We start from the raw sequence: 242,944 nt of genomic DNA, 5'->3' as shown, positions 1-242,944 counted from the left end.
CTTCCCTCCCAGCTTCCCTCACGCCCATTGTCCCACCCCAAACACAGCCTGTTTGTATGTTAAAGGGGTTTTCCCACGTAGACAAGTTAGGCCCTATCCCGAGGTCTTGGTGCTGAGACCCCCGCAGATCGCAAAATCGAGGGGTCCAACCAACCCCTCCTCTTTCCTCAGACTAATGGAGCAGATGGAGGCGCATGACTGTTGTGCTCCATTAGTATCTATGGAGCTGGCAGATACTGCCGAGCGCCGCACTCTTCGATCTCTGTCTGCTCCGTTACTCTTATGGAGTGACAAGGGGTCGATTGGACCCCTAGTTTTTGCAATCTGCGGGGGTCTCAGCACTCAGACACCCACTGATCCGCTAGTTAGGCCCTATTCCTTGGATAGGGCTTAACTTGTCTTTGTGGGAAAACCCCTTTAAGAATTTATTAAATTTATTTCAACACTTTCACAGATCTCTGTGATTTTGAGATTGTTTTCTCATGAGACATTGTAGTTTATGTTAGTAGTATAATTTCGCTGATCAGTTACTTTTTGGGGCAGGAAAATGTAATAATTTAGGATACATTTTAGAAAAATTACAATTTTCAAAAAGTCATACCACAATTTTTTGTAGAAGCCTTTTGCCATTTGTCTCCTTTATACTTCCATAATTTTCTTTTACACATGTTAGCAGGTTTATAGTTTTAGGAGCAAGCTCTTCAATTTTCAAGAAATTAGAAAAATGCTAAATTTTTGGTGACCAATTTAGTTTGGAAGTGCCCTGTAATGGCTTATGTACTATACACCCCCACCAGTAACACCATTTTATGAACTAACATCTCCCCCGAGAAATGACACCATTTTGGAAACAACACTCCTCAAAGAATTTATCTGGGGTTGTAGCGAGCATTTAACCCCCAACATGCTGGTCAAAATGTTATACAAAGTGAATGGTGCAGAGTAAAAATTGCATTGCAATTTATCGAATATGCTGGTGTAATGCCAAATGTATTTTGGCCAACTCATGCCACTGGAGACACACATATCAAAAATCATTCTGTGGGTTATCCCGATTAGGGCAATACCCCATATGTGGCAATAAACTACAGGATAAACAAACGGCAGGGCTAAAAGGAAAGGAGCTAAATGTAGCTTTTGATGCTCCGTTTTCACTTGATTGGTGTTGGGGTGCCCCTTAGGTACCAGTACAATAGAAACCCCCAACAAGTGACCCCATTTTGGAAAGGACAGCCCTCAAAGAATGTATCTAGGGTTGTATGAGCATTTTAACCCCTAAGATGCTGGCTCAAATGTAATACAAAGTGAATGGTACAGAGTAAAAAATTGTTTTCTAAAATTTTCCATTGAAGTGACAAATGTCATCAGCCTAACTCATGCCACTGGGGACAAACACCCCAAAAATATTTCTGCGACTTATTCCGGGTATGACAATATTCCATATGTGGCAATAATCTGCAGGATGGAGAAATGGCAGGGCTCAAAAGGGAATAACTAGCATTTGGAGAACAGCCTTTTTCTTCTTTATTTTTGGCATCATGAAGCATTTGTAGATGCCATTATGGACCAGTACAGTTGAAACCCCTTAGAACTGACCCTACTTTGGAAATTATACCCTCCATTAATTAATCTAGCGGTATAGTTAGCATTTTAACTAACTATTTTAACTAAGAAATAAAATGCATGATGGATAGTGCATAGTAAAAAATATTTGTCATGTCATATTGTGCCCAGCTCCTGCCATGAGAGACAAAAACCCCAAAAATCACGTAGCGTGTTCTCCTGAGTGCGGCAATATCCCATAGGGGGCAATAATCTACAGGCTAGCCATACGGCATTGCTTAGAAGCCATGGTGCAGTATGATGCTGATGGCTCCGTTCTCCACTACAGTACGCATCTCAATCTGCGTCCGGAGAAGATGCAGATTGAGGTGGGAATAGGGTGTGATGTCTAGACCGTGGGATAAGTGTCCCGCTGACCCGGGGCACATACCAAAAGATTGGCCTTTTGGCCTAGCGACGCCCCTGGTGCTCCCAACTACACGGGCAAACCACACAGAAAAATTAGATAACGTGCACCACACTACACGGCCAAGTCGCACAGCCGGTACGTAGAAAAAAATTTGATAAAATACACCAAACTACATGGACAAGCCGCACAGCCGCTGCACAGAAAAATTAGATAATGGATACCAAACTCTACAACATAGGAAAGTGAAAATCACTAAAAAAAATATAACATATTGGGTATCACCACGTCCGTAACAACCCATACAATAAAATAAAATTTTCATACCTTGAACGCTGTAAAAAATGCAAAAAAAATCCTCACAGAAATGATGAAGTTTTCAAATCTGACCCTATAAAAACAGCATAAAAAGTGATCAAAAAGTAACATTTACCCCGACATGATACCAAGGAAAAGTACAGCTTTTCCCGCAAAAAATAAGCTCTAAAACAGCTCTGTAAACAAAAAAATATAAATGTTATACCCATTAATACACGATGATGCAAAACCCAGCAAATTTCTCACAAAATTAGTTCTATATTCTGCAAAACAATTTAACCATAAAAAGCCATATAAATGGAGTATTGCTGTAATCATGATGACCCCTAGAATAAAGATAACACATTGGGGCAGATTTACTTACCCTATCCCGTCCCAATCCCATGGTGCGTTGTCCGACGAGGATTGGGGCGCAATTCACTAAGGTCGTGCGTCCAAGTTCCTTCTTGTGTCGCTGCTGCGCCGAGGTCCACCAGAGCTCACCTGCTTTTTCCTGGTGCATGTGAGTGCTTGGTCTTGCGACACAAAACCTTTTTTAAATTCCACAGTTTGTCCGAATCCGTTGGGTTGTCCGACGGCCAACCCCCCCCCATGTCTGTCTTGTGCAAGACGGCGCCGATTTGCCAAAATCTGATCACTTGTGCCCAAATACTGGGGCAATTCGGCGCAAAACGGAAATATTCGGGAAACCCGGCGAAAATGCGCCGTTCGGACCCTTAGTAAATGAGCCCCATTATCTTTATGGTACGGTGAACTTCCGGGAAAAAAATGCTTAAAACCATAAACAAGAATTAACTATTTTTTTAACCACCACCAAGAAAGAGTTAATATAATCTGATTGTTAGCTATTGATGTACCTGAGAAGTGAATCTCATCCACAAAAAAAATAAGCAGAGAAAGCAATCTCAAAATCCCCTGGATATGTTAAATCGTTACAAAGGTATAACCTCCTATAATGATACAGGGCAAATTTAAAAAATCAGGCCTGGTCCTAAGGCCCTAAAATGGCTTAGACCAGAAGGGGTTAAAGGACTTGTCCAGGATTAAGTTTAATATTAATACTGTCATTAGTAGGTGTAAAAAAAGCTAAAGGCGCTGTATGCACATCTCATCGCAGCACACCACCAATCCAAGATTGTATACATTCTTAGTCTTAGTGGTGGTGTCACATCAACAGTGCAACCTACAGTCTCTGTCAGTGGTCTTTGAGAGGCCGTTGATGGCTTGTGACTGTCCCTGTAACGTCACCTCTGGGCCTCTGTATGCAAACGTGCTGTCAGTGATGGGCAGCACTGTGCTTCAATGGAGAAAGGAAAGAATAGCCCCTCTGAGGCTCATATAAAAGATAATCCCAGACATCCCCTTTAAGGGGTAATTTATTCCCTATACACAGAAGTAAGTCATACCAAAGGCACCTCCAGATTGGCTGACTTCTGCTGGACATTTGGGGTCATAATTAGTGATAGTGGTAAATGATTCATAATGGGGCCACCTGTCCTCCATCCTCTCTTATATTGTGGCCCATCTCATCAAACAAAATAAACTTGTAACTCACCTTTTCATCGCTCCCACACAGTCCTGCTTCCTCCTCTCCCCAAAGTTCTGAACTGAGGGGGAAGAGCAGAGCCAGCTGAGGCGGGGAGCTACCTCCACATGTCTCTGCTAAAGAACAGCGAAACACTGCGTGTGGGGGCAGCAGGAGCTGATTGTGGCTCCCGGTCTCTGCTCTGCAGTTGTAGTTGTAATGTGTTGGGGCGGGGAGAAAGTACTCCATATTCAGGTTTTCTGGACAACTTTCCAAACAATTCAGGATGGATAACTGGAAAATCATTATGAATTATGAAGACCATAATTCATCAAACAGCACACAGATGAGAATTAGACAGACAGAATTGTGTCATAATTTTCCTCTAAAATCTACATAAAATGCTTTTTACGCCTTTTACAACTATTATGACACAAGTGCTGTTGTCTAATAAAAAAGGCCATGGCTATAGAGGAAAATACAATAGGTGTTCGCCAAAATGTGCTAATGCACTACACATGTGTTAAAATTTCAAACTACCGTAATTCAGCGGAACAGAACGGAGGAGGCCATAAGGAGGCAGGGTCACTTGACTGCATTTAAGAGCTCTCCTGCCTCTTTGAGCAAAGGGGCAACCGCAAGGACCTATAGTAGCATCAATTTGAAACATGTATATGCTTGAATTAGGTGATGTAATGTTTGCAGCTTATATGGCATATTAGTGGTGTCTGGTTACATTTAACCCCTTCCCGCACTTGGACGTCATAGTACATCCCAGCGGGAAGGAGCTGGCAGGAGAAGCAGGGCGTGTCAGTTGTATATTATGCTCTACCACCCCCGATCAGAGCCAACTCTGATTGCAAGTGTTAACACTTAAGGGTCTTCCCTGTAGGCATCAGATCCCCCGTGCAGCTTACTGGGGAATCTAATCCTCCTCTGAGCAGCCAGAAGGTCTGCCGATTGCCCTGGGGCTGCCCAATGTTCCCGGCATTCAGATCCCTTTCGAGTCTGGTGAGCATACCAGATAGCTTACCCTGCTCTAAAATGAATTAGTATTGTAGAGCAGTGTATTGGACTTAACCCTTTCAGGACCTGGCCCTTTTTTGTTTTTTCATTTTCATTTTTCACTCCCCATGATCAAAAATCCATAACTTTTTTATTTTTCCATGTACAGAGCTGTGTGACAACTTGTTTTCTGCGTAACAAATTACACTTCATAGAGATGGTATTTATTATTCCATGCCGTGTACTGGGAAGCGGGAAAAAAATTCCAACTGCAGTGAAATTGGTAAAAAAACGCATTTGTGCCGTTTTCTTGTGGGCTTGGATCTTACGGATTTCACTGTCTGCCCCAAATGACATGTCTACTTTATTCTTTGGGTCGGTGCGATTACGGGGATACCAAATTTATATAGATTTTATAATGTTTTCATACATTTAAAAAAATTAAAACCTCCTGTACAAAAATTTTTTGGGGGATTTTGCCATCTTCTGGCGCTAATAACTTTTTTATACTTCGGTGTACAGAGCTGTGGGTGGTGTTGTTTTTTGCGGATTTTGATGACGTTTACAATGTTGGGTCAATCAATTTTAGGACTGTTTGACCTTGTGATCACTTTTTATAGATTTTTTTTTTTTAAATGACAAAAAAGTGCCATTTTCGACTTTGGGCACAATTTTCCGTTACAGGATTAAACGCAGTGAAAAAATGTTATTATATTTTGATAGATCGGGCATTTTCGGACACGGCGATGCCTAATGTGTTTATGATTTTTACTGTTTATTTATATTTATATCAGTTCTTGGGAAAGTGGGGTGATTTGAGTTTTTAGGGTTTTTTATTATAATTTTTTTTATTTTTACTATTTTTCAGACTCCCTAGGGTACTTTAACCCTAGGTTGTCTGTACAATCCTATCATATACTGCCATACTACAGTATGGCAGTATATGGGGATTTTACTCCTCATACATTACAATTAGAGATGAGCGAACACTAAAATGCTCGGGTACTCGTTATTCGAGACGAACTTTTCCCGATGCTCGAGTGCTCGTCTCGAATAACGAACCCCATTGAAGTCAATGGGAGACTCGAGCATTTTTCAAGGGGACCAAGGCTCTGCACAGGGAAGCTTGGCCAAACACCTGGGAACCTCAGAAAAGGATGGAAACACCACGGAAATGGACAGGAAACAGCAGGGGCAGCATGCATGGATGCCTCTGAGGCTGCATAATCGCACCATTATGCCAAAATTATGGGCAACAGCATGGCCATGACAGAGTGACAGAATGAAGCTAGATAGCATCTAAAACATCCAATAATTGACCCTGACACTATAGGGGACGGCATGCAGAGGCAGCGGCAGCAGGCTAGAGAGTGTCATGGCGACATACCCTAAATGGACTCAGGCTTCAAACCAATGGGTGGCAGAGAGGAACCAAAGGAGGTGAGCAAGAAGCGCTCAAATAATATCGGTACATGATAAAAGTTTGCCAGTATATTTTGTGGATTACACAGCAGGGTGGCGACAAAGTTAACATGGAAGCCATGAAAACAACCCAAAATTCTGCCTGACACAGCTCGTTTGATAAGGGGACCATGTATGGAGGCAGTGAACTAGTAGTAGATTAAAGGTGCTGCAGTTAAAACTATGTTAGTTGGATCTTGGCATGGAGCTGGCGCTCCGCTGCCAGGCGAGCTTTCGCCAATCCAAGCCCCTGTCTATAGGCTACTCCCCAAACAGCACTTCTAAGAACCTTTTGTATAAGATCAAGTGTAGTAGCGTTCTTATAAGTTTAGGATATGGCGGGTGAGGGGAATGTAAACAGATGCGCAAGAAGCGCTGAAATAATATCCCTAAATGGTAAAAGTTTGCAAGTATATTTTGGGGATTACACAGCAGGGTGGCGACAAAGTTAACAACTTTGATGTGGAATGCCCTGTAATAGCTCTTGGGTGGTGTGCCTTTTATCGCCTAGGCTCAGCAGTTTCAGCACCGCCTGCTGTCGCTTAGCGACGGCACTGCTGCTGTGCCTAGAGCTACCGACTGATGGCGCCATGCCCACGGATGGTAATTCGGAGGAGGAGGAGGTGGAGGAGGGGTGGGAGGAGGTATAGTAGGCCTTTGAGACCTGGACCGAGGTAGGCCCCGCAATTCTCTGCGTCGGCAGTATATGACCAGCCCCAGGGTCAGACTCGGTCCCAGCCTGCACCAAGTTAAGTGTAGTAGCGTTCTTATAAGTTTGGGATATGGCGGGTGAGGGGAATGTAAACAGATGCGCAAGAAGCGCATGATGCGCATGGAGCTGGCGTTCCGCTGCCAGGCGAGCTTTCGCCAATCCAAGCCCCTGTCTCTAGGCTACTCCCCAAACAGCACTTCTAAGAACCTTTTGTATAAGATCAAGTGTAGTAGCGTTCTTATAAGTTTAGGATATGCCGGGTGAGGGGAATGTAAACAGATGCGCAAGAAGCGCTGAAATAATATCCCTAAATGGTAAAAGTTTGCCAGTATATTTTGTGGATAACACAGCAGGGTGGCGACAAAGTTAACAACTTTGATGTGGAATCCATGAAAACAACCCAAATTTCTGCCTGACACACCTCGTTTGATAAAGGGACGATGTATGGAGGCAGCTATATGGACGACTTTTGGAGGTAGCAATGGAGACAACGTGTGGAGGCTGCTATGGAGACAATTTAATTTGGATAGTGCCTGTATGTGGCAGTCCCAAACATTTTTCAAACCAGAGGAGCAGGTAGGTGGCCCTCCAGTAAAATGGGATAAATTGAGTGCCTGTATGTGGCAGTCCCAAAAATGTTTCAAACCAGAGGAGCAGGTAGGTGGCCCTCCAGTAAAATGGAATAGATTGAGTGCCTGTATGTGGCAGTCCCAAAAATTGTTCAAACCAGAGGAGCAGGTAGGTGGCCCTGCAGTAAAATGGAATAGATTGAGTGCCTGTATGTGGCAGTCCCAAAAATTGTTCAAACCAGAGGAGCAGGTAGGTGGCCCTGCAGTAAAATGGAATAGATTGAGTGCCTGTATGTGGCAGTCCCAAAAATGTTTCAAACCAGAGGAGCAGGTAGGTGGCCCTCCAGTAAAATGGAATAGATTGAGTGCCTGTATGTGGCAGTCCCAAAAATTGTTCAAACCAGAGGAGCAGGTAGGTGGCCCTGCAGTAAAATGGAATAGATTGAGTGCCTGTATGTGGCAGTCCCAAAAATTTTTTAAAACAGAGGACCGGGTAGGTGGCCCTCCAGAAAAATGGAATAGATTGAGTGCCTGTATGTGGCACTCACAAAAATTGTTTCAAACAGAGGACCGGGTAGGTGGCCCTCCAGAAAAATTAAATGCATGAAGTACTATAGCAAGAGCCAGTGGGCCCTGTCAAAAAATAGCCATTTTCCTCTGCTTTACTGTACAAAGAGGAGGAGAAGGAGGAAAATGAGGAGGAGGAGGAGGAGTGGATCAATTATTCAGGTTGAGCTTCCTTCACCTGGTGGAGATTGGAAATTCTGAGAAATCCAGCCTTTATTCATTTTAATAAGCGTCAGCCTGTCAGCGCTGTCAGTCGACAGGCGTGTACGCTTATCGGTGATGATGCCACCAGCTGCACTGAAAACCCGCTCGGACAAGACGCTAGCGGCAGGGCAGGCAAGAACCTCCAAGGCGTACAGCGCCAGTTCGTGCCACATGTCCAGCTTTGAAACCCAGTAGTTGTAGGGAGCTGTGTGATCATTTAGGACGATGGTATGGTCAGCTACGTACTCCCTCACCATCTTTCTGTAAAGATCAGCCCTACTCTGCCGAGACTGGGGACAGGTGACAGTGTCTTGCTGGGGTGACATAAAGCTGGCAAAAGCCTTGTAAAGCGTACCCTTGCCAGTGCTGGACAAGCTGCCTGCTCGCCTACTCTCCCTCGCTACTTGTCCCGCAGAACTACGCACTCTGCCGCTAGCGCTGTCAGAAGGGAAATACTGTTTCAGCTTGTGCACCAGGGCCTGCTGGTATTCATGCATTCTCACACTCCTTTCCTCTCCAGGGATGAGAGTGGGAGGATTTTGCTTGTACCGTGGGTCCAGGAGAGTGAACACCCAGTAATCGGTGCTGGAATAAATTCTTTGAACGCGAGGGTCACGGGATAGGCAGCCTAGCATGAAATCTGCCATATGCGCCAGAGTACCAACGCGTAAGAATTCACTCCCCTCACTGGCCTGACTGTCCATTTCCTCCTCCTCCAACTCCTCCAACTCCTCTTCTTCTGCCCATACACGCTGAACAGTGAAGGACTCAACAATGGTCCCCTCTTGTGTCTCGCCAACATTCTCCTCCTCTTCCTCCTCATCCTCCTCCACCTCCACCTCCTCCGATATGCGCTGAGAAACAGACCTCAGGGTGCTTTGGCTATCAACAAGGGAATATTCTTCCCCCGTCTCTTGTGACGAGCGCAAAGCTTCCGACTTCATGCTGACCAGAGAGTTTTTCAACAGACCAAGCAGCGGGATGGTGAGGCTGATGATGGCGGCATCGCCACTGACCATCTGTGTTGACTCCTCAAAGTTACTCAGCACCTGACAGATATCAGACATCCACGTCCACTCCTCATTGTAGACTTGAGGAAGCTGACTGACCTGACTACCAGTTCTGGTGGAAGTTGACATCTGGCAGTCTACAATCGCTCTGCGCTGCTGGTAAACTCTGGATAACATGGTCAGTGTTGAATTCCACCTCGTGGGCACGTCGCACAACAGTCGGTGAGCGGGCAGTTGGAGGCGGCGCTGCGCTGCCCTGAGAGTGGCAGCATCTGGGCTGGACTTCCTGAAATGCGCACAGATGCGGCGCACCTTCGTGAGCAAATCAGACAGATTGGGGTATGTCTTGAGGAAACGCTGCACTATCAGATTTAACACATGGGCCAGGCATGGCACATGTGTCAGTCTGCCGAGTTGCAGAGCCGCCACCAGGTTACGGCCGTTGTCACACACAACCATTCCCGGCTTGAGGTTCAGCGGTGCCAGCCACAGATCAGTCTGCGCCGTGATGCCCTGTAATAGCTCTTGGGCGGTGTGCCTTTTGTCGCCTAGGCTCAGCAGTTTGAGCACCGCCTGCTGTCGCTTAGCGACGGCACTGCTGCTGTGCCTAGAGCTACCGACTGATGGCGCCGTGCCCACGGATGGTAGTTCGGAGGAGGAGGTGGAGGAGGGGTGGGAGGAGGAGGAGGCATAGTAGGCCTGAAACACCTGGACCGAGGTAGGCCCCGCAATCCTCGGCGTCGGCAGTATATGAGCAGCCCCAGGGTCAGACTCGGTCCCAGCCTCCACCAAGTTAACCCAATGTGCCGTCAGCGATATATAGTGGCCCTGCCCGGCAGCACTCGTCCACGTGTCCGTGGTCAGGTGGACCTTGTCAGAAACGGCGTTGGTCAGGGCACGGATGATGTTGTCTGACACGTGCTGGTGCAGGGCTGGGACGGCACATCGGGAAAAGTAGTGGCGGCTGGGGACCGAATACCGAGGGGCGGCCGCCGCCATGAGGTTGCGAAAGGCCTCGGTCTCTACTAGCCTATAGGGCAGCATCTCCAGGCTAAGCAATCTGGAGATGTGCACATTAAGGGCTTGGGCGTGCGGGTGGGTTGCACTATATTTGCGTTTCCGCTCCAGCGTCTGGGGTATGGAGAGCTGAACGCTGGTGGATGCTGTGGAGGATCGTGGAGGCGACGATGGGGTTTTTGTGCCAGGGTCCTGGGCAGGGGGCTGACTAGCAGCTGACACAGGGGAAGGAGCAGTGGTGTGCACGGCCGGAGGTGAACGGGCTTGTTGCCACTGAGTGGGGTGCTTAGCATTCATATGCCTGCGCATACTGGTGGTAGTTAAGCTAGTAGTGGTGGAACCCCTGCTGAGCCTGGTTTGGCAAATGTTGCACACCACAGTCCGTCGGTCATCCGGTGTTTCCTTAAAGAACCTCCACACTTCTGAAGATCTAGCCCTCGCCGCAAGAGCCCTCACCACGGGAGCTTCACTAGTTGACAGTGGCGCTGATGCACCAGCTCTGGCCCTGCCTCTCCGTCTGGCCCCACCACTGCCTCTTCCAACCTGTTCAGGTCGAGGACTCTCCTCCGTCTCAGAAGCACTGTGTTCACCCGGCCTCTCAACCCAGCTTGGGTCTGTCACCTCATCATCCTCCGATCCCTCAGTCTGCTCCCCCCTCGGACTTCCTGCCCTGACAACAACTTCCCCACTGTCTGACAACCGTGTCTCCTCATCGTCGGACACCTCTTTACACACTTCCACTACGTCAAGAAGGTCATCATCACCCACAGACTGTGACTGGTGGAAAACCTGGGCATCGGAAAATTGCTCAGCAGCAACCGGACAAGTGGTTTGTGACTGTGGGAAGGGTCCAGAAAACAGTTCCTCAGAGTATGCCGGTTCAAATGCCAAATTTTCCTGGGAGGGGGCAGACTGGGGGGGAGGAGGCTGAGGTGCAGGAGCTGGAGGAGTGGGGATTTCGGTGACATGGGTGGACTGCGTGGAAGACTGACTGGTGGTGGACAAATTGCTCGAAGCATTGTCAGCAATCCACGACATCACCTGTTCGCACTGTTCTGGCCTCAACAGTGCTCTACCACGAGTCCCAGTAACTTCAGACATGAACCTAGGGAGTGTAGCTCTGCGGCGTTCCCCTGCTCCCTCATCAGCAGGTGGTGTCTCACCCCGCCCAGGACCACGGCCTCTGACCCCTGCAGTAGTTGGACGCCCACGTCCCCGCCCTCGTCCTCTACCCCTAGCCCTCGGGTTAAACATTTTTAAAATGAGAGTTATAACTTTTTTTTTTTTTTTACTTCTTTTTGTTTTTTTTGGTGTTTTTTTGTGTTTTTTTTTTTTTTTGTGTTTTTTGTTTTTTTTTGAGTTTTTAAAACCAAACAATCCTATCCTATTGCTATGGCTATTTTCTAGCCAAGTATCAAAGGAAGCACACTACTATGCCAGATGAGATGACACTGAGTTATTGCCTAATAGAAATCCAACCCCTACTGAATTTTGCCACTTCGGCCTTTGCTATGGATATGTGCGCCACTAAGCGCAGAACACAGCGGTCGCAAGTCTCACTACAAATTGCTCAGAATTGGCAAGTACATGCACTGCAGAAACTACAGCCACCAGCAGATCAACCAGAAATCAAATATATAGAACGCTACTGTAGGCTTCAAGAAGCTGTTTGTATTCTCCTCTGGCTATTTTCTAGCCAAGTATCAAAGGAAGCACACTACTATGCCAGATGAGATGACACTGAGTTATTGCCTAATAGAAATCCAACCCCTACTGAATTTTGCCACTTCGGCCTTTGCTATGGATATGTGCGCCACTAAGCGCAGAACACAGCGGTCGCAAGTCTCACTACAAATTGCTCAGAATTGGCAAGTACATGCACTGCAGAAACTACAGCCACCAGCAGATCAACCAGAAATCAAATATATAGAACGCTACTGTAGGCTTCAAGAAGCTGTTTGTATTCTCCTATGGCTATTTTCTAGCCAAGTATCAAAGGAAGCACACTACTATGCCAGATGAGATGACACTGAGTTATTGCCTAATAGAAATCCAACCCCTACTGAATTTTGCCACTTCGGCCTTTGCTATGGATATGTGCGCCACTAAGCGCAGAACACAGCGGTCGCAAGTCTCACTACAAATTGCTCAGAATTGGCAAGTACATGCACTGCAGAAACTACAGCCACCAGCAGATCAACCAGAAATCAAATATATAGAACGCTACTGTAGGCTTCAAGAAGCTGTTTGTATTCTCCTCTGGCTATTTTCTAGCCAAGTATCAAAGGAAGCACACTACTATGCCAGATGAGATGACACTGAGTTATTGCCTAATAGAAATCCAACCCCTACTGAATTTTGCCACTTCGGCCTTTGCTATGGATATGTGCGCCACTAAGCGCAGAACACAGCGGTCGCAAGTCTCACTACAAATTGCTCAGAATTGGCAAGTACATGCACTGCAGAAACTACAGCCACCAGCAGATCAACCAGAAATCAAATATATAGAACGCTACTGTAGGCTTCAAGAAGCTGTTTGTATTCTCCTCTGGCTATTTTCTAGCCAAGTATCAATGGAAGCACACTACTATGCCAGATGAGATGACACTGAGTTATTGCCTAATAGAAATCCAACCCCTACTGAATTTTGCCACTTCGGCCTTTGCTATGGATATGTGCGCCACTAAGCGCAGAACACAGCGGTCGCAAGTCTCACTACAAATTGCTCAGAATTGGCAAGTACATGCACTGCAGAAACTACAGCCACCAGCAGATCAACCAGAAATCAAATATATAGAACGCTACTGTAGGCTTCAAGAAGCTGTTTGTATTCTCCTATGGCTATTTTCTAGCCAAGTATCAAAGGAAGCACACTACTATGCCAGATGAGATGACACTGAGTTATTGCCTAATAGAAATCCAACCCCTACTGAATTTTGCCACTTCGGCCTTTGCTATGGATATGTGCGCCACTAAGCGCAGAACACAGCGGTCGCAAGTCTCACTACAAATTGCTCAGAATTGGCAAGTACATGCACTGCAGAAACTACAGCCACCAGCAGATCAACCAGAAATCAAATATATAGAACGCTACTGTAGGCTTCAAGAAGCTGTTTGTATTCTCCTCTGGCTATTTTCTAGCCAAGTATCAAAGGAAGCACACTACTATGCCAGATGAGATGACACTGAGTTATTGCCTAATAGAAATCCAACCCCTACTGAATTTTGCCACTTCGGCCTTTGCTATGGATATGTGCGCCACTAAGCGCAGAACACAGCGGTCGCAAGTCTCACTACAAATTGCTCAGAATTGGCAAGTACATGCACTGCAGAAACTACAGCCACCAGCAGATCAACCAGAAATCAAATATATAGAACGCTACTGTAGGCTTCAAGAAGCTGTTTGTATTCTCCTATGGCTATTTTCTAGCCAAGTATCAAAGGAAGCACACTACTATGCCAGATGAGATGACACTGAGTTATTGCCTAATAGAAATCCAACCCCTACTGAATTTTGCCACTTCGGCCTTTGCTATGGATATGTGCGCCACTAAGCGCAGAACACAGCGGTCGCAAGTCTCACTACAAATTGCTCAGAATTGGCAAGTACATGCACTGCAGAAACTACAGCCACCAGCAGATCAACCAGAAATCAAATATATAGAACGCTACTGTAGGCTTCAAGAAGCTGTTTGTATTCTCCTATGGCTATTTTCTAGCCAAGTATCAAAGGAAGCACACTACTATGCCAGATGAGATGACACTGAGTTATTGCCTAATAGAAATCCAACCCCTACTGAATTTTGCCACTTCGGCCTTTGCTATGGATATGTGCGCCACTAAGCGCAGAACACAGCGGTCGCAAGTCTCACTACAAATTGCTCAGAATTGGCAAGTACATGCACTGCAGAAACTACAGCCACCAGCAGATCAACCAGAAATCAAATATATAGAACGCTACTGTAGGCTTCAAGAAGCTGTTTGTATTCTCCTATGGCTATTTTCTAGCCAAGTATCAAAGGAAGCACACTACTATGCCAGATGAGATGACACTGAGTTATTGCCTAATAGAAATCCAACCCCTACTGAATTTTCCCACTTCGGTCTTTGCTATGGATATGTGTGCCACTAAGAGCTAAACACAACGGTAGCAAGTCCCCCTGCTAATTCCTCACAAAATGGTAAAAGATGCAAATTAAAATAAAAAAAGTAGAACGTTATTGTAGCCCTAAGAAGGGCTGTTGGGTTCTTTGAGAATCACTCCTGCCTAACAGTAAGCTAATAGAACACCCTAACGCTTTCCCTGACCAGCAGCAGCTCTCTCCCTAGCGGCATCCAGAGACAGAATGATCCGAGCAGCGCGGCCAGCGGCTAGTCTATCCCAGGGTCACCTGATCTGGCCAGCCAACCACTGCTATCGACGTGTAAGGGTACCACGTCATGCTGGGTGGAGTGCAGAGTCTCCTGGCTTGTGATTGGCTCTGTTTCTGGCCGCCAAAAAGCAAAACGGCGGGAGCTGCCATTTTCTCGAGCGGGCGAAGTATTCGTCCGAGTAACGAGCAGTTTCGAGTACCCTAATGCTCGACCGAGCATCAAGCTCGGACGAGCATGTTCGCTCATCTCTAATTACAATGTATTGTAATGCATGGGTTAACCCGAAGTAGCCTCAAGTCTTCCTGAGACCCGAGGCTACCAAGGCGACGGATCGCCGCTCCCTGATGACGACACGGGGATCGGCGATCCTCGAAAATATGGCGGCAGCTTTGCCGGCGGCAATCAGTGGGAAAACACCCGCGATCGGTGCTGGCACCGATCGCGGGTGTTACCGGTAAGCCTTTGTACAATATGCATAAAAGACTTACCGGCTATGGAGAGGGCTCAGCGTGTGAGCCCTCTCCATGCACCCGCGGCCGACCCGTGACGTGCTATTACGTCACAGGTCGTGAAAGGGTTAAACCAGCGATCAGAGCAAGTTCAAGTTTGTATAAAGTAAAAAAAAAAAAAAGTTTACAACATTAAAATAAATAAGATCTAAGCCTCTAATTTAACAGATTCCCATACAAATACATAATAAAGTATAAAAAATATACCCCCCCCCCCACATATTTGGTATTGACGCTTCAGTAACAATCTGTATAATAAAACAATCGTTACTGGACCTCCACGGTAAACGCCACAAAACCCCCCCAAAAATATAATTCTTAATTAGTACCCTTAAAAATGCTCTAAAAAGTTACATACTCTAAAATAAGACCACTAAAAAGAACAACTCTTCTCACAAAAAATAATCCCTTAACCAGATTCGCCAGTCGAAAAATAAAAAAGTTATGCATCTGAAAAGATGGTGATGCTAAAATGAATAAAATTGAATAAGATATACAAAACCCCCACATATTTGGTATCGCTGCATCCACAGCAATCTGTATAATAAAATAGAGTCATTACTAGACCTGCATGGTCAACCACATTAAAAAAAAAAAAAAAAAAAACTTTAAAAAAAAAGATAATAAAAATTCTCTAAAAAGTGATTTAAAAAAGTTACTCACTCCAAAATAAGACCACTAAAACAAAAAATAAGCCCTTAACCAGATTTGTCAGCCGAAAATTTAAAAAGTTACAGTATGCATTTGAAGAGACAGGGAAAACGAACAATATTTTCTCCAAATTGGTTTTTATTCTGTAAAATTGGGGGAAAAAAAATCTATATAAATGAGGTATCTCCGTAATCGGGGTGACCCAAAGAATAAAAATAATTTCTTATTATAATTTATTTTATTATTTATTTATTAATAAATGGTGAACGGCTAAAAAAAGAAAACTAAAAATCTTACCAAAAATTGATGATTTTCATTTTCTCCACCAATAAAGAGCTAATAAAATCTTATCAATTAGCTATAGATGCCCCAAAATTAAGTAACAAAAAAGTGCATCTTGTGGCAAAAAATTAAAGCCTATATTTCCACATTAACCCCTTCACGGCATGCACAGTAATAGTACGATTTCATCAAATCGCTTTACAACAAATGCGTTTCCAGACGCATCCGTGTTTCCTGTGCGTTTCCAGACGCTTCTGTGTTTTCCTGTGTTCCTGTGGCATTCCTTTGGCGGTCCTTTGTGTTCCTGTGGCGGTCCTGTACTCCTGTGGTCGTCCTGTATTCCTGTGGCGGTTCTGTATCCCGGTGGTCATCCTCAGGTCCTGCCATCCTCAGGTCCTGCCATCCCGAGGTCCTGCCTTCCCGAGGTCCTGCCTTCCCGAGGTCCTGCCTTCCAAAGGTCCTGCCATCCCGAGGTCCTGCCTTCCCTGTGTCCAGTTTCCTGCTTCCCTACCTTGGCTGCCAGCACGGGCCAAGTAGCACCTGTGGAACGACTTAGTGGCACCCCACCGCAGCAAGACCATCCCGTTTTGCGTCGGGCTCTGGCGAAGACCAGGGTCCACATAGACTCCGGTCCCGGGCTGCGCCTATTACCATCATCTCCTGCGGTGGTCCAGGGAGTCCACAGACTCTAGCCCTAAGAGACTCTCCCACACCCCCATGTTTGACAGTAAGATCTGGCCATGGACTCTGCCAAGGTCATGAATTCTGTTAAAACCATGGACTGTGCTAAGGATCCACATCTGCTACTGGCGGATTTGCACGACAAATTTGATGGCAACCCCGAATTGTGCAGAAACTTTGTTTTCGCTGCACATTGAACTGATGTCCTCCCAGTTCACCACCGCACGCGCTAAGGTGGTGTATGTCTTCTGTTTGCCCTCTGGAGAGGCCCTGGCCTGGGCTACTCCTCTGTGGGATAGTGGTAATCCGGACAACCTCAAGTCCAGATCTCACGCATGCCCTCTCAGTCTTCGGCCTTCCCAGAGGCGGCTTCAGAGTCTCCGGCCTTCCCAGAGGCTGCTCCAGAGTCTCCGGCCTTCCCAGAGGCTGCTCCAGAGTCTCCGGCCTTCCCAGAGGCTGCTCCAGAGTCTCCGGCCTTCCCAGAGGCTGCTCCAGAGTCTCCGGCCTTCCCAGAGGCTGCTCCAGAGTCTCCGGCCTTCCCAGAGGCTGCTCCAGAGTCTCCGGCCTTCCCAGAGGCTGCTCCAGAGTCTCCGGCCTTCCCAGAGGCTGCACAGAGTCTCCGGCCTTCCTATAGACCACTCCAGCTTCTGGACTTCCAAGGGCCACTTCAGCCTCCGGCCAAAAGACGTTCCAGACGTCCTCAAGATGTCCTCAGCTGGTTCCCTGCCATGTCCAAGCACCTCATTCCCAAGAGTCGCGTCAGCCTCTGCAGCTTCCCAGCGCTGCTCCAGCCTCCCAAGGGCTACTCCAGCTTCTGGCCTTCCAAGGGCCACTTCAGCCTCTGGCCAAAAGACGTTTCAGACGTCCTCAAGATGTCCTCAGCTGGTTCCCTGCCAGGTCCAAGCACCTCATTGGGATTTGTCCTGTCTTCACTGTTCCTGCTCTCCTCTTCAGGTGTCTCGTCACCGAGAAGAATTGGAGGAGGCGGAGAAAGAAGAGGGGGCAGAAGAATTAGAGAAGAGGGGCCCTAAAGAGGGGGGTACTGTCACGGGTGCCCCCGCGATCCATGTCGCGGATCCCAGGTACACCCGTGCTCCGCACTGTGGTGTTCCCCGGCCCATACTTACCTCTCCAGGCTGTGGTCCCGTCCAGGACGCACACCTCCTCCGACTAGGCCGCATACTCCCACTGCTAGGGCGCAAGCGCGCCAACTCATCCTGATTTAAAGGGCCAGCGTCCCCCTAATTGGGGCTAGCTAATCTGGCTTTCCTTTATAATCCGGCACCTCCTTCACTCTCTGCCGGATCTTCAAGTCATTCCCACTGAAGTGAAAGCCTCCTGTATTCCTTCTGTGCGTTTTCAGATGCCTCCGTGTTTCCAGTGTGTTTCCAGATGCTTCTGTGTTTTCCTGTGTTCCTGTGGCGTTCCTGTGTTCCTGTGGCATTCCTGTGTTCTGGTGATGGTCCTGTACTCCTGTGAATGTTCTGTATCCCGGTGGTCATCCTGAGGTCTTGTCATCCTGAGGTCTTGTCATCCCAAGGTCCTGCCTTACCGAGGTCCTGCCTTACCGAGGTCCTGCCTTCCCGAGGTCCTGCCTTCCCGAGGTCCTGCCATCCCGAGGTCCTGCCATCCCGAGGTCCTGCCTTCCCAAGGTCCTGCGTCCCTGTGTCTGCTTTCCCGCTTCCCTACCTTGGCTGTCACCGCGGGCCTATTAGTACGACCTGGTGGTACCCCACCGCAGCAGGACCAGCCCGCTTTGCGGCGGGCTCTGGCGAAGACCAGGGGCCACTTAGATTCTGTTCCCGGATTGCGGCTAGTACCATCGTCCCCTGCGGTGGTCCAGGGAGTCCACAGACTCTAGCCCCAAGAGACTCTCCCACACCCCTGTATATGACTCCCCGTTTTCCTTTTTGGGACCAAATTGAATCAAACACAGGCAGAAACACATATTACACCTTGCTAAATTCTCCAAGAGGTTTACTTTCCTAAATGGTGTCACTTGTTGGGGTTCTCCTCAGTTTTGTACCACATGGGCTCTCCAAATGCATCTTGACACGTGTAAAGAATTTCTGTCAAATTTGGCTTCTAAAAGGCAAACATTCATTTTTCTCTTCTGAGCCCTACTGAGTACCCATAAAACATTTATATGCACATGTGGGGCAATTCTACACAATTCTACACTCATTTTATACATTTTTGAGGGTTGTTTTATCTTTTATCCCATGTGGCTTATAAAAATTAAGGGAAAAGTGACTTTTTGGGGAAAATTTTCACCTTTTTCCTTTGTGGGGCCTAATTGAATCAAACATCTGTAATTGCAAATACACATAGTACATTGTGTTAAATTCTCCAAGGGGTGTTCTTTCCAAAATGGTGTCACTTGTTGGATTTCTGTTTTGGTACCACTAAGGCTCTCCAAATGCAACCTGACACCACCATATTTGTCCTCCAAAAACTAAACAACAATTTTTTTCTTTCAACCCATTGTGAATGTGCATATGAGTGTTCAATGAATATATTGTTACATAAAATTACACTTTTGTGATTTAACTTCCATTTATTTTTCACCCTCGTGAAGCGCTCATAGGGTCAGCAAATGTCTCAAAGGTTGTTTCGCATATTTCAAGGGTGCAGTTTCTAAAATGTTGTCAGAGTTAGGGTTTTTCAGCACTTGGCTTATACTCGAGTATAAATACGGTATGTCATTTTATTAGGATGTTAAGAGGCTTACAGATCGAGCAGTTTCCCAGATTTTCAAGAAACTTTTACATTCAATTATTTTAGAGGCCTATTCATATTTATAGGGGTTTTAAAAGTTCTATTTATTAGAAACTTCCCACAAAGTACACCATTTTTATATTGCACCCTGAAAATATTCAAAACAGCCTTTGGTAAGCTTATTAACCGTTTAACCGTTTAAGTCTGGAAATACCCCACATGTCGATGTAAACCACTTTATGGGCCCATAACAGAGGGCAGAAGTGAAGGAGCACCAGTGCGTTTTTGGAGGGCAAATTTTGCTGAAACTAATTTCAGGCGCTATGTGGCATGCTGGGCCTATATGTACCAGAACAAGTGAAACCCCTAAAAAGTGACCCTATTTGAAAATTAAACCCCTATAGTAACACTTTTTGGGGTGGCTATACCCCATTGATTACATTTTATTAACTTTTTGGGGGGGAATGCAATATATTCCGATGGGGGGTTTTTAATACGTTTTTGGCGATCGTGGTGGGGAAGGTACTAAAGCCCTATAGACGCTGTGTCATGTTTGACCGCGGCACCTAAAGGTGACAAGCTTTGTCAATAAGGTGTCCATACAGCCAAGTTCAGGCACCAATGTCACCATTTACAGTTGTCTTGGTGACAGCAGTGCAGGATGAAAATGTACAGCAGTACGGGATGAAAATTACCCGCTGCCTTCAACGTTCATTTACACCCAGGGTCTTTTTGGGGTTAATATTTTTTTTTTTGCCAGTTATATCTCCCATTGGTTTTTGTTGGTTGATACCCATGGGGCCATGTGTACATGGTGTTCATAAATCACTCAGGTGAACTAATAATACAGCACATATATGGTTTTACACTATGCCCACACTACCATCAAATTCCTGCATGATAAACCAGGGACACTTTCTCATAGATCCAGGCACCATGACTGTGGTAATATTCTTTTATTTGATATCCGTGGCCTCCTTCCTTCTAACATAAACTTTTAAAACTATGTTAATAAGCCCAAAGGGCTATGGTGTATTAATAGCGTCCCTCAGTACTGCAGATTCACAGGCTGTTACAGAGAGCAGAACATGTCTCACCCAACCCCACTCTCTCCCTCCCCTTTCCCTCCTCCCTCTGCTTGTGTAATCTAGCAGCAACAGGAGGAAGTGCAGGGGGAGTGGAGACCTGCCCTGCTCATTGTAACAGCCTGTGAAACTAAAGCAGTGAGCGGCTATTAGTATAATATTTAACGTTTTAGAAGGAAGGAGGCCATGGATAACAAATAGATTTGAGTAAAAGAAGATTGAGTAAATGTTTTGATAGTTTGTAGATTTTCTTTAATAAAAAGTTAGCAGTGCAACTTCACAAAAATTTATAGCAAGTTAGACTTTTTCACAGGATAGGGAATAATAATTTTCTGATTTGGTGGAGTCTCACTGATTGTAGGACTAGAGGTACCGCGTACCCGCAAATCAGAGAAGCAGCTGGTTACTAAATTCTTAGAACTGTACTTCTTCACTTAGACTTGAGCTCCTTTGAATTAAATATTTACAAACATACAGTATAGAATTTTTTTTCCTGAATTTACCACAAGATGGCAGCATCATGCTGAACAATTGGAAGTTTATGTCCTCTTTAATTTCTAGATAATTTATCATACAATACACACCATTTTAAAAAGTTTTATAAAATGCATTTTAAGTGTTATTATTATGTTTTATATCAGCATTTTAACTAAACTAAACAAACTAAATTATGTTGTATGTAGTGCTTTTTATATTTAACATATGAGGCTTGTAACACCTAGCCCTAGTGTTTTATCAATTACTGTAGATTTGTTATCCAGCAACAGACACTGCAATAAATCTGATGCAGTATAAGAACTTCTAGTCTTTGACTTTGAATAAATCTTCACCACATTATTTAGTGTCCATCACCAGACTATCCAAATTTTGTCAACATTACACTCTGCAATACCCATTTACACTATAAACCATGTTAAAGTTTGGCAGTTAGTTAGAAAAATTAAAATATAACTATATACATACATATACATTTGTCCACATGTGTTATGCACTCCGTATTGTATGTGGAATTTAGTGGTCAATATGTAGAGTAATACTGGTTGGGTATAGGGCTGGATAGTATATAACCCAAACCCATACCCACAAAGCGGAAAAATCTGCTGTAGAAATGCCTTTCCACTTAAAATTTTACATCCGTAACAAATTAGTGACATGTAGAATCACAAAAGCGTACACATCAGAAGCAAGATGACTGCAACATGTTTCTGATGCTTGCAGAACAGTTAGTTGCAGGGTTACTACTGAGGTACATTCTGACGCACTTCTGAAAAACTGTGAACTTACTCAAAGGGCACCCACACACATTTACATTACTCTGTGCAAAGAATCCATTGCATAAAACTTGGTTTATGACCAACAACTGCACATACTCAAGCAGAATTCAAGATTTGCAACGCAAAGGTTGAGCTCTTCCCTCTGCAACAGCAAAATCACTACATAAAACTGCATCAGAAAGCAGACACTAGTTTCAGAAGCTTGCGGAATTGCTGTGGAATTACCACCGAGTAAATTCCACAGCCATTATGCACCCTCTTCAGAATGCCATACACTGGTCTTCCTGGTAGTCACGTGTGTATATACCATATACACACAGTAATTTGTAAGTTAATCAAAATTAAAAATTTATTCGTATAGAATATTAATGTACATCACAGTTTTCTTTAAAAAATGACTTGAAATTATAGTTAGATTATAGATATTATTGGTTATAATATATGTTACTTTTTTTTTTTAGTTTTTACAACCTCTTTGGGGGATGGGAAAAAAAAACTGGATCAATTTTGTGTTTTCTGTTTTTCATGCATGTGCTGGAAGGGTACAAGATATGAATATCAAACACAACTCTGATGACAATTGGACTACTTATGGTCAGATACCATTAAGATGGTGTTTACAATATTGTGGGCCCCACAACTTGTGTAATGGCAGTGTGATGCTGGAAAATTAGCAGTTGGAAAAAAGGGCCTCAAAAATCCATAGTGCACCTCAGGCATTTTGCGTCTTGTGCTGATCGGAACTATCAAATAAACTATACAAATACCAATACACAGTGCAAGTAAAAGGGTAAGATTTCCAACACAATTTTGCCACAGAATCTTTTTTTTCCACTCAAAAATAGTATATAACAATGGGAAAGTTTCACCTTTTTTCTTTAATTCTAAAATTATACATTATTATTACATGAAACAATGGTCTAATATGTCCTGAAAAAATATACCGTATTTTTTGGACTATAAGACGCACTTTTTCCCCCCAGAAAATAGGGAAAAAACAGTGGTGCGTCTTATAGTCCAGATGTAGCTGCAGGAGAGAAGGAGGGCACCTGGCAGAGCGCAACCCTTCTCAGAAAAGCGCAGGGGCTGTAGCAAGTGCCGCTGCGCTCCTCTCCTCCTCTCTTGTATGTGTGCAGCCCGCGGCTCCTATATAGTGGGGCCGTGCACATCGCTCCCTGGGAATGGGACAGTCGCTGGCAGTGAGATGGCTGGCTGCACAGCTCTGCTCTGAGTCTCGTATAGTCAGCTGTGAGCTGAGTGTCTCTGGCTGGAGCAATGCTCTGCAGCGCTGCTACTCAGCTCACAGCATAAACACAAGGGACACAGAAATCCCCCAGATCCTCCGTGTGGATATCATCTGACCCCGTGATGTCACAGAAAGGGGCAGGGCCTCCCGGAAAAAGCAGGAAGTAAATGAGCTGCCATGTGTGACTGCAAGTGGAGAACAGAAACCTCCCATGAGCAGTTTTATTCATGTGCATGGAGGTGAGGTCCTGACAGGAAGGAGGAATATAATGATTGCTTAGTATCAGGGGAGCTCAACTGGAACAAGATATGTATGTTTTGTGGGACTGCATGGCTGCTATGGCTGAGGTGTAAGTTACATGGGACTGCGTGTCTGGTGGGGGACTGATGTGTAAATAGATGTATTACTAAGGGGTTGGTGGCTGTATATATATATATACACTCACCGGCCACTTTATTAGGTACACCTTGCTAGTAACGGGTTGGACCCCCTTTTGCCTTCAGAACTGCCTCAATTCTTCATGGCATAGATTCAACAAGGTGCTGGAAGCATTCCTCAGAGATTTTGGTCCACATTGACATGATGCATCACACAGTTGCCGCAGATTTGTCGGCTGCACATCCATGATGCGAATCTCCCGTTCCACCACATCCCAAAGATGCTCTATTGGATTGAGATCTGGGGACTGTAGAGGCCATTTGAGTACAGCGAACTCTTGTCATGTTCAAGAAACCAGTCTGAGATGATTCCAGCTTTATGACATGGCGCATTATCCTGCTGAAAGTAGATGTTGGGTACATTGTGGTCATAAAGGGATGGACATGGTCAGCAACAATACTCAGGTAGGCTGTGGCGTTGCAACGATGCTCAATTGGTACTAAGGGGCCCAAAGAGTGCCAAGAAAATATTCCCCACACCATGACACCACCACCACCAGCCTGAACCGTTGATACAAGGCAGGATGGATCCATGCTTTCATGTTGTTGACGCCAAATTCTGACCCTACCATCCGAATGTCGCAGCTGAAATCGAGACTCATCAGACCAGGCAACGTTTTTCCAATCTTCTACTGTCCAATTTCGATGAGCTTGTGCAAATTGTAGCCTCAGTTTCCTGTTCTTTGCTGAAAGGAGTGACACCCGGTGTGGTCTTCTGCTGCTGTAGCCCATCTGCCTCAAAGTTCGACGTATTGTGCATTCAGAGATGCTCTTCTGCCTACCTTGGTTGTAACGGGTGGCGATTTGAGTCACTGTTGCCTTTCTATCAGCTCGATCCAGTCTGCCCATTCTCCTCTGACCTCTGGCATCAACAAGGTATTTACGCCCACAGAACTGCCGCTCACTGGATGTTTTTTCTATTTTGGACCATTCTCTGTAAACCCTAGAGATGGTTGTGCGTGAAAATCCCAGTAGATCAGCAGTTTCTGAAATACTCAGACCAGCCCTTCTGGCACCAACAACCATGCCACGTTCAAAGGCACTCAAATCACCTTTCTTCCCTATACTGATGCTCGGTTTGAACTGCAGGAGATTGTCTTGACCATGTATACATGCCTAAATGCACTGAGTTGCCGCCATGTGATTGGCTGATTAGAAATTAAGTGTTAACGAGCAGTTGGACAGGTGTACCTAATAAAGTGGCCAGTGAGTGTATATATATATATATATATATATATATATATATATATATATATATATATATGTATTATTGGTGGGAGATCAACTGTATGCGGATGTATTACTGGGGGGTTGGCGGCTGTATGCGGATGTATTACTAAGGGGTTGGTGGCTGTGTATATATATATATATATGTATTATTGGTGGGAGGTCGACTGTATGCGGATGTATTACTGGGTGGTCGGCGGCTGTATGCGGATCTATTATTCTTGGTGCGGCGGCTGTTTGCGGATGTATTACTGGGGGGGGGGGTTTGGCGGCTGTATGCGGATGTATTACTGGGGGGTTGGCGGCTGTATGCGGATGTATTACTGGGGGGTTGGCGGCTGTATGCGGATGTATTACTGGGGGGTTGGCGGCTGTATGCGGGTGTATTACTGGGGGGTTGGCGGCTGTATGCGGATGTATTACTGGGGGGCTGGTGGCTGTATGCGGATGTATAACTGGGGGGTTGGTGGCTGTATGCGGATGTATTATTGGTGGTGCGGTGGCTGTATGCGGATGTATTACTGGGGGGTTGGCGGCTGTATGCGGATGTATTACTGGGTGGTTGGCGGCTGTATGCAGATGTAGTACTGGTCAGAAAGTAGATGGTGAGCAGGAGGATGTGTATGTATGCTACATTCAGTGGGGGCCTCCACAAGATTTTGTGCCCAGGGGCCCCCACCAACCTTAATCTGGCCTTGGCTCTGTGAGTGAAAGCTATTGGCAGTAAGCGCAGCCCGTGACAACTTAAGGCAGCGGCAGCATGCAGTGCATGCTGACTGGACTATTCTGCCCCCCAACACTGGCTGGCTGAGCTTGCTGCTAGCCAAGCCCTATCCAATCAGTGTTGGATTAAAGAAACACTCCCCTCGACCACCAAGTGTTCTGTACAGAGCTGAATACGACTTTATTACTTTACTGTTACTTTATTAAATATTTTAGCACACTATTTGGGGAAAAAACTTTTTTTTTATTTTTTCCTCCTCTAAAACCTAGGTGCGTCTTATGGTCCAGTGCGTTTTTTAGTCCAGAAAATAATGTACCGGTATGTATATTGACTTGAAAATAGCCTGGTAAGGAAAATTTAAGAGTATATCAATATATGGTAAATTCTTTACGAATGGAAAAGGCAGGCAGCACTCCAAGGTTCAAATCAAACGGGAGTGATTTTTATTGAAACGGGTAGCCAATTCTTTAAATTATTTAGGTATTATTTTTGGGTAAAAACACGACAATAACAAATATGCTTACATTGTGTAACCTATGACATAGATACAATATTGACATCCTACTTTAGTTTCCAAAGTAGTATAACAAAAATAGATGGGGCTAATGTTAGCGATGCAGTTTAGTGTAACCTACATTGAGCCTGACATGAACACAGACTGAGATCCTGAAACCCATGAAAAAAAGTGTCTTTATTACTCAGGTTGTCTTAAAGAGGTACATATATACTGTATTAAATATATATATATATATATATATATATATATATATATATATATATATCTTATTACCTACAGTATGTATACAGAATATTAATAGTGATGTGAATATGATTTCTGTGTGAATAATAATCATGTTATTTCTTAATTGTGTTATGAAGAGGTTAATATAATGATAACTAAAATACCGTATATGTGTAGAAAAGTCTCTATTAATTGCTGCTTTTTTTATGTTAGTGTGCAGGCTATAAAAATGCCAGTATTATGCTCAGTTCTGAATTTGGCAGCAAATATTTATGTGAAAAGTTTAACAAGAACTCTATTATACATGAAATATGAACTGTGATGGCAGTACAACCCTTCACTCTTGGCCCAGTACTTTATTCTCATTTTAGGTTGTGCCTGTGGGCCATAGTGAAAGTCACAATGGGAAATCTTAAGTCCTATAGAGTTCCATTTTTTACTAGTTCCAAATGTATTTAATCAGAAACACAAACTTGTATACTGCCAGGAAGCAGGAAGACCCAATTCTTCTCATTACAAGAAGAAATTCTTTCTAAGGCCTATAAAGGTAACGAAACCAAGAGAATGATCCAGCTCAAATCCAAGTAGGTAACAGCATAAAATGAATTCTTTATTTAGTCCATTTTTAAAAGAGACATGGGAACAGCAAAGAAATCCAACGCGTTTCAGACTTCAATGAAGGTGTTTCCCTTGGTGTTATCACACACAAACAAAAGGATTCTTTACATGTGCAGGAACCGGTGATTCCCATTATACACGGGTTACCCAAGACCCACAAGAATGTCTCACCACCTCCCATGAGACCCATCATCTCTGGGATGGGGTCCGTTAATGAAAGAATGGGAGAATGGTTAGACACTCTTTTACAACCTTTAGTCAGGAGGGTTCCTGGTTACCTCCAGGAATCCTCTGATGTTCTCAGAAATCTTAACAAGTATATTTGGCGTGAATATAATCATTGGTTGGGCTGTGATGTTGTTTCCCTTTACACTTCTATTCCCTACACAGTAGCCATCAAAGCATTGGAATTTCATCTTAACACATACAGTAACTACTCTCCTGATTTGAAACAATACATCATAAAAGTAACCCATCATCTCATGACTCACAACTATTTTATGTTTTCCAACAAATTTTATTTACAAACACAAGGAGTCCCCATGGGGGCGAAATATTCGCCCTCATTAGCTAACTTAGTCATGTCATGGTGGGAGTTGCAGTTTGTGTACACTGAGGAGAATCCCTTTTTGGCCCATGTTGAGTGGTATGGCAGGTACATCGATGACCTCCTCCTAATTTGGAGGGGCGATGTATCTGCCATACCCTCATTTTTGGTTTATCTGAATTCCAATCACTTTAATTTGCGATTCACTCATTACTCTCATTCGAGTGAAGTCACTTTTTTAGATTTGAAATTACAAGGGGTGGTCAACACTCCAATCACTACATCCACGTTCAGAAAACCCACAGCGGGAAATACCATCCTGCACTATTCCAGTCACCACCCAAAACACACCACAAAAGCTATACCTGTTGGTGAAATGGTTAGGAGTAGGAGAAATTGCAGCTCTGACATTGATTTTCATCTGGAAACCACACAAATTTCCAACAGACTAACCAACAGAGGTTATCCCCGGTGGTCACTTGATAGAGCCAGACGCATTGCCAACAACAAAAACCGCAATTCTTTACTTAATCGCGAACAACATAGTAACATCATTACCAAATTTACAAAGACACCGGTACTTTCCCTCCAGCACAGCTTACAATTTCAGGACATAAAACATATAGTCTTAAAACATCTCCCTCTCTTACTTGATGATAACAAAATCGAATACATTCTTAAAGATGGTTGTAAATTTGTTGCACGTAGAGGCTGTACATTAGGCAACATTCTCTCTCCCTCAATGATTAGTGAACAACACTCCCAGAGAACCTGGTTACAGAACCTAGGTTTTTTCCGTTGCAGTTCAAAACGTTGCAAATGTTGCACATACATTAAACCTACTAAGTCATTTCATGACACCTCATATAAGAAAACTTATCACATTAAACACCATTTAACATGTAATACCTTTAATGTTGTTTATGTCATACAATGTATTGAATGCAACATTCTTTATGTTGGTTGTACCACACGTAAATTTAAAACTAGAATTTTGGAGCACCTGAATGACATTTCAGGATCAGACTCACGTAATATCAGTGGAGCGTCAACCCATTTCAGAAATACTCACCAGAAACGCACTTGCAATTTTACAGCTTTTGCGATAGAAAAAGTCACAGTTCCTAAAAGAGGAGGTGACATCAGGAGACTATTATTAGATCGTGAGGCTTTCTGGATTATGCAACTGAACTCCATGTCACCTTTTGGCATGAACATTAGAAATGAAATTATGCTCCACTACTAATTTCTTCTCCTTCTTCATGTATTCTATTATAATAAGTTTGTATTCTGTTTCCTTCCTATTACGCCTGTTTACCCCAGTCAGATAATGATTGATTTTATTACATATGTCTTACATGTTTTTCTTATTAAATGTTCTCATGTCTATTCCCATAATCTCAATGTCGCATGCGGTGTATTCGCTATCAGTAATCTTTCTTAGATATCTTGATCCCACGTTCATGATCAAACTTACTTTGTTGATTATTCCTCATGCGACAGTGATTCCCCGTAGTTTTCCATTTCGTAGCGGAGTGTTTCGATGGTTGCCATGGTGACGTTGTTCACCGCTGGGCTTGACCATTCAACCACTCCCCTTGGGGATTTTGATTGGCCGCACAGCCCTATGACGTTGACATACTCACATCAGCTGTTGGCCTTCCTAATTGCACTTCCCTTTCCTACGGAGGAGGGCTCATTTGTCACATGACATGATTTTCTTGTTAAATACCATCATTGTGAAATGTTATTTTATCCATGACTAAGGACGCCGTGAGCGTCTGAAACGCGTTGGATTTCTTTGCTGTTCCCATGTCTCTTTTAAAAATGGACTAAATAAAGAATTCATTTTATGCTGTTACCTACTTGGATTTGAGCTGGATCATTCTCTTGGTTTCGTGGATTCTACTCGTCTGGGGCGAGGACCCGTGCTCTCCAACACTCAGCGTTCTACTCGTGGTTTGAGCTGGACTATTTTCTGTTTCCTATAAAGGTAACGCATTCACTTATTCAAAACAAACACTGTTTCCTACATATAGTAATCAACTTAAAGGGGTTATCCGGGTTTAAAAATTTTTTTTATGTCCGGGCTGGGGAGGGCTATTTAAACATAATAAACATGTACTTACCTCCTCCGGTGCTGCCGATGTCCCGCGCTGCGGCCGGTCTTCTCCGTGCGCCGGTTTCATTACACCGGCGCACAGGGAGCTTCCGGCCGGCCGGAAGCTCCCATGCGCACCATCTCCCAGCGCTTACAACGCTGAGAGATAGGGACGCATGGGAGGAGCCGTCCACATCGCGGACCGGAAGCTCCCTGTGCGCGGCTTCCGTGCCCCTGTTTGTTTACAGGGGCACGGATCGAAGTGACCGCGGCGCGGGACATCGGCAGCACCGGAGGAGGTAAGTCCATGTTTATTATGTTTAACTAGCCCTCCCCAGCCCAGCCATAAAAAAAAATTTAAACCCGGATAACCCCTTTAACCTGAAAGAACCTGATAGAAGCTTATCGTAAGCTTGTTCATTGTCATCATGTACCTTTATGGGGTGTTATATGATGCTATTAAATAGTAATAAAAAGCTGAATGATAAACCTTGTTTCATTGTCACTATTATACTATTGTGGTGAATCTCTGTGCTTTATGCCAATAAAAGTGTACTCTTCTATAAATATTAAGGTGGGCTTATGTGTGATACCTGTGATACCGTACTGAAAAAAAATGTTTTCATTTGTTTCCAAATATCAAATTGATGTTGAAACAATGATAAAAATGTTGGAAACCTAACAAACATCTATTGAAACTTACAATTTGAAGAAGTACAATAGTGCAAATATTCATAACATGAACAAGACAAATTTTCAAAAGAGGTGATATGAAGGTGACAACAAAGCAGTGTAAAGTAGATGATGTTTAGCCTCGTAACAGAGTGGTAAAATATAAAATAATAATTTCCTAAACTATATAAATATATGCTGATACCAAAAAGAAGTAATAGACGAATAAGGTAAATAACTAGAAAGAGGTTGAAATAGAGGAAGATGGAAGAGCAGTGGATGAAAGGAAGAGGATAGCAGAAAAGTTTAGAAAAAATAAGGAATAGAAGGACACAGGGGTTAACCAGTGGGCAATTGAAAAAGATGGTGGGGATACGCTTAACCAGCAAAGATGCATTATGATATCTGCAACCAAAGGGGGGGAACTTGCTAGGAGAAGGAGGATGGAGTCAGTTCCTAGACCTGATTAGGGGTAGTCGCAACAGCTAACCCACCTTAAGTAGTGGGGCAACTCTCTCCCAGGTACGTAACTAGGAGAGGCTGGGCCCCATAGCAGATTTTTGCATGGGGCCTCCTTCCCCCTTAGAAAATATACATATTTATACACCACACATTTTTATACAATCACACACATTTATATACACACACATTTATAGACTGTGACTTACATACATTTATACGTTCATGCATACACATTTATGTAGTCATATATACATTCATACACTAATACATACACATATATAGTATATTCACATCTTATACCCACATACTCACAAACTGTATTTACACATCAAATACACACACATATAGTTTATATACATCATATTATTTTTACACATGCTATACAGTATATACACAAACCATATTAACATCAATGCAGTATAAACACAGATATATACAGTGTATATGCACCATACGTACATACAGTATTATATACAGACATATAGCATATGCACACACAAATATAGGAAATACACACCACATACACCTATTCAGCATGTACGCATATAGAGAATATACACATCACATATATACACACATACAGGATATAGATACATTCATACAGTACATACATACTATACACATCAAAAGTGACTGGCTGATTTCTTATCCAAGGGTCCAGTAGCTGCTGACCAAATGGGGGAAGTAGAGGGCAGCGGCCTGCTGTCCCTTCCTGTCCTCTCTAATCTGAGCTCTGGGCTCAGGTGTGAACTGTTATATACATACTATGCTGCACAATGTGCAGCATAATATGTTTTATGTTGCATATCCTCCATTCTTCAGTGTTGCAGGTCTGATGGCTGGGTCCCCTGACACTCTGGGCAGCCATAGCGGCTGCTATGACTGGTATCACTGTAGTTATGCCCCCTCTCTCTCACTAAAGGCATAGCAAGCTGATCACATCTTGAGCAAGCCTTTTTAGTACAAAAGTCTTACATCCTTCATGTTCATAGAACCTTGTATAAAGTTCTAATTACCCAGCCCTTAAAAAGTGTGTGTTGAAGGGCAGAGGAGGACAATAGGGCATGTGTCAAGGAGATGAACAGGGGGATCTGGACATCCTAAATATGACTCAAATCTACCTTCAGAAATCCTGTTGTATTCCAGCTCATAAAGAGTATTAAGATTGTTGCATATAAAAATAATCTATAATAGATTTATTAGAAATGGAATAAAGAATATTTTACATTGTGGCAGGCTAATAAAAATAGGGCCTAACTTCTTTCGTGGGAAAACCCCTTTAACTATTTCTGGACTGGAGCAGAGCTCCAGCACGAGTTGGGTGTGGTGCAATTATATCCAAACAGCCAGAAACCCATTTTAACACAGACAATGGGGCAGATTTATCAAGCTGTCTGAAAGTCAGAATATTTCTAGTTGCCCATGGCAACCAATCACAGCTCCCCTTTAAAATATTCATGAGCACTGGTAAAATGAAAGCTGAGCTGATTGGTTGCCATGGGCAACTAGAAATATTCTGACTTTCAGACAGCTTGATAAATCTGCCCCAATGTATAAGTAAGGCAATAAAACCAACATTCAGCACCTCCTCAGCCGCATACCATGAACAGAGGATGATGCTGTTGCACCCGGGCAGTCTTTTTCTATTGTCATTGACTGTGAAAAGCAAAGTGTATAAGTAGGCCAACACTACAACCCAAAACTTTACCAGTCCTGTCCAAAAATTGCGCAAAATACACCCATTGATGAATAAAGTTTATATTTTACACTGTCCCTTTATTATTTATACCTAGGTTTTGGCGTGTGGAATGAAATTCTTGTGAGTCGCACATTTAAAAGTAACCTTAGTGGTTTATGGTTATATAATCATTTTTTTGGGGTAACAGTTGTGTAAGGGAGTGTAAATTATATAACTGTTTGATCCTTAGCACACTGTTCAGAAAAAAAGTGTTTTGTGCCCACAGAAGATTTAATGTTTCCTTTGATGCTTACTCTGATGAATATAGGCATGTCGGGTATGTACAAACTCCACACACTTTACTGTTTGCTTGAAAAGTAAATTTTATTTTTATAAGTATTATGGATTTATTAATATTTTAGTGTAAAGTTTCAACAGTTTATGTCATTTTTGCATATTATCAATTTTACCTACATGTGCTTGTGTGTATCAATTGTATGGTTATATTCTTATACATGGTAGGATGTGCTTTCTGAAAAATAAACCGATTTTAGGAGATTTTCTTTTTAGCTTTATATATTTTTTATTTTTTTTAGGTACAAGTTGAGGTGGAAAACGTCAATACCCAACCTGATTCACCTGTACTTACAAAATTACCACCCATAGTAGAATAAGACAATATGGGACCTTGACCAGGTTAGTGTTATAACAGGGTCATTTATCTACATGGACAGGTTCCTGTTGGGGTGGCAGCCGATTAGGGCTGTGGCTCCGAGGTTAGGTATACAGGGTATATGATATAACAGGGTATATGATGTAACAGGTACAGTCTCCCTAGTCCCAGGAGAATCACCCTCATCAAAACCCATGTCACGGGTGCCCCTGTGACCCGGTCACAGACGCACCCGTGTGCCTCTGCGTGTCCCTCTGTATCACTCACCTCTCTGGGTTCCAGCTGCATCTCTGGATCTCTGCATCTCCGGCTCTGTAAAGTTTAAAGGCCAGTGCAACGCTAATTGGCGCTGGCTGGCTGCCAATTCTGTTAAATAGCCAGCCCCTTCCTGTGTCCCTTGCTGGATCTTCGTGCCTTGTGCCTTAGAGAAAGCTTGTTCCCTATGTCCTCTGCGTTTATTGTGATTTCCCGTTGTGACCTTGATTCCGTTCCTGACATCGCTCCTATGCTGCCTGTCCTGACATTCTGCTACATCCCCAGCTCTGATCCCGTGCTGCCTGTCCTGACCTTCGACCTGTCCCCGACTTCGTCTCTGCCTCACAATTCTGCACCGCGCCTTGGCCACCACTGCAGACAAAGTTGTGCCTGTGGAGCGACAAGTCCAACCCGCTTTCCGGTGGCCTCTGGTGAAAACCGGGTACCACTTAGACTCGACTCCCAGGTGTCGGCTTACGTCATCGTCCAAAATGGTTCAGTTTGTCCACTACCCCTGAATCCTGACAGTAAGATCCCGCCATGGATCCCGCCAAGGTTCCACTACCTGACCTGGCTGATCTTGCCACCATCGTGGCTCAGCAGTCCCAGCAGATTGCCGTGCAAGATCAGCAACTTGCACAAGTCAGCGCCATGTTCCTGCGGTTTCTCCTGCTACTTCAGTTTGTGTACCTTTCACAGAACCTAGGCTGAGACTCTCCATGCCTTCCAAGTGCCTTCCTTGCACATTGAACTTATGCATACACAGTTAGTCTCTGAATGGTCTAAAGTGGCCTTCATCATCAGCCTCCTTTCTTGAAAGGCCCTGACATGGGCTACTCACCCCTGGGGCAGGAAAGACCCGGTCACAGATAATATCACCACCTTCTCTGCTAAATTCCGGTCCGTCTTTGAGGAACCAGCCCGGGGGTCTAAAGTTGAGACCGCCCTGCTGAACTTGTATCAAGGGGACTCATCTGTAGGTGACTATGCAGTTCAGTTCCATACCCTAGAAAAAGGGATTTTCTGGACAGATTAAAGACGCACTGTCTGCATGTGACCTACCGTCTTCTCTGAGTGGTCTCATCTATCTGGCCACTCAGATTGACATCTGGTTCACTGAGAGTTCTGAGGAGCAGTGTCAAGAACAAGTGCAAGTCAGGATCTGACATCTGCCCTGCCTGGCTCCTGTCTTCAAAACTCCACATCAGCCGCCTTCTGTGTCAGCTGCAGAGGAGCACATGCAGGTGGATAAAGCTTGTCTTTCTACTCAAGGCAGGGGAATCTCCATTTCTATTGTTCCAGCCCGGAGCACGTTCTTAAGATGTTTCCTGTCCGTGCTCAGCGCCCGGGAAATGCACCCTTAGGTGAGAACAAAGCTTCTCCACTCCTGAATGTTCCTGTTCTTCTCAGCTTGGACCAAATGGTCCGATTCAAGCTCCAGCCTACCTGGACTCCAGCTCTACGGGGAACTTCGAAGATGCTGCCCTGGTCTCCCGGCATCATTTTCCCATGGATCGTCTAGAGAAGCCGCTGGCCATTTCTTCTGTCAGTGGGCAGATCCTCTGTGACTCCATCTAGTATCACACCATGCCACTATGTCTGCAAGTTGGGGCCTTGTATAAAGATAGACTCTCATTCTATGTCCTACCCACGTCTTCAGTCCTACTGGGTCTCCCCTGGTTGCAACAACATGCTCCTGAGCTCAACTGCCATACCTGTGAGGTTCATCACTCTGGAACGGAGTGCCAGTCTCGCTGTTTGTGTGGTTCCTCATCCTGTGTCCATCACAATCTCTTCGGTGTCCACTAAGCCAATGGTGGGTCTACCCACTTCATACGAGGATTAAGCAGATGTCTTTTTGGAAAAGCAAGCGGAGACTCAATAGACTTGATGCCAGGCAAGTCTCCTCCGCAGGGTTGAGTGTATCCCCTACCTGTTGCTTTGACAGGTATTTAGAAGGGGATTGTGTCGCACACGTTGGATTTTAGCGCAGCGGCGCCGGCTTTCATGCGACAGAAATTGGGAGTGGACCGTTGGACAATCCAACTGATTTGGACTGAGCATGGGATTTAAGATTCAAATTGTGTCACATCCAATACACTTACAGACACATGCAGGAAATCGGGCGCACAATCTTAGTGAAGTGCGGCACAGTGCATTCTTGTTCCGACAATGCACATCGGGGAACGCGCCAGGGACGGGTAAGTAAATGTGCCCCAATGTTTTAATAGTTTATTATACATGTACATCATCTCCTATGATCGGGAGCTTCTGGCCATTAAATTTGTCGTTATCTTCTGGAGGGAGCTCCTCATCCAGTCAGTATATATACTGATCACAAAAACCTCCTGTACCTCCAGACTGCCCAGCGTCTTAATCCACAACAGGTTTGTTGGTCTCTCTTCTTCTCCTGCTTCAATTTACTGATACATTTCCATGCAGAGAAGAATGTTGAGGCCGATGCTCTCTCTCCTGCCTCAGATGTCATTGGGGAAGATCCTGCTACCCGACGTATTGTTCCACCTGAACGCCTGGTTCTTTATGCTCCTGTGGATCTGCAGCAGCTTTCCCCTGGCAAGACCTACTTCTGACCTGCTCTTCGGAAGAGGATATTAACTTGAGGACATTGTTCTTGTGTAGCTGGGCACCCTGGGGTGCAATGCTCTATCTCCCTCATTTCCTGTTTCTACTGGTGGCCAGATCTGGTCAAGAATGTACGGGATTTTGTGGGCTCCTGCACTTCCTGTGCCCGAAACAAGCCATCTCGTCTCAAACCAGCTGGTCTTCTCCTGACGTTACCGATACCCAGCTGCCCATGGTCTCATGCGGCTATGGACTTTATCAAGGATCTTCCTCCCTCCCCGGGTAAAACTGTCATCTGGGTGGTAACAGACCGGTTCACCAAAATGTTCCACTTTGTGCCTCTGCCAGGTCAGCAGTCAGCTCCTCGCCTTACCAGCTTGTTCTTCGTCCACATCTTCCAGCTTCATAGACTCCTCTACATATTGTATCAGACCTAGGGGTCCAGTTTGTTTCCCGGTTCTGGCGTTCTCTGTGCAGCCAACTTCAAGTGAAACTGGACTTTTCCTTTGCATACCGTCTGCAGTCTAATGTACAATTGGAGAGAGTTAATCAGACTGGGCTGCTATCTCCGCCATTTTGTCTCCGCCCGACAGGATGACTGGTCCACCCTGTTGCCATGGGCAGAAATTTCCTATAATTCATTGGACTCAGAATCTCCTGGCTCCATTCTGATGTTCCTGCCGTGGAAGAATTGGTCCGAGATCTCAGATCCATCTGGAAGCAAATGCATCAGTCTCTACTCTGGGCAACTGCCCACATCAAAACACAGGCTGACAAAAAATGCAGGCCTCCTCCGATTTCTGTTTTGGTGACAAAGTATGGCTGTTTTCTAGGTAAGTCCGTTTGAAGATTCCCAGCTACAAACTTGTTCCTCGTTTCCTGGGTCCATTTGAGGTGCTAAAGCTCATTAATCCCGTATAAACTTTGTGTATGTGTATTACTGAAGCATGATAAGGCCTTTTTTATAAATATTTCAGACGCCAAACATCTATTAAGCCAATCGCTTCACAATTTTTTTAAACGGTGTAGCCCCTCTTTCCTTCCTCTTCCTTCCACTGGAAAATCTGTCTACTTCCGCATTCATTACACAGTTTTCCATAAAAACAATTAATTTATAGATGATATCTGGGAAATACGGTGGAGGGATATAAACAAAGGAGAGCAATATTCATCAACCTGTGATTCTAAGACTTTCAAATATATTTTCTGATGTAGTAGGATGCTTACTCTTCTAGATAATGAGGTAAAAAAGTTGAACTCTTGAAACAGGAGAAAAAGATCCTACAAAATAAAATCAATGATTTGAAGGATAGATCTCGTAGAGCCAATTTACGTATAATAGATCTCCCTGAAGGTGCAGAAGGGGAAAAACCTGAAACAGTGGGGAAGGAATATCTGTCCCCTGTGTTCCGTGTTGAAAGGGCACATAGAGTGCCACATAAAACGCATCCTGTGGGGAGCACTCTCACAATCCTCTTGGTTAAATTATTGATGACAAGAGACAGAGATGTCATCCTTAAAAAAATGTGGGACAAAGCGGAAGTAACAAATGAGGGGTCAAAACTTTTGTTTTTCCCTGATTTTTCCAAGAACACTCAGGATAAAAAAAAAGAGATTTATTGACATTAAGAAGAGGTTGTGGAAAGCGGATGTGAAATACTCTCTCCTATTTCCTTCTAGGTTGAGAGTAATATATCAAGAGAAAGCTTTTTTGTTTGAGACACCAGAGGAGGCTCTAACATGGTTGGAATTCAAAAAACTGTAATAAGCTTGAGGTAAACTGGCTTAGCAGTCAGGATATGTTATTTTTGCCTTATTAAAGCTGGGAAAAAGTTATAGAATTATTATATTACTCTGAAGCCTGTTAGGGGTTGGAGGGTGGGAAAATGGAGTAGCGGTGTCTGACTTTAGACTTACACAAAATGTGTTGTGGGTCACTTGGATGGGGGGGTATTTGGGGGGGGGGATTGGAGTTTTCTTTTTCCTTCTCTCTTAAATTATGAATACAAAGTTTGTAATATGGAATATTAGAGGTTTGGGAGACCCAATCAAAAGAGTTGCTATTTTTGACTGTATACGGAAGCATCTACCAGCCATTATCGCGCTAACAGAAACACATTTGACGCAGGATACAGTCGGACGACTAGGGAAAAATTGGGTAGGCCTGCAATATCACTCCTTTTATACCTCATTATCTAGAAAAGTTTCCAGTTTTAGTAAATTTTTATTCAGTTTCCAAAATTTTTAAAATAGTTTTTACATCAAATTGATATTTGGAAACACTTATTTTCAGTGAGCTAACGCAAGTAGTAAGGTATATGGCCAAATGTACATACAATCTTAATAATTCAAAAAAAGGAATGGGGCTCATTTACTAAGGGTCCGAAAGCCGCACTTTCGTCGCGTTTCCCGAATAATTCCGTTTTCCGTTTATTGCCCCGGGATTTTTGCGCATCGGCACTGGCTTGCCCGTGACAGAAATCGGGGGGCATGGCCGGCGGACTACCCGATGGATTAGGACAAACTGCAGAATTTAAAAAAGGTTTTGTGTCGCAAGATCAAGCACTCACATATACTGTGAAGAAACAGGCGAACTTTGGTGGACCTTGGCGCAGCAGTGACACAGGAAAGAACTCGGACGCACAATCTTAGTGAATCACGCTGGACCAATGTATTCTGTTGCACAAATGTATTCAAAAGATGCCAAGTTACCACAAATCTTTGCATTTAATAAGAGTAAAGAGGGTACATGTTTGTAAATTATATATTATAATTATATATATATATATATATGTATACATAATTAAATCATACTATGCATACATTCATACATTAAATCACACATACAGTATGAGCGATTATTTTTATCCAACGTGCAGTCACAGAGTTGATGATTGCTAGATTCCAGGAGTAGTAATAAATATTGAAGTCATCCATCTGTCAGCACTGTAACACACTTGCCAACATTCCAGAATGCTGAATAGAAATTTGGGACTTATTAGGCCATGCTGTTATCCAACCAACTCTACTCACAAACCTCAAAATCCATTCAGAAATGTCAAATATCTACTTAGTGTAGATTAGGTTTAAAAGGGTTGGCCACTTTTTTTGCATAAATTGCCTTCTTTTACTGCCTTAATAATAACTATCTGTGAACTCTGTAGGATGTTTGTTTAAATGTCTGACCACCAATAAATAGGAGGGACCTGCAGTAGGAGATTATGACTCATCCTGCTGTCCTCCCTCCCACCTCCCTGTGTTAGTGAGAGGGACTGAGAGAAAAAAAGGACACTAGAGGCTGCCACTAGGAAGGACTGAAGAATTGAGAAACAGGAAGTTGTGTACAGATGCAAAGTGCACCATGTGGATAACAGGAAAAGGCTTAAGCTCTCAGAGGAGGAAAAGGTACATATACACGCAGAGACCTGTCTAATGGAACTGATTTATTCAAAAGTGGCCAGCCAATTCAATCCTTTTCTTGTTTATCAAGGCTGTTTTGAACCTACGAAATAGGTTTCAGATACATTTATGCTTGTGTAACCAAACTAGCAACTAGCTAGTTAAAAAGGCAAAACATGTGTTACCACTTTCCAAACACAATTGTTTATGTGCAGATCGATCTGTGTTTGAGAGTTAAACTTCAGCAATTCACTTTTCTAGTGTGTGGCTGTCTGAGATGGGTTTCCGCTTTGTGTGTAGTGACAGTTATCATAGATAAAAAGAATAGTCAGGTACAAGAGGCAAATATCAAAAACCAGAAATACAGAAGTAGAAAAAAAGTTGTATGGACAATAGAGCTATGGTAGCATGGGACCCTTTAACCAGCAAAGAGGATACTGCACATGGGGTAATTAGTTTAGAGGAGAAGTGCTCTGAGGGTGTGAGCATGTTAACCCTTTCTAGTTCAGAGTAAAGTTTGCAGAAAGACAGGCTAGGTAGCTTCAGTCAGCAGTCCAGCCACTAGAGCACTGTTCACACTACTGACTGAAATGAACCAGATGAAATTCAGCATCTTCTCAGCCTATTTGTACGAAATGCAGAAGAACATGACACAGATGTAACAGTACTTAACCGGTTACAAGGGGCCAATGGACCCTCACTAAGGCTAACAGGTTTGTAAGGGTTCTGGCTATGGTACAAATTGAGGAGTCGCAGGGCATGAAGACTCATATACGCACCTTCAGGATGATACCCCTTCCAATGAACTAATTATTGAACAGCTTTCTGGACCCTGCAGGAATCAAGAATATTTGCAACCTGAAATTCTCTCTCTCCCTGGATAACAACTGGAGCTGATAGCTAGCGGGAACCGGAGTAAAGATGGCGACTGTGACGGTGTAAACTGCCTGACGTATGATGAAGCAATCATGGTGGATGGTGGAACAAGCATCAAGGAATTCTGCCAGCAGGAGGTTGAGCCCATGTGTAAGGAAAGTGACCACATTCACATAATTGCTCTCTCCGGGCCTTGAATGTTTCTACCCAGGTTGAATATATGGACAGGGGTGAGGGGGGCAGTACTGTCACCCGTGTGTTTTCTGAGGGCTCAAATTCACAGGTGTTCCTTCTCTTCTAAACTGGACACCTGTCTCCGCCTTCCTCTGTTCTTTGATCTATTCCCTCATTATCTGTACATTATCTTCTGCCTGTTAGGTTTTATTTCAGTGGAGCAAAATAAAAGAACTCTACAGAAACAACTGGAGCCGGTAGTTTAGAGCTAGACAAGACAGAAGGAATATTTTTTCAACAACGATTTGTGAAATACATTATGGATGCGGAGGGTATGGGGCAACTTCAATCTAAAGGACACATTTCCAGACTGAATTTTAAGACAAAAGTTCTTGGTTGATAACCACACTCATTCTCCCAACACATATCTGGGATCTGGAGACTGCCTTTTATTTGCTTGATGTCATTGTGTGACTTGGGCTTTAGTCTCAGCCCAGGTTGAACCTTGCTATGTTCAGTCGTTGAAATGGAGATTTGACAGAAGGTTTAAGCAATTCAGTGTCTCTATAAGACGAGTATTTGAGATGAAACCCATAATTACAATTGAACAGTGACATGGTGGAAGAGTTTTGGAAGAGTCCATCCAAAACCTAGACATGAATTTTACACTACGGTCATAAACAATCATTTCTGGAATTCTATGCAAATGTAGAATGTGGTTAATAAACAAGGAATTTTTTCAGGGTTATCAAATGGCACATCTTAGAACACATACTAATTGCCAAATAACACATACTAACAATATAACTGTTTTACCCTGGGACTCCGTAATAAATTCAATGAAAATATGGATCCAAGGATTATTTGTTAGAGGAAGTGGTTGGTGGAGCCTCTCCGGAAAGTGTTGAGGATCATTTGACCTTGCACACACTTCGTAAGCAGCCACAAAGCCTTGAAGATCATGTGACCGAGATGGCCACTCTAAGGACCTAGACAACAGTTACTGGATTCCAGCAATGCCTGGGTGCCCTGCTAACACAGAGCAATGTATTTCTTCAAGTACAAGAAGTCGAAGATTGGGGGAAGCAAACAACCTCGATTCAGGATTATTTTTAGGAGCTGAAACCTGAGCATTAATGATAGACATGGCCACATTCTGATCAATGACAGCAATAAAAACCTTAAGATTTTTAGTGCCAGGACGGTATGTGATGAAAAAATCAAAACTAGTAAAAACATGGTCAGTAATCACAGTTGGTTGTTTGGCCACTGAAAGGAAGTGTCTTCATTCCTCAAATGCCCACATTGGGGCACATTTACTTACCCAGTTCAGTCGCGGTCCCGCGGCATGTTGTCCGACGAGGATTCGGGTCTGCCGGGATTCACTAAGCTCGTGCGCCCGATATCCAGCTGGTGTCGCTGCTGCGCTGAGGTCCACCGGAGTTCACCTTCTTCTTCCCGGTGTATGTGAGTGCATTGTCTTGCGACACAAATCGTTTTTTAAATTCCGCCGTTTTTCCGAATCTGTCGGGTTGTCCGACAGCCACGCCCCCCGATTTCTGTCGAGTGAAAGCCAGTGCCGATGCACCAGAATCCGATCGCGTGCGCCAAAAACCCGGGGCAATTCAGGGCAAATCGGAAATATTCGGAAAACCCGACGAAAGTGCGGCGTTCGGAACCTTAGTAAATGAGCCCCATTATGTCCATGCATTAATGGTTGCCCACATCATAATTGCACTCTGAGGAGGAGAACTTTCATGAGAAAAAGGCAACAGGGTGTAGGGTGGTAAGGGAGTCAGGACCCTGGGACACAACAGCTCCCACTCAAACCTCTGAAGTGTCAATCTCCACAACAAAAGGTTGATTCAAATCAGGTAAAATCAAGACAGAGGTGTTCATAAAGCTCATTTTAGCTGTACAAATGCTGACTCTGGAGTCTCATTGGTTGCATCAGCACCTTTTATAGTAAGATCTGTACAGAAAACCTTTTAATAAATTTTCGATAATAGTTTAGAATATCCCAAAATTCTTTTCAGATTAGCGAGACTTTCCCAGTTCTCAATAGTTGTGACCTTGATGGGATCCATACAAAAAGGAAGGATTTTTTTTTAACTCTGAAGAGGAACTTAGCAAGCTTAGCAAGTAATTGATTCAGATGGATGGATTGATTCTGACATGTCGTATATGGGTGGCCCAATCAGGATAAAAGATAAGGATATCATCCAAATAAACAACAACATACTAACCCAGAACATCCTGGAAGATATAATTAACAAACTGTTGGAAGACAACAGGAGCATTGCATAACACTAGTGCCATAATAAGATATTTAAAATGTCTCTGAGGTGTATTAAACACCATCTTCCATTCATCTCCCTCCCTGATCCGAATCAGATTGTAGGTCCAATCTTGGAGAACCAACAAGCAACCACTAACTGACTGAGATAGTTGGGGATCAATAGGAGAGGATCCTGATTTTTACAGTAATATTATTAAGCTCATGATAGCCACCAGCTTTCTTACCAACAAAAAATAAACCTGCCCACATAGGAGAGTTGAAGAGCGTATAAACTGTAAACTGTCTATCTACTTCCCAATAGTCTTATGCTATGGAAGGGACAGATTAAAAATTCTACAGTTAGGGTATTTAGAACCCGGCAAGTTATCAATCCCACAGTCATAAGGCCTATAGGAAGGTTAAAGGGGTATTCTCGTCTGGACATTCACAATCAGTTTGATAAATCTGCCATATATAAACATTTCTTCAATTAGATGTTATTAAAAAAAATGTTCCTGAGTGAAGATAATTTCTCATAATTGTAGTCATATGGTCCCTTAGAAACGAGATGGATTCCTCGGATACGGCCACCTCTGCTGGAGTGATTGCACAAAGAAACAAAAGGTGTTTGTATATGAAATGTCTGGGAGTTACTGCAGGTCCTGTGGTAATGATCACTGAATCAAGGAGGTCAGACGGGACTCTATAGCGCATGTCTGGCCACCACTGCCAGAGTGTGACGTGGTCGTAACCGAGGAACAGAATTGCAACAGAATTGCTACCTTTATGAGAAATTATCTTCACACAGGAACATTTTTTTTAATAAGATCCAATTGAAGAAATGTTTATAAATGGAAGATTAGTGAAACTGAATGTGAATGCCCAGACGAGAATACCCCTTTAAGTCTCAGTAGAAACTTTGTTAAAAACATCAGCAAAATTAGAATTAAAGTCAGGCAAATACACACTTTTAGCCATGGACATCAGAAACAAGAATTGAGGTGCAACATTTTAACCTCACTTTATATATTCTCAAGAGCTCCAATCAAAGACAGGATTATGCAGGGCTTATCAAGGAAGCCCTAGAATTATATCAGCAGATAAATTATTAAAACATAAAATTCCAGCAACTTTAAAAGGGAAAGTTCAGCACCTGCTACCAGAAATTGGGCATCCAATTAGACTAAATTTACACCTAGAGCCAAAACAAAATTCATATTGACAAATTTGGCTGCAGCCCATGCATCTTTAAAGGTTTTGCCAGAAACAGATATCTCAGTGACTGAAATGGATACAGGCAGTAGACTTGTTTGGGAAATACCTATGCGCCCAAGTGACTCTCTTGAAAGTAGCTTAGGTGCTGGAGTTTTCCACTGTTGGTTTCTTGTGGCAGGACCTTATGACTGGCTTTCCACTGTAGAAGCAGAGTGCATTTCTAAAGTGGTGCTTCTTTCGATCACTAAATCTGCATGGGTTCTTTAATATTAACCAGGGTCTCTTTAGGTGAGGTAGAAGAAACAGGAAAAGAAGACAGAGGAGCAGACTGAGGAGAACAAACAGACAAGGTAAACATTAGTTCACATTTTCATTCCCAAAAACGTTTGTCTAACCTAACTGCCAATTACTCCAAATTTTTTGGCTCAGGGTGAGTCATTCCAACCTGAAGGAACACACCATCTCCTGAACACAGTAATCTTTAACCAGGTATCTCCCTTGGTGTAAAGCTGTTAACTGACTTTCAGTATACCCAGATTTATCAGGTTCCTCATATAATAGCCCTAATGCTGAAAAAAATGCATCCACAACATCGGAGCATCTTAAGCTAAATAAAATGCACTTTCCTGAGGATTTCCACATAGGAGAGATGTAATAATGGCTACTTTCTGGGAGTTGAAATTCAGTGTCTTCTCAGCCTGATAGTACGAACTGAGGAAGACCCTGACACAGATGTAACATAAATTAGTTTAATTTTGTACTTCTGAAAGTTTTACTGTTATCTGGTCATCTGGTGGCTGTAGAGGAATTGGATAATTTTCCTTATTTCGTTAAACAATTCCTTCATATAGATTACCCAAGGGATGTTAGTACCAAGATGGAGTCTTTGAAAAACATCATAGATAACGCATTAGGCCCAATGCCCATGAATGAGTCTACATTAGACAGCAATTGGACATAACTCTGACACATTCTGTTGTGCTATGCCCAATGTTTTCCAGAGTCCTTTGATCCGCATGCACAGCATGCATTACTCATATCCGAGTTGTCCATGAAACCCATGCCCTTTGAAGTTCATTGTGTGTTAAAAAAACAGGCAACACTCTGATGTCATCCTAGTGCGGCCAATTTTTCACATTTTGCTAAGTTATCACAAAGTGGAATTTTTTAAGGAAAACACTTCACTAAGTTTGGTAGGAAGACATGCATTCAACACACTTGAAATATTCAGTATTATGATATTCAGTTGAACCCAATGTTCAAGCAGTAGCTTCTTAATGATAAACATATTTCTCAAAGAGAAATTTAAAATAAGAATCATAAGCATAAGCATTAAAATCTTCAGATTATATTCCTTTTGTGCCTGAGAATATCAACTGTGAGGTAAAATGCAAATTAGTTTTACAAATTTGATCTGAGCTGAACTCAAGTTCTCCCTCCCTTATATTCCCCTTCCTATTGTGATTGATAATGGACCCTGGACAAAGTGAATTTATCCTCATAAAATGTAAGCTATTGTGACACTCACTCCTATTGTTCCATATTATTGTTTGTACTCTGTAATGTAATATTATATTTGTTTATGTCCCCTATGATTTGTAAAGTGCTATGGAATGATTTCAAATATGAAGTTTTGGATAATGCCACCACACTGACCCATAAAGGTAAATAATATGTAAGATTTTCTGCATGATGATGAGGTACTGTAGTGATTTATTAGGTTCATTTTTGCTAACAGGTTACTTTTAAAATCAGCTATGACAACTGGAAGCTCATTGTATCCCACATCATAGTTCTGTGAAAAGGTCAAACTTTGATTGAAACAGTGTGAAGCATTCATTCAAATGATAAAAGCATGTTCAAGGTTAGGATAAGCTAGTGTAAGAGCTTGTTTTCCTAAAAGAAAGGCATCCTATGCCTATGGAAACCAAAGAAAAATGTGTCTCATTCTTAATCAGTTTGGTAATTGTTGCAAATATAACCCAAAAAATGTTGATTAAACCATAACACACAATTCTACACACTGTTTATTTTATCACTTAAAGAGGTATTCCCGGAATATGAATGTCTGATACAAAACACCATAATGCCATAAATAAATGAAGATAACAATGTCAATGTCATTAGTCACAAAATGGAGCTTATATTTTATGATTCACAAAATGTTATGGGCTTATGCATATTTATATTTGCATCTAAGTATGCATATTTATCACCAAGATGGCCACTACTGGAAACTACATGTCCCATGATCCTTTCATTCTCAGCTCTTCCCTCTCAGGCTCTGTCCCAGTGACGATGTAACAGACTTTCATTATCTCACTAAGATGACGTCTCACCACAACACTGGCCATACTCGATGCACTGCAGCCGACCAAATACAGCCAAACATAGTGATGATCACATGACCTGCCCAGGCAGGTGCAGGACATGTGATATGGACATGTGACAAGTGGCCATTTTCTGTCCTGTGTCTGCTCCATGCGGAGAAAATCAACGGACTGGTTAAAGTGCCAGTAGCATTTTCATTCTCCATCATAATGTATGTCAAGGGTAGCAACATTTTAAATAACAACTTATTACATATTAGCTTATATTTTGAGGACCGATTTGTATATGAATTATGCTTATTCCTTGAATAGCCCTTTAACCCTGTCAAAGCAGTGATACAACCTAATAATTCTATATCTGTTAAATGGAATGTACATTTCTCTAACTAACAATTGAGTTGAGTGCTCATAAATACTATTTTACAGTAAATTTTCTCTATAGACATCTAAAATATAGAAAAGCAGGTGCAGGTGAACACTGAACACAGAAATAAGTACAAATGTACTTATAGCAAAATTGTATAGGCAAGTGTTGTACACTGACATAATTTTGTATGTAATTCTAAGTCACTATGATTATATAAATATGTTTGTATCAGTGCTTGTTTTGTGTATTATTTCTTAGTTACACAGCATTTGATGAAAAATCCATGTTTCCCCTCACATGGGTTTATGTTAAAGGGAACCTGTCACCAGGGACCTCATTTTCACTAAAGACAGGTTACAGAAGCCCATTAAAGCTGCAGTGCAAATCGCCTTTCTGCTTTCTCTAAGCGTTTGCATTACAATATAATTGTGTGTTATAACTTACCTTGAACCCTGACAGAAACCTCTGTGTAGTCCCAGCGATTGGATTTGGTTTGTATGAATTTCATAAAACATGTGTCTTGTCTGTGCAGTAGACCGTTCAGCTCTTGGCCCCCACCTTTGTGCTCCTGTACAGCTCCTCCCTCCTGCTCCTTCACAGAGCTTCTCTGCTTATTATGCCATTTTTTCAGATTTTACAAATATGTAATAGCAGTATGAGTATTTGAGGCCTACAACTGTGGAAACTATAAAATGAACAGTCCCTATGCCAGTCTGTACAGGACCGTGAAATACTTTGGGTCAGCATCATGTGACCTGCATTACAAAGTGTCTTCTGGCATTCCCATAATTTGCACTACTGTAGGCAGTAGCAGAACAGGCACACTGCACCGCCTCTCTGCTGCTCTGACCCACACGAGCTGGTTTTAACATTTAGGGCACGGAAATAGCTTTTACATGACCTTTTACAATACACCAGTCTTATTAAATTGTACTCAAAATGCTATTCATCTGGTCAAATCACAAAGTTAAGGAAAAAAGAATCAGCGTAGTGATTACAGTGCCCCAAAATAAATAATATAATAGTATAGTAAAAATAATGTAGTATAAAACCATGCTTAGAAGCTTTATATGATTATATTCTATTGGAAATCATTATGTATTTCTTATTTACACTTGTTCTTTAAAATCAATCCTTTAATATGTCTATACAGAGCTGTAACAAAAACCAAGTTACTTGATAACAGAAAAGCAGAAAAAAAATGCATAAAAAATGCACTAGAAAATGCATAAAAAGATTCTGGCATCAGCCCAGAGAAAACAAAACTTGATTATGTCATGCAATTACAAATACACTGGCAACAGTAAAGACATTTAAACCAAGACAACTTGCAGTAAACCCCGAAGCTAAACATAACCTATTCTTCTATTTACTTTAAAAGGAATCTGTACACAGGTTTTACCATACAAAGCTCCAGACAGTGTTATGTAGCAGCCCTTGAGATCTCAAGGTCACCAAACCTGTGGTATTAGTAGGACTGTGTATCTTTATTCCGGGATGGTAGCTGGATTTCTGGAGCACTCTGCTGCACTGCTGTGTGAGATCTCTTGAACATATCATAGCCTTTTTCCCCTGAGTAATTGTAGTATTAAAACAGAAGCTTCTACAGCATTGCCTTATGTCAGAGAAGAGGGACTGTGCAGATTTCACAAGGGCTTCAAATCCAGCTAAAACTTTGAAATATAAATGCATGATGTAGGGGCAGAACGCAAGGGCAGACTTCTTATTTAAAGGTATACATGGCTTAACCAAACAGAAATTTTCCTGATGCTGCATAATGAAAAACATAATTTGAGATGTCAAAACTCTTACTACCTACCTTATCACTGTCACTAGTTTTCAGCTCAATGACCAGACTCGATTTTTCAAATCTGACATGTCTCACGATAATTGGTTATAACTTCGGAATGCCTTAACATATCCGGATGATTTTGAGAATGTTTTCTCGTGACACATTGTACTTCATGTTAGTTATAAAATTTAAGTGATAAGTTTTGCGTTTCATTCTGAAAAAAAGTGAAAATTTGGCAAACATTTGTAAAAATTCTTCATTTTCCAAGTTTGAAATGTTCTGGTTTCCAGACAAGATGTAAAAGTACCCAAAAAGTTTGATAATTAACATTTACAGAATATCTGCTTCCGGTCATTTTTCTAGTAAGCTATGAGGTGCAGAACTTTAGGTGCGATTTTTCTTATTTTCATGAAAATTGCCAAAACTCACATTTTGAGGGACAACACAGCTTTCAAGTGACTTTGAAAGGCCTTAATAATAGTAAAACCACATAAATTACCTCACTATAGAAAGTTCACCCCTCAACATACGTAAAACAACTTCTATTAAGTCTATTAACCCTTTAAGTGTTTCACATGGGTTAAAAAATATGGACTTGCGATTTAGAAACTATAGAATTTTTTTGGAAAATACATTCATTTAGGCCAAAACTGACATTTTCAGAATAAATTAAATGATGAAACGCACTGCAACGCTTGATGCCCAATTCCTCCCGAGTGTACTGATACCCCATATGTGGTGGTGTCCTGCTGTATGGGCGCACGGCCATGTATAGAATGAATGGAGGCGCCATTCACAGCAGTTTTTCGAGTTTTTTTTTTACGTAGTTCACCGAGCGGGTTCAATATTGATTTAGATTTATTGTACAGATTAATACGGACGCGGTGATACCAAATATGTACGTGTTTTGGGTTTTATATACTTTATTTGCATTTTATGTGTTACTGGGGAGATTATGGGACTTTTATTTTATTTATTTATTTATTTAATTATATTATAAAAAGATTTAATTTTTTTTTTTTAACTGTTTTACATTTTCTACTCCTTGGCTTGAATAAGCGATCATCCGATCACTTATTCAAGCCTTTACATTGCAATACACTTGTATTGAAGTGTATGGTGTAAGTAACTGTGCATGCCGCGCATGCTCAGTTACTTACAGCCGGGTCCTGCCAGGAAGGCAGAACCCGGCAGGGAGAGAAGCCTGCATCCTCGGGTCACTCGTCGGGACCCGGGGCAGCGGCAGGAGGGATCAGATTCCCCGGTAAGCACACCGGGGGGGTCCGATCCACGGGGGACACACTTGCACGACCACGGCGTGTAAGGGGTTAAACACTTGGGATCTGAGATTTTCCGATCCCGGGTGTTAGTGCCGGGTCTGGGCTGTGATATCACAGCCCGACACCAGCACCAGCGAGACCCGGTGTCCTGAAATCTTCTTCTGACGCGCCTCATCTGAACATTAACATTTATTTTAATTCATATGTCTTATACAAGCATAATTTCAATTGGATGTTATTTAAAAAATGTACCTATAAATGTAGCCATGTTTTCCCTTAGAAACAAGATAGCTGTCTGTGATGACCATGTCTCGCAGCCATCCTGTGGTAATAAACGCTAAATCTAGGGGTCAGACAGGCCTCAATAGTGAATGCCGAGCCACTGCTGCCAGGGTTTTGAGTTGGTCATATAAACAGAAATGGAAGAAATGCTTCCATTTCCAGATATTGCTGTTACAGGCAGTCCCCTAGTCAAGAACACCCGACTTACAGACGACCCCTGGTTACAAACGGACCTCTGGATGTTGGTAATTTACTGTACTTTACCCTTAGGCTACTATAAACAGCTATAACAGTTATCACAGGTGTCTAATTAAGTTCTAATCCTGGTTCTTATGAAAATCCAACATTTTTAAAAATCTCATTGTCACAGAGACTGTCATAATATTACTACTCTACAGTTTTTTTTTTCTCTATTTTCTTTCTTGTCTTTCTTTGTGTTGTTTCAATCTGAGGCTCCATTTGGCCAGAGCACATGGCTGAATGGGCTTTTTACGACCAGCCAGGAAGAGTGTCTCCGCACTCCAGGGAGTCTCTGTTTGATCAGAAAACGTGCTCTTCCAAGGTGATGAAATTGACACTTTAGGTCAGTGTGTGGTTCAGAATGGTGGTGGTGGTGGTGGTGGTGGGGGGTTGTGTGAAAGAAGCAGCAGACTGTAGTTTTTCCCTCCAAAAAATAGACAATGGGAATATCATAGCTGTCCATAACTGGGGCATAATTAATAATTCTGGGTCCTCAGTTACACAGGACACACTCCTGTAGAGAAAATTAGGTTGTTAGCTCCAATGGAAGGCAGCCAATAGCAGAACACCCCTGATATTAGGCTAAGACACTCCGAGTTTGGTATGGGGTTAATGGGAATAACGTACCTGTTTGGTTGGAAGCAATGGCACAATTGTGCCATCTTACAATCAAAAGTTATGGGGTTTTGATAAAAACACAGACCCAAAAAGTACCTCACTGAGGAGGATGGAAACACTCCCCCTCACAGGGACATCATAGCCATGGGTGGGGGTCAAAATGCCCCTGGGTTTAAATTAGTGAAGCAGCCACATGGTTTCGTTCAGTGTGGAGGACTCGCTGGAAGAGTGGATCGCTGTCTATGCCCAGTCCTCAGGCCAAAGAATTTCTTCCTATTTCACTAGCAAGAGTTTTTTGTTTCCTTTTTCCCTGTTTGTAAATATCGTATGCGTAGTGTTTTTAATCTTTTTCATTTTATCTGACAATTTTATTCTTTGAGTGTATTGCATTTTTTTAATTGTAAATTAAAGTGTTCCTTTAATAAGTCTCTGCTTGTAGACTTAAAGAATTTGAGTCTCTGAAGGGAATTACGTTACCAGAGGTCATTGTTAACATAGTCTATGTGCATGTTCTTTGTGAATTTATCATTGTAAAATCGTATAAGTAGTGAGTACATATGCTGAGTTATCAGGGTGCATTGTCTGTGTGGTTGAGGTGCCTATGGCCTTCTTTGCGTAAATAACTCGTGGGTGGTGGCAGTGTGGACTGGGTGCCGAGATTGAGTGGAGTAAATTTAGCGCTAGGACGCCATTCTGTGGAAGTGGGCAGAACTTTAAGGGCTTAATTCTGGGACTACATAGAGCAGGTATCCCCGTGTGTAAACTCCGGTGAATCGGGTTCGTGACAGAGACCAAAAATTTTTTGTCTGGGATTATAATTATAAAATATACAGTTCCGACTTACATACAAATTCAATTAAAGAACAAACCTCAAGAACCTATCCTTTATGTAACCCGGGGACTACCTGTACATAACATGTAACAGCATAGAATTTTAACCTAATATTGTCAACGCCAGTGTTCCAATTTTGGATCACTGATTTTATTGGCTGACCTGTACCTCAGCAGGAATCACTCACACATATTTTAAGAGGCTCTCTATGGTAGACTGCGCAACTGAACATGAGTAAGTGCTAGCAGTGGACCAAAAACACCAATGATTCTAACCACCTATACTGCTTCCCACATTACAAGTCATATTGTGTTTTCCCCATTACTATTGATACGTTGACCCTCTACTTCAAAATTAATTTAGTGCCCTAACCTTACCCTCTAGTTTTCTACCAAAGTAAAACACCCCTTTCAATGGCTTCTAGATAGTATGATCCTCTCTTCCCATAGTTCTCAATGGAGATGCAGCTCTTGGCACCATCCAACAACATATAATTACTCTCAGCCGTATCGGGCAGGAATGCACCAGGCTTGATGCAGCCTCTTCCAAGAAAGCACAAGAGCATCTCTCTTCCTATAGCCTCCTCACTTATAATTCCCCCTTTATGTTGCCCTCCAAACGTATTACGCACCCTTGCCATTGGCTTTCCACTTAAAATCCCCACTTAGCCCCCTCCCAATGCCATTTTATTCTGTTGGCTGTCACATTTAATGATCCCTTTTCTGTAGCACAACCTCCTCCATTGGACCCCTAATTAAAATTCCTCCCCTTCTGTAGCTCTCAATTTGTGCCCAATTTCTATAGATCCCTGACTTCTATCAGAAGCTCACTTTCTGTGTTCCCCTACAGCAGTACTTTTCTCCATTCCCCAATACACATTTGCCCATGCAGTGCATGTCTGTTGAACCTCCTGTACAAAAATTTGTTTTTGGATTTTGCCATCTTCTGGCGCTAATAACTTTCTTATACTTTAGTATACAGAGCTTTGGAAGGTGTAATTTTTTGATGACGTTTACAATGTTATCATTTTTAGGACTGTACGACTTTTTGATCACTTTTTATAGAATTTAAATTTTTTTTTTTAAATGGCAAAAAAGTGCCATTTTCGACTTTGGGCGCTATTTTCCGTTACGGGGTTAAACGCAGTGAAAAGCCGTTACTATATTTTGATAGATTGGGAATTTTCAGACGCTTCGATACCTAATGTGTTTAAAATTTTTACTGTTTATTTATATTTATATCAGTTCTAGGGAAAGGGGGGTGATTTGAGTTTTTATGTTTTTTTATTATTTTTTTTTAAGTTTTTTTTTTTCTTACTATTTTACAGACTCCCTAGGGTACTTTAACCCTAGGTTGTCTGTACGATCCTATCATATACTGCCACTACAGTATGGCAGTATATGGGGATTTTCCTCCTCATTCATTACAATGTGCTGATAGCACATTGTAATGGATGGATTAACATGAAGCAGCCTAGGGTCTTTGGAAGACCCGAGGCTGTCATGGTGATGGATCGCTGCTCCCCGATGATGTCACGGGGAGCGACGATCCTTGGCAAGATGTCAGCACCTATGCGTCCCGGTCTTTTTGAAGCCGCCACAATATGCAGCAAAGACTTACCGGCTATGGAGAGGGCCCTCTCCAGGCACCCGCACCCGGCATGTGACATAGTATTACGTCACATGTCGGTAAGGGGTTAAAAACACACTTTTATGAGAAATTGCTTGTTTTGCTCTCAATATATAATTTCGGGACGAAAGTAAACTTTCCAGAAACAGAAGAAATTTTTACTTAAAAATATTTAAACAATTTTGGAATGGAGAGAGAAGAGGATATCGAAGGTTATGGAACTACATTAGCATAGGTGGCTAACAAGAGAGGAGCTGAACTCAAACTTCCAACTAGAGGGATCCCAATTCTTTCAGTTCACATAGATAGTGGATATGGCGCTGGAGGACTCAGCGAACTCGTAAGGGGAGCATTTCATATCTCTACAAAGCCATTAATTCCCAGACGGGCCTGAAGGAGGTGCAGTTTACAGGAGGGCGACCCAAGTAGGACACTTGGAGGCAGGGGAAACCCTTCTCAAAGGTTGGAAAGAATCCGTAAGATAGTGGTGAATGAAGTGTGGAGAGGCACGCACTTTAGGATTCTGCATAGAGCGTTTATGCATTCAATCTCCCGCCCTAACCACACCACCCAGACCTCTTAGTGGCCTGCCACAAATGTCAAACACCCGACAGTGACAAGTTCCACGGACTGTGGAAAGCCCCCATTCACCGCAACTATGGGAAGAAATACTGAGCATTGAGGAAAGTATGTGGGGTATATCTCTGATTTGTGACGCACTCTTGTTCCTGTTCTACTGTGACCCAGTGGAAACTACAGAAGGACACTGCACAGGTTCACATGTGCCAAAATTGCTAAAAAAGACTAGATGCTTAACACCAAAATCCAAACTCACAGGCCCCATATTTACAAAGTGGCAGAGTTTTGAAGAAAGACTTTCCCTAATGTGACCTTTTACATTAACCCAGAGGTATCTAATGAATAATCTTTGGGGGTAACTGGCCAGATAGGGAATTGTATGAATGAGTAGAGCGAGGGATTGCAATAGGGGGAGGGAAAGGGTAAGAGCGCAGTGTTTATAAATGAGTGAGCCACAATGAAAGCTATACATGCATTGATTGTATGATGGCCATCATCTGTATGGTGATGTTTTTATAATGGCCTGCGAGCCAGAGAATTGTTGTAATGTTTTTTCTTGTCGAATAAAAACATTTAAAAATAAAACAAAATATTTAAACAAATATAAACATATAAAAACATATGTATTATATAAACATATAATAACTGTAATAACATAAGTGCATAGTAAAACTACTATATATGTTTTCAAAAATTCTCTCATTACATTTTAGGTGTGTAGGGATTTGCCAGCTGTTGTTTGCTTTAAGCTATCAAATGTGATTTACAGTATAAAGCTGTTTTCAATAGAGAGCTGATTTCACTCTCTCTGTCAGCTTGAAATGAGGTACAGTAAAGGTAAAGTGCATATTCAACCATGCTATGTAGATTCTTTATTATCAGAACTGAAAATATTGCCTTTTCAAGTAAAGGAATACAAATTGCAAACATTTTCAGCATAGTTGTACAGTACTACTGTAGTTAATTGTGGGCCCTTACTAAAACAACCACTCTGAAAGCTATAAAAAATATAGGTTGTCAGGAATCTTGCTGCTTGCTGACTGGATCTGACATGGGTTCAGGAAGGGAGCCTGCCAGGTATCACTGCCAGGTCTCACTGGACCATGCTCTGACACCTCTTTGCCCTCCAAAAACCAGAGCGATAGCTGCCACCACTAGTCATATATAGGCTGACGTGACGCCTAAGATATACAATGCACCAATATTAGATTACAGTCACAAATTAAGCAATCATTGTAGGTAACTTCTCCTAAGAGTTATGGAATCGTTAGAACATTAGAAGGCTCTTATCAAATGGTAGTTTAATATCAAAATGAAAGTGCTTACAATTAAAAAAAGGGTTATACAAAAAGAGTTACAAATTAAACAGACATAAACATACAATGCAAAAAATAAGTTTGGTAACATAAAAAAGAAATTAGAACTTAAAGGAAACCTACCACTCAGCTCAGGGTGAGCTGGTGCCGGAGCTTATTTTTGTTAGTGTTTTAAACCGCTGTATCGCGGTTTAAAACACTTTTTAAACTTTATAGCCGGCTCAGGGAGGTACGCGCTCGGCGCTTACCATGCGCGCGCCTCTCCTTCACTTCCTATGTAGCCGCGCGCATGGTAAGCGCCGAGCGCGTACCGATACAGCGGTTTAAAACACTAACAAAAATAAGCTCCGGCACCAGCTCACCCTGAGCTGGTGCTCGGTGTTTTCTTCTTAAACCTGCCATTTCAAGTGGTAGGTTTCTTTTAATACATTCTGGGGTGTTTTAAGTCTGGTGCCTGGGGAAGCAGAAAGGCCTGATCAAACTTTCTTGGACCCCCAAAGAAATAGATTCTAAGATTCACTCACCTGCCCCCTTGCTTGTGATGACACCAGGAGGCCTGGCATATAATAATTGCCTTTTATCACTAGAAGGTTTAAACCAGCCTTGTATACCTCAGAATATTTCTTGGCTGATATCTTGCCCTGTGGGGGTCCTATAAACCTGGTTTTAATTCCAGCTTTTCCCTCCAAGTGTCCTGCACGCATACATACTATGCATGATGAGTTCAGTGCTAATAGTTTAGGGGTTATGTAATTGCCTCCTGTCGGAAAAGATATACATACCGGATTGCGTGGGTATGAAAGATACAGATTGCTGCGAAAAGGAATACGGCGTATTGCTTTGTACCACAAGGGCGCCGGCGTGCATGAGATGCAGCCTGCTAATGAAGTCCTGAGACCAGAAATAGAGGGTGCGCATGTACATTAGGATGAATGTGCTGGTGCATAATCGTGGTGAAACAGCACCTTCTTTTTCGCCAAATGCGCCCATGTCTCCTTCAATATTTTGTGGAAGCGGTCCAATAACTCACTGTAGTATTGTCCAGTGTTCGTTCTTTCTTTTTCTGAAAAATCCATGAGGATGACGCCATTGGCATTCCAAAAAATCGCAATGAACTTTTCCAGCCAATGGGACCGTCTTTGCCTTCTTTGGAGCAGATTTACCGGCAGAAATCCATTGTTTTGATTGTTGCTTAGTTTCTGGTGTGTAATAATGAATCCAGGTTTCATCAACGGTGATGAACGCAAAAACTCTGGACATCGCTTAAATTGCTCCAAACACTGCTTCGAAGTTAACAGCCGCAACCACTTGTTGTCCACCTTGAGCAATCGCAGCACCCATCAGGCCGGCAATATTTTCATTGCCAACTTGTAAAATATTAATTGCCATTCCGGTTGACACACATACAGCCTCTTCTACTTTGCACACTTTTGTTTCGTCGATCAGCGAGAATCATGTTGTGGACTTTTTGAATGATTTCCTCTGTAACCACATCTGCAGGGTGCCCTGGTCACTCCTCATCAAAAAAGGATGTTTGCCCACGTTTAAATTTGTTGAACCAATATCTAACTGTGGTCATAGATGGCGAAGTGTCTCCATAAACAGCATCCAACTTTGCTTTTATCTTCTCACATATTGAAACTAATGCAGGGATAGGGGACAGATGGGCGTTTCAGGCAGGTGGAAGTTGTTGGAGTGCAGTGTGCCTGCCTCTGTAAACAAACATTGGCACAGCACCAATAGACAGCGGTGCAGGAGAAAGTGTGTGTCATGAAAGGTAAGTATAAGTTTCTTTTATTACAGCTCCGCCAAGGCCACTTATATATTCTTTTAAACACTTGGACAGCCCATTTAATAATGTCTTCTATCAATTCTGTGCAGATTCCTGCTCTTTTAAGAGGCCAAAACTGTCAGATGGCAATAAAACATATAATTTTAGATAATAGTCCAGCAACTAATTAATTGGTGATGGCCATATTGCCCAGATCTATATAAGCCTGCCTCTTCCTGCAAGCCCTGCCGGATCTTTGTGCCTCACAGCCTGAGAGAAAGCTTTACAGCGATTAGCCTGCGTTCCTGTGTCTCCTGCGTTCCTGTGTCTCCTGCGTTCCTTTGTCCCTCCGTGTTCCAGTGTTACCTGAGCTCCTCCGTGTTCCCGTATTACCTGAGCTCCTCCGTGTTCCCGTGTACCAGTGTGCCTCCGTGCTGCTGTCCTGTGTGCTATGTTTCCGTACCCCTCTGCTTGGACCTCCTGTTGCTGACCCCGGATTGAACCCTGATGTTGCATCTCTGCCGCCTGCCCTGACCCTGTGCCTGGACTTTGACCACGAGATTGATTGCCGTTCTTGTACCTCAACCTTGACCGCCACTGCAGACAAGTCACGCCTGAGGAACGACCTGGTGGTACCATGCCGCAGCTTGTCTAACCCGCTTTGCGGCCGGCTCTGGTGAAAACCGGGTACCACTTAGACTCCGGTCCCAGGTAGTGGCTTGAGTCATCGTCTGCAGTGGTCCAGTGGATCCACAACCCGCAAGCCTGACAAAGATTTTGTTATCTGACCGCAATGCAGTAGGCACTGACTGACTTAATTGGAGAAATTATAAGAGGGGTCTGTATTTTTGAAACACTAATTTAGACTCCATCTATTGTTACCATTAAAAAGCATACAGTATTACCTTTACTGAACTCATAAGAAACTGGATTGAAAATTGTCTAGGTGTTAGGCATGCTGAGGGTAAGTAATTGCCAGTAGTAGTTATAGGTTTAGCCAATTACCTGTTTTGTTTTTTATTATACAAAATCAATGCATTTTTCATTAGGGGTAATGAAGTCCTTAAAGTGTAACCGTCATTCTGAGCAAAAAAAAACTAAAATACATAATTCTGCTCCAGGTGTCCCTGGGAATCATTCCTCAAAGTATTTTGCCTCTCGGTCCTCATTTAGTACCTTTTTTGGCCCATAGCAACCAGGGTTTCCAGCTCTCAAAAAACTACAATCTATCTATCTATCTATCTATCTATCTATCTATCTATCTATCTATCTATCTCGTATCCATTTATCTATCTCTAATATTTTTCTATTTATCTATCTATCTATCTATCTATCTCATATGTATCCATCCCTATGTATCTATCCCTATCTATCTCCTATCTTTCTATCTCATATCTTTCTATCTCCTATCTATCTATGTATATCCTATCTATATCATATCTATCTATCTATGTATCCATGTCCATCTGTCTATCTATCTACCTACCTACCTACCTAAGTACTCCAGCTCCAGCACAGCACAGCACATGACAGGACAGCATGAAGACTTGGAGATTGTCTCCTGCCATTTCCTGTGTGTGTGAGGTGATGGGGGGAGGGGGGGCTGCAGTTTGTGTCTGTGTGGATTATTTGTTATACACAAGTGTAGGGAAAGCTGAGGAGAGAGAAGAATGTAGGTGTTTGGTCACTACATTAGTTTGGGCTTCTACCTGCACATGGCTGAGTGCTGGGGCACATGAGGTAATCAGCTGTGAGCAGGGAGGGGGATGGGGGCGTGTCTCCTGTTCCGTAGTCTTCTTTATGAAGACGGAATGACCATAGTAACAGACATTTGAGAGATAACTGCCATCTAGGGGAAGTCTGCAGAATAATCGAGGAAGGAGCAGGATTCGGGTAACTAATCCATTTTCAAAAGGGCTTAAAATTACCTGCCCTACAACATATCAAAAGTTTTTTTTAATTACAGTTACACTTTAAACTTCATGATATGTTAAGTAATTAATGAAGAAATATGCATAGAAAAAGTCCAGCTCACCTCCCTCAGTTCCCGGTGCAGTGGTGCCAAAACTCGAGAGCCTCAGGTCCACCAAATTCTTTAGAAAATGCATCCAGCACGCATAGGGACTATTTAATCAAAGCTTTATTCCATTAAAAGCATAGAGCATACACTGGTCCATGATTAAGCTTGTATAGCGAAACGCGTAGGTCAGTGGACCTGTGTCCGAGTTCGGCTGACTTTTCCACACCAGTGTATGCTCTATGCTTTTAATGGAATAAAGCTTGGATTAAATAGTCCCTATGTGTGCTGGATGCCTTTTCGAAAGACTTAAGTAATTAATCTATTCAGGAAATTTGTTTTCTGTTGGCTAAGATAAAAAAGTAAAAGATTTGGAAACAAATAAATAATAATAATCATTATTTAATATGTTTTAGTTGCACTAAGTATAAAAAAATAATCCTTATTTTTAAATATTCTGTAAATAATATGCTCTCTTTCTCTTGTTCTGCTGGCCTCTAAATTCCTAGAAATATGCCTGTAAACTTTTGATCATCTTGGGCAATAGGTGTTTAAGCATGCTTTATGAGTTAACAGACGACACTTGTAGCAGTATGTTACATTTCTGTGCTGGATACTGTAAAATAGTTTCCAGATGTTCTCTGGTCCCCCGTGAGAGATAGGGTAACAGTGACGTCAAAAATATGTTGTTTGTGTTCTACATTTTTTCAGTATCTGAAGCAATAAAACTATTTCTGACATAAATTATTACTTACTGTGAAGATGAAATTAACAAATTTGTTAGAAAGTAATTTCTATATGATGTGATGTATCTATTGTTTTACTGTCTAGTTTATAAGAATATGAATTAACTACAACCAACTATTATTATGTAATTGTAAAGAGAGATTATAAACAGTCTACTGTTATATTTTCTGGACTAAAATAGATGTTCAACTTGTACAAATCTCTTCATTTTAATGTATTGTTGTTAAAAATATACAGAGTATGCTTGAACGTTGTTGCATCTTAGCTCGATAAAATAAATAGTTGGGCAGTTGAGATACTAAAGTCCACTTTAGCTACTTGCACCCCTCCATGTGCATCCCCTACATAGCCCTGAGTGAAGTTGGCCCCCCCACCTTGTTCAAATCAAACAAAATTGATGTCAAACGTTTGTGCTACGTTTGTGCTGGTTTGTGCAGCAGAAATTTTCATTTGTGTTGCTATAGTTTTTAAGATTTTAATGAAAGTTTCCAGAGGTCATCAAAGGTCAACCAGCCCCCCCTTCATTGCCCAAATCAAACAAAACTGGGACCGAACAATTCTGCTTCATTTGTGCTGGTTTGTGCTGCTCAAATTTTTGTTTACACTGCTTTTGTTTTAAATATATGAACAAAAAATTAAAGTTCAAAAGTTCAACCAGCCCCCCCACATTAACCGAATGCAACAAAACTGGTGTCAAACGTTAGTGCTACATTTGTGCTGGTTTGTGCAGCAAAAATATTCGTTTGTGTCGCTATCATTTTTAAGGTATGTTCAGGTGTTTAAGGTGTTTAGGATAAACTGGTGAAAAACAAACCTAGTGACACTTCCCTGGCTTGATCACCAGGGGGAGCTAGCAAACACATTGGGGCAGATTTACTTACCCAGTCCATTCGCGATCCAGCGGCGCGTTCTCTGCGCTGGATTCGGGTCCGGCCGGGATTTATTAAGGTAGTTCCTACGCCGTCCACCAGGTGGCGCTGCTGCGCTGAAAAGCATCGGAACGCGCTGGAGTTCATCGAGCCGGGCTGAGTGAAGGTAAGTGCAAGCTCCGCAACAGATTTTTTTTTTAAATGCGGCAGTTTTTTCGAATCCGTCGGGTTTTCGTTTGGCCATGCCCCCCCATTTCCGTCGCGTGCATGCCAGCGCCAATGCGCCACAATCCAATCGCGTGCGCCAAAATCCCGGGGCAATTAAGGGGAAATCGGCGCAAATCGGAAATATTCGGGTAACACGTTGAGAAATGCGAATCGGGCCCTTAGTAAATGACCCCCATTGTACTTTGGAAGAAATGAACTCTGATGACCTCTGGAAAAAAGTATGAATATATTAAAAATGATAGCGGCACAAACGAAAATACTCTATTTTATACAAAACAATAAAATCATACAACGCTATTCGAAGATTTTAAATATGCCCTGTGTCACTGTGTCACTGTAATGCTATAACATACATAAGGGATTTTTAGATCGTTTTCTCGTTAAACATTGCACTTGAAATCAATTGAAAAATTTGGATGACACCATTTGCATTTAATTTTTGAGTTTAATGAAAATTCTTCATTTTCAATGTTCTAAATTTGCTGCTTTTCAGAAAAAGTTAACCACTTAGGTGTTTCACAGGTGTTAAAATAAAATGGAGGCATGATTTAGAAATTGTAATTTACATTCACTTTGCCCCACATACTAAATACTAAATTCACAATGCATTAAATGATGGAAAGCTCCTCAAAGTTTGATAACCAGTTTCCCCTAAGTGTGCCGATATTCCATTTGTGGTGGTAAACTGCTGTATGGGCACAATACAGGGCATAGAATGAAAGGTGCACCATTGAGAGCAGATTTGCATTGTCACATTTTACAGGCTATACATTTTTTTTTGTAATGTGGACATGTTTCAGTATCAAGATATTAACCCTTTCATGGTGGAGGATAAGAAATTATTGTTTAGGGTTTTTAGCTTTTTTATGACTGTAATTTATATAGCTTATTTCAATTTGACTTGATTTACAGAATACAGAACTCATTTAGTGAGAGGTTCACGTGTTTCTGCATTGCCATCTTCAGAGGTCACAATAACGTCTGTACAAGCGTTTGAGATGCTTGTATAGGCAGCTTAACACGTTCAAAAACTCTGATGTGGAAAAATCGGCCCCACACTTTTTTCTGTTCAGCAGGCGGCAGATCAATGATGCTAATGCTTTTTCAGTCTAAAAATAAAAGTCTTCACTCACAACTAGAGATGAGCGAACATACTCGTCCGAGCTTGATGCTCGTTCGAGCATTAGCGTACTCGAAACTGCTCGTTGCTCGGACGAATACTTCGCCCGCTTGACAAAATGGCAGCTCCCGCCGTTTTGCTTTTTGGCGGCCAGAAACAGAGCCAATCACAAGCCAGGAGACTCTGCACTCCACCCAGCATGACGTGGTACCCTTACACGTCGATAGCAGTGGTTGGCTGGCCAGATCAGGTGACCCTGGAATAGACTAGCCCCTGCCTGCGCTGCTCGGATCATTCTGTGTCTGGATGCCGCCAGGGAGAGAGCTGCTGCTGGTCAGGGAAAGCGTTAGGCTGTTCAATTAGAATAGTGTTAGGCAGGAGTGATTCTACAAGAACCCAACAGCCCTTCTTAGGGCTACAATAACGTTATACTTTTTTTTATTTTTATTTGCAGCTAGTACCATATTGTGAGGAATTTGCAGGGGGACTTGCTACCGTTGTGTTTAGCTCTTAGTGACACACATATCCACCTCAAACACCAAAGTGGGAAAATTTATTAGGGGTTTGATTTCAATTAGGCACAGTCTGCCATTTACTTTTTATTTTACGTTTATTTTTTAATAACTCAGCGTCATCTCATCTGGCATAGCAGTGTGCTTTCATACTTGGCTAGAAAATAGCCAAAGGAGAATCCAAACGGCTTACTTACGCCTACAATAGCGTTATATATATTTTATTTCTGGTTGATCTGCTGGTGGCTGTCCTTGCTGCAGTGCATCTACTACCAAATTGTGAGGAATTTGTAGTGAGACTTGCGACCTTTGTGTTTAGCGCTTAGTGACGCACATATCCATCGCAAAGACCGAAGTGGGAAAATTTATTAGGGGTTTGATTTCAATTAGGCACAGTCTGCCATTTCCTTTTTATTTTACGTTTATTTTTTCATAACTCAGCGTCATCTCATCTGGCATAGCAGTGTGCTTTCATACTTGGCTAGAAAATAGCCATAGCAATAGGATAGCATCGTTTGGTTTTAAAAACTAAAAAACACAAAAAAAAAAAAAAAACACAAAAAAACACAAAAAAAAGTTAAAAAAAAAAAAAAAGTTATAACTTTCATTTTCAAAATGTTTAACCCGAGGGCTAGGGGTAGAGGACGAGGGCGGGGACGTGGGCGTCCAACTACTGCAGGGGTCAGAGGCCATGGTCCTGGGCGGGGTGAGACACCACCTGCTGATGAGGGAGCAGGGGAACGCCGCAGAGCTACACTCCCTAGGTTCATGTCTGAAGTTACTGGGACTCGTGGTAGAGCACTGTTGAGGCCAGAACAGTGCGAACAGGTGATGTCGTGGATTGCCGACAATGCTTCGAGCAATTTGTCCACAAGTCAGTCTTCCACGCAGTCCACCCATGTCACCGAAATCGGCACTCCTCCAGCTCCTGCACCTCAGCCTCCTCCCCCCCAGTCTGCCCCCTCCCAGGAAAATTTGGCATTTGAACCGGCATACTCTGAGGAACTGTTTTCTGGACCCTTCCCACAGTCACAAACCACTTGTCCGGTTGCTGCTGAGCAATTTTCCGATGCCCAGGTTTTCCACCAGTCGCAGTCTGTGGGTGATGATGACCTTCTTGACGTAGTGGAAGAAGTGTGTAAAGAGGTGTCCGACGATGAGGAGACACGGTTGTCAGACAGTGGTGAAGTTGTTGTCAGGGCAGGAAGTCCGAGGGGGGAGCAGACTGAGGGATCGGAGGATGATGAGGTGACAGACCCAAGCTGGGTTGAGAGGCTGGGTGAACACAGTGCTTCTGAGACGGAGGAGAGTCCTCGACCAGAACAGGTTGGAAGAGGCAGTGGTGGGGCCAGACGGAGAGGCAGGGCCAGAGCAGGTGCATCAGCGCCAAATGTGTCACGTAGTGAAGCTCCCGTGGCGAGGGCTCCCGCGGCGAGGGCTAGATTTTCAGAAGTCTGGAGGTTCTTTAAAGAAACACCGGATGACCGACGGACTGTGGTGTGCAACCTTTGCCAAACCAGGATCAGCAGGGGTTCCACCACTACTAGCTTAACTACCACCAGTATGCGCAGGCATATGAATGCTAAACACCCCACTCAGTGGCACCAAGCCCGTTCACCTCCGGCCGTGCACACCACTGCTCCTTCCCCTGTGTCAGCTGATAGTCAGCCCCCTGCCCAGGACCCTGGCACAAAAACCCCATCGTCGCCTCCACGATCCTCCACAGCATCCACCAGCGTTCAGCTCTCCATACCCCAGACGCTGGAGCGGAAACGGAAATATAGTGCAACCCACCCGCACGCCCAAGCCCTTAATGTCCACATCTCCAGATTGCTTAGCCTGGAGATGCTGCCCTATAGGCTAGTAGAGACCGAGGCCTTTCGCAACCTCATGGCGGCGGCCGCCCCTCGGTATTCGGTCCCCAGCCGCCACTACTTTTCCCGATGTGCCGTCCCAGCCCTGCACCAGCACGTGTCAGACAACATCATCCGTGCCCTGACCAACACCGTTTCTGACAAGGTACACCTGACCACGGACACGTGGACGAGTGCTGCCGGGCAGGGCCACTATATATCGCTGACGGCACATTGGGTTAACTTGGTGGAGGCTGGGACCGAGTCTGACCCTGCGGCTGGTCATATACTGCCGACGCCGAGGATTGCGGGGCCTACCTCGGTACAGGTCTTTCAGGCCTACTATGCCTCCTCCTCCTCCCACCCCTCCTCCACCTCCTCCTCCGAACTACCATCCGTGGGCATGGCGCCATCAGTCGCTAGCTCTAGGCACAGCAGCAGTGCCGTCGCTAAGCGACAGCAGGCGGTGCTCAAACTGCTGAGCCTAGGCGATAAAAGGCACACCGCCCAAGAACTATTACAGGGCATCACGGCGCAGACTGATCTGTGGCTGGCACCGCTGAACCTGAAGCCAGGCATGGTTGTGTGTGACAACGGCCGTAACCTGGTGGCGGCTCTGCAACTCGGCAGACTGACACATGTGCCATGCCTGGCCCATGTGTTAAATCTGATAGTTCAGCGTTTCCTCAAGACATACCCCAATCTGTCTGATTTGCTCACGAAGGTGCGCCGCATCTGTGCGCATTTCAGGAAGTCCAGCACAGATGCTGCCACTCTCAGGGCAGTGCAGTGCCGCCTCCAACTGCCCGCTCACCGACTGTTGTGCGACGTGCCCACGAGGTGGAATTCAACATTAACTATGTTATCCAGAGTTTACCAGCAGCGCAGAGCGATTGTAGACTGCCAGATGTCAACTTCCACCAGAACTGGTAGTCAGGTCAGTCAGCTTCCTCAAGTCTACAATGAGGAGTGGACGTGGATGTCTGATATCTGTCAGGTGCTGAGTAACTTCGAGGAATCAACACAGATGGTCAGTGGCGATGCCGCCATCATCAGCCTCACCATCCCGCTGCTTGGCCTGTTGAAAAACTCTCTGATCAGCATGAAGTCGGAAGCTTTGCGCTCGTCACAAGAGACGGGGGAAGAAGATTCCCTTGTTGATAGCCAAAGCACCCTTAGGTCTGTTTCTCAGCGCATATCGGAGGAGGTGGAGGTGGAGGAGGATGAGGAGGAAGAGGAGGAGAATGTTGGCGAGACACAAGAGGGGACCATTGTTCAGTCCTTCACTGTTCAGCGTGTATGGGCAGAAGAAGAGGAGTTGGAGGAGTTGGAGGAGGAGGAAATGGACAGTCAGGCCAGTGAGGGGAGTGAATTCTTACGCGTTGGTACTCTGGCGCATATGGCAGATTTCATGCTAGGCTGCCTATCCCGTGACCCTCGCGTTCAAAGAATTTATTCCAGCACCGATTACTGGGTATTCACTCTCCTGGACCCACGGTACAAGCAAAATCTTTCCGCTCTCATCCCTGGCGAGGAAAGGAGTGTGAGAATGCATGAATACCAGCAGGCCCTGGTGCACAAGCTGAAACAGTATTTCCCTTCTGACAGCGCTAGCGGCAGAGTGCGTAGTTCTGCGGGACAAGTAGCGAGGGAGAGTAGGCGAGCAGGCAGCTTGTCCAGCACTGGCAAGGGTACGCTTTACAAGGCTTTTGCCAGCTTTATGTCACCCCAGCAAGACACTGTCACCTGTCCCCAGTCTCGGCAGAGTAGGGCTGATCTTTACAGAAAGATGGTGAGGGAGTACGTAGCTGACCATACCATCGTCCTAAATGATCACACAGCTCCCTACAACTACTGGGTTTCAAAGCTGGACATGTGGCATGAACTGGCGCTGTACGCCTTGGAGGTTCTTGCCTGCCCTGCCGCTAGCGTGTTGTCCGAGCGGGTTTTCAGTGCAGCTGGTGGCATCATCACCGATAAGCGTACACGCCTGTCGACTGACAGCGCTGACAGGCTGACGCTTATTAAGATGAATAAAGCCTGGATTTCTCATAATTTCCAATCTCCACCAGGTGAAGGAAGCTCAACCTGAATAATTTATGCACTCCTCCTCCTCATTTTCCTCCTTCTCCTCCTCTTTGTACACTAAAGCAGAGGAAACTGGCTATTTTTTGACAGGGCCCACTGGCTCTAGCTATAGTACTTTATGCATTTAATTTTTCTGGAGGGCCACCTACCCGGTCCTCTGTTTTAAACAATTTTTGGGAGTGCCACATACAGGCACTCAATCTATTAAATTTTTCTGGAGGGCCACCTACCTGCTCCTCTGGTTTGAAAACTTTTTTGGGAGTGCCACATACAGGCACTCAATCTATTCAATTTTTCTGGAGGGCCACCTACCTGCTCCTCTGGTTTGAAAACTTTTTTGGACTGCCACATACAGGCACTCAATCTATTTAATTTTTCTGGAGGGCCACCTACCTGCTCCTCTGGTTTGAAAACTTTTTTGGACTGCCACATACAGGCACTCAATCTATTTCATTTTTCTGGAGGGCCACCTACCTGCTCCTCTGGTTTGAAAACTTTTTTGGACTGCCACATACAGGCACTATCCAAATTAAATTGTCTCCATAGCAGCTTCCACACGTTGTCTCCATTGCTACCTCCAAAAGTCGTCCATATAGCTGCCTCCATACATCGTCCCCTTATCAAACGAGGTGTGTCAGGCAGAAATTTGGGTTGTTTTCATGGATTCCACATCAAAGTTGTTAACTTTGTCGCCACCCTGCTGTGTTATCCACAAAATATACTGGCAAACTTTTACCATTTACGGATATTATTTCAGCGCTTCTTGCGCATCTGTTTACATTCCCCTCACCCGCCATATCCCAAACTTATAAGAACGCTACTACACTTAACTTGGTGCAGGCTGGGACCGAGTCTGACCCTGGGGCTGGTCATATACTGCCGACGCAGAGGATTGCGGGACCTACCTCGGTCCAGGTCTCAAAGGCCTACTATACCTCCTCCTCCTCCCACCCCTCCTCCACCTCCTCCTCCGAATTACCATCCGTGGCCATGGCGCCATCAGTCGGTAGCTCTAGGCACAGCAGCAGTGCCGTCGCTGAGCGACAGCAGGCGGTGCTCAAACTGCTGAGCCTAGGCGATAAAAGGCACACCGCCCAAGAGCTATTACAGGGCATTCCACATCAAACTTGTTAACTTTGTCGCCACCCTGCTGTGTAATCCACAAAATATACTGGCAAACTTTTATCATTTACCGATATTATTTCAGCGCTTCTTGCGCATCTGTTTACATTCCCCTCACCCGCCATATCCTAAACTTATAAGAACGCTACTACACTTGATCTTATACAAAAGGTTCTTAGAAGTGCTGTTTGGGGAGTAGCCTAGAGATAGGGGCTTGGATTGGCGAAAGCTCGCCTGGAAGCGAAGCGCCAGCTCCATCCCAAGATCCAACTAACATAGTTTTAACTGCAGCACCTTTAATCTACTACTAGTTCACTGCCTCCATAATAATAATAATAATAATAATCTTTATTTATATAGCGCCATCATATATCGTAGCGCTTTACAAATCATAGGAAACAAATACAAATGTAATGTAACAGAGCACAACATTTGTATGGAACAACAGGAGTGAGGTCCCTGCTCGCCAGAGCTTACGGTTTATGAAGATAATGGGGTAACACAAGGTAAAAGAATATTTAATGGTCAAGCCATTCTTCTTAGGGAATAGAACAAAATATAATAAATGGAATTGCTGTCGCTTGAACCACTCAGCCGTCACCAGGTCCAGGGTGAATGGGACTGCAGAGAAGTCTGGTGCCTGTTGGTTGCTGGATAACAGATGGGAGGACGACACAGGACGGGTTAGTAGAAGAGTTAAAACTTCATGCAGTTAATGAGTGTTATAGGCTTGCCTAAAGAAATGGGTTTTAAGAGCACGTTTGAAACTTTGGAGGTTAGGTATTAGTCTGATAGTCCGGGGCAGAGCATTCCATAGAATTGGTGCAGCTCTAGAGAAGTCTTGGAGACGCGAGTGGGAGGTCCGCACTAGGGTAGAGGTTAATCTAAGATCACTGGCGGATCTAAGAGCACGGGTTGGGCGATAGACTGAGATAAGAGAGGAGAGGTAGGGGGGTGCAGCATTATACAGAGCTTTATGGATGAGGGTTATTATTTTAAACTGTATTCGAAAGGAGACTGGCAGCCAGTGCAGCGACTGGCATGAACTGTAGGCATACATGGTCCCCTTATCAAACGAGCTGTGTCAGGCAGAATTTTGGGTTGTTTTCATGGCTTCCACAACAAACTTGTTAACTTTGTCGCCACCCTGCTGTGTAATCCACAAAATATACTGGCAAACTTTTATCATTTACCAATATTATTTCAGCGCTTCTTGCGCTTCTGTTTACATTCCCCTCACCCGCCATATCCTAAACTTATAAGAACGCTACTACACTTGATCTTATACAAAAGGTTCTTAGAAGTGCTGTTTGGGGAGTAGCCTAGAGACAGGGGCTTGGATTGGTGAAAGCTCGCCTGGCAGCGGAGCGCCAGCTCCATGCCAAGATCCAACTAACATAGTTTTAACTGCAGCACCTTTAATCTACTACTAGTTCACTGCCTCCATACATGGTCCCCTTATCAAACGAGCTGTGTCAGGCAGAATTTTGGGTTGTTTTCATGGCTTCCATGTTAACTTTGTCGCCACCCTGCTGTGTAATCCACAAAATATACTGGCAAACTTTTATCATGTACCGATATTATTTGAGCGCTTCTTGCTCACCTCCTTTGGTTCCTCTCTGCCACCGATTGGTTTGATGCCTGAGTCCATTTAGGGTATGTCGCCATGCCACTCTCTAGCCTGCCGCTGCTGCCGCTGCCTCTGCATGCCGTCCCCTATAGTGTCAGGGTCAATTATTGGATGTTTTAGATGCTATCTACCTTCATTCTGTCACTCTGTCATGGCCATGCTGTTGCCCATAATTTTGGCATAATGGTGCATTTAAGCAGCCTCAGAGGCATCCATGCATGCTGCCCCTGCTGTTTCCTGTCCATTTCCGTGGTGTTTCCATCCTTTTCTGAGGTTCCCAGGTGTTTGGCCAAGCTTCCCTGTGCAGAGCCTTGGTCCCCTTGAAAAATGCTCGAGTCTCCCATTGACTTCAATGGGGCTCGTTATTCGAGACGAGCACTCGAGCATCGGGAAAAGTTTGTCTCGAATAACGAGTACCCGAGCATTTTAGTGCTCGCTCATCTCTACTCACAACCAATGGTGAGTGAGTGTTGAGCTTTATAAGTTAGTAGGCTGCCGGGTGGGGCTGTTGTGCTTAGGTTGCAGATATGTCTGTCAGTAAATAAGTGAGAATCATAGGGGGGCACAGTAGGGGAGATGGCAGGGGTCACATAACCCCAGTCCTGTCATAGGGAGCACATTTCTTGGGAGAAATATTGGGCCTAAGAGCAGCGGTGCTGGAGCATGCAGGACGCAAGCTGTCTCAAGAGATCAAGGAGGTTAGCATGAGGAGCAGGTCCTCATTTCCTCACTGAAATCTGTTAGGCTTTCTGATGAGGATTGAGACTGTGCTCACACACAGCGTTCATTTTTGCATTTATAAACTCATGGCAACCCCCTTGGACGATTCTCGGCCTGATTGCACAAGCGTTTCCATAGAAATGCATGCGATCGGTAACCAGCAATTGGTGTCTTGCATTTAAACAATGCAAAACAGTGGGAGCTGGTTGCCGAACAAATGCTTTTCTATAGAAATGGGGGTTGGCTGTGTGTTTATAAACCCAAGGCAAATGCTGCATGTGAACACAGCCTTTGACCGACATGCCCTATATCTTCAGCATAATCTGTTTGGAACTTAGGGCATGTCGTAGATGGAGGAAATTTTGATCATGTAATCCTGCTAACTCTTGAATGAGCACCACATGTTTTGCATGTACAAAATATAAAATACTAGCTGTAACTCCTGACATTGCCTGGGATGGTAAATAACTGCTCTTAGCTACAACAAAATGGAATAGATTAAAAAAAAATGTAATATGTATCTATACACTCTCATTCTAGCGACTCTCTGTCTCTGACACTCTCATTTCAACAACTGTCCGTCATTGACGCTCTCATTCCAGTGACTGTCGGTCTCTGATTCTCTCTTTCCAGCGACTGTCTGTCTCTGACCCTCTCATTCTAGTGACTTTACGTCTCTGACACTCTCATTCCAACAACTGTCCATCTCTGATGCTCTCATTCTAGTGACTGTCCGTCTCTGAGGCTCTCATTCCAGCAACCTTCCATCTCTGACACTCTCATTCCAATGACTGTGCATCTCTGACGCTCTCATTCCAGGAACTTTCTGTCTCTGACGCTCTCATTCCAGCGACTGTCCATCCCTTATGCTCTCATTCCAGCGACTGCCCATCCCTGACGCTCCCATTCCAGTGACTGCCCGCACCTTACGCTCTCATTCCAGCGACTGTCCACCTCGGACGCTCTCATTCCAGTGACTGTCTGTCTCTGACGCTCTCATTCCAGCCACTGTCCGTGCCTGACGCTCGTATTCTAACGCCTGTCCATCCCTGGCACTCTCATTCCAGTGACTCTGTGTCTCTGAAGCTCTCATTACAGGGACTGTGTGTCTCTAAAGCTCTCATTACAGGGACTGTCCATCTCTGACGCTCTCATTCCAGCGACTGCCCATCCTTGACGCTCTCATTCCAGTGACTGCCCATCCCTGACACTCCCATTCCAGCGACCGTCTATCCCAGACACTCTCATTCCAGTGACTGTCCGTCTCTGACGCTCTCATTCCAGCGACAGCCCATCCCTGACACTCTCATTCCAGTGACTGTCTGTCCCTGACACTCTCATTACAGTGACTGTCCATCCCTGACACTCTCATTCCAGCGACTGTCTATCCCTGACACTCATTCCTGTGACTGTCTGTCCCTGACACTCCCATTCCAGCGACTGTTCGTCCCTGACGCTCATATTCCAGTGACTGTCTGTCCCTGACACCCTCATTCCAGTGACTGCTGTCCCTGACACTCTCATTTCAGCGACTGTCTGTCCCTGACACTGTCATTCCAGCGACTGTCTATCCCTGACACACTGATTTCAGTGACTGTCTGTCCCTGACGCTCTCATTCTAGTGACTGTCTATCTTTGATGCTCTCATTCCAGCGACTGTCCATCTGTGATGCTCTCATTCCAGCAACTGTCCGTCCCTGACACCCTCATTCCTGTGACTGTCCATCCCTGATGCCCTCATTCCAGCGACTGTCTATCCCTGACGCTCTCATTCCCGCAACTGTCCGTCCCTGACGCTCTGATTCCAGCGAATGTCTTTCCCTAACACTCTCACTCCAGCGACTGTCTGTCTCTGACACTCTCATTCCAGCGACTGTTTGTCCCTGACACCCTCATTCCAGTAACGGTCTGTCCGACACTCATTCCAGTGACTGTCTGTCTCTGACACTCTTATTCCAGCGACTGTCCATCCCTGACACTCTCATTCCAATGACTGTCTGTCTCTGACAGTCTCATTCCAGTGACTCTCCGTCCCTGACACTCTCATTCCAGCTACTCTCCATCCCTGACACTCTCATTCCAGCTACTGTCTATCTTTGACACTCATTCCAGTGACTGTCCCTGACACTCTCATTCCAGCGACTGTCTGTCTTTGACACTCTCATTCCAGCAACTGTCTCTGACACTCTCATTCCAGCAACTGTCTGTCTCTGATGCTCTCATTCCAGCGAATGTCCGTCTCTGATGCTCTCATTCCAGTGACTGTCTGTCTCTGACGCTCTGATTTGTGCGACTCTCTGTCCCTGACACTGTCATTCCATCTACTGTCTGTCCCTGACACACTCATTCCAATGACTGTCCGTCCCTGACGCTCTCATTCCAGCGAATGTCTATTCCTGACACTCTCATTCCAGCGACTGTCTGTCCCTGACACTGTCATTCCATCGACTGTCTGTCCCTGACACTGTCATTCCATCGACTGTCTGTCCCTGACACTGTCATTCCATCGACTGTCTGTCCCTGACACTCTCATTCCAATGACTGTCTGTCCCTGACACTCTCATTCCAGCGCCTGTCCCTGACACTCTCATTCCAGAGAGCCGTACCATACAGCCGTGTTTGGTGTGGAGCATTTTGGGCATTCGGTCAGTCTGTTAGGGGGTGTTTTCAGAAGATTGAAACCATAGTAAGCATGATGAAGGATTCTGAAGAAAGTTTTCCTCGCTCTGCACACATTTTCATATTTTAGCCCATCCCTTTCGACTTCCTTTAAGCACCTCCATGTCTGGGAATTTGCTTGCCCAGCATCTACCCACCGTCAGCTGTGCTCCTTTGAGCATCTGCGTTTTAAGGTCACTATATATCATGGAGATGGATCGTGTACTCTGCGGGGTTCCCAATAGCGTTGAGAAGGACGTCTCAGCAGTCTCCTTCGTCACATCTGCTACCTTGTCTCTTAGGAAATTGTGTAATTGGTGGTATGGGAATGACACACAATCAGTTAGAGGGTGTTTCTGCTGTAGCTCCTGTTCAGTGAGCCAACGGTGTTCTGTATCATGGAATAGATCACGCACCACCCTCTTGAGTCCTTTTTTCTTTCATGGGCGGAATTCCCTGTGACACCATAGAGGAAGGAAGGGTGTTCAACTTCCTAACTTCCTTCCATGCCATCAAGGTGTCTCTCAGTATTACTATTTTGCTATTGCTGGCCATCTGATTTATTTTACTGTGTTGGAGAACTTTTCGGTGTTGTGGACCTAGTCTCTCACATGATGAAAGAGACTTGCCAAGTTGTATCCGCTAATGTTTGGTAGATTCACCCTACCTTCAGATTTGTTCAACATCAGTTTACGCACCGCTATCTGCTGTCTTTTCTCCCTCCAGATAAAAACATGGATAGCGCTCATTATTCTGTCTAGGTCCACATGTTTTAATAACAATGGGATGATCTGTAGTGGATATAGTAATCTGGGGAATGGGATCATCTTGATTAAATGACATCTGCTCATCAATGTTAATGGCAGCGGTTGCCAGCATTTGCTACAATCTTGTTTATAATGGGGGAAAAATTGAGTGTGTTAATCGAATTCAGAGTTCGGCCAATTTGGATACCCAAATATGTCAGATGGGAGCTTAATAGTTTGATTCCTAGCCCAGGCAGGGGCCAAGCAGGGTCTTGCGGGCTTGGTCTTAGATCTAGCACTTCTCTCTTTGAGAAATTTATATGAAATCCTGCAAATTTTCCAAACTCTCCATCATACCTTCAAAGAGTTCAGAGTCCTCTAGTGCTATAGCGAGCGGCTCCAGGGCCAGACCGAAGAGCAACGGAGAATCCTGGCATGTGCCTTTTTGAAGTTCAAAGGGATTCGGGAGGAAGCCATCAGTGTGAATGTGTGCTTTTGGTACATCATAAAAGTTTATAAAACTCTGTAGATGTCCTTTTAAGCTCTATATCATGTTTTACATTTTTACAACCTTTTGTAGTCGGATGTTAGGACAAATGGGAGGTGCAATTTATGTTTGCATTAAGCAGTCACAGTGCAGTGAGCATACAGTGGCTTATTTACTAAGGGTCCCTTGGCCGCACTTTCCTCAGATATGCCGACGTATTCAGGGATTGCGCCTGGGACAGGTATTTAGAAGGAGATTTTGACGCAATTGATCTGATTTAGGCGCAGCGGCGCCGGCTTTCATGCAACAGAAATCGGGGGGCCGACGATCAGACTGATTCAGACTGAGCGTGTGATTTAACTTTACAATTGTGTCGTAAGACATTGCACTTACATGCACCAGGAAGAAGATGGTGTACTCCGACGGACCTGATCAGGGAAGCGACACATTCAGTAAATCAGGTGCACGATCTTATCGAATCTTATTGTCATTGGACAATGTTCTTTCAGGAATTTCAATGAACCGGGTAAGTAAATGTGCCATACAGTGTCTCACCGCACTGTGAGCAAGCCCGCGACTGTGCTCTGTGCTGCAAAATATAGGACGTGTTCTGTAGTTAGCAGTTTTTATGGTACAACTGCTTGGATTTCAATGGATAGGAGAGGAGTGAGAAGCACTCACCCTCCTACTGCAACCGGCTGTACGAGTATGTTGCCTGGGCGTGCATATGCTTATGTGCATGAGGCCTAATTGTGCATTTAGAGGGGACATTACAAAATAAAAACCTACACATCTCTCTTCATGCTGTTTTTTAAAATGTAAGAACAGGGAGAGGTGAGTACAATTTATTTACAATTTTTAGAATTCTTTTGCAGAGTAAATCTGGATAAATGTACTTTATTATCTCATAAAAGCAAAAGGAAGTAAATGTAAGAATAAATCACCCAAAATATGAATATCTTCAAATACCGTATATTCCGGCGTATAAGACGACCTGGTGTATAAGACGACCCCCCTACTTTCCTGTTTAAAATATAGAGTTTAAGGTATATTCGCCGTATAAGACTACCCCTTTTCCAACGCATACAGTAGTATACAGCACAGCCCCCAGTAGTATACAGCACAGCCCCCAGTAGTATACAGCACTGCCCCCAGTAGTATACAGCACTGCCCCCAGTAGTATACAGCACTGCCCCCAGTAGTATACAGCACAGGCCCCAGTAGTATACAGCACTGCCCCCAGTAGTATACAGCACTGCCCCCAGTAGTATACAGCACTGCCCCCAGTAGTATACAGCACAGCCCCCAGTAGTATACAGCACAGCCCCCAGTAGTATACAGCACAGCCCCCAGTAGTATAAAGCACAGGCCCCAGTAGTATACAGCACAGGCCCCAGTAGTATACAGCACAGCCCCCAGTAGTATACAGCACAGCCCCCAGTAGTATACAGCACAGCCCCCAGTAGTATACAGCACAGCCCCCAGTAGTATACAGCACTGCCCCCAGTAGTATACAGCCCAGCCCAGCATTAAAACAAAATAAATAAACTTATATACTCACCCCGATGCTCCCCCGATGTCCGCGCCGTCTTCTTTCTTCTGCCGGGCGCCGCCATTGATCTTCCCCGGCAGGCGCCTAGTATGACGCGCCGCTGCTGACGTCATACTAGGCGCCGACCCGGGGAAAGACATGGCGGCGCCCAGCAGAAGAAAGAAGACGGCGCGGAAGACTGAAGACAGCACAGCGCGGACATCGGGGCCAACGGAGGGTGAGTATTTTCCCCCCGATGTCTTTTTGAGGCTGCCGGAAGCTTTTTGAGGCTGCCGGCAGCCATCACTGTGCAAACACCCGCGATCGGTGCTAGCACCGATCGCGGGTGTTACCGGTAAGCCTTTGCTGCAATATGCAGCAAAGACTTACCGGCTATGGAGAGGGCTCAGCCCGTGAGCCCTCTCCATGCACCAGGACCCGCCGTATAAGACGATTACCGGCGTATAAGACGACCCCAGAGAAGACAGAAGATTTTTCTGTCTTCAAAAGTCGTCTTATACGCCGGTATATACGGTACATACATAAGCACATGATTGTATAACTGTGGCTTACTCATGGTACACATAGGGGCTCATTTACTAAGGGTCGCGCTGCCCACTTTTGTCGGACTTTGCACCGTTTCTGGATTACAAGCATTGGACCGTTATTTAACAGGTGTCTGTGCAGGGATTTTGGTGAACACAATGGTTTTTTGGCGCAGCTGTGCTGGCATCAATGCAACAAAAAATTGGGGGGCATGCCATCTTACGATCTGAATGATTCGGACTGAGCACTGGATTTAACTTTCAAATTGTGTTGCAATCCCTAGCACTTAAATGAACCACTTAAAATATGGTGAACTCTGTCGGACCTGAGCAGGGAAACAACACATGCAGGATATCAGGCTCACGATCTTAGTGAATCGCAGCACGGTGCATTAATGTTGGACAATGCACTTTTGGTGAACTCCAGCGGACAGGTAAGTAAATGTGCTCCATAGACTTCTATTGTGCATGGTGACAGTGGGTTAAGACATGGTACATGCAACATGCCTCACTGCACAGTGACGAAAGTGACCGGCCATGATGCAAATTATAGAGGATTCACACCAGGGCCAGTCTCTGTCTATTGACATTGGCAGGGTGAGTGGTGCTCACTTGCTGATGTCAGACGATGAGGCCATACAAATATAGATGCGTTTTTGCCTATAAATGTACATAAACATAAATACATACATAAACACACAAATACACACAGCATATACATTAACTATAGCATGAAAATCTTCACATTACACATATACATACTGAGTATTTATTAAAATGAACTATAGGGAAAATCTTCACATAATACACTTGGGGAGATTTATTAATCTGTCCACGACAGATATCTGTCGTAGTCTGCACCACATTTACAAAGGGTTTAAGATAAGGTAAGATAAGATAATCCTTTATTAGTCCCACAGTGGGGAAATTCACAGCGTTACAGCAGCAGAGAGGGTACAGAGAGTGAAGTACAAAGTACAAAATATGAATACAATAATATTAGGGATAAATGAACAAAAAGAAAAGGGGGATAAAAAGACAAAAAAGAGACAGTTTGATGTTTAGTCTGTGGATGGGACCTGCATGGACTGGTTAGGTGGGGGGCGCAGGTTACTTCTGTTTGGGCCTTGTTTGTTGAACAGCCTGATGGCAGCGGGGAGGAATGACTTACGATAACGCTCCCTCTCACACTTAGGGTGAAGCAGTTGGTCACTGAATGTGCTCCCCAATGCCACCACAGTCTCATGCAAGGAATGGGAGCTATTCTCCAGAATAGACTTCAACTTACACAGTGTCCTCCTCTCAGCTACCACCTGCACTGTGTCAAGAGGACCCCCCAGGACAGAACTGGCTTTCCTAATCAGTTTGTCCAGTCTGCTCCTCTCCCTCGCTGAGATGCTGCTTCCCCAACAGACTATGCCAAAGAAGATGGCTGGTGCCACTACAGAGTTGAAGAAGGTCTTAAGAAGAGCCCCCCGCACTCCGAAAGACAGTTTTCTGGCTCTACTATGTCTCACTCGACAAAAGGGTCTGTGCGCCAGAAATACTGCTAACCGGACAGAATTGTGTCACAACTATCTGGCGTAAAGTAAGTCAACTAATAGGCGGCTGCAGAGTTCGACTAGACAGTCTTATACTAGGACAGATTTATCACCCAGCCCCAGACACTTATATGTATGTGGTGTGGAATAAGACTGTCTAGTCTACCTCTGCACTGTCTAACCTAATTATAAACACTTTTTATAAATCTGCCCCACTATGTTTTATAGAGGATAACATGAAGTGGAAAATCCTTAGCTTTGTTAGTTGCAGTAGTGGCTGATAGCAGGGCTGAGGTAACGGCTTCAGGAATACTCCAACTCTACTTCAATAGAGACTACTATATCACATGGCTTCTGGGGGAAAGGCTGAGCAGTGGAGAGCTAATCTGTAAGTTGGTGCCAATTTGCAATCTCTCCTTAAGAAGAACACCTACTGTCTGACCCTAGTCAATAGCCTCTCACACAGCCAAACCAGTTCCCTACGCTGTACTGAGGAGATCCAACCAGGTCGAAACAGTGCTGTCTACAGTTGGGAGTCTGTTCCTTATGGAATAGATATACTGGTTTGGCTTAATCCCACACCATGTTTTTAGACTTCTTGTAGGTCACACTTGGTGTTTAGGGGGCTGCCTTTTAAGGTAGCAAAAGGAGGTATTATTTTCCATTTAACACCTTGGAAAACTTATTTGCATTCTTGCCAGCAGGTCTAACATGCTGCAGGACTCCACAGAAGGGAACTGGTGAACCAGGAGTTAACTGAAGGCTGAGGAGCTGGGGGCATGGCCTGTGTTCTGGGCAGAGGAAAGTGTTTTTCTCTGCTCCTGAACTGTGCTACATGAAGAAGAGGAACCACAGAATGCTAATAATATAATAATAATAATTCTTTATATAGCGGCTACAAATTATACAGCGCTGCACAAAGCATGTCAAATTGGTCCATTACACTGGGACGCCCCGATGCTCAGACCAAAAGATCCATGGGCCCAGATCTTTTGACCTAGCAACGCCCCTGAATAAAATCTATTAAATCCATAGATTGCCCTGTGAATAAATCAGAAATGACTGTTCCGCCATCTTTCACACACTACTGCTTTTGTAATTCCTATCCACAAATCTAAAATGCATGGACAGAGATTTTCTCCTTCTACCTACTTTTCCCACTCCAAAATATAAATTGATCTGTCAAACAACTATCATAAAAAGTTTGGTGTATAAGAATTAGATATATCCTGTAATGTTAGGGAGTAAAACAGAATCTATAAAGCTAGCTGACAGTTCTTCAGTCCAGTTACCTAGCTTAGAATTTTTTTAACATGGCAATAAGGTATTTTTCAGACTATAAGGTGCTCCGGAGTATAAGGCGCACCATCAATAACAATAAATGCCTGCTAAACGTCTAGGTTCATATATAAGGCGCACCTGATTATGAGGATGAATGACCAACAGGTGGCAGACCTGTGCACAGTTCAAGGCAGCTGTTGTCTGTAAGTACGGTTCATATATAAGGCGCACAGGACTATAAGGCGTACCTTTGATTTCTGAGAAAATCAAAGGATTTTTAGTGCGCCTTATAGTCCGACAAATACGGTAAGATAGAAAATTACCTGAATTAAGAACTCAGAGTAAGTATACTAATAGTATAGATTCAATTTGATGGATTAATGCAGTGGTGGCGAATCTATTGCACTGGTGCCAGAGGTGGCACTCAGAGCCCTTTCTCTGGGCACCCAGGCCATCACCAGATAGGACTCCAGGTATCTTCCTACAGTCCCAGACCACCCAAGAGTGGCTGTGCACAGAGCTATTTTAAAGTGACAGCGCTACCTGGGACTACTGGAGGAGTGGGAAGGTGTGGACAGATTTGGATTATCATTGTAGCTCCTGCTCCGGCCCTGACAATTCTTCCTGTTTATGGAACCCCGGAGAGAAGCTACAATGATCATCCAAATTTCTTAGAAGAGAAGGGAGTATAAATCACAAATTAAATTTTTGTGTTGGCACTTTGCGATAAATAAGTAGGTCTTGGTTGTAGTTTGGGCACTCGGTCTCTAAAAGGTTCTCCATCACTGGATTAATGTTTTCTGTATTACTAACCCCATTAAAGGAATTGTCCAAAATTAAGCATTTTAGAACTCCATCTCTTTGCGAGATTCAGAGACATAGCTCAAGAATCTTTGGATGTGGATACCTGAAAACACAGACTAAGGTGAACTCCAGCAGGGAAGTAAGTAAATGTGCCCCAGCGTGAGAATTAATTAATCCCAGGATATTTATTGTATTAAGAGATGATAATTTAGGATAGTGATTGCATAAGGTACTTGAGATAAATGAATGCATTTTCTACTAAAGTGAAGACAGACCAACCAAAGTATGCTGAAAGAACAGCCCATGAACACATGGCTGCTTAATAGTGATTTATGGGCATGTTGGACTTATACTTTGGCAGCTTAATAATATCATAATTAAATGGTGCTTTTCCTATTTAAATTTAGAAATGAAAAACATCCTTTAACTTTGCAGACAATGAATAGCATTATATTAACTTAAGTTTTGAGCAAAAGTTTCATAATCCTTTGTAATTTACACCCAGGAGCAAAAAGTGTTTCCATGCTTCTGGTTATGAAAGTAAATTTGCCCAATAAAACACAAATGAATGCACTTTAGCTTTAGATGTGGCATAATTCCAAGCTCTCCTTGTATAATAGCAGAACAGGTTATTCTTAACTTACAAAGAGGGAAGCTAATGTTAGCTCATGATAATAGCCAAAGGGACAAATATAATATAGGACATACTCAAACCAAGATTGAGAATCTTAATTAGCTAAGTTTACAAGACACGGACATTATTATTTAAAAAAACACACACTGGTATGTTTGGATCAAGGCCCATCACATAGTCATTGTTTGGATTTTTCCATTCCAAATAAAGTTATTCTTCGGGATCTACAATTGACTGTCCTGAGGCAGTTAATTTTAATTAAGTATGCTTTTTTTTAGACTATTAGAACAGCCTGACTAGACGGTGTACCAGGTATACAAAGTCACATCTTTGCCATCTACCCTTATAGACAAATTTTGGATAACTTTAGGCAAAAGCAGTACAAGCAATAAACATCAGAACATAATTTAATACTAGTTACAAGACGGAATACCCCCTTGTTATGAATTTTTTTTAGCATAAAAGGTGTTGATGTACTGTAAAGATATATCCAACAACTAAATGGTAAAGTGTTGGGGTCAGCTGGGGGCTATCGCTGTAAAGCAGAAATATAAAGAATACCTTTAGCCCTCATGCTAAAGAAAAAGCATGCAGTAAACTGCTGAAGACTGATTTATGAAAATGTGGGACACTTCTCCTAGCTACAATTCCTAAAGCAAACCTGTCACCAGGAATGTCATTTTCAACTGGTATCAGGTTTCAATAGTCTATGCTAAGCTGACTGTAAAAATGCCTGTCAGTATTCTGAATCATTTCATTAATTTATATAAGTTTAATTCACATTATCTGGCTCCCTGCTTGCAGTATGTTGTGAGTCCCAGGGGAGGGGCAGCTGCAGCACTGAAAAAAGGTTTGGGACACACAACTTTTTTAATGGCTTTTTAGAAATTTTTTGTGAGGGTATTTGATGAAAAATTATATATTCTGGGACATTTTTCATGTGCAGAGGAGCCAGCAGCCTTAGGGTACACGCTGGACCCCAGGGCTGCAGTAATATGGATCAGACTCCAAGGTAAGAGTTGACCGTGCCATGTGCCATCAGAGTTTTTCCAATCCCAGGTGTTGGGACTGGGTGGTCTCCTGCAATCATCTTCTGACGCACCAATGTAGACATGTGGCACATCAGAAGAAGTACCCTTAATGGCAGCTGTAAAAACCTGATACTGTAGTCATTAAGGGGTTAATACACAAGGTGTTGAATAAACAAAGCTGTGTTATGTTTGCATAACAGTGATTCTGTACTTTAGGATAATTTATTATAGTAGAAAGCACAGCTACTGAGTCTAAACATTCTGATATATTATAATTCAGGCTCTGGAAAGAAATAGTGGGCCCTGAATGCGCTCTTTTCTAGCTGTCCTTGCCTACTTACCTTTCTTACCCTAAGCGGTAAGGGACAACTTTCCCTTCCTGCACCAAAGAGATGATAATACAAACAAAAGTAGTCACCAGAGTCAGTTCAGAACCAAGAGGACAAATGCAGTACAAAGTCAAAAGTCAAAATCACAAGTCAAAAATGTAGCCTGAATACTATGTATTGTCTGAAAAGAAAGAGCGAGATCATCAATAATTAAATTTTTAAAATAACATAAACATTCTTTATTTTAATGCTGTTATTATAGAATCTTGGTTTCACATTACACATATACGCTATTAAATTTTTTTTTTTAGAAAAAACTACTAAAGCAGCCAATTATAAGTCCCCCAACTACTCAGTTATTAACAATTATTTTGAAATAGCCTCATAGGATAAAAGTAAAGAGAATAATTAGATTGCATTATGCTGGACAATAACCAATTATCTTGTGAATACAATATATATTTTTTTACCAATTCTTTTAATAACCAATGTGTAACCATTAAACTAAGTAATGTTTCCAGATGGAATTCAAGTTAGACAAATAGACAACATTATCTCTGCTATGAGATTAAAAGATTGCACATGCATGGCCTAAAGCAAAACACTGCATATGGAAATGATCATGGACTTCCTAATTAAAATCTCTTAAGTAAAGGATGTTAGAAAAAGAAGCCATTAGAATTTAATAGCGTGAATATGTGAACATAAGAATTGCCTTTAATCCTTAACCCCTTGCCACCAATGGTCTTTTTCCATTTTCCATTTCTGTTTTTTGCTCCCTATGTTCAAAAACCCATACCTTTTTATCAGTGTTCAGAGCTGTATGAGGGCTTGTTTACTGTACAGGCGGTCCCCTACTTAAAGGGAACCTGTCACCAGGAGATCTATTTTTAGCACTCCCCCAGTCCCCACAGAGCATAGTACATACACTGCCAAAGTGTTTTTGTGTTAAAAATAGGTTTTACAGAAAAAAAGATATGTAATATTGTACCTTTCATTAGCATCTGCAGTTGCCAAATGGGAGGGACTGGAAAAGAGCAGTTCCCCCCCACCCTTGGGGAACAGCTTCTCCATGACCTTTTCAAATATATGAAAACACCCATCACTGGGCTTAGTGACGCCCCCTGCTCCTCTACAGCCAATCCCGAGAAATTGCAAAACAGTGTCGATACACCTCTTGCGTTATGGGGTTCACTGTTGGTAATGACTATTTTGATATTTTGATAGATTCAGAGTACATCACTTAACCCCTTAAGAATGTAGCCATTTTACAGCTTAAGGCTCAGACCCTTTTTTTGGATTCTGACATGTGTCGCTTTATATGGACATAACTTTTGAATACTGTTACTTATCAAAGTGATTCTGAGATTGTTTTTCCCCCAGATGATGTACTTCATTTTAGTGGTAAATGTTGGCTGAGTTTTGCATTTATTTACAAAAAAAAAAGAAAAAATTATGATTTTTTTGGAAAAATTTGCCATTTTCGAAATTCAAAATCATTGCGTTTTCATGCAGACACCTAAATAACATTTTCCATATGTCTACTTTACATTTTCATAATTTTTGAAATGTCTGGATAATTTATTTTGATGTCACCCGGCTTCGGAGCAGTGACCGTGCAGGCACGGGCCTGCTGTTCTGCGCATGCGCAGACTGCAGGATCGTCGGACGAGGGCGCGCAGCTATGAGCAGCTGCGCGCCAAAGATGGTGAGTAGGAGGAGAAAATAGGCTACCGGGGCGTGGAGTAGCCGCCTCGTGTAACCTCAGATGCGGCTACTCCACGCCCCAGTAGCCGCATAATAAAATTACCATAAAAGTTTGATAAAAGTTCCAAAAAAAGTGCGGGGACGTGAGGATTAGCCCTTAAAAGGGCTATCCTCACGTCCCATTGATCCACCTACCACCCGATCTACCTTTATAGGTAGATTTGTGGTGGTAGGTTCCCTTTAAATTTTACATATTTAACATCAAAACCCCCCTATATAATCAACCTATTTTCAAATCTGCACCTGTCAAACTATCAGAAACAGCTTTTACGAAGATTGTCAACCCTTTGAGATCTTCATAGTAATAAAATCAAAATGCAGGTGAAATTTAGAATGGTCAAATTTTGTCGGTTATACGTTCATTTAGTCCTAAAATTGACACATATCCAAAAGATAAAAAGAGAAAACCAATCTTACAATTTTTTCTGCAATTTCTCCCAAGTACAGAGACCCCCCACATGTGGTCGTTACTTGTTTTATGGGCCCATAGCAAGGGAAGGGAAGGAGTACCCTGCAGCTGCCAGAATTTTAATTTTCCCACTGGCCCCTTTTGTAGGCTATAACATTTTAGTTTTTTCGTTATTGGGACCATGTGATGGCATTTTTTTTGCGGGATAAGATGCTTTTTCCAGTGTTACCATTTTGGGGTTGTTATCCCCTATTGTTGAAAATTTTGGAACTTTTTTTGAGGGCAGGAGTAGAAAAGCATCAATTCTGTACTGCATTTTTTACTTTTTTTTTTTTGGTGTTCACCGTATAGCCTAATAATCATGTTAACTTTATTCTATGGTTCAATACGATTACGGGGATACCATACATGAATATATTTACTGAATTTATCAAATAAAACCCTAATGTGGGACAAATCTATCATTTTTGCATTGCCCTCTTCCAAGTGGCATAACATTTTTAATTTTTTTGGAGCTGGTTGATGGCTTGTGTTTTTTGGGGGAAATCTTGTACTTTGTAACAGCATCATTCTGGAGTAAATATATTTTTTTGTCACTTTTATTGCATTGTGTATAGGTAAAAATCAAAATTTTTGGAGGGTTTTTAACAGTTTTTTTAATGGCATTTTTAAGGTTGCAGTGATACTATATATTTGGGGCTTGTGTTATGATTTAGACTTTTTTTGGGGTTATGTGTCTCTTTATATGTTATGGGGCTTATGGGCATTTTTATTGGTTCATTACTGTGACGTCATCGGGGAGCGGCGATCCGTTGCCATGACAGCCTCTGATCACACAAAGATCCGAGGCTATCATGTTTTAGACTATCTATTACAATGTGCGATTTGCACATTGTAATAGATGGTGTGTAAAATCCCCACATACTGCCATGCTGTAGTCTGGCAATATATGGTAGGATCAATCAGACAACCTAGTGTTAAAGTACCCTAGGGAGTCTGAAAAATAGTAAAAAATAAAAATAAAAAAAGGAAAAAGTAAAAATTTTTTATATTAAAAAAACCTAAAATTTCAAATCACCCCCCCTTTCCCTAGAAGTAATTTAGATATAAATAAACAGTAAAAATCATAAACACATTAGGTATCGCCACGTCTGAAAATGCCCAATCTATCAATATATAATAACGTTTTTTTCCTGCGTTTAACCCAAAGTCGTAAATGCCATTTTGAAAAATATAAAAAAATTCAATAAAAAGTGATCAAAAGGTCGTACAATCCAAAAATAAGAGCATTGAAAACGTCATCAAAAGTCACAAAAAATGACACCACCCACATCTCTGTACCCCAAAGTATGAAAAAGTTATTAGCGCCAGAAGACGGCAAAATGAAGATTTTTTTTTTTGTACAAGTGCTTTTAATTTTTGTAAATGTATGAAAACATTATAAAACCTATACAAATTTGGTATCCACGTGATCGTATTGACCCAATGAATGAAGTAGACCTTTCATTTATGGCGCACAGTGAAAGACGTAAAATCCAAGCCCACAAGAAATGGCGCAAATGTGTTATTTCATTTTCACTGCATTCAGAATTTTTTTCCACTTCCCAGTATACGGCATAGAATAGTAAATACGATCACTATGAAGTGCAATTACACAGAAAACAAGCCATCACACAGCTCTATACATGGAAAAATAAAAAAGTTATAGATTTTTGAAGGTGGGGAGTGAAAAATAAAGACGCAAAAACTAAAAAGGGCCTGGTCCTTAAGGGGTTAAAGGTGTATCTGAATCAAGAACTTTGGAATAACCATGACATTTCAGTGTAATATAAGAAAAGCCTGATGAATTATTTATGGTTGTGATATTTGAGCACACAATAGAATTCTAGGCAAAATATGTTGGATAAATTAATTTGTGGAAGGTTTAATTCCTGTCTCACTGCAGTACAGCCTCTAAAGAAATGCAACATCCCCCACGGGAGCCTAGCCCTTGCATGCATTAACTCCTCTCTGCTCATCCACAGGTCCAGAGTCTGCAGCGGTGTTTTTAGACATCGCTGCAATTTTCTACTGCTCGCACTAGCACCTTTCAGAGGCACCCAGAGAAGGGAGATGCTATTCGCTACCGCTTCTCCCTTCTCTGCTCCTCACAGCATCACGCTGAAAGAGCGCGATGCATAGAAGGGCCGCCGGGGTTAAACAAAACTGCTGGGTCTGATTAGACTCAGTCCAAATCTGATCAGAATCCCCAGTCACAGGTGGTCTTTTCCTCTGTAACTGAGGCTCTTATAGATGCCTCAGCTTCAGCTGAAAACTTGTAAAAGAAAAAAAATAAAGTAAAATTAAAATAAAAATGTGAACATTTTCCGCAGGGGTTTTCTATGACCTCAAGGGGGCCATATAAAGAAAAAAAACACAAAAAAATGAATAAATATTAATAAAAATACAATGGCATTTCCCCATATAATAAAAAAAACTCCCGCTACACTACCATTGCCATAGTCGCCCTTGTCAGGGGTGCGCACCCATGCCCCTCGTGCCCCGCCAGCGCAGCGCCCGCGCCATTAATCATTCCTGTACTGGGTCTCGCGGCTGTGTGCGCGCGTCCCTGACTGCTAAGGTGCTCTCTCTGGAAAATTTAAAGTGTAAGCACCCATGAAATTGTTAAAAGCCTCCGGTCCCAGGTGTCGGCTTACATCATTGTCCGCGGTGGTCCAGTGGGTCCACTACCCCTGGATCCTGACAGTAAGATCTTGCCATGGATCCTGCCAATGTTCCGCTTCCTGAATTGGCTGATATTACCACTGTGGTGGTCCAACAGATTACCACACAAGGTCAACAGCTTGGACAAGGGACCGCCATGCTACAGCAGATGATGGCTATTCAGCAATAGCACCAGGTTCCTGTAACTTCTTCCACCACTCTGGTTGGCCTGCCTGCCGTGGAACCCAGGTTGAGACTTTCTATGCCATCAAAGTATGATGGGGACCCCAAGTTGTGCAGGGGCCCTATCACCCAGTGCTCCCTGCACATAGAGCTTATGCCTACGCAGTTCATCTTGGAATGGTCTAAGGTGGCAATTATCTTAAGCCTCCTCTCCAGAAGCCCCTGGCGTGGGCTACTCCCCTCTGGGACAGAAAAGACCCGGTTACAGCAGACATCACCTCTTTCTTCTCTGAGTTCCGGTCTGTCTTTGAGGAACCTGTAAGGGCGTCTTCAGCCGAGACTGCACTGTTGAACCTGCGTCAGGGGGACTCGTCTGTTGGTGACTATGCAGTTTAGTTCCGTACTCTGGCCTTGGAACTAGTCTGGAATGAAAAAAAGGACTCTCTGGACAAGTTAAAGACATGCTGTCAGCGCGAGTCCTGCCGTCTACTCTGAGTGTTCTGATCTCTCTGACCACTCGGATAGATATCTGGGTTTTGGAAAGCTCTGAGGAACAGCCTATTGAACAACCACAACTCCGGGCCCGACATTTGCCTTGCTTGGCTCCTGCCTTCCAAAGGCCGTTTCAGCCTCCTGCCGTGACAGTTCCAAAGGTACCTATGCAGGTGGACAGAGCTCGGCTGTCTTTATTTTCTTCAGGCCTGTCCACTCTGTCCTCAGCGTCCCAGAAACGCTCGCACCTAGGGTTCTTGGGCTTCTCCATGTCTGTACCTTCCAGTTCCAGATTTCTGACTTTCTGGATTCTGGCTCTGCAGGAAACTTTGTGGATGCCTCTCTGGTTTCCCAGAATCCCTTCCCTGTTATGTGCCTTGAGAAGCCTTTGGTCATCTCCTCTGTCAGTGGCCAAATTCTCTCCAACCTGTTCCGTTTCCACACTGAGTCTTTGTTACTGCAAGTTGGGGCACTATATAAAGAGAAACTGTCCTTTTATGTGCTACCTCCGTCCACGTCTTCCCTCCTGTTAGGTCTACCAGGGTTGCAGCTCTAAGCACAAGCCTCTGTCCAAGCCTCTGGAGGGTCTTCCAGCTAGCTATCAAGACTTTGCAGACCTCCTTTCAAAGAAGCAAGCAGAGACTTTACCACTGCAATGTCCCCACGACTGCCCCATTGATCTACTGCCGGGTACTCCTCAGGGTATCTGTGCCCGAAACTGCAGCTATGTCGGACTACATGAGGGAGAACCTGCAGAGGGTTTTTTTTTTTTTTTTTACTTCAGATGGCCTTTTTTTTTTAATAGCAAAACCAATGTTCCTTTTTATTCAAACATATGCACATAATACAAAAAGTGTTTCATTATACAATAATTCGTTATATTTATACATCAAACAAATTATTTTGGGGTACCCACTCTTTACACCTTATATCTTTACAATCCATCAAATAACAGTGGGACCTTACTTAAACACTACTATCCCCTTCAGAGGGGACTTGGCCTTTTTTAGTTTTTTCACTTCCATTTTTCACTCACCAACTTCAAAAATCTATAACTTTTTTATTTTTCCACATAAAGAGCTGTGTTATGGCTTATTTTCTGCGTAACAAATTGCACTTCATAGTGACGGTATTTAATATTCTATGGCGTGTACTGGGAAGCGGGAAAAAAATTCCAAATGCAGTGAAAATGGTGAAAAACCACATTTGTGACGTTTTCTTGTGGGCTTGGATTTTACAGCTTTCACTCTGCATCCCAAATGACATGTCTACTTTATTCTTTGGGTCGGTACGATCACGTGGATGCCAAATTTGTATAGGTTTTATAATGTTTTCATACATTTAAAAAAATTAAAACCTCCTGTACAAAATATTTTTTTTTATTTTGCCATCTTCTGGGGCCAATAACTTTTTCATACTTTGGTGTACGGAGCTGTGGATAGTGTCATTTTTTGCGAATTTTGATGCCGTTTTCATTACTATAATTTTTGGGACTGTGCGACCTTTTGATCACTTTTTATTAATTTTTTTATATTTTTCAAAATGGCAAAAAAATGCCATTTTCGACTTTGGACGCTATTTTCCGTTACGGGGTTAAACATAGTGAAAAAACATTATCATATTTTGATAGATCGGGCATTTTCGGACCCGGCAATACCTAATGTGTTTATGATTTTTACTGTTTATTTATTTTTATATCAGTTCTAGGGAAAGGGGGGTGATTTGAATTTTTAGGTTTTTTTACTATAATTTTTTTTTTTTAAACTTTTTTTTATTTTTACTTTTACTATTTTTCAGACTCCCTAGGGTACTCTAACCCTAGGTAGTCTGATCGATCCTATCATATACTGCCATACTACAGTATGGCAGTATATGTGGATTTTACTCCCCATGCATTACAATGTGCAATTAGCACATTGTAATGCATGGGTTAAAACGAAGTAGCCTCGGGTGTTCGGAACACCCGAGGTTACCATGGCGACGGATCGCCGCTCCCCGTGACGTCATCGGGGAGCAGCGATCCACAACAAGATGGCGGCGCGCGTCGGGAAGGGGTTAATACGTAAATCCTCCTCTCCGGCTGGTGCAGGGTTTTTTTTTGTGACCAAGAAGGATGGTATCGTGGTCTTAACAAAGTCACCGTTAAGAATGGTTATCCCTTGCCATTGATCACTGAGCTGTTTGACTGTCTACATGGAGCCAAGGTCTTCTCCAAACTGGACCTTTGTGGGGCCTACAACCTCATCCGTATGCACGAGAGAGATGAGTGGAAGACCGATTTTAATTCTCGTGGTGCACACTTCGAGTACCTGCTGATGCCATTCGGACTCTGTAATGCGCCACACCTTTTCCAGGAATTTGTTAATGACATCTTTAGAGACTTGCTATATACCTGTGTCAGGTTTTATCTTGACGACATTCTGGTGTTCTCTCTTGCCCACCAGTCCCATGTACGGCAAGTCCTCAGTTGTTTAAGGGCCAATCACCCTTACGCCAAACTTGAGAAATACCAATTTCACCAGCGGAATCTTCCTTTTTTATTATTATCTCTGACAGAGGCCTTCAGATGGATCCTGCCAAGCTGTCTGCTGTTCTTCATCCTGTAGGACTTTGTGCAATACAGAGATTCCTGGGCTTTGCAAATTACTACCAGCAGTTCATCCCGCACTTCTCCTCTCTGGTGTCTCACCAAGAAGGCTGCCAACCCCCAACCCTGGCCTTCGGCAGCAGAAGAAGCCTTCACTAAGCTAAAGTCTGCCTTTGTTTCAGCCCCAGTTCTTGTGCAGCCTGATACAGAGAAGCCTTTCCATCTGGAAGTGGATGCCTCCTCAGTGGGTGCTGGGACGGTGCTCACACAGAAAGGGCCCAAAGGCCGAACCCTCACTTGCATTTTTCCTCAAAGACATTCTCCTCCGCAGAGAGGAATTACTCCATAGGAGACCGAGAAATTCTGGCGATTAAACTTGCCTTAGAAGAGTGGTATTATCTCCTGGCGGAGAGGTTTTCCGGTCTGCATATACACAGGTCACAAGAATTTCCTCTATCTCCAGACTGCTCAGCGACTCAACCCACGTCAAGCTCGCTGGTCACTTCTTTTCAAGCTTCAATTTTCTTATTCACTTCCATTTGGCTGAAAAGAACATCAAGGCTGATGCCCTCTCTCGTGCCTCTGATGTAATTGGGGAAGAATCGGCTCTTAGGAATTTCATCCCTCCTGAGGGACTGGTTGTGGCCGCTCCAGTGGACCTTCGGCAGCTACCTCCTGGCAAGACCTACGTCAGACCTGCTCTATGGAAGAGGATTCCATCTTGGGGACATTGCTGACGTGTGGCTGGGTAGCTCAATAGCCCTCATCTTCCGTTTTGATTGGTGGCCAGATCTGGTCAAGGATGTATGGGACTTTGTGGGGTCCTGTGCTTACTGTGTCTGAAATAAGCCATCTCGTCTAAAACCTGCTGGTCTTCTTCAGCCGTTGCTGATACCCAGCTGCCCGTGAACTCATGGTATGGATTTCATCATGGACAGTCTGCCCTCCACATGCAATACCGTCAGCTGGCTGGTAACCGACTGGTTTTCCAAAATGTCCCATTTGTTCCTCTGCCAGGTCTGCCATCTGTTCCCCGCCTTCCCATGTTGTTCCAACACATCTTCCGGCTCCATGGACTTCCCCAACATATTGTTTCTGATCAGGGGGTTCATTTTGTTTCTAAGTTATGGAGATCCCTCTCTCATCAGCTCCAGGTAAAAATGGACTTTTCCTCCTCCTACCACCCACAGTCTAATGATCAGGTGGAGACAGTGAACCAGACTCTGGGCTGCTATCTCTGTCATTTTGTTTCCTCCAGTCATGACGACTGGTCCACTCTGTGGCCATGGGCCAAGTTTTCGTATAACTCCTTGGATTCAGGCTCTGCTCTATTTTTCATCAATTATGGACTGCATCCACACCCTCCTCTACCTCGACCCAGGTCCTAGGATGTCGCTGCTGTTGTGGAATTGGTACGAGATCTGAAGTCAATCTCGGCCGATTTGGACCACGCGCGGGATTTAACATTTAAAATTGTGTCACAAGCAAAGCACTTACATGCACCAGGAAGAAGAAGGTGAACTCCGGCAGACCTGATCGGGGAAGTGACACATGCAAGATATTGGGCGCACGCTCGTAGTGAATCGCAGCAGACTTCATCCTTGTTGGACATTCCGGATCAGGGATTGTGCAGGGACCAGGTAAGTAAATGTGCCCCTATATGTCTCCCTATTTGTTATGGGGCTTATGGGCATTTTTACTATTTATTAATTTATTCTTTATTGAATAACATTTTCTTTTTACTTTTTAACTAGTTCCACCATGGGACCTGAACAAGCAATCAACAGATGTATTGCAGGATCCTAGCTGTGTCAGCCTATTGCATAGGCACAGATGACGGCACAGATGGCATCTTAGAGGCGTGCCTGCGGACAGCCCTGGGGACCTGATCAGACCTCAGGGCTGCCATGGGAACGAATGGCGTCCCCCTGAAGATGGCATCGGCAATCGAGGGGCGTAGACCCAGGCAGTTTAAATGCTGGGGTGGCGCTGAGGCACATCAGCATCTAGTTACACCACTGCTGTTGAGGCATATTGGACTTCATCTGGAGTTCTTGGCACCTCCTCTCTCAATGCTGGAATAACACCCTAGCTTCATAGAGTATGCTGCTTACCTACAGCTCTTGTGCATTGAAGGGTGTACTACTCCGGCGTCATGGTGCACGTTGCGTACCCGCAGTACTTGTGCAGTGAAGTTAGTGTGTACTACTTCGGCTTGGTAGTGTACGTTGCGTACCTACAGAACTTGTGCAGTGATTCAAGGGTATACTACTGGGTATACTACTGTGTGAAGATAATTTCTCATAAATGTAGTGATATGGTCCCTTAGAAACGAGATGGTTTCCTTGGATACGTCCACCTTACATTTTGGCAGCAGTGGTCAGACATGCGCTATTGAGTCCTGCCTGACCAGCTGGATTCAGCTTTCATTACCACAGGATTGCTGCGGGACATACAGTAACTCCCAGACATTTCATATACAGAAACCTTTTGTTTCTTTGTGCAATCACTCCAGTAGAGGTGGCCGTATCCAAGGAAGCCATCTCATTTCTAAGGGACAACATGGCAACATTTATGAGAAATTATCTTCACACAGGAACATTTTTTTTAATAACATCCAATTGAAGAAATATATATACATGGCATATGAATTCAATTAAATGTAAATTCCCAGATGGGAATACCCCTTTAACTCTTTAAGGATGCAGCCTGTTTGTACGTTAAGGCTCAGTCCTTTTTTAAAAAAAAATGACCAGTGTCTCTTCCTGTGGTAATAACTTTTCAACACTTTACGATATCCCTGTGATTTTGAGATTGTTTTCTCCTGAGACATTGTAATTTATGTTAGTAGTATCGTTTCTGTGATCAATTTCTTTTTTGGGGGGTAAAAATTCAATAAGTTAGGAAAAATTTTAAAAAAATGACAATTTTCAAAGTTTCAAATGTTCTACTTTTTAGACAAAAGTCATACCACAATTTTTTTTTGTAGAAATCTTTTGCCATTTTTTATGGATGTCACAAGGTTTCAAGTTTTAGTAGCAACTTCTCAGATTTTCAAGAGATTTGAAAAATGCTAAATTTTTGGTGACCAATTCAGTTTGGAAGTCCCCTATAAAGGCTTATGTACTATATACCACCACAAGCGGCATTTTATGAACCTAACATCTAAATCTATTCAAATCAGCTTTTGAGAACTCTGTTAACCCTTTAATTCTTTCTCTGGAAGCAAACAAAAATGGATTGAAAATTTAAAATTTTGGAATAAAATTTTTCTCATTTAACCCTAAAATGGACACATTCAGAAGGAATTTGAGGTAAATACACATCCCAAAAATTTTGCCCTGCTTCTTCCGAGTATGGCAGTACCAGATATGTGGATGTCAACTGCTCTTTCGTCACACAGGGATGTCCAGAAAAGAATTAGTGCTATTGGATTTTTGGCAGGCCAATTTGGCTACGAATGTTTTGAGGTGCCACAGTGTACTTGAATAGCCCATAAAGTACCAGTACAACAGAAAAACCCCAAAGATTTCACCATTTAGGAAACTACTACTACTTCTGCGGGTTGTCCCGAGAACTGCAATCTCTGTCTCGGATTGCGGGTGCACCCGGGTGTTCCTCCGTGCACCCCGGCTCCCTCTGCAGCACCGGACTAACCCAGCGCAGGCTTCTCCTTAGACTGCCGTGCGCGCACGTCCCCATCTCCAAGGGGGCGCGCACACCGGCTGTCGAGAATTTAAAGGGCCAGCGCACTGCTGGTCCTGTGACTTCTGCGTTCCTGTGTGTTCCCATGTATCCTGCGTTCCTGCTCCCGTGTGTTGCTGCTCCTGAGTTCCCGTGTCCTGCGTTCCTGTGTTCCTGTCTTCCCGTTCCCATCTGCCTGGATCTCCCGTTGCTGACCCCGGATTGGAGTTGACGTTGCATCTCTGCCGCCTGCCCTGACCCTGTGCCTGGACTTGACCTCGAGACTGTCTCCTGCTAAGGTACCTCGACCTCGGCTGCCACCGCAGGCTAGTCACACTTGTGGAACGACCTGATGGTACCCTGCCTCAGCAAGTCCATCACGCTTTGCGGCGGGCTCTGGTGAAGACCAGGTGCCACTTAGATTCCAGTCCCAGGTGTCGGCTAGTACCACATCCCGCGGTGGTCTAGTGGATCCACGCATCCTGAATCCTGACAGTAAAATTCGGCCATGGATCCCGCTGAGGTTCCGCTCCCTGAGCTGGCAGGACTCTTCTGGCTCGACAGTCCCAGCGGATCAATGTACAAGGTCAGCTGCTCAATCAGATCACCGCCATGCTGCAACATCTGTGGACTTCCCAGCCGCATCCGTCACAGCAAGCGTCAGCAGCTCCTCCTGCTGAACCCAGGTTGAGACTTTCTTTACCGTCCAAATATGACGGGAATCCCAAACTTTGCAGGGGCTTCATCACCCAGTGCTCTCTGCATATTGAACTTATGCCTTCACAGTTTGTCTCTGAGCGGTCCAAGGTGGCGTTTATTATCAGTCTTGCACCTCTCTGGGACAAGAAGAATCCTATTACGGCTGATATCACCTCCTTCTTCCAGGAGTTCCCGTCAGTCTTCGAGGAACCTGCCCGTGCATCATCGGATGAAACGGCATTGCTGAACCTGACGCAAGGAGATGCATCTGTGGGTGACTATGCTGTCCATTTTCGGACCCTGGCTTCTGAGTTATCTTGGAAAGAATTTGCTTTGATGGCATCCTTTAAAAATGGACTTTCTGGCCACATTAAGGAAGCTCTGTCTGCCCGAGACTTGCCGTCTACTCTGAGTGGTCTCATCTCGCTGGCCACTCGGATAGATATCCGTTTTTCAAAACGTTCCAAGGGACTACGCTTGGAACAGGTCCAACCTCGGGTCCAACGCTTGCCTAGCTTGGCCCCTGTTTTTCAAAGACCTGCCCAGTTTCCGGTCTTCCCTGCTGCTGAGGAACTTATGCAAGTGGATAGATCTCGACTTTCCCCGCAAGAACATTCCTGGCATCTTCTGGAGAATCTCTGTCTTTATTGTGCCTCTTCTGGACATCTTTTCAAAAAATGTCCCATTCGTCCCCAGCGTCCGGAAGAACGTTGACTCATAGACTTAATGGGAGAAGCGTCACTGAACATTCCTGTGCTGCTCAGCTAGGGTTCTGTTGATCCAGTTCAGGTGTCTGCTTTCCTGTATTTGGGCTCTACTGTGAACTTTGTGGAAGCTGCCCTGGTCTCTCAGCATCACTTCCCAGTGGTTCGCCTTGAGAAACTATTGTCCATTGCCTCGGGTCAGCAGCCAGATTCTCTCCGTGCCCATCTGGTTCCGCATGGAACCCCTGCTCCTTAATAAAAGAGAGACCTTCTTTGTTTGTGCTACCCCAATGCACTTCCGCTCTCCTGCTGGGTCTCCCCTGATTGCAGCATCATGCCCCGGATTGTCCCTCACACTGTATGGAGATCCCTCCTCCGCTACCTGTCAGGACTTCTACATTGTCTCCCAAGCCTCTGGAAGGGCTTCCGGCTCCTTACCTGGATTTCACGGATGTGTTCTCCAAGAAGCAGGCTGAGACTCTTCCTCCACGCTGCCCCTATGATTGTCCTATCGACCTGCTGCCTGGCTCCTCTCCTTCGCACCGTGAAGAATCGCTATTCTCTGCCCCTGATCACGGAGCTGTTTGACCGCCTTTATGCTGCAAGAGTCGTCTCCAAATTGGATCTTCGTGGGGCCTACAACCTCATCTGCATTAGGAAAGGGAACGAGTGGAAGACCGCCTTTACCACTTGCGATGGACACTTCGAGTATTTGGTGATGCCATTCGGACTTTGAAATGCACCTGCCTTTTTTCAGGAGTTCGTCAATGACATCTTCAGAGATCTGCTTTATACCTGTGTAGTGTTCTATCTTGACGACATTCTGGTGTTTTCTCCGGATTTCGAGTCCCACCAGTCCCACGTACGGCAGGTCCTCAGTCGCTAAAGTACCAATCGCCTTTATGCCAAACTTGCAAAATGCCAATTTCACAAGCGGAGTCTTCCTTTCCTCAGCTATATTATCTCCGACGGAGGTCTCCAGATGGATCCTGCCAAGCTCTCTGCTGTTCTTCAATGGCCTCATCCTGTAGGATTATGCACTATACAGTGGTTTCTGGGCTTTGCAAACTATTACAGACAGTTTATCCCACATTTTTTGTCTCTGGTAGCTCCAATGGTGACACTTACGAAGAAAGGTGCCAATTCCCGTGTCTGGTCTCCAGCAGCAAAGGAGGCCTTCACGTAATTAAAGACTGTCTTTTCCTGTGCATCAGTTCTTACCAGACCTGATTGTGAGCTTCTGGCTATCAAGCTTGCCTTGGAGGAATGGCGCCATCTGCTGGAGGGGGGCCGATTTCCAGTCAGAATTTAAACTGACAACAAGAACCTTTAGTATCTTCAAACGGCTCGGCGATTGAACCCGCGTCAAGCATGGTGGTCCTTCTTCTTTTCCCGCTTTCACTTTCAGATCCATTTTCATCCTGCCGATAAAAACATCAAGGCTGATGCCTTGTTCCGTGCTTCCAACGTTATGGGGGAGGACTCTGCTCCACGACATGTCGTTCCTCCAGAGAGACTTGTACTGGCAGCGCCGGTGGACCTCCGGCAACTACCTCCTGGCAAGACTTATGTGTGACCTGGTCTTTGAAAGAGGATCCTGACGTGGGGACAATCTTCTCATGTGGCTGGGCACCCTGGGGTGCAGCTTTCTGTGTCCCTCATTTACCGATTCTATAGGTGGCCTGACTTCAGGATTTTGTGGGTTCCTGTGTCTCGTGTGCTCGCAATAAGCCCTCACATCAAAAACCTGCTGGTCTTCTGTTGCCTTTACCCATGCCTACCTGCCCGTGGTCTCATGTGGCTATGGACTTTATTACGGATTTGCCGCCATCATCTGGCAACACCGTCATCTGGGTGGTGACTGACCGCTTTTCGAAGATATCTCACTTTATCCCTCTACCAGGTTTGCCTTCTGCTCCACGTCTTGGCAATCTGTTCTTCCAGCACGTCTTCCAGCTTCATGGCCTTCCTCGGCACATCGTTTTTGATCGAGGTGTTCAATTCGTGTCCAAGTTCTGGAGGTCTCTATGTACCCAGCTGCAGATGAAATTGGATTTTTCTTCTGTCTATCATCCTCAGTCTAACGGCCAAGTGGAGAGGGTGAATCAGACTTTGGGTTGCTACCTCTGCCACTTTGTTCACCTGTCAGGAAGACTGGGCTTCTCTTTTACCATGGCCAGAGTTCTATTTCAATTCCTTGGACTTCACTTCTGCCGGTTCTGCTCCCTTCTTTATTAATTATGGACTGCATCCATGGCCTCCTCTTCCGCTACCCGTGTCTGCTGATGTCCCTGCTCTGGAGGACTTGCTAGAAGATCTAAAAGCCATCTGGGAACGAGTCCGTACTTCATTGCTTCTGCTCAGACCAAGCGTCAAGCGGACAAAAGATGCAGACCATCTCCTGTCTTTGCTCCTGGCGACAGGGTCAGGTTGTCCTCCAATACGTCCGGCTGAGGATTCCTGGCTACAAATTGGAACCCCAGTTCTTGGGTCCATTTGAAATCCTCAGTCGTATCAACCCGCACAAATTGCGATTACCTTCTAGCATGCACATACTCAACTCCTTCCACGTTTCTCTCCTCAAGTCAGTCATCTTGAACCGCTTTGCCAGGCAAGTTCCTTTTCCTCCGGAGCCACAGGCTGATTCCACCGATGTCTTCAAGGTGAAGGAGATCCTGGATATGAAGACAGTGAGAGGCAGGTGGTTCTTTCTTGTAGACTGAAGGGGATTTGGTCCTAAGGAGAGAGCGTGGACAAGAATCTGTTTCAGCTATTTCTCAGGCCCAAGAAGAGGGGGAGGCCCAAGGGTGGGTTACTGTCACGGGTGCTTCCGCGATCCCTGTCTTGGATCGCGGGAGCACCCGTGTTTGCCCCCGCTCCCTCTTCAGTGCCGGACTTACCCATCTCGACGCAGGCTGCTCCACGGACTACCGTGCGCGTGCGCCCCAGCCTCCTAGGGCGCACGTGCGTCGGCTGTCGAGTATTTAAAGGCCCAGGGCACCGTTGATTGGTGCGCTGGCTGAACACCTCCACCTTATAATTCCAACCCTTTCTTGTGTCCCCTGCCGGATCTTTGTGCCTCACAGCTCCCCAGCGATATTCCTGCGTTCCTGTGTCTCCTGCGTTTCTGTGTGTTCCCATGTATCCTGCATTCCCGCTCCCGTATGTTCCTGCTCCTGAGTTCCTGTGTCCTGCTTTCCTGTGTGCCTGTGTTCCAGTTCCCATCTACCTGGACCTCCCATTGCTGAAACCAGATTGGAGTTGACGTTGCATCTCTGCCACTTGCCCTGACCCTGTGACTGGACCTGACCTCGAGACTGTCACTGCGGGCTAGTCACACCTCTGGAACGACCTGGTGGTACCCTGCCGCACCAAGTCCGTCCCGCTTTGCGGCGGGCTCTGGTGAAGACCAGGCGCCACTTAGACTCCGGTCCCAGGTGTCTGCTAGTACCACCTCCCGCGGTGGTCCAGTGGATCCACACATCTTGAATCCTGACAACTAGTACTGAGCTATGCCCAAATATAGATTATAGGAGTCATAGTACTGATCTGTGCCCAAATATACAAGATACAGGTAGTTGTACTGAGCTATGCCCATATATAGATGATAGGAGTAATAGTACTGAGCTATGCCCGTATATACAGGATGGGGGTCATAGTACTGAGCAGTGCCAATTTATACAGGATACAGGTAGTAGTACAGTGCTGTGCCCATATATTCAGGATAGGAGTAGCAGTACTAAGCTGTGCCCCTGTATACAGGACAGGGGTAGTAGTAATTATCTGTGTCCATATATTTAGGATAGGTTTAGTAGAACTGTGCTGTGCCCCGATACCAAGGGTAGTGGTAGTAGTACTTATCTGTGCCCACATATACAGGGTAGAATTATTAGTAATAAGCTGTGCGTATATATACAGGATAGGAGTAGTAGTACTAAGCTGTGCCTTTATATACAGGACAGGGGTAGTAGTAATGATCTGTGCCAATGCATACAAGATAGGAGTAGAAGTACTGATCTGTGCGCAGATGTACAGGATAGAAGAAGTATTACTAAGCTGTGCCCATATATTTAGGATAGCTTTAGTAGAACTGTGCTGTGCCCAGATATTAAGGTTAGGGGTAGTAGTACTTATCTGTGCCCACATAAACAGGATGGAAGTATCAGTACTAAGCTGTGAGTATATATACAAGATAGGGGTAGTAGTATTGAGCTATGCCCATATATACAGGATAAGGGTAACTCCTATATCAAACTATTAGCCAAAATACTAGCCACGACAAGATAATACTTTCCTTAATTCATCCTGACCAGACGGACTTTATGTCTGGCAAGGGTACTGATATAAACATCCAAAGATTGCACTTAAACATTGCGGAGGCTGAGGGTTCAACAGAACCGGGGTTCATTTTGACTCTGGACAATTGTAAGGCCTTTGATTCTGTCGAATGCCCCTATTTATGGGCCCTTATGCCTAGACTAGGTATCGGCCCTCGATTTACGTCACGAGTCAAGCTACTCTATAATGATCCTAAAGCTAGGGTAAGGACCAACCTTAACATCTCCTCTTCCTTCCCTATGGCCAGGGGTACCAGACAGGGGTGCCCACTATCCCCTCTTCTGTTTGTGCTTGCCATTGAACCCCTTGCTGTGGTGATTCGCCACTCTGAGGATATCAAGGGCATCACCAGAGGAGCTATTATCGAAAAAGTATCCATGTACGCCGATGACACACTTGTGTACCTTGGGGATGTGGGCTCCTTTCTGGTTTCCCTCTTGTCCCCAATCGACTTCTATGGGAGTTTCTCGGGTCTCCGAGTCAACTGGGATAAGTCTCTGTTCCCCCTTTCGAACAATGGTATAGTTCCCTGTCCCCTTCCGGTCCCGGTTCAGGTGGTGTCCAAGTTTAAGTACTTGGGAGTTCTGATATCATGCAAAATCCATGCCTACACAGAAGTAAACATTGATCCCCTGATCTCCGATACTGAGTCCCGTCTGAAGGCTTGGTCTACTCTCCCTTTGTCCCTATATGGTCGCATCAACATCTTTAAGATGATCTTCCTGCCCAAATTCCTATATCTCTTCCATGCTTGCCCGATGCTACTCCCCAAGAGTTTGTTCAGGCGCATAGAAGGTATCCTCCACTCCTTTTACTGTCAGGGTGTGGCTCCCTGCTTTAGTCTAGAGTTGCTTCAGGCCCCTAAGTCTAGGGGTGGGGGGGATTAGCAGCTCTTGATCTATACCTCTATTACCTGGCCGCTCAGCTAGTATATGCCCAATGGTGGATAGACATAGATAGGAGTAATGCTGCCACTGCGCTTGCTGGGGCCTTGATAGGTTTGTATGAAGCCCTCACAAATCTGCTCTACATTTACAAATCTCCATCTGATGTTCCTCTCCTGCTGCGCACAGTAGAAGTGTGCTGGCATAGGGCACATCTACTGAGATAACGGGCCCTCTCCCCTATCACCCAGGACTCCTCTGTGGCTCAACCCCTGGCTCTCTCACTTCCTCTCCCTCCAGGGTTGGACTATGTTGGGGGCGGTGGGTGTGAAATTTATTGGTCAGCTCCTATCCACGGATGGGGAGTTACTTAGTTTTGAAGAGATAAGAGAGAGACATACTGTGCCCACTTCAGCCAGCTTCCACCACATAAAATTACGACACGCTTTTAAGGCGCAGTTTGGCTCCCTTAGCCTGACAGTACAATTTTCCAAATTAGAAACTTTGATGGGCACTCCGGTCCTCCCTAAAACACTCACCCAGGGTTATGCCCTGCTACAGGAGCAAAAAACCAGACCCTTTGATAGAGCCGGTGTATGTTGGGAGCGCGACATCCCTGACCTGTGCAAGGGATTTTTTTGATACAATATAAATTTCTCCATCGGGTGTATTTCACCCCTGCCAAACTATTCCATATGGGAGTGATGCCCAATGATTTATGTTTTCGCTGCCAGGCCGAGGCTGGAACCTTCCTAAACTGCGTATGGACCTGTCCTAGGGTCCATGCCTTCTGGTCGGGGGTCTTGGAATTTCTCAACCATGACTTTGAGTTTCCACGCCTGATGTCCCCCTCTGTCTGTCTACTTGGGGTTATGAATGAGGTTATCAATGGCCACTACGATAAAATCTTTTATAGGTTTGCCTTATACTATGCCCGGAAAGTGGTGGTGATGACATGGAAGGATCGTGACCCTCCCCTGCTGAAGAGGTGGATATCGCTCATTAATAGTGTTGTCCCCCATTACCGCTCAGTGTATATTAATAGGAAGTGTCCCCAGAAATTTGAGCATATCTGGTCTAGGTGGTGTGTTAATCCCCATACTGCTATATAATTCTCTACAGTTTTCGTCTACTCCCAAAGTAAAGGAGAATGAGTGCATTGGTGTGCGTGTGTGAGTGTATGCTTGTCTATTGTCTGGGTTAAGTTTCTCCCTCCAAGTGGACTGGCTACTAGTCCCTGCTGTTCATTTTATATATAATTTTGTCTGCTTCTTGTCATTGTTATATAATTCTACTGTAAAGTGGGAAAACAAGTGATAGCCAGTGCTCTTGTTGGTTAAACCGCTTATTGTATTTGTACAAAATTTCAAAAATTGCTAAATTAAAATCTTTTAAAAAAAAAAATACAGGATAAGGGTAGTAGTACTTTTCTGTGCCCATAGAGTGAATGAGTCACAAAGACATAGACAGAAACAGCACAAATGCAGACTTGCAAAAGGACACACACAGAAAACACATATCACTTACCTCACACATGTTCTTGGTCTCCCCTCAGCAGTGCTGCACAAACAGGACCTGTGGATGACTTACTCTCGGGTCCTGGAAGGTCAATATAATAAATACATGTGTGTCAGGAGACCTAGGGACACAGAACTTAAAGCTTCTCAATGGTCCCCTTAAAGTCCATAGGCCCCAAAACCACCACTCCCCCTGCCCCACAATAGCTACGCCTCTGAGTTCGGGTCCCCTGAGGTAGAGCCAACGGCACAGAATGTATTGATAAACTGCATAAAAATGTTGATCGCTAAAAATAAATGTGACCTCTGTCATGGATTATTAATTGTAGGAGAAGATAATTTATGTGTGCTCCATTGTTATGCACTAATAAGTTATGATTCATTGCTAACCTTTGACAAACTAGTATTTATTTATGGAATATGTATTTATTCATATAGGGAACTGATCATTATAGGTGAGAACTGACTCTGTCAACTAGTTTTATTGTTACTAGTGAACTCTGCCAACAACTATAATTCTTTCATCCCATCTGTCTATATTAAATTTCCATAATACCATACCTCACTGAGATCATTGGTATAAATAAAAAACAAAAAGATGCAATTCATTTTTACATCATGGCCGAGATTTACTAACAGTTTTCAGTCGGACTGTGCACATTCTTTCATGTGCAAACTGTTTGCACAGGAATTTAAGAAGTGTCCGAGACACATTTGTGGCAAACGCGATACTTTGGAGCACACGCTGCACTATCCTTCATGCGACACAATATTCTGCACTTAAATGGGTGTTCCGGTGCACAGTCGGACCGTAAAAAAACAAAAGGATAAAACAATGTGTTATGGCACTGAACAAGTGCATGCGCCAGGTTTAAAATGATATAAATAACGGTATATTCCGGACTCCCTTACATGTCCCTTTTATACAAACAAACAAAGCCTCTTTCTCAATGTAGGACATACATCAAAATGATGACTTGATCAATAGCCTATATCATTGTATATAGCCAGTGCCTGCCCCCTTGTATATCGCCAGCAGCCCCGTTGTATATAGCTGGTGCTTGCCTCCTTGTATATAGCCAGTGCCTGCCCCCAGTATATAGCCAGCACCCCCCTTGAATATAGCCTGTGCCTGCCCCCTTGTATATAGCCAGTGACTGCCCCAGTATATAGCCAGTGCCTTCCCCCCAGTATATAACCAGTGCCTGCCCCCTTAGTATATAGCCTGCAACACCGTGCCCAGCTTAAAAAAAAACAATAAAACTCTGTACTCACTTTTCCGACTCCCCCCTTCTTCAGTCTTCAGCTCTGACTCCGCCTTCAGCTCCCCGCGCAGCCCTGTCACATGCACCATGTCGTCAATCGCTTGCTGACATCATAGTGTGTGTTATTTTTACTTCAGACTACTCCAAACTACTCTTTCTTATGGTTTTAATAAATTCAAAATACTTCTATTATTCAGAGAGTTGTCAATTTTCCTGAGGCTGATAGTTTGCAAAAAACTAGTCATAAGCTTAGTAGACAGTACCCAGATCTTGTCTCTGCCTCGCAAGTGATAAACTTGGAAACATATATATTGATTTATCAAGATAGCTAACTGAATGAATTACTATCACAGCCTTGCTGGCCATTACTTATCTTCTAGAGGTCCCCCACCATTATAGTATTGAATATGAATTCAATCCATTCATTATGAGAGGCACATAATAAAAGCTTTGCTAAAAATTGTCACAAGCTGTTTCCAGGCACCGTGGAAATTATGCTAATGAGCCTGAATGGTGCTGGGGGTAGCTTTACAAGAGCCCTTCCATGCTGTAGCTTCAAAGGCTGTAACACTGTGCAAGAGCATTTCCCACTGTGTGAGATCACAGCAAGCAGAGGAAGTTCTGTGGGAGAAGACAGGAGGGGAAAATGTGCACCTGCATATTGAAACAGTGAAGCCACAGTACATAGGGGCTCTGGCAATGCCCCCTGTCATGAACCCCACTCACCGGAGTTCACACAAGGAGTGCACTTACTCTATTGAGTCCCAGAATTTAGCTCTTAAGCTCTGCGCACTCCCACAAAATGGCATCCTAATGCACTCTCTGCCCCCAGATCCACTCACTGCCACCACCCACGAGTTACTTATGCAAAGAAAACCATAGGCACCTCAAACACACAGGCAATGCACACTGATGCACACTGATTACACAGCACATGCACTCACGGCTTATACTATATTAAAAGTATGAATTCACACAGAACATAGACTATGCTAAAAATGACCTCTGGTAACGTACACTCACCGGCCACTTTATTAGGTACACCTGTCCAACTGCTCGTTAAAACTTAATTTCTAATCAGCCAATCACATGGCGGCAACTCAGTGCATTTAGGCATGTAGACATGGTCAAGACAATCTCCTGCAGTTCAAACCGAGCATCAGTATGGGAAAGAAAGGTGATTTGAGTGCCTTTGAACGTGGCATGGTTGTTGGTGCCAGAAGGGCTGGTCTGAGTATTTCAGAAACTGCTGATCTACTGGGATTTTCATGCACAACCATCTATAGGGTTTACAGAGAATGGTCCGAAAAAGAAAAAACATCCAGTGAGCGGCAGTTCTGTGGGCGGAAATGCCTTGTTGATGCCAGAGGTCAGAGGAGAATGGGCAGACTGGTTCGAGCTGATAGAAAGGCAACAGTGACCCAAATCGCCACCCTTTACAACCAAGGTAGGCAGAAGAGCATCTCTGAACGCACAGTACGTCGAACTTTGAGGCAGATGGGCTACAGCAGCAGAAGACCACACCGGGTGCTACTGCTTTCAGCTAAGAACAGGAAACTGAGGCTACAATTTGCACAAGCTCATTGAAATTGGACAGTAGAAGATTGGAAAAACGTTGCCTGGTCTGATGAGTCTCGATTTCTGCTGCGACATTCGGATGGTAGGGTCAGAATTTGGCGTCAACAACATGAAAGCATGGATCCATCCTGCCTTGTATCAACGGTTCAGGCTGGTGGTGGTGGTGTCATGGTGTGGGGAATATTTTCTTGGCACTCTTTGGGCCCCTTGGTACCAATTGAACATCGTTGCAACGCCACAGCCTACCTGAGTATTGTTGCTGACCATGTCCATCCCTTTATGACCACAATGTACCCAACATCTGATGGCTACTTTCAGCAGGATAATGTGCCATGTCATAAAGCTGAAATCATCTCGGACTTGTTTCTTGAACATGACAATGAGTTCACTGTACTCAAATGGCCTCCACAGTCACCAGATCTCAATCCAATAGAGCATCTTTGGGATGTGGTGGAACGGGAGATTCGCATCATGGATGTGCAGCCGACAAATCTGCGGCAACTGTGTGATGCCATCATGTCAATATGGACCAAAATCTCTGAGGAATGCTTCCAGCACCTTGTTGAATCTATGCCACGAAGAATTGAGGCAGTTCTGAAGGCAAAAGGGGTCCAACCCGTTACTAGCATGGTGTACCTAATAAAGTGGCCGGTGAGTGTATTTCTCTTCAGAGACTCAGATTCTTTAAGGCTTCAAGCAGTGGCTTATTAAAGTTAACACTTTAATATACATAAAAAATACAGTACACTTAAAACAAAATTGTCAGATAAAAAAAAGTTAAAAACAATACACATACGATACTTACAAACAGTTAGGGAAAACGGAAAAAAAACTCTTGCTATGGAAATAGGCAGAAGTTCCTGCCGAGGACAGGGCATAGAAAGCTTTATTGAAATAGCATAAGTCACATTACATATATTTGCACAGCATTTACAATAGCACATATATACAGCGTATACTGTGTCGCAGCACAGACCACAACACAATATACAATAAATAAAGATTCACTCTTTAGTATTAACAGCACACAGGAGTATAATCATCAAATATGGCATGAAAATACTACACTAGCACACTGCAGGGCATAGAAAGCGATCCAGTCTTCTAATGTATACTATAGTCCTCAAACTGAACCAAAGCCATGTGGCTGCTTCACTAATTCAAAGCCACAAGGTTTTTGACCCCCACCCCTGGCTGCGATGTCACCGTGAGGGGGAGTTTTTTTTATCCCCCTCCCATCAGAGATGTACTCTTTGGGTCTGGGGTTTTATTAAAACCCCATAACTTTTGATTGGAAGATGTCACAACCATGCCATTGCTTCCAATCAACTGGGCACCTTATTAGTGTTTAACCCTAATATTAGGGGGTTCTGCAATTGGCTGGGTTCTCCTATGACTAGACTTCTGATACTTGGTCCAAAAGTTTATTTAGACCCCATAACTGTCCTGTGTAACTGGGGACCCATAATTATGAATTATGCCCCATGTTCCTATAATGCGATGTCTGGATATTAATGTTACACTGTTCTTTGAAACATAGCTTGTTGGCCCCTTGTCTTATGCTACACCTCGCTATAGCTTATATTTATTCTGGTATTACCTGTTCCCTAGATGCATTTTATGATGAACAGGATACCCTGACAATCACCTGCATTGCTGCCCTCTGTTCTCTTTCCTAATTTCATAATTCAAAAACAGCGATTAATGTAGGGTAACAAAGGAACCCCCACAACAATGATCAAATTAATGCAGCTTAAAGGGGTAAAAGGGGGGTAATAGTTAAAACTTAACTTTTATTAAGATCAACGTATAAATATAAAACACAACAAAGACACAGTGGAGTGCAATGCTAAGCGGAAGTGGACAATCTGCGATCATATATCACATATAAGACACCTGGTGGGACACTGTGCAGCTATACAACAATAACTTTTGCCACCAACATCACCTATTTTTCACAAGAAGGAAATGATCTTTTGCATCTCAGTACTCCTGACCCTTTTAGGCCTTTCCTCCAGTTACATTAGGTTTTAAAGAAGCAGCAATAATGTCCTTATAAATCTAGAAACCATAGAAAAATAGAGCACTTCATGGTTTTGATAAGAATAGTGTATTCCATATGCTAACAATAAATTAAAATCAAAGTGCTTTTCATTGGCACACTAACCCTATCAACCCCAGGTTTTGCCTTCTCTGGCGTTTTCTGAGCAATGTTTTGCTGTAACTATTCCCACTTATCCTGACCCAGTTAGGTGATTATAGCTTTCGTCGATGCCAAAAACCTCTCACTTACATCCCTTTTTTCTTCCTTGTTTACAACATCAAAGAGAGACTTATTTATGTATCGGATCAGCCAAGTACCATGACCCAAACCAAAGTTTATGAAAAGGGTAACTTAACTCTTTCTCAAACTCTGATGGAACCAAGCACCTAACCACAGCACCTTTCAGAGAATTACATGCTACTTATATAACCTATAGTACAAATAATTTCTATATTGTGTCCTTTTCTGCCCTACATGCTAAATGTGCTGCATGTTATTCCTGGATTGTAGGTAGAATAGCTGGTTTGTCTATATGCTAAAAGCTACGTTCTATACAAATATCTCATTCTTTTATTGACATAAATATGGTGTCAACAATACACAAATCCATCAGCTAATCTTGTGGAGTGTTTTGGGTGACACTATGCTCTCTTCTAGAGCAGAGAATTCTTCAGTGAAGTTTGGTATAGTGCAACTGTAAGGCATATGTATGAGATGATACATGAGCAGCACCTCACAGTGCTGTGACTTGAGTGCTGTGCAGCTATGTGAGTAAACAAGAAGACACACTATCCTGAACTATGAAGTGTTCAAAGAGCTCCCTCTTTCCGTTCCTCAAGTACCTGCAGCTACCAGCAGTCTATTCTCTCCTCCCTCTCTTCTCACACTCAGTGCTGCCTTGGTGTACAGGACAGACATACATAGAGCAATAAGGTGCTGGATCTCTGCAGCCCCCTCCTGTAAAACTGTACTCCATGCTAGATCTGCTTTTACTGCTGGCTCCTACAGCTAGGGAGAAGAGGAGACAAGTTAAGAAGGAGAGAAGAAGGTTATCAGAAGAAGCATCCCTCTTAATTCCACAGCACAAAGTTTTCCAAGGAAACTGCATGTAGTGCCCTACTGCTGTTGTTCCAGATACACCTGTTAAATGCGTTAATGTTGCTTATAGGACTTGTGCTTTGATCATAAGAGATTTTTTCAGCTGCTTGAGCCATCTGGCAGGGGAGTTAGCATCATGACCACCTTTGATGAAGTTCTACAGGAGGCTGGTGAGTTTGGGAGATACCAGAAAAGGGTCTTCCTCTTATTATGTATGACAGGCATAACATTCGCCTTCTCTTTTGTGGCCATTGTGTTCTTGGGACAGATACCAGAAAGTTACTGGTGCAGGAGCTCTGAGCTGGCAGAACTTAGTAGAAACTGTAGATGGAGTCCAGAGGAAGAGAGGAACCTCACTGTACCAAGAGTACATCATGACAAGCCTGACCTAAGTCTATGTCACACCTATGACATCACCTGGAATACCAATAGCTCAGTCATCAGCTGTGACAACCCTATTTATTCTGCCACAAATCTGAGTGTGGAAAAATTACCCATAAAGGCATGTGAGGATGGATGGGTCTATGAAGAATACCGCACAACCATCATAAGTCAGGTAATGTAACGTTTACAATAGCTTTAACTTTATAAGGGGTTGGTAAGACTTTAATAACCAAATTACACAGCCTATAATCATGTGCATGAAATGAAGGTTCTTAAATTCATCTTGATCTCACATCACGTTGCCAAGTGAACTCATCATGTGGTTGCATACAATTATATAGTAATAAGTCTGGCGTTCACCTATATATATGGGACTAGTCGGTGTACTAAATATGATCATCATGTAGCTGCATTAATCATGGTTTTATCTGGTGAAAACTATCCAATCTGTTCAGCTTGTAGCATTTTTCCTGCTTTGTTGGTTGTAACATGAAAACATTCTATTGGCAAAATAGGAAATAATAAATTACATGGTAGTGTGTGTGTGAGTTCAGCATACTTGACATTGCTTTATCAATTAAGCAGTTCTGAGGACATTTGGAAACTTTTGATCTGATAATAAAATTCTGAGGTTGTTATGTACATGGCAGGATTAAAGGATCATGTGCAAGGCTGTATTTCAGTACAACAATGGGACTTACATCTTATGTATCTTTATATGAATCATACTTTATATAAAATATGATTGTATTTGAGGAAGTATTCAAGGGAAGACTATGGGAGAGAATTAGCACAACTCTTACAGGTCTAAAGTGCATGTTTTTGGCCAAAACATTGGGCAATTACAGACATGCCAACTTTTTGGCGAGTTGTGATAAATTTTCCCCTATGTATTAATGGAATCTGAAATAGGCATTCTAGTAGTAGAAGCTTCCCATTCTAATATTACAGATCTACGCTGATATTAACCCCTTGTGGTCAAACATGGACTGGACTGTCTAAGGAGCTACAGAGGGAGTGAGCTCCCTTTGCCACCCATTGCATCCCACAGCTGTGATTGTGGGGTGCCGATGATGTCACACAGTAGCTCTGGGTTCAACGAAGGACCACAGGACTGCATGTGTTAACTCTTTATTAGGACTTGTGGTAGGTGACAGTATAATTCACTGCACGACAGAAAAATGGCAGTGCATTATACAAGAGATCAAACGATCTCATGTCAGTGATTAAAAAAAAAGAAGTTTTATGTGAATAACAGTCTAAAAAAAGTTAGAAAAGTAACACCAAAAAACAAAACCAACTTTTAAAAGAAAAAGATAAATCAGACAACACAAAATCTAAAAAATAAAAGGAAAATAGATATCCGAGTTGACATTTTGTAATCACATGAAAAATTCTATTTGATTTCAAAACCCTTTGTGAACTACAAATGTGTAGTAATAAAAACGTACACAACTTTACGCAATACATTAGTCCTCACATAGCCACATTAACAAATTATTTAAAAAGTGAAGGCTCCTGTGACGTAAAATGTTTTTCTTCCCCAAAACGGATTTTATTTGCAAATAAAAGGTTAATGCTTTGTGATAGGGTGCACAAGCCTTAATTCTGTTGCTTTGTTATGTGTACAATTACACAGACGCAATGGGAGTCTGGTAAACTGATAGTTTGCTGTTCTAATGCAGAAGTAAGGCTGCGGTGACACATTTATTTAGGGTTGCGCTCATAACGCGGCGCTAGCGCATGGGGGGGCTCCATCGAATATGTGTTTCCAGGTCAACGCATGCAATTGTTAACCAGGCCCCGGTGACTGGCATTTAAACAATACAAGACACCAGGGTCTGGTTACGGATCACACGCGCTTCCCTGGATGCATATATGCGATCGGACCGTTATGAATGCAATGCTAGAGGAACGTGTGTCCACAGCCTAATATTTGTGACCACTCCATATCAGATCTATGTGCAGCCCCTGTTCTGCTGTATCCTGTGACCTACTGTGAAAGGTAGGTCACTACTGCAGACAATCACTGACCTTGGCATTGACCTATACATAAATGACACTGGTTGACCTCAGCACTGATGTGTCGGGTGTGTAGAGGACAATGAACATCAGAACAAGAGCAGCAGTAGTGTATACATGGCAACTAGCGCTGGAATGGAGGGATCAAGTTTGTTTTCCTATGTTTGCATTTTTAAACACAGTTGTAATTTTAAGTTGAACAACTCCTTTATTACTGACCTACAGCTGCAAGATAGAAGTCCATTTAAAAATCTGCAATCCAGAATCTACTGGAATGTGGCAATATTGGGAAACAAACACTGTTACATACCTGCACGTCTCTGGCAGCCCTATTACAGTTTTGTACAACACGTAGGCATAGCGATGAGCATAAGGCCTAAGTGATAATAGAATAGCTATAACAGTTCTTCTTTGGAGTTAAACATGGTTTAGATTATTTCATAACACATTCATCTGCTATAATTGAATTGGTGTTCCCATTTCAGCAAATAAATATTATTGTTTGCATAATGAAAAGCTATACACATTTTCCAATATACTTTCTGTATCAAATGCTCACTGTTTTCTAGTTCTCTCCTTGCTGTTATTATATATGAAGCTCAATTGTTATTCTTATTTCCAGTGGACAGAAATCTGCACATGGTCACACAGGTACAGGACTCGTAAAATCCCTGGTCATGTGATGTCCCACAGGTGCACGACTTGTAATATCACACAGCTCTGTTTAATCTCTATGATATAATGAGTTGTTTACTTGAGTGACCATGGGCACATTTCTATCCACTGCAAGTAAACATAAAAGCTTCCTATAAAATAACAGCAAGCAGTGATCTAGAAAACTGCAAGCAATTGGAACTTGAAATAGAGGGCAGGTGGCAGTGTGACTGAATGCAATTCCAGGAATATTTCAGCTTCATGTTTTCAAATAACAGTATTGCTAGACAATGTATCAGGACTGTATTAGGAGAATATAATTGACATAACTGGTCATATTCTTACTTACTGCTGGTATAAATCCTCTTGTTTTCCCCTGTATTGGTTGAACAAATTCCCTTTGGCCTGTACGTCTGGTGATTATGTGTCTGTCATATATCACGGCTTTCCTAGTTATCTGCAAATTGTTTTTGGAAACTGCTCAATTTCCTCCGCATTTCATTAGAATAACTGGGGCTCTACATAGAGATTATTCAGAGGTAAATCATGTTATATTGGTCACTTATGTTCTCTGCAGCTACAGTAGTTTCTTTTTCTCTGGCTAAAAAAAGAGAATTATGAGCATAAACCGACTGGACAAACCCTTTAATATTTGTTACAATGAAGATGGCAATAGTTCAGCTTTCCTGGCTCTGTACTCAAAATCTATTAGCTCCCTTTAAAGACTTTAGAGATTAGAATTCCCATGTAAAATACATGAGGTAATTTACTATTGTATGTTAGCAGTAAACCACACATGTTCTTATGGACCAGTAGTTTTATATCCCAAATTACTCTATGACAACTGTCCGGGGCCAGAATAAAAAATAAACATTAGTACTTACCTGGGCCCACTACTCCTGGTGTCTGTACTGTTCTTCAGTGAAAGTTCAGTGCAATTACACTGAATCATTTACACTGCATTTACTACTCCAGCCTCATTAAAGCAATGGGCAGACACAGGGAGCACTAGAGATATGTCCGATTTCGCTTGTCTAGGTAAGTAAAAGTGTTAGCATCAACAATTTAAAAAAGCAAACATTAAAGCAAACCTTTCTCCAGCATTCTGAATACTGACGTTACTTTATGAAATGTTATTTCACATTACCTGTGTCTCTCTTCTCCACACTTATCCAGCTCCCTCACCCCTCCTCACTTCTTGTCATATGCATTGAGCTGGCAGGGGATGGAGGGGGATGGTGTAGAATAGAGGGAGAATCAGCATAGCATAGGCTATTGGAACTTGTCACCAGCCATAAACGACATTCCTGCTGACAGGATTGCTTTAAAGAAAACCTGTTGGGACAGTTTGGGATACTAAACCACTATGAGGTCCTTATGGACCAGAGGTCTAGTCCCAAAATTACCTTGCTCCCTGCCACCAGCTTTTGGTTAGTCCCAGGGGGAATGGGGACAGCTGCAGCAGTCTATGTGTCAGTCCCCTCAATGTATTCTTCCTCTATTCTACACCACCCACCTCCTTGGCCTGCTCAGCTTCAGCTGCCCCCCCCCCCAGCACTTACCGCTTGCTGCTGGCATGGCATGGAGCCAGGTAATGGGAAATGATGTTTTATAAAGTGGTGGCAGTATTAAGGATACTAACAAAGGTATTTTTAAAATCAATATGCATAGGCATAGGCACCAGCTAAAAATACAGTTTTTTTTAAATAGCACATGCCCATTCTATATCAGATACGTTTGTATTTCATTTTTATAATTACAATATATTTGAGTCTCCAGTGACCTTACTATGTACAGTATATAACATTTATAAAAAAAATTCCCTTTATTTTGGATTAACATGGTATAAAATGCATAATCCAGGTTGAAGTGAAATCTCATACAATTAATGCCATTTATGAAATGTCATACAATCTATATTGTGGTCAACTGTGACATCCAAGAAATTTAGGAAGATCAATGTAAAGAGATATAATCAAATATTTACTTTTATTCTAACTGAATCAACAGTAGAACTTGGATTAGTTGTTGCAGGTAACACCTCTGTTTTTCTTCACTCTTGTTTGTACAATTGACATTAGACTATTTCCTTCTCTGCTTAGAAGTTAAAGGGATATTCCCACAAAGAAAAATCTTAAATATATTCAGCATGACAAAATAAAATATGTTTTTTTGGTTGCCATTGGATATATGGCTTGTTTTTTCCTTTCTGCAAGCTACTTTTTGAATTGTACAGGCTTAGTAATAATTGACCTTTTACTGTACAATTTTTTTTCAAACACAGAAATACGAAATATGTTTTTAGACAGATTTTTACTTTTTCACACTGTTTAGGATCTTGATTTGGAAATGGCATGTGTTTTTTATTATATATTTTTTAACTTTTATTTGTTATAATACTGGCCTTTAACTGAAAAGTTTATGTGAGATGCAATTAATACTCTAGTGTGGATCACATTTTTAACTTAACCTAACATTAATGTTACTAAATTGAGGCAGATGGAGTTGCTAATGTTAAGCACATGGAAGAACTATGTTGGTAGCCCCATTTGCTTTATGTTAGTGATTCCACACATTTTTATCATTACTAATTATCTTTAAATTACCTTTGAAAGTCACATAGGAAGTATAGGGCACATTAGAAATTAGAACAGAGAAAATGGGAACGCACCACTTTGAATTGTAAAAGATGACCAGTGCCTGCCACAGTTCCTTTACCTTCCAGCAAGCCATACCCCCTAACTTCCTGTCACATGTTCTCATTTCTTAAAGAGACATGTATGCTTGCTGTATGTTACACTCTCCATCACTACATTTCCTTCCTCCTGCCATTTTTTTCTCCTTCCTGGCTCACTCTTGACCTGAACATCATAGAATTAGTGGCAAAAGTCACATAAAAGCACGAACTTTGTACATAACTTTGCAAAAATACAGATTTTTTTTTCAAAACTTCTGATTGCAAAGATGTGTTTAATTTTTTTTTTTTTTAGGGACCTGTTTACATTTAGTTTGACACCATTTTGGGAACCGTTTAACCTTTTGATAGCTTTTTTAATTCTTTTTAAATTTTTTGGGAAGATAAGACATTTTAGGACGCTAAATGATATTGTAGGGAAAGGTGATTTGAACTTTGAACTTTTTAAAAGAATGATGTTTTTTCTCACTTTAAAAAACATTTGTTCCTATTATTTAAGGCCCCATAGCGAGTTTGACTGCTTATACGATATACCGCAGTACAACAGAAGGCATGCTTTAATACATACTAATTAATATAATGAATAAATAATAATAATAATTCCTTTATTTATAATTATTATTTTTTATTCAAGCATCTGGCCTGTTGATATGAAAAGCAACAAAATTGGCAATAGGTTCCAACCTCCAGGGACTTGCAAATATCTCAACTATAACCTGTTTCCTAACACAAGTTATAATAAATCTATTGGTTAAGTTCTCCCTTTCCTGCCTTGTTCCCCACCTTGCCCCATGGTGAGCAAAGCATAAAGGTTATGTGCAAGCAGTAAATGAAAAGAGAGAAAAGAGGAAGAGACAAGAAAGCAGCTTCAGCCTGTGTGTGCCTGTGTCAGTCTCCTCTCCCGCACAATCATCCAGCTCCCTCAACCCTCCCCAATTCCCATCATGTGTATTGAGAAGATAGGGGAAGGAGAACAGTGGAAGAGGATGAATGCATGTGTAGAAACAGGCACACACAGGCGGCTGCAACTGACCATAAGCTTCCCTCCCCACTCACGGAGCCAGGTAATGTGAATTAAACTAATATAAAGTACTGGAGTGATACAGAATGTTTACAAAGGTATTTAAAATCGGCATAGTATAGGCTGTTAACAATCCCACAGACAACTGCTTGATTGCATCACATATATGTGGTTATACCATTGAACCATTGATTGGAACATAATGGGGCACATTTACTTACCTATCCCGTTGACACTGCCTATCCGGAATGTCCGACGAGGATTCGGAGCTGACGCGATTCACTTATATCGTGAGTCCAATTTCCTGCATGTGTCACTTCCCCTGCTGAGGTCCGCCGGAGTTCACCTTCTTCTTCCCGGTGCATGTGAATGCTGATCTTGCGACATAATTTGGGTTTTAAATTCAGCGGTTTGTCCGAATCAGTCGCCCCCGTTTTGTGTCGCATTCAAGCCGGCGCCGATGTGGCACAATCCGATTGCGTGCTCCAAAAACCCGGGGCAATTCAGGGCAAATCGAAAAAAAAAACAGCGAAAGCTGACGGAAATGCGTCCGACGGGCCCTTAGTAGATGTGGACCAATGTCACTTTCTTTCTACCTATCTTTTCATAAAGCTTTGAAAGTTAAGGACTCATCTGTTTCATTGTTGCATTTTCACACACCCCAAATTATGATATGCTTTGATCAAACAGCAATGAGTTACATTTGATCTGATTACACAGTCAATAATCTGGAGAAGAGCTGCCAGTTACATGATTCCTGAATTCTTGAAGATCTTAATAGCTCCAGAATGTGCTGAAAGAGTCAATATAGGATCATGGGAACGGTCTCAGATATACTTATCAGCACACACTTAGCCATTAGCCCATAATAACCAGCTATTAGTTTAAAATAGCTTGCAATTACTGAAGTGCTGTAATAATGTTATTAAACATTAGAGTTGGCATCTTAGTCTGGAAATGACAAGAAATGTTGAGGAACACTGAAGGACATACAGGCCCAGATCTATTAAAACTGGCTGTGCCAGTTTTCTGTCTAACATTGCACTATAAAGAGCTTGAACAGATATTTAAGAAGTGTTTGCCCCCGTTTTGTGTCGTAACTGGACTGTATGGAAAAGACAGAAAAATGTGTATCTTAAGGGGCGGTGTTAGTGTGTAGTCAGAGTTTACTACACATTTAAAGGGCATCTTTCCATCAGTTTGACTCATGGCAGATGTCCAGCATGACATGCTAGTTTCTTTATGCAACAATCGGAACAGTTTTTAGTGCATAAAGAAAAAGAATATTTGCTGCTAAAACTACTTTTAAAAAATATGTAAATGAGCCAGAGGTGCTCAGGCTGGCGTCGCCGGTCGGTGTTCTCCTATGTGCTTCTTTAAATGTCAACATCACAATATGTTGTGATGTTATTTTTACTGCATTTCACCGTAACCTTTTCTCTGTTGTTGTTTTTAGGTTTAAGTTTGTATTAGAGTAATCATTTTTTAGATGATATCTGATGATCTAATTAATCTGGCTACAGAACTAAGGCTTCATCCACTAGCCATTTCTTGGCATGACATTCTTTGCAGCCATCTGCAGAGTACCTCTAGAGAACAAAATCCTGCCAAGTTGTTTCTGGTTTACTAATTTTCTCAGCTGCAAAGTGTATACTTCCTCCATGTATTAAATTTTCACAGCTGCAGTCTAATAGATGTCTTCTTATGTTCTGGGTCCTGTTAAGTTGTGAGAATGTGCTTCATTTAACAGACTAAAATAAAAAATCCTTGTGGTGAAAAGAGGATCATTTTGATGTAACTCACAAAATAGAAAATTTTCTCTGCACCCATCAGTAGATATGGAGGAGTTTTATAACTTCACATACAAATCTTAGGCATTCAGGCATCCTCCATAAAAGTAAAACACAGATTATAGATTTCCTAATATCTAACAAAGTTATGATAGGCAGTTCTTAAGTTGAATTTGTATGTAAGTCGAAACTGTATATTTTATTATTGTAGATCTAGACAGAAATATTTTTTTGCCCCAGTGACAATTGGAGTTTCAAACTTTTTTGCTGTACTAGGACCAAGGATTTTCAATAAAGCTTCATTACAGACACTTTACAGATCTTTGCAGTCTGGCACTATAGTAAAGAATCCAGAGAGCTTCACCATAGGTCATGGTGGGCAAAGGGGCCGTCATTAACTAGGGGACATCTGTTCTTAAGTAGGGGACCGCCTGTATATGTAAAGCTATTTTAAGATTACTATGTACCGATTGAACTCTAAAAAAAAAATAGAAAGACATAGTTTCAAATTTACACATTTTTACAAGTATAAACAAAAAAAAGCAAGCAAAGATGTATTAGACATCAAAAGACAGGGCTGCTTACACCCATGATTACATTACACCCATTAAACATATGCAACAGTCATAATAATAGCAAGAGATCTTATTCTGAATGTTTTGTGCACTAAAATCAAACAGTCAGCAGAGTGCCTATCTATGTTAAAGGGGTATTCCCACAAAGAGAAGTGCTTTAAAAGCACTCAGGATAAGAAACACATTCTCTAATTCACTGTTATTAACAAAAATACAAAATTCCACAGCTATAAGTACAACCTGTCTCCATCAGTCCTGGTATACACAATTAGTGTACACAAGTTGCCCCTGGTTTTTTGACTTTAGGATTGGCAGACATTTTGCTTTTCTGTCTGACACCCATGGAGCTGAGATATTCTCCGATCTCTGCCTTTCCACTTCCCCCTGCATTCTAGGACGTAGTTCTCACTTATACACAGACACTGACTTCCTGCAGGCATGTACACATCATGAGGAGAACTACAAGCTACAGGCAGATAAGTTCTTTATAAGTGGACCTTTAAAGGGGTTTTCCCATGAAAGAAAAATCTCAAATTTCAACCCCCACATGTTGATGTTAACACTATTAAGATAATTATTAACCCTTTACTTCACAATTTCACTCAGTTTTATCACTGTTTTAGCTCCACTCACTCCATAGGCAGGTCAGTGTAAGATTCCAGAGTGTGGTCTGGGACTCTCAGGGACAGAGCCCTGAGGTATGCCAACAGAGAGGTGTCGAGGTGAAGACGTGGTATGAGAGTGATAGACACTGAACGTCCGGTTGGAAAGGTAGGAGGAGATCCAGGAGAGGGTACGGTCAGTGATACCAAGAGAACAAAGTGTCTGCAGCAGGAGAAAATTGTTGACAGTGTCAAAAGCAGAGGACAGGTCAAGGAGGAAGACAACAGAGTAGTGATGTTTTGGCTTAGCTGACAGTAGGTCATCAGAAACTTTGGTCAGGGCAGTCTCAGTGGAATGATTGGGTCAAAAAACAGATTGTTGTTTGTCAAGGAGAAAGTTGGACGAGAGGTAGAAAGATAGTTCTAGGTGGACATGTTGTCCAGGAGTTTTGAGGAAAATGGAAGTAGTGAAATAGGGCGATAGTTCAGTGGAGAGGATGGGTCCAGAGATGACTTCTTCAGGATGGGTGTGGCAGTTGCATGTTTAAAGGAAGATGGAACAATACCAGTGGATACCGAAAGGTTAAAGAGATGAGTTAGGGCTGGAATATCTGTGAAATGCTGTATTTTTGTTAATAACAGTGAATTAGAGAATTTGTTATTTTGTTATCCTGAGTACATTTAAAGGGAACCTGACACCAGGGACCTCATTTTCACTAAAGACAGGTTGTAAAAGCCCATGACACCTGCAGTGCAAACATGCCTCCATGCCTTTTCTAAGCATTTGCATTACAATATAATTGTGTGTTATAACTTACTCTTGACTTTACCTTTATTCATATTAGTTTAAATATACAATGAATGTGAATTTATGACTAAAAACACAGGGTTGCATCAATGCCAAGTGTCTAAGTGTCCCAGTACTGGTTTCCGTATTTGCCAGCCTAGGTATTAAATGTATAACAAATGCATTAGTGGGGCAGACTTCTGTAGTGGGTGTGAATTTTGTGTCTCAGGTGAGACTTTTTTTGGTGGGGTATATGTATTTAAACTGTCCAGGTAAGTGAGTCCAGGAGAGTTCAGTTCGCACTCCCTGGTCAGATCAATGGGGTTTATCCACCATATTGTCCAAGTGGATTGTTAGATACACTCACCGGCCACTTTATTAGGTACACCATGCTAGTAACGGGTTGGACCCCCTTTTGCCTTCAGAACTGCCTCAATTCTTCGTCGCATAGATTCAACAAGGTGCTGGAAGCTGGAAGGATTTTGGTCCATATTGACATGATGGCATCACACAGTTGCCGAAGATTTGTCGGCTGCACATCCATGATGCGAATCTCCCGTTCCACCACATCCCAAAGATGCTCTATTGGATTGAGATCTGGTGACTGTGGAGGCCATTTGAGTACAGTGAACTCATTGTTGTTTTCAAGAAACCAGTCTGAGATGATTCCAGCTTTATGACATGGCGCATTATCCTGCTGAAAGTAGCCATCAGATGTTGGGTACATTGTGGTCATAAAGGGATGGACATAGTCAGCAACAATACTCAGGTAGGCTGTGGCGTTGCAACGATGCTCAATTGGTACCAAGGGGCCCAAACAGTGCCAAGAAAATATTCCCCACACCATGACACCACCACCATCAACCATGCTTTCATGTTGTTGACGCCAAATTCTGACCCTACCATCCGAATGTCGCAGCAGAAATCGAGACTCATCAGACCAGGCAACGTTTTTCCAATCTTCTACTGTCCAATTTCGATGAGCTTGTGCAAATTGTAGCCTCAGTTTCCTGTTCTTAGCTGAAAGGAGTGGCACCCGGTGTGGTTTTCTGCTGCTGTAGCCCATCTGCCTCAAAGTTCGACGTACTGTGCGTTCAGAGATGCTCTTCTGCCTACCTTGGTTATAACGGGTGGCGATTTGAGTCACTGTTGCCTTTCTATCAGCTCGAACCAGTCTGCCCATTCTCCTCTGACCTCTGGCATCAACAAGGCATTTCCGCCCACAGAACTGCCGCTCACTGGATGTTTTTTCTTTTTCGGACCATTCTCTGTAAACCCTAGAGATGGTTGTGCGTGCAAATCCCAGTAGATCAGCAGTTTCTGAAATACTCAGACCAGCCCTTCTGGCACCAACAACCATGCCACGTTCAAAGGCACTCAAATCACCTTTCTTCCCCATACTGATGCTCGGTTTGAACTGCAGGAGATTGTCTTGATCATGTCTACATGCCTACTCAAGCCCCCTAACACGGCTTCATCAGGGGTAACGGGCTTAGCCCTATTTCCCGGGCTTAGCCCGTTACCCCTGATGAAGCCGTGTATTCGGCGAAACATGTTGGGGGGCTTGAGTAGCAAGTTTTAATAGCAGGGTACACTATGCCAGTGTAGAATTGAATCTCTAAATAATATAGGAGGCAGCATAGAAATAGAGCAGTAGTGTGTGGTGTGAATGCTATTCATCAGGTGTACGAGACATTTGGGTGTAATGACTGAGACAGGGTAATTGGGATATCAGTTTCCACCATTTTTACAATCCACATAGTGGCATAACACTGGTCCACCTCACTTGGATCCCACGTAGGGATACAGTGTAATAAAAGGAATATCTATCTAACAATCCACTTGGACAATATGGTGGATAAACCCCATTGATCTGACCAGGGAGTGCGAACTCAACTCTCCTGGACTCACTTACCTGGACAGTCTAAATACATATACCCCACCAAAAAAGTCTCACCTGAGACACAAAATTCACACCCACTACAGAAGTCTGCCCCACTAATGCATTTGTGATACATTTAATACCTAGGCTGGCAAATCCGGAAACCAGTACTGGGACACTTAGACACTTGGCATTGATGCAACCCTGTGTTTTTAGTCATAAATTCACATTCATTGTATATTTGAACTAATATGAATAAAGGTTAAGTTTTATTCCTTGGTCATGGTGCCTTAGGGCTAGTTAGCCTCCTCTTGTAAAGTTGAGAAATAGCTTACCAAGTGAAAATTCCCATCTCTCTCTTTTTGGATCCATAACTTACTCTTGCATCCTGACAGAATCCTGGGGTAGTCACAGAGGCTGGACTTTGGTTTGGATGCATTTCAAAAAACAACATGTGACTTGTCTGAGCTGCAGACTGCCTCCATCTTTGTGCCCCTGTACAGCTTGTACCTCCCCCACTGATGTCAGGCTGACCAGGCTGTGACTTCTGAGAAGGAGCAGGAGGTGGAGCTGTACAGGACACAAAGGTGGAGGCTATGCTCTCAGAAGAGAGTAATACAGACAAGACACATGTTGTTTTTTTTAAATGCATCCAAACCAAAGCCCAGCCCCTGTGACTACCCCAGGATTACAATTATATTGCAATGCAAATGCTTAGAAAAGGCAGAAAGGCGTGATGGGCTTCTGCAACCTGTCTTTAGTAAAAATGAGGTCCCTGGTGACAGGTTCCCTTTAAGAAACTTGTCTTTGTGGGAATACCCCTTTAATGGTTTTTTGGTCATCCGGATCTCCATCCTGAAAAGGTGATCCATTTCCGAGTCCATCTCCAGTGACAAGTGTTTACATTTTTAATCCTATACAGACTGTAGATGCCTGTCAGAAAAGTTGCAACACTATGGGGCAGATTTATCAAGCGGTCTGAAAGTCAATATATTTCTCAGCTTGCATTTTACCAGTGCTCATGAATATTTTAAAGAGGAGCTGTGATTGGTTGCCATGGGCAACTAGAAATATTCTGACTTTCAGACAGCTTGATAAATCTGCCCCTATATGAGCAATGAGCCAATCTTAACACTTACTTATATTTTATGATTTATCTTAGTAACAAGACAACAACTTAGCATTGTTATCCTTTGATAGTTACATATCTGAATACATATACTGGTGTCCCTGTTACCTTACTTTACCCAAGTCCGATCTCTCGTACTTATGCTCTTTCTATTAATAGATCTTTCTCACAGACAATCTTGTTGACGCACATGTGCTCAGTTAGTATCAAGCTCAGTGACAGTGTCGTTTGTATTCCAACCTTTCAATGTTGTACATTGACCAGAGGGTCACACCACTGTCTTACTATGCAGTTTGTGACATCTGACTCTGCTAACGGTAAGGCAGCTGTCATATTGATGAATGGTGTTTTGTGCTTGTTACCATGCACTGTACTAAATATTTATTTATATTAAATATAACTTGTTCATAAATAATGAATTTGACCAATTGGGAATGTGTCTTTTTTATTATTATTATTATTATTAATATTTTGTTTTATTTTTTTGTCATTATAGCTACATGACAATTAAAACCCTATGGGAAAAAAACATTTTGTACCCAAAGGAAGAAAGGCAACAAACTCCCTACTCATCCACAAGTAAAAACAGAATTTCATACTTAGCTTTCTATTTCCCTGAAAATATGTATTTTTTTTTTAGAGAAAAAACAATGCTTACCTTTATGTGAATTACCTTCTTGGTGCACCAGGTTAGGGCATGGTCTGCTGATGCACTTCATTTTTCTTCATTCTTCAGTTTTCTTCATTCTATGCCTTTTTTATGGGATTGGTGGTGCTGGTCAAAACAGAAATAAGTGAACATCACCAACAGACATAACATTTACTAATTTTCATAAATATTAAATCAGAATTTTCTTCAGTTGGGAGATCATAACTCTTTTATTTTTTATGTGACAAAGGAATATAAAGGCTTTTTTTTAGGTAAGAGTTGCATTTTCCATTGGGTTCACCAAGGTAAACATACCATAATGATTAAAATGTATTGACTCTTATTTCCAGGGGAGCAAAATGGCTGAATTTCTGATCCATCACTTGTTTTTTCTTTAATTAAATTGTATATGCACTGGACAGTTTATGCATGTACATACATTCACGCATACTGCACATTTATACGTATAGTATGAAAAACCTGCTGAAATAATTCTGTAGGTTAGTTTGATTTGTTCACCCCTCACACCATTACAGGTAAAAGGTTAAAAGTCACCTCAAATTATCTGCCACTGAGCTACTGCACCTTAATGACAGGTGTTTTTTGTTATGCAAACGAGTAGACATGAGTCAACTTCTGAAAAGAAGAGTCACATTTTCTACAGGCTGCCAGTGAACCACACCTCCTTATTTTTATTGACCGCTCAGTGTCTCTTAAAATCTCAGCCTAAGCACACAGGAAGTCCTCTAACTGTCTACTTCCTTGCCTTACCAGAATGCTGTCTCTCTCACTGCATGGTGGATTTAGCAGTGAGCTCTGTGTTGGAAACTGAAAATCATTATTTCACACATCCTGCAATAGACTGTGGTAGTGGGCAGAGTCAACAAAGACAAAAGCAGAAAAGGTTTAGGAGACAATTTTTCTGGTGTTAGGAGGCAGACACTGCCAGATCAAAGTTGGTGGGGGCCCCTGGGCGAAAAATCTGGTGGGGGCCCTGAAAAATGTACTTGTTGAGCCAAGGGCAAACTTTTAGTTAATAGGCCTCCCACAGCTTTTGCAGAACTGCATCATACATACCTGACCAGCTGCAGAACATAATAATACATTGGGGCACATTTACTAAGAACAGTGCAGTCTGTACGATGTGTAGTTTGCCTGTGTATAGGGCTTTGTATACTGCTCCAATAAAATGCACCACTTTTTTTGGGTGCACCTTTAACATGGGGTTTGAAACAAAATTCTGTCGGACTTTGCATGATAAATGTGGCGCATGGTCCAACTAAACAACGGAACGCCGCCTTCAGTGCAGAAATTTGTGTTGGATGAAGAACAGTGCAGCCATGACACAATTGTCTTGTGCGACACGATTGGGCACAGACACTTCTTAAATACATGTGCAAGCAGTTTGCACTGAAAAGTATGTGCAAAGTCTGACAGAAAATTGGCTCAAGGCCCTTAGTAAATGTGGGCCATCGTATTATCAGTACCTCGTAATACATGACTCGGCTGCTGCTGAATATCACAGTCTACAACTCCTGGAAAGCGTCATAATAAAGACCTAAGTTTGTGTGATGGATAAATAACAGCGCTGTGTTCATTATTAGTCTGAAAACAGAGACACTGAGCTATAGGAGCTAAAGTAGTTACAGTAGCCTTAAATGCCGCATTGGGGGATACTTATCGTAACCTGTACAAGCCTTGAAATAACCGCAATTCCCAGTGCAAGGCCAGGAATCCCTATTATTTCTGCAGAGAAAAATTGATATTCTGCGCATTTAAAAATCTACAGATCATGTCAAGGCTAAGCACACACATGCTCATCTGTGAATCATAGACCATGTGGTGGCCGCATTTCACATACCAAAACCAGTGTTTATTTTTAGGAAATATGGCAACCACACAGCTCGAGAAAAAGCCATGTTCATACAACTAAGCCCTTTAACACCTTAAGGGCCATTTTCATTTTTTTTGCGTTTCCAGTTTCTTTAAAAATCCATAACTTTTTTTTATTTTTGTTCATGGAGCTGTTTCTGTTTACGTAGAAATCTTGTTTTCTAACAAACTGTACTTCCTAGAGAGAGCATTTAATATTCCATGTTGTGCACTACAAAGCTGTGAAAAATTCCAAATGCAATGAAATTATAGGAAAATATGCATATGTGGACACAGTTTTTACGGCTTGCACTGTGCTCTCCAAATGACAACTCGGCTTATGGAGGTGTAATATTGTGCGGGACATGATGATATTTACATTGTTAGAATTTTGGGAACTATATGACCTTTTGATCACTTTTTATTACATTTTTTGCTGTTGCAAAAGGTGGCATTTTCAGATAGTTGAGCACTATTTGCCATTACGGGGTTAACTACCAGGAACAACCATTTTTATATGTTGATTGATCGGGACTTTGGGGACACAACAATGCCTAACATGTCTATAATTTTATTTGTTTATTTTTCTATCAGTTCTAGGGAAAGGAAACAATAGGAAATTGTCAGGTTTGCTAGGGAGAATGCTGGGACTTCTGGTTCTTCTGCTGGTGCCAGCAGCGTTCTCCGACCCACGGCGCGTATCCGCGTAAACTCCACCTCTCGTCCCGGGCAGCGGCTGCTAAGATCTCGCGCTGTCTAGGAGTTGTGTGCGGAACTGCTGGGACTTGTGGTACCTCTGCATGGTGCCTGGTTGTTCTGCACCCTGAGGGGTTAGTTCCCAGAAGCTTCCAGCTCCTATCAGGTTCTGGAGGAGGAGTTCTGGCTGCATAAATTGCAGCTTCACTAGTCTCCTGTGCCAGTGTTTGAAATCCCTTCATCACTCGCTTGCTGCATTAGGTTGTATTGCTCTGTATCGTATCTGTGTTGTTGTGACCTCGGCTAGTTTTTGACATTGACTCTTTGCTTACTGATTTTGCTCTTGACGTACCCTCTCGTTGTGACTCCGGCTAGTTTACCATTCTTTTGTGTTTTATGTTTGTCAGTCTGTTTGTGTTTCCCTTCCCACACTTATCCAGTGTATTTCGAGTCTTCAAGTAGTCGCCCCACGGTTTAGCGTGGGGGGGGCTATAGGAAGAGACAGAGCTTGGGACAAGCTCAGGGCACACTATCCCCTGTCTTCTGTGTTACCCAACCCTAACAGAAATGCTTTACAAGGCAGCATCCACTCTATGCCAGGCAACAAGGGGTTAAGAGTAGGAAAGCAGAGGAGGGAGGTATATTTCAGGCTGTGTATGTTATGGCTGTGATAGTAGAGCTGAGATTGTCATGTGTAATATGCATCTCTTGGATCTCATCATCTCTCATCTGTCTCATCTCTCTTTCTATGTGTTAGATACTTGTTCAGAAGCTAAATGAAAGTGTATATAAACCTTGACCCTGATAATCTAATCACATTGTCAGCACACAGAACTAGAGAAATCATGATGTTCCTGGTTAGAGAGAATTATATACATTACCCCATATAAAGACATTATAGTTTAAGCATACATTATACAGATCCCCTTAAATAGGACCTGTCACCTAGATTTTCGGCACTAGGAGCTGCTTACTAAAGTAAGCAGCTCCTAGTGCTTGATCAAAGGCCGCAGTGTTAGAGTGATAGCGTTACCGGAAACCTCCGGTAACGCTATCAAACACTGCGGCGGGGTACGGTGTAATCATCGGACAGCTTGCTGCGCGCTAGGCGGCAGTAACCGCCCCTAGCCACGCCCCAACCCCGCCCCCTCATGAATACGTCAGACAGCTTTGCGAGCTGTCCGACAATTACATTGTACCCCGCCGCAGTGTTTGATAGCATTACCGGAGGTTTCTGGTAACGCTATCACTCTAACACTGCGGCGTTTGATCAAGCACTAGGAGCTGCTTACTTTAGTAGAAAACTTACTTTTAAGTAGAAATAGCCCATCTAGTTTTATTATTATATACAGCTCACACTTTTATTACTAATTCTTCTATAGACGCTCATTTTTTAGTTGTTCTTTCTTTATAGCTCATATTACGTTTTGTTGTTATATATTCTTGTTTGTTAGATTTTAAAAGGGTAGGTTATGAAAATCTTTAGCCACTACAGTATAAAAGGTATCAATAAAACGACCCCTATGGTGAGTTGGGTTTGAGATTGGTATGTAAAATCGAAGGGTCAGTATGTATATCTACATTTAATTCGGTCTCTCTAGAAGGAGTAATATTTTCAGTAGTTTGTAAATTGAAATGACTTTTTAAAGTTAATTTACGGATAAAATTATTTAGTTCAACAAATAATTCCAAATCGTTTAATGGGGCTGTAGGGCAAAATGATAAGCCTTTTTCTATCATTTCAATTTCAAAATTCAAAAACATAAGTTGATAAATTGAAAATGTTCACAAGATTTCTGTCTTTCTTATCCATGATAGGTGAATCAATATTAAGGGTTAGGGAAACTATTGTATTTTCTTGTATTGGGGGTTTCATTTCAAATTCCAAAACATAATAAGTTGATAAATTGAAAATGTTCATAGGATTTCTGTCTTTCTTATCCATGATAGGTGAATCAATATTAAGGGTTAAGGAAACTATTGTATTTTCTTGTATTTGGGGGTTTCTATCAGGGAATTATCTTGTGTGTTTCTTGTTCTATGCTTTCCTCCTCTACAGCCTCTCTATTTTTTTTCTTTTATCCCTGTTGTTGTTAACTGGACCACCTCCTTCAGTAGTATGTTTAATGTGTATTAATATATGGGAGATTTTGTCACTATTTCTTCTGTGGGACATATATCGGTGGTACTGGCATCATGTATAGAATTATTGAAAGGGGCAGAGGGTAAGATGGGCTTAGGAACAGTGTTTGAGTGTTTAAAAGGAACCTGTTAGTAAATCAAACTAGTATGTAGGCACCATGACGTCAGCCGTCAGCGAGCAAAATCGTAGTTGGGTACAGGCAGAAGGTCAGGACAGACAGCATGGGATCGGGGTCGGGGGCATAGCAATTGGTCAAGGCAGGAAGCAGAGGAGCGTAGTCAGAAACGGAACTTGGGTCACAATGGGAAAACACACTAAACCCAAAGGGCATGGGAACAAGCTTTTTATACGGCACTAGGCACGAAGATCCGGCAGATATGGGTCGCTGGAGCACTTGTGACACACGTTTTGGATCCAAGCTCCCTGGGTCTGTATGTACTTGAACTACTGGTAGGCTGGTAGGCATGATTGCGTTTTGTTGAGTTTTTGAATCATTAGAAAAGACGCTCCCCTAAGCCAGACCGCGACTCTGCGGTCATGTCATCTATTTGCTTTTTTGTCTTGTTTGTTTTACTTCACTTATTGTTAAAAACTGTTATATAAATAAAGAATTAAAAAAAAAAAAAGAAAAGACACTCCCGTTCCGCTTCCATTAAAATACATGTCTTTTTGCCCTTCTGTCTCTGTGTTTTGTTTAGCGTTTTAGAAATGCACACTTCTAATTATGTTGCATTTTGTGATGCGTTTTAACATTAGTATTTTGCTGGGAAGCAGTTTCCCTCAACTTTTCATCAAAGTCACAACTTTCAATGCGTTTGTCAACGGTGGAGAAGATAATTGCTTTCAGCTAATTAGGGCTTTAAAATGCATTTGCAAAATGGTATTGGTCTGAAATCCAAATGTACATGGGCAGGGCTCGGGCCGATTGCATATGTATTTACATTCAAATGCTCACACACCTACTTACCGATTGTGTGTTTTTCAGTGGAAACATGTATTCGATCAGACTTATCCCTGCCCAAGTACCTTTGCATTGCATTTCTAAATGCAACGTGTGAATGCAGCCTTTATCCTGAACCTGATCCAGTCACCCTGAACCTGTATCTGGAACCCCAAACCTGCACCAAGTTTCTTAGTTGGTACCCCGATTCCATGCCTGTTCCCTGCTACTCGCACACGTCTGAATACTTGTCTGCCTTGACAGAATAAATAAATATTTCTCTGAAACCCTGACATCTTGCAACAATGTTTTGTGAAAATTCATTCTAGTAAATGAAGCGTACAAATTCTGTTATGAGAATATAATTACCCTTGACAATGTACATATAATGAACCAGTGTTAGAATCAGTCAAGCTTCTTTGCCGTATTTAACCTTTCTTCTGACCTTGAAGAAAATCATCATGTATCTAAATTAATCAGTCACACAGCACAAAGGCTTTTAATTAGTGACTGGTTACAGTCATTATTATCTTCACCATGCTTCAATAAGACCTTTAGTTATTTTGTCCTCTTCATGTCGTGTACCCATGGAAACTTAAAGCAATGTAGAACTTCCTCAAGAACTTTATTTCATGTTTAATCCCCTGGAAAAGTCTAAAGAGAACAATTTCTCATTGTTTGTGAGAAGAGGTTGTTCAGTACTATGTCTATTTCACTACAATGGTCGTCCATAATAGTAAGAGGCCTTTACAGGTTTCAAGATATTTCATCTCATTATGTTAAAACATTCTAACTTTATGGTATGAGTAAAAATTTGCAAGTTCATAGGTATAAAAAGTGAATAAGGGCCACATGTATGGAATTTTAGATTTATTTACACACATATTCTTTGAAACCCAAAAATAGGAATGAACAAAGTTATTACAAAATTTGAGGACAGCAAGTAAATCAGCTCTGTTTAGTAATATTTCCCATTATCCTGTGAAAATCTCTGTATTTCTTCCATTACTGCACATGATAGTAGTCACTCAATTACAACAACCTTTTAGAGATTAAGACTCATTCTTAGGGATTTATTATACCTGGTAGACCAGAAGGTAGGAAAGGGTTACAATTCGCAACTGTGTATGGTATGGAGGGGTAGGGGAAGGAGGGTAGGGCAGGGCTCCCCTGCCCTGTCCGGCAAATTTGCTACCGATTGCACCAGAATCCTGCCACCCATTTTGCCACTCATAAAAAAACTTTAATAGTATGTATATAAATTTTGTATCTCTCTGATCGCACTGACCCAATATAATTTAAGAGCAATGTCAATTGGAGTGCACAGTGTTAGTCGTAAACAAAGAGCGCACAAGGACATGACACAAATGCCAATTTCAATGTGAATTACACTGCATTCAGATTTTTTTTTCCAGCTTGCCACTACCCTGCATGGAATATTTAATACGGACAATATGGAGTACAATTTGTTACGGAGAAAACCCACATACAGCAGCTCTGTATACAGAGAATATAGGCTTTTTAAAGATAGGGTGCAAATAAATAAAAATGGAAAATGTATTTTGGGACTGTTTCGTTTTAACAGTACAGTCATTTAATAATAATGTGTCTGGCCGCATTCCAACTGCATTTGTGATACCTTTATATTTGCACCTAAAGCCATCACCCAGGTTTCAACAAAGAGGTATCCTCCAACGAAAGGGGCCTGAGATGCAGTAGGTTATAGAACCTGATGGGGTTCTTTCTGACTTTTAAGAAGCCTAGGCATTACATGAGGCTTGTCTAGGTGGAAGGTTATCATTTTTTTCTTGATGCGATTGCATTTACAGGCCAGGTTTGCAGGCATGCGGAGTCTTATAGTCAATGCATTCTCTATTAGGAATTCTAGGAAAGAAATCAGCAAATATGTTCTTCAAGAAGTAAAAGGGAGTGATTGCAAGTCACAGTTATAATTAAATTATATATATATACACAATTAAACGCAGCACTATTACCTTTATCTTGTGAAGAGCCAAATAGGTTACCGTACTTGTACGTATAAATGTGACAAGCATGAAGGACATTATACTGAGCCAGGATGCCTTCAGTGTTGTGTATGCTTATTCATAGGCCGTAATATGAGTCAGGAGTGAAGTTTGCTGGTGCTGGATTGACGTCTTGCCTTACACCTGTTCTAGTATTGGAGACTTAATCTGCAAAGTTGCAGTGGATGCAGAGACCAAATAGGAAGGCTGATAGATTACCTTATGTGCAAAGTGCGATTATATGATACCAAATATGTTACAGTCTCTTTCAGTGTACATGACTTGCCATAGTTAGTATTCCCCACAACCTATAGTGTGCTGTGAAGCTTTTATGTGAAGCTGGGCTTACATACTTTTGTTTTTTAATTGAGTTTTTAACTTTAAAACAGTGAATTGAACAAAACAAAAGAGGTATCTAAACTTTTTATGTTTTTTCCCATTATTATCCACACCTGCAGTTTAGGTTATTTTCCACAACATAACCTGTTTAAATTGATTTCTCCGGCATATAGCTAAACAGGTGTTTCAGGCAACAACTCACAAATAAAGTTTTTCTCTGATATAGTATATCCAAACATTCACCTGCTACATAGGACATACCTGGAATGATGCCCAGCGTATATCCTAGCCAGATGTCTTTGGCAGAGTGATGCGGTAACTTAGTCTTTGCTTCTTTCATGTCTTACATCAGTCATTTCCCTCCTTCACTGCTTCCTTTACTTGCCCTTGAAGGGCCAAATACCATATATAATTACAGTATTAAGATATTTTATTTTACTAGGAACAGTATTGTCATCTAATTGAAGTCATTTCTTTGTCTTTAATGAAACATTGAAGTCTGCAAATTTTCCCCAAAAGTACAAACAGCATTGATTAGTCTACCCTATAAGCACACTAGACATTCAAGGGGTTGTCCACTTTAAGCACATTACAGAAAATAATTAACATTGTTTCTTGATACTTTCTATATGAATTCTATCTATCTGTCTGCAACAGTTTTGTTTCGCGGCTGCAATGTGTCTGACAAGAGAGAAAATATGTACATCTAATGGGGCGTGTTACTGCTTAGTCGGATTGTGCGCCACAATTCTGTCAGATGAGCACCACTATTCTGTCTGCTCCACAATTCTGCAGCATGAACAGAGTGCACCAAAAAAAAATGTTGCACTCTGTTGGAGCAGTACAGAGGGTGCCACATTCATGAAGTGTAATGTGCAATGGTGGATCCTAATGGTGCCCTATATATTAAGGTGGGGGGGGGGGGCATTTATGTAAAGGTAGAATCATGTGTAGACATTTCTGTTGTGAAAATTTTATTAAGAGTGCTAGTGTGTTACAATGAGCTGTGAACCTGTGTGAAATCACATGACCATGCTCCAGCATTCATCTACAGGAAGTAAACAATTACGCTTTTTGTTGCATGACAACAAGACAAGATTTAGAAAACCATGAAGAATTGATACAGAAAGTAAATTGGGACATTTCATAAACTTATTTGCTAGAATGTGCTTAAAGTGGACAACCTTTTTTAATGTTTCCCTTTGATTTGTCATTTTATAGTAGATTACATTTTGATGGGGCTTCTTTATGGAGCCTTAATCTGACCATGCGTGTATGCTGCTAGACTGAAATTGGCACTAAAAGATATAGCTATAATTATTTTTGCCAATTTGCTGTTCAAATGTAAGCACTTGTATGGTTTGGACTTTTGAAGGGACCAAAGTCCATTTGGCTGCTATCCTGCACAGTGTTTTCCTGGGTCATTCACTAAGCCCCATATAAATGTGTTTCTTTCACTGAGCATTGATATAGTGTAATAATATAATAGTTGGATAGTACTATACAATGCCTATGCAGTACCATGGAATATCACCAAAATGCTTTATAATACATTACTGTAGCAAAAATTTAATCAGTAGTTAAAGTGGTTGTCCCAACTTCCGAAGTTATCCACAGTCACCCCCACCCATCATGAGAAAGGGACCGCCAACGATAAGTTGAATTGGAAATTGTCACTAATGGGTGCAGCAGGCTATTCATTTGTATGAGAGTTGTCAAATATTGCCGAGCAATGAATTCGGCTATCTGCGGCCAATCCCAAAGAGCTGCATGGAGCATCAGCCTGCAGCTCCACCCATTAGTGAGAATGGGACCCTGTGCTCTTTTTTTGGGGGTCCCATTCTTGGGTCTTGGGTCCCATTGGGGGTCCCTGCTGTCTTGTGGATTAGGGATAACCCATGTAATAAATATTAAGATCAAAGAGAAGAATTATTGACGCACATTTACTAAAGGGCCATGCGCCAGTTTTCTGGCGCAGCTGCACTATACTGCGCTGAAATGGGCGTTCTGGTGCTCAGTTGGACCCTGCGCCACATTTATAATGCAGAGTTGACAGAAATGTGTTTAAGATGTGCAACATCCCCCACCGGGGCCTAGCCTTTTTCCAGGGGCCTGGAGGCAGCCGGGGCCCAGAATACCAGAGTGGTTGGTGGTTGCGGCCTAGGCACACTAGTGTCACGGTGCTTGGTATGGGGACCGGAGGGCTGTCCTACAGTCTGGCAGGTCTCCAGCAGGTGGTGTATGCAAGAAATTAGATGAGGGAGAGGCCGATGTACTGGGGCACCCCTTAGTGTCTGTAGTATGAGTCCCTGGATGATGGATGGGGGCACCCTTGATGGTGACAGCCGTAGCAGGCACCAGACAGGGGCAATGTTTTGTAAAAATAACTTACAGTTCTTTATTCACACTAGAGGTGTGAGGCACACGCTGTCTCTGGTCACTCAGTGTAGAGTTGCTCCTGTGTCGGGAGCTGGTGGTCAAGAACTGCTCAAGAGATGATAGCTCAGCACCAAGAGGTGCTTCTCAGTCAGGAGCTAGGCCTAAAGAGGTGCTCTCTAGGAGAGCTGCATTCCAAGAGAACTTGTCTCTTCCTGTCCAGAGGTTTTGTTACTCCCTCTGGTCAGGTGGTGGCTCACTCTCCAATCACACTCCAGTTTACAATGAAGCATGTAATTGGACAATAACAGTATGCAATAATATTAACCCTTGCCTATTTTTCATGTGAATTTCGCAAACAACCCACATAGCAACTGTTGGCAGATTTATCAAGGGCCAAAGCCACTTAAATGAATGTGACTGCAGTGGAACTCCAAAGATAGACATAGAACTGTCATAAGGAGCCGGTGTAATGAAAAATTACCCCCACTGAGTTCATTGTGGAGTCTTCTCCAGCAGTCAACAATTTCTCCTCCAAAAAGTACTCTCTATGAGACTTTTTAAAGTGTACAGGGGAAAGCACCTTCCTTTGCAGCATCTTGTGGCAAATAATGTCTATAATAGTTTACATATATGACTGATTTGGCAAGCACATTGTATCACTGCGTAATCTTTGAGCGCTATATAAATGAAGGAATTATTATTATTATGTCTTGGGCCTAAATACATGTTGAGTTTGCAGTAATCTGACATTTCTATCTAGGAGCATTATATATTATTGCCAATAAGTGAATATTGGAGCACATGGCCAGTCTCTACAAACATAAGTACATATTTAAATGTTGTTTTCCATTTCTGTTTCTATTTATTTAGACAAAATAATTAATAGCTATATGCTTTGTTTCCCAATAGTACAACCTGGTATGCACAGATGCTTGGAAACTTGACTTGACACAAGCTTCACTGAACCTGGGATTTTTGATAGGGGCTGTGACATTGGGTTATGCTGCAGACAGGTAAACAATACTGCATGCCTACTTCTTTATTCATTGTATTTCAGAGAGCTCTAAACCCTTATATTATACTCATTATGTGGATTTAAAATGAAAATGCTGGATGTACCTCTCAATGTAATATCACTTGCATAATTTCTAACATTTAGAATAGCCAGTCATCAGAAAAATATGACATTGTCCACCAGCAACTATGTAGTAGTCTGAGTCACAGAGATAGCAACTACTTGATGATTGAAGTGTAACACTAATAACTACTGTATATACTCGTGTATATACCTTATACGCGAGTCTATAAAATAATCAACGTAAATACTCACCTTCCGGGGCTATCAATGCTCGGCAGAACTCCCCGATGCTCTGTGCAGCTCCCCACGGCTCCTCTTCTTTATTCTCTCTGCTGAATAAACTGGCAGAGGTGCGACCATGCGTTCTGCCGGTCAGCGCACACTATGATGTGGCGGTGTTGCCGCTGATTACATCATAGTGTGCACTGGTTGGCAGAGCACATGACTGTGCCTCTGCTGGCTGCCAGAAGGTGAGTATGTAAATCTATTTTTTTATGTGCTAGACAAACTGGGGGCTGGCTGGCTATATACTAAAGGGGGCTGGCTATATACTAAAAGGGTTTGGCTATATACTACAGGGAATGGCTATATACTACAGGGGGCTGGCTGGCTATATACTAAAGGGGGTTGGCTATATACTACATGGGACTGGCTATATACTAAAGGGGGCTGGCTATATACCACTGGGGGCTGGCTATATACTACTGGGGGCTGGCTAGCTATATGCCACTGGGGGCTGGCTATATACTACTGGGGGATGACTGGCTATATACTACGGTGGGCTGGCTGGCTATATACTACAGGGGGCTGGCTATATACTACAGGGGGATTGCTGGCTATATACTACAGGGGATGGCTGACTATATACTACAGGGGGTTGGCTGACTATATACTACAAGGGGATGGCTGGCTATATACTACAAGGGAGTGGCAGGCTATATACTACAAGGGGCCTGGCATGCTGGCTATATACTGGGAGGCTGTGACCAATGCATTTTCCACCCTTGGCTTATACTTGAGTCAACAGGTTTTCCAAATTAGGGGCCTCGGCTTATATTCGAGTATATATGGTAGGTCTTAGATATGACAATGTACAGGTATATCAAGTAAAATTCGGATTTCTGCTGCACACTGATTCGATTAGAGGGTCCAGGTGCTCTGGAGAGGGTCCCAACCCCGTGTCATGTAGAAAATTATAGAACTCCAGTCACACTGTTGAGTTGCAATTTTAGGATTATTTATTACACAAACTTTAATTGTGATGTTTCGGTCTACATTAGACCTTCATCAGACTCTGTGGGTACAATAAGTGCGTGTTATAGTGTGTCCAAAATTTAAAAATATACAAATATATACATACATACAAATTGTTCAGAAAACACTCTGATATTCACAGCATCTGTATGCATAATCGTATTATGGAGTTAACATCATTATAAAGTCATTATTACAATACTTTGTCGCAAGATACAGGATCAAAAAAACATGGTATATGTGCATATTAACGGAGATATGGTGTCGTACAAAAGGTAGATAGGCCCAAACTTGTCATGGGAAAACTACATCATGAGAGGCAAGAGCATATGCTGAAGACCTCCAGCCATGGGGTACACATGTTATATCTGGTCAGGATGACGTAATCTGAAAGAAAAAAGGCAGCTTACCAGTTTGTATATCATAGTAGGGCTTGAGGTGTTTGCATATTGCAATGTACAGGTATATGCTGAGGAGCTTTTCCTCTACCATCTATAGTGAATATCAGCAAATTCCATGGTCAATACCAGGCCAATACTAGATACTAGAGTGCTGGTGGTTTTACAATGAAGTCAATGGGTGACATATGGTGAATTTCTGAGACATTTTGCAGCTCTTTTTAGCGCCTTATGTACGATCATTTTTTTTTTTTTCTTGTGATACATGTTCAGTATTTTCTATCCTGGCAGGTGCAAATTTTGGCTTCTTTTTGAGACTTTTTGTTGCAAATGTCTCAAATCCCCATGGACACAAGCCATGTGAGGGGGTTATATACAGGAGTGGACCCTAGCCATGTGAGGGGGTTATATGCAGGAGAAGACACTACTGTTAATTTTGGATTTGAGGCCGTGTCCTGCATTTTTAAGCAGTCTAATCACACCCCAGTGAGATGATGATGTATGAGGCTGCGGTCCCACATTGCATTTTAATTGCATTTGAAACATATAACAGCTGAGGAGAGGTGATTTGCCTAATTACATTGCTGTTAACATTTGCATTTACAAAATGTATAGTAAACGTGATGTTAACATATGCGTTAATGTCGCATTTATATTGCATTTTGTCAAATGTTAACGGTAATGTAATTAGGCAAATCACCTCTCCTCAGCTGTTGTAATGTGTTTCAAAACGCAATTAAAATGCTTAGTGTGACTTCACCCTTAGAAGTAACCAATAAATGAAAAAAAAAAGAAAATACAAATATTTCAGAGTTTTCAAAAAAGAGGTTACAGTACAAAATTTTAAACATTTAAAGCATGTGAAATAATTCCATTAAAATAGGATCCATTAAAAAAATCCTTCCTTTGCACTTGCCTCGGACCCATGCAGATTTGCACTAAAAAGTCGCAAAAATAAGCAAAAAAAGTGATACATAAGTGAAAATTTGCACAGAACATCTGGAAAACAAAGATACATAAGGCACACTGCACAAGGTGCAGACCAAGGTGCAATTGAAAAACGACAGGTGAAAACTCGCAAAAAAAGTAGCAAAAACGACAAAAGATGAGGAAAAAAAATTAGACAATTTGACTAGCACAAATAATGATACATGTCCCCAATGACTTAAAATGGTCTTAAGGTTGGACACATATAAGACCTTATAAAAAAAACCATTCTAATACCTAATTTGCTTGGGTAATTGTTAATGCAACCTTGGCAGGCATGAACCATTACAGAAGCATTGCATAGTATTATATAAATGATCAAATAATTTAGTTTTTTTTGCTTGTCCATTCTAATTCCCCCAAATAGCATTAAAAAGTTATGGTATGTAACTTAAATAACATTGAATTAGAGAATGTGTTATTTTGTTATTCTGAGTATATTTAAAGGGGTATTCCCATCTGGGCATTCACATTTAATTAAATTCATTTGCCATATTTAAACATTTCTTCAATTGGATGTTATTACAAAAATGTTCCTGTGTGAAGATAATTTCTCATAAATGTAGTCATGTTGTCACTTAGAAACGAGATAGCTTCCTCGGTTCCAAGGAGAGATTGCAGCAAAAGAAGGTATTGTTTTCCATTTAACATCTTGGAACACTTATTTGCATACTTCCCAGAATTCCCTAGTGGAGCATCTATGGCTTTAAGTCTCCACAAGCTTTTAAGGTGGCCTTAATTGGCAATCTCTCCTTAAGGAGATCACCTACTGTCTGACCCCAGTCAATAGCCTCTCACATAGCCAACCAGTTCCCTACGCTGTACTAAGGCCACCCAATCAGGTCGAAACAGTGCTGTCTACAGTTGGGAGTCTGTTCCTTATGGAATAGATATACTGGTTTGGCTTAATCCCACATCATGTTTTTAGACTTCTTGTAGGTCATACTTGATGTTAAGAGGGCTGCCTTTCAAGGTAGCAAAAGGAGGCATTGTTTTCCATTTAACCCCTCGAAAAACATATTTGCATACTTTCCATATAATAGTGATCAACCTAGGGAGACTTAGGAAATGGTAATGCCTGAGAGGGAATGTGTAATTCTTGCAACCAATGAGATGCACTGTTGTTATTGCATTTTACTGAGGTGCTTGTTGGATGATACACCTGAGCTGGACACTCCCAAAGGGTAGATAAACCTTTGGGGTTGAAGGTTCGCTCCCTTAGCTCTTAGTATGGAGTAAGGAGCATGTGTGTCTGTGGCACGCTGCCCTGACACTCCTGGACTGTATGGAGATCAGGCCCAAGCAGACATCCACCTTCAGGAGTCTGCGTCATCCTGCTGTTGAAGCAGCCGTCTATCCATCTCCAGCCTGAAGCTACCTATACCGGGCTGTGAGCATCTCCTATGGAACACTATTCAACCCGACCCAGTTGATTTTACTGCTGTTTTGGCCATTATAGGGGGTTCTGAATAAACAAACTGTAAGTTAAATGCTTGAAATTATCTGTCAAGTTGAGTGATCCCTGTGTAAGGCTGATACCACCAAAGTCATCCCATTCACCACCACAATGGATCCCTAAATCCACAACAGGGTTGCCCCAGGTAGAAACATCCGATTCCTTCAGCATCTCTCTCCTTTTTTGTGCTTCCACCTGCCAGAGACCTGCCAGGCTCTGTCTCCGAGTACCCAGCACCATGACCACAGATGAGTGCTAGATCTTGCTCCACCAGCCACTCCGGTATCACAGGGATCCAGCTGCCCTCAAGCCAGAGGAACGCTATGCCCCGGTGGGGGATGTTGCATTTGCAAACAAATCTATTGTATGTAATGAAGTATAATTTTCCTATCTAATGATCAAACTGCAAAACCTGGCCATGAATGTTCTGCTTAATGGGGGTTTTCCATAAATTTTCATTGATGCCCTATTGACAGGCAATTAATCTTTGCTCAAGCAACAGGCTCTGGCCCTGATCAGTGGCATGCTCTTTGCAGTGATGGATTTTGACCATGAAACAATACCCAGGGCTTCCTTGCTATATATTTAACCAAACTGATTTTCCTACCACTTGAAGTAATTTCTTGGGGTAGGAGGGGTCATTTATTGTAGAACCTGTTATAAAACACTCCTCCTTTTACCCAACATCAAACAGGAAAGAAACTTTAAGTAATAATGAATTGTACAGAATGATACTCATAAGAAGTAATTAAAAGTGACATAATAAGAAAACTAAGATAACAGGAAATATAACAAACAGTGACTGCTCCATGATCCATAAATCTATTCAGGTCATTGGGTTTTGACTGTGATTTTACACGTGATCAGGACATATAGGTCATTTTTGTGCCTTTCATTGGCTAATCTTTATGCCGTCCGCATGCTTTGATGTAACTAAACTACGTTCTGGCACCAAATTAAAATTTTCATTATATCACACCCATTAGCCTTCAGCATACATGCCTCAATTTTGCTAGTACAATTATATTACACATCAGTTACTTAATTTTTAGAAATATATTTCAGAACAGTATACATGAAAACAACCTTTTTTATAGAATATATCCATATTTCCACTTAGGAACAAATAAGATAGAAGGGTAATATACTAATTTATAAAATTACCAAATTTTCAACAGAAAAATTACAATTTCCTGCTCGGAATCATGGCATATCATTAGCAGATTCACCAGTGGTGAACCCACAGTAATACAGTGCCAGTTCAGAGAATCACATATACAGTATCTTACAAATGTCAGTACACCCATTGCATTTTTGGAAATATTTTATTATATCTTTTCATGGTGGACATGGAATTCGATGCAATGTATAGTAGTGAGTGTATAACTGTATAAATTTGGTGTGTGCTCAAAATAACCCAATACACAGCCACTAACCCCTTAACCTCACAGCTATTTTAAGTTTTTGTGTCCATTTATTACTAAACACTTCATAATCCATACTTTTTTAATTTAGTACAGAGCTGTATGAGGACTTGTTTTCTGCAAAACAAATTGCACTTCCTAATAATGGTATTGAATATGCCATGCCATGTCCTGGGAAACTGGAAAAATTTCCAGTTGAGGAGAAAATTACAAAAAAAAAACAGTTGTCCCGTTTCTTTGTGGGCTCTGTTTTTACCCCTTCCACTGCACACTCCCCTTTTATTCTTTAGATCGGTACGATCTCCGAATTTATTTAGGTTTTATGATGTTTTAATACAATTATAAAATCTTTTATACAAAAAAAATCTTTGTTTGGTAATTTTTTAGGTGAATAATTTTTTATAGGTGTGTGGATCTGTGTAAGGTGTCATTGCTCCCATTTTGGGAACAGTATTACCTTTTAAAATGATTTAAAATGGCAAAAAAAATTGATTGGGTGCTTTTTTCCATTGTGGTGTTTGCCAGGAATAATTGTTATATATTCTTGGTAAAAGCAGGTATTTTGAGATGCAATGACGAACATGTTAACTCCCTGAGGACCCGCAGGTCCCGAGTCTGCAGCAACGTCTTTAGACATCACTGCAGTTTTTTACTGCTCCCACGAGCAGGACCCGGTCTCAACGCCCGGGAGAAGGGAGTCTGATGGCCACACAAAATATTGACAATTTGGGCACAATTGGACCATTTTCACTTTTGTTGTCAGTTTTTTTATACATTAATGATTGTGTGACCTTAGAAAAACATATGAGTACTATCTGGTTCATAAATTCCTCATTACGCCATTGTGCTAAAATTAAAATTCTCTTTTATTTAAACATAAATATTTTTAAAATCAACAGTATGACAATATGGCGTAGAAATACAATCAAGGGTATGTTGCCCTCGGGAGTTCCACAAAAGCATCCACACTTCACAAAACAACAGGTATATAATATATGAATATCAATCAGGATAAATGACTACACCTAAGTTATCAGAAAAGTATCGTAAAGTGCCAGTGCAACAATCAATGGTAGTCCAACCCGGTGTAAACATGTAGTATAAAGTTAAAGTGCCATGTGCCCTTCTCACAGTAAGTAAAGATGACAAGGTCAGCTTACCCGTGTTCTGTGTTGTGTGGATGCCGGTACCCCGACGCGCGTCTCGCGTTGCCGCTTCTTCAGGGGGCCTGTGTGTGCAACAATGGATTGTGTGTTCAGTTATTTTGAGGGTACCAAAATTTTCACTGTTATACATGCTGTATACTGACTACTTTACAGTGTATCTGTGTCATAAAAAAGTAGGGGATGTAGTCACTTTTGTGAGATACGGCATACAAATCTCTTCAATATGGCACAGGTAATGAATCTTCAGCAGGTCAATTACTGTTGCAGATTATTGGTACAGAATTCGACCTTTGTAATACAAGGGTGATTTTATATTGTTGCGATTACTGTGGAATGTGTGCAATGATATAGTCAGGGACAAGAACTACCAAAGAACTGTCATGAACTACATTGCTTCTATTTTTACAGATAAGGTTGGCAAAGAAAGCCATTGTCATACCATCAAGGGCTGCTCTGATTAAATTCTGGACCTGTTGGACCCAAAGCAAGAATAATACCCATAGACCAAAAAACCTACTTTATATTGCGTTGAATTACAGATGCGTATATACAGTGGGTATGGAAAGTATTCAGACCCCTTTAAATTTTTTATTCTATGTTTGATTGCAGCCAATTGATAAGATCAAAAAAGGTTTTGTTTTTTTTTGCTCATTAATGTACACTCCGCACCCCATCTTGACAAAAAAAACAAGAAAAATTGGAAAACAAGAAAAAGAAAACAAGAAAAACGGAAATATCACAAGGTTAAAAAATATTCAGACCCTTTGTTGTGAGACTCAGAATTTGTTCCTCGAGATGGTTCCACTCCTTCTTTTGAGTCTAGCTGTGTTTATTTAAACTGACTTGGACTTAGAAAAGGCACACACCTGTCTATATAAGACCTCACAGCTCACAGTGCATGTCAGAGCACATGAGAATCATGAGGTCTGAGGAACTGCACAATGTGCTCAGAGACAGAATTCTGGCAAGGCTCAGATTCAGCCAAAGTTACAAAAGAATTTCTGCAGCACTCAGTTCCTAAGAGCACAGTGACCTCCATAATCCAACCTCCTGACATATCCAGCAGGTGGTAGTGCTGTTGGGCAGTGGCATTGAAATTTGCGATTTAACCTTCACCAGAGTGCCACGCCAGCCCATTACATCCACCCGTACATTCCCCTTCACACCCTTCCACTCCCACTTGACAAAAAGGTGGCATAAGGGGAGAAATAATCGCAATTCCTGGAAGTGCGTTACAAATTGTGAAGGCTTGTACACCAAAAAAATGGTGTATGTGGATTGATAAATCTCCCCCAATAACTTCATGTTTCTACTGCTAAGGCCCCTTTGAAACAAACATGATTTCTCCAGTCCTGTATTTCTATACCATATTAATCCGTATATATGTGATGTTTTTCATCCAAGTGTGCATGTATGTGGGCTGGCAAATCATGGCTGTCAGACTATTAGCTGACTGTCAGAATGCACTTCTCACAGCACTAAGTATTCAGTACATATGTACATATATTTTAAATGTTTCCATAGACTTTTATGGGGCATATGGAACAAAAAATACTGGAGAAAATAGAACATGTATGTTTTTTTACATCTCATCATGTAAATGGATGACAGTATTGGCCATTGAAATGAATGTGGCTGTATGCTACCTGTATAAAAACAGTACAGTATATGTAGCAAATGGATATTCTCATTCATTGTGTGAAAGGGGCCTTTAAATGATTCTTCTAAAAGCTATTCATGGGGACACTTAATTTCACAGATGGCTTTTCTCTTTTGGCTTCATTTACTTCATTTTAAGACCTTCGAAGAGCTTATGCACATATAATTGTCATAAGACATCAATTTCCTAACCAAACTACCACAGATACAGCAGGGAAGGCTATTTGATGCCTATGGCCGCTAAATGGATGCATCAGCTGTGCCATGATGCCATTGAAACTGCTGTATGACCCTAAAGATCAGAATGTTATCAATTATTATTATGCTCAGATATATTAGATCAGAGTATCTAAAAAACTTTTTTAATGACTGTTGGTCATTGGCCAGGAAGGAGTTAATCATTATTATTGTTATCATAGCATCAGCTAAAATAAGAAAAAATAGCTATAGTAATGTATAAAAGCTACATGGCCAGTTCATCTTTGTGTTTAAAGATTTATGTGAAGGTGTACTTTCTGTCTGATGTATAGTTATACTGAAACTACTTATTATAACTAATAACTAATGAAAACTAATAGATTGATTGTCCTCGAGTAAAATATTGTAATCTACAAGCAGAATGTTATAGAGGAGGAGTTGCTGAGTAGATTAATATATAGTGTTTTGGGAAATGATCAGTTGTATATTGTCATCTATGTCTCTGCTATCTCCATACATTAAATGTGTGTGTATCATCATTCTGGCTTTGTATGTTTTTGGGACTTTTCTTGGTTTTTCTGCAGGTCAGATGTATATTAGTGGTGTGTGCTTATTGATACATGTGGTATGTGAATTTTCAACTTTGTAAAACAAAAATCTCCAAAAGTTGCAATCGGTTCCAAGCTAATTTCTATGCATGGTCAGGGGCAGCCATGCATTTGTGCCAAAATTTGTTACTTTTTTTTTGCGACTTTTTAAAAAAGTCCAACTTTCACATCTGGTTTCAGGTGATTACTCAGGGAATGCTGCAGAAAACTAGTGTGAGACACTGAAGGGGTTAACTGTGGATGGGCGGTATGTTTCCCCTAGGTTTTGCTATTATGCAAGGCCTTAGTGCTGAGGTTTGTGTCCAGCACCTTGGACACAGGTGATGGGAACAGCCCAATTAGCCTCATAAGGCCGCTCAGCAGAGCTGAAGTTGTTGTCTCTCTGTAAGGAGGCTGGAGAGCACACAGCCCTGACCTCTGTGCTTGGAGCAGCCAAGTGATTTTGTATAGTGGTGAGTTAGTGGAATACTTGTATAGTTAGCACCCTGACGGGTAGGATTTTGTTTGTTTAATGCCTGAATTTAAAGGCTGTTTTATTTTGCTGCTGCAATAAACGCAGGCGAGACCTGTTTTGTACTGTACCTTGGTGTCACTGTCTTGAACTGCATCACAGCACCCCGCTACCACGGTCTCTACTGGGCCAAATCCCCACATATGGTGCTTCGGATTGCGGGCAGTTCAAAAGACACACACCTGAAAGGCTCGCTACATCCTGCAACATTGCATGGCCTGGGTGAAAGCAGCAGGCAAATTGCAGGATAAAGCCAAGATGGAGGACTTTATTAAAGCCATGCTCCAGCAGCAGGAGGAGAGATCCCGCCAGCAGCAGGAAGAGTCCCAGGCTAATCGGCAGCTGCAGCAAGCCATGCTCCAGCAACAACAGGAAGAGTCCCGAGCTAATCGACAGCTGCAGCAAGCCATGCTCCAGCAGCAGGAGGAGAGGTCCCGCCAGCAGCAGGAAGAGTCCCGAGCCATGTTCCAGCTGATGATGGAAAAGTTTTCCGGCATTATGGCAGCACCGCAAGCGATGACTACTGAGGGGTCCCATACTGGTTTGCAAGGGTACCCGGTTGTCCAGCATTCCGCACGGGCTGCAGTACAAAAGGCTTTACAAAAAATGACGGCGACCGACGACGTGGAGGCGTATCTCACTGTGTTCGAGCGAGTAGCTGAGCGAGAGGAGTTACCAGCTGAGCAGTGGGCAGATGTCCTGGCACCGTTCCTGACGGGCGAAGCGCAGAAGGCTTACTACGACCTGAGTGAAACGGAGGCCCGTGAGTACCCCCAGCTAAAGGTGGAGGTTCTGGCTCGTCTTGGGGTCACCGTTCAAGTTCGTTCCAGCCGGGTCCACCAGTGGGCGTACTCAGAAAAACTACCCCCACGCTCCCAAATGCATGACCTGATCCATCTTGTCCGGAAGTGGCTACAACCAGAGGACTGCACCCCAGCACAGATGGTAGAGAGAGTGGTCCTCGACAAGTTCACCCGTTCTCTGCCCTCTCGGCTCCAGCGGTGGGTTGGACAGGCCGGTCCCACAAAAGCTGAGGAGCTCGTGTCCCTAGTAGAGAGGTATCGGGCTACGGAGGACCTTCTACTTACCTCTCCCACACGAAGCAGTGCCAGTGACAGGGTCACCAAACCAGCTGGTAAGACTGCTACTGCGGAAAAGGGGAGACATGCCAGGTTGGGAGGGGGTTCATTGGGGGGCGTGGATACCCAGAAACCCAGTGAGGCTCGTGACAGAGGTCATGGCCGTATCCAGTGCTGGCGGTGCCATGAAATGGGCCATATTGCTGCCAACTGTCCACTGTCAGTGGAGCCAATGGACTGCAACCAGACCCGGCGAGTGTCACTGTTTGCCCGGCCGGTTCTGGCGGCTGAGTCAGTCACGGATGCAGAACCCCAAGTGTGCATGGTCACAATCGGTGGTCACACAGTGGAAGCCTTGCTAGACTCAGGGAGTCTGGTCACCCTGGTGCGGGGAACTTTGGTTGATCCTGGACTATACAGTGGGCGGAGAGTGGGAGTGTTGTGTATACATGGGGACACTCGCGAATATTCCACTGCTGTCATCAACCTACTATTGCCCATGAAGTGGGGGTGGTGGGGACCCTGTTTCATGAGGCTATTATCGGCAGAGACTTACCTGTGTTTTGGGACCTCTGGAGACGAAGACCCACCTCAGGTGCTGTTGCAGATAATGGACATCAGGTATGTCCGGCCTTGGCCCCTGAACCCTTTGAGGCCGATGTACCCACACCAGCAGTAGGGGTGACCCCAGGTGATGAATTCTCTCCCCTAGAGGTCCTAGCTGGTGAGGTCGAGGGCCACGAGGAGGTGGCCGGCATGCCGGACTTTGAGATTTCCCGTGAAAATTTTGAGGCTGCACAGCTACAGGACCCTACCTTGTTTAAAGCACGGGAGAATGTTAAGGTGATAAATGGGCTACTCCAAATACCAGGGGCTGACAAAATATACCCCCGAATGGTGATTGTTGGGGAACTGTTGTACAGGGTCGACCAGATACGGGGTGAGGAGGTTGAGCAACTTGTAGTACCCCAATCTCACCGTAGGCTGGTGCTAGAGTTGGCACACAAACATGTGCTGGGAGGGCACTTAGGTGCTGAGAAGACCCGAGAGAGGATCCTGCAGAGATTTTTCTGGCCCGGGGTGTGGGAGGAGGTAAACCGGTATTGTAGCTCCTGCCCTGAGTGTCAACTTACTGCCCCGGTCTCCCACTTCAGGAGTCCTTTGGTCCCGCTACCAATCATAGAGGTGCCATTTGAACGGATTGCAATGGATCTGGTTGGCCCCATAGTCAAATCCTCAAGGGGGCACCAATACATCCTAGTTATCCTGGACTACGCTACGAGGTATCCCGAGGCGATTCCATTAAGGAACACCTCCTCCAAAAATATTGCTAGGGAGCTGTTCCAGGTGTTCTCACGCACAGGCCTCCCCAAGGAAATCTTGACTGACCAGGGTACCCCATTCATGTCTAGGGTAATGAAGGAGATGTGTAAGTTACTGCAGGTCAAACAGCTCCGCACCTCTGTGTATCATCCTCAGACAGATGGCCTGGTCGAGAGGTTTAATAAGACCTTGAAGGGGATGCTAAAGAGGGTGGTCAGCAAAGATGGGAAGGACTGGGATTGTTTGTTGCCCTATTTGATGTTTGCCATACGTGAAGTTCCACAGTCCTCCACGGGTTTCTCACCCTTTGAGCTGTTATATGGCCGTTCCCCACGTGGGCTTTTGGATGTAGCCAAGGAGACCTGGGAACAGGAGAGGACCCCCCACCGTAGTGTGATAGAACACGTCTCCCTTATGCAGGACCGCATAGAGGCGGTAATGCCCCTTGTAAAGGAGCACATGACAAGGGCACAAGAGGCCCAGTGTAGGGTCTACAATAGGTCAGCCAGACTCAGGACCTTTAACCCAGGCGACAGAGTGCTAGTTCTGGTGCCCACCGTTGAGAGCAAGTTCTTGGCAAAATGGCAAGGACCATATGCGGTCATGGAGAAAGTGGGGGAGGTAACCTACAAGGTATCTCAGCCGGGGAGGAGGAAACCCGAACAGATATACCACGTGAACCTCCTAAAGCCATGGAGGGAAAGAGAGTCCCTGATGGCCATGGGAGTAGAAAAAGCGTCTGTCCCCAAGAAGGGGACACCGGAGGTAGGTGTACCCGATGCCAAGGTGTCTGAAGTACGGATCTCGGAGTCCCTCTCCAGGGCCCAGATTCAGGAAGCGAAGGAGTTTGTGCTCCGAAATGTGGATGTGTTCTCTAAGTTACCGGGGCGTACTTCAGTCATCAAGCATGACATCATAACCGAACCCCACATCCGGGTACAACAAAAACCCTACCGGGTCCCCGAAGCACGCCGGCTTGCCATATCAAAAGAAGTCAGGCAGATGTTAGACCTGGGGGTTATCGAGGAGTCTAAAAGTGACTGGTCGAGTCCTATTGTGTTGTTTCCCAAACCTGATGGTTCCCTACGGTTCTGCAATGATTTTAGGAAGTTGAACGAGGTGTCCAAATTTGATTCTTATCCCATGCCCAGGGTTGACGAGTTGATAGAACGACTTGGACAGGCTAGGTTCTTCTCCACCCTTGACCTGACGAAAGGGTATTGGCAGGTGCCCCTTAGTGACAAGGCCAAAGAGAAGACCGCTTTTGTTACTCCTGACGGGCTTTTTCAGTACGTGGTACTTCCCTTTGGGCTACATGGGGCTCCCGCCACATTCCAGAGGTTAATGGATCTCGTGCTAAAACCTCACCGGAGATATGCCTCGGCCTACCTGGATGACATCATAATTTATAGTACCGATTGGGAGAGTCACCTGGCCAAGGTGCAAGCAGTGGTAGACTCCCTGAGGGCAGCAGGGTTGACAGCGAACCCACAAAAATGTGCACTGGGTCTGGAAGAGGCCCGTTACCTGGGGTACCGTATTGGGCGAGGTGTCATCAAACCCCAAGTAAATAAAGTAGAGGCGATCCAGCAGTGGCCACGACCTATGAGCAAGAAGCAAGTGAGGGCTTTCCTAGGCATAGTGGGCTATTATCGCCGATTTATCCCCGATTTTGCTACCATAGCAGCACCCCTGACTGACCTAACCAAGGGTAGCAGGGCGGTGATGGTCAAGTGGAGTGAAGAGGCTGAGGGGGCGTTTCAGCGACTTAAGATGGTTTTGTGCGAGGGACCGGTACTGATCACCCCTAACTTCACCAAGACCTTTATTGTGCAGACTGACGCTTCTGACGTGGGCTTAGGGGCTGTCCTGTCCCAAGTAGTGGAGGGTGAGGAACATCCTGTGACATTCCTGAGCCGCAAGCTCACACCCCCTGAGAAAAACTATAGTATAGTTGAGAGGGAGTGCTTGGCGATAAAATGGGCTCTGGAATCCCTGAGGTATTACTTAGTAGGGCGACAGTTTACACTAGTGACCGATCACTCTCCCCTCACCTGGATGAGTCAGGCTAAAGAGAGGAACGCCAGGGTCACAAGGTGGTTCCTAATGTTGCAGAATTTCAAATTCACGGTGGAACATCGAGCAGGAAAGCTGCATGGGAATGCCGATGCCCTGTCTCGTACCCACTGTCTGATGGCCAAAAGTGTTCGCCCCCACAGGGTCAAACAGAGGGGGAGGGTATGTGAGACACTGAAGGGGTTAACTGTGGATGGGCGGTATGTTTCCCCTAGGTTTTGCTATTATGCAAGGCCTTAGTGCTGAGGTTTGTGTCCAGCACCTTGGACACAGGTGATGGGAACAGCCCAATTAGCCTCATAAGGCCGCTCAGCAGAGCTGAAGTTGTTGTCTCTCTGTAAGGAGGCTGGAGAGCACACAGCCCTGACCTCTGTGCTTGGAGCAGCCAAGTGATTTTGTATAGTGGTGAGTTAGTGGAATACTTGTATAGTTAGCACCCTGACGGGTAGGATTTTGTTTGTTTAATGCCTGAATTTAAAGGCTGTTTTATTTTGCTGCTGCAATAAACGCAGGCGAGACCTGTTTTGGACTGTACCTTGGTGTCACTGTCTTGAACTGCATCACAGCACCCCGCTACCACGGTCTCTACTGGGCCAAATCCCCACACTAGACAATGGTAAACTTTGAAGGGAGACTGTTTTAGGTGCAAAGTTAGTCGCAAATGAGCACAAGCACCATGAAAAGTCTCAAAAATTAAAGAAAGAGGCAAACCAAAAGTTTGATTGATGTGCCCCATAGCCTTCTATGTGCTCCCACATGTTTTCCTCACATCCTTCCCACAAAGCCGGCACCTCCATGTTGCCCCCTTTTTGAACCCGAAGTCAACCTCTTTTTCATGGCATGCACCTCCATGTCCTTATCATACAAATTGCTTCCCATTATTCCCACTTTTTTCACAGCCTTCAACACAGTAAGCAGTTTTTAATGTAAGACAAAATGTCATTAAAAGGTTATGACAATTGATTCACATAAAACATAATTTTCTCATAATCAATACCCACTAAATTAAGAAAATCAGAAGACGACATTCACATAAATCTCAATTCTGTTCTTATTATGCACATTACCTGAATTCAGTCTTTTAATAACACCTCCTCATTATTTGTCTTCTCTCAACATTAGATATGGAAGAAAAGTCACATACTTGATTTCATCATTTGGAGTTGGACTGTGTGGAATTGTTGTAGCATTTGCACCAAACTTTTACATTTTGGTGTTATTCCGTTTTCTACAAGGTATCTTTGGAAAAGGAACATGGATGACATGTTATGTTATTAGTAAGTAAATATCATTTTTATTTTATTTGTGCATTATATCTGAATGTACTGCCATACATGAGATTGACTTTTGTTAGTCATAGATTGGATATCTATAATGGGGGGGGGGGGTAAGTTCAGGTAAGTTCATCCACAGAGCATTTGTTAGATTTCCCAATAAAAATCAAAATCATAAAATATTGCTTTATTATTCTCTTGTCATACTCTCTTATATCACTAGGAGTTTGTACTGTAAACTTAAAAAAGAATCCCAGTAAAAACATAAAATAAATAGTATTCTACTTAGACCAGTGGTCCACAACCTTTTTGTATTCGGGGACCGACCGCACCCAAATTATTTTTCCAAGGACTGGAACCATAGTTCCTTGAAAACAATGACATGCCCAGCAAATACCCCATATCTAACTCCAACCCATATACAGTGTCAATTCATGCAGCCCCGACCTAACTTGCCCCCCTTTGTGTTGCCCCCCCCTTTATAATGCTCTCTTTTATGTAACCCCCCTCCTGTTACTGTAGCCCCCTTTGTAATTCCCCCTTTTATATAACCTCCTCCTGATGGTGTTCCTTTTTCTGTAGCCCACTTATTAAACCACACTCGAGTGTAAGTCAAACTCAGTATAAGCTGAGGCACCTAATTTTACCACAAAATACACTGGGAAACTTATTGACTTGAGTATAAGTCTTGTGGGGAAAATGCAGCACTACTCATTAACAAAATTTCCAGCAGCCTCACCATAGTAATATGTCCAGCCCAGCCCCCATAGTGATGTCCCCTGCCTAGCCCCCATAGTAATGTAGTGATGTCCTCAGCACAGCCCCCATAGTAATGTAGTAATGTCCCTTGCACAGCCCCCATAGTAATGTAGTAATGTCCCCTGCCCAATCCCCATAGTAATTCCCCCTTCAAATCCCCCCTAAAAATAAAAAACTGCGGCTTCCCAGCAGACAGGCAGAGGAACTTCTATGTGAGCTGCCAGTGCACACACACTATGATATAATCGGTCGCGTCATAGTGTGTGCGCACTGGCGCACATAGAAGGGCCTCTGCCCGTCTGCCGGGAAACTGCAGGGCGAAGAAGAACCTGGAGCTGTGGAAAAAAGAGGAGCATCAGAGGTAAGTATACAAAAACAAAGGCACATATAGAGGCAGAAGATCCAGTAGAGGTAAGTATACAGTTTTCCTTTTTTAAGCTCTTTTTGCTGCGGCACGGGACTGGGTGTTCCACGGCCCGGTGGTTGGGGACCACTGATTTAGATATAACATCGCAAGGTGAATAATGTAAAACTTAACATTTATTTCATAAAATTCATAAAAACCACTATTGTCACAAATATTGCACCCACACCAACACCTATTAGCCATACTGGTATGTCACCTATTGTCGTCCATATTGTCGTTTTATGGACGACAATAGGTGACATACCAGTATGTAAGGAATACTTAGGTTCTTCATTATCTGTATGAATCTGATGGTCGGAATCCTGCGCCCTTGATTGGTAAGAAATTTCCTTTTTTTCCCCTTTTGCATACTTTTATTACTGTTGTAGCATACACCTTTTTTTCCCCCATGCATTGAGTCCATACGAATACAATCAAGTTGACGTATATCTAGGATCTATTGGCACCTATCAACCAGTGCATATATTTGAGCTGTCCGTTTATGATACATTGCGTGTACATACTGTAAATATTTGTATATATTTTTTCCCATAGTTGCCTATCTTTGGGGATTCCCCCTGTTATCAGTGGTCATGATGGCACCCCTCTGTGTGCCTTGGTACTAAAGTACGTATTCTTTGCCAGTATATTACAGTGGCTAATAGGTGTTGGTGTTGGTGCAATATTTGTGACAATAGTGGTTTTTATGAATTTTATGAAATAAATGTTAAGTTTTACATTATTCACCTTGCGATGTTATATTGATTTAAGTAGGTGATTGGTACAGTCCCTTACTGACACAATTGTGGATCCATAGTGCGAACAAAGGGCCAGTCTTGTAGCTACCACTGATTTAGACAACAAATTAAGATTAGAGCAAGAAACATGGTCCATCAGATTTACAGGTCTGAACCGAACTTAGCTAAAATGAAAGCACCATATCAATTCAGTCCAACTGGTATTTCTGTGCACCATAAGGACTGAGCTTCCTGGCCCAAACTGTGCAATTTCCAAGGTTTGCTGGACACATAATGGATACTGAATTCAAAAAGTTAGCCTTTGCTGAAATAGTCTCCGCTAACACTGCTGTAATACATTTAGACTGGTGGATGTTACACTTACCCTACCATAAGGCTGTTGGTTGAGGATCATCTCCTTTTTCAATCTTCTTTTTTACTACTCAAATGTATCACTCTTTAAAAATTGTATATCTTCTTTTTTTTTTTTACAAAAAGAAATGAGGAAGGACTTCAAAGAGTTTTGAGCATTGATCATTCCATGTTTCTACAATTTTGCAAAATATTTGCCAAATAAATTTTCCGGGACGCTTGCCATAAAGCCTGTATCAACCTTTTTTGCAGTGCTGTTTACAAATTGTAATCTCTTACACTCCTCACTGTCGATTCTCAGGCTTGCAGCCAATATTGCTAACTTCTTGTTTCTGTGCAAGTTTGTAAGAAATGTATTTACATTATTTAGCTTATTTATCATATTATGATTTTTCTGCTTTCATCTAATGATAATTGTAGACTTCCGTAGTTTCTTTTACTTCACTGGTGATTGTGCGATTGATGTAGTTTATTTGATTACAAAAGAATCATATTGATTACATATGCCTAGCAGTGTAGTCAGAATTGTAATTTACTTACCCTTATATGGCCCCAGGGGTGTTCTAGGATTTCCTGAAAAACCCTTGTAAGCATTTTTAATCACTGTGTACTAAAATTTCTAGAGCATTTTTTCTCATAATCTTGTGCTGTTTCACTGTTATTACTCCTAAAAATGAATGAGTCATAGAATTCACCAGTTGACCTGGTGGTTTTACAAAATAGTGATGCATGGGGTTTATGTATTTTTTTACACATTACTTTCCTATTTGGCTTAGTTTATGGTCAGTAACTATAATAAGAGCCAAAGTAAATGGAGAAAGAAGCAATTTGCTCGTATAATATATATAAGAAAGTTTCTTGTATTCATTTGGACTACTGATTTATGTTTATAGAAAAGTTAGTGACCCTTTAACTAGTTAATTAAGTGGATTAAATTAATAATCAAAATTATTATTAGAAAACTGAACATGGGCAAGAGTAATAAAGTAATAAAAAAAAGTGTAAGTACCCAGCCCCAAATCCTAGTTGCAGCATTGTGGTGGTCATTGGTGACTAACCAGCACTACCAGTGCTATATGAGGCCTATTATACGTCGTAAAAGAACTACAGCTCAAAAAGGCATTTTATGTACAAAAAAATTCTTTAAAAATATTACAACCAAATGATAGGTAACAGCATATATTCTTAAAATGTTATATACAGTGCTGACACCTAAAATATTTGGACATGCGGTGTGCGGTGAGGCTACATCGGTCCCTGGTCCTCGTGATTTGTGGCGGTCCCATCAATGAGACCCCCACTGATCAGCAAGTTAGGCCCTATCCTGCTTCATGGGACAACCCCTTTAAGCTTTTACCTAATTGAATTCAAAGGTGGACTGGACTCCTGTGTAAAAATGCAGATATAGATCTGATTAAAATGCACGTTTAGGGGGTTTTCTGGGCTAGCGTCAGGTAGATTTGTGACGGTAAACCAGCCGCAAGTCCTTATGGGGCGTTTATTCTTATCTCGGTGTAAGTATGATGATGCCGCTAGGACTCACATCCACAGCCCACGCGTCTCCTTTTTTCAATGTTTTAGTGGGGAACTGGAGGACTGTCCTACAGCCTGGCAGCTCTCCAGCAGGGTGGTGTTGGCAAGAAATGATGAGGGAGAGGCTGCTATAGCGGTTCTCCCTGGGGCAACCCTTTGGTGTCTAGAGTATAAGTCTCTGTGTGGTGGACAGGGTGCCCGTGATGGTGGCAGCCGTAGTAGCAGGGACCAGACAAAGGCAGAGGTTGAACAAAAACAACTTACAGTTCTTTATTGGAACCGACAGGAACCGCAGCAACGTGCCTTTAACAGAGTAGTGGAGTGCTGAGATGTAGTTGGAGGGAGCCACAGGATGTAGATCGCCAGCCTGGATGCAGCGGGCAGGCTGGGAGGTAGCTGTGTCCTGGAAGGATGCTTCAGCTTGTCCTGGGTTGCTTCAGGTATCACCCTTGAAGGTAGGATGATACCCCTTTCCTCACTAAACTAGCTATTAGTTCCACTCTTCAGGCAGGGGCTAGGCTCTTCCTGCTCTGGTCTGGTATGCTAGCTGTATAGAGTTTAGACTGGAGTTACTCCAGTCTGCTTCTGCAGACTCCTAGGTCTGACTGCTTTCTACTCTCTCCTGAGAGAACTGTTCTCTAGAACATTCCTGGCCAGGGGTTTTGTTACTCCCCACTGGTCAGGTGGTGGCTACTCCTCCAATTACATCTCAGCTTACATCTCAGCTCACAGAGACAAAGTATAACACCTGTGATTGGCTGACACATATGACATCACACAAAACACTTAACTCCTGCCTTACCAGGCAGGATCTACCACTGCAATGTTCCCCTGTATCCTATAAGGACTATGTAGTGTGATGTAGTGACATGCTGTGGGGCTGACTAGACCCTACACAGGCTGCAAGCTACATGGTGGGACGTATTCGCAACCACTCCTCTGCCTTGCATCGGCGAGGGTGTTGCATATATATATATATATATATATATATATATATATATATATATATATATATATATATATATATATGATGGGAGTAGTAGTATAGTGCGGTGCCCATATATATAGAGGATGGGAGTAGAAGTGCAGTGCTGTGCCCATATATATACTGGATAGGAGTAGTACAGTGCTGTGCATATATATATATATATATATATATATATATATATATATATATATATATATATATATATATATAATACACACACTGGATGGGAGTAGCAGTACAGTGCTGTGCCCATGTATAGAGAGAATGGGGATGGGAGTAGAAGTGTAGTGCTGTACCCATATACAGTATATACAGGATGGAAGTAGAAGTGCTGTGCCCATATATATATATAGGACAGGAGTATTAGTGTAGTGCCCGTATAGAAGCAGGTTAGTAGTAGTAATGCAATGCCGTGCTCATTTATACAGAATGGAAATCGTAGTATGGTGCTGTGTCCATATATATATATATATATATATATATATATATATATATATATATACAGGATGGGAGAAGTATTGCAATGTTGTACCCATAAATAGCATAATATTAAGAGTTAATTTTAGAAGGAAGGAGGCCATGGATAAGAAATATATGATGATTAACACAGTCATGGTCCCTGGTTTATCATACTTGATTTTGATGGTAGATTGACTTTAATTCATGCATGTTTCTTGCATAGAAAAAGGGTTTCATATAAATAGGTGGTGGAAAGATGCTATCATGTTTATGTTATGCTTTCAAGCTAGTTCATGTGTATTGTTTTTTTTTTTCTCTACAGTAACAGAGCTGGTGGGATCAAAACAGAGGCGCATTGTTGGTATTGTGGTTCAGATGTTTTTCACTTTGGGAGTAATGATCATTCCTGGCATTGCTTACTTGATTCCTACATGGCAGGGCATTCAGCTGGCCATTTCACTGCCAAACTTCCTCTTCCTTCTTTATTACTGGTAATTATTTATACTGATATTTTATACACTAATAAAATACTAATTGATAACCACATTTTTTCATATCAGCTGCCACATAGTACAGGCAGTCCGCTACTCGACCTACAGACGACCACTAGTTACAAACGGACCTCTGGATGTAGGTAACTTACTGTACTTTAGCCTTAGGCTACAATAATTACCTATAACAGTTATCACAGGTGTCTGCAAAGAAGCTTTATTGTTAATCCTGGTTCTTATGACAATCCAACATTTTTAAAATTAAATTGTCACAGAGACCAAAAAAAATTTGGCTGTGGTTATAATGATGAAATATACAGTTCCAACTTACATACAAATTCAACTTGAGAACAAACCTGCAGAACCTATCTTGTGCGTAACCCGGGGACTGCCTGTATAGTAAGTTGGTTAAGCTGTTTTGTATTTAGCTATGAAATACAACTAATAAGGAAGACTTATTTGGCCAAAATTGCGCCATGTCATGATACTGACCTCTAAAGAGAACAGTAAAGAAGAAAATTACAGTCATGCAGAATTTTGATGAAACTGTGCGCTTGAATGGCAAGGATAGCATCTCATAGAATTAGAAAGTCTACTAAGCTGTCTGCTTCCAGATCCATACAGATCCAGATCATGTGTATCAAACCCTCATTACCTCCAAATAATTGCTGATTCAGTCTTGGAGAACCTGTTTAAAGGGAACCTGTCAATAGGGACCTAATTTTCCCTAAAGACAGGTTGCAGAAGCCTATCACACCTGCATTGTACATTTGCCTTTCTGCGTTCTCTAAGCATTTGCATTACTATATAATTCTGTGTTATAACTTACCTTGCACGCTGCGTAGTCCAAGGGGTTGGGCTTTGGTTTGGATGCATTTCAAAAAACAACATATGACTGTCTGTGCTGCAGACTCATCAGCCCCCACTTTTGTGCTCCTGTACAGCTCCTCCCTCTCCCACTGATGTTAGCAGGAGGGAGGAGCTGTAAAGGAATACAAAGGTGGGGGCTGAGAGCTACGCAGTCTGCAGCCCAGACAAGTCACATGTTGTTTTTTGAAATGCATCAAAACCAAAGCCCAACCCCTAGGACTACACAGATGAGTCTGTCAGGGTAAGGTTATAACAAACACTTATATTGTAATGCAAATGCTTAGAGAAGGCAGAAAGACACATTTACAATCCACATGTAATGGGCTTTGATAACCTGTCTTAAGTGAAAATAAGGTCCCTGGTGACAGGTTCCCTTTTAGGTCATTTCAGGGTGATGCACGCAGGAGCTAAACAACTTGATTTTTTTGCTCCAGTATATTCAGCTAATGTAGTAACTGAAGACATCTATACCTGCTCTTAATATTACATTTTTATTTTGGATGTTACGTAATTTAACTGACTTTAAAAAGAGCTGTGTTTTTGTCTGAGATATAAATGTTTAACCTGTTTTTTCTAGTGCAAAAGATAATATGAAACACCTGCACGTTAAAAGCACCACAGAAAACATCCTACACTGTGAACTCCTAACTTGATTGATCATATGATTTGTCTTACAATTAGTCATTCAGGCTTGTGTTTACACTGTTTAGACTTTAGTTTGCTGTAAATCTGCAGAAGTGATTAATTCTCCAAAACAAATGCAAGGATCAAACTATCACTATTTAAACTACATTATAAACAACACTGCCAGTATCTAAACTGGAAAGCAGAGGCCTCTGCAACTGTAAAACATCTGTTACTATGACGCAGTCTCTTAAAGTCCTCTTACACATTTAGAATAACAGATGACCTTTATGTTGCCTTTTCCTTGGGCTCTTTGGCAAATGTCTGAATTAGTTGACAGAATTTATAGGAGTTTTCCCATAAAACATATTTTCCAAATATTCACATGATAGATGATTTATGTACAAACTTTATGTGATCGACCAGTCAAACCTCTGTTAATCATAAGAATGAGGTGCACTCCTCCAAACCATAGTGCAAAGTATACAGTGCAAAATAAGCAGCAATTTGCAAGCTTGTGGGGGTCCCAGTGACGTACATTTATCACCTCTTGTGTGGACAGGCATGAATACATTTTCCTGGAAAACCCTTTGAAGAGGTCTGTTTTAGTTCTTAATCGAAATGTAGCATCTGGACTCAATGGACTTTGACCAAAGACAGATATATAATACGATGAATAATTCTCATGGGATTGGAACATATTTTTGTAAAATAATGAAAATGCCCATCTCAGTTCTAAACTACAAATATAAAAGTGATATGTTATGTATTTACAGGTTTATCCCTGAGTCTCCTCGATGGCTGCTAATACGGAAAAAAAAAGACAAGGCTTTACACATAATGGCTGACATTGCTAGGCACAATGGAAGGTATCTCACCCCAAACTACTGCCAGGTACCTCAAGCCAATGACTAAACTAGAAATATATAAAGTATTTGTTTGAAATGGCTGCTAATGAATTACTCATAGTATCTCAGTCATCTAAAGATTTATTTTATTGCTTTTGTGAGGTAAAATGTAGAAGGAATCATGGATAGATGTAGCATTTGTACATTTATGTCTTCAGTTTGTAACATTACAAAATTCATATTATGGCGTTGATGTATCAGAATTGTCTGAGATAAAAAATGTTCAACCAAGCAGAGCTCAGTTTTTATTTTCAAACAGCTGTTTATAAAATGAAAGCTGAGCTGTGATTGGTTTCCATGGGCAATTAGAACAGTTTTTATATCAAACAATTCTGATAAATCTCCCCTATGACTTTATAATATATGTGTTCTATGAAGTAAATAGGGTGTGTTATTTACTTTCCTGTGCTTCTCTCCATCTGCCTTTAATTAAAATTGTCATTGACTTCACAGTCATTAGTTTGAAGTCAATTTGTTATTTCCTCACATTAAGATTCAGGCGGTTGCTTCCTTTGACTGAACTTCTTTCATGAAGATGCTATGTCACGTTATCCTGCATTGCAGTAGATCTAAGGCATGCCTACAAAGTTAAGCCGGATAAAGGCTTGAGTTTTAGATGCTCCTCCAGTGACTCATTGGTATGAAGCAGCAGCTCTTTCAGCTCAGTGTAGAATTCTTCTACAATTAAGGGGATTCATTGCCTTTCACATGTGCCAAATAAGATCAATGGGAACTTTGGTCATTTGTGTTTTTACAAAGAAAATGCAGACAAATTTATCACCATGTTAATCTCTTCCTTTTATATTAGCAACCATGAAAAGCAGGTCCATCTGTAACTTAGTTGTTCCATCCTCTACTATTTACTCTAAAAAAATATAAACAGATATACTAACGGGTGTTAATAACTGAACACATGTGGAATTACCAATGTGCATGGTGATAAAATACAAATATGATGCATCTATGGCATATTCACTGGATATTCCATAAATGTCTTATGGAAACAGGTTCCATCTGCCTGCTTGGCTATTGTGGATTGACGATAAAATTGAATGGATCAACCCGTATCTGATGTATCTGAACATCACATGTTGGTTGCGGGTTATCGATAGGGCTCACTGGCTCGCCATACAAGTTGGGTGTTTGCTGCATATTGCAGCAAACGCCCACCGTTAACACACACAATTGGCGTCATCATGAAAGATCGTTGGTCCCCGTAACGTCATCAGGGAGTGACAATCTGTCGCCATGACAGCCTCAGGTCTTTGTAAGACCTGAGGCTGCATAGTTTACAGCATCAATTACAATGAGCCAGTGGCCCATTGTAATAGATGATATGTAAAATGGCAGTATATGTAGTTTACAGTACAGTATATGGTAAGATCAATCAGACAACCTATGGTTAAAGTTCCCCTGGGTGTCTGAAAAATAGTAAAAAAAAAAGTAAAAAAACCCCAAAACTTTAAATTATCCCCCTTTCCCAAGGAACTTATATAAAAATAAACAGTAAAAAGTCCTAAACATGTTAGGCATTGCCATGTCCCAAAATGTCCAATCTATGAAAATATCATAACAGCTATTCCTGGCATTATCCGCTAATGGAAAATAGTGCTCAAAAATCTGAATGGCCACTTATTTTGCAGCATATATAAAATTTTATAAAAAGTGATCTCATAGTCATGCAGTCCTCAAAATGGTAGCAAAGAAAGCATTAGCTCATCCTGCAAAAAATCGCATGTCACACAGTTCCGTACACCAAAGTATGAAAAAGTTATTAACGCCAGAAGATGGCGAAACAAAGACATTTTCTTTTGTACAGAAGGTTTACATTTTTTTTTTAAATGTATTAAAACATCAATATGATTAGTGGGGCGCACAGTGAAAGTCCACAAGAAAACGGTGCAAATACATTATTTCACCAATTTCACTGCATTTGGAATTTTTTTTTCCGCTTCCCAGTTCGCATCATGGAATATTACATACCATTACTGAGAAGTGCAATTTGTTACACACAAAACAAGCCCTCATACAGCTTTTCACATGGAAAACTAAAATAATTATAGATTTTTGAATTTGGGGAGTGAAAATAAAGAAGCAAAATGAAAAACATGACCTTGGTGTTAAGGGGTTAAGTCATTTTTAGCTGCTGTAACCTGCACATTATTTATCCTGTATTTACCTTCAGATAACAGTTTCTGAAGAGGAGGTTACAAATCCTGCATGCATGGATTTAGTCAGAACACCACAAATGAGGAAGTGCACAATCATTCTGATGTATGCCTGGTAAGATGTCTTGTCTGAAACTTGTCTTTGCATTAATTTGCCATTTGTTGGTGTGCTTGTATATTAGTACATGCATTAAATACCTCCATAATGCAACAGCTTCATATATATATGCGTGCCTTATAAATTAGTGACATATGGAAGTACAGTATAGGCTTGTAGCAATATCTACAACGGGTATATTTAAAAGACATCTATCACCACTTTAGGGGTCTTAGACTGTCCTATAACTCATGCTCGTTACCTGTAGGGGATGATTTTTTCAACGAGCTTCCAGGCTCCGCAATCACCGATAAAACAACTTTATAAAGTTATGTAAAAGAGCTGGAGGCAATCAGGGGCGCCTCATCTGAGATCCTCCGCTCACTAATTTATCCATGCCCCAGGCTAATTCATATTCATCTCTCCCATCGGCCGCAGCTCTCCTGCCTCCCCTGACGTCAGTGTCTTGCAAGAAATCTTGCGCAGGCACGTGAACTTGTTCCTTGCACTGCCCGCTCGGTCACCTGTATTGGCTTTAGCATACAATATCTATGATATAGGGTAGTATAGGCCCATTTGTGCCTATATTCATTTTTATTATCTTTGTTCTTCTTGATGAAGTACCTAGAATTTTATCTGAGCGTACTTTGGTTTTATGATATTTGCCGTTCTGATGCCCCCTTTGTTATAGATTTTTTTTATCTATTTATTTATTATATATTAGAGTATATCATAGAATATAATAAAGTATATTAAACTGAAACTAAAACTAAATGTTTTGAAGTTAAATCTCCAATACTGTAGGGACAGCAGAGGTGAAGAGGTCTTGTGTTATGATAAACACTGAGACACTCATTATCTTAATAGACGCCCCCTTCTCTGCTTCAGCACTTCCTCTCTGACAGTGGAGAGGATTATAATGGTCAGATATTGGACCATGTGTATCCGGGCGAGCAAACGGCAGGGTGCCGGAGAGGAGGAGGAGGAGTGAGCGCTGCTCACTCATCCCCTATCCATTGCGATACACGGCGCCCGGCCTTAAACATGGGGAAAGATAGAGCATGCTCTATCTTTTCCCTGTGAATTGTACGGTGCCACATGTGTGTGGCACCATAGCTGACTATGGAAACTGACGGATATATGTCCCCACAACGGCTGTGTGAAAGTAGCCTGGGTCTGGGATAATAAATATATATATATATATATATATATATATATATATATATATATGTATATATATATATATATATATATATATATAACACAGCTTTCTTGACTAAAAAATATACTTTATTATACTTTAGGTAGCTTCTTAACCACTATAACCATAAATAAAAATTTAAATATAATTTAAAGTGTTAAAAAATAAGATACTCCACATTGATTGTGGTATAGACATGAGTAAACTTGAACCACAGGATGAAAATGTGTATAAAATTATGTAGGAGAATAATGATTTTAATGCACAGTGTTTTAGGTTCTAATGTAGGTTATATTTTCCCGCAGGTTTACAAGTGCAGTCATATACCAAGGTCTTGTCATGCGGCTAGGAATTGTGTCTGGAAGCCTGTATACAGACTTTTTCATTTCCGCAGTTGTGGAATTACCAGCAGCTATTCTTATTCTACTCTCCATTGATCGTGTTGGAAGAAGACTTCCATTTGCTTTGAGCAATGCTGGAGCAGGCGTTGCATGCTTAATAACTGCTGCAATATCCACAGGTACCAAATTCATAAAAGGGATCAGGAGTGAAAACAATGCTGTATTTAAACGGGTTTGTCAACAGATGGCTACCTAATAACAACAATAATCTTTTATATAGCGCCATCATATTCCATAGCGCTTGAACTATCTGCTGTTATGTTGGGCCATGCCCAAAAATGTCACTCATAGCTTTGTTTTTATTATTTGGCAGCTCCTTTCAGTCCAAAACTTTATTTTGTAATATACAGAATAGGCAGAAGTGCATTTAAGGGTGGTAGAAAAGCGCCTCAGGGCTCCAGCATTAAGAGTGCTCCTTGATAGCCTGCCACTGTCCAGCACCTTCCCTTATCCTTCTGATTCAACTACATCACTCATGGGTCATTATTACCTTATGTCTGAATGCAAAATACATTTAAATTAAGTAATTTAGTATATGAAACACATCAGAAACTACATATTCTCTCGCTTGATTGTGGGGACATTAATGTAGTCAGTGATAAAGTTCTGCATTAACCCTTTAATGAACAATATCATTGGAACCTGAATGTCCAGGTCATATTTTGCAATTCTGATGTGCTCTTATTTAGATGATTATATCTGTGGAACAATTCATGACAATAACATTTACGTTTTTTTATCATGTCTAGAGATGGGCAAATTTGTCAAAATTCGATTCGACCAGGTTCGCCGAATTTGTAGAGAAAATTCAATTCGACCCAAATCGAATTGATTCCCCTTATTGAGATGTGACGTGACAGTACGTCACATGCCGGGTGCGGGTGCATGGGGAGGGCTCACGGGCTTACCGGTAACACCTGCGGTTGTTGCTAGCATCGGAAGACCCGAGGCTGCCTCAGTACAATCTGTAGTATGGCAGTGTATGATAGGATCGTACAGACAACCTAGGGTCAAAGTACCCTAGGGAGTCTGAAAAATATAAAAATAAATTTATTTATTTTTTAAAATGATAATAAAAAAACCCTTAAAATTAAAATCATACAGTGAGGAACACTACCCCCATACAATGAGGAACACTTTCTTCTTCCCAGAGTCTCTGCCCCATGTAACACGTTGTGCTCACGCCCATTTTGCTAACAAAGGGGGAAAATTTGAAATTCGTTCTCACAAATCACCGCAAACTTTGGATTTGTGACGAATCGAAGTTTTCCTCAAATTCTAAACAAATTTAGAATCGTTAGAATTGATTCGCCCATCTCTAACCATGTCATTTAAAACTTTAACTTGATGGAAAGTTTTATTGATCACATGATAAATAATAAAAATGCTACATATTGCACAAAGACTTACCGGTAACACCTGCGATTGGTGCTAGCAAAAAGAGGCCATCTTGCCGAAGATCGTCGCTCCCCGTGAATACATCGGAGAGCAGCAATACATTGCTATGACATCCTCGGGGCATCTCGGCTGTCTCGTTTTAACCCATTCATTACAATGTGCTAATTGCACATTGTAATGAGGAGGAGGAAAACTGTAGTATGGCAGTATATGGTAGGATATCAGACAACCTAGGGTTAAAGTACCCTAGGGGGTCTGAAAAATAGTAAAAATAAAAATAAAAAAGTAAAAAAAAATAATAATTAAAAAAAAAACATAAAAATTCAAATCACCCCCTTTTCCCTAGAAGTCATATAAATATAAATGAACAGTAAGAATCATAAACACATTAGGTATCACTGTGTCTGAATATGCCCGATCTATCAAAATATAATAATGTTTTTTCACTGCTTTTATCTGCATTTTGTTAAAAAATTTATAAAAAGTGATCAAAAGGTCATACAGTACTAAAAAAGGTAGCATTGAAAACTTCGTTAAAAGTCACACAAATAGACATTCCCACAGCTCCGTACAATGAAGTATGAAGTTACTAGTGCCAGAAGATGGCAAAATCAAAAAAAAATTTGAAAGGCATTTTCACTGCATTTGGAATTTTTTCCTGCTTCCCAGTACACGGCATAGAATATTCAATACCATTACTATGAAGTGCAATTTGTTATGCAGAAAACAAGCCATCACAGAGCTTTTTAATGTAAAGATAAAAAAGTTATAGATTAGGGGAGCTAGGTCTAATGGACCTGAAAAAATACTATTGGGCAATCCAATTAACTAGGTTAAGAGCCTTGGCTAAGAGACTGGGTTAAACATTACAATTTGAAATCTTAGGTTCACGTTGAAGAAAAGGTTCAGGACAGCTCTGTAACCCAAGCATTACTAAAAAGGGATCCTTTTATACATTAATCCACTTACTCAAGCCATCATACACACAGTATAATGCATCCTCTTACCTTGAAATCTGGGCTGTTCCTTCCTGTCCCACTAAAGTGAGTGATTTACTAGGCCTAGATAACAACCAACCATCTAACGGGCAACATTTTACAGGATTCATTCTTTCCAACTTTTCATCAACTAAAACAAATTTTACCCAAGCTGAACTTTCTATCATACTCACAACTCTTAGCAAACTTTAAAAACTTCAGAAGGTCGTTTTGACAGGTCCCTGACTTGGTTTGAAGAATCGCTTGCTAACCTCCTCAGCTAACATGCAAAATTTATAAGAAATTAATAGTCATAGTTTCCTCTACTTCTCCCCATTTAATTTCAGCTTGGGAAAAAGATATCCATATCTCTTTATCCTTAGAAGAAACCGTCTGAATACTTAGGTCATGCTCTGAGCCTCCGAAATGCATAACAGGAGACTAGTAATAAACTCACATCTAGATGCTACAAAACTCCAGTTGTTCTCCATAAAATGAACAAAGACCTGCCCAAAACATAATTCACTGCAGCTTAAAGAGGACCTTTCACCACCTCACACATATGAGCATACCATTATATAGGGGCTGCTACACAAATTCAGGGGCACTTAGAATTTTCTATTCCCCATAGCTGTGGAGAGATCAAGGTGCAATATAAATGCCAACACCATGAAAAAGCACAAACGCCACTAAAATTCAATGTGAATTCAAATGCCACGGGAACGGCATGTAAACGCAGTGCAGTGACGACCCAAATGCAAACACCTCACTGACGTAAATGCAAATGTGATGTAGACACTAGGTAAACTTAAATGCAATGTAAACAAAATGCAAATACAATACAAACGCCAAGTAAACGCATAGTAAATGCAAATGTATCACAAGAGCCGAGTAAATGCAATGCAAACAGCACATGTACGCAAATGCAAAGCAAACTGCACATAAACGTAAGCGGCACGAGAATACAAATGCAATGAAATGCAATGTGAATGCAAATGCAGCGCAAATGACATATAAACAAAAAACGTCACGTGAACGCAAATGCATTGCATATGGCACATAAATGCAAACACCATGTAAGTGCAAATGCAACATGAATGCAGATGCAGTGCAAACACCGTAGAAATGCAAACAACACATGAAATTAAATGCAACGCAAACACCACAGGAATGGAAGTGCGCAACAAACACTGAGTAAACGCAAATGTAAACATGACACAAACGCCATGCAAATGGAAGCACCACGTAAATGTCCAGAAATTGCCATATAAACGCAAATGGCACATAGATGCACATGCAACACAAGCGCCATGCAAATGCTGCGTAAACACAAATGCAACATAAGCGCCGCATACACATAATGCAAATGGGATGTAAATACAAACACCATGTAAATGCAAATGTCACGTAAACGCAAATGCAATGTAAGAACAAATAGAATGTAACTAAATGTAATTGTCATAATTGTGCAAATGTAATGTTAATAACTTTACATCACACGTACTGTTACATCGCTTTTGCAGTAATATGCATTTTGCGTGTGTGTTCACATCACGTTTCATTAGGTCGTCATTTGCATTTTTGAAATATTAGCGGAATGTGTGTGAGTACTGCCTCTAAATGAGCATAGAGAAATCACAGCTCATTACTGCTCATAGTAGCTTCTCTGACATTGCCTTGCTGCTGATTGGACAGTATGAGTGAAGATAAGCAGCTCCTCCTCTCTAACAGTACACAGGAATACTGGGACTGATATCTCCGCGACTGTGGAATGGAAAGAATGGTATGCTAATCTCCATATATGTGAGGTGGTGAAAGTATCTCTTTAATCAAACCTTTTAGGAACAAATAGTGGTTCTAACTCAAAAAATCTGCCCAATAACCCCTAAGATCTTATTTCTCAACCTGCCCCCTGGTGCTTCCTCCAAATTATACACCATCAAATACACTATTAAGTGATTTTGATGGCAAAAGCCCTCATCCTCTTTCATTAGAAGGAAATAGACCGACCTCTCCTGATAGGACATTGGATCAAAAAAACGCCTAATTAGCTAGACTCAGCGCATTTGAGCAAAGAAAACAACCCCTTTTATAAGCAGGTTTGGGCCTAGTGGTTCTCTTTCTTCAGGACCAACCCAAGCAAAGGTTATTTCTCTCACGAAATGAAGGACTGAACCTCCCCTCTTTTCCTATATCCTTCCTAGACCATCCTAAGCATTTCATGTCTTGTTAAATGAATCCCATCTACCCCCAGTTTCCAGCCTTCTCCTTATGTGCCCTGCTCACCTAGTGGAACTGTCCCCTCCTTCTTATCATCTGACTTTCTATGCTATGTCAAGCCTTCGCCTTTATATATGTTTCTTTTTTGTATTGATATTTATGAAAGTGTTTTATTTTAGTGAAATTTGTTCAGATGGCAATGTGGAATTGGTTGCCTAACAAACTGGCGGCATTTTTAATATCCCTGTTGCTTTTCTGTAAAATGTTAAAAAACCAAACCAAAAGCATTTTAAAACACATTTCCTGCACACAGCTCATTTCTTACTGATCAAATTCTTTGCTAGCTTGTTTTCTGCTCTGCTGTATTTGCTACTTCTGAACTCTTGGTATTTGATTCTTGGCTTTTTTTAGTTACTACTCTTCTGTATTTGATTACTTGCATACTACAGGGGCTGGTCGGCTATGTACTACTGGGAGCTGGCAGGCTGTATACTACAGGGGGCTTGCTGGCTATATACTGAGAGACTGTGACCATTGCATTTCCCATCCTCGACTTATACTCAATTCAATATATTTTACCAGTTTTTGGTGGTAGAATTAGGGGTCTCGGCTTATACTTGGGTTGTCTTATACTCGAGTATATACAGTAATTAGTTCCAACTGACTGAATAGAGAAAAGCAATGCAGTTAAGAACAGTGTATGTATAAGTCAATGCTTGCTGAATTGGGTGACTAAATTCAAGCTATTTTTCTAATGGTATAATAATATTATTAATAATAAATACAAAATCTTTTTTGTTCTCTCCTTCCTCCAACCATGTTGTGTGAGTCAAGTGGTGGGTTGTTATATGGATATTGATAAGTATTTTTGACACTTTGTTATTAGTGTTATATGTTATAACATATAGAAAAAAGAATTCAGGGGGTCTTTAGCTGCTTTTGAGTTTTGCAATTAAAAAAAATTCAATTACTGATTAGCCAGTCACTTTGTGTTGTTGGTCTCAGTTTGTGCAAGCATATGGATGATATTCCGGGAAATATTCACATATCTTCTACTATGCTTTGTAGCTGGTAACCACATTATTTGTTTTCATCTTTAATTTTAAAGTTTTAGACACAGTCCATCTGCTCTCAGTATTCAGTACAAAGGTCCACCATTGAGGGTGCGGTAACATATCGCGTTTACTGCATGCATTTAGAAAACGCATTGCAACAGCTGAAGAGAGATTTGCCTAATTAAACAGCTGGAACACGTGCATTTACAAAACGCAAATGTTAACACTCATGTTAACGCATGTGTTAACATTGTGTTAATGAACGCATATGTTAACGTGATGTTAACCCATGCGTTAACAGTTGCGTTTTGTAAAAGCAAGTGTTAACATTTGTATAATTAGACAAATCTCTCTTCAGCTGTTGCAATGCGTTTTTGAATGCATGCATTAAATGCGACGTGTGACTGCACTCTAATCACATTTTATGTAATTCTGCCTTTTACATACATTTCTTTGAAGACATGTTATTAAAAAATGTTCCTGTGTGAAGATAATTTCATATAAATGTAACCCTGTTGTTGCTTGGAAACAGGATTATAGTCCTTGGATAGGACCATCACTGTTGGAGTGGTTGCAGAAAGAAACAAATAGTTTTTGCATATGAAATGTCTGGGAAATTACTGCATGTGCCGCAGCTATTGGTAATGATCACTGAATCCAGGTGCCAGGCAGGGCTCAATAGCACATACGTAGCCACAGTTTCCATAGTGCAGGGTGGTTGAATGATGCCATACCCAATGTATATACAAAACATACACTTTTAAGTCTTCAATATTTACATTAAACTGACTTGATTTTATATAATATGGCAAACTGAATTAAATCAAATGTGTACCGTTTAGCCCCTTTTTGTTCTGTTCTTTCTTACTACTAAATAAAAATGTAAACAATACAAATTAATAAAAAGGGAAATAAATAGATTGTAATATAACTCATTTTATTATTTGCAGATCTCTTGTGGCTGAAAATAACCCTAGCAACTTTAGGACGACTAGGAATCACTATGGCTTTTGAAATTGTCTATTTTATCAATACAGAGCTATATCCAACACCACTGAGGTAATTAAATAAATAATATTATATGTTATGTTTATGATTATTAGTTATGAGATTTACATAAATATGATTCATGTAGTCAAAAAGTAACAATTAACATGGATTTTCAGGTACTTAAAAATGTAGTTTAGAGATAAAATAAATCATTAGGCACCATAATATTTTTACTATATTTTTATTATTAAAAACTACTCTTATGAAAAATATTTTTAACTACAAAAATATTAAGGAAAAACTTGACCAAGCAAAGTAGCAAAATGTGAAGCAAACAACCATGGCACACTAAACATTTTACATTTACATTTCAAGATTCTCACTGGATATTGTCAATAGCATTTCATCCCTGTTTCCATTTTTAAATTTCCACCCTCTGAAAGCCAAAGCTTTTCTATTTTTCATTTAAAAAAAGTTGCTTACTTTATGAAGGGCTATTTGTACCTCTTAATGGCGCCATATGTCTACTGGGAAAATGGAATTGGGAAAAACATTGCTGTAACTTTTTCTTATGGGGCTTAATATTTATGACTTTCAGTGTGTAGTTAAAACTATATGTTTCCCTTTTTTTCTATGAATTGGTACAATCACTGTGATTCCAAACCAATATAAAGTTTTTAAGTGTGTTAGTTTCTTTCATATATTTTTTCTGGGCGGTGAGCCAAAATAGTAGATAGGCAGCAATTTGGCATTATAATTCTTTATATATAGTATAGTTTATTCTTGGTCATCCTGCGGCCCATGTCCTGGGTCACAGGTACACCCATGCCCCTCTCCATTCCCTAGTGTCCCCCTAGGCTGACTCACTTGTCTGCGCTCCTGATGTGGCTCCGGCGGTCCTGCGAGCGTAAAAAAGGGCCACTGCACCGTTAACAGGCGCTGGTCACCTGTTACTTAGATACTTAGCAAGCTCCTTCCTCCATTCCTTGCCGAATCTTTGTGTCTTGTAAAGATTAAAGCTGCCTCCATAACCCTCTGCACTTATACTGATCTTGTGTTGTGACCCCGGTTCCGTTCCTGACTTTTCTCCTCTGCTGCCTGACCTGACTTTCTGCCTTGCTCTTGACTACCATCCCGTGCTGCCTGTCCTGACCTCTAGCCTGTCCATGACTCCGTCTCTGCCTTACGGCTCTGTATGTTGCCACCGCCTCAAGCAGATTTCGCGCATGTGGAGTGACCTGGTGAAAACCGGGTGCCACATGGACCCCTTCCACACTTGCGTTTTTCACACGTGTGTTTTGTGCATGCTTTTGACGTGCAGAACTTGCGTTGCACTCTGATCCATTGTAATCAATGGGCTTTTTCAGACTTGCATTTTTTAAATCTCAGCATGCTCTACTTTTGCAAGTCAAAAAACGCAAGTGAAAGAGAAAAACGCACCATATAAGTCTATGGAGACGCATCAAAAATGCATTGCACTCTGAGACACACGCAATTGCAATGCAGGTGCGATTAGTTTTTCACTGATCAATTGCCATTAGAAAAAATAGAGCTCAGTCCTGAATCCTTTTCACGCGCGTTATCTGCGCATGATAAACGCATTGAAATTGCATTGAAAATGCATTGAAAACGCGTGTGAAAAACTGAGACACTGGACAAACTCTGACTGAAAACTGATTGCACTCTGATGCAAAATGTCAGATTTTCACTGAACAAACCCTGATTGCATCTTGATCAGACTTTGACGTGATCTGCAACGCAAGAGTGGAAGGGGCCATAGACTCAGCTCCCAGGTGTCAGCTTACGTAATCGCACGCGGTGGTACAGTCGGTCCACTACCCCTGATCCTGACAATGCCATTGCACGACCACAGCTTGTGCCATGGGCACTTAAGAAAGAGAGAAAGATGGGCAAAAAGGAGCACTTAATAAGAATGGGAGTATGTATTAAGAATGGGGGCAAGAAAAGGTGAACTTAAGAAAGGGGACAAAAAGTGACAATTAGAAGGGGGGAAAAGGACATGTAATAAGAAAAAGGTTAAAAAGAGAGCAGGTGGGGTGCCTAAAATGGGGTAAGTACTAAAAATGCTTGCATTTACTAATAAAAGTATATGTACGGAGAAGGGATATGCTGGGTGGCACTACTCAATGTGTACTTAAATCGGCAGGGTGTTACTGTCACTGTTAAGTTATAATCCTTTCAGAGGGTTACCAGTGACTGACATGCTAGTTGATGATTCAGGGAAAAGATAGGAGAACTGTGGTGGTCTAATTCCCAGGGTAGACAAATCCAAGTATTCAAGAGAGGTAATGGAATGGCACTCACTGCGTTATCTCCTTCCAATGCAATTTAATTGTGCATACTTACAAAAACAAAATGTGTAGTTTACAATTCATGGGGACGGACGGCGCAGGGACTCACAAAACGACAACAAAGACAGCTGTTTCGCGCACTCGGCGTTTCATCTGGCTTGCCGGTTCACACATGTAAAACACTGTGGCCATTTAAACCCATTAAACACACCCCTTTTCCAGGGACTCAGGGTCCTATTGGTGCTCCACTAATTAGAAATATTTACTGACGGCGCTCAAAGACGGTGCCTTACTTTTTATAAATTATAGTAGCCAACTACGTCCAATGCACTTACCGGGTGCGGACTCACGCTGCCGCCCGCTCTCACTCCGCTAATGCCCCCTCAATGGCATAAAATTTAAAAAGGCTTTTTTATACCTATTCTGCTTTATCTATATCAGCTCAAAGATGAGCAATTTTTGTGTGGAAGCAGAAACAGGGGGCAGCAATCACTTCCCCAGCCCCTTTCCCACAAAAAATGCCTATCTGTATTATTTCATGTCTATGGGGCACAGAGAGGGTGTTAATATTTTGTGGGGGGCATAAAGGAATATTATCACTACATGGGGGCAGAAGACTCTAGTTATTCCACTTTGTACATCAAATTGTTAATATCTACTACTTGATTTTTGTAACACATCTTCCTGTGTCCTTCCTGGCCCTATAACTGGATGAAAGATCTTACACCAATACTTTTTATTCCTACAGGCTTCACATGCAAAATCAGCATATAAATCTAAGCAATTGCCTCTCAAACAGAGCAACTTTTTATCTAGTCTTTAACATTGCAGCTGCACCACAGATGCTGGAGACACACTATTACAGAATAATAGCCAAAGAGACAGCTCTTTGTGACAACAAGCCAGGGCTTCCCTTTAATATAAAGTATACACAACAAAAGATCCAGTGTTGGAGAGTGGCTGTATCTTGAAGGACATGGTGGACAAACTATTAGAATAAAGACTCATTATAAGGTATTATAAGTGTAGAGTTTGTCTGATAGCACAGGCCTCCAAGAGAAATAGCAGGATGGAAAATTAAATGGTATCTCATACAACATTTATATTTTGTTAGAATTTTTCTTTAACAGTTATGAGTTTACATTTTTTTTAAATATATTATACATCTAGCTTTTACCCTGATACTACTTTGTAGGCAGTGATGTCACTGACTGATTCCAGCTACAAGCTCTTCATTGGCTTGAAGAGCAGGGGCGTAACTAGAACATACAGGGCTCCATACCTGACTACTGAATGGGGCCCACTTCTCCCTTAAAAAAATATACATATTTGTATTCTCACACAGTATAAACACATGATTATCACTAATACAACATAAATATATATACAGTTAATACACAGCATATATACATAGAGAATAAAAACATATATACAGTATATACACACCACACACATGTACACACCCAATACTGCAGATGTCGGGGCCCCCTGACACTGTGGCCCCATATCAGCTGCTATGGCTGCTACCGCTATAGTTACACCCCTGCAGAAGAGATAAGTTACTTTTATTTTATTAATTTCTGAATATTACTTGCTAGATATGATCAAAATATAACTAAACAGTAAACATTAAACACCACTAGGTGCAGATATATTTAAAGGGGACCTGACAGATCTATTTGGGGACCTAAATCAACTACAGGTCCATATGGGGGCTGTGGGTGAGCAAAAATTAAAATAATAAACTATTATACTCACCTAGATGTGAGTTCCGCGTAGGATTCACATCTCCAGATCCTGCACAAGTGCCTCCTCTCATGTTGTGTCGGTATAATAACCCGGTACTACACCGGCTTCATTTGTCAGAGTGCACAGACAACAGTCTGAATGAGGTACAAGGGGAGTGTAACCTTTTTTTATGTGCACACAAAAAAATTCCTCAGCCCAATTTGGGACACCAAACGATCATTTCTTAAGGGCATGTGGGTGGTTTAGTGTTCCAAGTTTCCTTCGTTTCCTTTAATATTTCAAAAGTCTGGAAATGACAGCGCACATTATGGCCCACATTTATCAAAAACAGTGCAGTCTGTACTATGTGCAGTTGTCCTGTGATGTTAGCATGGTGCACCAGATTCAGGAATTGTGGTGCACGTTCTTCATGAATCTGGCGCCCCCTGCACTGTTCCGACAGAACGAACCTTTTTTCATTGCACTTTGTTCATGCTGCATAATTATGGCGCAGACACTTTATAAATACATGTGTAAGCAGTTGTTCTTTCTAGTGCAAAGTCAGACAGAAAACTGGCGCAAAGGCTTCAATAAATGTAGGCCTATATCTTTAAAATTCTAAAAGTCTCAAAAAAGGCATTCAAAACTCTATGGACACCACATTTTGCTCCTTTGCATGCTACTTGCATTAGTTGGGAAAAGTGTGAGAAAGTGGGCACTATCAAACAAGATTTAACAAGACATATAAGAAAGCTGCAAAATTCACACGAATCACAAATTTCAATATAAATCCCTTTACAGTAAAGGGATGATTTGAAGATAGACTAGGTTTCTCATACAGTTTATAAATTTGGTGCAAGTTAATGCAATTTGTAGTATAATTGGCTTTAAACACTTCAATGTTCCATGTCATATAACCGTACTGTGAAAGTTGTAATCTATTTTTAAACTTTGCAGAAACTTTGGTGTATCCTTGTGCTCAGGCATGTGTGACTTAGGAGGAATTATTGCCCCATTTTTACTTTTCCGATTAGCAGAGCTATGGGTGGAACTTCCTCTCATCATATTTGGTAAGATCCAAACTAATTATCCATTCTTATATAATCATATAATATAGTTATCATAGCTATATCACTATATAAATATAATCTCCAATATATACACAAGGAATAGTGGGAGGGAATACATGACACATAAATTATACTCGAAGACTAGGTTGTGTTGTGTTATCTTTTGGCTTCCTTTTGGCAGTATCCAATGTGAGTTTTCACATTTTTGTCTGTGCTATTCCATACAGAGGCATACAGTAAAAAATAAAAACACAAGTGCTACTTGAAAGTAAAAAGTATGATTTTTTTACATGAATTCATGCAACACTGCATTCTTTATTACACATGGACCTGGGGCTTTCCCAACACATTAGGTAAATAAAATAGGAAAAGGTAGAGATCGGCACTCCAGGCTTTCTAAAACATACACGAGGTAGTCTTTGGTCTTATGGACTATGCACTATGACTACCTCGTATATTTTAATGGATTTTGAATAAAGAAACTAAATGTTTTAGAAAGCCTGGAGTGCCGATCTCTACCTTTTCCTATTTTCTGATTGCATCGGGGCGTTCCGACAAGCCCATTCGGAATCTGTGCACCGGACTCCACAAAGGTGTTTCCTGCGGCTCTTCAAGGTCCACGTGAGTGAGCGGTATGCTCAATGTGTTTTGTTGCTTACTATTAGGTAAATAAACACTGCATATTAAAGGGATATTGCCACCAAATTTGACCCCTATTAGCCCCTTCATGATCGGTCAATGTAAAATTACATTACCTGGATGCGAATTGGTGTATGGAGAGTCTGGTAGACAGAACCATCTGCTTAATAGGTGGTGACCACTGTACTGTACAGCTGAAATCTGCTACTGACTGCCAAAATAAGTTTTGCTACCAAAAGCAGCAGTATACTGGTTTCGGAGAGGAGGCTGTTCCCACTCACAACATTTTCCTCTGAGTGGATAGCTTCGTGTGAAGTTTTGTACTGTGGAGGAAGTGCTACATAATGTGATACTGCACAGCACATACCCTACTCCTGACACCCCAGACCACATTGTAGCTGCTATGATTGTTATAGTGTTTGTTATGCCCCAGGCTAACAACAATTTTTCATACATTTCCCTTTTACTTTTAAAATATTATATTAATGCACCTAGATTGGCAATATTTAGATATTCTAAAGGACAATTTAGGCAAAAAAAATTTGGCTTCAGAATTAACAAGGCAGATGCAGTTACTTTGGAGCCGTAATGTGCAGTGATGAGATGTACATTTTTTGTTACTTTTAGGGATACTTGGTCTTATTTGTGGTGGTCTAGTATTGTTACTGCCTGAGACAATGGGCATTTCCTTACCAGAGACAATTGAAGACGTTGAGAATCTTGGCAGGTAAATATCATATTTGTGTTTTGCATTATCAATATTGTATTAAAATAGTTCTCTAAGAATCAATTAACTTATCTTATAGACTGTAGTGTAACTAGGAATATTTGGGCCTTATAGCAGGATTGTGGTTGGTCCCTGCTTCACTTAACCTCTTCCTGACCAATGGTCATTGGTGCCTGAATGTCCAGGTCAATTTTTGGCAATCAAAAATTTTTGAAATCCATACAAAAAAATCATGTGTTGAAAAACAAATTGTTGCAAGTCTGTGGCCTAAGGTTGCACATATCCATTGCAACCCAACAGAATTGCCAAAAATTGCTGTTAAATAAATCTGAATGCCCTTATCAGCAGAACTTTTTGATATGGTAGAAATAAAAAATTAGCATTCCTAGACATGCTAGTTACCTTAAATTTCCTTGAACCCCCTCCTTATGTCACCTCCCTCTACACCAAGTGGTTGGAAATGGGTGCAGAGTTGACAACACAGTAGGGGCGAAGAGTGGACTGGGCAAAGCCAGGAACACCCTGTGCTGAAGCATTACCCGTAACCAGTTTTGAGGCAGGTTAGAGCCCAGTTTTACTGTGCTATTCCAGGCAGTGCATGGAGTAGAATTAATCTGTATGCTGGGAATACTAAGAAGCCAGAGCATCTTTGTATTTCCAGCTTGCCGTGCAGGGAGAGTATCATCATGCGCCAGCTCTTGATAAATTTCCCCCATAGTGTTATTTTATATGCTGTGATGTAGTCTTATATTACTTCGCACCTCTTCTTAGTTGGTTTGTTTTACAGCAAAAAATGCCCTAGCAGCACCCTAATACGCACTGATTAACATCACAGTTAAAAGAAGAAACAGAAAGAAGTAAACAATGCCACAGCATTCACTGAGAATCTCATTTGCATAAAATTTTACATTTTTTTTTAAATTATAGATCTCTTTAAGAAAGGAATGTCTTGGAAGCTTAAAGAAAATCTACAAGAAATCAAGCATGATAAACCAGGGGCACTTACTCATAGATCCAGGCACCGTGATTGTCGCAATCATCTTATATTTGCGATCCATGGCCTTCTTCCTTCTTAAATCAACATTTGGAATTATTTGAATGAGCCAAAAGGACTCTGGGGGCGTTACCAGGCCTCCTTAGCACTGCAGATTCACAGGCTGTTACAATGAGCAGAATATGTCTCTCCCAACGCCCTCCTCTCTCTGCCTGTGTAGTCTAGCAGCGGCAGGTAGTGCAGGGGGAGGGGAGATCTGCTATGCTTATTGTAGTAGCTTGTGAAGCTACAGCACTGAGGGGTTTTTCATGCTTGATTTTGATGGTATATTTCCTTTAAAAAGTGCAGTCACTAAGTTGTTTTTACCTTTGGGGTGATTTGACTGCTGATTCACTTCTTAACCCTTTCCCTACAAAGCGGTTCTGGAAATGTTGCATCATTATTGGCTAGGAAATGTTTTGGATTAAAAAAAAAAAAATTTCAGAATAGAGAATATCACTAATCCCCACAAAAACATATTTTCATCTCATCCCATTTTCAAAATCGTATTAAGAACTTAATAGACATGGGCAACAATTTTGATTCAAAATGTAGATTTTTGTTAAGTCAATTTTTATGCTTTTACTTTTTTTTTTAACAAAAATATGCCCCAAACAGAGAATAATTATTTTACAGCTAAATGTAATATGTGAACATTTGTAGAGGTCATGGCTACCTCAAATGCCTATATTCAAATGAAAAAAGACATCTGGGTTATAGAAATTTTGCATTGTTATTGACCAGAGCAATTTTTACAATTTTGACATGCACAAATAAAACTAAGATTACAGAATAAAGAATGATACTAAACCACATAACACACATACATTTTTTTTTAAACCTGGTAGGTGCATTTCTATTTACAACCCATGCCACTTTATGGACACATTTTCAGTGGCAGCATCAATATGTAGCCAGAGTAGGTGCAGAGGATCAAATGTTCATCCTCTTGTTCCTGTACTAAAAATAAAAGATCTGTCTGTTTATGACAGTCAGAGAACAAGAGTGTTCTTTGATTGTTAGGGGTAGTAATAGTTAATAACATGAACATAAGTTCGTGAACCCCTCCTCCATGTTTATCTACAGATGGAAACAATATTTGGGTATCTGCATGCTATCATATGAAAGAGGGATGTATGTGATACATCATTGGCCACTGAGGTACCAACTTGTGAGGACATATGAGATTCATCCTTGGCCAAAAGGGTTAATCAGAGGATTTGGGGGGGGGGGGGGTTACAGATCTGTGGGGGTTTACAGATCCTATCTACTGCCTGAACAGCAGCCCTGGCATTATAGCAAACTGTTCCAGTGGAAAACTCTGATCATGTCAGTGAAAATGTCAATAATCACAAATAATTTAGCATAATTAGCACATAAATGCAAATTGCTCATTTATTATTAGTTCATATTATTTATAAAAATAACAACTTAAAATAAAAGTTATATTTTGGGGCAGATTAGGAAAAGTTTATACAGTACTCGCAGGTTTCTTAATTCCTTTACTTTGGAAACTTATTTTCCTTTCTTTCTTTTTAGATTATTTAATTGTTTTATTTAAACCTTTAATTTTAGGCCAAGGAGAAATGACAAAAAAGAGAAGATGGACACCCCTATTCTTGACAGTCATCTAAAAAGTGATAGTGTGAAATTATGACCTCTTATTGAATGCATTTGAAAATGTAAAGTCAAATGAAATAAATATCCTAGTTTTGCAAATGTATCTAAATATACATAGCTACTAGGTCTAGAATGTGCAGCATAAGAAGCAATGTGTTGCAGTAACAACTAGTGGGAACAGTTGTAATCATTTTATACTATGCTATACATATGAACGTAAAATAAAATTTGTATTTTCACACAGTGCACGGTTATTTTAAGTGATAAAATATACTTTAAGATCTGTAATATAGCTGCTCCTTGTATATGGACGAAAGCAGCATACATTCTGTTTGTCACACTATTGTTACACTGTTTAAAGGGAATCTTAACTAGTTTTGCACACACGCTGCCATTTTGCATATTTACAGCACTTATGCAGAATGTAACTATGAACTTTATTCTTCATTATCATAGAGCTTGGGAAATCTGTACAATATTTTAAAATCACCACTTTGCAGCACCGTAGCATTTTATATCTAGGCTGGGTTTACACAGCGGATTTATCTGCAAATGAATCTGATGGGTGTGGAAGGCCATCTCTTTGCCCCAAAGTCATAAATTTTGGTGCAAAAACAACCCTGCCCCAAATCATATATTTTATTACCATGATTATTTTATTGGATCTTTGAGCAGGGATATTTGGAGATGTAGAAATTGTGGAAACCTCACATACAATCCTTTACAATTGCTTTACAAATACTTAATAGATGTTTTATTTATTGTGTACAGCAAATATTCCCACCCCTTTTCTATTTATAGGTGATGCAGTTATCGTTTCAATAAACATTTTGTTATATCAAATCCAAAAAACCATGTTCAAAAACCATGTTTTGAACATTTGTGATGTGATGTTCTATGGCAGTGGTGGCGAACCTATGGCACGGGTGCCAGAGGTGGCACTCAGAGCCCTCTATATGGGCACCCTTGCCATCACCCCAGCGTAGAGTTCGCCAGACAGGGCTCAAGGCCTCTTGCAGTCCCAGGCAGCCCAGGACCCCAGAAGGAAGCTACAATAATAATCCAAACCTCTTCTCCTTATTTCTACTGTATTGGTGTCCTCAGGTGCCTATACAATTTAAACCCATGAAAGAGCTGGTAGTAATAAGTTACTGCTTAAATTGTCGCATTGGCACTTTGCGAAAAATATGTGGGTTTTGGTTGTAGTTTGGGCACTCGGTGTCTAAAAGGTTTGCCATCGCTGTTCTATGGTGTCTTTTAAATGTTCAAAAGTAGAGGACAGCCAGAGAACTACTTAGAAATATAGATTAGTAATATAAGTATAAAGAGTAGGTGACTGTTAAGACTTAGTCTCCTACTCATAGTAAGCTATAATTTTATATGCAGTGGAATGGTTTATTCCCACTATGAGTTAGTCATTTGCATTAGGTAATTAGGTGATGTGGCATAAAATAGTAGTTTACATTACAATGACATGATTATGGAAGCCCAAAGATCAAATACACTTTAAGATTGGTATAGGCTCTTCAAGGAAATCTACCACTAGCAGAAGACAGTTTTTAATCTGATCTCACTTAAGTAATGCTGGCTTCATTCTACATCAGCTGTTATCTTCTTTGATCCAGAAACAGTGCTATTGCTAAGAAAATAAAAGTTATAAAAATATTCAAATGAGGGGCCTGGGGTTCAGGCTGTATGTATTCGAATGCTTGGCGCTCTGTCTGCACATAAGTATGCACGCCTCCTGTGCGAATAACACTGTCCTCCTCCCTCCCCTTCCCACTGGCCGAAAGCCAGCTATCTACATTAGGGGCGCAGTTTCATGAGTGAAACGAAAGCGGCTTCCCTCACTGAAGATTTCAGCCAGCGGGAGGGTGGGAGGACGGCATGCATAATTATGTTTAAAAAGAACTTTTATTTTCGTAGCAATGGCACTGTTTCTGGATCAAAGAAGATAACATCTTGATAACATTTTGAACTCAGCTTAAAACTGTCTTCATGAATAGTTAATTTGTTTCCATTAACAAAATACTAAGTGAATTACCACTATAGAGATCTGAATCACAGCAATATTTGGTGACATAACAGCATAAGTATTTTTAGGTATACTTGCAAAAAGAATTTGAAGAAGTTCGGCCACAAGGTTTTTCAACCATTTTGGAAAGCATAATTCCGGACAGACCCAGTGGTGGTGCACATTATCATTGTCATCTACTACAATAAGTGACCAGCCATGGTGATTATGGTCCTTAGCACTGCACACAGCAAATTTTCTTGTGATTTTTTTCTTTTGTGATTTTTTTCTTTGAAATCTCTTACTTGAAGAGATTTTGGATACAATATAGATGCACCGGCCAGGATATATGAAAACTAGTGCAGTTTGCCTCACTAATGTGCAGTATGCACCAAATAATCCATTTAGTAACTCTGGTCTGTTTTCAGGATGTACACACAGCTGCATCTTTTTTGCTGTGTAATTGTGGTGCAACTTAGTAATAAATGTGGCGTAAACTCTGCCTAAGCACTACCACGCCTCTTTAGGTGCTAAATTTTCTAAAGTGTTTGACAAATTGCAACTGCAAAACAAAAGTGGCGCAAACACATCATAAACACATGTTCAAGCTCCAAAGATGTTCTTTTTAGCGCAAAGATAGACTAAAAACTTGTGCAGACACAATGATATACACTCACCGGCCACTTTATTAGGTACACCTGTCCAACTGCTCGTTAACACTTAATTTCTAATCAGCCAATTACATGGCGGCAACTCAGTGCATTTAGGCATGTAGACATGATCAAGACAATCTCCTGCAGTTCAAACCGAGCATTAGTATGGGGAAGAAAGGTGATTTGAGTGCCTTTGAACGTGGCATAGTTGTTGGTGCCAGAAGGGCTGGTCTGAGTATTTCAGAAATTGCTGATCTACTGGGATTTTCTCAACCATCTCCAGAGAATGGTCCGAAAAAGAAAAAACATCCAGTGAGCAGCAGTTCTGTGGGCGGAGATGCTTTGTTGATGCCAGAGGTCAGAGGAGAATGGGCAGACTGGTTCGAGCTGATAGAAAGGCAACAGTGACTCAAATCGCCACCCGTTACAACCAAGGTAGGCAGAAGAGCATCTCTGAGCGCACAGTACGTCGAACTTTGAGGCAGATGGGCTACAGCAGCAGAAGACCACACCGGGTGCCACTCCTTTCAGCTAAGAACAGGAAACTGAGGCTACAATTTGCACAAGCTCATCAAAATTGGACAGTAGAAGATTGGAAAAACGTTGCCTGGTCTGATGAGTCTCGATTTCTGCTGCGACATTCGGATGGTAGGGTCAGAATTTGGCGTCAACAACATGAAAGCATGGATCCATCCTGCCTTGTATCAACGGTTCAGGCTGGTGGTGTCATGGTGTGGGGAATATTTTCTTGGCACTCTTTGGGCCCCTTGGTACCAATTGAGCATCGTTGCAACGCCACAGCCTACGGGTTTCTTGAACATGACAATGAGTTCACTGTACTCAAATGGCCTCCACAGTCACCAGATCTCAATCCAATAGAGCATCTTTGGGATGTGGTGGAACGGGAGATTCGCATCATGGATGTGCAGCCGACAAATCTGCGGCAACTTTGTGATGCCATCATGTCAATATGGACCAAAATCTCTGAGGAATGCTTTGAGCACCTTTTTGAATCTATGCCATGAAGAATTGAGGCAGTTCTGAAGGCAAAAGGGGGTCCAACCCGTTACTAGCATGGTGTACCTAATAAAGTGGTCGGTGAGTGTATATCTTAGTCATTGTATCCTGTGGCTTTTCTCTGTCTTTCCTCCTACACAAATGTTTCTGTTGCAGTAAAGCATTATCTTTTGTCTAACTGATTCATCATAAAATTCACTGACTTTGTTCAGGTATTCCTAACAGAATGGATGCTCTTTTAAAAGGTGGGTAATGCCAAATACTGTTTTGATTTACACTTATAATTGATTTTTAATTGAGCTGGGACTCACCACCCTCTGCTGGCAGGGAGCCAGGTAATGTGAAATAAAGTTTTGTAAAGTGATGAAATGATTCCGAATGCTGCCAAAGGCATTTGTATCAGCATAGCATAGGCTATAGAAACCTCTCAACAGCTAACAGGTGACAGCTTCAGTTTAAATTTTCCAGACATTGTATAAAAGTATCAGATTTTTATAAATGGTTTGTAAATTTTGAGAAGATTTTGATCTGGCTCGGGGCACTCTTAAAACACAGCTTCTTTTTTTGTCAGGGTTAGTCACACTCAGTAACAAGTTTGAAAATAGGTTTAGATATTTTACCTAAGGCTGTTAATTCTCTGAATTTAAGTTGTGTCACATGATATTTATGCTAAGAAAACATGTGAAGTAAATGTTTGGATATTTCTGTAAACTTTCTGTTTTACTGTTTCATGTAGGTTTATTTATTTCCCATTACTAGACTAAAAACATTAAACTTAACCTTACTCAAACCTCCTCACAAGCCCTTGTGTATTTCTGTTTCTACTTTCTAGTTACCACTAGAATCCATCCCTATTCACAACATTGTGAATGCGGGCTGGAAGGTTGTCGGTTCCGGCCGGAAGCTGAGTCCAGCGCTGCTCCGGCGGCCATGTTTGTTTACATGGCGCCCGGACCGGAGCATCAGCAGCGTGGTACACCCACAGGGCGCCGGAAGGTAAGTAGTTCTTTATTATTTTAAGCAGCCCCCTCCGGCCACTTAAGTTAATTTTCATAACTCTCGGACAACCCCTTTAAAGAAGTTCTCCAGTGACATACAACATCCACCAGGGGTCTGTTGTACCCACATTGTACAACCAAATTTAAATTAGAATTTAGTCATGGCTGCTACCCTTACACCACTTTGTAAACCTTACACCTCACAAAGGGGCGTTTCCTTTGTTAGTTGCACTGCTGTGCCATACTAAGAAGCTCTGCCCCAAGTTAAAAATGACCTTTCATCACCTCACACACATGAAGATGAACATACCATTTTGTAGGGACTGCTACACTGATTCAGGGGCACTTTGAATTTTCTTTATAGCCCCCGCAGTTGCTGAGATATCAAACCATCATAGTCCTAGGCACTGTCAGAGAGGAGGTGCTGGGAGAAGGTGTGTGTTATGATAATCTTCTACTTGTCAGTGATAATAATCATAACACATGCACCCTCTCCTTCTCCAGCCCCTCCTTACTGACCATGGAGAGGATTATAATGGTCAAGTATCTTATATCTCAGCAAGCGTGGGGGCTAGAAAGAAAATTTTGTGCTCCCGAAACTGTGTAGCAGTCCCTATAGAATATTCTGTTCATCTTCATGTGTGTGAGGTGCTAGGTCCTGTCTGACATAAAATTGCGTCATAACCATGGCATGAAAAACTTGCGTATGATTTTTTTTTTTTCAAAACTATCTGTTTGGTCCACACACAGCACCTTATCCTGAGAAGTCACATGAAAGTGAAACATTTGATATGCCTTGAAAAGAAGGTAGACCAAAATATAGTTTCTCCAAAAGAAATGTATTTACAATATAAAAATAAGGTTTAAGAAAAATGTGTCCAATAAATTTTATTATGGTGGCAAGAACATGATAATTAATTTATTTTAGCCCATGGCATATTACATTTCTCTTCTTTATGTCACTAAATATACGACTGCCATAAATGGGCCTAAACTTTCAAAACATATGGTTCAGCTACCAAGAATTTCTTTTTAATATTTATGCCTTTTTCAATCATTTGTACAGGACAAAATTTAAAAACTGTTGAAGGTCTCATATCACTTGTGCTATTCTGACTTGTGTGACATCAATATTCTGCATAGTAAAATATACTTGAAAGTGGAATGCTTTGACAAGAGTATCTATACAAGATCCGATAGATGTACACGTTAAGACTACTAGACACAAAGTAGTTTTTTATTCATTAGCATATAAATTGCTTCATCTATCACTTCTTCATTAGTTTTCCTTCATTGTCTTTTCAATCCATGGGATAAAAGAAGACACACGTACATATACACCAGGCTTCATTGCCTGTGCGCAACCAAGACCCCAGGAAGTCACCCCTTGTAAGACATACTTCGCTCCATCAAAACAGACTAGTGGTCCTCCACTGTCACCCTGTAAGACAAAAGGGAGCAGATTTCCACATAAATTATGTACATTTTTTAATTAAAAAAATCAATATACAGGAAGAAGGTATCAAAACAAAATGTATTATTTCTCTGGTTGCTTGCTATCAGTTAACAAACTGGATTACTAAATCATGTCTAATAATTGACTTAAACACTTGGGTGGGGTATTTATCAGGACTTCTGCGTCACTAAAGATGTATTGTTAGCACTTGCTATTATTTCTCCTTCGCCTCCTCCATGCCAGGGGTACGTGGAGGGGTGTGAAGGGTTGTGCCGTTGAGGGGGAATGGCGTGACATGGGGCATTCCTATACTCGCGTTAGAACATTAGCTGCAGCCAGCGACTTCTCAAAGAGGCCGAAGCCTCTTGATGTATTTGGCTGTTTTGGAGGGGTGTCGGGGCTATCATACGCCAGCGCGATAAATAAACTCTGTATAGCTTTACCATAGAAATAAGATGGTAGGCTCCTTTCCCACTACGTCAGCAAGCTGGGGAGGAGGAAGGGTGAACACTGTTCATGCGCGACTCCCTGCTGCATGGCACCCAGCCTTAAACATGGGGAAAGATAGAGCATACTCTATCTTTTCTCAGTGTACGGTATGAGGCCACACATGTCTAAGGGACGTATATCCGTCTGCAAACTTTATACACATTCCCACAACTGCAGTGTGAAAGGGGCCTTAGTGATGTGGTTGCAGTAATTTTTTAAATGTAAGCTATATATCACATGGAAAAGAATCTTGCACAAGAAGCAAATACAATCCAACTCCAAGGGAACTTGTTTGTGGTAAAACTTGAGGTCTTTATAAAAACCAATACAAATAACATTCTACATAGGGATACATGTCTGTATAGACTAGGAAAGGCCTGGGAAGATAATAACTGTTCCCTAACAATGTTTCATACCTGACAGCTGTCATGTCCACCCAGGAGATTCCCAGCACATAGCTCGTGGCTTTTAACTCGACCACTGAGGTATTCAGGGCTATTACATAGTTTGTTTTCAATCACAGGGAAATCAGCTTGTTTAAGAACACCATCACCACCAGTGCCTGGAACAAGGAGACAAACAATGTTTATATTCATATATCACTCTATTTCTGTACTTGTACACAAGAGGGCCGAAGAAACATTGGTTCTAAGAAATGTGGAGGATGCAGAAAGAATTTGTAATTGTAAAGTTAGGCAGTTTAATATAGCAGACCTGAATGACAAATGAGTAACATTCAAAAAAACATTCAGCACAAAAATAAAATGATATTAATAATAAATCTTTATTTATATAGTGCCAATAGATGACGCAGCCGCCTGCTGACATCATAGTGTGTGCCGATGGCTGCACACACACTATGATGTTGGTAAGCGGCTGACGTCATGGTCTGTGCAACGGGACCATGCGGGGAGCTGAAAGATGGAGCCGGGGCTGAAGACAGAAGAGGACCTGCGGGGGGGGCATCAGAAAGGTAAGTACATTGGGATTTTTCATAGACTCGTGTATAAACAGACTTTGGGTTTTTTAGCCCTTTTTTTTCGCTTATACTCGAGGATATATACACGGTAGTTAAAATAATACATTTTATTTACCTTGAGTTTCTCCCCATCCTGTTACGTGACATTCAGATTTATCTGGTACCACATAATTAAGGGTTGGTAAGCAAGCCGGGAGAACTTTATCTGTTATTACGGCTGGGCTGGAGTAGAAACAACAGTGAGGTTTATGGTTCCAGTAAAACATGCAGTGCCATTGACAGGCTTTGTTTTTTCCTTCTTTCAGTGTACTACCCAAATAACACATGGCTTTTATTCAATGGGTCATTACAATCATGGAAATAACAAATTTATATAGCTTTGTTATATGTGAGTACCCTTTTTCACACTTTGGTGTATAGACTTGTGTAACTTGACAGCAGAAATTGACCTAATAAACCACTGTTGATATGTCATGATCTGCAGGGTGTTTAGCTGCTTGATGTTTCTCATGGCCCAGTATGGTGGCATTATCCAGAAAATCAACTTTGTGCTAAGATGTAAATTGTATTTGTGCATTACATATAAAGTCATGGAGGCAGAGAACTCATCACTGAAGTCATCCTCCCCAGCTTCAGACCTCCTCTGATGTAAAAAAAACTAGTCTGTAGAAGTCTGTTGAATGATGTCAATGATAATAGAGGAGTTTTGAGTCCTGACCTCAGTACTGAGATCTCCACCTTCATTATGCAGCCAATTTACATCTCATTGGAGAGAAACATGCTTTGAGTATGCAAAACTGGCAGTGGTTGGTTAGGTCAATTTCTGCTGACAGGTTCACTTTAAATTATTTACCTGTATAACTGTGCGAAGGAAAGCATAGAACTTGTGAAAAAAGACTCCAAACTGTATAAAGTGTAAAATGAACTCACACAACAGTTCATATAAACACAGTAAATTGCAAGCAAAGTCAGTCTACTATGTCAGTTATTATCAATGTACATTATGGGGGTTCCTACAATGCACTGCTAGTAAAGATGCTCTAAGCTTGTGTAGATTTTTTGATTTCTACATAATGACAATACTCCTTTGTTTTAGGCCTCTTTGTAATTCAGTTTGTCCTGGATAGACAACTGCGTCTGGCGTAACTCTAAATGTGTGTTACATAAAACAAAATACATTTATTTATAAGAGTATTACCATGTACAGTGTTTTTTGAATATTACCTCTTCAATTTCAGCAAGGCAATATCTGCTTTTCTGGGTTCCAAAAATAACTTTTCAACATCACAAACTTGCTTGGAAGGTTCATTCCCTTTTTCCAAGTGGATTCCAAGCACTACCTTGTAGGATGCCGGTCTATTAGACCTGTGTACCAAAGCATTATAATTACAATTGTAAAAATATGAAATCTTTTGTATATTTTAATATACTGTGCTACTTTGAAATAACATTGCTTATATTTATGAACACGATTGTCATATTCACTTTACAATTACACAGACTAAATAAATGCTACACACACATTTACACATACCATATATACACTGCACACACCAAATATAAGAAATACTGAAATATATGTGCACATAAATATTTATAGCCACACCCATCTAACTGTCCAATATTGAAAACATGCCATCAAGGGATATACCACACACATAAATATTTACCAACAGTGAATATACTGTACATAAATATATACCAGCAGGATATATAATGCACTATAACTATATAGCAGCAATAAAAATACTGCACACCAGTACGGCAATAGTGAGTTCAGTAGCCCCTCCCACTTCATTACTGTTAACTCATTACTTATCTCCTGCACAATCCCATGGCTTCTTCTTCCTCTACTCAGGCTCCTTTAAATACAATATGCAGATGCTTGACCGCACAGACACATGTCCACCTACACTGCTTTTATAATCAATTGTACATGCATCTTACACATACAATTGATTCTCTCACTTCCATATAGACTCACAACCTGCCACCTGGCTGATGCACTAAGGACTCACTCACTCAATCAATCAATCAATCGTTGTACCCCTAAATGCAAATAAGAGGTGCAGTTCAGTGTCTATTGCCAAGAATATACACAGTGAAATGCAGTGAATGTCTCTCAAAAGACATACTACTGGCTATTGCTTTGCTTTAAAAAGGCAATACTTTTCAAATTGATTTGAGGCAATTCTCTCAAAAGGATTTACTTTAAAACAAATTCCTATGGCAGTACACAAAGAATTTTATGAACTTGCAATATACGATAAATAAAAAATGTTAAAGGACCTTTTTTCCTTTTTAGTATTTTCGGGGGTTAAAGTTACAAAAACTGGAGAATTTTTTTTTTTTAAATGTGTAGTATATATTTTTCCAGTTTTCAACTTTATAAATGAATTCCCTAATGTGTGACGGTTGTTTTGAGTCTCAGGCAAACTGTGTCAGTATGGCAGTGTTTTTTTAATTATATTGAGAAATATTAATGTTTATTTCTAAATATTTATTCATATTTTATGTGTTTGTATTTTGTTTTTACTTTATATGTGCCCCATGAGGTAAATTTTCGTTTTAGTTTTCACCTGTAATTGGGGTGTAATTGGGGTAAGAGCAAACCCAACATCTCTGATTAACTCCTGCAGATTGCAGATCCAGGGTTCATGTTACTGGCAGCTCTATAGAGCCGGCAGCACCGCTGGCTCCTGCATTGACTGCATAGTGCTACTTCAGTTACTTTAGCTCAATGCAGTGAAGAAATACAAAGGCAGAAGCGTTAATAAACCATAGGGTGTCCAGCTGTGTCTGATAGTGAAGACATGGTCCTGTTCCCGCTCTAATCGCTCCCGCTCTAATTCAAGACCTGTCTCTGTTGACATCTTTCATCAGTGAGTGGTCATGATTGAGTTAATTCATGTATATCCTTCACAATTATGTTTTGTGTTTATAAATAGATCTATATTTTGGTTATGTTCCTGGTATATATTTGTGTACAGAATATAATGACTGATCTGGTTAAATATATTATCTTGTTGTATATATCACAACTGTTATTCATATTACTTAATATTTCAGAATGACTAAAATACAGGATTGACACATGACACTTATTTTTTTTTTAAAATACCTTTCTAAGCAATGTGCAGCAGTGAGAACCCACTGGCGATCGATCAATGTTCCACCACAGAAGTGTAAATTAAAGCTGAAAAAAAAACAACCATAGGTCATTAAATCATTAACTTTTATAGACAAACATTCAAATTTAGAGATACAGCACTGAAAGGTCTGTAAAATCTTTTGTCAATAAAATAATATCTTTTTTTATTTTGTGTTACTACTCACCTGTAAGAGCTATTATCTGCAGTAAAATACTACACACATAGCCATCTAATATATAAAGCTGAGGGTATATGTGTGCGTATATATGTATGTCCGCTAAAGGAATCTGTAAGTCACGTTTACAGTCACCAAATTTTACACAGTCATTCCCTGTGACTCAGGGAACCTCTTAGACCACGTTTTGAGCCCAAATTTTCACTCAGCACTTTCCAAATTTCACTTATTACCCACCATATACAGAAGCCATTGTCTGCTGCTGCTGCGGCAGTTGGAAGCTTGGCTGTGATTGGTTGCTGTTCTGCCACAGGTCATTCATATGAGCTCTGAGCTTTGATTGGTTACTATAGACAATGAGTATAAGATTCTTATGTGTGAGGCAAGCTGGGCAGAGATACAGAGATAGGGGCAGAATTATCAGAAGTATCAGAGGTAAAACTGGCCCAGTTACCCATAGAAACAAATCAGAGACCAGCTGTAACAGTTGTGCAAAAATGAAACTTGAGCTCTGATTGGTTGCCATGGCCAACTAGAGCAGTTCTGCTCTCAGACACTTCTGACAAATCTCTCCATAGACAAAGTGACAGTCAGAAACAGAGAGTCAGTGGAATGAGATTGTCAGAGGCACAGACAGTCACTGGAAGGAGAGTGCCCGAGACCGACAATCACTAGAATGAGAGGGCCCAATCCCGACAGTCGCTGGAATGAGAGTGCCTGAGACAGACAGTTGCTGGAATGAGAGTGCCCGCCACCGACAGTCACTCGAATGAGAGTGCCCAAGACCGACAGTCACTGGAATGAGAGTGCCCGAGAGCCCGAGACAGGCAGTCACTGGAATGAGAGTGCCCGAGAAAGACAGTCACTAGAATGAGAGTGGCCCGAGACCCACAGTCACTGGAATGAAAGTGACCGAGACACAGTCGCTGAAAGAGACTATCAGAGACAGTCACTTAAAGAGACTGCTAGAGACAGACAGTGTCAGTGACAGAGACGGTCAGTGACAAAGACAGTCAAAGACAGTCTGAGTCAGTCTATAAATACATATAAAATATTTTTGTTAACCCATTTTATTTTGCTACAGTAAGAGCAGTAATTTACTATCCCAGGCTGCAAATATAACAAAGGGCTTAAACCCATCACTTCCAGCCTTTGTTTGTTTACAGGCACATGGCAGTTATCCAGACAGGAGCACAGGCCTCTGTAAACAAACAGACAAAATGTCTGGGTAATGGGTGGCGCTGAGGCCCTGATATATATATACTCCATAGAGTCTATTACGTTCCCACCAGTCTGGCTAATATGTTTCCCCACCTACCCAACAGCTGCTTCAGAGGCTGTAATGCTCTGGGTGATATGGCTCACATATGGTGGCACTGCCCCCTGGTCGCCTCTCTCTAGAACAGCGTTTAGACCCTCATCCATTCTGTATTAGGTAATGTGACCCCGGTAACCCCAGCTGTACTCCCACTAGGGGATAAACCAGTGAGGGTTTTTTCAATAAAACTTTGTTGAAACTAAAATCAATTAGAACATGAGAAGAAGTAGAGCTAAGTATTACTGGCAGGGAAACAGAACGGATAAACTTGTAGCCAACAAAATTAAAAATAAATGCTCTAAACAAAAAATACTCTATATCTTAGACAAAAACAACTAAAAAGTCACTAACCCTCATTCAATAGCAAATACATTTTCTGACTATTATAACATTTGTATATAATTTGAAAAAGATTGTGAAAAAGATGACATTCCCTAATTTCGCAACCAACATAGGAGTTAGGCTACATTCACACTAACGTATGGGGGACGTATATACGGCCGATATACGTCCCCCATACACTTCTATGGGCGCACGGCACCCTACGGGAGCGGTACGGTGCCGCACACGTGCGGCACCGTACCGTTCCATGCCCGGGAAAAAGATAGGACCTGTCCTATCTTTTCCCGTAATACGGCGCCGTGCGCCATAGGTTGCTATGGAGAGGGGCGGGGGTGAGCTGCGCTCACCTGCTCCTCCTCTCCCCGTACACTGCCGTTGCCCGCTACAGTACGGTACGGGCGGGCAACGGCAGTGTGAATATAGCCTTAATCAATGACTTTAACTCACATCTCTCACTTCCCAAAATTACAGCAATTAGAACAACAACAATAAAAAACATTGGGGGTCATTTACTAAGAGCCCGATTCGCGTTTTCCCGACGTGTTACCCGAATATTTCCGATTTGCGCCGATTGTACCTGAATTGCCCCGGGATTGTGGCGCACGCGATCGGATTGTGGCGCATCGGCGCCGGCATGCATGCGACGGAAATCGGGGGGCGTGGCCGAACGAAAACCCGACGTATTCGGAAAAACCGCCGCATTTAAAAACCGAAAAAGTGTCGCTTGGGAAGCGCTTACCTTCACCTGGTCCGAGGTGGTGCATTCCGGTGCGTTGAGATGATTTTCAGCGCAACAGCGCCACCTGGTGGACGGCGGAGGAACTACCTTCATAAATCCCGGCCGGACCCGAATCCTGTGCAGAGAACGCGCCGCTGGATCGCGAATGGGCCGGGTAAGTAAATCTGCCCCACTAAATCTACCTAGCTAGCACTGAGGAATTGGAGTCAGCATTTATAAATTCTAAAAACAATAAAGCACTTGGCCCATACCAGACATACAAATGAATATTTTAAGACATTTAAAAACACCTTTCTTCCTAAATTAAACCTTATAATTTAAAAGAAGGATATCCCTGAAGAAATGCTACAATCCTTAATTATAACCCTTCCCAAGCCCGGCAAAGCCCCAGACAAACAAATGAACTTCAGGCCATATGAACTTTTTACTTTGTGGCTTTTTACTTGATGTGTTCACAAATGGATTAATAAAGGAGCAAGCTGTTTTTACGGAGCTGGATGTATCAACCCTTTTTCTTTACTTGCATTGCCCTGCCTCCTTGTTCCTGATTGACAGGCTATTATATGAAATTATGGTGACAGGTTACCTTTATAGTAAAATAAATCAAATAATATAATTACTGTATATACTCGAGTATATTTGTACTGAAAAAATGTAACTTGGCTTATACTCGAGTCTATTAAAAAATTAACACTGTACTCACCTTTCCAAAGTCCCCAGTAGGTCCTCTTCTTGCTTCCTATGCTCCACTGCCTCTTCAGCTTCTTCCACTCCTCTTCGGCTTCTCTTTGGGTCGTTCCGCTCCTCTTCAGGACCCCTTGCAATGTCAGTGGCTCACAAACAATGACATAGGCAAGCGGCTGCCATCATTGTGTGTGCCGGCCGAGAGTGAAGACCCGAAGAGAACCGTACGACCTGAAGAGGAGAACACCGAAGGACCAGAAAAGAATCTGAAGCAAGAAGAGGACCTACAGGGGGCTTCGGGAAGGTGTTAATTTTTTTTTATTAAAAGCTTGGCATACTCGGGGCAGAGGCTGGCAGGCTATATACTCCAAGATGGCGGCCACCCGACCCTAAAGTCAGAAGTTACACCAGGACTGATAAGAGACAGGTTAGACTTATGTCTGTGAAATGCTCTATTTTTGTTACTAAGAGTGAATTAGAGATTGTGTTATTTTAATTTCCTGAGTTCATATAAGAAACTTGTCTTCCTTTGAATACCCCTTTAATGGAACTTTGTTGTAATACCACAAACTACCAATTGCTTAAGTAGGTTCTTGGGTATTTTGACTACATATAACATAGTCTTCTACCAAACTAAAACAAAACTAAAATGCTGTTGATATTTCTTGGTCTTTTAAATATTGACCATCAGAAATGGAAGACTGGAAAGGAAAGGCAAAATGAATGTACCACTACAGATGAAACAATAAAAGATGTGTGCATTTTGTATGTTCTGTTTACACTTTCAACTATAAGTAAAAAAAAAATATTGGTCACATCATTTCATGTAATCTGTCACCTTAAAGCAACTAGAAATATAGAGACATACCTAGTTCGAAGGCTGATCTGCCATGGCCAAGAATGTTGATTTGCTTCACACCCCCCTACAATTCTTCCAGGACAATTTCTTTGCTTTCTTTTTGGTTTTCCACATTCAATATCTGTTGAAACTTCATGGACAAATTTTAATCAGACAAACCATGAAATAACCATACCAAAGAATTATATTATGTATAGGGACAGAAGAACCACAATGCCCAGACTGCTTGATAACTCTGCACCTAGTGACCTTAAAACTGGTTGCTATAGAATTCCTATGCTAAATAGGTTTTGCAAGATTGCTTAACAGATCAACTATCCTTAAGATAAGTTAGCAATTTCAGATTGGCAGTGGACCAACACCTGGCACCCCTTCTGAATAGCTCTATTGAAGTAGCTGCAGTGTTCTAGTGATTGACAAACTTCACAGGCCAGCAATGTAACATTTTTTTGTCACATGTACTGATCTCTCACTAAGAAAAGCTTATATAGTACCCTTTGCAATGCTGAATTTACTTATGTGTGGGTTGGGAGATCGTCAACTAACTGTAAAGCACCAATACAATATTTTTTTTACAAATCAGTAGCTCTTGGGATGTAGAACAACTCTGCCTATTATATTATAATGCTTTATTATAATATTATTATGTGCAGAAGCTTTTGCTGCCATCCTCCTCAGTTTAGCCTGGCTCTGCAGTAGCTGTGTCTCCTAGAGTTCTTTACAGATACTGTTTTACAGTGGGGAGGGGCTGCTTCTTCTTACTCACTTGTGCCAGAGGAGTCAAAAATAATGTGATGGCTTCAGTGTGTAGCTGATTGGAAAGCTGCGTCTGCTGCTGCCTCTGCAACCCCCTCCATGTATGAATCTCACTAGCTTTACAGCTAAATTAGTTAACGAGAAAACACAAAACAGCATGGGAACTGTGGGCAGCCTAAATTCGACTTAGATTTAGGGCAGATATAGGAAAAGGTTAGTCTCTGTTCACTTCTCTGTGGCTCAGAAATGCCATATCTTTGGAAAGATAAATAATGAGCAGCACAATATAGTCACTGCTCTGTCTGTTTTTATACGTGGAATCATACATATATGACAATTTGGTAAAAATCTTTATGACATCAGACTCATGTTTTAACATATTTCAAATAATACCTAACCTTAAATCACATCAATCACTAGTCCAAGAGCAATACACAAGGATTCGTAATTTTATGACTTGTATTTTGGATTTACTAGCAGTTTTTCCCACTTGTGAATGTCAGTCATCTCTAATCTGCTAAGAGGAGACCTAGCTACTCCAGTTCCTAGTCCTCCCTTATTCATAGTTCTTCTATGCAAGATGCCAGCTCACTGAAATTCAGCAGGCCTTTGAAGAAGCATGGAACTTAATAGAGATTTAGAAATTAAACCCAATTTTATCGGGGGGGGGGGGGGGGGGGGAGGGGCAAGATAGTAGTTTTTTAGTATTCACTTGTACTGTTTTACTGTTTGTACTGTTCTCAGTCCATAGAACATACATGAACAATTCTAAGTATTAACTATACACTGTGGTTTTCATAAGTATATTTATGTCATTATATCCCTATCACAATGAATAATGAATATCAAAATTTTAGGATTTACCATGCCCACTGTTCCCTTGAATACTAGTCCATGTAGACTAGTGTACAGGTCATTGGGTCTTTTGAACTAAATAAAATCCATTTTAATGCTTTCCTTTTAACGTAGAGATGTAGGCTTGCTAAATAAACAATTCCTTGTCAGTAGTACAATCCTCAACATAAAATACAGCAGAACAATACAAACTAGGGGAGTAACAATCACAGTCACATGGAGTGCGACCACGACTGGGCCCGGCCCTGGAAAGGACCAAAGACGAAGGTAAAGAAAAGGACAATCTATTCAATGTGTGTCCTTGAGACACACATGGAATTGATTCAGTGACACAGACAGTTAGCCCTCTGCTTTTGCTCACTGAATGGCGCCATGTCATACAGTGTGCACAGGCAGAGACAAATATGCAGGGAGCGCTAGAATTACCAGGTAGGTAAGGAGTGAGTTTTTATTCAGGCCTATTGCCATAATTCTAGAGGTTAGAAAAACCAGCTATATAATCAACCCATTTCAAATCTGCACCCCTCAAACCATCAGAAACAGCTTTTAGGAAGATTGTTAACCCCTTGAGATCTTCATAGTAATTGAATCAAAATGGAGGTGAAATTTAGAATGGTCACATTTTGACGGTTATACGTTCATTTATCCCCAATTTTATGCATTTCTGAAAAATAAAAAGAGAAACCCCACCATAGAATTTGTTCTACAACCCCCTCATGTGGCCGTTACTTGTTTTATGGGCGCACAGAGAGACGCAGAAGGGAAGGAATACCCTGCAGCTCCCAGGATTTTAGTTTCCTTGTTGGCCCCTTTTGTAGGCTACAACATTTTCGCTTTTTCGTTATATAGGCCTTGTGACAGCATTTTTTTTGCAGGATGAGATACTAAGTGCTAAGTCACCGCGTTCAGCACCCAATATATTGGACGCTGTGTGGGAGGGGGTTAGCGACCAAGCTATTTGTCTTATTTTTGGTCACTACAAATACAACAATAACAAATATATATATTTTTTAGATAACTTTTTGCAACTTCACTTTCCATGAACCTTAAGGTTCATAAAGCTTTTTTAACCATTTTTAATATAATATTTTGTGTAATGGATGATTTTAAAAGGTCAATTTAGGTGTTTTCCTTTTCTTATTTTAATATTTCTTGTAGTACCAGGTAAATACTATTACAGTTTTCTGACCTGGGTTGGTATGAGAGTGGAAAATACCAAAATGTTTGCTCTACTTTTTATTTTTAAGATGGTAGAGTTTTTTTGTTTACTGCCAATTTTTTTTATTACTACAGGCAGTCCCCGGGTTACATACAAGATAGGGTCTGTAGGTTTGTTCTTAAGTTGAGTTTTTATGTAAGTCGGTACTGTATATTTTATCACTGTAATCCCAGCCAGAACTTTTTTGGTCTCTGTGACAATTGGATTTTAAAAATGTTGGGTTGTCATAAGAATCAATATTAACACTAAAGCTTCATTACAGACACCTGTGATAACTGTTATAGCTGTTTATTGTAGCTTAGGACTAAAGTAAAATAAATTACCAATATCCAGAGGTCCGTTTGTAACTATGGGTCGTATGTAAGTCGAGTGTTCTTAAGTAGGGGACCGCCTGTATTTCAAAAAACTTTTTTTGTGTTTCTTTTTTATAAAACTTACATTTTTTTTATTATGTTTTTAATTTGTCCCACAAGGGGATAATGACATGTACATTACTTGTGTAGCGTAGTGTATTATAATGTCAGTCACTGACAGGTATTCTATTAGCTTCTGAAATGGCCAAATAGAAAGTAAGTACATTCAGCCCTATGGTCCCTCAGAGATCCCTCGGTTGCCATGGGACATCATGTGAAAAGTTCTTCCTTTGCCTCCTGTTGAACTCTATTGCCAAAGCAGAGGAAACAGGTTATTCAGGGCTCTGAAGGCTTAGGAGTTCTCCCAGCTTCTATGTGCGAAGCAATGATAATTTTGCTTCCAAAACCAGCCAAGGATCTTAAACAACCGGACTGTTGCTCCTAGTGGACGTCAAAATTAGTCAAGTTTTGGCTAATAGATTATCAGGGTTAGTCACTTCCTTGTTCCACTTATACCAAATAGGCTTTATGCCAGACAGATCTACTGCTCTGGATATACTTAGTTTATACTTAAATGTCCAATCAGAGGAGGTGGGAGGGGGGGATCGTTCTGTCCTCTCAAGTGACGCTGCCAAAGCCTTTGACAGCTTAAATGGGAATTTTTATGGGCAGTCCTGGATAAAAAGAGGTACTTTTCGGACTATAAGGCACACTAAAAATCCTTTAATTTTCTCAGAAATCAAAGGTGCGTCACCTGCTGCTCATTCAGCCTTATAATCAGGTACGCCTTATAATCCAGTGCGCCTTATATATGAACCTAGACATTTTAGCAGGCATTTATTGATGGTGCGCCTTATACTCCGGTGCGCCTTATAGTCTGAAAAATACTGTAAATGGGTGTGTATCAGATGAGTTTGCACTGGAAACGGGTACAAGGCAGGGGTGCCCTTTATCCCAGTATTTGTTCGCAATAGCTATAGAACCTTTGGCAGCCGTTATAAGGGCATCTGCGGAGATTGTAGTGTTCCCAGGGAAGGGAGAAGTAAAATGTCTGTCTCTGTACGCAAATGACATGTTGATATATATGGGTGACACAAATAGGTCACTTTAAAAGGTAATGTCACTCATACAAGAATTTGGTACATACTCTGGCTTTGCAATTAACTGGGACAAGTCGGTTTTGTTACCGATAACACCCAATCATACTATTACTACCTCAGTAGAAGCACCACTGCAAGTGGTGAATTAGTTTAATCACTTAGAGGTAGAGCTGACCTCAAATCCAAGGGTTTATGTTAAAGACTATTTAGAGCTGTTGTTATTCAAATTTGCAACTAAAATTAAAGTATGGTGCAAACTCCCACTGTCCCCAATCGGGAGGGGTAATCTTATCAAAAGGGTGTTGATGCCTCAGCTGCTTTACATAGTTCACAATTTTCGCCAGTTTGGTTGTCGCAGAAATATTTTTGCAGGATTAAAGTGTTATTTAGGAGGTTAATCTGGAAAGGGCAGCATGCTAGTATGGAATTATGAGCAGTACACCAACACTATCTCTCAGGAATAAGGTATGGCAAAAGGCCAAGGAGATTATAGGCATTCCTATAGGCAAGTTTACTTCAGACACTCCAATCTGGCGAAATCCAGCCTTGCCAGAAATATTCCGGTTGGAAGGGTTTACTTCATGGGAAGCGAAAGGGGTTAAAACATTAAAACACCTGTGCTTGGAGGGCAGCTGCAAAGCTTTTGATCAGTTACAAGCAGAATTTCAATTGCCACATGCCTGGTTTTACCAGTATCTACAACTTTACCACGTGTTTAATACACAAGTCAGTGAGGAATCTATCAAAGTGGGCTCCAGCGGGGCGTTGAATAGGATAGCAAATTCCACCAAAGGGTTAATCTCCTATTCTAATACTGTATTTCTTAATGATTCCGTTAAAGATACTCTGCTAAAATGCCTTGCTAAATGGAAAAGAGACCTTGGTCCTATCACAGAAGAACAATGGACTGAAGCTCTAGAGCTGCTACCAATTCTTTCCCCTAGCGAAGCACGCAGGATGTCGCATTTGCTACTTTTGCACAGGGCATATAAGTCTCCCCAGCTGCTATATCAAATAGGTGTCAGACCTAACTGAGTGTCCTAGGTGTGGAACAGAGGAAGCTGGAATACTCCACATGATGCGGGAATGTAGAGAACTAGAATCCTTATGGAAGGCTGTCCTATATATTATACGTACAGTCTAATCAATCACTGTTGAAGTGACTCCATTGGCATGTATTTTGGGGGTGTTAAAATTCCATAATTTGACAGAACCCACTAATGTAGCAATCTCTGTATCAAGCCAGAAAGGTCATAGCTGCTCACTGGATAAGGCCCCGGGCCTCCAGACCAAAAGGTTTATGTGGACCGCATGAATGCGGTTATACGGTTAGAATATGGTACATATGTAAAGAGGAACTGTATCCCAAAATTTGAGAATATGGGGAAGATGGTTTGATACTCCTGGTTTACCTTAGGCTGCCCTGGTTAGAATTATGGGTGGGGGAAGGGGTTCTAAAGGGGTGTTGTAGGGATTGTATTTGTAATAAATATGTGTTAAAATGCAGAGAATTGCACTGGGAAAATCTTGTATTATTTTCATGGTACTGTACATTTGCAGAAATGTATGTGTTTACTGCCTGCGGCAGTTAAAAAACCTCAATAAAAATTATCTGATTTAAAAAACAAAGTAGAGTCAGGGGAGTCTTGATTGAGAATGGTGTGCACAGTCTGTTATAAAGGGAAAGATGCAAGCAACAGCTCAGTGTCAATGCTGATTGGTGGAGCGTCTCTCTGCTCTTCCAATGCACTGTTCAGAGCAAAGCCCGGGCAGAGAGAGCCATAGAAGCCTTGCCCACACACAGGACCAGTGATGGGATTTCCGGCTCTTTATAGTAAGCTGCATCATTCGGCTCATCAGACTAATACCACCTGAAGGCTCCATATTTTTTCTCTTATGAAACCTTTGAAGATGGTTAGCGACCCATTTTCACCCCACTTTAACCTCTGTTAAATTGTAGCTACCTATAAAGTGGCAGGGTAAGGGAGCCATTGGTTCTCAATAAGAGCCGATTCCTGTCATTCATATGAGAACCATCATTTTTGTGACACATCACTATACAGGACATCAGTTCATTGTACCAGTGCTCCTTGTTATTATTTCCCCCACTCATTTTACTATGACATGCTTATTTCTTACCCCCCTTTCCCACCCCTTTCTCCTTTCCTATAACCAATTGTCACCACAGAAGTTCTTACTATATTTTATCCATACTGTAATAAAATACAGAGTCATGAATTACTTGCTTCTGCATGAAACCTATTTTGTTGACCTCAGCTGTCAATGAAACAGCCTGTTGGCATTTGAAGTTCTATAATACCTGCAAAATAAGCTGTGAGATGCTATCTAAGATGGAATCTAAGATGCTAGCACTTAGTTTTACCCATATTAGTCTTACTTTTATTTCACACGGTCTATGAGAACCGTGCAGATCAATTATTACGATTAGCCTACAAATCATGGTGATAATTGGAAGTGGGCTTTTAATAGGGGGAGTAATTGTAACCGTACTTGAAATAATTTTTTAATCATTTGTGTGGGGGAATGTGATGAATATTTTTCTAATATACTTCATTAACAAATTCTGCAAGTCAATATTTGCAGTGTTGACCCTTCTTCTGCTCTCAATCAACTTCTAGACCAAATCCTGACTGATAGCAGTCCATTCTTGCACAATCAATGCTTGCATCTTGTCACAATTTGTTGGTTTTTGTTTTTCCACCCGTCTTTTGATGATTGACCACAAGTTCTCAATGGGATTAAGATCTGGGGAGTTTCCAGGCAATGGACCCAAAATCTCTATGTTTTGTTCCCTGAACCATTTAGTTATCACCTTTGCTTTATGGCAAGGTGCTCCATCATGCTGGAAAAGGCATTGTTGATCACAAACTGCCCTTGGATGGTTGGGAGAAGTTGCTCTTGGAGGACATTCTGGTACCATTCTTTATTCATGGATGTGTTTTTAGGCAAGACTGTGAGAGAGCCGATTCCCTTGGCTGAGAAGCAACCCCACACATGAATGGTTGCAGGATGCTTTACAGTTGGCATGAGACAAGACTGGTGGTATCGCTCACCTTGTCTTCTCCAAACAAGCTGTTTTCCAGATGTTCCAAACAATCGGAAAGGGGATTCATCAGAGAAAATGACTTTACCCCAGTCCTCAGCAGTCCACTCCCTGTACCTCTTGCAGAATATCAGTGTGTCCCTGATGTTTTTTCTGGAGAGAAGTGGCTTCTTTGCTGCCCTCCTTGACACTAGGCCTTGAATTCCTTGATGATGCAATAGATTGTTGACTGAGGTGCAATCTTTCTAGCTGTGATACTCTTTCCCTGTTAGGCCAGTTTTGTGCAGTGCAATGATGACTGCACATGTTTCTTTAGAGATAACCATGTTAACAGAAGAGAAACAATGATGCCAAGAACCAGCCTCCTTTTAAACTGTCCAGTGGTGTGATTTTTACTTAATCATGGCAGATTGATCTCCAGACCTGTCCTCATCAACACCCACACCTGTGTTACTGGAACAATCACTGAAGCAATGTTAGCTGCTCCTTTTAAGGCAGGCCTGCAATGAAGTTGAAATGTGTTTTGGGGGAAAAAGTTCATTTTTTAGGCAAATATTGACTTTGCAATTAATTGCTGTTGAGCTGATCACTCTTTATAACATTCTGGAGTATATGCAAATTGCCATTATAAAACCTGATGCAGTAGACTTTGTAAAAATTTACATTTGTATCATTCTCAAAAATTATGACCATGACTGTACTCCCTCCCATAGAGATCTGTAATCCATCCGTATGTTTCTATGGATCCTGCATGAGCTCACATCTTAAGCTTCCATGACCTTTAAATCCCCTTCAAAGGAAATGTATCATCAGAATAAAACTACTTTTTTCATTTATAAAATCATACATCTCCTTCCAGGCTTGCCCTTTGGAACGCTTTGTGCGGTCCACAGGTGTTCATGCATTTGTGGGCTCGCTCCTTGGAGCGCATTGTGCATTCCACAGAGAATTACGTAGTCCCAGCTGTGTCGCTCTCTTGCTGGAAGTACGCGCAGGTGTTGAACCAATCCAGAGTTCGATCCATAAACGGGAAGTCCCCGAGTTGTGTCCAAGATAGGTTCTGAAGGTTTGTCCTTAAGTTGTATTTGTATGTAAGGCAGAACTGTATATTGTAACTGCAGCCAAAATGTCTCTGGTGACATATAGATTTTAAAACTTTTGGTTTGTCATAGGAAACAGGATAAACAATTAATCTTAATTGCAGGCACCTTTGATAACTCCTACAGCTGATCATTGTAGCCTGGGACTAAAGTACAGTAAATTAGCAACATCAAGAGGGACGTTTGTAACTAGGAGTCGTCTGTAAGTTTGGTCCTCCCGCTCGGTCCTCTCGCTCACCGGCCAGCACATTCACCTGCACTTTCCCAGCCCAAAGTACAGGGCCCTGCATCTTACCGCTTTCCTTCCCACCCTCAACATGCTCTCTCCCCTCCCCCCCCCCCCAGCCGGACGACACAGCCCGCCAATCTTGAAGAAGGCGAACCCTGTCTACCAGGACCAAAAAAGTAAGTAACTTTACCTGTTTTTCTGCATATATATAAATATGAATGTATATGGTGTATATTTGCTGTATGTTTGTGTATATTTTCTGTATGTATGTGTATATGCTACATATGCAGTGCGTGTATATGCTGCAAATAATGTTTGTATATGTTTTTATGCTGTATCTATGTGTATGTACAGTGTGAATATGCTGTATATACTCTTTGTATATGTGTATATGCTGTATGTATGCACAGTATGTGTGTAGATACTGTATATATTCTGTATGTATACGCAGTATTGGCGGCGTAGAAGCCCTGAAATTATCGAAAATGCTAGCTTATAGCTTGCCTTTGCTGATGAGGAGTGGGCCGGCACGGGGCATTCCTGTCTCAGAACCTGCGCTATGCCTGAAGCTTGTAAACTTTTACATGTAAAAATTTGCCGGCTCCGTTTATTTCTATGCCAGGTCCTTGCCAGGACCCCGTCTCTTGATGTAGACAGCGGCAGAGCTGTCATACGCTGCAGAACGAGTACTGGCATATGGTAAATGAGCCTCTATATGTGTATATGGTGTGTTTTATTCTGCATGTATGTGTATAAACAGTGAGTGTATACTGTATGTATTAGTACATAATATATATACACTATATGTATATAATGTGTATGTATTATACAGTAGGTGTGCAAATTCAATGTTTATCTACGGTATGTGTGTATAAATGTATGGATGTGTAAATACTGTGTATGTGTGTGTATATTCTGTATGAGTTTGTATATACTGCATGTATTGGTGTATAAATGTACTTATGAGTATATAAATGTGTGCGTATAAGTGTATACAAGTATATAAATATAAGTATATAATATAAAAGTGTGTACATGAGTGCGTAAGTGAGTGTGATAGTATAAATGTGTTTGTACCGATATGTATAATTTTTTTATGGGGAAGGGGGGTCCCATGCATAAATCTGCTGTGGGGCCCAAGCTCTCCGAGTTACGCCCCTGGATAGTATTCTCACTATTGGACATATTTGATTGGTATATCTGTTAGGCTTTTATGACACTAGTTTATATGGAAGATAAATACATAGATAGTTATATTATTGTTGTTATTCATAATTCTTTAGTCCATTATATACAGTGGGTGTACCCTATATATATGATAAAATGTTTGTACTCAGAGGGGATGTTTTTTAGTGATACACATTTTTGCGTACGCTTTAATTGATTTCATCATTTGCACTACTGATAAAGATTGTTATTATTTGACACAAAGCAAATCTGTTTTTTCTTATATTCTATCATTATTTGATGTGCGGGCCATCTGAATATAGCTATTAAGCATCTCTACTTTGGGTATATACTTTATTAATAATATCATTTGTTATTATATAATTCTACCATTTTTTGAGGAGGATTTTTACAGTGTTCTTTACAGTGATCTCCCACTCTGGTTAACTAAAGCATCCTTAAGCTGTGTACCATGTCAACATGTTCTACAGTAAGTTAGGGAGGGGAACCTACCCTCTCTCCTATGTGAAGCACACAATAGGAACCTTCCAATAGCTAGTAAATACTGCAGTGCCATACCCTGAGAACACGGACCAAGCTTACAGAGGCCTGGGGCTCTGCTTCTTCCCCGGACTGTTCCTCCCAAGCCAAAGGCTGGTTGTAACTGCCAGACTTCATGTGGCAGTCATCGCCTCCTAGTCCCGCCCCCTCATGAAGACGCCGGACCGCAGTAAGCTTGGTCCGGCATTCTCAGGGTATGACACTACAGCGTTTGCTAGCTTTATCGGAAGGTTCCAATAAAGCTAGATGTTTAACACTGCTACATCTGGGGTAGCGCTAGGAGCTGCTTACTATATCAAGCAGCTCCAAGAGCATTTTTTAGGGTGACAAGTCCTCTTTAAGGCTCCCTCTAGTGACAAATAAAAAAATAATAATACACAGTAGTGTACATAATATTTACCACAAGCTGGAATGTCGCAATAATCCCAAGTTAATGTTCCAGGTACATTTACAAAGCACCAAGGGCCATTGATATCTCCATCAGGGTTTCTGCAGTACTGTATATGAACAGGACAAAAACACAATAACTTTTAAAATTTGTGGCACGTGATAACAATAGTTTTTATAGATTGTCAGTATTAAAAGCATAAATGTATACACACATCCCTTTTTGAAAGCATGTCAACAAATAAAAGTAGTTAAAAGGGTTTGTAAAACCCCTGTCTATGAATCCTACACAATTATACAGATATAAATAGGCATACTAACTGAGGACCCCCTTTTTGAATATAGAATTTTACTGTAAGGCTGCATTCCCACGACTGTTGGGGGACGTATATATGGCCGCACGCTTGCGGTCATAAATACGCCCCCCATAGGCTGGCAATGGGCGCACTGAGTCGTACACGGGGGAAAAGATAGGACATGCCCTATCTTTTTCTGTGTTACGGCGTCGTGCACCGTGTATCTCTATGGTAAGGGGAGTGGTCAACCATGGGGCCGGCGGACATATGTTCGTGTAAATGCAGCCTAAGAGGCACCTTTTCAGGTGTTTCAGGCTGTTTTTGTATTGAATAAACAACGATTTGGTGTACCCTCAATAGACAATGGGGGTAATTTACTAAGGGCCCGATTCGCGTTTTCCCTACGTGTTACCCGAATATTTCCGATTTGCGCTGATTTTCCCTGAATTGCCCTAGTGTTTTGGGCACGCTTTCGGATTGTGGCGCATCGGCGCCGGCATGCACGTGACGGAAATGGGGGGGCGTGGCTGAACGAAAACCCAACGGATTCGAGAGAAACCCACCGCATTTAGAAAAAAAAAAAGTGTCACTGGACACACGCTTACCTTCACCAGGTATAGGATCGTGAACTCCGGCGGACCTCTGCAGACTTCAGCGCAGCAGTGACGTCTGGTGGACGTCGGAGGAACTGCCTAAGTGAATTGCCGGAAGACCCGAATCCACCAAGGAGAACGCGCGACATGATCACAAATGGACCAGGTAAGTAAATCTGCCCCATTATATCAGGTACACCTATATCTTAGTGTCAACCACCATAGCATCAGATTAGCCAGTTTATTCATTATAATTTAGAAGTAATACATAAGAAATAAGAATGAAATGTTTTTACTGTTTACTAATAGATTTGCAGGCTTAATAGCGGCTATTTCAAGCAAATGTTACTGTGGCTGATTAAAGAGGAGATATGAACAGAAGAGGAGATATGAACAGAAGACATACAAGCACTAATAAACTAAAAAAAAGTCACTGCAATGTTGTTTCATATAAACTTTTGCTCCTACATTGTTATCCAAACCAGAAAATGGATGGGTTTGTGGAGTAAAGCTTGTATGTGCATGAGGTGTCTGTGAATTCCAAGCTTGACAAGTATGACCTTTCACAGTTACAGATTTTGTGCCACGGTAATCTTGGCCCTTTTCAATAATACAGTCTGGAAGACATAAATACAAGTAATTATTTTTTGAATTATAAATAACATTACAACGCTCCATTATATTTTCATTGCATTGACTGTACATTATACAAAGAAGGCTATATTGACGCCAGGCTGGATAAATTCTCCTCTACATGTTGTTGTTTCATTTAACCCCTTAAGGACGCAAGGTTTCTCGCTCTCCAACTTCAAAAATCCATAACTTTTGCATTTTTCCATGTAGAGACCTGTGTGAGGGCTTATTTTGGGAGTAACACATTTTACTTTCCCATGATGTTGTTATTTATTATTCCATGCCATATACTGGGAAGCAGGAAAAAAATTCCAAATGTGGGAAAATGGAAAAAAAAATGCACGTGGGTAACGTTCTTGTGGGCTTAGTTTTTACGACTTTCACTCTGTGCTCCAAATAACACCTCTACTTTATTCTTTGGTTTGGTGCGATTGCGGTGATACCAAATTTATACAGGTTTTATTGCGTTTTAATACATTTTCAAAAAATAAATGGATGTGTAGAAAAATAAATTTGACATCTTCTGATGCTGATAACTTTTTCATACTTTGGTGTACATTTTTTGAAAAATGAGCCAACATTTTCATTGCTACCATTCTTAGGACTGTGCAAGCACCGACCATGAGTGATAGGGATGGGTCTTTGCTGCAATATGCAGCAAAGCCCATCTCTGTATGAAGAGGGCTCATGCCATAGAGCCAAAGATAGGGGCATCCAAAGTGAAAGTACCCTTGCAACCATGAGAAGAATCATTTTTGAGATTTCACATTAAAGAGGAAATTCTAGAGAGGACATTTCATACCCTATCTGAGGTGGGTTGTAGTTAAGTGGGGTAAAACCTGGTTATAGGTCCGATAGGATAGAAAACTTTTATTTTTGAGCAAGATTAACACTATATCAAGAGAAATGTAAACCATTTTGTTTCTACTCCTATAGAATCCCTTTTTTTATTTTTATTATTATTAGGGTTATTTATACATAAAGTTGGTAATACTGCAGACAACAATATCTTAACCAATCTAAAAGAAAGTACAATTCTTCACTTTACCTGGAATAGATGAGACAATAGTAGGTTTTGTTGTTTGTATAGGCTGTTGGTCTATTTGTGGTGTTTCAGTGCATTTTTTCAAGTTACAATACTCCCATCTCAATCCTGGATCAGTTGTGTAGCACCATGGACCCTTATCGCCATCTGGATTTCTGCAGTAATTTTTTTCAAGACCCCTGCAAACAGTGATATGCAGTTTATATGGTATGCAGTTTATAAATGTAGAACACTTCCATTCTGTTTTATGAATACATTTGAAACAAAGGACACCAGCCTAAGGAAAAGATACTGCAATGGAATCCTATACCTCTAAATAGCACCTACATATAACAACTATATGTAGAGAGCTCTCCATACAGCGCAGGCGCTTGCATCATCGGGTGTCTATGATCCATTGCTACGACAGTGCTACGAGAGTTTTTTGAGACTATAGGGCCTGTCTTTTAACGGATTTGTAACAGTCTTAAAAGCTAATTCAAATCACCCCCTTTCCATATATAGGCAGTCCTGACTTAAAGGGAGCCTGTAATCAGAAATTGGCCTAATAAACCACTACCAGTATGTTGTCAAGCAGCTTCTAGATTATGTTTCTTTCATGACCCAGGGTAGTGCTTCCATCTGGGCATTTACATTTAATTGAATTCATTTGCCATATGTAAACATTTTTTCAATTGGATGTTATTAAAAAAATGTTCCTGTGTGAAGATAATTTCTCATAAATGTGGCCATGCTGTCCCTTAGAAATGAGATAGCTTTCTAGGATACTACCACCTCACATTTAGGCAGCAGTGGCCAGACATGCACTATTAAGCCCTGCCTGACTACATGGATACAGCGATCATTACCACAGGACGGCTGTGGGACATGCAATTACTCCTGGACATTTCATATACAAACACCCTTTGTGTCTTTGTGCAATGACTCCAGCAGAGGCGGTCATATTTCTAAGGGACCATATCACTACATTTATGAGAAATTATCTTCACACGGGTAAATTTCTTTAAATAACATCTAATTGAAGAAATGTTTATATATGGCAGATTAATGCAATTGAATGTGAATGCGGCGACGAGAATACCCCTTTAACACTGAAGTCAAGCTCTTCCCGCCTCTGAACACCCCCTCATGCACCAGACTTTAGGAGATCAGGTCAATGTTGTTCCTAGCTGAAGATCCATCAATTACAGTGAAGTGAGCGTTCTAAGGCAGGGAAAGCTTGGCTTCAGTGTTAAACTCTCTGCCTATTTCAGTTCTTAAAACAATTTACTTCTCATTTCAAAGTTGATTTTCTGGATGATGCCACCACACCAGGTCATGAAACAAACATGATCTAGAAGCTGCTTAGCTGCTTGCCAACATACTGCTAGTGGTTTATTAGGCCAATTTCTGATGACAGGTTTTCTTTAACGACATTTGACTTACAGATGATCCCTAATTACAAACGGACCTCTCTGTCCACTGTGACCTACAGTGAAGCTCTCTAGATGCTTTACTTTAGTCTCAGGCTGCAATGATCAGCTGTAAGGTGTCTGTCATGAAGTTTTATTGATAATCCTTGTTCTCATAACAGCAAAAAATTGTGATATTTTTTTGTCTGGAACTACAATCATAAATTATACCAGTTCCGACTTACATACAAATTCAACTTAAGAACAGACCTGTATTGGAAATAAAAATAAATAAACATAATTAAAACCATGCTAAGCATCGCTGTGTCACAGAAGTCCTGAATCAAAATAAAAAAAACTATTATTTACATCCATAAAGCTTTTAAAGAAAAATAGAAAGGGGCAAATTTACTAAGGGTCGCACCCACACTTTTGTCGGACTGTGCACTTTTTTCAGGGCTAAAACAGCTTGCACAGGTATTTAATAAGTGTCTGTCCTGGGATTGAGACCCATTTTTAGCACTCCCCCAGTCCAAACACAGCATAGTACATACACTGCCAAAGTGTTTTTGTATTAAAAATTGGTTTTACAGAAAAAAATAAATGTTATATTGTACCTTTCATTAGCATCTCCTGTGTTGCCCACTGGGAGGGGCTGGAAAGGAGCAGTTTCCCCCCACCCTTGGGAAACATGTGACCTTTTCATATATATGAATAACTCCCCACACTCGAGATTGGCTGTAGAGGAGCAGGGGGCCAAGTGATGGGTGTTTTCATATATTTGAAAAGGTCACATGGAGTAGCTGTTTCCCAAGGGTGGGGGGGACTCCTTTCCAGCCCTTCCCAGTGGGCAACATTCCCTCACTAATGAACTGCTCAGCAGCCTCTCACAAAGGGCCCCTCATTACATGATACTCAATACTGATACAATATACAAGAAAAGAAAAACGCATTATCTGAATTCAAAATGTTTAAGATGTGGTCATCATAATGTGGTTATTTGGGGCATTTACATCGAGTTTAGAAATGCAATGCAAACACCCAGTTAATTGCTAGCACTTGCGATCATGGGCTGAGCACTCTCTTTATAGCTGTTAAGTCTTTGATGCATATTGCAGCGAAGACTTACTGGCAACACCCACGATCAGTGCTAGCACGGTCGCGGGTGTTATCCTGCCAATCGCCGGTGGCTTAAAAAGTAATGGCGGTGCAGCCATCTTGCCGAACGTCATCGCTCCCTGTGACTTCATTGGGGAGTGGCTATCCGTTGCTATGACAGCTGTATCGTTTTAACCCATTCATTATAATGTTCTAATTGCACACTGTAATGAATGAGGAGGAAAATCCCCATATACTGCCATACCGTAGTATTAAAGGTTAAAGTACCCTAGGGCAGTGGTGGCGAACCTATGGCACTGGTGCCAGAGGTGGCACTCTGAGCCCTCTCAGTGGACACTTTGGCTGTTGCCCCAGGACAGAATTAACCAGATAGGAGATTAAGGGATCCTCGTGCAGGCCCAGGTAGCCCAGGACGTGACATGCTGAGCGTTATTTTAAAGTGAAGCATCCGGGTCTACCTGAGACTGCAGGGAGAGAAGGTACAGACAGGGTCAGATTATCATCGAAGCTCGTAACGTTGAAGACTGTGGTATAGCATGGAGCAAAAAGATTGCAATAAGTTACTGTCTAAATTGCTGTGTTGGCACTTTGCGATAAATGAGTAGGTTTGGATTGCAGTTTGGGTCCCAAAAAGGTTCGCCATCACTGCCCTATTAAATTATAATTAAAAACATAATAATTCAAATCACCCCCCTTTTCCTAGAAGTCATATAAATATAAATAAACAGTAAAAATCATGAACACTTTGGGGCTTATTAACTAAGGGTGCCGCGGATCACAATTTCATCAGCTTTTAGAGATTTTCGGGATTTGCGCTGCTAGAACAAGTATTTAGAAGGGGAATCCGATGGATTCGGACTGAACCCAGGATTCATCTTTAAAATTGTGTTGCAAGACATGCACTTACATACACCGGTAAGAAGAAGGTGAACTCCGGCTGAAGTGAGCGGGGAAGTGACAGATGCCAAGCACAGTGAAGGACATAAAAACCAAGTCCACAAGAAAACGGCGCAAATGCGATATTTCACCACTGCATTTCACATTTTTTTCCCGCTTCCCAGTACACCGCATGGAATATTAAATACCGTCACTATGAAATGCAATTTGTTACACAGAAAACAAGCCCTCACAGTGTAAAAATAAAAAAGTTATAGATTTTTGAAGGTGGCGAGTGAAAAACGGAATTAAAAAAACAAAAAGGGGCCAGATTGTAAAGGGGTTAAAATGATTCCCTCCCTCTCCTCTGTCCAATATGGCAGGAACCCGTTCTTAGTATTAAAGGGTCAGTATACAGTGAAAGCATACCAGATAGAACCTTGATCTACTTATTCATAGATGATGGTGTCAAACATGTTCATTAAAACATTTATTTGAACATTTATTTGAGCATTACAATTTTTTGGGGACAAACGAAAAACTAATAGTTTTGGGTAAGAATTATTCTCTTCTTCAAGTCCAATATATAAGGTTCTGCAACAGTTAAAATGAAAATAGTAAGTAAGGTGAGTATGTAAGTTTATTTTTTTTTATTGACTCGTGTATAAGCCGAGGTGAGGTTTTTCAGCACATTTATTGTGCTGAAAAACTCGGCTTATACACGAGTATATACAGTATATAAAATCACATCACTGAGTCCCCCACCGATCAGCAAGTAAGGACCTATCTTGATGATAGGGGCTAACTTTCTTGGTGGGGAAACCCCTTTAAAGTACTGAGTTACAATGTGCGTCCTCCAACCCATTTCGAGTATAAGTTGAAAAGTTGTGCTGAAAATCTCAGCTAATGCTTGACTATATATGGTAATTTTTTTAAAAAATTAAGTGCATTGTCTCCAGTGATGTGGTACATAGCATTTTGGTTACTTTGGCACTTGGTGGCTACAGTCACTTAAGTGTGAACAAACAGGAGTAGTGGAGGAGGTAAATACAGGTAGTCCCTGGGTTACGTAAAGGTTCTGTAGGTTTGTTCTTAAGTTGAATTTGTATGTAAGTCGGAACTGTATATTATAAAATTGTAACCTCAGCCAAATATTATTTGGTCTCTGTGAAAATTGGATTTTAAAAATATTGGATTGTCATAAGAACCTGGATTAACAATAAAGCTTATTTGCAGACACCTTTCATAACTCTTATTGCTAATTATTGTAGCCTGGGACTAAAGTACAGTAAATTACCAACATCCAGAGGTCCATTTGTAACTAGGGGTGGTCTGTAAGTCAGGTGTTCTTAAGTAGGGGACCGCTTGTATAAGCTTTTAGTTATTTTTAAGCCCCCCCCCTAGCCTTCTATAAAATAAATATTAATTCCTGGAAAACCCCTTTAATGTTGAATAAACAGAATATATGTATATTATTTCCAAAATGAGAAAACCTTACTCACTTATCTGGAAATTTATCAGGTGTTTTTGAGTGGATGTGCGGCAGCATTGAGTTCCATTCCTGACACAATTTTCCTGAAATAGTCATGTATGTTGTACCTCTGTACGTTTCACCATTTCCCGTGTAACATTCAGAAACTACTGCAGATGTTGTAGGAGCAGGTTTAACTGTAAAACAAAGCAATGAAAAATTACTTTATTTGTATACAACTAATTTATACAATGGTTAATTTTTGGGTATCTGGATGAAACCCAAGTAAAAGGACTTTGCTGCATGAGAGCTGCTTCTTACAAGGAAACCTCAAGGTCGGACGGGAAGGTGCAGATTAAAATATTTATTGTAAAATATTATTACATGTAATGTGGAGATGAGCAAGGCTCGAGTCCCAAGCTGTAACACATAAAATATTAATCGATAAATTCATTTGAACAGTAAATCTCATTCTGTCAGCATGTGTGTGTGTGTGTTTGCCTGCATGCATGTATGTGTGTCTGTCTGCGTGTATCTGCCTGTATGTGTGTGATTGCCTGCATGCATGTATGTATATCAGTCTTCGTGTATCTGTGTTTGCCTACATGCATGTGTGTTGGCATGTAACTGTCTGCCTGCATGCATGTGTCTGTCTGCATGTAGCAGTACCAGTTTCCATGTGCCTCTGCCTATATATTCATCTTTCTGCATGTGGGAATGTATGCTGGTTTATACACTGAAAATATTAATCATATCAAATGTACGTGTGAAGGAGAGAGGATTCTGTGTCAGCAGTGATGTGTATTATGAGGTTTCACTGCAGATGTGTTGTGTGTTATGAAGTTTTGCAGCAACAAAGTTGTGTATTATGAGGTTCTACAGCAGCTGAAGTGCCTATGAGGTTCTGCTTCAGCTGAGGAGTGTATTATGATGTATTGCAAATGCTGAAGTGTGTATTATCATGTTGTGCAGCAGCAGTGATGTATATTATGAGCTTCTGCAGCAGATGAGATGTGTATTATGAGGTTCTTCAGCAGCAGCAAAGTTGTGTATTATGAGGTTCTGCAGCAGCTGAAGTGTTTATTTTGAGGGTCTACAAATTAAGTGTCCTTAGTCATAGCCTACTACTTGTGGCGTTGGGATCTACAGTACTTTCAACTTTATTATGAGCTCTTGTGGCTGTAGTCTAGGCAGCATTAACCCCATTAATGTGGAGCTCTTGTTTGGAGGCTTTTTGGTGAGCTGTATAAGTCTATCTTTCATATGGAATATTCACATTCAAGTTAAATGTTTGGGTAAATATGATGTTTAGCTTGTACAATGTAAGGGCTCATGCACACAACAAGGTTTTTTGGATGTGTGCTAGCTAAATTTTTTACAGCTACTACAAGGGCTCATGCACAAGGACATGGATTCTACAGCTATGTGCAGGAGCTGACTGCCCGGGCAACAAAAGATAGGGCAGGCCCTATTACTGCAAGTTATGTGACCCTGTGGAGTTTTTAAGAATTGATATCCTGTATAACATTCCATGCTGCGTGTATGTAGTCCAATAAATTGTTACGTCTCCACTGCCATCAACCCATGATTACATCTTTTCTATGAAACAGTAGGTTTCAGTGGGTATAATACTGTTAGATCTGTTTTATGGACATATTTGGCATCCTTATTATGTTCCTTATAGTCCTACACAATTATATTATGTAAATAATCGGGCTCTCTGTTTATCTTATATCCGTTTAATTGAACAAAGGGGCCATACTCCTAAGACAATGGCCCACATTTATCTGGTTTTTATGTGGTTTGCCTGTAAAGTGTGAAGGGTGCACAGTCTTCATAAATCCGGCACCCCCTGCACTGCTCTTGAAGTGTGCACATATTTTTTGGTGGATTTTGTTCATCCAATTCTGGCACACTTTGGACAGAATCGTGATGCACGATCAGACTAAGCACTAACATGCCCCTTTTGGTGCACATTTTTGTCAAACAAAGTGCAGCCGCGAGACAAAACCGGTGCAGACACTTCATAAATACATGTGCAAGTAGTTTGCACATTCTTTTCCAATAGAACGAGGTGGAAGAAGATATCTCCTTCAACTGTGATAATGTAGCATTACTATAGGCCACGGGAGTCAAAAACAAAGCATGCGACCCATATCCCCCCCGTGGTCTTTTGTTACCTGGCCTGGCTCATGTGTCATGCATCGTGAGCGCAGTATAGAGGCAGGCTCCAATACTTAACTTTCCTTGCTCCAAAGATGCAGTGCTCCCCGCTATATGCACTGGCTCTGCGGCCATTGGGCACTGTGGAAGCACTGTTACTATTGGCTATTGTATGGCGGCACTGTGACTATTGGCTACTTTATGGGCACATATTGACCATGCCGCTATCTCAGGTTTTTTAACAATATTTTTATTGTTAACAATGATGTGGCCCCCCGGTGAAAATGAGTTTGACACCCCTGCTACAGGCCCACTGAGATAAATAGGCAATATTGCCACAACACTCAGTGGCCACTACACAGTGGATAGAGCCATCAGCTTCTGCAGTCGATGACTATCACAAATGGCTGTAGGGGTTATTTGTTGGGCCCAATGATTAGATATTTATGGTTTATCCAAAGAGTAGCCTATTTCTGCTATTCTTTTTATTTATGTTTGGTTACTTCTACATGTATGCAGGACGTTTTGTTTATTTGTATGTGCCAGTTTCCTCCCTGATTAATGTTATCTTCCATAATTCATATTTATCGGTCTACTTTATGTGTATTTGTCTGCATCTGCATTTTATGGTCAATAAAAATAAACTGTAATTTTTTTTTAGAAGCGTGTCATCTGGTCATCTTTTGTAGGTTTTCATATATTATCTTGCAAAGCAGACCAAGAATTTGCCTTACATATACTACTGACAAATATAGGTGGAAATTTACCAACAGGTGCAGAATCACAGCTCGGAACATCACAATATTCCCAACGTGTCGCTGCGTCAGTGGTATAACACCACGGCATTGACTCTCCATCAGGGTTTCTGCAGTAATTGTTTTCTAGATTTCTTAAAAAAAGAGAGAGATTGTTTGGTAAAAATCTAAATGATTTCAAGATATACATGTTTGTCAAGAAAATTAATAAACTATACAGTATTTATGTCACATCTGATCCTATTTATGTATCATTTTGAAATATTTGGGGTAATTTTGAGGGAATTTGGGGGAAGGTTACATCCAATTGAAGTAGTTTACTGCTTGTAGACTGCTCCGCAGACTAGAATGATCTATGTTCTCTAAACAAGTTAATTCAGAAGGTAGTTGCACAGGCAGCTACAGTGCACCCACTAGTGGAGGAGGCTTCTGAGAAAGAGTGCAAAATAGCTTCCTTACAAATGCTGACTTTACACTTTACACAGTGTAAAGTAGGACTTATTGGGCCATCAAAAAGACCATCTAGTCTCACATTACAACTTCTATTTTTTGGCAAAATCTTCTCATAGGCACATTTTTGTCTTTCAGTATGTGCGACCGTTCGGCACGTCCACCTTTCTGTGAAGCCAGAGCCCCTCTTTTAATGAGTCTGACCTGGTAAATGTGGTGCAATGCTTTTAGACAGTATTTTGGCTCAAATTGCATCGCCAGAGTAAATCTCTCCGACCAATCTCTCCGACCATTTGTTAAAAGTTTGGTTCTTATATTGAATCTTTATAGTTAATTAGGAAGTAAGCTTAGTTCTGATTCTATTTTTATGAAGGAAGCTTGGCTCTGGTCCCATGTCTTTGAACTAATCTTGGTACTGGCACTGTAGACAACTTTTTTTAAATCATAAGTTGTATACTACTGCCTGATGCCTAACTCCTTACTCTTTATGGTCAAGTAATTAAATTGTGGTGGTGAAGCAGTAACTATTTAAGCCAGTGTGGACATGGCTATGTTTCTGGATAGGAAATCTGTTGTTAAAAGATTGATATTAAAGCCAGCATTTAGTGTGAGACAACTCCTTTAAGAGGGTCCGTAGACATTATCAGGCAATTGTTCTCGATACACAAATGGTCCTTTCATAGTACAAAGCTTACATAAACAGTTATTTCACAATTAAAATGATTGAAAGATAAAGCATTTCTCACTTGCACGGATAGTTATTTGGAGTTCTAGCGTGACTATGGGGCTGCTGAGAAGCCCAAGCCTGACATTTCTTCCCAGTTGTTGTAACAGAAATATTTCCTTTGTAGGACTCTCCATTGCCAGATAAACAGTTTAGCCCTGGTGGTGCTGGTGGGGGACTGGAAGCTGTAATATAAAAAGGAAAGGTTTAAACACATTTAAAATATAACTTTTTTTCATCTTTCTCAATCTCAGGATGCTTTTTACAGATTTTTGTGCCTTTTTGTTGCATTTAGTCTTTTCATTGATTTAGGCATTCTGCTGTAACAAATGTTACAAATGTAACAAAAGATATAAATAACTTTTTTATCCTTTACATCTTGATGCTCCATTTAAGGTATGTTGGAAATTGCCAATCCTGACTATGTCAGGAATTCTTAATTATTGGTGATGGAGCTCCACCCATTCGTAAGAATAGGACCCATGTTCTCTGCATCACTAGGGGTGCACTTCCCATGATTAGTGGGGGTCCCAGCAGTCAGACCCTCCTCCTCGATCAGATCAGCTTGCTATCCCCTATCCTGTGGATAAGTTATAATCTAGACCCCTTTTAGGCCACATTTGCAGGAGATTTGCAGCAATGCCTGCAAGAAAGAATAGCAAAACCAGTTTGGGGAGTTTTCCTGCTGCAGTGGCTGGTAGCGGAACACATTGGGGCACATTTACTTACCCATCCCGCTGCAATCCCCGAGGTGCGTTGTCCGTCGATGATTCGGAGCTGCCATGAATTACTAAGATCGTGCGTCCAATTTACAGCAATTTCCCGCTGAGGTCTGCTGGAGTTCACCTTTTTCTTCCCGGTGCATGTAAGTGCTTGGCTTGCGACACAATTTTGAATGTTAAATCCCGTGCGTTGTCCTAATCCATTAGGTCGTCCGATGGCCCACCCCCCAATTTGTGTTGCATGAAAGCCGGCGCCGATGCGCCAAAATCTGATCACGTGTAACAAAAAGCCCTTCTAAATGCCGCGCACATCGGTGTGCGGACCCTTAGTATATGAGCCCCATTGAGTCCTCAAAAAAACCACTAATTATGAACAAAATAGACAGGGAGATTACTTGAAAGAGAAAACAGAGTCGGAGCCTGAGGTAAACACACAATAAAAACCGAATGAGAACAAAGAAAATTGGGGTAATTTACCTCAGGAATCGTTATTGAGAGAGGATTTTTAGGGAACAGACCAAGAACCAAGAACATCAATGAGAGAGAAAGAACCACCACAAAATATAAGGAGAGAGGAACAAAAAAGAGCAGGTGAAAAACATGAAGAAAGCGAAAGAAGACTTGAGATAAAGGGTATTTTTAATTTGAGTAGGAAATTTTTGACCACTAGGTCACTAGTGGTTACTAGTCATATTACGATGCTGAATAAGGGCTTTCAAATTTGCTACAATAGCAAAGTTGAGTAAATTTCATACTTTTAAGGAATATGAATTTAAAAAAATATTTCTGTGTGAAAAAAACATTAAGGGGATAGAATGATGAAGAGATGCCACCCCCCCTGGATTTCTGTTGCATGAAAGCCAGCATGATAAAAATGCGCCAAAATCTGATCAAGTGCGACACAATCCCCTTTTCAATACCTGTCACAGCCACACGAAACCCGAAATTTCTATAGTGTGAGGAATACGTAGGCCTCTACTTTACTGCAATTGGCAGCAATGTGTTTGAATAGTAAAAGCGCTCCACCCCTCTACATCACTTGGCTGACGGTTAGACGCATTGGTGATTATTTCGCATAAAGAAGGGTTTTACTTCGAGAAAGGTTTTTTGTAGTAAGAGGGGAAAGATTCTTCCGAAAGTTTAGGGGGAGGGTATGTAAAGACATATATATGCATATGAGTAATGTATGGGATATATGCATAATAGGAGGATCTGTCTACTGTAAATATAAATACTCCCTTTATAACCCAATGTATGAAAGGTTTACAGCAAGTGTTGTTATGATTTTATGATGTTTATATGATGTATGTACCGTTAGATTGTGACATAAGGATAAAGCCTGTAAAATTAATGAATTTAGGGGATAATTGAAGTAAGAGTTAAATGGGTATTCTCGCCTGGGCATTCACATTCAGTTTCACTAATCTTCCATTAATAAACATTTCTTCAATTGGATGTTATTAAAAAAAATGTTCCTGTGTGAAGATAATTTCTCATAAATGTAGTCATTCTGTCCCTTAGAAACGAGATGGCTTCCTCGGTTACGACCACGTCACACTCAGCGCAGAGGTGGCCAGACATCCGCTATTGAGTCCTGTCTGACCTCCTGGATTAAGCAATCATAACCACAGGATGGTTGTGGGTCATGTAGTAAATCCATCCCGGACATTTCATATACAAAAACAATTTGTTTCTTTGTGCAATCTCTGCAGCAGACGTGGCCGTATCCGAGGAAGCCATCTTGTTTCTAAGGGACAAAATGACTACATTTATGAGAAATGATCTTCACACAGGAACATTTTTTTTAATAACATCTAATTGAAGAAATGTTTATTTATGGCAGATTTATCAAACTGAATGTGAATGCCCAGATGAGAATAACCCTTTAAGACTATATAAGCCCTTAATGAACACGCCAACACCATCCCCCAGAAAAAAAGCCTTTATAGGCGAAACCTGGGCCGGGCAGCGTGTGTCTGGCGTGGAATGACTTGAGAGCTGAGTTTTTATATGCACATATATTTTTATGGAAATGTGAGTAGTCAAAAGAAAAAATCCTTTTAAACATTGTGGAACAGTTTCCACTATGGTATATTGATTCTATCTGCAGTATTCATCTGCTGCATTCTAGACCCCGGCTCATAGTTACTGTGGAAGCACGCTGGGAAAGTCTGTGATCCGTAGTCTGTGGAGATGGAATAGTGTGAACAACGCCCAGGATACCTAGAAAACGAAGTTGTGGCGAAACGTTTCTATTTCCTATTTGATGTACAGCACCTGTGCCAAATGTGGAGGTGGTGAAATAGAACTAAGACTTTTGTTATATACTTTGAGGAGTTGAGCGACTTTTTTCTTGAGACTGTGGTAATGCAACAGACTGCAAATTTTCCCTTGTGGAATTTCAGTGTGTTCAATTTGGAATTAAATTAAATTTCAAGTTAAATTTGGTTTAATTAACAAATTGATCTAAACTTATTAAAAGGGTTTTCAAACAAACCAAGTTAGGCCCTATCCGCAGGATAGGGCCTATTCTGCTGATCGGTAGTGGCCTCAGTGATTAGACCCCCACAAATCAGGAGAACACAGGGGTCCGATGTTGCTCCCCGAAATGCTTTAATAAATAGGGCCCAACAATATATATGGCAAACTTAGGTGGTGGGAAACTGGGCATGTGCCCAGGGGACCCTGTCCTAAATTGGCCCCCTGCATGTGGTCTTTTGTGGGCAGAGGATGTATTGCTCCTTCAATACCGCTTGGTTGAATGCCCAGGTGAAGATGCTTATCATTTATCTCCTGTCTATATATCTATCATCTATCTGTGTAAGTATCTTTCTCCTATAATTTGTCTATTTACTATCTATATATCTGTCTATCTAACCATTTATCTATGTAGCTTTCTGTCTATATATCTATATTTCTTCTATCTGCCCATCTATTGCCTTTCTTTTCGCCGCCATGTTTTTCTCCCAGGCGGCGCCTAGTATGACGTCAGCAGCGGCACGTCATACTAGGCGCCGTCCGGGGGAGAACAATGGCGGTGCCCAGCACGAAGTTAGAGAAGACAGAAGACAGGCGTGGAAGCCAGAAGAGGAGCCGCGCGGACATCGGGGGAGCACCGCTGCACGTCGGGGCCACCGGAGGGTGAGTATATAAGTTTATTATTTTCTTTTAATGCTGGGCAGGCTGTATACTACTGGGGGCAGGCTGTATATTACTGTAGGCAAGCTGTAAACTACTGGGGGCAGGCTGGGCTGTGCTGTATACTACTGGGGGCAGTGCTGTATACTAACTACTGGGGGCAGTGCTGTATACTAACTACTGGGGGCAGTGCTGTATACTAACTACTGGGGGCAGTGCTGTATACTACTGGGGGCAGGGCTGTATACTACTGGGGGCAGGCTGTATACTACTGGGGAAAGGCTGTATACTACTGGGGGCAGACTGGCTACATACTGTTTTTGATGGTAAAATTAGGGGTCTCGGCTTATACTCGGGTCGGCTATATTATCTTTCATATTTATCTTCTATCATCAATCTACCTATTATCTGTCTATCTCCTATAAAATTCTCCTACAGTTTCATATTACCTTACCATACTACTGTGTGTAACTACAACGTGTTATTATTGTGCAGAGCTAAAGAAGCCTCTTACTCATAAAATTGTTTTATTTTGGGGCCCCACTTTTAGTTTTGCCCAGGGTCCCACTTTGTCTGAAACTGGCCCTGCGTGCAGTGTTGGTTTTCCTCCACACATAGCATTTGGCTTTTAGGCCCAAAAGAATAATTGCATTCACGTTTGACCAGATCTTGAGAAAATTAACATAATTTTAACACATTGCTTGACACTTTAGGGCAGATTTATCAAGCTGTCTAAAAGTCAGAATATTTCTAGTTGCCCATGGCAACCAATCACAGCTCCCTTTTAAAATATTCATGAGCACTAGTAAAATGAAAGCTGAGCTGTGATTGGTTGCCATGGGCAACTAGAAATATTCTGACTTTCAGACAGCTTGATAAATCTGCCCCTTTGTGTTGCTCTATCACATAAAATATTATTATAAAATACATTGAACTTTGTGGCTGTAACTTTTAAAAATGAGGTGTGAAAACTTTTGGAACCCGTTTATTTAAGGCCCCTTCTACACTAGCGAGTGTGATGCGATGAACTCGCATCACACTCGCAACGCAAGCTGCCGGGAACGCACGGCCCGAACCCTGCACCGCGGGAGTGAACTGACATGCTGAGTTCACTCCCGCGGTGCAGGGTTCGGGCCGTGCGTTCCCGGCAGCTTGCGTTGCGAGTGTGATGCGAGTTCATCGCATCACACTCGCTAGTGTAGAAGGGGCCTAACTCCCTTCACAGGTCCGGAGTCTGCAGCGACAGAGTCGGCTGTTTTCTACTGCTCCAGCACTAGCCGCATCATGCTGACCGCCATGTCTCAAGGGGTTAACAAGAGCTGTTGGGTCTATTTAGACCCAGTCCAGCTCTGATCAGAATCCCCAGTCACAGGTGTGCATTCTCCCTGTAACTGGGGCTCTTAGGGTGATGTCACATATGGCGTTTTTAGGCAGTGCGTTTTCAGATCATAAAAACTGCATTTGTTAAAAAACATTTGCATTTGTTGAAAACGTATGCGTTTTTGTCCGGTTTTCTGAATTTGCGCAATTAAAACAGACAAAAATGGATGCGTTTTTAAAAAAAGCATGAGTTTTTAAAAAACCGCATGCTTTTTTAAAAAACGGATGTGTGACATCACCCTTATAGAGTAAAAGAAAAAAGAACTGTGAAAATGTCCACCAGGGTTCTTTTGTGACCTCATTGGGGACATATAAATCAAAAACACACACACAAAATATGAATAAATATTCATAAAAAATACATTTGCATTTCCCAATAAAAAAATATATCAATATATACAATTTCCCAATATAAAAAAAATATATATAAATCAATATATACAAAAAACACTGCCATGACTGAAACAAAATAGGGAATTCATTAATAATACTTATTTTGAGTTAATTTGAAAACTAAAAAAAATTTGTACTATAAATTCCCCAAAAATTCCAATTTTAACTCCAAATAAAATTTTTTAAAAAATCTTTAAACTTTTATTATCTTTTAACTAGCTGTATGTGTCCTGCAAACAAAAGGGATCAAAAAATTGTACGGTGTACAAAAATTAGCTAAAATGCCCTGGTCACTAGAGCCTTTTCAGGCCGCGTCATTTAGGGTGATGGCAGACATGCCATTTCGTCTGCGTTTGCAAATGCAAACGCAGACAAAGCCGCACCCTCCGGTGCGTTAATTTAATGCAAAACACTGGCGACTCGTTCCCAATCGCAGCCGTTTCCATAGAAACGCTGATGCGATTGGGCTGCGGCCCGCCCCGGTGGGTGCGGATTTGTCTGCGTCTGCGTTTGCAAAGGCAGACAAAACGGCACGTGTGCCACCACCCTTAGGATGATGCCACACATGGCGTTTTTGGTCCGTTTTTAAACATCCGTTTTCAGTCCGTTTACCATGCATTTCGCTGCTTACAACCTGTTTATCTATTAACATAGTTGGGAAAAACAGACTAAAAATGGACCAAAAACGCGATGTGTGGCATCAGCCTATCGGGTTAAGGTCAGAGAGTGTGATATACAGTCTGATGCAGTTAACCTGTTATTCAACACAGTATAGCATCTTTATGGTGGAGCTCCAGGCAGCTTTTTTCATGTATTGTTCATGACAAGGGGTCTTATAAAGTCTCCCAATAGAATATGACTGGGTTTTTAACTGACAATGCACTAGATAATACTGCAAGGTATCTATGCAATCAGCGAATCACAAGTTACTTTTCCCTTGTCGGACTAAAACTGTATAAAATGAATGTAATATTTTTTTATCCATGTTAAAAGTACAAGTACAGCAACCAAAAACTATAGGATACCGCACCTGCCTCACGGAAAAAAACATGCATCAAACTTACTACAGCGTTGGATATCACAGTATTCCCATCGTGTGTTTTTATCAGTAGTAAAACACCATGGTCGTGGTTCTCCATCTGGATTGCGGCAGTAATTATTTATTAGGTTTTTCTCTGGAAGTCTGAAAGAGAAGATTAAAGGCAATCCCTGGGTTACATACAATAAAGGTTCTTTAGGTTTGTTCTTAAAGAGAACCTGCCATTGAAATTAACCTTCCCAAGATAAATACTTCTAATGTTATTATTATATGAAAATCACCTGATGTGAGCCCATCACACTGAGTCCATATTTAGTGTTTACATGCATTGCCCTTGCTCCTTGTTCCTGATTGACAGGTCTCACTGCTGTATGGAACATTAACAGAGGGCTCTGTCACATCATTGGGAAATTAAAGTCATGTGGCCAGGGCGATGTCATCTAAATTCCTGTTACATCTGCAACGTCTACCCCATGTATGTACATGAAATCACAGCATGCCTCCTTGGCCGTCTACTCCTCCCCATACCTTCATGGAAGCATGCTTTGATCAGATATATACATGGAGTAGATTGCACATGTAACAGCAGTAAGCACTGTCTGGGATTTTGTCACTATTTCACATACCCCACGATGGGCGGAATCAAGACGTGATGAGCAGAGCCAACATGGGCTGCAAAATTTTGGGAAATTATTTTATTGGCGGAATGAGGAATGAGCTGGGACGCTTGCGCTACACTTTTCGACAATGGCACAGTGAGGCGGTGAGTAGGGTTTATTGTGCCTGTTCTTGATAAGGGGTTCCCTTTAAATTATTAAAATACAATCAATATTCAAATCTGTATTAATATTGTTAATTTATTGTTTTACTGTTAATTGTTTTGCATACAAATTTTTGAAACACAAGGTATCATTTGCATGTATTATCTCTTTTACCTTTCAGGTTGATAGCCATGAGCATGAGGTTTTTGAGAATTCCAGCTTTGACATTCCAATCCAGACTTTGTTTTAGCAACTCTACCTCTATAGTTTTCTCCACTACAATGAAAACATTCTTCTGCAAAAACATGTTCAAAATCAGTGTTGTTTACATACATATCAATCCAATATTTCTAAGCTCACATATAATTATAATTATTAGTAGTATTAAAATATGTTCTATCAAAATAATGAACAAAAATGTGTTCTGACCTTCACATTGTGGAATGTCACAAAACTCAAAGCGTTGATAAGGATCTGTAGTGTAGCACCAAGGGCCATTTGGATCTCTATCTGGATTTCGACAAAAATTTGAGTCTAGGCCAGCATCTCGATGACTATTAGGTGTATAGCTAGGAGACACAATAGTGATGTGATTAAAAACAATAATCACAATAATAAGATACAAAATATAGTAGCTTAATCATCAGAGGCAGTCTGTTTGTCTTGCTTGTGCTATTATTTTTGCTACATTTAATAAATGTCACACATGGGGCAGATTTAGAAGTGTCCTAAGGTGAGACCGTGATGAGTTAGACCAGACCGTCTTATTCTGCACCAGATGCATATAAGTGTCTGGTGCTGGGTGATAAATCTGTCCTAGTATAAGACTGTCTAGTCGTACTCTGCACCTCCCATTAGTTGGCTTACTTTACACCAGAAAATTAGGACAAAATTCTGTCGGGTCAGCAGTATTTTTGGTGCACGGACCTTTTTGGCACGAGACCATGCCCTTTTTCCACATACCACACCCCTTTTGTCGAGCTTGTCGTAGGAGAGCCTGAAAACTGTCTAAAACCCTTTATAAATGTGGGGACAGTTTTCTAGTGCAAACTATGACAGGGTCCTGTTGTTAATAGATACCCTCCAATGTTTGTCTATAAGCTTAAGGCCTCATGCACACTACCATGTGCAAAAACCAACCGCAAACAGCAGAAACTTTGCGCCCCATCTTGGCCAAGTGGAGATAGGGGCCATGTTGCAATACTGGCAGGAATAGGACCTCCTGTACATCTTGGTGCTTGGCCATGACTGTGTACAATAGACCTCTATGGGGGTCGTGAGCTTGCTACAATTTGTGGGCCTAGCTCACGGCAGCATATACAGTTACAGTATATGCATGAAACCTAACACTTCTGTCTTTACATGTTAGATAGCAATCATTTTTGCAAGCTATTTAAATGCTGCGAAATCTGGAATATTAGATATTCATGAACGCAAGTATGATGGTATTTTTGTAGATTAGTTTTTGGGTTTGTTTTTCATTAAATTTTTATTTAGCAAAGTAATCTAAATAAACAATTCCTGATAATGGCAAAAAAATCTGATCACTTTGATAATTATTATGAACTGATATACAAACATTATATTTTATAATGCATAATTTAATTTAATAGAGTTTGTAATTTAATACATAAATTAAATGTTGCTTTTTCATACTTTGGTGTGTGAGGAGTGGTTGCTGTCCATTCCTGGCATGTTCTCCCTGAGCGTGTTTTATATTCTGTTCCCCTGTAATTTTCTCCATTTCCTGTGATGCAGTTTTCAAGGTAGACTATAAAATAGATAATGCATATTTTCAGATGATGACAAAACATTCAAACATACACTGATGCTGTCAGCACCTGTCCAGAAAACGCACAACCACAGCCAGGCTGATCTGTCAGACTAGGTAAGTGGTGAACTCACCTTGCGGCATCCCTGCGGGCTAAGGCCCTGCTTAATGCAGATAAGCCACCCTGATAAGGGTGAACACACTATCAGGAACCTAACTGACGGTCCCTGAGTGACCCTAGAAGATGACAGGGAAAACTTACTTCGTCTGCCAGCTTCTGGATGGTGGAGCGGACAGGTAATCAGAATACAGGAATAGACTAGTGCACAGAATACTAACACAGGTCTGAGACAGGGAAAGCAGAAAACACTAGGAGGTAAAAGATACTGAGAGACAAACAACGTAATATACAGGTCTTCAGGTGGGATATACACAGGTCAGGTCAAGATCAAACGGGTTATATACAGGTTAGGTCCAGATACAGGCAGACAAGCGGAGACAGGAAAAGATTAAGCAGGTTATATACCGGTCAGGTCCAGATACAGGCAGACAAGTGGAGACAAACAAAACGGGTCAAAACCAAGATGGCTGAAAAGGTACAGAATCAGATACAAAACACAGAATACCAAACAAGATAGCCAGAGCACTAGATACACAGGTAAGTCTAAATAACCAGCAAGGTATGATGGGAATAGGGAGGTATATAAGGCAGTTCCCAGACACGCCTCCAGCAGCACACTGGGGGAACTGCCAATCAGGATAGTAACCCTTGCTGGGCAGGGGTGAAATGCAAGGAGTAGGGTGTGGCTCAGTTAATCCAAACACTAAGCCACAGTTCACACACAAATAAACACCATCTATTCTGCTAACTGCGGATAGAGCAACGTTTAGACATGGACGTTACAGGTGCCCTATACACTTCTAAATAAACTGATAACATATATCAATAGTACAAGGAACTATAAAAGAAACTTCATAATATATCAAAACAAAATGCCTCTTCTCCAATTGCCTTCGCAGAAGCATATAGCAGTGTAAGATCACATAGAAGTCTATAGAGAAAGAAGAAGGGAGGAATTAGTGGAAGAGTAAAGAAATCAGACGATACCATTTGAGTATACGTAATAGTGAGCTTTTGAGAATACTTGTTCTCTTTGTCAGATATGATGTTAGCACAAACCCTTTAAGAACAGCTAGTTTCCCCCTTCAGCTCAAAGAAAACTGAAAATCATAGGCTGAACTTGCAGAGGAGCAATTTGCTAAACCTTAAATTGTGTTATTCCTCACATACCCTCAGAGCCGCCACTAGGATTTATGGGGTCCCTGACTGGAAGATTTTTGTGGGCTCCCCCCAGCGGCGTCCTTTAATGAAATATCCACCCCTGATGCCCCCTTTACATAAATCTTAACCCCCATCATTAGTGTAATGTCCACAGCAACTTTGGCTTCTTCTCCGTCTTCTCCTTGTGGATCCGCCTTCTTCTCTTCAGGGCCTGGCGCATCACTATGACAATGCGGTGTCGCGGCCGCGTGACGTCATAGTGTAAGGGCCTGCGGACGCACAAACTATCAAACGGCTGTGACACAGCCACTTCATAGTGAAGCGCCCAGGCTGGAAGAGGAGAAGACGGCTGGGGAGAAGAAGCCGTAGGTGAGTATAGATTTTTTTTTCAAACTGATAGGGTCCGGTGTGGGAGGGTTAGTGGTCCCTTTTCAGCCCTTGAACACAGTCCCACTAGACCCCCCCATGATGGCAGCCCTGCATACACTAATTGTAGTAATGATTTATATAAAGATTGTTAAGAATAAAGAAAAGAAAATGTTTATGAAAATAGATAATAAACTCAAGTGTTACACCAGAATGTTTTATATTTAAGAAACATTTTTTACAGCTTTGCACACTGTTGACATTCTCTCAGAGTATATTCAGACGGCCGTCTATGGGGATGTATATGCGGCCGCAGTCCGGCGGTGGTACAGTGGTACAAATGTGTGGCACCGTTTTGCGTCGCACACAGGGAAAAGATAGACCATGTTCTATTTTTCCCTGTGTGTGCGGCCGTGCGCCGCTTTTCTCTATGGAGGGGGGAGGGGTCACTTCCTTCTCTCCATCGCACAGCGGAATGCCCACCCGGCTATAGCCGGGCGGGCATACAGCTGTGTACATGTACTCTTAGTTTTATGAAATAGTTACCTTGAATGGTTTTCAATTAACAGATGTGACACTGCTATTTTTTGGAATTTTTATATAATGTGTTTTAGGGTGGTTTTATTCCACTAAACTACTAGTCTCCTCTGGTCATTTCTAGAATTCCTTCTTTTTTGTGAAATCGCCCACATTTACCTATAACAATTCTTCCCTAAAGGCAGGCAAATATGACTCTTCATAATTATATGGCATGCGCTAGGTTTATTGCCTTCAAAAGGCTCTATATTCAGTTTTATACCACTTAGAAACATGGTTTGTGTCATGTTAAAGATAATGGGGCACATTTACTTACCCGGTTCGAGGAGTTCACAGAAATTGCCTTGTCCGACAATCATTCACTGTGCTGCGATTCACTAAGATTGTGCGCCCGATATCCTGCATGTGTCGCTTCCCCGTTCAGGTCTGCCAGAGTTTACCTTCTTCCTGGTGCATGTAAGTGCATTGTCTTGCGACACAATTTGAATGTTAAATCCTGCGCTCAGTCCAAATTGTCCGATGGCCCACCCCCGGTTTCTGTCACATGAAAGCCGGCACAACTGCGCCAAAATCCGATCGCATGCAATGCAATCCCCTGCTATACCTGTTACAGCCGCGAAAAACCCAAAAACGTTGGAAAATCCGACAAAAGTGCGCAGCGCGACCCTCAGTAAATAAGCCCCAATAATTTCATCTTTCAGATCATACAAGGCTTTGTGAGATACTAAACCAGAAATACAGGCAGCTAAAACATTGTTGGAAATGCGAGTTAGCGTTCAGTTAGATCCAGTTACCGTCTATTTTTTAACTGCCTTTATATCCAGAAGAACCATAATCTTGATACTCAATTATGTGCACTCAATTATAATGATGCATACTCAATAACATCTGATTATTGCTTTGTCCGAGTGGTGTCGTTTGGGATTTTTTCTGATTATAGCTGAAAATGTAATAAAACTAGTTAAGTATACTACTTACTTTTTTTTTCATACAAAGCCATATCATTTCTTCTTTGTAGAAGTGAAGATTTCTGGTTGTCCAAGAGTGTGACACAAAATTGATTTTTTGTGCTGTATAAAAATGACCTAAAAAATATTAAATATGTTTAACAAACATCATAAAATTAAAAGGAAATACATGAAAATGTGTAAGTCAGGAAAAGACATGAAAAATTTAAAATTAACAGCCAATTCTGTACTAAGAACATTTATTGGAGACACAATTGGCAACCACCTTTAGTGACTAAAAAATATCTATAACTGAAAAAAAGAGATTATAGAAATGTAACCTGAGACCAGGCGGTGGAACACACGCTCTGGGGCCGCAGCCAAAAAATTTAGAAAAAAAAAATGGGTACTTACCTCCGGCGCTTCTCTTCACCCTGTGGCTCCGGCTTCTTACTAATTCAGTTTCCAGGTAGTGCAGGCAGAGACATGTCTATACTCTCTGTCCGCATGCACCTGTTATGATGTCAGCAGCGGCTGGTGCGGCCTGGCATCATAGCGGGTGTGTGCCGGAAGAAATCACAGAGGTGCCTCTGCCTGCACTGCCAGGAAGCTGAATTGAGAAGAAGTTGGGACCGTGGGGTGAAGAGAAACGCCAGAGGCAAGTATTGACTTTATTATTTTTAGCTCGGCCAAAGCTGTGGACATTTCATTGGGGGGAAGGGGGCAATACTGAGGACATTTTATGGCGGGGGGGGGGGCACTGATGAGGGTCATTTTATGGGGGGAGCACTGTTGAGGAGATTTTCTGCGGGGGAGCACTGCTGGGGAAATTATATTAATGGGGAGCATTGCTGGGGCATTATATTAATGGGGGAGAGCACTGATAGGGACATTATATGAGTAATACTGGGTACATTTTATGGGAAGGAACACTGCTGTGGACATTTTATGGGGGGAGCACTGCTAGGGACAATATATTAATGGGAGGGCACTGATGGGGATTTTAAATTAATGGGGGTGCACTGCTGGGGACATTTTATTGATGGACGGAAACACTGCTGGGTACATTGCATTGGTGGGGGGGGGGGCTCTGTTGGGGATATTTAATTAAAGTTGAGGGCTTTGGATATTAAAAATAATGGCGGGATGTTTGTAACCAATGATCTAAGGCTAATCTTTTAAACCTTCTGTTGGCTGTTGTTGGCCTTTTTCTTATATTGGTAACACTACCTGGATGTTTTATAAGGAAATTGTGTAAAACATTTTATTTTAAATAAAAACACAGTTAAATAAAAAAATAATAATAATAATGGCGGGGCTCTGCTGTGTTCCTTTTATTAATGAGGTGAGACTGCTGCTGGAAATTTATTATTGGGGAGAGGGCCCTGCTATGGACATTTCATTTCAACGGGTAGACGCTGTTGCCAAGCATTTCGTTAGTGAAGGATGACTGCTGCGGACATTTAATTTATGGGTTAGGAAGGCTGCTGCAGACATTAATGAGCGAGGCTGCTGGACATTTCATTGATGAGGGGAGGCTGCTGGACATTTCATTGATGAGGGGAGGCTGCTGGACATTTCATTGATGAGGGGAGGCTGCTGGACATTTCATTGATGAGGGGAGGCTACTGGACATTTCATTGATGTGGACAATTATATGGCTTGTTTTTAGATATGGAGTATTTGTGGACTATACAAAAAGGTTGAGGAGCACTGCATTAAACTATAGGAGGTCAGATGGTGTCTTTTTTTCAGTGTAACTAAATCCCTTATACAAATTCCATTCATGTACAGCATTCTGTATTACACGGTTGAACTGAGTCTAGAAGCGGCAGATAGTGACATGACGTCTTTAGAAAACCCTGTCATTTTAGAGAAGTTCCTATTTTAATCTCATATAAGCGTAGCAGTTCATTGAGAGTGTGCCCATGCCTGCTAATGCTTTAGTTAACTTCTTCATAAATTGACTAGCACTGCACATTTACACAATTATTGATGTCACCTGTGGAAAGGAGAAGATGTGCTTCAGTACGGTCAGTTTAACTCCTAGTGCACCACATGTATGACTTACCTACAAATAAACTTCTGTTCTGCATCACACTTCTTTGCACACTCCAAATCGTTGGCTGTTGTATAGAATTCTCTTTGTCTACCTGCCATCCATGCTCCTTCCGTTTTTACATAGGCTTCAAGTTCATTACTTAAAACTGTAAAAGAAAAAGTTAAATAAATATTTTGACCCAGTAATATTTACAGCAATTGAATCATTTTAGATTCAGGTTCTATAAACACATACTGTATTAATTGCCAAATTCTGACACATTCTGATGCACAACCCTGGGTGGAGGAATGAGTTCAAAGCACCAAAAAAGTTGTTCCTCTGCTAATAGTTGTCATTGGTAAATAATATATTATTCTAAGATTTGATTACAGTAGCTATAGCAACAAAATTTGCTACATTCAATGTTTGTATTTTTTCTGTTGATAGCATTTAAGGAGAACTTAAAGGCAATTTGTGACACTACATATTCTTGTGGACCTGTGGTTTGGTATCCCAAATCGACCTTTTACATCTCTCTGGCTGCTATAAAAATAAAATAAAACAAAAGATGAGTCCAATAAGGCTCTGCGAAATTATCTGGTGTACCTTGTGCCTGGGCTTTATTGCCCATGTGCTGTACCTATGACACATGCATAGTGAAGGCACTCTGTACTACAGTGGTATGATTACATCAATGTGACCAAGGTAATTAAATATTTTTTATTTTTTTGCGGGCCCTGATGAAAAAACTACAGTGGTTTTGGAACACTAAACAACCAGTCCCTAAGGACCTATGGATGGTTTAGTGTACTGTAAACTTAAAAAAAATTGTTAATCAGTAAAAACATCAAATAAACCGTATCCCAGTTAGACCAGTGGTCCCTCCCCACTTCCCACAAGCAATAACTTTTTTTTTATTTTTGTGTTTACTATGGATGTGAAAATCTGTTATATACCTATTATTTAAATTTATTACTTTGTCAGATTGTGATCAAACTCTTCATATATCTAATACTTATGTAAGACCCTATTAACAATTGCCCACTGTGGGAGATATACTATGCTTTCTCCGTCAATTTTATGGCGGAGAAGGCATGTATAAAAGCTCCATAAAGATAAGAAAGGTGGTTTCAGCACTCCAGAAGAAAAACTGTTAAAAAAGACAAATTTATTTCCAAAAAGATAAAAAATACACATAGGTGAAAAATACCAAGGCATGGGCACAAACAAAATGCACCAGACAAAAAAACTAACAACTGCAGGTGACGCATTTTGGATTTACAGCATTTAAGACCTTACTCGTGCTATAATGCCTGCTATATGCATCACTTGCTACGAGTTGTTCTTTTGTCTTGTGCTTTTTTTGTTTTAGTGCATTCCTGTATTTTCACTTTTGTCTATTTTTGACTTTTTGGAAATAAACAAGTAGTTTTTAACACTTTTTTTTCACATTGAGGGTCATTTACTAAGGGCCCATATCACGTTTTTACGGCGGGTTACCCGAATTTTTCAGTTTTGCGCCGATTTTCCCTGAATTGCCCCGGGTTTTTGGCGCACAAGATCGGATTGTGGAGCATCGGCGCCGGCGTGCACGCGACGGTAATCGGGGGCGTGGCCGAACGGAAACCCGACAGATACGGAGAAACCGCCGCATATTTTTAAAAAAAGGGCCCTAAATATTACTAAGGGATTGTTATAAGGTTCCAAATATAATGGAGGCAGTAGAGGAACTGCTGGTAAGTCAAATGGATGTGAAAGCTTCAAAGCATGGTGAAGTACTTATCATGGGGGACTTTAATTACCCCGATATTGACTGGGGGAAAGAAACCTGCAGGTTTTTGTCAACAACATATGTCAATTACCTGTCACAACTAATCATGGAGCCAACAAGAGAGGAAAAAGTATAAGAGAAACAAGAAAAAGCCAATGTGGTTAACTGTTACTGTAAGGCGAGCAGTAAGTGAGAAAGATAAGGTGTTCAAGATACTAAAAGCAATGAGGTGTTATGGGATTATATAGAGAAAAATAAATTCTGTAAAAGACAGATAAAGGCAGCAAAAATAGAGACTGAAAGAAATATTTCCAAGGAGAGTAAAAATAAGCCCAAATTATTTTTCTATTATATAAATAATAAGAAACCGAAACCGGAGTGTGGGCCCTCTTAAAAATAACCTGAGGGTCATGGTGGAGGGAGATGAGGAAAGGGCCAATCTATTGAATGTTGCTTTCTCAACTGTCTTTAACCAGGAAAATCCCATGGCCAATGACATGATAAAGAATAATGTAAATTCTCTTTGGAATGTCAATAGTTTAACAAAGGAGGGGGTGTGGTGCTGCCTCACAACCACTACAATAGGAAAATCCTGGAAACTACAGATATGTGAGTCTAACTTCTGTTGTGGGGAAAATATTTAAGGGTTTTGTTAGAGTTGTTAGAGCTCTATCCTGGAGTATCGCACTGTACATAACCTTATAACCCAGCATCAGCATGGGTTTATGAGAGATCGGTCCTGTCAGACTAATCTTATTGGCTTCTATGAGCAGGTGAGTACCATACTGGACCTGGGGGAGGCTGTGGATGTTGTATATCTGGACTTTTTCAAGGCATTTGATACAGTGCCACATAAAAGGTTGGTACATAAAAAGAGACTGCTGGGACTAGGGAAAAATCTGTGTATTTGGGTAAGCAATTAGCTTACTGATAGAAAACAGAGGGTTGTCATTAATGGCCCTTATACAAATCACTGGTCAGACCACATATGGAATATTGGGGCAGATTTACTTACACGGTCCATTCGCAATCCAGCGGCGCGTTCTCTGCGCTGAATTCGGGTCCGTCCGGGATTTATTAAGGTAGTTCCTCCGACGCCCACCAGGTGGCGCTGCTGCGCTGAAAAGCATCGGAACGCGCTGGAGTTCACCGACTCAGGCTGAGTGAAGGTAAGTGCAAGCTCCGCAACAGATTTTTTGTTTTAAATGCGGAGGTTTTTCCGAATCCGTCGGGTTTTCGTTCGGCCATGCCCCCCCATTTCCGTCGCGTGCATGCCAGCACCGATGCGCCACAATCCGATCGCATGCACCAAAATCCCGGGGCAATTCAGGGGAAATCGTCGCAAATCGGAAATATTCAGGTAACACGTCGGGAAAACGCGAATCGGGCCCTTAGTAAATGACCCCCATTGTGTACAGTTTTGGGAACTATTGTATTAAAAGGACACAGTAGAACTGGAACAGGTACAGAGGAGAGCAACCAAGATTAGGGGGATGGCGGGATTACAAAATTTGGGGTTATTCAGTTTAGAAAAAAGACATCTGAGGGGAGACCTCTTTACAATCTACAAATATCTGAACAGGCAGTACAAGGATCTCTCCAAAGATCTTTTTATACCTAGCCTCCATGTTTCCTGAAGAAGCATTTGTGAAATGCCCGTCGGTGCGAGGGGAACACTGGGCTCACTGCTGCAGGTATTGTTCGCTATCCTAACAATATGCATGCATTAACTCTCTAACCATACTAATTTTAATAATAGGTGGAAACGGAACAATGGTGGAGTAGTATTATATTTATTTTCAATATAAGATATTGAATAAAGCATGAATTTTACAAATATTCTTTTTCGGTAATGTATTCCCGCATTGATAGGTTATAATGGTTTCTCTGAAAGGAAATTATTCCAAACTTTGAATTTGGGACTTTCTTGTTCGACTTTTTATACCTAGGCCTGTGACCAAGACAAGGGGGCATCCTCTACGCCTAGAGGAGAGGTGGTTCTACCATCACCATAGACAAAGGTTCTATACTGTAAGAGCAGTGAGACTATGAAACTCTCTGCGGCAGGAGGTTGTTGGTCAAGAGAGGCATGGATGACTTTCTGGAAAGCAAAAATATTACGGATTATGGGGAAATTCTTAAAGTTGGACTTGATGGACTTGCCTTATATACAACGATTCTATGATTATTGCAGTATATTTTGTGAGTAATTCGTACACTATGGGGCAGATTTAGCAAGTGTCTGAAAGTCAGAATATTTCCAGTTGCCCATGGCAACCAATCACAGCTCAGTTTTCATTTTACCAGTGCTCATGAATATTTTAAAGGGCAGCTGTGATTGGTTGCCCTGGGCAACTGGAAATATTCTGACTTTCAGACACTTGATAAATCTGCCCCTATGTGCCTAAAATAATAGTAAAAAAAGATATGTGTAGAAAGTTGCAAAAATTCTAATTTCCCCAGAACCCATATAAAAATAAACAAATAAAATCATAAACATGTTAGGTATCAGCACATCCTAAATTGCCTGATATATCAAAATATAAGAATGATCACAAAAAAATTCCCTGTAACAAAAGATTCTAGGTTTTTTGTTGGAAGATATAACAAAACTATATAAATTTGGCATCTCCTTGATTGTACTTACTGTCACAGGTGTCCCTGTGACCCGCGTTGCGGGCACACCCGTGCCTCTCTCCGGTCCCTAGCTCCCCTCCCTGCTGCCTTAACTTGTCTCGAAGATTTAAAGGGCCAGCGCACCGCTGATTGGTGCTGGCCATTCCCAGGAAATTGGATAAAATCTGGCCTTTCCCAGCATTCCCCGCCAGATCTTGCCTAGTGCCTCTGAGAAAGCTATTTCATGCAGTTTGCTGTATTTCTGATTTTCTGTTGTGACCCCGGTTCTGTTCTTGACATTGCCTCCGTGCTGCCTGTCCTGACCTCCTGCTGTGTTCCTGACGTTGATACTGTGCTGCCTGTCTCGACCTCCTGCCTGTCCCCAACTACGATTCTGCCTCACAACTTAGTACCACGCCTTGGCCAACACTGCGTGCAAAGTCACGCCTGTGGAGCAACCTGGTGGTACCTTGCCGCAGCAAGTGCATCCCAGGTGCCACTAAGATTCCGTTCCCAGGTGACGGCTTACGTCATTGTCCGCCGTGTTCCAGTGGGTCCACTACCTCAGATCCTGACACTCACCCAAAGAATAGAGGGAATGTGTTATTTGGACTGCACTGTGAAAGCCATAAAAACAAAGCAAATGAGAAAACAGGAAAACTGCATTTTATATCGTTGTGGCTGTTTTAGGTTTTAGTCCCATTTTTTATATCAAAAATTTAAAGCCTAGTGCAGATAGTGAGACTAGCCAGTTTATCACACTACTTACGACTATTAAGCCAGATAGGGCAGTGAGTTTTAAAGATATTGAGAAGGGAGGGTTGCTTGTGGTATTGCCCTCTTTGTGTGAGAGGGAGTGGAGCAAGAGAATGAGCGACATCAGAATTCAAATGTATCACTATCTATGACATCACTATCCCCCTGAATAAGTTAGGTATGACAACGGAGGCTTAAATAAAGTGTGTGGGAAAAATAGTAATTGAAGTAAAGGCTAGGTTTTAGTGACGGATGGGTTTATATTCCCTGCTTGAGTCTTGGCTGTAGATTACATCAATTTCAACACATTTGTTCATTGTTTTTACAGTTTTCCATTACATTGCATGGCCAAATAAATGGCCACATAAATACATAAATGAAAAAGGCTCAATGGGTGAAATGTGAACTAACTCCTTAACACAATATGACTTACATGTACTTCATGATCGCTCCAAGGATGTAGGAGGAGGGCTCACGGGGCTGAGCCCTCTTCATACATGGTGGGCTTTGGCTGCACCTACAGCCGACATCCTTTAACCATTTACCTGCCAACGGCAGAGAAATGCCAGTGGCATGTGGGCACCTGCATCTTGGATAATATCATTGCTTCCCATAACGTCACTGGGGAGAAACGATCCGTTCACATGGCAGCCTGAAGTCTGTATGAGACTCCAGAACCTGTCATTTGGCAGGATCTATAAGGCTATCTGCACATTTTGCAGATTCCATGTGGATTGTTGCTCATTGCTAAAAATACAATAATGAACATATTACTTTTCTTGTGTGTATGCATGAAATTTTGCATGCATTTTTTTACATTGAAGTCAATGGAAGAGTGAAAATCTGCACCAAATCTGCATCAAATACGCACCATGATGGTGACGGATTTGATGCAGATTTTTTAAATGACATCAGGTGAAACTGATAAGAACAAAACTGATAAGAATAACACATGCAGAAGATCTGCATAATAAAACACAAAAAACTACAACAATAAATAAACAAATCCACATGAAATCTGCATAAAAAACTTGCGGATTGGATACGAATTTTCATGTGAATTTTCCATATAATAATCCTCAACGTGTGCTGACACGTGCTGGAAGCACACTGTTATAGATACATAGCAAATTCTCCATTAACTACAATACTGTAGAAAGAGGGTTAAAGGGAACCTGTCACCACATTTTCACAAATACAGCTAGTGACAGGTCCCTATTAACTAACTGACACCCTTATATTAGCTAAAAGTTGTTTCTTTACATCCATGTAAATCAACTTTATGTTATATTCCCTGATATCAGAGAAGGCTTGTCCTGCTAAGAAGGCCCCTCCCATTTATTCCTCCACATGTCCTATGACTCTTATCAGCATGCCATCTGACAAGGGTCACATCATCTAAGGTCCTTTGCCCTCCTAACATTAGCAAACTGCACACCATGCATGTATCTGATCACATGAAATCACAGCAGCCTCCATGGACTTCTACTCCTTCCCATTCTCCATGGAGGCTGCTGTAATTTCATGTGATCAGATACATACATGGGGTACACATTGCAGTTGTAACAGGACCTTTGATTATGTCATCCTGATCACATGACTTTAAGTACCCAATGATGTAACAGAGTTCTCTCTCAATGTTCCACACAGCAGAATATCATTTAACTGTGTTTTTATTTCAATTAAAATATTTTACACAATACTTGTATGAGAAATCTAGATATCATAAACAATACCAGAAAGAAAAAAGGTCAACAATAGCCAACAATTAGTTTAAAAGGTTGACCTTAGGTCGTTAGTTACATAGATCACTAGTCAGCATTGTATCTATCATATACATCGTACATGTAGTCATTACAAAAAGAAGAGCTCGTTCGGAGCCGAAGAAACAAAATTACAACAAACCAATAAACCGTGGGGGAGACGCCAGACAAGGATACATAAGGAAAGAGGGGAGGAGGAGAAAAAGTGGAAGTCTCTCTATAAGTTGTGTCTGCTTCCCGGTCAATCATCTCTTTGGCTTACAATACTCGCCCAATATGCATCCCATGGGGCCCAGATCTTAGAGAAAAGCTCTATTTTATCATCCATTGAAGCAGTCATAGATTCCATACTCCGGACCTCTCTCACTCTTGCCAAGAGGGACCCCTTCCAGTGTTGTGCTATCAGGCACTTGGCTGCCGTAACGATATGTAAGGCTTACCTCATGGACAGCTTAGGTAGAGGCTGCGGGGCTATGTTAAGCAAGTAGAACAGGGGGTGAGAGGAATCGAAATTGAAAGTATATCATGAATCAGGTCTCTGACCTCCACCCAAAATGGCTGGATATTTGCACAAGACCAGAAGATATGTTGTAAATCACCATCTGTCTCCTTGCAACACCAGAAAATGTCCCGAGTTTCTGGAAATATCTGATGTAATTGCGCTGGTGTATGATACCAGAAATATAACAGCTTATACTGATTCTCCTTGTAAACCGCGCATGTCGATGATTTGGCTGCATAATGCCATATACGACACCAGGTCTCCTGCGTGATCGGGGATCCCACCACCCGTTCCCACCTGGCCATGTAAGAATGTGATACCGCCTCCGCGGGGTCAGGATATAAAAGAATCAAATAGATGGCAGAGATGAGTCCTGAAGTGCGCGTGGTAGTTTTACATAGATATTCAAAAGGGGTAGGCTTGGAGACTGTGTCGGAGCTTTCCAGGGTTTGCAATAAGTGGCGAATTTGTAGGTAGTGTACGAATTTGTAGGTAGTAATATTTAACTAGGTCTGGTACCAACAATCCTCCTTTAGATCTATGAGCAAGTAAGACAGACTTTGCCACCCTGTGACGCTTGTGGGCCCACACAAACCGGTTGAAAGCACTCTGCATCGATCTTAAGGCTCCTAGAGGCACTGGAATAGGCAGGGTTTCAAATAAATAAAGTAGTTTAGGGAGCAAGGTCATTTCTATGGCCGCAATCCTTCCAAAGAGTGATATTGGAAGAGAATTCCACTTGTTAAGCAGCAACCGTATTTCTTTAAACAAATTTGGGAAGTTCTGGTCATAGATTGTGCTATAAGTCGGCGTTATATTCACACCTAAATATTTAATAGCTGATGTCTGCCAATGAAACTTATAATTGTCTGGTAATAGGTCTGCCTCTTGTGATGTCATGTTGAGCGGTAAATTTTCAGTCTTGGTGGTGTTAACCTTATACCCCGACAAGAGACTGTATTGGTTTAGGCGGGCCTGGAGGTTTGGAAGGGACGTATGTGGTTGGGTCAGGGTAAGGAGGACATCGTCTGCAAATAGTGACAATTTGAACTCTCTGCCGTTCACCATTGCCCCCCGTATATTTGGATCTTGGCGTATCATAGCTGCTAGGGGCTCTATACAAAGTACAAACAGGAGGGGAGACAATGGGCACCCCTGCCTGGTACCATTTTTAATGTTTATAGGGCTAGAAAAAGCGTGAGGGAATTTTATTGTTGCTGTGGGTTTAGCGTAGAGACCTGCAATTGCATTCATGAACTGGCCCCGGAGACCTATGGCTTCCAACGTTTTGAACATGAAGGACCAGTTCAGCTGGTCAAATGCTTTTTCCGCGTCTAAGCTCAATATGAGCGCACGTTCCTTCAAATAGTTTAGGACCTCTATTAAGTCAATCGTCCTCCTAGTATTGTCCCCTCCTTGGCGACACGGAATGAATCCTACTTGATCCTTGTGGATCATGTGGGGGAGTAGAGGGAGCAATCGGTTCGCTAAGATCTTTGTGTAAATCTTTAAGTCAGAGTTAAGGAGAGCGATTGGCCTATAGTTTGCACACTCTGTCGCGTCTTTTCCGGGCTTGGGGATTACTGTAATATAAGAATGAGTGAGAGTGGAGGGAAGAGATTCCCCTTCCAGAAGGGAGAAGCGCGTCATATGGGGGAGTAAGGTTTGTAGGAATGTTCGATAACAAAGGTATGTCAGGCCGTTAGGCCCTGGTGCCTTTCCGTTGGGGAGTTTGTTGACCACTTCCTCTATCTCCTCAGGGGTTATAGGAATGTTATGGGACTCGACCGCGTCCATCAAGCAAATGTTAATATGCATCACTCAATAAATGGGAATGACTCACCTCAGGTGAGTTGCATATAAGTTTGCAAACTGATTTTTTAACATTGCAGCCATGGAAAAGAACCTTTTTAGGGATAAGGGCAATGCTTTATAATCATAGTTTTTAATGAAGGCTTTATTTTGGGTGGAATAATTTGCAAGGAAGGTTATCTTTTAAAGTATCCTTGGGGGGACTAAATGTAGTAAAAAAATGTAAATTAAAAATTGTAATCCCCCATCTTTCACTAGAACTGATATAAGAATAAAAGGCCCTTAAGGGGTTAATTTTGATGTAATGTAATAAGATTAACACAATTCTGTCTCTGTTTTCTACATTTCCACCATAAATGGTGTAAATGCACAGCATGAATTTACAAAAGGTAAACATATTAATTTTAAATTTAAAAAATATTAATACAACAAAATATGAAATTACACATTAAATTAAATAAACATAGAAATGTACACAGCATTGTTTTAAAGCAAGTGCCAAAGTATCACTTTTTAGACATCTATGATATGTGCCTAAATTGTGATTGGAGCATTAAATACAACAGTCGAATAAATGAATGATATGTTTTTCCAAACTAAATGTACCATGTAGAAAGCTGATATGACATAAATAATATGCACTTTGACAGTTTACCATCTTAATAAACATCAAATTCTATATAATTATATTTTTGGTAATATTGTGAACAATGGGGCATGTAACTGTGAAGTGTACAAAGAATGTCTATATGACCAAGGTAATAGTTACAGTGCCAAGATTAATGGACAATTATAGAAGTCTTTCTAACATGTTGAACCCAGTAGATTCAGATATTGACTAATGACTAATCATTCAAAGTTTAAATGACAATACAACCCAAAATTTCATTATAATGGAAAAAACCCCACATCGTATAAAATGCCTTACCTGCACAAGGCAAGAAAAGAAGGAGAAACACGGATTTGCTAGTGATCATTTTAGGTGAGTTTTTCGAGTGGAGTGAAGAACTCTAACTTCAATTTACTTTAGGTGATGGTCACAAAAGTCAGATTAGCAAACAGCATTGCAAGCTCTTATCAATCATTATCCAAGTGACCTCTGGATTCTTACGCTTTATAGTGTTCAAACATAGCCTTGAAAGGAAGTGTTGCAAGCCCCTATTTACGGTCTTTGTTTGGTAAGAGTGTGTAAACTATTTCTCTAAAATCAGCATGCAGATAGGTAATATTGTCAGTATTTTCCAAATGCATCTGAATCTGGTGGGTCAAAAATTAAAAAAAATTCAACCAGGACAAAAAAGTGAATTTTGAAACCCTTTTAACCCACATTGGTTTTTCATACAAGCAGAAGTAGCTCACCTGACTCCTCTAGCCAACAGGAGAAAATCTGCTGTGTCAGATTATAGTGTAGAAGATAGGTGTTATTTTGGCATACATAGTTGGTCACCATTTCACCCCCCAATTTCACCTTCATTGATTAAGCTATTAATTCCCAAGTTTTATGCATTTGATGAAATAGTGGTTTAACATCCATAACTTTTTTTGTGCTACCTAAAAAAATGTGTGGGCAAACAGTATCAGCTTAAGCACAACCATCAATGCTATCTTCAATGACTTACATAATTAGATGTGATTTTTCTAGTATCTGACTTTTAAGAGAATACCGCTGAATAAGCCTACCTGAGCGTGATGAAACAGTTTTTTGCATCCGGTTTGTCATCTACAGGTGAGCTCAGAGAATTTTGGCAGGAATAGGATGCTGTATGTTTTGCGGCTTGGGCAGTCAGTTCATGCATGGGGCCTTGAATCCACAGGTTTGTGCATGAACCCATAAGAGTGCTTTTCATAATTTTATTAGATATATAACATGTAAAAATAATGTGTACATATATATCATGATATGTATAAAAAACTCTGAATATATATATTCACATTGGAACGTTATTTAAAATCTACATTAGGCTACATTCACACACATGTATGGGGGACATATATACGGCCGACGTATATACGGCCGATATACCTCCCCCATACACTTCTATGGGCTCACCACACCGTATGGGAGTGGTACGGTACAGCACACGTGCGGCACCGTACCGCTCCGTAGCCTGGGAAAAGATACGACATGTCCTATCTTTTCCCGTGTTACAGCGCGGTGCGCCACCTCCCCCTCCTCTCCCCGCGTGTTACCGTGTGCCCGCCGTGCTGGGCAACAGCAGTGTGCATGTAGCCTTAGAGTGATGTTTCGAAATCTGTCTACAAGATTGAAGACAGGTCTCTCTTTCCTCTTCTGTTTGTTACATATCTGTGACTGTTAAAGAGAACCCGTCATGTAAAATAACCCTCTAATCTAAATAGATTTTCATAAACTACCATTAGAAAGCATTGTCTCTATCCCTTCATTGTCCCTCTACATGCCTGTAAACCTAAGCAATGAGGTCCTAAAGCTCTATGCAAATGACCTGTGAAATGTCCAATGAGTCATTAGCATATTCAAGCTGTCCAGCTTATTCATGAGTGGGAGGTACAGCCGCACCCCCAGTGCTTGACTGACAGCGCTCCATGTAATAGCTGCTCCATGTGCTTGCTGGTGGCCACACCCCCTGCAGCCTTTGTGTGCATGTGTGTGTAGGAGAGATACAACAACTCCAGACAGCCATGTTATAGCAGAACATGTCAGGTACTTGTGTAGCTGATGTCTGTGTATCACACATATGTATTAGGAGGATGCAGCATGTCAGCAGATGCATTAACTATGCTTTACTATACATTACACACAGACATGAGCAGGGGGAGGAGAGGGGAGGGGGAACAGGGGTGACATCACTGCCTCTGACCATGTGACCAGCCTCATTTACATAATAAAGAAATTATGATTTTACAATAATTAATGTATGAAATAACTAGATAAAGGCTGAGATGGGATCCTTGTGAGCTGCTCCAACAGGTAGTAGTGACAGGACTAGTGGCAGAGACCTGATGACAGGTGTCCTATAACCCTTCCTGCTCTCTCCCTGGCTGTGAGTAGTATTTTTTAAGATAAAGCTAAAATTAAAGGGGTTAATCCTCCCTGCCAGAGCTGGAAGATTAGATGTTAGCCCATGCAGCCTTCATTAAACATATTGTACATGCTGGAATACACATCTCTAAAGGAGGGAATAGCTCAATTATCAAACTTAGCAAAATTTGTTAATGAAGTATATTAAAAAATGTTTACCACTTCCCCCCACAAACTCTAAAAATTTATCTCAAATGACTGTAACATTATAAGCATATCAGCCCCTGTCCCCATTAAGGCTCACATTCTAATTTCTTTTATCTATAATAGAATCCTATTGGAGTAAAACAAAATGTCCCTAACAAACCCACACGCAAACAAATCCACACATCTCCTTGCAGATGCAACCCAATGCATAGTCCACAGTTCATATCCCAAAATGTGAATATAGAATACAGTATTTCAGTATAAAATAACTGTGAAGTAACTGAGAAAACCTTATGAGCAGCATGTTGCTGGACTTGTCACCCTTATTATTTCACCCTTGAACCAAAATCTGAACAGCAAACTGTACCTATCCTCCAGTACATTTATATAAGTTTGAAACCTTTATTGACTTGTGGTGTCTACATGAAACATTTCAACCTGCAACAGAATATGTACAATTTTTTAGCGTGTTTGTGGATCTAGGAGTTAGAATTTTTATGTAAAACTTAAGGAAGTGAGTAGATTTTTGGTTTCACTGCTAAAGTGTCCTCATTCAATATCATTAGGTTCTGGGGATAGAAGTAACATATTTAATAAGTTGGGAAATAAATTAACTAGATTGTATGGCGAGACTTCTAGAAATTCCTTTCTGCTCCTTCTATAAATCTGCATAATTAAGGCTATTTTCACATATTCAGCAGAGCTTTAGTGGATAGATAAAAGTTGATAAGCTACGCCATTTTGTTCAACAAAATGACAAACACTACAACCTAAACCTGCAGAATAACATTATAGGTCAAAGGGATTTACTGAAATCTGTTTGTGCCTGTCAGTTATCTATTATTCTGTTCCTGCAATATTCCAGCAGATTCATCTAATGTTTTCAGTTTACGTCCTTAGGCCTACATTGAGGATGAGCTTTGCCACCATACTATGTACTATAATTATGGTTGTCTGCATTAGCCCTAGCATGGAATGACATCATATAATCAGTTTCTATTAAACAAATCTGAGCTACACTTTAAAGGGAACCTGTCACCAAGAGACCCCTTTTTGGCCTCCCCCCATCCCCTTAGAGCATTGCATATACACTGTTAAACATTTTTTGTAATAAAAATAGTTTTTACAGAGCAAAAGTTAACTTATCTATTACCTTAGAATGACAAGTGCTGTGTGACTAGTCATGTTGCCCCCTGGGCGGGACTGAAGAGGAGTAGTTCCCCCACCCCACCCTCGGGAAACCACTCCTCCGTGTGTCATATTCAGGACTAATCCCGCCCCTCTCGTTCATTCTTATGTCTCCTGGCTCGCCACCTCCTGCACACGACACCTACCAATTTCCCGCCCCCTGTCCTGAATTCTTGCTGACCGCTGCAGGCGTTCTCGCACCTGCCTTGGTCAGTGTGTCTCATAGCAGTGAAGCAGTGCCAGCCGAAAGGTCCCCGCATTCATCTGCGCATGTGCCACACTACACTGTCAACTTGGAGTAGCTACGTAAACAATGAGGCACCAGGATCTACGCAAACTACGTTGCTACTCCGAGTCGGCAGCGTAGCGCGGTGCTTGCGCAGACAAATGCGGGGACCTTTTGGCTGCCACCGTTTCCTCTGCACATGTCCGTGCGCATGGCATGAGATATGCTGACCGTGCAGGCGTGAGAATGCCTGACGCGGTCAGCGAGAATACAGAACAGCGGGCGGGATGTGTGTAGGTGACATGTGCAGGGGGGGGGTGAGGGGTGGGAGTATTCTTTTGAAAATCACACACAAAGGAGCAGTTTCCCAAAGGGGGGGGACTACTCCACTTCATCCCCACTTGACTAGTCACACAGCACATGTCCTTCATAGGTAATACCGTATATTCCGGCGTATAAGACGACCTGGTGTATAAGACGACCCCCTACTTTCCTGTTTAAAATATAGAGTTTAAGATATATTCGCCGTATAAGACTACCCCTTTTCCAATGCATACAAAACACCGGTAAAAATTTTTAAAAAAAACAGATTTGAATTTAACATGGTCCTTTTTTTAATGTAAATACTTATGACATGCAGGTATACAGCAGGAAAACTGTCGCTCATAAACATAAGGCATACAACAACAACATTACCATTACAGCACAGCCCCCAGTAGCATACAGCACAGCCCCCAGTAGTACACAGCACAGCCCCCAGTAGTATACAGCACTGCCCCCAGTAGTATACAGCACAGCCCCCAGTAGTATACAGCACAGCCCCCAGTAGTATACAGCACTGCCCCCAGTAGTATACAGCACTGCCCCCAGTAGTATACAGCACAGCCCCCAGTAGTATACAGCACAGCCCCCAGTAGTATACAGCACAGCCCCCAGTATTATACAGCACTGTCTCCAGTAGTATACAGCACAGCCCCCAGTAGTATACAGCACTGCCCCCAGTAGTATACAGCACAGCCCCCAGTAGTATACAGCCCAGCCCAGCATTAAAAAAAAAAAAAAACTTATATACTCACCCTCCAGTGGCCCCGATGTGCTGCGCTGCTCCCCCGATGTCCGCGCGGCCTGTCTTCAGTGTTCCGCGCCGTCTTCTTTCTTCTGCCGGGCGCCGCCATTGATCTTCCCCGGCAGGCGCCTAGTATGACGCGCTGCTGCTGATGTCATACTAGGCGCCGCCCCGGGAAAAAGCATGGCGGCGCCCAGCAGAAGAAAGAAGACGGCGCGGAAGACTGAAGACTGAAGACATCGGGGCCAACGGAGGGTGAGTATGCGCCCCGATGTCTTTTTGAGGCTGACGGCAGCCATCGCTG

General features: G+C 41.7%; 2 protein-coding genes across 3 annotated transcripts; one reads left to right on the top strand and one right to left on the bottom strand.

Moving 5' to 3' along the window:
* Positions 1-107,107: 107,107 nt before the first annotated feature.
* Positions 107,108-180,654, top strand: SLC22A3 (solute carrier family 22 member 3). 2 transcript variants are annotated; one of them, XM_072141314.1, is made up of 12 exons: positions 107,108-107,489; positions 107,588-107,875; positions 132,812-132,915; positions 148,242-148,396; positions 153,970-154,138; positions 156,409-156,526; positions 158,726-158,823; positions 160,312-160,526; positions 167,008-167,116; positions 172,045-172,157; positions 173,424-173,523; positions 176,132-180,654. In XM_072141314.1, the coding sequence occupies exons 1-12, from the start codon at positions 107,469-107,471 to the stop codon at positions 176,211-176,213; spliced, it is 1,572 nt and encodes a 523-aa protein (XP_071997415.1). In that variant the 5' UTR covers positions 107,108-107,468; the 3' UTR covers positions 176,214-180,654. The 2 variants fall into 2 exon arrangements, with proteins under 2 accessions (XP_071997415.1, XP_071997414.1); XM_072141313.1 differs by having other exon boundaries at positions 107,108-107,875.
* A 1,077-nt stretch (positions 180,655-181,731) lies between these two features.
* Positions 181,732-238,032, bottom strand: PLG (plasminogen). Its single transcript, XM_072141312.1, has 19 exons — positions 237,884-238,032; positions 227,766-227,901; positions 225,726-225,832; positions 222,448-222,562; positions 221,221-221,360; positions 220,966-221,086; positions 220,056-220,174; positions 213,381-213,543; positions 212,197-212,318; positions 209,298-209,463; positions 204,413-204,588; positions 203,200-203,348; positions 201,856-201,952; positions 191,061-191,181; positions 186,904-186,978; positions 185,007-185,147; positions 183,898-184,004; positions 183,220-183,365; positions 181,732-182,299 (listed from the first exon to the last, which is right to left on the bottom strand). The coding sequence occupies exons 1-19, from the start codon at positions 237,930-237,932 to the stop codon at positions 182,138-182,140; spliced, it is 2,412 nt and encodes an 803-aa protein (XP_071997413.1). The 5' UTR covers positions 237,933-238,032; the 3' UTR covers positions 181,732-182,137.
* Between the last annotated feature and the right edge of the window lie 4,912 nt (positions 238,033-242,944).

Source organism: Engystomops pustulosus, chromosome 3, assembly GCF_040894005.1.
Source record: "Engystomops pustulosus chromosome 3, aEngPut4.maternal, whole genome shotgun sequence".
Lineage (NCBI taxonomy): Eukaryota > Metazoa > Chordata > Amphibia > Anura > Leptodactylidae > Engystomops > Engystomops pustulosus.
This window is presented reverse-complemented; position numbering and strand designations above follow the sequence as displayed.

Bases quoted from the DNA above. Each gene is read 5' to 3' on its own strand.
- SLC22A3 (XM_072141313.1), top strand. From the start codon at position 107,456: ATGACCACCTTTGATGAAGTTCTACAGGAGGCTGGTGAGTTTGGGAGA. The intron at 148,397-153,969 runs GTAAGTAAATAT...TTTTCTCTACAG, and splicing joins GATGACATGTTATGTTATTA to TAACAGAGCTGGTGGGATCA. The intron at 172,158-173,423 runs GTAAGATCCAAA...TGTTACTTTTAG, and splicing joins ACTTCCTCTCATCATATTTG to GGATACTTGGTCTTATTTGT.
- PLG (XM_072141312.1), bottom strand. From the start codon at position 237,932: ATGATCACTAGCAAATCCGTGTTTCTCCTTCTTTTCTTGCCTTGTGCA. The intron at 227,902-237,883 runs GTAAGGCATTTT...TTTCTTTTACAG, and splicing joins TCTTTTCTTGCCTTGTGCAG to TTTTAAGTAATGAACTTGAA. The intron at 222,563-225,725 runs GTAAGTAGTATA...TCTATTTTATAG, and splicing joins GGCTTTGTATGAAAAAAAAA to TCTACCTTGAAAACTGCATC.